The sequence below is a fragment of the Coregonus lavaretus genome (assembly GCF_964263955.1).
Source record: "Coregonus lavaretus genome assembly, chromosome: 7".
In the NCBI taxonomy this organism is placed as follows: Eukaryota; Metazoa; Chordata; class Actinopteri; order Salmoniformes; family Salmonidae; genus Coregonus; species Coregonus lavaretus.
In genome coordinates, this window is record NC_139994.1 from 30408080 (window position 1) to 30631601 (window position 223522).

The 223522-nt window shown below is 43.9% G+C and overlaps 9 protein-coding genes across 13 annotated transcripts; 5 read left to right on the forward strand and 4 right to left on the reverse strand.

Moving 5' to 3' along the window:
- The first annotated feature begins 38148 nt into the window (after nt 1-38148).
- ncdn (neurochondrin) lies at nt 38149-51217 on the forward strand. Its single transcript, XM_084166166.1, has 7 exons — nt 38149-38227; nt 41391-41595; nt 41710-42966; nt 47204-47448; nt 47650-47865; nt 48226-48368; nt 50096-51217. Coding segments are annotated over exons 1-7 (2490 nt in total). The 5' UTR covers nt 38149-38225; the 3' UTR covers nt 50518-51217.
- A 1900-nt stretch (nt 51218-53117) lies between these two features.
- LOC311132500 (transcription factor AP-2-epsilon-like) lies at nt 53118-61666 on the forward strand (the record flags this gene model as incomplete). Its single annotated transcript, XM_084165781.1, has 7 exons — nt 53118-53141; nt 54251-54694; nt 57463-57517; nt 59652-59883; nt 60461-60579; nt 60948-61086; nt 61405-61666. 7 exons carry the CDS (start codon nt 53118-53120, stop codon nt 61664-61666), a joined length of 1275 nt encoding a protein of 424 aa, XP_084021907.1.
- Nucleotides 61667-63699: 2033 nt separating this feature from the next.
- Nucleotides 63700-75451, reverse strand: psmb2 (proteasome 20S subunit beta 2). Its single transcript, XM_084166249.1, has 6 exons — nt 75238-75451; nt 74370-74492; nt 74112-74182; nt 64569-64731; nt 64219-64268; nt 63700-63893 (listed from the first exon to the last, which is right to left on the reverse strand). Exons 1-6 carry the CDS (start codon nt 75326-75328, stop codon nt 63789-63791), a joined length of 603 nt encoding a protein of 200 aa, XP_084022375.1. The 5' UTR covers nt 75329-75451; the 3' UTR covers nt 63700-63788.
- Nucleotides 75452-84029: 8578 nt separating this feature from the next.
- On the reverse strand, nt 84030-86882 carry c19h1orf216 (chromosome 19 C1orf216 homolog). Its single transcript, XM_084165530.1, has 2 exons — nt 86830-86882; nt 84030-85687 (listed from the first exon to the last, which is right to left on the reverse strand). The coding sequence occupies exon 2, from the start codon at nt 85618-85620 to the stop codon at nt 84577-84579; it is 1044 nt and encodes a 347-aa protein (XP_084021656.1). The 5' UTR covers nt 85621-85687; nt 86830-86882; the 3' UTR covers nt 84030-84576.
- A 15934-nt stretch (nt 86883-102816) lies between these two features.
- On the reverse strand, nt 102817-135540 carry LOC311132822 (claspin-like). Its single transcript, XM_084166168.1, has 23 exons — nt 135296-135540; nt 134524-134644; nt 133867-134225; nt 133622-133771; nt 133247-133385; nt 132984-133086; nt 125780-126327; nt 125324-125500; nt 124923-125080; nt 124465-124649; nt 118668-118720; nt 116810-117000; nt 109638-110250; nt 109478-109538; nt 109200-109287; nt 109037-109119; nt 107904-108062; nt 107545-107666; nt 106732-106859; nt 106363-106492; nt 105869-105945; nt 105526-105687; nt 102817-103171 (listed from the first exon to the last, which is right to left on the reverse strand). The coding sequence occupies exons 1-23, from the start codon at nt 135320-135322 to the stop codon at nt 103055-103057; spliced, it is 3951 nt and encodes a 1316-aa protein (XP_084022294.1). The 5' UTR covers nt 135323-135540; the 3' UTR covers nt 102817-103054.
- A 1714-nt stretch (nt 135541-137254) lies between these two features.
- LOC311132823 (protein argonaute-4-like) lies at nt 137255-181305 on the forward strand. Of its 4 annotated transcripts, none has more exons than XM_084166169.1 (17): nt 137255-137513; nt 146414-146585; nt 146963-147083; nt 150119-150297; nt 152365-152501; nt 152690-152842; nt 159460-159547; nt 159809-159956; nt 160309-160428; nt 161345-161506; nt 169385-169533; nt 169842-170026; nt 170379-170538; nt 177910-178225; nt 178880-179014; nt 179529-179830; nt 180764-181305. In XM_084166169.1, exons 1-17 carry the CDS (start codon nt 137495-137497, stop codon nt 180870-180872), a joined length of 2655 nt encoding a protein of 884 aa, XP_084022295.1. In that variant the 5' UTR covers nt 137255-137494; the 3' UTR covers nt 180873-181305. The 4 variants fall into 4 exon arrangements, with proteins under 4 accessions (XP_084022295.1, XP_084022296.1, XP_084022297.1 ...); XM_084166170.1 differs by having other exon boundaries at nt 169400-169533; XM_084166171.1 differs by having other exon boundaries at nt 152690-152824.
- Nucleotides 181306-187051: 5746 nt separating this feature from the next.
- On the forward strand, nt 187052-187750 carry cldn35 (claudin 35; the record flags this gene model as incomplete). Its single annotated transcript, XM_084165531.1, has 1 exon — nt 187052-187750. One exon carries the CDS (start codon nt 187052-187054, stop codon nt 187748-187750), a length of 699 nt encoding a protein of 232 aa, XP_084021657.1.
- Nucleotides 187751-188354: 604 nt separating this feature from the next.
- On the reverse strand, nt 188355-191920 carry airim (AFG2 interacting ribosome maturation factor). Its single transcript, XM_084165577.1, has 4 exons — nt 191558-191920; nt 191279-191458; nt 190934-191052; nt 188355-189051 (listed from the first exon to the last, which is right to left on the reverse strand). The coding sequence occupies exons 1-4, from the start codon at nt 191824-191826 to the stop codon at nt 189011-189013; spliced, it is 609 nt and encodes a 202-aa protein (XP_084021703.1). The 5' UTR covers nt 191827-191920; the 3' UTR covers nt 188355-189010.
- Nucleotides 191921-192806: 886 nt separating this feature from the next.
- On the forward strand, nt 192807-211338 carry cdca8 (cell division cycle associated 8; the record flags this gene model as incomplete). Of its 2 annotated transcripts, XM_084164881.1 has the most annotated exons (11): nt 192807-192888; nt 193180-193274; nt 193368-193496; nt 194768-194814; nt 196445-196520; nt 201217-201287; nt 201497-201576; nt 201687-201782; nt 202007-202136; nt 202758-202844; nt 209967-211338. In XM_084164881.1, 10 exons carry the CDS (start codon nt 193187-193189, stop codon nt 210000-210002), a joined length of 840 nt encoding a protein of 279 aa, XP_084021007.1. In that variant the 3' UTR covers nt 210003-211338. The 2 variants fall into 2 exon arrangements, with proteins under 2 accessions (XP_084021007.1, XP_084021006.1); XM_084164880.1 differs by lacking the exon at nt 192807-192888 and having other exon boundaries at nt 193172-193274.
- Between the last annotated feature and the right edge of the window lie 12184 nt (nt 211339-223522).

Sequence of the window (223522 nt, forward strand, 5' to 3'; positions counted from 1 at the left end):
TTATGTACAGACAAGGATATGGAAGGATATGAGTACAGTGGAGGTAAACCTAAGCGTTGGGTAACAATGAAAGAGATAGCATCACTGGAGGCATCGATTGAGCCGGTCTCGGCGTGTATGGGGGGTGGAACAAAGGAATTATTTGAGGCAGTTTGAGAGGGACTTGGGATTCTACAGTGAAATTGTATAATAAGAACTAACTGGAACAGCAATAGGCAAGGTATATTGACATGGAAGAGAGGCATAAAGCAATCACAGGTGTTATTAGAGAGAGCTAAGACAACAACTGGTAATGGCGATAAAGTTTGGGCTGAGGCTAAACAGAATAAACAGGACAGGGTACCGTGTAAAGGAACAGTCCAGCAGGCATCAGCTGTGCAGCTGAGTGATCATAAGGTCCAGGGAACACCAATATGTGAATCTGAGAGCAGTTCAAATTGGTGCTTCAGCACAGCGAGCAGGAAGCACGGTTGTAGTTTGCGTGTGCTTGCGGGCCGGGGCTAGCAGATGGATCTTCGTCGTCATCGCAACGGGAAGCCTGTTGAAACCACAGACGATTACGTCGGCAGACCAGTCGTGATGGATCGGCAGGGCTCCGTGTCGACTCTAGGAGGTCCCGTCCGGTTGACAGAGAGGTAGATAGCCGGGAGATGTGCTTGACTCAAGGCTAGCTCAAGGCTGATTATCCAACAACAACCTTCATTTGGTTGCAGCTAGCTAGTTGCGATTATCCAGAGTTAAAGGTCCAGTGTTTCAGTGATTCCGGCAGAAAATCCAATAGGTTCTGGGTCGATAACTCGCTGTGCAGACTGACCGATAATAGTCCAGGCTAGAGCTGGCTGGTAGGTAGTGCAGGCCACGGACAATGGAGAAAAAGCCACTAACGGTGGCTAATAGCAAGTAGCTAGTTAGCTGGTTAGCTGGCTACTCCCGTCCGGTAGACAGAGAGGTAGATAGCCGGGGCTAGCTCAAGGCTCAAGGCTAACTGGTACTACAGGGGTAGTGGTGATTTGCCTACAGCAACATCCATTCGACATCCATTCGGTTGCGGCTAGCTAGATCCGGTGTTAAGGTCCAGTGATTCAGTTATTCCGGCAGAAAATCCAATGTTGCATTGTGAAAGTATTGAATCCGATGTTCTGGGTGAAAACCGCTAACGGTGGCTAATAGCAAGTAGCTAGTTAGCTAGTTAGCTGGCTGGCTAGTTTCAACTGGAGATTCTAGATAAAGGTGAGTAAATAATAGAATCCGTTCCACATTGAGTGAGGCGGGTTGCAGGAAAGTATATTTAGTAGAAGGATGAAAAGTGTGATAGGGAAATATATACGTAAAATAAAAAAAATAAAAAAATAAAACTGGCTATTTACATGGACACACAAGAGAACACGACCGCACTGCTACGCTATCTTGGAAATACCGGTGTGCCAAGCTTGTAGCATCATACCGAAGAAGACTCAAGGCTGTAATCGCTGCCAAAGGTTTTTCAACAAAGTACTGAATAAAGGGTCTGAATACTAATGTAAATGTAATATTTCAATTATTATATTTTAAATTTGCAGAAATGTCAAAAAAACTGTTTTTGCTTTGTCATTATGGGGTATTGTGTGTAGATTGATGAGGAAAAAAACAATTTAATCAATTTTAGAATAAGGCTGTAACGTAACAAAATGTGGAAAAAGTCAAGAGGTCTGAATACTTTCCGAATGCACTGTACATCGAAGATTTATAATACACTGAAAAGTGGCCAAACTAAGTTAATATTTTTCAAACTTTTCTGTTTGTTTATTTGCGTCTTATAGTGAATGGCATTCTGGTATTAGCGAGTTTTCGCTTGTCAAACATAAACAAACATGGCTGCCATCATAAAGAATTTAGCTGCTGTTAGCTTAGCTGACATGCATCTCTTTTCTAAACAATATACAATTTCTCCCTTGTGCTCACCAGAGATGTGGTACATTGTAAACAAGTCTAGCTGTTAGGTCGCAAACTTCTGTTTTGTTTTCTTGTCAGCGCAACCTGTTATTTAGACTGGTTTATGGAATGAGTTTGGCTGTGGATGTGTTCTGTGTGATGCTTGGATGATGAAGTTCGCATTTATCTTTTACAATAAAAGGTGAAATTGAGGAATTTCCCATCAGCTATTGTTCCAGTCACATATTTGCGATGGTACGCTGTAGGGACCACTCAACAATGATCACAAATATGTGATCTTATGTGTCAAAGGGTTAACCATTCGGAGTTAATGACTAACCTTAAGATTCCGCAGTTATTGTCTAAACTTAACTCTAACCTTCAAAATGTGTTTGCAACAACTTCGAAATTTGACGTTTGAGAAACATGGATGAACATCTAATTCTGACGTGAGACTGCGAGAGTTAGTTGCAGCTTGCGGCCCTTAAAGTGTGGCCAATCAGCTTAAAATCAAATCGTTTTTTTCATAGTGGACATAAATATTGCGCTGTACATAATCGATTATGTGTCCATAAAACCACAGTCCAGCCTACTCACTAGAGTCCCTATCATACAAAACAGATGAGTTTGAACAAAAAGTTTGCGTGGGGCCCCTGGACACACAACAAATTTCGTACAAATATAGCACTTCTGTCACGATCGAGGTAAGGAGTAGACCAAGGCGCAGCGTGATGAACAAACATGACTTTAATTAGTTAAAGCACGAAACAAAACAAGAAACGACTCGTGACGTCCACGGTATCAATGACCGAACACGGAACAAAAACCCACAACCACAAAGGGAAAACATACAGTTTAAATATGGCTCCCAATCAGAGACAACCAGCCAACAGCTGACACTCGTTGCCTCTGATTGGGAGTCACTCAGGCAAACATAGAATACAACAAACTAGAATGAACACCAACATAGAAATACACACATAGAAATGAACACACCCTGGCTCAACATAATGAGTCCCAGAGCCAGGGTGTGACAGTACCCCCCCTAAAGGCGCGGACTGCGACCGCGCCTCAACTAAACAAACCAGGGGAGGGCTGGGCGGGCATACCTCCTCGGCGGCGGTTCTGGCTCCGGCCTTGACCACCACCTCCCAATACACCCCCCATAGTGCCCCTGGTCCAGTCTGGCCCCGCCGGCTGGAGCAGGACTGGACTTAACAGGAGCGATCCTTACCAGGCTGTCGACTCGCACCCCTGGCTTGGTGCGTGGAGGAGGAACGGGCCTTACCAGGCTGACTTCTCGCACCCTTGGCTTAGTGCGAGTGGCAGGAACAGGCCGGACCGGGCTGGCGACGCGCACCGTAGGTTTGGTGCGAGTGGCAGGAACAGGCCGGGTCGGGCTGGCGACGCACACCGTAGGCTTGGTGCGTGGAGCAGGGACAGGCCGGGCTGGGCTGTCGACGCACACCGTAGGCTTGGTGCGTGGAGCAGGGACAGGCCGGACTGGGCTGGCGACGCACACCGTAGGCTTGGTGCGTGGAGCAGGGACAGGCCGAACCGGGCTGTGGAGACGGATAGGAGGCCTGGAGTGAAGAGCGGCCACCACCCGTCCTGGCTGAATGCCTACCCTCACACACTCTGTGTGAGGCATCCGCACAGGACGTACAGGGCGGTGTACCCCTGGCCTGGTGGCCTTCTGGATCCGCCCCCTTTTCTCCTCCGTCAGCCCCGTCGTCCATGCCGTGTGCCCCCCCCTAAAAATGTTCTGGGGTTGCCTCACGACCGTCCGACGACGACCCTGATCACGCCGTAGCTCCTCTCTACGGCGCGCCTCCACCGTCTCTTCTCCCGGCGCTTCCTCCCATGTCCAGCCCAAGAGCTGCCCCTGGACACGCTGCTTGGTCATTGGCGGGTGGGTTTTTCTGTCACGATCGAGGTAAGGAGTAGACCAAGGCGCAGCGTGATGAACAAACATGACTTTAATTAGTTAAAGCACGAAACAAAACAAGAAACGACTCGTGACGTCCACGGTATCAATGACCGAACACGGAACAAAAACCCACAACCACAAAGGGAAAACATACAGTTTAAATATGGCTCCCAATCAGAGACAACCAGCCAACAGCTGACACTCGTTGCCTCTGATTGGGAGTCACTCAGGCAAACATAGAATACAACAAACTAGAATGAACACCAACATAGAAATACACACATAGAAATGAACACACCCTGGCTCAACATAATGAGTCCCAGAGCCAGGGTGTGACAACTGTACAGGAAAAACTATAGATTCTGTCCATAAAACCAGGGTCCAGTCTGCACTTTTGTACTGTCACTTTGACTGACTAATTCAGGATTATATCTTAATTACATAGGAATAAAGTAACTATTTTAGCTTACTCTGTTTGCTTCCAGTGTGAAATAAAACACCATTCCATACCAGACTTGCGCTTGTAGTGTATTAAGATTATGACTTTCTTAATGGGTTTAAGTGGAACCTTTGAGGATGTTTACATTTTACATTTTTACATTTTAGTCATTTAGCAGACGCTCTTATCCAGAGCGACTTACAGGAGCAATTAGGGTTAAGTGCCTTGCTCAAGGGCACATTTACGTCATTTAGCAGACGCTCTTATCCAGAGCAACTCACAAATTGGTGCATTCACCCTATAGCCAGTGGGATAACCACTTTACAAATTTTTTTTTTTGGGGGGGGGGGGGGGGTAGAAGGATTACTTTATCCTATCCCAGGTATTCCTTAAAGAGGTGGGGTTTCAAATGTCTCCGGAAGGTGGTGAGTGACTCCGCTGTCCTGGCGTCGTGAGGGAGCTTGTTCCACCATTGGGGTGCCAGAGCAGCGAACAGTTTTGACTGGGCTGAGCGGGAACTATGCTTCCGCAGAGGAAGGGGAGCCAGCAGGCCAGAGGTGGATGAACGCAATGCCCTCGTTTGGGTGTAGGGACTGATCAGAGCCCGAAGGTACAGAGGTGCCGTTCCCCTCACTGCTCCATAGGCAAGCACCATGGTCTTGTAACGGATGCGAGCTTCAACTGGAAGCCAGTGGAGTGTGCGGAGGAGGGGGGTGACGTGAGAGAACTTGGGAAGGTTGAACACCAGACGGGCTGCGGCATTCTGGATGAGTTGTAGGGGTTTAATGGCACAGGCAGGGAGGCCAGCCAACAGCGAGTTGCAGTAATCCAGACGGGAGATGACAAGTGCCTGGATTAGGACCTGTGCCGCTTCCTGTGTAAGGCAGGGTCGTACTCTCCGAATGTTGTAGAGCATGAACCTGCAGGAGCGGGTCACCGCCTTGATGTTAGCGGAGAACGACAGGGTGTTGTCCAGGGTCACGCCAAGGCTCTTCGCACTCTGGGAGGAGGACACAACGGAGTTGTCAACCGTGATGGCGAGATCATGGAACGGGCAGTCCTTCCCCGGGAGGAAGAGCAGCTCCGTCTTGCCAGGGTTCAGCTTGAGGTGGTGATCCGTCATCCATACTGATATGTCTGCCAGACATGCAGAGATGCGATTCGCCACCTGGTTATCAGAAGGGGGAAAGGAGAAGATTAGTTGTGTATCGTCAGCGTAGCAATGATAGGAGAGGCCATGTGAGGATATGACAGAGCCAAGTGACTTGGTGTATAGGGAGAAAAGGAGAGGGCCTAGAACTGAGCCCTGGGGGACACCAGTGGTGAGAGCACGTGGTGCGGAGACAGCTTCTCGCCACGCCACTTGGTAGGAGCGACCGGTCAGGTAGGACGCAATCCAGGAGTGAGCCGCGCCGGAGATGCCCAGCTCGGAGAGGGTGGAGAGGAGGATCTGATGGTTCACAGTATCAAAGGCAGCAGACAGGTCTAGAAGGACAAGAGCAGAGGAGAGAGAGTTAGCTTTAGCAGTGCGGAGAGCCTCCGTGACACAGAGAAGAGCAGTCTCAGTTGAATGACCAGTCCTGAAACCTGACTGGTTTGGATCAAGAAGGTCATTCTGAGAGAGATAGCAAGAGACGGCACGCTCAATAGTTTTGGAAAGAAAAGAGAGAAGGGATACTGGTCTGTAGTTGTTGACATCAGTGGGATCGAGTGTTGGTTTTTTGAGAAGGGGAGCAACTCTCGCTCTCTTGAAGACGGAAGGGACATGGCCAGCGGTCAAGGATGAGTTTATTTTAGTATCAAGAGGGAATGTTTTAGTGTAACACCACATACAACAGACAGGAAGTGTGTGTTGTAGAAAGGGGATTGGACAGTAGAGGGAGCCACCCACATCTTGGGAAGATTATATATACTGGGTAAAAAGCGAAGAAGAGGTTAGAGCGGCCATTGCAATTCGGGGGATGCCGTTCTCCGGGTGATCTTGACACCTGTAACTCATGCTGAAAGCTTGTGATATGAATAAACTTATGATCAAGGTTCAGTATGAGCGGACTCCTTTGTTACAGCAATGACCAGCAACATTTTACTCGACACTACAGAATGGCGTCACGAAAAGGGACGGTCTGCGTCTCTTCAGTGTTATATTCATGAGCAACGACGTGACTCTCGCTCAAGGCGCCGGCATAAGGTGAGATTTCTCACGGTCTTGTGTGTGTGTTTACTTCGTCTGCTTCTGGGTATGTGCGCTGGGGAGATGTACCGTGTAAAGGAACAATGTGTGCTTGTGTTGCTTTATTGCTGAGAACTGGGGGTCTGGCTAATCATTATAAATTTGGTTGCACTGGTAGACAGCGCAAAAGGGGGGAGAGAGAGCCTATAGGGTGTCTATAGAGAGATTTTGGTTGAATAACAGTTCAAGAACAATCGATTGATAGAGGAATAAGGAATGCCTAGGCAGATGTGTATGTAACTTAGAGCCGCTGTAAATCATGGAAAAGCCCTGGCAGACAGGCGACCTATTAAAGGTGGGCCAGAAAATCCTGAGACGCGTTAGATGTGTTTTAGGTGAGTCCGATGGGCTGGAGACCATGGTATATTGATGATGTATATTGCCCCTCAGCTGGCGGTTGACGAACGGCTTGTTTGATGCAATCTCTCGTGTCAATTCCACAGATCTCGTGGTAGCATAAATTTAGCTAACAAATGGAATTTTACGGTACAGCGGAGGGAGAAATGCTAACGTGGCCTGCTATTTATGCTTCATGCTAATGCTAAATGCTAATGCTAAATGCTAATCATGCTACATGCCAATTTTGGATGCGGGTTATGATTAATATTTCTTCCTTGGTGGTCCATAGGAATGGGACGAGCCATCAGAAATGTGTTTAGTTAGCTTGGGCTTGGTGCCTGGTGTCTTGTGAACTGTTAAGTGTTATTGCTTGTCTATAAAGGGTAAAAGAGAGGAGCTATAGCGGAATGCTAACGTTCTGTTGTCTGGAGCTGCTTCCATGGTGAAATCGTATGGTTAAATGTAATGCGCATGCTTGTGATTTTACTAAACTACAACACGTGTGATTTTACGGCACTAGATTATGACACGTTTGATTTTACGACACTACACTACAACACGAGGGATTTTACTAAAACTACAACAAGGGGGATTTTGGGTAAATGGGTCATACTTCTGTTACACTGCAGGGGGAGACAGAGACACAGACGAGGGAACAAAGAGGAGAGATTTTAACACGAATGGAATCTTCTAGTTGTTACATCGGCTGTTGGTTAAAGATCAAACTGTTTTTGTGACCTATTGAATTGATAAATGAGAGAGAGATGTTGACGGATTAAAAATAAAAATAATTAAATAAATAAATAAAATAAAAATGTTATTGAGCTATTTGAATGCGATTCCTGAGTTGATTCTTAGAGCGAATGTGACTGGAGGAATATTGAATGCTGGAAATAACTCAGTGAATGTATAAACTTTAAATTCTTGTCTGTTTCTATGCTCTTTTGTCATATGAGAGGAACGATAGGACGAGAGGAGAGAGAGAGAGAAAGAGAGGAGGGGCTGGCGTGTACGTCACGTGACAAGGATCGAGTCAAAAAGGTTTTGGTACTGTTCTGTTTACAAAATCTTCCCCTACAGGATATTTGATGTTATGACAATTTCTCAGAGGCTTGGCAAATACTGATCAATTTGAATAAAATTTGCATTTTGGAGTTTCTGTGCATCACTTGGGTTGATTGGAGTTCTGTTGGGAATCGAGTACTGACATTATTCTGTAAAATTAAGATAATTGGGTGCTTATAAAGCAAGGGGGTTTATGGGTATTGTAGTCTGAAGTTGACTACTTGCATTTACTTTCCGGATGGGATGTGGTAAGATAGCCACTAATTGATAAATTGGTAAAATAGGATATAGAAAAAAAAAATTGTTTTTGTTTATTCATAATTTTTTAATTGATTTTTTAATTGATTTTTTTATTTTAATTAAACATGTTTTTTCGAATAATTTTTTTTAACAGAATTTTTTGATATTCATATTTTTGTTGATTGATAAAAAAAATGTAAAAAAATGTTGTTGTTTAGGTTATATTGATAATTAAAGGGGGGATGCCATAGGCTATATAGTCTAAAATAAAATAATTCACAATAAAGGAATATAAAAGAGTTGTTACAATGGGGAAAAACGACATCAAGGCTATGAAGGTAATTACACCTGTTGATATAGTTGAAAATATTAAACGTTGCAATACTATTAACTAAAGGGTATCTGGAAAAGGGAATAAAAGTTGGCCTGACATTGAACAAACCATAGCTAGTAGAGGGAATCTTAACCCTGACGTCATCAACATAATGAAAGTGCTTCTGTCAATTCATAAAGCAGATCAAAAGGGAACAACGTAAAGAAAAGAGACCGAGAACTGGGTGTTCTTAAGTTGCCCTTCATTCTCAAACAAAAACTGATAAAAGATTCCAGCGATAAGATAAACAAAGGTATAGAGAAAATGCTAAAGGAAGAGAAGGCAACAGAAAAACTAATGGCAGAAGTTAGTACACCTTTCTCACATACGGATTCAGCAAAAAGACCCCCACCTTATGAGAAGGAAGTAGAGCTTAGGGATGTTTATCCTCAGCTTCCAGTGATCATCCAGGAGGGTGATTATTGCATCAGAGATGAAGATGAACGAATAATAGATAGAGGACAAGCAGAAACGACAATAAAAATGAATCCAAAACTCCAGAAGTAAGAAAAAACCGAGATGTCTGGAAACTAAGAGAATAATGAGGTTCGGAAAGATGAAGATGAAGATACAGAAGAGAAGAAAAACTGCTGAGAAAAGAATCCCAAGAATTGGAGGAGAAGAATACATTGAGGCCAAGGAAAAAGGCCACTAGTAAGAAGATGATGGAAGATGATATTTCGAGGACAGAACTTAGAATATAACCTTTTGAAGAATACTGATATGTCAACAACAAGAAAGAACAGGACCAAGAAACTCTCAGAAAACTCAATCAAATACAACTGGTGGAGGAGAAGAAGGAGAAGGAACAAGCTTTGGTTATGAAGAATCAGAGTGAACCAAATCAACAATCACTGCTACAGTTTCAACTGAACAAGGTCAAATGCAATTGTACCAGCCACCAAGGGCGGTACCAGTTGTTATCCATATCCACAGCCAGTTTCTGGACAGACACAGAATTGGAGAGGAAAAGGACGAGAAGGCTTAGAAGGAGGAGGAAGATTTCAGCCACACTTCCAGCAACTTTCAGAAGAGTGTTATAATTGTGGACAGATTGGTTACTTTACCTGTGATTGCAATGCGTCAGGAGGAAACAACAGAGGAAATTTCTGAGGAAGATAAAGGAGCAAGTGAAGATCACCTGTTCTCCAGGTGAACCCTTAAAGGAGCAAGGATTCTAGATTGCCTAGAAGATCCGAAGGGGGGTGTCAGCTGGTAGCACCAATTAGGAAGAAAAAATATCTAACAATTGAAGTGAAAATAAAAAGACTATGAGAAGTGATGGTGAATAGTGGAAAAGCTTTTATCTGTGTTGAGCCTAAAGAGGTTAAACATCTCACTATGTAAAATTAACTAATTAGGATAGGGATTTGAGGTAGTAAAACAGCTGATTACTCTTAAGGAACCAATTGAGCTCTGCTATAAAAAATCAAAGAGAAATTAAAATAGACGTACTAATATTAGAACATATACCTATTGCATTGTTGGGAAGAGATGCATTGTGTAAATTGAACTGTACAATAAGATGTACACTAGACGGCTGTCTGGTAGAAGATTTTAAAAGAGTAGGGTTTTTGGGAATCATATTTGCTTAAAAAGATAATATCATAGGAAGGATGATAATCTATTAGACTGCCTATTAGACAATCTGTCTGGAAAATAAAGTTAAAAGGGGTGACTGTTATTCTGGGTTACATTCCTACACCAAGAGATTTCAGGCTAGGCTAAGGGATGTTTAGTCGTTTGCCAAGTCTGTGTGTAAAGAAGTCAGAAGCAGGTGGGGACTTCCCAATCACATATTCTAAAAATTGGTGGTAAAGGATTTTGTGAATAAATCAGTGGAAAATGTTTTTAAATGTTAGGAGAAAAGATTAGATTAAAAAAGTTAGGAGAACTAGGGTTGAAGGAACTCTAAGACAGTAAGCTAAGTTTCAAAGTTAGTAGTAAGAGAGAGAGAACAGTGGTGAAGGACATTTTAGAGTTTAGTGGGAAGATAGATATGGTAGGAGTTTAGATCTGTTAGGAGCAGATGCATTGAGAAAGTATGCGTTGCTGAATGATAAGAGAAGATTGAGGGTGATTGAGTATCTATATTTGCAGTTCCCAGCAGGAAGATCAAGGTAATTGTAAGTGTATTTTTATAATCAAAAGTTTGAAAGTGAGGGTTTAGAGTAGGAAGAGAGAGTGAATGTAGTGACACTAGTGGTGATAGAGGGAAGTACAAGTAAGGAGTTAAAAGTCTTAGGGAAAATAGATGAAGTAACAACAATGACATTAACACTTCAGTATATTAAAACAACAGTGAGAAGCAATTAAACTCTTTCAACATTGATAGTTATTAAAGCCATAAATATATCGCATTTGATTATAAGGGAACCAATAGCTCCAGCACTAATTTTAGGGGGAAAAAGACTGTTATTAGGGTTAGGATGGGGACGTTCCTCCCACATGGAGAGATAATTATGGAGAAGAAGTATTGTTATCAGGACCAGATGTAGAAGCTGTTGAACCTAGTCAAAGGAAGTATAGTTTGTTCAACGATATGAAGTGGAAGAGGGTTATGAGTGATTGTTCATTTAGTTTGCGTAATGTTACAGAGAAAGATCAGGGAGAATATATGTGTATTATCTAGTGCAAGCATTAAAATTTGTTCCGGTTAAGAATTATTGGTTAAAATGCTATGTAATTCGTAAAGTGACGCTTATAATGGAAGATTTGAAATCTGTTGAAGCTTCCACAGTCACCGAAGGAGTTCAGGAGAAGTATATTACAGTAGCCACTCCAACAGTAAATAATACACAGAGGATATTGGTAGCTTTCCCACTAGAAGTAGTTAAGGGTATTAATACATCAACTAAATCAACTACTTTAATGGTAACTTTGAAAGGGATTAATGGTACGACGGCAATAACAAATGTAGGAAGTATGACACAGACATCAACAACAACTTTTCTGAAATTAAAGCAGGTAGCAAGAGGGACTCAGGAGTTTATGGTACGGGTGGAGAGTGCTGTCAATGGTAGTAAGGATAGGGTTAAAATAGGAGAGCAGATAGTGGTAGAGAAGAATATAGATTCATCTGAAATAGTGACGGATACTATCATGGAGGTACAGGATGAGGTCTTTGATTTTAATGACAGACAAGGAGAGGTATCTGATCAGTACCGCTCGTTAGGGAAGAGAGAAACTAAATGGAAGGCATATGGGTTTGATTCTTCTGTTGTGAAAATTAAAGATGGATGGCCAGGTAGGAATCTTTGGTTCCAGCAGCTAGCTCATTCTGTAAGATCAGTGAGGAATCTTGAGGGTCCATGTCTGTTGAGAATTCCAGAACAGATAAAATAATGTCATTGTCAAAACATTTGTTTAAGCCTAGGTTTAAGTGTTCTTGGTTAAATGAATTACCCTATGTAAATTTGTTAGATGGGAAGGAAAATCAGGTAACAGCGAACCCTGATGCATTGGAGGTGAAACCAGTGAGGGCTAAAAGTTGTTTTTGTTCTAATAAAACATATGATGTAAGGGGTATGTTTATGGGAATATCAGATTGTGATGATTATATGATGACTTTGGATAAGCATGACCTTAAGGGTAGTAATGAGAAATATAATGTTACTTTTTATGTTCCAGTTAGTAAGAAGAGCAGGACTTTGATGGTGAAAGATTAGCTTTTGCCTGACAATGTGACTATTGGGAATTTAGAGATATTTGGAGGGTTTGTGGTGATAAAGCGTATATATTCTTACCCTATGGATGGACAGGATGTTGTTACATGTCAACGTTGAAGCTTCCATATGAGGTTTTTACCATTAAAAGAGGGGTAGCACCGGACACAGATAAATCTGAATCTAGGTTTGGAAATAGGGTGAAAAGAGACATGGCGACATTTCATAGTCTTGAAGCCTATCATTGGAGGATAAGTCTAAGAGAGAAGGGGGGACTTTTTCCATGGTATGGTGTAACATTTTTGGCAGATCATATTGATAATATTACCTATACTTTGATCCAGATAGTTATAAATGCGTTGAAGAATATAAGGGATGCGTTTGGTAGATCTGAAGGAGCTGGATGGTCAGCGAAGACTTGGTTGCAAGATCAGTTAGGCCCAGTAGGAGCAGTGATGGTTCAGATTTAATAGCAGTTTTGATAGCACTGTGTGTGATGTTTGTAATTTGTTACTGACCTTTGAGAAAGCTATGATATTGAGAGAGGTTGGAGTTGTGATGCCTGGAGACAACACTCAGATGCCGTTGTTGACTGTTCCTGATCTGGATGAAGAGGGACAAGTGGGACTGGATGGAGAATTGATGGATAAATATCCTTTTTGATTATTTGATCATTTAAAAAAAAAAATCAATATTAGTGTGATTTTAGTATGATGTTATGAATCAAAGGGGGGAAATAGGATGATGTGATTCATACATCATTTATATATAATTTTTATATTCTTAGTTGATATTGATGTTTTAATTTGAAAATGTTGTTTTGCAAAAGATACTGTTTGGTCTTTTCTTTTCTTCCAGAAGCATTTGGGGGAATATGTAGAGATTGAAATACTCAAACAAGGACAATATGAAGGGACAATATGAAAGGAGAATGACTGGAGGAGATGGAACAGGGAAGGTGTGGAAATGTTCCCATTCCATCATCAACGATGCATAGGAAGAGGAGACTACGGGGGAGATGAAGTGTAGTGAACTACATTCCAGTGTCTGCAATGAAATATAGACATATTTGCATGTGTAATACATAATATGTGTCATATTCTTAGGTATTACTTTTTGTAGAATGATATTTGATGTTATTGGATACATGTGGGAATCTTAGATGTTTTTGTTTATTTCGTGAATGCTTAGGGACAGGGAGTCTAGGCAGGGATAGAGGTCCACTATAGGGTCCGATGGGTCGACCAGCCTGAGAGTGGACATTTTTTGGATAGTATTTTGTTTGCAGGGGCTTACATGTGTATTTAATTGCATCATAGTTTCAAATGCATTGATAAAGATTTATGAATTCATCGGGAGTACCTAGGTGGTTGCCTGGGGCAGAGGGACCGTGAGAGAATTTTACTGTCTTGATTGATGGATGGATTTGGAACGAAGGTTGCCAGACAGTTTTTCGCTCTCACACTCCATAAAGATTTGTTCATATTTCATAGTAATGTATTCACACTTCATAAACATTTATTCATATTTCATGGAAAGGTATTTACACTCTAGAGAATAATATTTTTTGGTTTAATGTTAAAGATACTCAATAAGATAAATTGTTACTTGTCATAATCCTATTCTGTTTGTTTTCGAGACTTTTAGTTCGTCTCGAAGGGGGGATATGTAGTGTATTAAGATTATGACTTTCTTAATGGGTTTAAGTGGAACCTTTGAGGATGTTTATTTTAGTATCAAGAGGGAATGTTTTAGTGTAACGCCACATACAACAGACAGGAAGTGTGTGTTGTAGACAGGGGATTGGACAGTAGAGGGAGCCACCCACATCTTGGGAAGATTATATATACTGGGTAAAAAGCGAAGTAGAGGTTAGAGCGGCCATTGCAATTCGGGGGATGCCGTTCTCCGGGTGATCTTGACACCTGTAACTCATGCTGAAAGCTTGTGATATGAATAAACGTATGATCAAGGTTCAGTATGAGCGGACTCCTTTGTTACAGCAATGACCAGCAACATTTTACTCGACACTACACGCTCTTGGCTTGCCCTGTAATGGAGGTGCCAAATTCCGACTATTAGCAGGTGAGAAGCTAACTTCTTAAGCGAAACAATTTTATTTTAAATAACGTAGAATTTTTTTTGATTCAACCAGTTTGTGCCTAGTGGTCTGACTCGATGTGATGGAGTGCATATCATTTGAAACTTCTGTGTTACTGTTGATGATACATTTCTCTAAAAGTTTTTGACTGAATAACCTCATTGTGATATTTGTTATGAATAAAGTATGCTTTTTAAATAAATTGACTTGCATATCTCTTGACTTTTTGAATAAACATATTGTTTCTTGTATATTTTCCAAAGTGGCCACCAGAAGGAAGAATTTAAGATATTTGGCTTTTACATTGTAAGCTATGTCGTGGAAATTCACCACTAAGGGCTCAAATTCAAAGTAAATGAAGCAATCTTTATTATCACGACCGGAGAGGTTCACGAACTCAATACAAGCCTGATGAAACTCTGAAAAGGGGCATTCCCTTTTCAGTCCCTTTATACTTGTGATGTTGAAGGAGTCAGGCGCAGGAGGGTAAATCACAGAGTAACAATCTTTATTCCGCAAATACAGAGTTACGCAGTAATGCGTCAAAAACACTCCAGTGCGCAAAACAGGCACACTGGAAAATACAAGGCACACAGGGAAATATCCCGGCGATACAAAATACACGGAGCTCTACCGAGCTTCACTATCCTCCACAATAAACAATCACACACAAAGACAAGGGGGCAGAGGGAACACTTATACAGGTACTGATGAGGGGATATGAACCAGGTGTGTGTAATAAACAAGACAAAACCAATGGAATGATGAGATGAGGAGCGGCAGTGGCTAGAAGGCCGGTGACGACGACCGAACAAGGAGAGGAGGCAGCTTCGGAGGAAATCGTGACAATACTGCTACACAAACAAGTCATATAAGCATGGTTGGTTCCTGCATGAGACTGACTGATAACAGGCTTCTTAACTTGAAACTGAGATGCTTCTTCTAGTTCCCAGAGCAATGTTGTGGGCGTACTGCTAAATTGCTATTCAGTAATAGTGTGGATTCCTCCTTTGTACAATCAATCAGTCACTCGCATGAACCCAAACAAGTTGGTTATTAGAAAAGCAGCATTGTGCTAAACATACAGTGAGGGAAAAAATTATTTGATCCTGTGCTGATTTTGTACATTTGCCCACTGACAAAGACATGATCAGTCTATAATTTTAATGGTAGGTTTATTTGAACAGTGAGAGACAGAATAACAACAAAAAATTCCAGAAAAACGCATGTCAAAAATGTTATAAATTGATTTGCATTTTAATGAGGTAAATAAGTATTTGACCCCTCTGCAAAACATGACTTAGTACTTGGTGGCAAAACCCTTGTTGGCAATCACAGAGGTCAGACGTTTCTTGTAGTTGGCCACCAGGTTTGCACACATCTCAGGAGGGATTGTGTTCCACTCCTCTTTGCAGATCTTCTCCAAGTCATTAAGGTTTTGAGGCTGACGTTTGGCAACTCGAACCTTCAGCTCCCTCCACAGATTTTCTATGGGATTAAGGTCTGGAGACTGGCTAGGCCACTCCAGGACCTTAATGTGCTTCTTCTTGAGCCACTCCTTTGTTGCCTTGGCCGTGTGTTTTGGGTCATTGTCATGCTGGAATACCCATCCACGACCCATTTTCAATGCCCTGGCTGAGGGAAGGAGGTTTTCACCCAAGATTTGACAGTACATGGCCCCGTCCATCGTCCCTTTGATGCGGTGAAGTTGTCCTGTCCCCTTAGCAGAAAAACACCCCCAAAGCATAATGTTTCCACCTCCATATTTGACGGTGGAGATGGTGTTCTTGGGGTCATAGGCAGCATTCCTCCTCCTCCAAACACGGAGAGTTGAGTTGATGCCAAAGAGCTCCATTTTGGTCTCATCTGACCACAACACTTTCACCCAGTTCTCCTCTGAATCATTCAGATGTTCATTGGCAAACTTCAGACGGCCCTGTATATGTGCTTTCTTGAGCAGGGGGACCTTGCGGGCGCTGCAGGATTTCAGTCCTTCACGGCGTAGTGTGTTACCAAATGTTTTCTTGGTGACTATGGTCCCAGCTGCCTTGAGATCATTGACAAGATCCTCCCGTGTAGTTCTGGGCTGATTCCTCATCGTTCTCATGATCATTGCAACTCCACGAGGTGAGATCTTGCATGGAGCCCCAGGCAGAGGGAGATTGACAGTTATTTTGTGTTTCTTCCATTTGCGAATAATCACACCAACTGTTGTCACCTTCTCACCAAGCTGCTTGGCGATGGTCTTGTAGCCCATTCCAGCCTTGTGTAGGTCTACAATCTTGTCCCTGACATCCTTGGAGAGCTCTTTGGTCTTGGCCATGGTGGAGAGTTTGGTATCTGATTGATTGATTGCTTCTGTGGACAGGTGTCTTTATACAGGTAACAAACTGAGATTAGGAGCACTCCCTTTAAGAGTGTGCTCCTAATCTCAGCTAGTTACCTGTATAAAAGACACCTGGGAGCCAAAAATCTTTCTGATTGAGAGGGGGTCAAATACTTATTTCCCTCATTAAAATTCAAATCAATTTATAACATTTTTTACATGCGTTTTTCTGGATTTTTTTGTTGTTATTCTGTCTCTCACTATTCAAATAAACATACCATTAAAATTATAGACTGATCATTTCTTTGTCAGTGGGCAAACGTACAAAATCAGCAGGGGATCAAATACTTTTTTCCCTCACTGTATACAGTGCCTTCAGAAAGTATTCACATTTTGTTGTGTTACAGCCCGATTTCAAAATGGATTAAATGGATTTTGTTTCTCACCCATCTACACACAATATCCCATAATGACAAAGTGAAAACAATTTTTTAGATCTTTTTTTAAAACGATTTGAAAATTAAATACAGAACTATCTCATTTACATAAGTATTCACACCCTTGAGTCAATACATGTTAAAATCACCTTGTCAGTGGGTGCTGTAGGTGGGTGTGGTGCAGGAATCAGATGCAGGACGCAGAAAGATAAGTCCAATAGACTTTAGTGAACGGCACACTCAAATTCACGAGTCAAACGCCCGGAGGCGAGAAAGTCCGCACACAGGCGAACACCAAAAGGCGCACAAAACAGTGCGTAAATAAACCTCCTAACACAGAGGAGGAAAATATGAAAATGCACAAGGCAAACAGTAGCGCACAAAACACGACAGCGAAACAATAACACACAAACACAGACACACACAACGAGAACTAAATAGAACACTAACGAGGACTAACTAGACACAGGTGTGCAACATCAAGACCAAACCAAACGAACATGAAACATAGATCGGTGGCAGCTAGTACTCCGGAGACGACGACCGCCGAAGCCTGCCCGAACCAGGAGGAGGAGCAGCCTCGGCCGAAACCGTGACAGTACCCCCCCCTTGACGCGCGGCTCCAGCCGTGCGCCGACCCCGGCCTCGGGGACGACCAGGAGGACGCGGAGCAGGGCGCGCGGGATGGTCCCGGTGGAACTCCGACAGGAGAGATGGGTCTAGGATGTCCCTCCGCGGCACCCAGCACCGCTCCTCCGGGCCGTACCCCTCCCACTCCACGAGATACTGGAGACCCCCCATCCGGCGTCTGGAGTCCAAGATGGACCGAACGGTGTACGCCGGAGCCCCCTCGATGTCCAATGGGGGCGGAGGAGTCTCTCCTATCTCATTGTCCTGGAGTGGACCAGCTACCACCGGCCTGAGAAGAGACACATGGAACGAGGGGTTAATATTCTTATATTCAACAGGTAGATGTAACCTATAACACACCTCGTTCAATCTTCTCAGGACTTTAAAGGGCCCCACAAACCGCCGACCCAGCTTCCGGCAGGGCAGGCGGAGGGGCAGGTTTCTGGTAGAGAGCCAGACTCGATCTCCGGGTGCGTACACCGGCCCCTCACTGCGGTGGAGATCGGCGCTCGCCTTGTGACGAAGGACGGCCCGCTGCAGGTGGACGTGGGCAGCGTTCCACGTCTCTTCCGAGCGCCTCATCCAATCATCCACCGCAGGGGCCTCGATCTGGCTCTGCTGCCACGGTGCCAGAACCGGCTGGTAACCTAATACACATTGAAAAGGGGTTAGGTTAGTAGAGGAGTGGCGGAGAGAGTTCTGGGCCATCTCGGCCCAGGGAATGTAACGCGCCCACTCCTCAGGCCGGTCCTGGCAATACGACCTCAGAAACCTACCCACATCCTGGTTGACACGTTCCACCTGCCCGTTACTCTCCGGGTGGTACCCCGAGGTAAGGCTAACCGAGACCCCCAAACGCTCCATAAACGCTCTCCACACACGGGAGGTAAACTGGGGGCCTCGATCAGACACTATATCCTCGGGGACCCCGTAATGCCGGAAGACGTGGGTAAATAGGGCCTCAGCGGTCTGTAGGGCAGTAGGAAGACCCGACATAGGGAGAAGACGACAGGCCTTAGAGAACCGGTCCACAACGACCAGGATGGTGGTATTCCCCTGAGAGAGGGGAAGGTCTGTTACAAAATCCACCGAGAGGTGGGACCATGGTCGTTGTGGAACGGGTAGGGGCTGTAACTTACCCCTGGGCAGATGTCGGGGCGCCTTACACTGGGCGCACACCGAGCAGGAGGAGACGTAAACCCTCACATCCCTAGCCAAAGTAGGCCACCAGTATTTAGTGCTAAGGCAATGCACTGTCCGGCCAATACCCGGATGTCCTGAGGAGGGTGACGTGTGAGCCCAGTAGATGAGTCGATCCCGAATCTCGAGCGGAACGTACAGTGGGGAAAAAAAGTATTTAGTCAGCCACCAATTGTGCAAGTTCTCCCACTTAAAAAGATGAGAGAGGCCTGTAATTTTCATCATAGGTACACGTCAACTATGACAGACAAAATGAGAAAAGAAATTCCAGAAAATCACATTGTAGGATTTTTAATGAATTTATTTGCAAATTATGGTGGAAAATAAGTATTTGGTCAATAACAAAAAAGTTTCTCAATACTTTGTTATATACCCTTTGTTGGCAATGACACAGGTCAAACGTTTTCTGTAAGTCTTCACAAGGTTTTCACACACTGTTGCTGGTATTTTGGCCCATTCCTCCATGCAGATCTCCTCTAGAGCAGTGATGTTTTGGGGCTGTCGCTGGGCAACACGGATTTTCAACTCCGTCCAAAGATTTTCTATGGGGTTGAGATCTGGAGACTGGCTAGGCCACTCCAGGACCTTGAAATGCTTCTTACGAAGCCACTCCTTCATTGCCCGGGCGGTGTGTTTGGGATCATTGTCATGCTGAAAGACCCAGCCACGTTTCATCTTCAATGCCCTTGCTGATGGAAGGAGGTTTTCACTCAAAATCTCACGATACATGGCCCCATTCATTCTTTCCTTTACACGGATCAGTCGTCCTGGTCCCTTTGCAGAAAAACAGCCCCAAAGCATGATGTTTCCACCCCCATGCTTCACAGTAGGTATGGTGTTCTTTGGATGCAACTCAGCATTCTTTGTACTCCAAACACGACGAGTTGAGTTTTTACCAAAAAGTTATATTTTGGTTTCATCTGACCATATGACATTCTCCCAATCCTCTTCTGGATCATCCAAATGCACTCTAGCAAACTTCAGACGGGCCTGGACATGTACTGGCTTAAGCAGGGGGACACAGCAGGATTTGAGTCCCTGGCGGCGTAGTGTGTTACTGATGGTAGGCTTTGTTACTTTGGTCCCAGCTCTCTGCAGGTAATTCACTAGGTCCCCCCGTGTGGTTCTGGGATTTTTGCTCACCGTTCTTGTGATCATTTTGACCCCACGGGGTGAGATCTTGCGTGGAGCCCCAGATCGAGGGAGATTATCAGTGGTGTTGTATGTCTTCCATTTCCTAATAATTGCTCCCACAGTTGATTTCTTCAAACCAAGCTGCTTACCTATTGCAGATTCAGTCTTCCCAGCCTGGTGCAGGTCTACAATTTTGTTTCTGGTGTCCTTTGACAGCTCTTTGGTCTTGGCCATAGTGGAGTTTGGAGTGTGACTGTTTGAGGTTGTGGACAGGTGTATTTTATACTGATAACAAGTTCAAACAGGTGCCATTAATACAGGAAACGAGGGGAGGACAGAGGAGCCTCTTAAAGAAGAAGTTGCAGGTCTGTGAGAGCCAGAAATCTTGCTTGTTTGTAGGTGACCAAATACTTATTTTCCACCATAATTTGCAAATAAATTCATAAAAAATCCTACAATGTGATTTTCTGGATTTTTTTTCCTCAATTTGTCTGTCATAGTTGACGTGTACCTATGATGATAATTACAGGCATCTCTCATCTTTTTAAGTGGGAGAACTTGCACAATTGGTGGCTGACTAAATACTTTTTTCCCCCACTGTACCTCCGACCCTCAGGACATTGTGGAGGGCTGGGGTCGGTACGCAACGCTCGCTCGATCTCGGCATCGACCTCCCACACCACCGGTGCCACAAGGCAAGACTCCGGTAGTATGGGAGTAGGCTCAACGGACCTCTCCTCCGTGTCATACCGCCGGGACAGTGCATCTGCCTTGCCATTCTGGGACCCAGGGATGTACGTGATTTTAAATACGAACCTGGTGAGAAACATACTCCATCGAGCCTGGCGAGGGTTCAGTCTCCTCGCTGCCCGGATGTACTCCAGGTTCCGATGGTCAGTCAAAATGAGGAAAGGGTGTTGAGCCCCCTCAAGCCAATGCCTCCACACCTTAAGGGCCTGAACTACAGCTAACAGCTCCCTGTCCCCAACGTCATAGTTACGCTCCGCCGGGCTGAGCCTTTTGGAGTAAAAAGCACAGGGGCGGAGTTTAGGTGGCGAGCCGGACCGTTGAGAGAGCACGGCCCCTATACCAGCCTCAGACGCGTCCACCTCAAATTGAAAGGGAATTGTGGGATCCGGATGCGCCAGCACCGGAGCCGACGTAAACAGGTCCTTCAGTCTCCCAAAGGCCCTGTCCGCATCAGCTGACCACCGCAGGCGCACCGGACCCCCTTTCAGAAGGGACGTGATGGGAGCTGCCACCTGTCCAAAACCCCGGATAAACCTCCGGTAGTAATTCGCAAAGCCCAAGAACTGCTGCACCTCTTTTACAGTGGTTGGAGTTTGCCAATTACGCACAGCGGACACACGATCCACCTCCATACTCACCCCTGACGCGGACAACCGATAACCCAAAAAGGAGACCGATTCCTGGAAAAACAGACATTTCTCTGCCTTGACATATAGGTCGTGCTCCAACAGCCTCCTCAATACACGTCGCACCAGGGTTACATGCTCGGCTCGGGTAGACGAGTACACCAGAATATCATCAATGTACACGACCACCCCTTGTCCCTGCATATCCCGGAAAATGTCATCTACGAAGGATTGAAAGACTGATGGACCATTCATCAACCCATATGGCATGACAAGATATTCGAAATGACCTGACGTGGTACTAAACGCTGTTTTCCATTCATCGCCCTCCCTAATGCGCACCAAGTTATACGCGCTCCTGAGATCCAATTTTGTGAAAAACCGCGCCCCATGCAATGACTCCATCATGGTCGCAATCAGAGGGAGTGGATAACTGTATTTCACAGTAATCTGATTGAGACCACGGTAATCAATGCACGGGCGCAACCCTCCATCTTTCTTTTTCACAAAAAAGAAACTCGAAGAGGCGGGGGAAGTGGAAGGCCGAATGTATCCCTGTCTCAAAGATTCGGCTATGTAGGTCTCCATAGCTTTTCTCTCCTCTTGAGACAAAGGATACACATGGCTCCGTGGGAGCGCTGCTCCTGCCTGGAGATCAATCGCACAATCCCCCTGTCTATGGGGAGGCAACTGCGTCGCCCTAGTTTTGCTAAACACAAGAGCTAAATCCCCATATTCAGGCGGAATGTGCAATGCGGGCACTTGGTTTGGACTTTCCACCGAAGTCGCCCCCACGGAAACACCCAGACATCGCCCCTCACACTGAGCAGACCACCCATCGAGAGCCCTCTGTTGCCACGAAATAGCAGGGTTATGGGTGCTTAACCAGGGAATCCCCAGCACCACTGGGTACGCAGGAGAGTCGATCAGATACAGCTGTATAGTCTCTTCATGACCCCCCTGCGCACACATCCCAAGTGGCGCTGTGACTTCCCTGATCAACCCCGACCCCAACGGACGGCTATCTAAGGCATGAACGGGAAAAGGTTTGTCAACGGGTAGGAGAGGGATCCCTAACTCTAAACAAAACTTTCGATCAACAAAATTCCCAGCTGCGCCTGAATCTACTAGCGCCTGGGAATGAGGTGCAACCTGTGGAAAACCAACAGGTATACAAAAGTGCGCAACAGAAAGCTCTGGGTAGGTGGGGCGTCTACTCACCTGGGAGGCCCCCCCAGTGCGTGGCCTGTTGTCCTCTCCCCCGGAGAACCCTCCCCAGCACCTGGCCGCAGTGTGCCCTCCACGACCGCACTTGGTGCAGGAGACAGGCCCCCTCGGGCTCCTCCTACTCCGTTCTCTAGCGCCGGCACCCCCGAGCTCCATAGGGCTCGGCTCGGAGGTGCCGGAGGGCGGAATGGACGGACCCCCCTCGGGACGTCCACGGGTGGCCAGCAGGGTGTCTAAACGGATGGACATATCAACCAACTGGTCGAAAGTCAGATGGGTATCCCTGCAGGCCAACTCTCGTTGAACGTCCTCCCGGAGGCTACACCGAAAATGGTCAATGAGAGCCCGTTCATTCCACCCTGCATCCGCCGCTAGAGTCCGGTACTCCAAAGCAAACGCCTGTGCGCTCCTCCTCCCCTGTCTCAAGTGGACTAGCCGCTCCCCCGCCGCTTTGCCCTCAGGTGGATGGTCAAACACGGCCTTGAAGCGGCGGGAGAACTCGGCGTAGGAGATGGTGTTGGCGTCCATCTTCCTCCACTCGGCGTTAGCCCACTCCAACGCCTTTCCCGAGAGACAGGAGATGAGGGCGGAAACGCTCTCGTGTCCCGTGGCCAGGTAGAGCTCCACCTGCAGGAGGAACCCCTGACACCCGGCAGCTGTTCCGTCATACGCCCTCGGGAGCGAGAGCCGAATCCTCCTGGGTTCCGGACCTGGGGCTGGTGGACCGGCCGATGGGGTGGACAGGGTAGGTGGAGGTGTGGGTACCCTGCTGGCTTCCCATCGGTGCAGGGTGTTGATCACGTCCTGTAGAGCGGTCTCCAGTTGTCTTATCTGGCCCTCCTGCCAATGGATATGCTCCTCGAGCGACACAGGTGTCACAGCCGATCCTGCTGATTCCATAATGGTGTGTTATTCTGTCAGTGGGTGCTGTAGGTGGGTGTGGTGCAGGAATCAGATGCAGGACGCAGAAAGATAAGTCCAATAGACTTTAGTGAACGGCACACTCAAATTCACGAGTCAAACGCCCGGAGGCGAGAAAGTCTGCACACAGGCGAACACCAAAAGGCGCACAAAACAGTGCGTAAATAAACCTCCTAACACAGAGGAGGAAAATACGAAAATGCACAAGGCAAACAGTAGCGCACAAAACACGACAGCGAAACAATAACACACAAACACAGACACACACAACGAGAACTAAATAGAACACTAACGAGGACTAACTAGACACAGGTGTGCAACATCAAGACCAAACCAAACGAACATGAAACATAGATCGGTGGCAGCTAGTACTCCGGAGACGACGACCGCCGAAGCCTGCCCGAACCAGGAGGAGGAGCAGCCTCGGCCGAAACCGTGACACACCTTTGGCAGCGATTGCAGCTGTGAGTCTTTCTGGGTAAGTCTCTAAGAGCTTTGCACACCTGGATTGTACAATATTTGCACATTATTATTTAAAAAATGATTCAAGCTCTGTCAAGTTGGTTGTTGATCATTGCTAGACAGCCATTTTCAAGACAAATTATGCTACCTATCAAGCCTATTTTGTGCTCTTGTAGGAAAATAATCACTCCCCTATTGCTGACTACACATTATCTATAACTGGGCTAATAACTCAGTAACTAACAAAGAATATGAACAAAATGTGCACACGTGGCTACATGCAGCTCTCATGTGATCTCAAAACAAGTGCATCTACTCACGACCGCTCATGCTGTAAACACAGTCCAGTTCAAAGTAAATGGCACAGATCCATATATGGCAATGGTCTATTTGCATATAGGCCTACTGCAGCTCTGATTGTTTATGCCGCACCGGTCTGTGTATAGTACGGGCTGAGTAGAAGGTGTCAATGCAATAGAATCCTACTCCGATGCATTCTGCCTACAACAAAATCTCTTGCATAGTTCATTTTGTTTCGGTATGTTGCATTGAAAGTGGCTAATATTGCGTTGATTCGATCACAATTGCCACAGTAAAGGGAAACGTTGATAGTGTTAAGAGGGAAAACTCTAGAACAGTGGTCACCAACCTTTTCTGAGTCAAAATGCAAGCCAAGATCTCCCGTTCAGAATTATTTTTTAACATTACTTAAAAAACGTAAGCCTTTGCAACATTAACCAATTAAAAACAGTACTGTAGCATTGAGGTTTTAGCAGTAAGCTATAGGCCCAATACATTATCACCGCATATTGGCTTTGCTTGAATTCCCTTGCCAATGAATGCATTGTGGTTCAGGACATTTTTTAAAATTATATTTCAAAATTTGAGGTAGGCTATATGATCACACTGGTACTAGATCCGTTGTTGTATTACTTGTAAGGCACAGTTGAGTGAGCATACATTTAAATGTATTCTTATTTTACTGGACTGATGGTGCCTGGATCTGATGGTCAGTCTCAGCGGAGGGAGAGAACAGCAGACTGAGGGTCCGCCTCTCAACATCACTCAGCTCTCCCTTTCCTCCACTGACACTGACCAAAAAGGGACACCGTCTTCCAGCTGATGGCGAAACTCGAGTCGCACCGCATTATTTCTGCCTCATGCACAAATTCATGTTGTTACTCCTATGAACAGAGAAAGTGAAATATTCCTCGATATTAAAAAATACCCAAACCGCTAATAATAACAACAATGCAAGCCTATCGATACACTTTCCTACTCATTCATTACTGCTGCAGTGCTTGTTATAGCGCTGAGTGGAAATAGGAAGAACGTGATTTTTATGGCTTATAAAAGTGTTGAATACAAAGTGTTGACGGTGCTGAGTAAGAACTTAAACATGAACTCACTCAATAAAACAGTATATCTTTGCTGTATTCGTTGACAGTCTCTCTCTAGTCATTTTTATTTTATTTATTTATTTAACGAGGCAAGTGAGTTAATTACAAATTCTTATATACAATGATGGCTTACCAAAAGGCCTCCTGCGGGGATGGGGGATGGGATTTAAAATATATATTTTTTAAATCGCCGCCAAAGAGGACGACCCCGAGGACGAGGAGTGGGCCGGTCAGGGTGGCGACGGTGGAAGTCCCGAATTAGGTTGGGGTCCAGAACGTCCCCAGCCGGAACCCAGCTCCTCTCCTCCGGACCATACCCCTCCCAGTCCACCAGGTAACGGAGCCGTACCCCACGGAACCTGGAGTCCAGCAGGTCCCTCACCGCATACGCCGGACTCCCGTCAATGTCCAGGGGCGTACCCCAGGGGACGGCATCCACTTGAGGACCAGGAACCACCGGCCTGAGGAGAGACACAAGAAAAGTGGGTGAGTCACGGTAGTGAGGGGGAAGGAGCAGCCAGTATGATACCTAATTTATCCGGCGGAGGACCTTAAATGGCCCCACAAACCGGGGGCTCAGTTTCTTGCAGGGCAGGCGGAGGGGGAGGTTTTTTGTGGACAGCCAGACACGATCACCAGGCTGTAAAACGGGGGCCTCACTGCGGTGGCGGTCAGCTTGGTCCTTCTGCCGACGAATGGCCCTCTGGAGATGGACATGGGCGGCGTCTCAGACCTTTCCGGCCCTGCGGAACCACTCGTTGACAGCCGGCGCATCGGTCTGGCTGGGTTTCCAAGGAGCCAGGGCCGGCTGGTATCCCAGGACGCGCTGGAAGGGAGTGAGCCCTGTGGAGGAGTGAACGAGGGAGTTCTCAAATCAAATCAAATCAAATCAAATTTTATTGGTCACATGCGCCGAATACAACAGGTGCAGACATTACAGTGAAATGCTTACTTACAGCCCTTAACCAACAGTGCATTTATTTTAAACAAAAAAGTAAGAATAAAACAACAACAAAAAAGTGTTGAGAAAAAAAAAAAAAAAAGAGCAGAAGTAAAAAATAAAGTGACAGTAGGGAGGCTATATATACAATAGAATAAAGTGACAGTAGGGAGGCTATATATACAGGGGGGTACCGTTGCATAGTCAATGTGCGGGGGCACCGGCTAGTTGAGGTAATATGTACATGTGGGTAGAGTTAAAGTGACTATGCATAAATACTTAACAGAGTAGCAGCAGCGTAAAAAGGATGGGGTGGGGGGGCAGTGCAAATAGTCCGGGTAGCCATGATTAGCTGTTCAGGAGTCTTATGGCTTGGGGGTAGAAGCTGTTGAGAAGTCTTTTGGACCTAGACTTGGCACTCCGGTACCGCTTGCCGTGCGGTAGCAGAGAGAACAGTCTATGACTAGGGTGACTGGAGTCTTTGACAATTTTGAGGGCCTTCCTCTGGGCATATTTGAGGGCCTTCCCCTGGGCATATTCTGCCCAGGGTAGAAACCTGCCAGGCCTGACAGTGGCAACGAAGAAACCTCCCCAGCTCCTGGTTCCTACGCTCCACCTGCCCATTCGACTGAGGCCTATCCCCGGAAGTGAGGATGGCCGTGGCCCGATCTTCTCCAGGAAAGCCTTCCACACACGGGAGGGGAATTGGGGCCCACGGTCCAAGACGATGTCCTCCGGAAGTCCATAATGCCGGAAGAGCTGTTGGAACAGGACCTCAGCGACCTGGAGAGCAGAAGGAAGACCAGTTAGTGGCAAAATATGGCATGATTTGGAGAAACGATCTACGACCACCAGGAGTGTGGTGAAGTCGTCAGAACGTGGGAGGTCGGTGACAAAGTCTATGGACAGGTGTGACCAAGGTCGCTGAGGCACTGGGAGAGGAACTAGTTTGCCTGCTGGGGCATTCCAAGGTGTCTTCGTTTGGGCACATACGGAACAGGAGTTGATATAGCGGGAGACATCAGTAGCCAAGGTGGGCCACCAGTATGTTTGTGAGAGAGAATGTAGGGTGCGCATCATACCGGAGTGCCCTGCCGTAAGGGTGGTGTGCGCCCAGATCAGCAGGCGGTCACGGACCCTGGTGGGTACATACACGCGCCCCGGAGGGGCGTTGGCAGGCGCTGGGTCCTCCTGAGCCGCCAGGCGGATGTCTTCGTCCACATCCCAAATGACAGGTGCCACAATGAGAGACGGAGGCAGGATAGGACCCCCCAGATCCTTCCTTTCTCCGGTATGGTGCATCCTGGAGATTGCGTCGGCTTTCACATTCTGGGATCCTGGGGGGTAGGACAGAATAAACTGAAAGCGAGTAAGAAATTGGGCCCACCTGGCTTGATGAGAGTTCATCCGTTTCGCTGCCCGTATGTGCTCCAAATTCCGGTGGTCAGTGAGAATCCGGAATGGATGTACTGCGCCCTCCAGCCAATGTCTCCATTCCTCCAGAGCGAGAACCACCGCCAACAGCTCCCTGTCTCCAACTCCAAAATTCCTCTCTGCGGGGGTAAGCTTTTTCGAGAAGAAAGCACAGGGGTACATTCTCTCTGGCTTACCTTGCCACTGGGAGAGGACCCAACCCACGCCCTCCTCAGATGCGTCCACCTCCAGGATGAAAGGACAAGCTGGATCTGGGTGTTTTAGGAGGGGCGCTGTGGTGAACCTCTCCTTCAGCCTCTTGAAGGCAGCGTCAGCCTCAGGGTTCCAAGCCAGCTTCTGAGCCCCCCCCCTTAAGGAGAGAGGTGAGCGGGGCGGCTATGGAGCTGAAGGACCTGATGAAATGCCGGTAGAAATCTGAGAAGCCCGGGAAGCTCTGTAGGGCCTTGATGGTGGTGAGACTGGCCATGACCTGACGGCGTCCGTCTTCGCTCTTTCCATGAACACCCCCTGAGGACTGATCCTGTATCCCAGGAAGGAGATGGCCTGTTGGTGGAATTCGCATTTCTCCCCCTTCACCAACAGGCTGTGTTCCCGGAGGCGGAGTAGGACCGCTCTGACGTCCCTGACGTGCTCCTCGAACGTAGCTGAGTAGATCAGGATATCGTCGATGTACACCACCACCTGTCTACTCAGCATGTCTTGGAACACGTAATTGACGAAGGACTGGAACACGGAAGGTGCGTTGGCGAGGCCGTAGGGCATGACACAGTATTCATAGTGGCCTGAGGTAGTGCTGAATGCAGTCTTCCACTCATCTCCTTCCCGGATTTGGATCAGGTTGTAGGCACTCCTCAGGTCCAACTTGGTAAAGTACCGGGCCCCTCACAGCTGCTCGATGGCCGACGGAACCAGAGGGAGGGGGTACCGGTACTTGGTGGTGACTGTGTTCAGCCCCCAGTAGTCAATGCACAGTCTCAGTCCTCAGTCTTTTTTGGCCACGAAGACGAAGCTGGCGGAGGCAGGAGAGGTAGAGTGTCTGATGAACCCCTGTTTCAGGGTCTCCGCCACATACTTCTCCATGGCCTCAGTCTCCGCTATGGAGAGGGAGTAAATGCGACTCTTCGGGGGGTGTTGTCCCTCCAGCAGGTCAATGGTGCAGTCCCAGGGCCTGTGAGGAGGGAGACACTTAGCCTTGGAGGCAGAGAAGACATTGGAGAGATCTGCGTACTCACGTGGAATGTTGGGCTGGAGGGCGGACTCCGGACTCTCCACTGACGTGGAACAACAAACCACCGGCAGGCAGGTCCTCCTGCATGAGGGGGACCAGGCTGTAATCCTCTTGGTGATCCAATTGATGGTGGGATTGTGTAGTCTGAGCCAGGGCAATCCCAAAATGATCAGGTGAAGGGACGATGTGGAAGGACAGCTCCTCGTGGTGCTCCGGTAGTGTGGGAATGGTGATGGTGATGGGGAGAATGACGTGCGTAATTGTGCCTGATCCAAGTGGTTTATTGTCCAGCGAGGTGACGTGTAGCGGAGAAGGCAGTGTCATGGTGGGCAACCCCCATTCAGAGACCAGCTCCCTATCAATAAGGTTCCCCGCTGATCCGGAATCTATTATTGCCATGGAAAGCGAAGAGAAGGAAGAACCATTCACCATTAGGGGAACTAAAAACAATGGTTTGGTGACAGGTGATGACGGAACACTCACGGAGCGGCGACAGGAGTCATACCACCTAGATAGGGAGCCGCCAGGAGATCTGTGGTCCGTGGTGGTGTAGGGGGTGCTGCCCACCTCCATGGGTGAGGACTCGGAGGCAGGGCGGCTTCCATAGCTCAGATGGGGTGAGCGTCGAGGCTCCGGGAGGTGTTGGGAACGTCGTCGGCCTCTCGACATGTCGTCAAGAAAAATGGACGTGGCGATGAGGGTATCAAGGTCCATCTCGTCATCCCGACATGCGAGTTCCGTCGTGATGTCCTCCCGTAAGCCTCTCCTGAAGGCAGTGCACAGAGCACGCTCATTCCAGCCGGAAGACGCCGCCACCGTGCGAAAACTCAGGGCGTACTCGCACGCGGCCCCCTCTCCCTGTTGTAGCCGGAGGAGACACTCACCCCCGTCCTTTCCCTCCGTGGGATAATTGAACACTGCCCTGAACCAAGCGAGGAAGATGGAGTAGGGAAGCGCCGTGGCCTCACCTCCTTCCCAGACTGCTGTAGCCCTTCCCAGCGTCTTTCCCTTCAGTAGTGAAATCACCAGCGCTATCCTGGCTTGGTCCGATGGAGATGCACCACGCTGATGCTCCAGATACAGTGAAACCTGTAGCAGGAAGCCTCTACATTTTGTCGTTTTCCCGTCATAGCACTCTAGCAGGGCGAGGGGTCCCTCAGACGTTGGTGATAGCCCGGGAGGAGGTGGACTGGGTGCACTCGCCGCTCCCTGAGGTGGAACCGGAGCGATGGTCAGTTTATGCAGCGTTTGGAGCACTTCCTGCATGGCGGCGTTCAGCTGGGCAATCTGCTGCTGGTGTTGGTCGAGGCGCTGGGAAACTCCAGGAGGATTACCTGTTGCATCCATCTTCGTGATTGGTGTGTGATTCTGTGACGAGTACTGAGGATACGAAGAGGCAGGACGCAGACGCAGGAATCAACAATGTAAAGGTTTACTTAACACTGAGCAAGAGCACAACAAAGTGTGAGTACACGACAAGACACTAACAATCACATACAACACAACACTGAACAGTCCAGGGCTATATAGGGGTGGTGATGAGATGATGAGGTACAGGAGCGCTGGAGGTGATTAGGGTGCATTGGGTTTCCATTCCGGTGTTGCCGAGGTGGTGCGCTCAGACCGGTGGCTCAGTAGACCGGCGAATCAGAGCGCCTGAGGGGAGCAACGGGAGGAGACGTGACAAGGATGGTCATCTGAATCAGGGTTAGTTTGGCAGCTGGGGTGAAAGAGGAGCAATTACGATAGAGGAAACCAAGTCTAGATTTAACCTTAGCCTGCAGCTTTGATTTGTGCTGAGAGAAGGACAGTGTACCGTCTAGCCATACTCCCAAGTACTTGTATGATGTGACTACCTCAAGCTCTAAACCATCAGAGGTAATAATCACACCAGTGGGGAGAGGGGCATTCTTCTTACCAAACCACATGACCTTTGTTTTGGAGGTGTTCAGAACAAGGTTAAGGGCAGAGAAAGCTTTTTGAACACTAAGAAAGCTTTGTTGAAGAACGTTTAACACAAAATCCGGGGAAGGGCCAGCTGAGTATAAGACTGTATCATCTGCATATAAATGGAGGAGAGAGCTTCCTACTGCCTGAGCTATGTAGTTGATATAAATTGAGAAGAGCGTGGGGCCTAGGATCAAGCCTTGGATTATTCCCTTGGTGACAGGCATTGGCTGAGACAGCGGATGTTCTGAGGTGGAGTAACTCTGCCAGATCATGGTCGACCCAGGGGCTGAACCTGTTTTTAATTCTCATTTTCTTTATGGGGGCGTGTTTGTTAACAATACCACTAAAAATATCAAAAAAGAAGGTTGAAGCGTCTTCGACAGAGGGGATCAAGCTGATTCTATACCAATTTACAGTGGCCAGGTCATGAAGGAAGGCTTGCTCATTAAAGTTTTTTAGCAAGTGTCTATGACTAATCAGGACAGGTTGTTTCATTGAGCAGCCATTACGAACACAGGCATCACTAAGGTCATTACAGAAAACACCAGACTGATACCTATCAGGATTATTTGTGAGGATAACATCAAGGAGAGTAGCCTTTTCTCGGTGTTTGGAGTCATACCTTGTGGGATTGGTAATAATCTGAGAAAGATTTAGGGAGTCCCATTGCTTTAGGACTTGGTCAGGTGGTTTAAGCATGACCCAGTTTAGGTCACCTAGCAGGACAAATTCAGATTTAGTGTAAGGGGCCAGGAGAGAGCTTAGAGCATTTAGGGTACAGTCCGGTGCTGATGGTGGCTGATAACACCCGGCAACAGTCAATAAAGAGCTATTTGAAAGTTTAATTATGTGTGTTTTTCCGCGTTATTTGTAATTTATTTTGTACATAATGTTTATGCCATCGTCTCTTATAACCAAAGAGAGCTTCTGGATATCAGGACAGCGATTACTCACCTCGCGTTGGACGAACACTTTTTCTTCAACGAGGCGTTCGCGAAGGATATTCTACAGACTCCAGACAAGGCCCAGATCCCCGTCATTCGCGTGAGGAAGAGACGGAGATACCGTGGACGTAGGTCGGGGTGCCTTGTAAAGATCCGACGGCGAACGAGTAAACTGCCTCTCCCATCAATCCTATTAGCCAACGTTCAAGCTTTGGATAATAAAATGGACGATTTAAGATTACGGTTATCCTACCAACGGGACATTAAAAACTGTAATATCTTATGTTTCACGGAGTCGTGGCTGAATGACAACAATGACAACATTCAGCTAGCAGGCTATACGCTACATCGGCAGGACAGAACGGCAGACTCGGGTAAGACGAGGGGTGGCGGTCTCTGTATTTTTGTAAACAACAGCTGGTGCACAAAATCAAATACTAAGGAAGTCTCAAGGTTTTGCTCGCCTGAGGTAGAGTATCTTATGATAAGCTGTAGACCACACTATTTACCAAGAGAGTTTTCATCTATACTTTTCATAGCTGTCTATTTACCACCACAAACCAATGCTGGCATTAAGATTGCACTGAATGAGTTGTACAAGGCCATTAATCAACAGGAAAACGCTCATCCAGATGCAGCGCTCCTAGTAGCAGGGGACTTTAATGCAGGGAAACTTAAATCCGTTCTACCTCATTTCTACCAGCATGTTAAATGTGCAACCAGAGGGGAAAAAACTCTAGACCACCTTTACTCCACACACAGAGACGCATACAAAGCTCTCCCTCGCCCTCCATTTGGCAAATCTGACCATAACTCTATCCTCCTGATTCCTGCTTATAAGCAAAAACTGAAGCAGGAAGCACCAGTGACTCGGCTAATAAAAAAGTGGTCAGATGACGCAGATGCTAAGCTACAGGACTGTTTTGCTAGCACAGACTGGAACATGTTCAGGGATTCTTCAGACAGCATTGAGGAGTACACCACATCAGTCACTGGCTTCATCAATAAGTGCATCGATGATGTCGTCCCCACAGTGACCGTACGTACATACCCCAACCAGAAGCCATGGATTACAGGAAACATCCGCACTGAGCTAAAGGGTAGAGCTGCCGCTTTCAAGGAACGGGACTCTAACCCGGACGCTTATAAGAAATCCCGCTATGACCTCCGACGAACCATCAAACAGGCAAAGAGTCAATACAGGTCTAAGATTGAATCATACTACACTGGCTCTGACGCTCGTCGGATGTGGCAGGGCTTGAAAACTATTACAGACTACAAAGGGAAGCACAGCCGCGAGCTGCCCAGTGACACAAGCCTACCAGACGAGCTAAACCACTTCTATGCTCGCTTCGAGGCAAGCAACACTGAAGCATGCATGAGAGCACCAGCTGTTCCGGACGACTATGTGATCACGCTCTCCGTAGCCGATGTGAGTAAGACTTTTAAGCAGGTCAACATTCACAAGGCCGCAGGGCCAGACGGATTACCAGGACGTGTACTCCGAGCATGTGCTGACCAACTGGCAAGTGTCTTCACTGACATTTTCAACATGTCCCTGACTGAGTCTGTAATACCAACATGTTTCAAGCAGACCACCATAGTCCCCGTGCCCAAGAACTCTAAGATAACCTGCCTAAATGACTACCGACCCGTGGCACTGACGTCTGTAGCCATGAAGTGCTTTGAAAGACTGGTCATGGCTCACATCAACAGCATAATCCCAGAAACCCTAGACCCACTCCAATTTGCATACCGCCCCAACAGATCCACAGATGATGCAATCTCTATCGCACTCCACACTGCCCTTTCCCACCTGGACAAGAGGAACACCTACGTGAGAATGCTATTCATTGACTACAGCTCAGCATTCAACACCATAGTGCCCTCAAAGCTCATCACTAAGCTAAGGATCCTGGGACTAAACACCTCCCTCTGCAACTGGATCCTGGACTTCCTGACGGGCCGCCCCCAGGTGGTAAGGGTAGGTAACAACACATCTGCCACACTGATCCTCAACACGGGGGCCCCTCAGGGGTGCGTGCTCAGTCCCCTCCTGTACTCTCTGTTCACCCATGACTGCATGGCCAGGCACGACTCCAACACCATCATTAAGTTTGCCGACGACACAACAGTGGTAGGCCTGATCACCGACAACGATGAGACAGCCTATAGGGAGGAGGTCAGAGATCTGGCCGTGTGGTGCCAGGACAACAACCTCTCCCTCAACGTGACCAAGACAAAGGAGATGATTGTGGACTACAGGAAAAAAAAGAGGACTGAGCACGCCCCCATTCTCATCGACGGGGCTGTAGTGGAACAGGTTGAGAGCTTCAAGTTCCTTGGTGTCCACATCACCAACGAACTATCATGGTCCAAACACACCAAGACAGTCGTGAAGAGGGCACGACAAAGCCTATTCCCCCTCAGGAGACTAAAAAGATTTGGCATGGGTCCTCAGATCCTCAAAAAATTCTACAGCTGCACCATCGAGAGCATCCTGACTGGTTGCATCACCGCCTGGTATGGCAACTGCTTGGCCTCTGACCGCAAGGCACTACAGAGGGTAGTGCGTACGGCCCAGTACATCACTGGGGCAAAGCTCCCTGCCATCCAGGACCTCTATACCAGGCGGTGTCAGAGGAAGGCCCTCAAAATTGTCAAAGACTCCAGTCACCCTAGTCATAGACTGTTCTCTCTGCTACCGCACGGCAAGCGGTACCGGAGTGCCAAGTCTAGGTCCAAAAGACTTCTCAACAGCTTCTACCCCCAAGCCATAAGACTCCTGAACAGCTAATCATGGCTACCCGGACTATTTGCACTGCCCCCCCACCCCATCCTTTTTACGCTGCTGCTACTCTGTTAAGTATTTATGCATAGTCACTTTAACTCTACCCACATGTACATATTGCCTCAACTGCCTCAACTGGCCGGTGCCCCCGCACGTTTACTATGCAACGGTACCCCCCTGTATATATAGCCTCCCTACTGTCACTTTATTCTATTGTATATATAGCCTCCCTACTGTCACTTTATTTTTTACTTCTGCTCTTTTTTTTTTTTCTCAACACTTTTTTGTTGTTGTTTTATTCTTACTTTTTTGTTTAAAATAAATGCACTGTTGGTTAAGGGCTGTAAGTAAGCATTTCACTGTAATGTCTGCACCTGTTGTATTCGGCGCATGTGACCAATAAAATTTGATTTGATTTGATTTAAAGAGCTATTTGAAAGTTTAATGCTTAAAACCAGCAAATCAAAATGTTTGGGGACAGACTTGGTGGAGACAACCGAGCACTGAAGGTGTTCATTGGTAAAGATTGCCACTCCACCACCTTTGGAAGATCTGTCTGGCCGAATAAGGTTATAACCAGAAAGGTTAACTTCAATGTTCAAAACACTCTCTTAACCATATCTCAGTAATGACCAACACATCTGGATTGGAGCTGTGAACCTACACTTTCATTTGATCCATTTTAGGTAATAAGCTTCTAGTGTTAACGTGCAGAAAACTTTTAAAAGAGCATAAATCAGCGAAGCAGATATCAGAGCACAAGTCAGAATTGGGGCTAGCAACAGTAGATGGGCCAGGGTGTACATGCACATTTCCAGATATCATCCTCAGTAATACAATCAGGGCACAGCAGAGGACAGGGAGAGCTCTGCAGTGTTGATTTTTTATGACATTTTAATGTGCATCAGATGGCAACAAGATCATATTGTACAGCAATTTCATCAGGTAACATGAATACAAAGCCGGCGAGAGGTGGTTAGAATAGGATGGGAGGCCAAGAGTCCGTGTAACCAATAGAGTCATGAGGCAAATAGCATAAAGCATAAAGCACAATAAATAAATATAACGACTTGGGGCTAGCCATTGTAAGTTCAGAGTCACTCGCCCCAACAGTGCGTGTGACTCATGGTTTTAAACGTTTTGAAATCTCACAGTATCAACCTGGACTTCCTGACGGGCCGCCCCCAGGTGGTAAGGGTAGGTAACAACACATCTGCCACACTGATCCTCAACACGGGGGTCCCTCAGGGGTGCGTGCTCAGTCCCCTCCTGTACTCTCTGTTCACCCATGACTGCATGGCCAGGCACGACTCCAACACCATCATTAAGTTTGCCGACGACACAACAGTGGTAGGCCTGATCACCGACAACGATGAGACAGCCTATAGGGAGGAGGTCAGAAACCTGGCCGTGTGGGGCCAGGACAACAACCTCTCCCTCAACGTGACCAAGACAAAGGAGATGATTGTGGACTACAGGAAAAAAAAGAGGACTGAGCACGCCCCCATTCTCATCGACGGGGCTGTAGTGGAACAGGTTGAGAGCTTCAAGTTCCTTGGTGTCCACATCACCAACGAACTATCATGGTCCAAACACACCAAGACAGTCGTGAAGAGGGCACGACAAAGCCTATTCCCCCTCAGGAGACTGAAAAGATTTGGCATGGGTCCTCAGATCCTCAAAAAATTCTACAGCTGCACCATCGAGAGCATCCTGACTGGTTGCATCACCGCCTGGTATGGCAACTGCTTGGCCTCCGACCGCAAGGCACTACAGAGAGTAGTGCGTACGGCCCAGTACATCACTGGGGCCAAGCTTCCTGCCATCCAGGACCTCTATACCAGGCGGTGTCAGAGGAAGGCCCTCAAAATTGTCAAAGACTCCAGCCACCCTAGTCATAGACTGTTCTCTCTGCTACCGCACGGCAAGCGGTACCGGAGTGCCAAGTCTAGGTCCAAAAGACTTCTCAACAGCTTCTACCCCCAAGCCATAAGACTCCTGAACAGCTAATCATGGCTACCCGGACTATTTGCACTGCCCCCCCACCCCATCCTTTTTACGCTGCTGCTACTCTGTTAATTATTTATGCATAGTCACTTTAACTCTACCCACATGTACATATTACTTCAACTACCTCAACTAGCCGGTGCCCCCGCACATTGACTCTGCACCGGTACCCCCCTGTATATATAGCCTCCCTACTGTTATTTTATTTGACTTCTGCTCTTTTTTTTCTCAACACTTTTTTTGTTGTTGTTTTATTTTTACTTTTTTTGTTAAAAATAAATGCACTGTTGGTTAAGGGCTGTAAGTAAGCATTTCACTGTAATGTCTGCACCTGTTGTATTCGGCGCATGTGACCAATAAAATTTGATTTGATTTGATTTGCTGTCGCTTTCTTTTATGTCTGCTACGTTACTGCAGACACGGTCATCTGAGCCATCCGATTGGCCAGTGGTAGGCCTATAGTGCACTTGATTTGCTCTCTGGGCCCGCCGGGAAGGCAGAGTTTGTACCTTCAGACACATGAAAAGGTTCAAATGGCAACAGTTCGCGCACAGGGCAGCTGAATCGGGTGCACCTACCGCCAACAGCCTGTGACAAAAAAAATTAAAAATAGGAACACAAGGCTTTATCGTTGGGTTTTTTACAGAAATGTTTGGCGATTTACTAGGAATGCGACCGGTTGGTGACCACTGCTCTAGAAAGTTGAGTGAAGTTCAATCTCGTGCTTCTCTCTGTGGGCTGATATTTCTGCATGGCAGTCCCGGGGAGCTGGGTGGCAAGTCTTGTGCTACTGCGCGTGCAGCTTAGCGGGAACATTGCTTGTAACCACACCAACCCAGGACCTCCACAATCAGCTTCTTCACCTTCTGAGGATTATTTCTGTCTGTAATAAAGCCCTTGTTTGGGGAAAAACTCATTCTGATTGGCTGGGCCTGGCTCCCCAGTGGGTGGGCCTATGCCCTCCCAGGCACACCCATTGCGGTGCCCCTGCCCAGTCATGTGAAATCCATAGATTAGGGCCTAATTAATTTATTTCAATTGACTGATTTCCTTCTATGAACTGTAACAAAGTAAAATCTTTGAAATTGTTGCGTTTATATTTTTGTTCAGTATGATTCACAAAAACGGGCTTTTTAGAGGTCTTGCTTGCGCAGTTTGCGACTTCACTCAGAAAGAAACCTAAACAAAACTAATCCAATCACTTCCGTCTCACGCAGCCATGTAATTGCAAACTTTTTAAGTAATATTTTTTTACTATGACAAAACACAACATTATCAAAGAGCATTAAAAATAAATCCTGTGCTAATAAAAAATATAAACGTTCCCAGAACTGAACACCAACCAAAATGGCGTCCTTACATGTTAAAGAACCTCCTCATGATTGGCCGATTATAATTTTTTGATCACGTTGATTGGTTGTTGTAACCATTTCTTGTTTTGATAGCTTACTTTCGTGGATGTCATTATCTTGTGCAGTGCAGCGCGGAAAGTTGAATGAACAAATAAAGAACGCAGCTAGCCTAAATGTGAGTATGTTTGTAGTTACTTACACTAATTCCATTGATTATTTTATCACAGTCGTTTTCAATGTATGCCAAATAAAATGCTAAAAGATATATACGCTGAACGTAAACGATATGAGTTCATTAGCCACCACACTTTGGCAAGCTTGCTAACGTGAGTTAGCCTAGCCCTTGATCATGACTCTCAGTTCAATTACACAAGAGTCATTGGATGAAGGTTTCTTCTGTACGGAGGAGTTTTGTTAAGAGCCCCGACGCTCCGTCTGAACATTAACATGCATCGCTTACGGTACGGTTTAGGAAGTAAATAATACACACCTTTTTATAGGGTTCGTGTTCCCACATGGTCATATCGCTATGTTACAGCGGCTCCGAATACCTGTGTAGAAGGCCGCCAGAAACGTGTTGTCACTGAAAAATACTGTCAGCTGCAACTGTGATAAAGCTGGGTAACCTCTTAAGGATCGGACCCTTTTTTTAAATTTTCGCCTAAAATGACATACCCAAATCGAACTGCCTGTTGCTCAGGACCTGAAGCAAGGATATGCATATTCTTGATACCATTTGAAAGGAAACACTTTGAAGTTTTGTAGAAATGTGACATCAAGGTAGGAGAATATAACACATTAGATCTGGTAAAAGATGATACAAACCAAAAAACATTCGTTTTCTATTTCTTTATTTTTTCATCATCTTTGAAATGCAAGAGAAAGGCCACAATATAATATTGCAGTTTAGGCGCAATTTAGATGTTGGCCACTAGATGGCAGCAGTATGTGTGCAAAGTTTCAGATTGATCCAGTGAAGCATTGCAATACTGTACTATTTTGTATCAAGTCTGCCCAAATGTGCCGAATTGGTCAAATTGATACATTTTCAAGTACATAACTATAGAGAACATACAAAAATGATATGGTAATACAAAATGTAAGTTTACACACTCCCATGAATGTCATACATGATGGATCATTAACTTATACACTAACTTTCACACATCTAGATGGTGGGGTGGGTGTGGAGCCGGAGACAGCAGGGGTTCAAACTGTAGAACCCAGTTCCTACATTTGAATATAAAATAGATTTTATCAAACAAAACTATGCTACGTTTTATCTCTTGGACCCGTAGGATGACAAATCAGAGCAAGATTACTGAATGTAAGTACATTATTTACCTTCAGAGGTAAATGTATCAAACCAGTTGCCGTGATACGTTTTTTGTTGTTGTGCACTCTCCTCAAACAATAGCATGCTATTTTTTCACTGTAATAGCTACTGTAAATTGGACAGTGCAATGCAACCCTTTTTTGGTTGACAAGAATTTAAGCTTTCTGCCCATATAAGACATGTCTATGTCCTGGAAAGTTTGCTGTTACTGACAAGTCATGCTAATCACATTAGCGCACGTTAGCTCAACCGGCCCATATACGGGACACCGATCCCATAGAGGTTAAAACAGTGTACAATGCGTGTATTTTGCATTTGTGCAATTATTTTGATGTGATATGAAAAGGGCTTTGTTTCTAGAACCGTATCGTAAGTGAGAATCGATTCATGTTCAGATGGTGTATTTGGCTGCCAGAGCCAGTCTACCTCTGAAAATAACAAGGTCCTTGGACCTAAAGGCTAATGTTAATGTTAAGCTCCTTAAGAGTAGGGATGTCAAACTTTCAGGCTGCTGCACAGACACTGTGGAGGCTTTAGTCTAGAGCAGGGTTTCCCAAACTCGGTCACCCGGGTGGGGCCCCAGGACAGAGTTAGGGAAACTCTTGTCTAGAGCGGCGGGTTAAATTGTTTGAGAGCATTTTAAAACTCTCTAAATGGTTAAATGAGTGAGAAATATGTAATTGTTGCAATAGTTTGTGAGTGGGCAACATATACTATCACCTTACATTGATATGTTGAATTATTTTGCCATATTAAATTATTATGTATTGCGCTAATTTCCCTAATGTGGACAGTTTGTGTTACTAACTTACACAAGCTTGCATTTTTCACCCCATAAAATTGAGTGGAATTACACATCCTTTTTACCTCAGATTGGTGATATTAGTATAAAAGTGTATAGCCATCACGATGGCATGTGATTGATTGCTTAAAACAGATAAATATCTTTGGTTTTGTACCGTTGATTTTGTCACACGCGCTGGGATGCGCAGGACTTTGAACGCAGTTAATGAAATGGCACGGAAAATTTGGGGCGGTCTCTATAAAAGTCGCTTGCCATACACCAATACATGAATTCAACTGTCAAACTATCGCTTAAATAGCAGCCAACCATTGTCACTGTTGATATCCTATGCCGCGTCGTTATTTGTTTAATTTAACTAACAGAAAAGGTGGTCTGTTCCTTTTCTGTGATGGCAGCCTCCCGAAATGAATATCCGACATTCCAAAATATAGATAAGCCTTCTACAAGTTCTCATCTAACCAACCATGTATAGGTTATACCAAGTTTCGGTGTGGCCTTTCAATTGTGTTAGTTTCAACAAGCGTTTTCCCTCTGTTCTATTGATTTCAGCATGATATCGAAGTGATTAACCAAAAAAGGGTTGCATTACACTTACCGCGTTGGCGACCCACTTCAATCAAAATGCAACGCTTCAAAATGTAGGCCTAGCTAGCTGTCTTCTACAAATTGTTCTCTAACCAGTGATGTACACATTATTCCCAGATTCTGTGGGTTTTGTGTTAGTAGCAGTTAGTTTTAACAGGACGTGCAACCACATCTCCCCCCTCTCGCGCAATCGATATCAACGTGTGTGTGAGTGATTGACAAATAACTGTTGCATTTCTCTTTCTGTTTTGCTTTGGATAAAAGCGTCTGCTAAATGGCATATTATTATATTATTAGATGATTGACGTTTCAACGTCAAGCTGATGTCTTAATCTGTTCGCATCCTGTACAATGGATTAAAGTGAGCAAAAATAAATCAATCTCTGCCTTTTTTTGTGTAGTGCTCCAACTTATTTCATAATGTGTTGACTGTTGGTGGTGAGCTTAGGGGAAACTTGCCTGCAATCAATCTGATCAAACCTGTATCAATACTCAGTTCAGAACCTAGCATAGGCCTGGCTATAACTATGTCACATTTGTTGTGATGATGGGGCATTGTCTGGATCTCTGTCTAACTCATTTTCACCACTGATATGCATATTGTGTTGACAGGACTGCATTAGCAATGGCTGAGGGTACATGTATTGTGAGCTCTGAGAGTGATTCCAGTGGCCAACACACAGGCAGTGAGGAAGGAGAGGGAGCTCAGCAGGCGATAGATGCCTTGTCTGCTGCCCAGCGCGAGGTCCTGGAGCGCTGTCTACACACACTCACCCACGCCAAAAACGACAGCCACACACTCGCTGCACTCCTCCTGGTAAGTGTCACCAGTCTACCTTCTCATCGACCCTTAGTCATTCTATTTAATCTGGTATGGTGGGTAAAAAATAATAATCTCACCCTTATATTCTCTCTCCTTTCTGTTCTGTAGATTACACGATTGTGTCCAGCAGGCCAGCTCGACAGTGCGACGCTGCGGCGCATCTTTGAGGCGGTGGGGCTGAGTCTTCCAGCTCGCCTGCTTGTGACTGCGGTCCGGGGGAGTGACGCCTCCGGCTTGCCCCCAGAGGAGCTTCTGTCTCTGGGCACGGCTCTGTTGGCTGCCCTCAGCACAGACCCAGACATGGCTGCCCACCCACAGCTCCTCACCACCATCCCTCTACTGCTAGGGCTGCTGGCCGATGGGCCCAAATGGAGCCTGCAGAAACAAGCCCAGCACCAGGCTAGACAAGGGATGGAACCAGACCAGCCAAGCCAGGCTGAAGATGGTGAACAGTCATCACAGAGCACAAACACTACCAAAGAGCCTGTCCAGGACACTGCAGGAGTCAATGCACCAGCTCAGGGTGCGAAGAGCACTACAGGCTCTGAGGAAGGTACTGCAGAGAATGGAGCTCCAACTTCCCATTCAACAGTCAAACTGGATGAGGCCTTGGCTACAGACTGTTACCAGGTTCTGATTACAGTGTGTGCTTTACCCCGGGGCCCAGATCAGCTCCTGGCCAGGGGTGCTGTCCCAGCTCTTTGTCGGGCCTTGGAGCAGAAACAGACACTGAGCCATGAAAAAGGGCTACCCCTCCTGGGTGCCCTCCTCTCAGGCAAAACTAAAGAGAGAGCCTGGAGTAAGCACCCAGCCGAACTCCTCTCCCTCCTGGCCAGAGTCTCCCAAGACTTCTGCAGAGCCACTGGCCTCACCCAGCTCGATATGTGTGCCCTGGTGCCGCAGTTCCTCCCCTTGCCAGGTGGGACACCAAAGGACACTGACTTAACGCCAACTATGGTCAGTCTGTGGGTGGCCCTGAGGCCCATGCTGCAGGCCAAGCTGACCCCAGATCAGTTAGGCCCTGTGTTAGTCCTCTCCGCCTGCCTGTTGGACCTGTGCGGCTGGGAGCCTGTGGGGCCACCTAAATTCTGTTGCCTGCTGGTGAACCGGGCCTGTGTGGAGGTGAGGATGGGCCTGGAGGAGCCCCCCGATACAGAGCTGAGTCCCCAGCTGCAACAGACGCTCACCGCCTGCTACCGCGTCATGGAGGCAGCCATGGAGCAGGCCTGCAGCAGCCAGGGAGTCACCCAGCAAAGCGATGCCCAGCCACAGACTGCCATCACTGGGCTCAGTCTGCAGCAGAGCAGGCAGGTTCTCCGGGTTCTGGAGGAGGCCTTCTCGGCAATCATCTATCACCTTCAGCAGGTAAGAGAACGAGGCAAACAAGATGCATTCATACTCATTATACACACCAGCCAGAGTGTCTGTAAGAAAGTGTAGGTGGAGTTAAATTCAAATCATGTTTCCCGCAAGAAAACACTACATGACCAAAAGTATGTGGACAGCTGCTCGTCGAACATCTCATTCCAAAATCATAGGTATTAATATGGAGTTGGTCCCCCCTTTGCTGTTATAACAGGCTCCACTCTTCTGGGAAGGCTTTCCACAAGATGTTGGAACATTTCTGCGGGGACTTGCTTCCATTCAGCCACGAGCATTAATGAGGTTGGGCAATTAGGCCTGGCTCGCAGTCTGCGTTCCAGTTCATCCCAAAGGTGTACGATGAGGTTGAGGTCAGGGCTCTGTGCAGGCCAGTCAAGTTAATTCACGCCGATCTCGACAAACCATTTCTGTATGGACCTCGCTTTGTGCACGGGGGCATTGTCATGCTGAAACAGGAAAAGGCCTTCCCCAAACTGTTGCCACAAAGTTGGAAGCACAGAATCGTCTACAATGTCATTGTATGCTGTAACGTTAAGATTTCCCTTCATTGGAACTAAGGGGCCTAGCCCGAACCATGAAAAACAGCCCCAGACCATTATTCCTCGTCCACCAAACTTTACAGTTGCCACTATGCATTGGGGCAGGTAGCGTTCTCCAGGCATCCGCCAAACCCAGATTAGTCCGTCGGACTGCCAGATGATGAAGCGTGATTCCCGACGAACAGTTATTGTGCTGACGTTGCTTCCAAAGGCAGTTTGGAACTCTGTAGTGAGTGTTGCAACCGAGGACAGACGATTTTTGCGCGCTACGCTCTTCAGCACTCGGCAGTCCCATTCTATGAGCTTGTGTGGCCTACCATTTCGTGGCTGAGCCATTGTTGCGCCTAGACGTTTACACTTCACAATAACAGCACTTACAGTTGACCGGGGCAGCTCTATCAGGGCATGTTGGAAAGGTGGCATCCTACATCCAACACAACCAGAGATCATGTAAAATAGGGTGTATGCAAATATAAAAAAATAGGAGTTTTGGGATAATTGACGTTTGTTGATTTCTTTGCAAATTTATTTAAAAAAATAAACTGAAATATCACTATTACATAAGTATTCAGACCCTTTACTCAGTGCTTTGTTGAAGCACCTTTTGGCAGCGATTACTGCCTCAAGTATTTTTGTGCATGACGCTACAAGCTTGGCACACCTGTATTTGGGGAGTTTCTCCCTGGTTTCCTCCAGACTTGACGCTTGGCATTCAGGCCAAATAGTTAAATATTGGTATCATCAGACCAGAGAATCTTGTTTCTCATGGTCTGAGAGACCTTTAGGTGCCTTTTGGCAAACTCCAAGTTGGCTGTCATGTGCCTTTTTACTGAGGAGTGGCTTCTGTCTGGCCACTCTACCATAAAGGCCTGATTGGTGTACTGCTGCAGAGATGGTTGTCCTTCTGGAAGGTTCTCCCATCTCCACAGAGGAACTCTGGAGCTCTGTCAAAGTGACCATCGGGTTCTTGGTCACCTCCCTGACCAAGGCCCTTCTCCCCCGATTGCTCAGTTTGGCAGGGTGGCCAGCTCTAGGAAGAGTCTTGATAGTACCAAACTTCTTCCATTTAAGAATGATGGAGGCCACAGTGTTCTTGGGGACCTTCAATGCTGCAGAAATGTGTTGGTACCCTTCCCTAGATCTGTGCCTCGACACAATCCTGTCTCTGAGCTCTACGGACAATTCCTTCGACCTCATGGCTTAGTTTTTGCTCTGACATGCACTGTCAACTGTGGGACGTTATATAGGCAGGTGTGTGCCTTTCCAAATCATGTCCAATCAATTGAATTTACCACAGGAGGACTCCAATCAAATTGTAGAAATATCTCAAGGATGATCAATGGAAACAGGATGCACCCGAGCTCAATTTCGAGTCTGAATACTTATGTAAATAAGGTGTGTGTGTGTGTGTGTGTGTGTGTGTGTGTGTATATATATATATATATATATATATATATTTGCTAAAAAAAATTAAAAACTGTTTTCGCTTTGTTATTATGGGGTATTGTGTGTAGATTAAGGGAAAAAATACATTTAATACATTTTAGAATAAGGCTGTACGTAACAAAGTGGAAAAAGGGGAAGGGGTCTATACAGTGCCAGTCAAAAGTTGTTCTTTATTTTTACTGTTTTCTACATTGTAGAATGATGGTGAAGACATATGGAATCATGTAGTAACCAAAAAAGTGTTAAACAAACCTAAATATAGTTTATATTTTAGATTATTCAAAGTAGCCACACTTTGCTTTGACAACTTTGCACTCTCTTGGCTTTCTCTCAACCAGCTTCATGAGGTAGTCACCTGGAATGCTTTTCAAACAGTCTTGAAGGAGTGCCCACATATGTTGAGCACTTGTTGGCTGCTTTTCCTTCACTCTGTGGTCCAACTCATCCCAAACCATCTCAATTGGGTTGAGGTCGGGTGATTGTGGAGGTCAGGTCATCTAATGCAGCACTCCATCACTCTCCTTATTGGTCAAATAGCCTTTACACAGCCTGGAGGTGTGTTTTGGGTCATTGTCCTATTGAAAAACAAATGATAGTCCCACTAAGCGCAAACCAGATGGAATGGCATATCGCTGCAGAATGCTGTGGTAGCCATGCTGGTTAAGTGTGCCTAGAATTCTAAATAAATCACAAACAGTGTCACCAGCAAAGCACCATCACACCTAGAAGGAAAGAAATTCCACAAATTAACTTTTAACAAGGCACACCTGTTAATTGAAATGCTGGTTGAGAGAATGCTAAGAGTGTGCAAAGCTGTCAAAGGCAAAGGTTGGCTACTTTAAAGAATCTAAAATATAAACTATATTTTGATTTGTTTAACACTATTTTGGTTCCTACATGATTCCATATATGTTATTTCATAGTTTGTCTTTACTATTATTGTACAATGTAGAAAATAGTAAAAAGTAAATAAAAACCCTTGAATTAGTAAATGTGTCAACTTTTGACTGGTACTACCGGTATATATGTAACCCCTTACACTATATGGATAGGGCTAAATTGAAATGTTTCTTACAGATGAAATACGGAAAGCATATGCATAACCGTGGTAGCAATGAAAAGGGAACCGTTTGGAGATTATTGGAAAATTATTAGACTAAATGTGAGGACACCACAGTTCACAAGACTGAATCCAAACATTTCACTTAATTTTATGTGCATTTTACATTTACTGTACTTTTCGCCTGATTTCTTTAATGAAATCAGAAAATACTCTGCATACATTAGTAACATGATAAGAATATTCGTGGAAAATGTGGTGTAGGCGCAACATAAGACATGGCAAAGGTTTGAATGAGGTCTAACTGGTGTTTCCAAAAGTGCATTCAGATGCGTGGTCCGCGACAAATTTTCTTCACAATACAACAAACAGGCTCATTCTGTTCATGACAACCCAGGGTATAACGCTGCGTCATCTTGGAACTGTACATCAAACATAGTGATCATAAACGTTGACACTATATGACATGAGTTTTATGGTATGGAAATGTAAAGTGCACATTTGGACTCACAGGTGTTTGGCTTGCTTGTATGACATCAAAGCGATATTTGTTATAATCCTCAATGTCTCATTTTTCAAAATACATAGAGTCCTCGTAATTTGCAGCATTTTCCTCACTCGGACAACAGAAAAGTAGCAAAAGTTGCCCATTTAGCGGGAGGGATGTGGGCAACTTCTTGTTGCGCGCGGTGGTCAAGTTCAGAACGGCTGTCAGTCAAAACCCATGCAGAGCTGTGAAGTGGAGACCCTGAGCTCTGATGTCATTTATAGCATGTAACTGTACAGCCACTATGTTCCAATTTAGGCACTTATCAGTGTCAATTTTCAATCCATATACGGGTACAAGTGTAAAGGGCCATATTTTCCAGTGATGAAGACATGGATGTCTCATGGTATGGTGGGGGGGTGCAAAGTGGGTCAACTTTGAGCACATTTACGTTTTGACATTCAGATCCAAAAAGTAACTTTCTGAGCGCTTCTACAATGGGAAAATGTGTATTGAAGATTTTGTTCAAATCAAAGGGGTGCTGTCAAAAAGTGATTGAATTCAAATGGATTTACCCAATACGGTAGTGTTTAACTTATATCACACTTTCAGCTTTGCTCAAAGAGTATTCCTGTAAGAGAAGGCTAACTCTGATTCTGAAACTAACTTTTAAATATTTTTCTCCAGGTTGATCTGAGTCGTTACAGCGACCCCTTCATTTTCGCCACATTCCGTTCCCTCTGCGCCTGGCTTGCCGAAGAGACTTCCTGTCTCAAGGAGGAAGTGACCGCCCTCTTGCCCTTTCTGATGGGCTACGCCAGAAGCCATCTGCAGGGAGAGAGTCAGGACCAGGGTCTTTCCAATTGGATGTCGGAGATGTCTGTAGGTGACTGCTCACAGAGAGGGGCTTGGACAGGCAAAGATGCTCTAAGGTAGGTTGACTCAACACAAAGGAAGGATAATCTGATTTCAGTCCCAATTGAATTATTTTAAAAATTGCTCCTGATAACTGCATGCTGGGTTTAGTGCAGGTTGTCCTGATAGTCCCAAGCTTTGTGCATTTTATCAGGAGTTGACTGCATTTGGGAAACAGGATCGTATGGCACAGCCTCTCTCCATTTTTTCCTCTCTAGGTATCTCCTCCCAGCTCTGTGCCACCTCTCTGCAGAGGACACCCCAAGGAAGGTGTTACTTACCCTGGACACCCCGGCTCTCCTCGTCACTTTCCTATCCCAGGGATGGGGCGACCTGCGGGGGAAAGGAGGGGCAGCATTATCCCGGGACCCCAGTATGGAGACAGCCTGCTCAGCCCTGCTCAACTTTGCTGTCACGGAACCAGAGCGAGTCAGGTACAAAATAAATACAACACGCAGCTGCCCTTGTAGAGACCCAAATACACACGTATATGTTGTATAGCGTATACGTTTGTATTTTGTAGAGACTGAAATAGACACGTAATATGTTATACAAACATGTATAGCATAGTTTCATTTACCGACACTGGTGACTAGGTGGGATGGATTTTTATACAGCATAATTGGGGTCGTTTTGTGTTGACTATGAAAGATATGAAAATGAATCTCCCCCTCTGTCAGCAGTAAATAGTTCACTAACTGCAAGTTCACATTAGGGATGCACAAGATTACAATTCAACCTGTGTGACAGAAAATCTCTAATGTGTGTTATTTATGCACAATCTTGTCGCTCAGAAAGGACCCTTGTTTCAGAAGCCTCGAGTCACTGTTGAGTGAAGCACTTCCTGTTCTCCTGCACAAACCCCGCCTCTTGGTCCTGGCGGCCAATCTTTGTACTCTGGGGCTTATGATTGGCAGGCTTAAACCGGCTCCTAAAGGTGAGTTAACATGGCTTTGTTTTTAGATTAATGAATGTGCCAATTTCTGTCTAAATAGAATTGGTTATTTTTGCAATTGTATAAAGGGATGCCTAAATATAGTGCTACTTGAAAGTATGTGAACCCTACAGGGATGGTCATTATTTTGCTATTAAATAAACCTATAAAATCCTTATCTAAACCACAATTCGTAATAAAGACATTCCAAGTAAATGACAGAAACAAGAAAATGATATTTTCATTGTTTGTGTAACAGAAACTCAGATTTTATGTGTGCAAAAATGTGAACCCCTTAAGTCAATAGCTTGTGGCGCCTCCATTAGTAGGGATAACTTGGACTAAACGTCTCCTATAGCCAGTAATCAGTCTCTGACATCTGTTTTGAGGGATTTTTGCCCACTCCTTACAGAACTCAGCCAATTGAGTGAGGTTTGAGGGGTGTCTGGCATGAACATCCCACTTGAGGTCCTGCCACAGCATCTCGATTGGATTTAGGTGAGGACTTTGACTTGGCCAGTCCAAAACACAAATCTTCTTTCTCCTGAGCCATTCCTTGGAAGATTTGCTTGAATGCTTTGGGTCATTGTCTTGTTGGAAGACCCATTTTCGGCCCAGCTTTAGCTCCTTGACTGATGGCCTGACGTTCTGTTCAAGAATCTCCCATTATACCTCAGAATTCATGGTTCCCTTAATGATGTGGAGTCGTCCAGGTCCAGAGGAGGAAAAGTAGCCCCAGATCTTGACATTCCCACCACCATGCTTGACTGTTGGGACAAGGTTATTTTGGTGGTAGGCAGTGTTGGGTTTTCGCCAAATATAGCAGTGTTGATTGTGACCAAAAATGTCAATTTTGGACTCATCGGTCCAGAGAATGGACTTCCAGAAACCTTCAGGTTTGTCCAGGTGGTCTCTGGCAAAGTTAGGCAGTTTGGTTATTTTTTGACAGCAGAGGCTTCTTCCTAGCAACCCTCCAATGAATGGCATTTCGATTCAGTGTTCTTGTTGAAGCATGCACAGTTACCTGAGATGCTGCAAGGGAGGTCTGCAAATCTCTAGATGTTATGTTAGGGTTGGCTTTTACCTGAATAATTATTGTTCTTGCGGCTCTTGGTGATATTTTGGAAGGGCGTCCACTTCTAGACCGAGTTGCTGTCATGTTAAATGCTCTCAATTTGTAAATGATTTGCCTCACAGTGGACTGATGGAGCTCAAATCATTTTGAGATGATTTTATAGCCTTCCCCAGACTAATGTGCTCTCACTACCCTTGTCCTGATGTCCTCTGAGCTCTCCTTTCCTCTGCATGGTGTGCTTTGCATTCACCTGGATGGGTAACACCAAACTGACCGGGTTTCTTATCTCTATTTATCAGAGTCCCGCCCAAACTCTTTCCTAACGATCTCTCCTTTGATTGGTTCATTTGGTAGCTAATTATTTACCCACCTGATTCTACTTACCTACTTGATTTAACCAATGCAACTTGGGGTTCACTTGTTTTTGCACCTGCACTAATTCCTACTACACGCATGATTTCCTCTACACCAACATATGGTATTGGTAAATATAAACCTGTTATGACAGATCAAAAAGACTGGTTCTGATTAAATTAAGATTTCATGGTAAAAACTGAAAAAATCTGTAATTGCACAAGGGGTTCACATACTTTCAAGCAGCACATACTTTCAATTCATTGAAGCCTGTCTTCATATTTCTTCTACCATGTTCCAGCTCCGGTTGAAGCAGGCCAGAGGCGGTTCTTCTCCGCAGCCCTGCGGTTCCTCCGTGGTGCCCTGGACTCCAGCTCGAGCCCGGGCCCAGTTAGGGTGACCCCTGCCTGGGAGGAGTGGTGGGAGGAGGCTGGGGAGCTGTGGAGGCTGGGTCTGCAGGCCCTGGGAGGCTGTGTGAAGGCCCAGCCTTGGATCATCACCCTGGTCAGGGAGGAGGGTTGGCTCAACCACACCCTCACCATGCTGGGCTCCTGTAGCGCCTTGCCTGACCCCCACACCCATGGGGCACTAGAGGAGGCCCTCTGCGCAGTGGCACTCCAGTGCCCGTTCTGTCGACAGGAGATCAGCGTCCTCGTGAAGAGCAGTGCCAAGGGAGCCTTGGGTAGCATGGGCAATCTGAGGAAATCCCTTACCACAAACTGAAGCACTTGTGTATTGATCATGAAGATGAGGGCCAGGAGTTTTGCCTGAGCAGACGCGTAACCTGACCGGGAAAAACTCCAGGCCCTTCAGCCTCTAGAGACTAATACAAAATGGCTGAATATATCATTGTGTTTAGTAACAGGCTATATTTGCTTTGTCATACGCTTCCTGATAAACATTTCAGTTGTTTGTAAGATGGTATGACTGTATATAAGCGGTCTGTTACATGTATGAAAGTAAGTGAAGCATAAAATAAAGAATTATTATGATAAAGATTTCATCTTAAATGTTTTAATTTTGAAGCAGAATGTTCCTTCAACAGAGAAGAGACAGTATTTACACTCAAAGCTGTCCTGCTTACTACTGAAATTCAAAACACTTACAGAATGGATGCATAAAACCAATGTTCCTGTTTTCTGAAAGGAGTGATGCGGTTTATGAACAAATACATTTTAGACTAATATAATCGGTATAGTAACTATATTGTACTGTAAGGTGAACCAATATCTTTCCATGTCTCTATGCATGTTACTTTTTCTACCGCTAGATGGCATTCCACTTTGGGTCATGGTAAATCCCAGAATTATGCATGGTTTACGCATTGAGGTTATTTTGAAGAGACTGATATATCAGTGAAACAATTATTTGATTTATTCTTTGTTTGGCAGATGATATTCTCAATCCATAAAACTGAAATAATTTTTTTGACTTATTTTCTCTGAAATGTCAAGTTAACGTTGGTCTTTAGATTTTAACGCTGCATTTAACTTTATTAATTTATTTCTTACAAAAAGAGAAAGTCATTGCATGACGATGTTTAATTTCCGAGAAATGTAATTGATAAAAAAATCAACAGGGTCTCAAGTCTGGACAAAGTTTTCAAATGATACAGTAGCAAGAGACACCAGTACCCTGAAGTTAAGAGTGTACCGTTCTAATAATTCCGTTTGAATGGATATATCTATGAAAACGCTTAAATATAATATTTATTTGCCTGTAATTAATTCAAATCTGATCTATACAGTTTGCTTAAAATGCCATGGTCATGCGTAATAGTATAATTGCACATTACAGTACAACTTCATGCATTCGACTTGGTCAATGTGATTGTGTTATCTATACAAATTGTTCCTTTTGGCTTGAAACTCTCACCCTTTTCTGCCCTAATTTAGCAGCCCTCAGCCCCTCACACCACTCCCCAAACTTCCGTCCATGTCTCTGAGTGACTCATACAAAACTCCTGCGTCGCTACTCCAACTAACTCACTCTTCAGTCTACCTTCAGCTCGTCTTTATCCATCCTCCTGTTGCCAGCTATAACCTCCTGTCCAAGCGTATATTCAATATCTGCGACCCGGCCACCCTTTTCAACAACGTCATCATGCTTTGGAAATCTCGAACGAAGACTGAGCCCTACTGTCTGGTAACAAATTATTTGGCTATGCTTGAATTGATAAAAGTTTATAAAATGGTTAATTAATTTTGAAAAGTATTGTTTTCTCTCATGCTATTACTGATAGGGCTAGATAGGGCTTATAATTAATATATATTTCTAAGATAGTATTTGTAAAGTGGCAAGAACTAGTGACAACTTGTTTGATGCTATAATGGGTTTGGGGATCGATATTGCAAATGATATCAGTTCTCCAATTTGGGTGCCTGAAATGCTGTAGATAACATTCCCTCATTGTCATGGTGAGCACGCTCAAATTATTCAAAATTATGTAAATATATTTCAAAAACACTTTAAAAGTTGTTTTGAGTTATCTGTATCATCTAACAAAAAGTTGAGCGAGGTGGATAGCGTGCGTAATGGTTTGATTACGCGGCAGTTTAAAAAGAAGGCTGGATATTGATTCATATAGCCTAACAAATAGGCTGTTTGACGCATACTCTGTGCCAAAATTATTTTGGGTTGTCTGGGAATGAGACCTCTCATTTAGCGTTTAAAACCGAAGGCCAATAATATGGGGATGTTTGGTTAGTTTAATAACTTCTAATCTAAAAAGAAAGTAAAGGTAGGCAAATTATCAAACATAAATGTGGGAAAATGAATGAACGTTTGAATGAATATCTCTTTAAGGGAACTGGACTCCCCCACCCCTCCCCTCATTCTGTTGAGCGAGTTCAGAAACCTATAAGTAGCGCGCGCATGGAGAACGTTTAGGACACTTTCTGACAGCAGCATCCGTAACAGCACGTGCTTGAGGGTTGGCACATTGAGACATTTCTAAAAGCAAGAAGAAGAATTTAAAAAAGCTTTAGCTATTCCCTGCATGGATCTTGTAGACAGATGAAAGTATCTTGGATTATAACTATTTGGTGACATCGATAAGACATTGACAGCATCCATATCCTAGACTGTGCATTTGGGTAACCAGAAGAGATGTTAGTCCACACATATTCGGCCATGGTGAGTCCCTCTACATTCAGTACTACGCGCTAGTCTGCAGGCCAGATTAGGTCCTATATGGTCTTGTCATTTTCAATTTTTACAACTTTGTCTTGACTCGAGTGGGCACAGATATGTGACGTTAACTTCGCACTAGCGGCGCCGCTTTTGTCATTGTCAGCTGTCGGGATAGATCGGCTGTATGCGGAATGTCTGACCGCATCAAAGTGTCCGTAGAAATATGAATTTAAAGACAGCCGACTAAACGAGGATGGCACTTTGAGATGGTAGATCATAATCATTTTGTAAAAGTACTATCGCGTTTTGCTGTGGTGAGCATAGTGAAAATTGAAACTGCTAAAGGGGTGTGAAATGTATAAGGCATACATGTTCTGATGGTAACCTATATATTAGTATAGTGGTTATCGGTGTTATGTTGTCATTTATTATTTTATACATATTTTAAATGACCTTTTTCCTTTGCTTTTAAATCCCCCATTGCTCGTTTCTAATAATGAACATTGTTCCAACAATTAAAATTGATCTGAGTGACCCAACTTTAGAAAAATCGATTTTAACCAGGAAGTGCATGCATATGGGGAGGAAGGTAGGCTACAGGACAATTGGAGAATATTGCAAAATGGTTGCATTGATGATAGTATGTTATTACAATATTAAATGATGACTGCCAAATTCATTCAGACAAAATGGCTAAAGTTATGTTTAGGCTATATTGCTTTACATTTACCATAAAAATATTTACAATATTTTGTAAATATTTCAGAAGCTCCTGTAGTCAAATGTGTTCACATATTTTATAATATTGAGTATTGTATTTCCCAGGGCAACATGATGCTATTGCGCATTTGATACCTGTCCTTTGTTCTGTTGGGGTTCTCAGTGGCCATGACCTTTGTGACACTGACATGCAGCGATGCCAGGGGCACCTGCTGCCTGTCTGCATGCAAATCAAACACTCCGTTTGAGTTATTTTGACATTTTAAATATTAAGCTACATTTGTTAGTTTTTTGTGGTCAAGACAGACTAAGTTTTGTGCAGTTTTATATAGGCTATCGAACTGATTTAAAATGTCATTTTATTTTTGTATTTAAATTTCATTGCAGTTCAGTTAACCACTTCACACAATAATAACGAATTGTAATGGGCTTATGATAACGCTTAGGCTACTATTTATAGTTTTGCTAAGATTATTTGAATCGGGGGAAAAATGTAATTATAGGCCTGACATTTGGTCCAGTAAATCGTCGCATTTGCATGTAATCAGAAAATAGTTTGATTTAGAAGTCTAAGCTAGTCTACTTTTTTGTATTTTATGCACAGGACCGCGCGGACGGACTGACCGGCTCCTCGCCGAGTGGGCGACTGTCCCAACTCTCCTCGCTGAACCAGGCAGCTTACTCCTCGGCTCCCCCGCTCTGCCACACACCCGCCTCTGACTTCCAACCTCCGTACTTCCCCCCTCCATACCCACAGTCTTCGCTCTCATACTCACAGAGCCAGGACTCTGCATACTCTCACTTATCGGACCCCTACACCTCCATCAACTCCCTTCATCAGCATCAGCAAGCGGCATGGCACTCGCAGAGGTCGCGTTCGGACGAGGCGGGGCTATTGTCACAGTCACACCGGGCTTTAAGCCTCGACCACCGTCGGGAGTACCCCGGTATACCCCGGCTTCTCCACGGACTCGGGGAGGGTGCAGCAGCGCTAGGGGACGGTCCTCTTGGAATGCACCTTGGACATCACGGACTGGAGGACATGCAGGTGGGTTTATTTGTGCGTGGACTTTTTTTATTATTCCTTTTCCCGTTCACAAACACTATATTGGTCGTGCGTAAAAGTCACCTTCCAGCGCATAGCCTAACCCATGCACCCATTATGTAGATAATTGCTGCATTAATTTACACTTTTTTGTGGAAGAATCTATAATGACTATGCGAATAATTGTGTGTATGGGCAAGGATTCTTTCTGTCACTTTTCTTTTTTTACTGTGATAGTCATTTTCTTCTTATGCGTATTTTACGCACTCGCTTTTTTCTCTCAAAGGGTCCACCTTAGAAAAAGAGCTATTTGTAAATGCAATTCCTATAACATTTGGTAAAACACTGCATATTTACCAACTGTTACACTAATAATGGTCTCGAAGTGGCCACCTGTCAAATGAAATGACCTCGCTCTTCGCCCTGATCTTATTGCGAGAGTGTACTCACAGTTTTAAAATATTATTTAGAGGCCAAGGATATTTTCCCTGTGGCAGTGTAAATAGGCTAGAGACTTGTCTAAGTGGTGATGATTGCGTTGATGGATACATGTAGGCCTAATCATGTTAAACGGAATTGGTCCACTAATTGCAGGGGCTCGCTTGTCTCGTTAGTTTAAAAATTATTTTAGTTCAACCTAATCCCCAAAGTGTTGTTATGTTAAATATGGCAGGCAGAGATCAAACAATTAAATCTGATATCAACTAACAATTACATTATTAGACCTTGAATACATTTCAGTGATATGTTTAACTATATTAACCTACTTTGTGGACGCAGTTCTCAAATAGATGATTTGGATAAGCCATTTATTTCAGGTAAATATAAATAGATATTGGATATCGGAAATATCAACAAAATAATAGGATGATTTATACTGTTACCTTATATATAACTACTTTGTTTCTAATTTCAATAGCCTATTGACAATGTATTAATTGCAACGAGGAAATTAACAAAATTGATATTAATCTCCTGAAAAATTTACATAATAATAATCATAATCATAATATTAAATATAATATATGTTGCATTTCTTTCCTTCCTGAATAGTTTTGTTCTTTGTGTGTCAAAATTCAAGGTTGACTTAGGCCAACAGGCTATCCACTAACACATGAAGCAAGCCAACATTTCGTTGGTTGTTTTAGCCGATATCCATTGAAGTCATAGGGAGAAATGTTCAACATATTATGGTATGCATGCTATTTAGCAAGAAGAATAGTTTAAACGTTGCTATGGATTTATTGAGTAGTCAACCACACACAAGCAGGTGCAGATTCAGATGCATTTGTTCAAAGCATCCTGCATCTCTCACACAATTCGGCGCAACCAATTGATTCCCGTGGTCATTAATACAAAGAAACACTTACTCAAGCGGAAGGCATGGAGTCATCCAGGGCATGTTTGTGTTAAACGCTCTCTCTTGACAGAACCTTTATTTGATTAATGGTTTAAATTCGCACGTTTGAGCCCCTTATAAATCTGACACACAGAGCATCTCTCTCTGCAGAATATTTTTTTTATTATCATACTCCTCATGACACATGTAGAATAACATAGAAATACCCCACAAATGGCAAACAGTTAAACGTTTAAAATGTTGAAATGTTTGTTGAATTTGTTATAGCGGATTATATTGGTCACTTTATTTTGTAGTTCAATGATATCCCCCCCAAAATAGCATGGCGCTTGCAACGCGAGGGTTGTGGGTTCGTTTCCCACGGGGGGCCAGTATAAATAAATAAAATAATTATGCACTCACTAACTGTAAGTCGCTCTGGATAAGAGCGTCTGCTAAATGACTAAAATGTAAATGTAAATGTAAAAATGTAAAGGTAGGCCTATGTCTGAGCTTAGTAAACATTTTTTAAAAAGTACTTTTTTTAAATAAAGTTTCTTTGCTGAATAGACAAGTAGGCCTGATCCGTCCCTATAAACATATGTAGTCCTAGGCTTAAGATGGATAATTACATAAAGATTGAGCGACTTGAAAATTGGGCTCTGATGAAATTTTTCAAAATGTCCGATGTGCAAGAATTCACATCGAAAAGGAGTGCGATCGCAGGGTTTATCTCACGATTAGCCTCTTTGTCATTTAAAGTGAAAAACACCCTACTTATGCTGTAGTTTTTTTTTTTAATTTACAACTTAAAATGTGTAAAAGACATATGGAGTTGACAAAGTGATGATCATGCCAATAGCCCTCCCATAAGACACTGCTCTCAACTCACAAACCCAAAATATGTCAGTTCTTTGTCTAGGTTTTCATAGAGTAAAGACAATGTTAAGCAGGGCCAACTTTTGTCTTGTTCTTTGTTCTCTGACCACACAACATTGTATATTTGCACAGCCAGTTTCAACAAAGAGTGCAATTCTGTTTACTGCTTTTTCTTCCACACCTATAGTGTGTAGACCACAACTCCACTCTATTCATAGAGATCACATACACTAAATGTATTCACTTGGCCTTGAATAAAAGCGATTGCTAAGTGGCATATACTGTATTATGATAAGGGCCCCACAATAACCACCTCAACGTAGAATTAAGGCCGGCTTCTCATTAAACTGCCCTCTTCTGAGTCTAGTTTCCAACACGGATTCCCTAACGAACCACAAGACTCTAGCAAATCTGCCACTCAACTGTTATAATTTTCATACACAGTGATAAGAGCTAAATTATAGATTGCACTTGGCCCCAGACTAGTTTTGAATTGGCTGGTGAGGGTAGTGAATAAATGATCCTGACTGCCCACTGTATCTACCCAACACAGGGAATGGAGGAGGGATCAGCCTTGGGCATCCTGGACCACTCCGTCATTAAGAAAGGTAAGGGATGGCAGAGCTCTGTGTGTTTGTGTGTGTGCGCACCCTTCCCTATAAACACCAACCACCCCTCCAGCATACACACACACACACACACACACACACACACACACACACTATAAATAATTCTGTTTTGCTATTTCATTTGAAGTCAAAAAGTCCTCTAATACTCGGCTGCAGACTTCACCCTAAAGGCAGTCATTCTTAATGAACTGTTCATGGTCATATGAGAGGAAGAGAGGGAGAGCGAGGGGGATTAAAGCAAGGAAGAGAAAAAAGAAGTGGGCCAAGGAAAAGGGAGGGGAAAGAAGGAAAAAAGAGAAGTTCTGGGGAAATTCACAGCCGTATGATCACTCTGTTACCAATACTAAGAACTAGGATTTTTCACAAGACACAGGGGCACGATTAACTAATTCAAGTTGAATTCCAAATCAGCTTGAAATACTTAAATTCCAAATCAGCTTGAGTGACTACACCGGAGACATGACATCTATGCATGAGCAATGCTTAAAATGTATTTTGCAACCAACACTCATTTTCAAGAGAAATGACTGTCATTCCACTGATTTGCAGAGGTTGAGAATGTATCAATTACAGCGCGTACTCATGGCCACGGATTTAAGAGCATAGAACAAACTCAAAGCCCACATGAATAAGCGGATCTGAGGGGAGAGAGGGAGAAACCAGAGAGAGAGACATAAACCGAGAGAGAGCGAAACAGAACAGGGAGAGGGAGACACAGAGAGACCTAAAAGACCTCTCCACTGTTCAGCGGCCGGGCCTGGCTGGCTCTGAATGGGGGATAGAGAGAGCTCCCTTCTGTCCGGGAAGGCCGTCCACGGAGAGAGAGTGGAGAGACTGCATTACAGCGGCAGCACTAGCACAGATTACATTTACATTTTACATTTTAGTCATTTAGCAGACGCTCTTATCCAGAGCGACTTACAGGAGCAATTAGGGTTAAGTGCCTTGCTCAAGGGCACAACGACAGATTTTTCACCTAGTCGGCTCGGGGATTAGAACCAGCGACCTTTCGGTTACTGGCACAACGCTCTTAACCACTAAGCTACCTGCCGCCCCAGATGACAGTAGGCACAGAGATAATAACTCTGCAACAGTATAGCTAGTCACTGGGAGGATGCACTGAGCCAAACAGATAAGGGGGGGTTAGTAGGGGGCTGAAGAGAGAGATGCAGAAACACAGACACAAATGCACACACAAACAGGGGCAGGAGAGGATACTAGGATACCATAGAAACACCGTAATGCACACTCATACATAAAACACAGACACTCACAGAGGGAAAGGGTTAATTCAATCCTCTCATTTCAGCCTGTAGGAGCCACATAGCCTTTAGATCCCAGCCCACAGTTCTGGAATGAGAAGATGTGTGATTAGTGGGCTACACCAGCTAATCTGAAGAAAACAAATTAACGGTTTAAAAGATGATGTAACAAAGATGTTTGAGCACAAATTAAAAAGCCAAGGGGACTAATTTTTTTACGTCAACATAAATCATTATTAGGAACTGAATGGCCATTTAAATTGTAATAATTTTTTGAATACTCCTCTCAAGTAACGGCAAATATTACCACAATGCTTAGATTTTAACGGTTCAAATGCTTTCTTAGCCACAACAATTCTATAATTTGCATTCATATGGTAGTTCTGCTTTGTCCCCAGTTTCCCCCAGTTTTTAAACCTGTAAATAGGCAAAACTTAAGTTCTAGCAACATTCAATACTTGAGAATGAAGGTCTTTAAGCTTAGCAGTCAGAGAAAAGTGACTGTGAAAGTAGTGCGGTATGAATAACATCTATATGAGATGTGTTACTTAAAGAAACAAGGCACCCACCTGCTGTGACCACAACAGCAATAGTGGTACCAGAACTAGAGCTGTCAACACAGGGGAAAACGTGCCACTGAATTTATTATCCATGTAATAAACACATTACTTCCATTAGAACATCAAGGTTGAAAGTGTTTCATGTATATTAGAAAGGATTGTGGAAATTCAATTTTTATTCACCTTTACACTTTTTTTTCTCCCTCCCCAATACCAATCTTTCTCTATCATCTCTTCCTATCTTGCTATCTCTCTCTCTCTCCCTTTTCCACCCTCTCTCTCTCTCCACAGTTCCCATCCCCTCCAAGCTGAATGGCTCGGCCCTGTCGGCACTCCACCTCAGTAAGGATGGTCTAGGGATGGGTTCTGTGTCCAACCCAGGGGAGGTGTTCTGCTCCGTCCCCGGCCGTCTCTCCCTCCTCAGCTCCACCTCCAAGTACAAGGTCACTGTGGGGGAGGTGCAGCGACGGCTGGCCCCACCCGAGTGCCTCAATGCTTCCCTGTTGGGCGGAGTCCTGCGCAGGTGAGAGGGTCGGAGTTTGGAGTTAAGGGTGGGGAGAAAGAAACAGTGGAGACAGACACACACACACAGCTTCACATGATAATGAATCAAATAAGAACATTCTGAACAACAGATGTATTCATGTATTCTGAACAATAGAATACAATATTTGTCACCCCTTGATTGCTTAATATATCCAGTGGCAAAAGTCCCACTCCTCTACAGAGAATGTAATAATGCATATATTATAAGACACATTTTCAATTCCTCTAAGAATTTGTAATGCATGTTTTTTTAATGAAACACTTTTCCTGTTCAGTGTTCATACATTGGTAGTGCATATTTCAAATAATTGTCCTTCTATAAATGCTTCGACACCATATCTAACAAAAACGGAAAGGAAAAGCAAAGGACCAAATGAAACCATCAAGTGGCAACAGTACTATTATATGGCCATGGGGACTCTTGTGTGAAAGCAGCCCAGACAGACAGACCTAGCAGTGAGCAGCCAGAGCCAAGGACTAGGCTCAGTGGTTTGTTATGTGGCCACACAGACATATCTTAAGCTGCTCTCTCTGTCTCCACTCTACTCCCTCAGGGCAAAGTCAAAGAATGGTGGGCGCTGTCTGAGAGAGCGTCTGGAGAAGATTGGGCTCAATCTCCCTGCTGGGCGACGCAAGGCAGCCAACGTCACCCTCCTGACGGCTCTAGTGGAGGGTAAGAGGCCCACAGTAACTTGGACACATACTGACACACACATTCATGGGTGAACACACACATACTGTAGATTTAAAGAACAACTCTAGGTAGAGCACATATTTCCCAGTTATCGCTTAGTCAAATCTCTATTAAAATCTACTGCCACTGTGAGTAATTCACTTTTCAACCAAAAATGTATTTGCACAATTAAATTGAATGAAAATTGGTCATGAATGAGTAATAACATAAAAGACCCTCCAGTACCATAAACCAATGATAAACCCAAACAAGAGCATCACATAAACTGAGCTTTGCCTTATTTCCTGCCGACCCTCCACATTGACATCCGGTCATTCACTAGTCTTTTCTATCTCCTCCCTTCCCAGGTGAGGCGGTCCACCTGGCCCGTGACTTTGGGTATGTGTGTGAGACAGAGTTCCCTGCCAGAGCGACAGCAGAGTATCTGTGTAGGCAGAGTGACCCTGAGCAGCTTCCCACACGACGCAGTATGCTGCTGGCCACCAAGTGAGTGTCTCATGATCCCTGTCTGGGCCTAATACACTCTGACAGTATATACAGTCTCACTAATATTGAACAATCTCCAGTATTGCATATACATACAGATATACATAGTGTGCATTGCGTGAAGGGTTGACACCAACTAAAAAAGATGTTCAGCTTAACTGAAGCAGACAAAGCTATTTAGGAAATATGTGTTTAGTTTTAATGAGTGATTATCGTCCCATTACATTGTAAAATGTTGATGTATAATGAAGAAATTGTGATTAAAAACCAACATTGGCATTGAAAAATTCTAACCCTGCTCCTACTTTTTCTTCTCAGGGAGATCTGCAAGGAGTTTGTGGACCTAATGTCCCAGGACCGCTCTCCTCTGGGGGCGAGTCGTCCCAACCCCTGTCTGGAGCCCGGGGTCCAGAGCAACCTCACCCACTTTAGCCTGCTCACCCACGGCTTCGGCACCCCAGCTATCTGCGCCGCCCTCTCCGCCTTCCAGAGCTACCTGGTGGAGGCCATCAAAATGCTAGACAAGGACCACGGGGGTGGCAAGGGCCACCACGAGAAGGAGATGAAGCACCGCAAATAGGTGGACGGCTTCTGACGAGGTTGGAGATTGACGGACTGACTGATTTTCCCTATTCCATCCTTTCTTAGCCTCCTTTAAGAGGACAAAGACTGACGTTTCTTCCCGAAATTCCTACTGTGGCCCAATCCCTCACAGGGAAGGGCATGGTGATGTTTGTACTGTATATGTCGGCCACCTCACACAAAGACGCATGGACCTCTTCTTCTGGGCTGCTGGTTTTCTAGGCAGTGTCCATTCCTAACTGCCAATGACATTTTCTGGATGAGTTCTGGCTTTATGTCCCTGTCTGTCTGACTGTCAACCTGCATTCATTGGAGTGCCCTCTACTTCCCATAGAGATACAACTATTTATCTCTAGGCTACTTCCCTTCAAAGTCTGTTTGACTGTCTGGACTTGTACCCACTTTGAAAACATCTTGTCACAAGAGACGAGCCATATCCAGGACAGTCAACTTTCTCAGTTTTGCTCGTTCCTCATCTGGACATTGGATACCATCCAACTCCACCCCATAGGATGGGCAGTTTGTGTACTACGATTCTATATGGGTGCTGCTGTGTAATTGAGTTCTTGGGGGTGGGAATGGGGGGCGTGGTGTCCCAGGCAGCTATGGGATTTATTTTAAGGGGAGGGTAGGTGTGGGTAAATTAAGAAAAACCCCACATCATTTTGTACTTACTGTGTATGTTTAATATTAATGTTATTACTGTTATTATTATTGTATTACGGCATAAATGTAATATATTATTAAAGAATAACTGATGCGGACTGTCTGGGTATCATGTTTTATCATTCACTGTCGATTTTTAATGTAAATTCAAGTTTTATTCTAATATGTTTATTTATTCACGATTTTAATACCTACAAGCCACTGGCCATCAAATAGATCATTCAAAATATGAATGGTTAAAAAAGTCAAATTGCTGGTGAATGTTGTTTTTATCTCAAGAATAATTTCTTAAGATATACCAAACATTTTTTTTACTAAAATGTTTTTGATTGAGAAAATATTTGTTGCTAATTTAAAAAACAGAATATTCAACAAAAAAAAGCAATTCACCACTTATGATTAACCATAGACACTACTCACAAACACAAAATAATAATTACTGATGCGAATGTGCACCCCAGGGGCCACTAAATATTCAGAGAGCCCATTTACGGCAGAGCGATGAGGTGAAAGCTATCCCTCACCTTCACAGTGGTGACAGCGGCAACAGTCACCGTGCCAGGCAGTAGCCAGCCCCACCGGTACCTGGGAGACCATCGCGACACCAGTGCACAACAAACACTGCACCTCATCTCCCGTCCCTCTCCCCCATCTGGTGTTACACTACCTCTCCTATCTTCTTGTTCTCTCCATTCTCTACACCTTCTTACCTGCCCCCTCCCTCCACATTACCCCAAGCGTCAACTCCCCCATCCTATCTCCCTGTGACCTGCCCCTCCTTTCCTATATCTCACACTCAGCAGGGTTGTTCTCTGTGCCTCCAGGCAAACATATGCTGCTCTTCCCGTCAGATTCCGGTGTGTTTGGGAGAGAAGGGATTGTTTAATGTTAATTAATCACCTTTCTGTGATATAGCAGGAGAGAGGAGTTGGAGACAAACACTGGCTTGATATTCATTATTCTGGCCCAGTTTTCCCATCCAGCTGTATACAGTTTCATTTTTCCTGAATGGAAAGGAAAATTAGGGTTTTCAGTGTTGTGACAGCCTATACTCCTATTACCAAGCTATGTATTTATAAACATAATACTTAAATATACGGTGTACGGAATACAAGTATCATTTATTTGGTACTGGTCTCATGAAAATACACATTTTATTTAGGTACATTTAGATGCAAGGTCCATCATTTAAATAGCAATAATCAAACAAATCCATGTTATCATTCATTTCTGATCATATGGCTTTTCACTTTCACTCACGGTCGACTATGCACGTACACGACACACACAGATTACAGCGTACACAGCCAGAATGCTGTTCTCTTTATAGGGGACACTGAGGAAAGCACCACGAGGACAAAGAGATATCTCAACAGTGCGTCACGTTTTATTGGAACATAAAGAGCAAGGTCTACGGTACAAAAATTTGGGCATTAGGGGTGAGCAGTGAGCGGTCACTTGGCGCCCACAGGGGTAAGCTTCTCCAGGTCATGGATGCCGTCCTTGTCAATCAAACGGACGCTGAAGGAGGGCAGGTTGAGGATGAAGCGCTTGTTCAGCTGGAGGAGAAAGAGAGAGAGGGGAGTTAGGTCATGAGTCATTTCATACCAATGCAAGTGGCGGCACTGGAATATAGAAAACAAAGCTATTTTCATGTTATGTGTGATATTCTCGGTTCACCGAACAGTTCTAGCAAAATTAAATGTTCCTAATATAAAGACATCTCAATTTGATCATTTCAAGCAACTTGCACCCGACTGCTGAGACAATGTGCATCACAGCAATATCTCCAAACGTGATGACTTGAAACCAACTTATCAGGTGGTGATGAAGCACACTGCTGTTATTCAGTTAGCTCTAAACAGATAAAAGAACCGAGCTCACCTCCTCAATGCACTTCTTCAGTAGGTCTACGGCTTCATCGCGAGTCAGATCTGAAGCACGAGAGTGATTAGAGAGACCGGAAGAGAGCAATATGATTCGCTTCACATCCTGATGAAGTTGAACATAAATACAAGAACTCTTCAATCATTTACTATTTAATTCTGTTACAGTGTTGAGAGAGCAAAGAATACAGAGAAAGGAATAGTGGAAACAGACAAAGATGATTAGAACAGAAGATAGTGAGAGACGGAGGCAGAAAGAGGAGAAAAAAAAGAGATTGAGGGCAATAAAATAGAGGAATAGTAAAAGATGTGGATGGAGAAAGAGAGAGATAAAGAACGAGATCCCACCTGGCCTGTAGAAGCGGTCGAGGATGGACAGGGTGAGAAAAGCTCCGTAGCCGTGGGCAGCGAAGGGGGCTTTGGCCAGAGCAGACATGTAGTCCATGTAATAGAGCCCTGGGCCGTCCGTCTCATCAAACCCAGCCAGCAACAGGTTGACATGGTACGGAGTCTGGTGAGAGAGAGGAGAGAAAAGAGAGGTCATAGGTCAGCGAAGATATGGAAAACAATTGTGATTATTATTATTGCGATACGACGATATTATCGTGTTATGACAATGTTCTCACGATGGAGATGTAATGGACAATAAACAAAATGATCACACACACAATACAATTCTTCGTCCACATCCGAACAACAACGTCCAGTTTTCTTTTCCTCCAAGGTTGGTGCTCCAACAGCGACCAATAGTCAGTACCATAGAGACTAATCGATTTATTAATGCACTCTAACGATTTCTCTCTATGGTCAGCACATTAAACTATTGTTGCATAAGGTGGGTGCCAGACACTGAAGCGGCAGCGTATGATTAAGAACGCAACAGAACGCAACTATAAAGTAGTTACAGTTTATTTTCAGCTCGTTCAAACATCGCCTCTCCTAATTATCGGCTTTGATTTTGAAGTTAACAAAATAGGAGATTAAACAACAGCGGCGCAAGACTACGAGGACGGGTGTGAAACTGCCGAGACATGGAGGGGGGGTTAGGTGGGTTGGGTGTTGGAGAGGACTGGGGGGGGGGGGGTCATGGTGTCACTGGCAGTGTGACATCTGCTGGGAGACGGCACCCCCGCTGCTCCCTCCACCATCCTCCCCTCCACAACCCTCCACCCTATGCCCTGGAGTAACGCCAGGGCTCATTAAAAACTTCTGAAGTAGTCTCCCGCTCTCCCTTAAATTACTTATTTTATCCTTCTAGCCACTCCGTTTCAATGAGCTATTCTTCACGCTCGCAATACTCCTCTTTCGCTATCCACCCTCCTTGGTATAATCCCTCTATCAGGACAAATTGAAGTTTCAGAAACCAGTCATGGCGTGCGCGCCCTGGATTGACGTTTGACAATTGTAGAACTTCCGGTTAAAATGAGTTAAACCTACTGATGCTATGAAACGAATGCTACAATTCAGCAGCTAGGCTTTGCATATGAACCCAGTCCTAGAATAGAGAGAGAGACAGTGGATGTCTAATGTGAATCACCTGAGCTGCAGTAACCTACTGTAATCTGAACACCTGGCCCTAGTATCAATGTGTGTTAGACACTTGCCACAGGGGAAAGAAAGGCTTACTTACCATGCTCCCTGTGGAGAGGGGTTGTGTGTCTGCGCGTGTGTCTCGCCAGGCCATACCTGAACCCATTGGTGTGCCCCGGAACACCCCAGTGGCATCACCACCACCCAACCGAGCGACACCTGTCTCACAGGTTACAATACAGCGCTAGGGCTGGCAACAAAATAACCCTTCCTCCCCATGTCACCTCAGAGGGCACCAGCAACCAGGCAGCAGGCTCGTTAAATCTGGCACCTGAACTCACGCCTAGTCACAAACACACAACACATACATGTTCAAAATAACCTCATAAAACACGCAGAGAGATGGGGTGTCTAACTAATATTAATTCAACTAAAAAAGGAAGGATGTACGGTTGGTTCTGGTGATGAAAGAAGTGAACCGTAGTAAATCAACCCAACCCCGCTCACTCTCCCTCTCCTCTCCCACGTGCCAGCGCTCGCTCCCTCCCTCCCTCCCCCGCTCTTTGCACCGTGCCCCAGGACATGTTCTCTTTATTGGCATTTCTCCTCAATGTGCTGTATTAATTGTTCATCTGTGCTGGAACAGGGGAGTCGTGTGCAATATGGCACTAGTAATTATTTGTGCCCGTGCTGTACTAAAACAAGAAAACCCCATATGCGACGCTAGCACCAGCAACTGTTGCTGTGGCCTTTTTGCTAAATCTTTAAATAAGCAAGAGGGCTTACTTGTTCTTTTGGAAACAACCCAAGAGGCTACATATGACTGAGTTAATGGTTTATAACAGAGAAACCCTGTAAAGACCATTAACACTGAAATGTTCAACAAGAACAGTGTCTATGCTGTTCATTTTATGAATACAGTTTTGAAATACATTATGCAGTTAGTTGATTTCAGGCTTCTTTACAGTTGCTTGCCAGTGTTCTCCGTCTTCCCTTCTCTTACACCATCTCTCTGAAGCTTGGCACTTACTCCTGGGGTTATCGAGAGGCCCAGTTGTTGTTCTGGATCCCTGGTAGGTACACAGTGCATGATCCCCCCAATGCCAAGCTCCATCGCTACCACTCATCCCCTGAGGTTTCGAACCACAAGAGACATCCTCTTCGCTTAACAGCTTAGCTCATCTCCATTCAGGTAGACAAGAGAGAAAAAATATTAATAAATGCTCAGGAAGGAATGGAAAACATGTTTATGTAACATATGTGCATGTCCATATACTCTGGGGTGGGTGTGAATTGGAGAGCATAGCTAAAGGAAGGTGTGGGATGTCGACAAGAAACTGCTTTAACGAAAACAATTCTTAATACTTTTGGGAACCCTGCGAGAACCGCGTACGAAAATTCAATATAAATAAGGATATATTTTTACCACAGGATAAAGAAATTATGGTATTACTGCCTTCGGGCAGGCATGAACTTCAGAATATTTTGTAATGTTATCCCATATCTAAAGCACATATTGAACCAGCAACAGCCTAACTAACACAGACGCTCGCTCGCACTCTCGTCTGTGCCGTGTTGTCTTCTGGGTCTAGTTCAAAGCCCTTGGGACTGCCCCCCTCTCGATCCTCCCTATCCCACTCCCTCGGCTCCCCACCTCCTTGTGTCCCACATTCCCTCCTCAGCCTCACTAATTGTTTTTTGTAATTATTTTCATCCTTCTGCTATTGTGACAGGAAGCGGCTGCACTCTTCCTAACATATTAACCTCGCCGCAACCAGATGAGATTTAGAGGGATGGATACGAGGAGACTTGACTCCTGTGTTTTTCTCACAGTCTCCTTCTCTCTCACACACACACACACACACACGCTCAAATGCTTCACTCCAAGGAGTAGTAGGACAGGGACCCGGTGGGTTGCATTATGTTTCTGCCGCAGGTGTTGCGCACCATTGAGACTAGAGCAACACTTATGCCAATTCACAACATATTGACAAATGTCTCTGGATCAGTCCAAATAAACTTGCAGCCCACATCTCAACCTGCTATAGTAGAGGTACACAACAGAGACAAAATGTGTGTAATATATGTGCTACACTAGCACATCAGGAAGGCAGTAGGTATTTTTTAGTTGCTACACTGGAAGTGGCCGACACGCTTGTGCCCAATTTCACGCTCTGCAAAGGTTAAGTGTCCAGTGTAGTAGGATCGTTAGACTGAATTCCCACCTGAATATGTGACATAGGCTAAGCGGCAAAAGCACAGAGCAACTTAGGAGTCCCTTTGTATGGTACGCTAGGCTACATTGGAAAGAAATAAGAGCATTGGTCCACATTAAATAATGACCTAGTCCCGCTGAGGCAATGCTGTAACGTTACAGCAAAGCCACACAACTATATAGAGAAAGAAAACCACAGTAGGGTAAGCCATTAAACCCACTTCCATCTTTGGATTTAAATAAAAAATAAACATTTTCTGCATTTTAATGCTTCAACCAATTCAGATGTGGTCCTCTGTAGCTCAATGTGGTCCTCTGTAGCTCAATTGGTAGAGCATGGCGCTTGTAACGCCAGGGTAGTGGGTTCGATCCCCGGGACCACCCACATGTAAAAAATGTATGCACACATGACTGTAAGTCGCTTTGGATAAAAGCGTCTGCTAAATGGCATATTATTATTATTATTATTATTATCTGGTTGTTATATCCATAACATTTGATATTCTAAGCCATTCAGATGTTTTATTATTGAATTATTGACTGTTGTGTAAGTTCCCAATTTCAAAGCTGCAAAACAAACTTGTGTTGTGGCGACCCTAAGATAAACAACATTTCTAGATTTTTTTTTTTTACTTTCTCAGATAAGTTTTCATATTTTAATGTAAAATTAAGAAATGAATGTACTGATATATGCACATGATAGCATATTTCATGGGCATTCATTACTATTTCTTGACAATTGAAAATATGGGTTTTTCATGCTAGCAGTCATGCCTGCAGGTCACAGTCCCACAGTAGCAACATAACTTGGTCAACTACAAAATAATCGATTTCAGGCATTCACAGCTTACATTTTTAAATGCATTTTCTCTTATTTGTTTATAAAATAACCTTGCATTGTTATACATAGATGCCATTTTTTATAAATTTGACATTTATCTTAGGTGGGCTTAAAGACCAATGGGTAATATGTTAATTGTGTAGATACTCCTCTAAGAAAACCAATGGTCCAAACCTAATGTCTCGATCATAATCCGTTCAAATATCCGAGTTTTTACCATTGTAGAATGTCCAAAATTAGGGCTACTAAATCAATGGAGGCCAGAGAAAAAAAGTGGTCAAAAATCTGGGAAATAGCTTTGCATCAGCTAGGCTGGATGCTGAGCGACAATTAACGCTAACTGACAGGCTCACCATTGAACTCGTCTTTCTTCTCGAATCCGGAGGACATAAACAATAGAGGTATGATGGATATCGATTTTGAGACATGACATGTACAGTCGTGGTCAAAAGTTTTGAGAATGACACAAGTATTGGTCTTCACAAAGTTTGCTGCATCAGTGTTTTTAGATATTTTTGTCAGATGTTACTATGGTATACTGAAGTATAATTACAAGCATTCCATAAGTGTCAAAGGCTTTTATTGACAATTACATTTAGTTTATGCAAAGTGTCAATATTTGCAGTGTTGACCCTTCTTTTTCCAAGACCTCTGCAATCCGCCCTGGCATCCTGTCAATTAACTTCTGAGCCACATCCTGACTGATGGACAGAATTTGTGGGTTTTTGTTTGTCCACCCGCCTCTTGAGGATTGACCACAAATTCTCAATGGGATTAAGGTCTGGGGAGTTTCCTGGCCATGGACCCAAAATGTTGTTGTTTTGTTCCCCGAGCCACTTAGTTATCACTTTTGCCTTATGGCAAGGCGCTCCATCATGCTGGAAAAGGCATTGTTCGTCACCAAACTGTTCTTGGATGGTTGGGAGAAGTTGCTCTCGGAGGATGTGTTGGTACCATTCTTTATTCATGGCTGTTTTAGGCAAAATTGTGAGTGAGCCCACTCCCTTGGCTGAGAAGCAACCCCACACATGAATGGTCTCAGGATGCTTTACTGTTGGCATGACACAGGACTGATGGTAGCGCTCACCTTGTCTTCTCCGGACAAGCTTTTTTCCGGATGCCCCAAACAATCGGAAAGGGGATTGATCAGAGAAAATGACTTTACCCCAGTCCTCAGCAGTCCAATCCCTGTACCTTTTGCAGAATATCAGTCTGTCCCTGATATTTTTCCTGGAGAGAAGTGGCTTCCTCGCTGCCCTTCTTGACACCAGGCCATCCTCCAATAGTCTTTGCCTCACTGTGCGTGCAGATGCACTCACACCTGCCTGCTGCCATTCCTGAGTAAGCTCTGCACTGGTGGTGCCCCGATCCCGCAGCTGAATCAACTTTAGGAGACGGTCCTGGCGCTTGCCGGACTTTCTTGGGCGCCCTGAAGCCTTCTTCACAACAATTGAACCTCTCTCCTTGAAGTTCTTGATGATCCGATAAATGGTTGATTTAGGTGCAATCTTACTAGCAGCAATATCCTTGCCTGTGAAGCCCTTTTTGTGCAAAGCAATGATGACGGCACATGATGACGGCACATGTTTCCTTGCAGGGAACCAAGGTTAACAGAGGAAGAACAATGATTTCAAGCACCACCCTCCTTTTAAAGCTTCCAGTCTGTTATTCTAACTCAATCAGCATGACAGAGTGACCTCCAGCCTTGTCCTCGTCAACGTGAGAATCACTGACATGATGTCAGCTGGTCCTTTTGCGGCAGGGCTGAAATGCAGTGGAAATGTTTTTTGGGGATTAAGTTCATTTTCATGGCAAAGAGGGACTTTGCAATTAATTGCAATTAATCTGATCACTCTTCATAACATTCTGGAGTATATGCAAATTGACATCATAAAAACTGAGGCAGCAGTCTCAAAACTTTTGACCACGACTGTAGTATTTTCATATTTTAGCATACACTTTTTATATTAATGCGAAATGTTGCTTTTTGCGACCCGCGGAAACAACTTTGCAGACAACCACCACCACATGTAAAAACCTCAAAAGTCGCTGTGAGAAAGCGCAACGCTCGGTCAACAGAGCTTGGTGCTTATTATCGGATGTATTAGGTTACGAAATCCAAGTTTTTGGTTATCCTGTTAATGATATGTTAGAGAAAGACCCCACTGAACGATTCAGAACATGAATTTGTCTTGGTAAAATGTATTTTATAACATAAGTTAAATTATCACCAAAGCGCATTTTCACCCACTCTAGGCAGTGGGTGGACACCCTAAATATTGTTCAATATGATCAATACTAACTTTGCATAATATTGTAGTCTATAGTGTATATTTATACCCCAAACCATTGGTTACCAAATATTTCACTAGTAGACTTTGCGATTGTCTTTTTCACCATAAATCACTGTTGTTCCTATTAAGCCCATTTTGCATTGAAACACATGGGGATAGTGTGTTGATATCCCTAATGAACATAAATATGTTTTTTGTTCAGATTTAAGTTGCTTAAAACACACAAACTAGAGTTTGCATAATTTGTATTTCAGGATGGAAAAACTTTGTGTAAACGTAAATGACTAAAACCAGATATAAAGTATGTAGAAAAGATAATGTACCTATATTGTTTTTAAATAAGATCATCTTTGAGAACTAACAATCATCAAATTAAAAGCTAAAATGTCAAAAATGATGCATTCAGTATTTTCCGTTATGGCATGGGGCCCCAATTGATTTTATTACCATGTTGGAGTCACGCCGATAGCATAAGCCATAGAGTTGTCGCGATACCAGAATTTTGACTTTGATAACGATACGTTTAGTATCATGATTCTCGATACCATCACGATACTCAATACCAAAACGATACCACTGCGAAAAAAAGGCATATTAACCAAAGTCACAGAATGGCACTTGATCCAGACAGAAACTCAGCTACTGCTTACTCTGTTCAATCGTTGGGCATCTTTTGACATTTTTTACATTAACATTTCAAGGCGCTACAGACGACAAAAAAACTGTTTCCCTTCCATTTGGGACTTATTTTATTGTACAGATCAACAACATTATCATAGTAGTAGCTTATTTTATAAAAGCGGGTGCTGTCTCTTTAACCAGGAGTCAGTTCACTGAGGCAATAGATAATCTTTGGGAGAGACGTGAGAGAGAGTGAATTAATAAAGTTTTGGTGGCAATCAGCTTTGAAATCAGCAGATTTAGCATTGTTTTGTATCACAAACAAAGTACCAGGATAGTGAATTGCTGATAGCTTCAGCTGTAAGCTAGCAAGAAAAGTTAGCCTACAAAGCTGGAAGGTACCGGTATCTTCTTTCATTGTAAAGTGTTCTAGACTGTATGGACATTCTTTTGAGAACAGTAATTAACAGCTTCAACATTTCTACATGCCGTGTCACATTACTCAAGTTGTGTGTTTTATGGTCTATGTTCATGACTTCTTATCCACAGAGGGCCAGTGTTCTAACCAAGCAATAACACAACTGATTTAACTAATCATGTCTTGATTGAAGTCTATGATTAGTTGAGTCAGGTGTGTACTAGTTGGCAAGAACAAAGTCCACATTGATTGCTGTGGATACGATTGGACATGCCCCTGTTATGACTGCTACTTTCATGATGAATAGTAATGATCCGTTTATTTTAATAACTTTAGGGGAGATTAAAATAATATAATTTTACATCAAATATGTAAGTTTGTACGTTTTGAACATTTGGAAACTAATTAAAATTGTTTGTTTAAGAGGTGGGCTTATTTGGAACACCCATGGGCTTAAAGGGTACTTTCGGTACCCATTAAGTCCAGACTTTTCACATTTAATCAAATATTTGTTTGTCTTATTAAAAGAAATTGTAAGAAAAGTCAAAACTTCATGAGATTCATCTTTCATTTTATCTCCACTTTTCTTACAAAAATGAGGGCAGTACATGCTAGAAATGTCTTCACTTAGATTTGTGTGGGCTTAATAGGTACACTTACCCTAAACCTCCCTTGTCTGTCACAAATGTTAAATACAATTATATTTTAACTTACTCTGCCGTTTGTCCGTGGAGTTAGTCCTTCAATGGGTCGTAATTTTAGATAAAACATCCACAGGAAGGTATTATTAAACCGATTTCAAAACATGAGTGTGTGTGTGTGGCAATCAAGATTTGTTTGCTCGTGACCTAAGGCACGTGCACAAGACGGAACTACATGCGATGCATGCATACTAATCGAAGTATTGCAGGTGTTGGTTTTGAACAAGCCAGGTGATAGAAATTTAAACTGCAGTACCGGCGCGCTAAAATGTCAGGTAAATAACACTTTCCTGTGGATATTTTGTCTCAAATTACAACCCACTGAAGGACCAACCACACAGACAACCAGTAGAGTAAGTTCAAAATCAATTATATTCAACCTTCTGGCTTGTTTCAGACTGTATACCAATAATTGGCATCACTAACCAGGTTTCCATCCAACTATTTCATGCGGATGAATTACCTGACGCATGAAAAAAGTCACGACTGGGCTGATGGAAACAGGAAATGTCGGTACAATTTCTTAAACGTCGACAGACAATTTGTTCGTTTGACATGGTTGGATCTTTTTGTGTCTAAAATGTATTATGTGAGAAATAGCGGTGGAAAGTCCTTTATCCGCAAATATTGATATAATAACCATCATATCGAAGTAAACTTGGGAGTCACGCGATGATATGTTGTGTGGTCCTCCCATTACGACTTGGGATAGCATACAGTTTATTAGGCTACAGATTAAGTAAGTTCTGATGAAATTCACAGGGTGGTGAAAGTGCATGATGATGAGCTTGATACTCCTTTCCAATAAATATCAAGGGTCTTATTCTGGTGACATGATGATCGATGCTTAGCTGTCGTTTGACAAATAAAAATAATCTTGCTCTTATCCATAATAATCTCGTTATGTAGGCTATCCTACACGCACTGTATCTGCAAGCTGTTGACTAGAGCGCACATGCCAAGACCAGAGTGGGCACATTTGCTATATAGCGCAACAGTTTTTGTGACAAAACCATCAGTAGAGTTGAAAATGTGATGGGAACCCATTTAACTTGTATTTTTTATTCTATACATTGGAATTTAACCGCGAAAGTTCTTTTTTTGTGCTCTACGTCATCACGCACAGCCTTTTATCCAAAATAAGTATGTTTGATGGAAACATCTCTGGTGGGACAATGTGTTTTATGCAGATTTTAGAATATTTGCATAAAAATCTGTCGCCAATTGGATGGAAACCTCACTAGTGTCTGATTTATTAGACAAATAATTACCCTGCTTCGAAGGTAGTCTGCAAGGTTCTTGCGTGTGAAGTTGGCTGCCGCTTTTGGACTGAGTTCATAACCTGAAAGACAAGAGTCAAATGAATGGAATGCCCATTACAAGTCACACATAACCATAGAAAATCCGTAACTCAAAAGTTTTATCTATATTTTCAATCAAGACTAGAAGAGTAGTGGTGCCATGAGTAATAGGGCTACTAGGCCATCTTTATTTTGACACCAGAGAAACAAGAAATGGGAGGCACTTACCGTTTCTCATTTTGTAGAGCTGAATATTCTTCTGGATGTACTCTGCAAACTGTACTGTGTCACCTGCCTCTCCCACACATAGCAACAGAATCTTGTCACTCAGCTTGAACATCTTGTCTTGGTCTGAGGGCGACAGACAAGGTGTTGGTTATTCAATCACACACACACACGAGTGATATGTTCAACATGATGCATGGAAATACTAAAGCAAAAGAACACACCATTTTCCAAATTAGTTTGATTACAAATAGCTTTCAGATTTTTTGATAGAGGAAAATATTGCAAGTCATTTTGATAGTAATCTGGGCCTACTTGTGTGTGCACTCCTTGCTGACTTTCACTTTCACAATTCGAAGAATCAAACTAGTTAGCTGACTGGCTAACACTGGCTAGCCTTTCTACCTATCTAACAGTCCGCAGCCAACCGTTTTGAGTTTGTGAACATGTAAATTAGCAAACTAGTTAGATAATCCACCACGATTGTTACCAATAAACTTAGTCACGTGAACAGTAACGTTCGTGCAAGATAGACAGATACTTTAGCTAGGTGAGAACTGGAAGTAGAGATACTGTTCTAATATCTCTGCTGGAAGCGACATCTGTTAACTAAGTGTCTGCTTTCCGACCTCGACTCATTGGCAAACAGCAGGTGTTAGCTAGTTAAGCTAGCATGCTAAATTAACACAACAATTCTAACTAGTAAGTTAGCTGCTGTTTAAGCATATGACTCAAAATGGAAACGTATGAGACAAATATGTTGGACCTTTTACTGATTTTAAACATTTTATGAATGAGTTAATGGGCAACAACAGCCGGTTAAATAGCTAACTGGCTAACATTAGCTAACTGCAAACGAGCGATGTCATACCCTGTTTCATCTGAATGATGCTGTTGGCGGCAATATTATCAGCAGCAACCAGGACAAAGTCTTGTCCCTGAATCCCGATCAAATATTCCATACTGTAACTTCTGGCTAACAATTTTAAAGTGAAGTTTTGCCTGAGCAACAATTCAGCCTCTCTCACTCAGATTACGCAGCAAAACTTTAACAATAGGCGCAGAATGTTGACGTCATCATATATGAAGCTTTTCTCCTTCTCATGTGACCAAGGTCTGGTGCCACTGAATGCCTACTGCAAATCAGAGGTCTCTGCTGCAAGTTATTAATGTACCACAATCTAGCTCTGGAATATACAGACTACTTACTTTAAATTGAAGTGGGGTGGGGTGTTTAATAGCCTAAAGCAAGATTTAAAAAAACAAAGAAACACAAAACACTGTTGAACACATTTTAGTCATTTAGCAGACGCTTTTATCTAAAGCGATTTACAGGAGCCATTAGGGTTAAGTGCCTTGCTCAAGGGCACATCGCCAAATGTTTCACCTAGTCGGCTCGGGGATTTGAACCAGATACTTTTCGGTTACTGGCGCAAAGCTCGTAACCACTAGGATACTGCTAAGCTACACACACACACACACACACACACACACACACACACACACACACACACACACACACACACACACACACACACACACACACACACACACACACACACATGCATCCTTTTCATCATATGCATTTGTCTTTTTATTGAGTATGAAAACAGTTTGCTCTGTTTTTCAAGTGGGATTGCTCTTTCAGTTTGTTCTTTCCAACCCTCCAAACCTCCCAACTCTGTAGCCTGCTGAAGGCAGGTTAGAAAATGATCAACAGTCAGATTAGAAAGCCATAAACACACAATTTGCAAATGCATTTAAACTGTGTGCAGAAATCTCAGCATTACTCATCATTAGTTTTCTGTCTTTTTTTTGTCTCTCTGGGCTCTGTAAACCAGTTTGAGCTCTCTGAAATGCACCTTGTAACATTAGAAATTGCTATGCAGTTGCTCGAGCTCCGACTGTCAGGCACCCTTTGTAGGCTTGTGTATTTTTAACAAGTTATTCATATCTACTTGTCACAATGAGTGAGAGTTATAGATGTAGAGATGTGAGGAGTTTTTTGTGCACAAGCTACACTGAAACTGGGTGCTAGAGTTATTGATTTACAATTCTGATGGCTTTGTGTGTTGGCAGGCTGACTTTGGAAGCTGGATACTTCATATTCATTTTCATATTTCTCTCTCTCCCCCCTTATTTCACTCTCGGCAGTTGTCGCTGGTTCAGCTTGACTGCTTCGTTAGGGCTCATCATTTGCATTCAGATTAATTATCTAATTACCGACAAATGTCCGGCGGCCACCCCAAACTCCGGCTCGTCAGCTCTGAGCCTGTAATTATTTTAATCATTTACTTTCATCTGGAGCGTTCCTGCCATACTCCTGTGTTTAGAGGCCATTCTTAATTACCCTGCCCAGACACTCTTCTCCTCTTTTCGTGAAAAAGAGGGGGAAGGAGGGAGAGAAGGAAAGAAAGAGAGAGAGAGGGAAAGAGAGAAAGAGAGAGCGAGAGCGAGAGGGGGAAAGAGAGCGAGAGCCCAATGGGGACATGATCCAGGAGCACTGACAGCACAGAGGAAGCTCTCTCAGCTCTTCTAGTTGTTCACCCCCTTCTTCATACTCTCTCTTTCTTTATATATCTACCCCCTTTCTCTCTGCACAATCCCCCTTCCCAACTTCCTCCTCTCTTTCTCTCGTCTCCACAATCCCCCCCCCCCCCCCCCCCCCCCCACACACTATCGCACCCCTTCCCCCCTATACTTCCTCCCTTTTCCCTTTATCGCAAGCACACACAGGAATCGCCCCTGGGCTTCAGCGCTCTGACTGCTAATTCACTGACACACACACACACAAAGCGAGAGAGTAGAGAGAGAGAGAGAGAGAGAGAGAGAGAGAGAGAGAGAGAGAGAGAGAGAGAGAGAGAGAGAGAGAGAGAGAGAGAGAGAGAGAGAGAGAGAGAGAGAGAGAGAGAAGAGAGAGAGAGAGCGAGAGAAAGAGAGAGAAAGCGACTTGATCAGAGTGGCGCGCACACGCACACTGTTTATGGCACACATCACAATGCACACATCTTTCCACTATCCGCCCGGATAATCTATACACCTCTCTGTCTGTCTATCCTTTATTTAGACAGCCATCAGCCAGCCTGTTCCATCTCTCAGTCTGGTTCCTGCCCAGCACATGAGAGATGGGTCAACTCCCCCCTGGCCACTCAGTAATGATGCTCTCACTGAACCCTTAAGCGAGATACACTCACCCTGACTGCTCTTGTTAAAGAAAAAAGATACAAGCTATGTAATTGGGCTCTTGAATATTTAAGTTAGCCCGGGATGAAAGTTTAATGAAAAGATGATTATCTACCAGTTTATCACACTATTTAATCTTTCATTTTATTCACTGGCTGCTGCTGCAGCACTCACTGTCCGTTTTGGCAGCCATGGATACTGCAGAGAGGCTCACGGGTTGAAGCCGCACGAGACAGCAAGTAGAATGTTATGAATTATATTAGTGAACTGAGCAGATGTATTCTTTCTATGTATTTTCACAAACCACTAAATCGACACTTCTAACACACACATACACACACACACTGTACGGTTGTGTTTGATAATACATGTTGCTGTTATTTAGTCTTATTATTTGTATTTATAGGGGGAATGTTGTGATTTGACAGACATAGCACAATAGCCAAACCCCAGTGGGACACGTGACAGAGTTTGGGAGGATTATGTATGGACCCAACTTGCCCTAAGGGGAGAGCTGCTGGAATGGGACATGGTTTGAACGATAGAGATTAGGGATCAAGGTGCATGGTGCAAACCATTTGAGGGAATAGCCTACACGGGCTAAAGCCCCCCGTTTCACCTTACAAAAACAATACATTTGCTTGTCTTTTTCTAAACACTGAAAGATAAAAACAGCCTGGAAGATGAGGTTGTGGCTGTGAGGCTCAAGCATTTTGACATGGTTCAATTTACAGAGATAAGATTTTTGATCTTCACACACAGACTTTCCTTTGTGAATTTAGACAACATCAGCATAGATTTGTGTGCAATCCTAATTGACTGAGTAGGCTAGACTGTAACCTGTTTTACTTGATAAGTTACTGCAATATTGCAAGACCAATTTCACACTAACCAACAGACAGTGATGTGGTGGATCATGATTTAGAAATATGGGGCTTGAATAGAAGTGTCGAGGGAATAGACAGAGTTATTGTGTTAAAACTTTGTTTAACCTTGCCTTCTTAGATTTTGGCATTCAATTATACGTCCTGAAAAAATGCGAGGTCGATAACAGTGGCACCGCTTTTCGGTTTAATCCACAATTTCACGGTGCTGAGGCGGGATGGAGTGTCACCGTTTAGCGGTCCCTTTCGTCTCTAAACCGGGAGAGGACGTCGAGGGAACCTAGGCACGAGAGACCACTTCATCTCAAGGGGTGAAAAAGAGCAAGTTAAATGGAAGTGACAATCTCTGAAAAAATTCCTGCTGGCAGCTGCGCGCATTCGACATAGTCAGCTCCCCTATGTGGTCGCCTGCCGCACGACCCCCGTGTCTGGCACACGCACCTGCCGCTCCCAGAAGCGCTTTCACCCACAGCCACATAATCCATGGGCGTGTCGCGGAGGAGCTTCTCTCAATGTGCTCTTGTGAAAACCCCTTATGCGTGAAAAAGCCCCCTTTCTCTCTCTATTGTCCAACACAGTTTTATGGGACAACATTGGGCATTATGAGGTTTCGGGATTTACATGGGACTCTATAGAAGGGTATAATCCTTTCAAGCAGAGAACGAATAAAAGTTTTAACCCGCTGTTTTCATATTTATTAGCTGGTTAAAGCAGCCGAGGCAGCTGAACCTTATACCCCAGACCCCACCAACAGGCTCTCAGTCTCAGACCCCCACATTGAGAAAGTCCAGGCGAACCCCCAGAGAATCCTCAGACTTGGACAAGCAGGCAGGCAAATTATCAGTTATATAGGACTTCAGAAGGCCTAATATTTCCACAGCCATGTCAGCAAATTGAAATATAGGCCTATAGGCTCACTGTATAGGCATAGGCTAACTTGGTGTGGTCATATTCAGGGTCATCATTTTATGTCAGCCAACAGGTTTCTTAAATCTTATAAATTAAGATACGCCTACAATGATCTGCATTAACAATATGATGATGCATTAGTCAGGATGAATGATGACTTCATTGAATTAGTCCATTTTATGTTAAAATAAAAAACAAATACAGGCCTCTAAGAATCCATGAGGATATCTGTCAATAAGGCCTCTAGATTTTGGTTTACTTTATGGAGGATAGTATCATTATTAGGCCTAACCTACATTTCAATAATAACTTTACAATATGTATGCCTTTTGACCTCTGATACATTTGACCTCGTACATTTTCAACATCATATTAAAATCAAATTTAAAATGTGTGGATGAATTAATTTTAATGTGATGCAAAGAGCACTTCCCATTCTTTATATAAGGACATATCTTGTCCATCACTGACTCTCCTTGGCATTTATAAAGCACTCTATGAACACTTTTGTTAAGGCTCTGAGCACAATTTCTATCCTCACAGCACTGTAAAGGTTATGATGAAATAGCCTACTTGTGCTTTCATGCTTTCTGTTGTAAGCTACACAGCCCTCCAGTTGTACTTTAGGTAGTTTGAGCATTTGCTAACCATTTCCAATTCAGGCAATTCAGGAAGTGGTTTGAAATTCAGTTCATGAATTAAAATGTGCCTAGTATTTCTATGAGGAGCTTTTCCATTCATTAATTTAATTATAATTCACTGCTGTGGATACTGATATATAAAAGAAAATGATTCAAAGCCTGGCTGGAAATGAACCAATAAAAGCAAGACAAAGAAAAAGCACAGTACTCACAAACCACCCACACAATTTCATACTCAATAAGGATATATAATGTATGAATGGTTCATGGTACATATTAGTTCATTTTCAATTGGTTATGTGGATCATTGGTAAAAGTGATGAGATACTTAACTACCATTAAACATATCTATCTATCTATCTATCTATCTATCTATCTATCTATCTATCTATCTATCTATCTATCTATCTATCTATCTATCTATCTATCTATCTATCTATCTATCTATCTATCTATCTATCTATCTATCTATCTATCTATGCTGCTGTATATTTGTTCTTTCTCTTTCGGCGACAGGTCTTTCTATCCAGTTCATCATACACAGGCCGCAGGCCGCAGCCCCCCTGCCCTTCTTCCCCCCAATCCCCCACCACCCCCTTTCTGTCAAAGCTGATTGTTTCCAAGCCAACAGAGTGCTGGGGGCTAGCACACTGTCACACTACATCAGGCAGAGGGAAGACAGGGAGAGAAAGAAGAGAGGGGAGAGAGAGAGTCTGCTCTATGGACTCATCAGACAGCACTGGGTAGTAGGGGTCTATATGTCCAACTCACAAAACACAGGGGCTGAACTGAAGCTACTTCATTTGATCATGCAGGAGAGTGCCCCTTGTGTTCTTAACACACAATTGGATTTCAGTAAAAAAAAATAGTGACAAAGGAGCTATGTGATGAAGAGTCGCCCTCTGCTGGACTAAAATATTGTTTTCTTATTTCACTCCGTTTTATAGGCCTACAGTAGGATACGGTGTCATGGTGGGTTAAGCTTGTTGTCATTGTCATGTGAAAAAGACATAACGGAGAGATGGGAAAGAAAACACTTTAACAATCGGCAAATCACTGAAATTGACCATCATACGTTATGGCACCATTACGCATGGGATGGACTAGCCTGACCTGGCCTATGATCGATCAATGCATAATTTTCAGAAATACAGGGGGTAGGCTAAATCAAGGCAATATCATTGAGACAAAATATAGCCTAATTCATGAGAATGGTTAGCGTTTTAAGCAGAACACCACTGCTATCGAAATCCACCTTACCCACGAATGCGCGCACGGAAGGGCAAAGTTGCCAGATAAGTATGACTACACAATGGCCCCAAAAGTCTCAAACGTAAATTCTATACAGTCAATTGTTGGAGTGTAATGAGCAGGTGAATTGTTATTTCGCGAATATCGCAGGGTCACACAGACAAATAGTTGACACCGACTTCGGTGACACGAGGCACAACTGTGTGCACCTCTCTCTCCTCTGCGATAATTTGGGAGAAAACGCCTCAAACTGCGTTGCTAACGTTATCTTCGCTCGTTTTAACCGATGAAATTAGCAGTTCTGCTCGAGGAGAGAGACCGTGGCGCGTCCCACAGCTCTCCGGTGCGTGTGCTTCTCCCCGGGTGGGGTGCTCTTTCACCCGTGCCGCTATTCGCGCCCAGCAGGGCCTCCATCACACATGCCTCATGTCCCGCAGTGTGGCAAACCTATTATACAGTGTCGCTGAGACGAAGAGATGTGTTCAGGGTGAGGGCAAGGTGTTTAACGTTAGACACTGCGCAGAATACCGAATTGAGTTACAATGTGCATCCAAGGAAACCTTTTTCCTTACAGAGACACAAAATAGAATTTTGCTTGAATTGGCCCTATGTGGAGTTGAGGCCAATAGGTAACAAGACAGAATAACAACTCCATCCCATCTCATTTTATAGGCTACATGCCTATAGGTAAAATTCCCCTTTGCATTTTAACTTCACTGCCTGCCTAACTACATCATGGTGATTTTATATCCTCAATAGGTTTTGTTCTCCCCGTGCCCTGTTTCTCTGCGCTTTTGGAAACAGTATTCGTACACAGGACAATAACAGAACAAATGCGTTATCCCAGCTGCTTACCCCTTTGATTCCCTACATACATACATCTTAAAAGCCAATAAACAACAGATACATTTGTTAATTATCTCACACGTTCACTATAATGCCTGCGTCCAGGAGAGCCGATAAGCTTTAGAACATAAGCCTGAGCGCCCGGAGTTCGGAGGTATAACCGAGGATTATCCTAAATTTGCCCCGGGGTTTGGCTCAAATTGCGGGACTGGACCGGCGGCTGCTCACCGGGCCGGATAGGACCGCCGGGCCCTGGGGCGCAAACTGACAGATTCCCCGGGGAACCGGACCCTGCAGGACCAGCTCAACTCAAACTGCAGATTAGGTGGCGAAGGCTGGTATCTCTGGGAGAACACACACACACACACACACACACAGCACGGCTAGAAGTTCCCTGCCCGCGGCGACGAGAGACGCAGTAACCATGCCTATAAAGATTGACGCTTGTTCCTCACACGGCTATCACACCACCAACAGAACACAGTCATGATGAGGCGATACAAACGAACTTTGTGCTTCTGATAAATAGAAGATTGTACTGAAAGGTCATGGACCAGAGGCTGCAATTTATATATTTAAACAACGAATACAAAGAGGCTTTAACTGTTCTATTAGTGCTGTATGAATAGGATAAATTCGTTAATTTCAAATTTAAGATCATAATAATGCGCAAATAATTACCCTATATATACAAAAGTATGTGGACACCCCTTCAAATTAGTGGATTCGGCTATTTCAATCATACCCGTTGCTGACAGGTGTATAAAACCGAGAACACAGCCATGCATCTCCATAGACAAACCTTGGCAGTAGAATGGCCTTACTGAAGAGCTCAGTGATTTTCAACGTGGCACCGTCATAGGACGCCACCTTTCCAACAAGTCAGTTCCTCAACTTTCTGCCCTGCTAGAGATGCCCCAGTCAACTGTAAGTGCTGTTATTGTGAAGTGGAAACGTCTAGGAAAAACAATGGCTCAGTGTCTAAGTGGTAGGCCGCACAAACTCACAGAACTGGACGCTGAGTGCTGAAGCCTGTAGCACCTAAAAATCGCCTGTCCTCGGTTGCAACACTCACTACCGCCATTGGACTCTGCAGCAGTGGAAACGTGTTCTCTGGAGTGATGAATCAGCTTCACCATCTGGCAGTCCAACATATGAATCTGGGTTTGGCAGATGCCAGGAGAACGCTACCTGCCTGAATGTATAGTGCCAACTGTAAAGTTTGGTGGAGGAGGAATAATGGTCTGGGCTGTTTTTCATGGTTCTGGCTAGGGCCCTTAATTCCAGTGAAGGGAAATCTTAACGCTATACAGCATATGACATTCTAGAAGATTCTGTGCTTCCAACTTTGTGGCAACTGTTTCAGCATGTAAATGCCCCTGTGCAGAAAGCGAGGTCCATACAGAAATGGTTTGTCGAGATCGGTGTAGAAGAACTTGACTGGCCTGCACAGTGCCCTGACCTCAACCCCATCGAACACCTTTGGGATTAATTAGAACGCCGACTGCGAGCCAGGCCTAATCGCCCAACATCAGTGCCCGACCTCACTAAAGCTCTTGTGGCTGAATGGAAGCAAGTCCCCGCAGCAATGTTCCAACATCTAGTGGAATGCGTTCCCAGAAGAGTGGAGGCTGTTATAGCAGCAAAGGGGGAACCAATTCCATATTAATGCCCACGATTTTGGAAGGAGATGTTCGAAGAGCAGGTGTCCACATACTTTTGGTCATGTAGTGTATCTCAAATGAAGGCCTATACCTTAGGTTTAGCATGTGTTCGATATGAGCTATCTGACATAGCCTACTTGTTCTCATATGCTGCTAATCCACACCTTTCTGTGTACAGTGACCTAACATTGATGTGGGGTTTATACTGTGCGAAGAGTGCAAATAGACTAGTAAAATCCCAACATCTTCCTAACCTTAAAAATTATAAACTCACAAGACACAAATAACTCTAAAACAATTGTATTATGCCACTGGAGAAGACAAACATGATATAGCCTACATTTCATTTATAAAAAAACATTTCACCTCATATGTTGTATTTTGAACGGATTATATCACAGTTATAGAGCCAAATAAAATAGCACAGTCTACACATATATATAACATTTTAAGATACAATAATTCATTAAACTCTTAATAAACTTGTAATCTCATATAATACGTTATATATTTCGACAGATTGGCGTGGTTAGGGTGAAAAAAGTTATCCTTGCTCTCAAGAAGAAAGTTGACTTGGATATATTTGGATATCGACACAGGGTAGGACGCCAATAAATAAAAAACTAACTGCATTATCAACTTATTAAAACACCACAACAGAGTAAAATCTCAAGAGGATTCTTGGACATTGTCTAGTTTCGGGAAAAGTTAAGTCTGGGACAAAACAAGTACAATAACCATCGCCAACAATGCCTTTGTATTCCCCTTCAGAGATTGTCCTGTCTCTGCTGGTGACCACTTCCTGTTATGGCCTCCGCTCTTCCTTCTTGCTCTACGATTGGCTGGCGGTGGCAGCGCCCATGCGCAGCAGCTCCTTCCTGTGGTCGAGGATGACGTCAAAGCTGGACTGGAGGCGGTTCTGCTGCTCCTGGACGCGGCCCTGCAGGGTGCGGACCCAGCGGATCAGAGCCAGCCTGCGGTACATGGTCAGCTGGACCTGGTGCTTCTCCATCTCCTGGGCCTTGAAGCGCTCACGGTCCCTCAGGGTCCACACGGCTTCCTCCAACTCGGGCAGCTCACCGCAGTCCGTGTCTGAGTCCGACAACGCTCCCCTGTCCAGCAGGCTGTTCCCTGTTCTCAGAGGCGTGCCGCTCCTTTTCCTCTCCGTTTTGTCGTCCCACTTCCTGGTCAAAGAGGGGGTAAGGGGGTATGCAGGGGTGGCAGGGGTTTCCTGGTCACTCCCCTGGTGGTGGTTGACCTTGGGCGCCCCCACTCCAATGCGGTCCCACCCCCCCATCCCAGTCCTTTCACCTCCGCTCTCCATATTGAGAGAGGACAGGCTGCCGCTGGACCTGTAGCTGAACTCAAACTCTGAGTCGCTGTCACCCCATTCCTCCGGATCCTCTACTTCCACCTCCTCCTCTTCCACCACCACTCCCTGTTTCATGACACCTCCCCCCAGCTCTTGTTTCTCCTTCTCGTCATCGCTCATCCTCCCCATCTCCTCCTCCATCTTGCCCTCCTCTGCGCCGTCGGGGGGGACTCTTCCATACCCATCGTCCCCACTCTCAATCTCAGACAGGGGCTCCAGGGGGCTCCAGCAGGGGAGGCGTGAGAGCGGGGACAGGGTCCCTGGACCGTAGTGGTTGGAGGAGGATGAGGGAGGGTGGGGCTGGTCGCGGCCCAACGGGCCCAGGTTACGAGGACGCACCTGGTTGCAGTTCTCGTCCCCTCCCGTCATGATGTCATTGTCTTGACCCAGGAAGTTGAAGTTGCCGTCCTGCTGCTGGCTGTTGTTGCTGAGGATCCGCAGTGACGAGGAGCCGCCTCCCTGGCCTCCGTACAGGGGATTCAAGGGTCGGTCCTGGTGAAGCATTTTCCTTGGCTGAAACTCACTTCTTCTTGACTGAGAATCAATTCTTCTTGACCTTGACTGAGATTCACTGTTTAGAAAAGGAGAGAGAGAAAAGGGAATAAGATATGGAAGTTAGTTAAAGCAATTGTTTCAAGGTTAATCCCTGATTTAGCCTACAAATCAGATAAATCTGCATGCTATAATTTGATAACTCCCACCTCATTTCTCTGATACAGTCCTGTATGCTGCTGCATAACTCACAATATGTTTGATATTAGCCTAATACCAGTTAATATTCTAGTCATCACTGCCATTCCTTCTTTTTCTAATATGGTAAAGAGGAGCTGCTCCGTGAGTCCAATTGTACTCCACTTATATTACCATCAAATATTTACATGTCTCCTCAGAATGGACATTTCTCTAATCCTGATTTGGGGGTACTGTCACTCATTCTCTGCTCTGTCCCATGATGCGCAGGCACGTCGTGCTGAAGGACAGCAACTAACGTTCCAGGATCGCGCGCGCCACTGGCACTGATGTAAATATTTACGCTCGATTAGTGAGCATGAAGTTATCAAATAAAATCGACATTTAGGTGATGAGATATAACATGTTAATCTGATGTTTTCTATTCGTTTGAGGTTCCTGCAATAGCCCAAAAATAAAACGCATTTCCATCCTATGTTAAGATACACAGTATAAAAGCTGTCAACTACAGGATGCACCATTAGGCTAATGAGTTCGTTTGTTCTCAATGTACCACCTGCTTTGATTCGTGAAAATCAGACGCTAAACAGCATAATGCTTGAACATTCCTTTCGATTAATTCGTTTAGCAGAATAAAAAAACTGAAATAGATTTAATATGAACGAACGACGATGCTCGATTAAAGCATATAGACTATTATAGGCTATAGATCATGACATAAAGCATCGAGATTTAATATTATCCTACATAGGCCACATAGTGTGGTTTGAGAAAAATACATGTCATAAAAAAAACGCGGTTTTATGAAGTTAATATAAAGATCAATGAATCTCCATTGTGCGTTACGTAAGAGCATAGCCCTATCAGCTCACCCCATATCCGTGTTCTCCTCTCTCGGCCACAGCGATAGCCTCTCTCCCACTCATACAAAACAACCTTAGCATTCCTTCTTTAATTCGCTGGTTACATAATAATTCTGATTGACACATTTTTGAATTGATTCATAGGAGGTCTTTGTCTTACCGTTTGGTAGACAAGTGCTTCGTAGAGGAACTAGATTCGGCGCCCTACCTATTCCCCTCCTCTGGTCGACCCTCTTATGGGATGTTTATCAGTGACTACCTCCGCTCTATCCAGAATCTCTATCCCTCCCATCCACTCTCTCTAGCACTCTGATAGAATGGACTGCTAGCCTACCCAATGACTAACTTCCTAAACTGGGCAGGGAAGGTAGAACGGAAACTTCAGAACGAGGTGAGCAGAAAGAGTGCTGCAGAAATTACATTGGAATGTCTCATCATATCCTTGTTTTTTAAAGGATAGGTACGACCAGAAAAGTATATGCCACAAACGAACATTTGTTTATAGGCTACTCAAATGTTACCTATAATAAATGCTCACAATTTTGTCAAGGGAGACAGACTGCTATTTGTTGTATTGTGTTGCTTTAAACTGGTGACTGTGTATCTGTCGGTATTAGATCATAGAGAACGCCTGTGTTGAGTGCGAGTGTGTTTTCGGGTGGGAGGTGTGGTACATCAGACAGACTTTGCAAGTATACTCCCTCCCCATTCCCTGACATGCAGTCGCTGGCGGCAGAAGAGCGCACGTCCCCCCTCGCCCCCTTCACCCCATCTCTCCTCCTCAACCCCTTTCCACTTCAACAACATCCCCATTCAAGTGTCGCACCTCCAGGCTGTCCCCCATCCTCCTCCCCATCATTCAATCGTAGCCTAAGCACATGAAAAATTCATCAAACACAGCTCCCGCCCGCGGCCTCGTCACATGCAAAATCATCTCTACCTTCCAAAACCGAACACAAAACCGTGGAGCAGGACACCGATATAGAGAAACAGATAGCAACAAGGCCGGAAAATAGAAACATTGAGAGACAAAAAAACTAAAACAATGAGAGCGCGCGCTGCAGTGTGTGAACCAAATGTTCAGACGCATGGTCATCTGCGAGGTCCCTTGGGGCGGTAAATAAATATTCTGCTTCGGTTACAGAGCAACCGAGGTAACTCATAACCACCCATCTCACACACATGCATTTAATAAAAAGAGCATGACTTACCTAGCGAATAAGACCTTGTTAGATTTTTACACAGCCCCGAGTAATGACCCTCTTCCCTCAGTTCAGCTTCATCTTCAGCAACACCAGTCCTTACTGTGACAATGGCCGAGGGGAGCGACCAATTGCTATACTGTCAGCTCACAACACCACAATACATAGCGGCAGATACTCTACAGAAAATCAGAGTAGAGTGGACCTCCAGCTTTCTCTTCTCTAACAGAGATAGTCAAATCGGCCAAGACACGCTAAATAAAACAAACCCCCTTACATTTAGATGTTCCACCCCTTGGAATGCATCACGGAGAGTGAAAGAGTTCATGTTTCTGGTCAATTATTCTAGCCTCTTCTCGGTTGGCAGTCAAATAAAACGGCTTTGTCCTCTAGATGTTGTGTTCGGTCAGGCCCGATTAAAAAAAAAATCACATAACCTTCCCCCAGTCTTTCAAATGTTATGATTGAATAAACAAAACCAGGATTAAGTCTCAGCCTAAAGCTAAGAGGGTATCCATGGGGTTCATTCCAGCCCCTGTGCCTACTCCTAATGATGTGTAATGAGCCTTCCTGCAGCCCCTAACCCCGAGACCTGCTGCTAAATCACCATGGACTAATGAGATGGAGAGATAAAAGTGGTCATTAAAAGTACTCCTAATGGGGCCCTATTATTAGCCACTTATCATAATCATTAGATTATAAACTGCAATTATCTTAACTCTGGACCAAGAGTGGTCCTCTCTGAGCCTAGAGAGGTCAACAGAGGATTGGTGGAAGTTATAAGGGACTGAGGTCTATAGGTATAGGTAACAGTCTTGATTCAGTCAGGTTGTGGTCAGTCAACTGATATTTTATTGTTTGAATTCTTAAGCTAAGGTAAGACTGATCAAAATGAAGGTGCAGAGAGAGAGGGAGAGAGAGACAGTGACATTAGGGACACATTTAAGTATGCGATAAGTATGTTACTTACATTTTCACACAATTCTATTGACATCGATGCAAAATTTGCACAAAACTTAAGAGTTGGGTGGACATTTCCCCAACTAGGATTCAGCCCTTCGAAGTCAGATACAGTGCCTTCAGAAAGTGTTCACACCCCTTGACTTTTTCCACATTTTGTTGTGTTACAGCCTGAATTTAAAATGGAGGAAATTGAGATTATTTTTTTTGTCACTGGCCTACACACAATACCCCATAGTATTCTACTGCCAACACTGCTCCACATAGTTCAAGGCGGGGTATGGTAGGCTCAGATTGAGGATTAACTTGGCTTTCCCTAAAACAAAGCCCACTTCACTTTGTCCATCTTCATCAGTTACTCTGATGTACGCCACTGCACCGATGGCTTTGTTGGAAGCATCTGAAAACACACATAGCTCTGTGCGTTTTGCCTTTGAGAGGGAGTTCTTAGTGTAGGTGCATGGGATATGGAGCTGCTTCAGATCCTGTAGTGAGTCCCTCCATGCTTCCCATTCGTTCAGCTTTTTTGGGGGGAGTGGTGAATCCCAATCACAAGTGTCTGAGGAGAGTTCCCGCTGTATGGCTCTGCCCTGTACGGTTACTGGAGCTACCAGGCCGAAAGGGTCGAAGAGGCTGTTTACTGTTGACAGGACTCCACGTCGTGTGAATGGTTTGCTGCTGACTGATACTACGAAGGTGAAGGTGTCTGTTGCTCTTTCCCAGCATAAACCAAGACTGCGTTGCATGGGTGTGGTTTCTCCTCTGAGGCCTAAATATTTTACGGCATGGTCTTCTGGGGGAAATGCCTCCATCAAAGTCGCACTGTTTGATGCAATCTTGTGCAGTCGTAGGTTTGACTCCGCAAGTGATGCTTGTGTTCTCCGTAGCAGGTCGACGGCCTCTGTGTCTGTGGGCAGAGACTTCAGCCGATCATCCACATAGAAATGTCTATCCACGAACTGTTGAGTGTCTGCTCCGTGGTCTTGCTCACCTTCTTGAGCGGCTCGCCTGAGTCCGTAGATGGCGATGGCAGGAGATGGGCTGTTGCCGAAGACATGGACCTCCATCCTGTACTCGATTATGTCTTTTGTGATGTCATTGTCTCTGTACCATAAGAATCTCAGCTAGTTTCTGTGATCTTCTCTCACAACGAAACATCTGTTGGATATCTGCCGTTATTGCTACAGGTTCTTTCCTGAAGCGGATGAGAACTCCCAGAAGACTGTTGTTTAGGTCTGGGCCAAAAACCACCCTGATCTGAGTCAAATACCACCCTGATCTGACCCGGCTTTTGTGGATGGCAGACCCCGACCGTCCTTCAGTGGGGGTGCTGGCTCTGCACGGTTTTATACGAATATCTTCTCCATGAAGGTGACAAACTGCTCTTTCATCTAAGGCTTCTTGTCCTGGCTACGGCATAGAGAGGTGAGATGGGTGAGCGCCTGTGTGCGGTTGTTCGGGAGAGGTGGCCTGGGTACTCTGAAGGGGAGAGGAGCTACCCACTTGTGTGTCTTGTCTTTGTAGAACTCTTTGTCCATAGTCTATAAAAATACTGTGTTCTCAATGGAGAGAGCTGTCTTGTTGTCGTTCTCTGTCCTGTCAAACACTGTGTGTCCGAGTTTGTCTTCAGCTGCTTTGTGAATAGGGCTTTCCTTGAATGTATGGGGGAAACCTTGCCGTTGCTCCCCGCCTTAGCTCACCTTTTCTTTCAGATAATTGTAGCTCTGACACGGAGTGAGGAAGGAGGGCCGTCCGTTCTCCAACACATTCGTTTTGAAGCTGTTCTTGATTGGCTTGTGTGCGTTTCCCAGGCATACTTCACCCACTAGGACCCAACCTAAGTCAAGTCTCTGAGCAAAGGGGGCAATGTGGGGTCCATTGATTTGTTGTCTCACTTTATGCACTCTGACGATGTCTCTCCCAAACAACAGAAGGATCTGGGTACATTGATCGTGCTCTGGAATGTGGGTGGCCACAGACTTGAGGTGGGTGTGGTGAAGGGCCACCTCTAGGGTTGGTATTTATGATCTGTTATTGAGGATCTCATTGCACTCGATGAGTGAAGGAAAGGCTTACCCCTACATTCACTGCCTCGATCTAGAAGCCGTCCGCCTTTCTTCCTGCCATTTCCATGACTCCAGCGCAGGTCCTCAGAGAGTAGGGAGATGGGTTGCCATGAATACTGAACAGATTGAAAAAGTCTGATCTTGCCAATGAGCGGTTGCTCTGGTCATCTAGTATAGCATACAGCTTGACAGGGCTTTCACGCTGCCCCTTGGGGTATACTCTCACTAGGCAAATCTATGAGCATGAATGGGCTGTAACACCCTTACCACATACCTCAGTACATTGGGAGCTGATTACGGGTGCAGTGGTAGGGTTTCCTTCCCCCTCCCTGCCGTTCTCTGACATAGAGCCAGGGGGCTGTTTGGTCCAGGGGGCAGGGTTCTGGATGCATTGCTGTGCTGTGCCGTTCGCTTCACACTCTTTATATTTCAATGCAATGGTGCAGTCTTTTGCCAGGTGGGAGGATGAAGTACAGCACTTTAAGCATATTCCCTTCTCTTTGAGAAAGGCCTTGCGTTCATCAATGGTTTTGGCTCTGAAGACGGATGTGGTTTATTGTGGATGGGGCAATCTTCTTTCTTTTCTGTGGTTACCGTGTTGGGGTCAGCAGTGGTGGCGACGTCCGTTTTGTGTACAGATATAAGGGTTCTCGTGTTCGTCATGGCTGGGTACTCACTTCTCGCAGGTCCACTTCCGCCACTATTAGAAAGGGCAAAGCTCGGGTCGTTTCTAGTTCTCACTTCATTGCATATGAACTTTGTGAAGAAGTAGAATGGAGGAAAGCACTGGTTGTTTTCGTTTTTGTACCTTGAACCATGGGAAATCCATCTTTCCTGAAGGCCGTGGGACTGTTGTTCCACTATGGGGCTGATACCACGGGCGGTGTCCAGGTAAGTTAGAGCAGGTAAGTCTCCATCTTCTTTTGTAGGCTGAACTTCCATCAGGAGATCTCCAAATTCCATTAGCTTGGAATAGGCTTTGCTAGAGATTCTGGGGAAGCTGTCAAACTTCTTGAAGAGTGCCGTTTCTATGACTACTGATGAGCCGTAACACTGCTTCTGTCTGTCCCAGGGCTTTTTCAGGGCTGCACTTGGGTCGTTGACATTCACTGAGCGGACCCTCTTTACATGTTGTGACGACTCCTTACCCAGCCATTTTGTTAGCAGATCCAGCTCCTCACTAGCGGTGAGGTCCAGGCCCTTGGTAGCGTTGTTGAATGAGGACTGCCATGCCCTAAAGCTCTCAGGCTGGTCGTCGAACTGTGTGAGTCCTGTGTTCACCAACTCTCGGCGTGCTAGATATTTGGCAAAGTCTATCATGTTAGGAGCTTGAGTCTGGTCTCCTAGAGCAGTGTGTTGCTGAGGGGTGTAGGGCTGAGCTAGGGGGTTCCATGGCTGGCCATGTTCTCTTTTAGGTTGTGATGCCTTAGCAGCAGGAGCTCCTGTATTGTTGATGGGTGGTGAGTGTCTCTCTGTGAGCATTGAGTTATGACGCTCTTCAGCGTGAGTGAGCGAGTTGCTGTAACCTGGGGTCTTCCAGGTGGCTAGCGTGTCGTCAGGATTGGGTGGCGACCTACTGTCATCGTATGCTGGTTCTAGGCATGGCAAGGAAGGACGGCTAGTATGTAGCTTAGCCTGCTCCCTGACGTATTTGCCTGTGCATTCAGCAATGTCTTTTGATGTTAACGGGTCACCAATTTTATCGCGGAGCCCCTCATCCTGTAGCTGTATCGCTGCCTCCCAGATCTCTGCCTGAGCCAGTGCTGCGGCTGCCTCTCTATGAAGGTTTAATAAGTCAAACTCTGCTTCAAATTGAGATTTTTCTACCTTGATCCAAGCTTCTCTGTCGGCGAATAATGCGCGGGTGTGTGCTTCCTCTGCCCTGTCCAGGCTCTAGTAGTTGCAGCAACTGCTGATCTTGACGATCCCGTTCTGGAACTGACCTGGGAACGTTGGTCGTCTTGTTTTCATTTAGCTTCCATGTTGCAGGTTCTGTTGTACTGTGTAATAAATCCATTGCCATAATAGTTGTGCCTTTTTACTGTACTGTCCTACTTAAGGTGTATGCAACCATCATTTGACTGCCAGCCAAAGTCCAATGAAGAACTGAACCAGAGTCAGGGATAGGCTTTCCATAAACCTCCAGTTTTATAGTTGAAACGGTGTAAAACTGTAACAATACAGAAAAATGAAATGATTGGAGCAGCTCAGACTAAAAGGCTTTATAAATGCACAAAAGAGTTAACAATAGAGTTGCATAGTGAACAATACAATACTTGACCAACACTGTACATAGAAAACGTACGTATCCTGCTTGAATATTGTTCTAAACAGGATTAGTATCTAAATAACATGTAAGCTAACTTAAGTGTGGAGATAAAACACATGTAGAGAGAAGCTAGCTGCAAAACAGCACTTAACAGGCAGGCTAGGCTAGTGAGGGAATACATGTAATCGATTTACTTAAAAACTCAGAATTAAAACATGACCTGTAGAAAATACTTACAATACTAAAAGATGAACATCTTAGAAATGATTTGTACTTACAGGCAATGCTTTACGAAGGCTTAGCAAGAAGATTGGTAGAAGATAAACAGCAGCATTACGTAGCTCTTTTCCGACAATGTCACAAGAATTTCTATCTCAATGTTCTAACTGAACTATTTTATAACTCCATCTGTATCCTGGAGGTTGTAAAGCTCCAGTTATAAGAAACAGACAGAGTCCCAGCATACAATGATCAGTTCTTTATTCAGAGAGCGCTCTGCCCTCTCAAGTTGTGGTCCTCTGTAGCTCAGCTGGTAGAGCACGGCGCTTGTAACGCCAAGGTAGTGGGTTCGATCCCCGGGACCACCCATACAAATGTATGCACGCATGACTGTAAGTCGCTTTGGATAAAAGCGTCTGCTAAATGGCATATTATTATTATTATTATTATTATTATTATTATTATTAAGTTCAGAGTCCATCTTTTATACACATACATCAGACGAGAATCCTACCCCGCTTTAGGCGGGCTGTATTTTTCCACTGTACACATACATTGTTTTTCATATTCTGCAACATGTTTCATAATCTTCTCCGAGCCTAACAGTTTCTCCCCTCCCTGAGTTGGGAGGCCTATTTCCTATTATTGGTTTCACAGTTGTCACAAGTTGTCTGTCGACAGTTCTCCTTCTCCTTTGTTGTCTGACCTATCTCCTACTTATATTGCTAAATAGTAACACAATGTCATAATCTTAATTTGTCCTACTCACACACATTACTAGATTATAGTCTTATTTTTCTAATACATTTCACACCGTTACAGTTTCTAGGTGGAATACTTTAGTCATTACTTTAAACATACAAATGCTTCTATCAATCCACCCTTTGACTAAATATTACACACACAGGTTAAATGTATTTACAATTACAAAACCTCCTCATTAGGGGTAAGTTCTATTACTACTTCTAGTCATGGCTCTTCATTTCACCATGACCTTCACACATTAGAACTAAGAAAAGTTTCATCCAATTGCGGTTTTTCAGGGTCAAAGTCCTCGTTATCCACCAAGCCTGGAGGATCGTATTTCACATTCCACTGGTCAGAGTCCGGAGTCGGTCCATATCTCATCATCTGTTGAGACACTGCATTCTCCAATGCCTTATTCACCAACCCTCGGACACAGGGAACAAGACAACAACCACACAATACAAGCATACTCATACAGGCAATAACTGCCCCCAAAATTGTGGCTACTATGGTTTTCCATTTCCCAAACATTTCATAAAGCTGTTAACCCCATCAGAGCTCTTGTCACAGTACCGTCTGGTGCTGTGTTGTTGGGGATAAATGTGCAACAATGGCCCCCCACCATTCTACAGACACCACCCTTCTCTGCCAGCAACATCTCGAGAGCCAACCTATTTTGCCAAGTCATGAGTGAGGTGGCGGATAATTGATCTGAGATCCCCCTCACTGCATCTCTAGTTTGGTTCACAAATCGTTGTTGGTTATACTATAAATAATTAATCCAATCCACATTTGTATTAATCGTAACCTACCAAAAGAACGTTGTAGTAAATCCTTCCCCTACTTGATTCATAGCTTTGTATTCATCCAGTACCCCCCTTCGTATCCCAATCGCATCCATCCAAATAGGGCTATTCTCCTTCTGGTCAAAACTCCTCCTATGTCTGTTTAACCCTATCCTTGGTTTCTGGTGACTAATTCTAACTGGCTGAACCAGTAGAACCGGGGCGCAGGTATCTACCCACCCTTTTGGCAATATCTGCCTTATACGGCCTTTACTTGTACATGCCCACCACACACCGGTTACAGGGGCTTTGAGGTTTAGTAGTTTCTCCTGTGCCTCTGAACTTAGATCAGTAACATTAACTACTGATTTACATCCATTAAAATCACCCAAATTCCTGGTGCCATTCTTGTGTTTATAACACTGGTACTCCCCAGGAGTTAGAGTGAATTGAGGTGGGTTAGCAGCATTTTCCATACTCACACCTCTAGGAACACCCTACAGTGATGATAGGTCGAAGTAGGAGATCTTCGTTAACAGAGGTGATCCCCAGACCCTATTGGTCCAGTTCTTCTCTCTAACTCTGCGTGTGTGCAGTGGTGCTTGTATGTGTTCCTACGTTTTTGCAGTGGGTAACGTGGACCCAGGTTGCTCTTTCTGCTATTCTAATGACAAAGGCGGTGACCAATAGAACCTGATAGGGGGCTTCCCAACGGGGCTGCTTCCAGTCTTTCTTCTTTAAGGATTGGATCCACACCCAGTCACCTGGTTGGATAGAGTCGGTCACCTTCTCCTTTAGTTCACCTGTGGGGCACAAAACCTTTGACATACGGGTGTGGTTAATAAACAATATTCTAATGTGTTCGGCTAGGGTGCTCTCAGTTTCTATCTCTGCCTGCTCTGGTCCTCCTAACTCTGGCATTCTGTATGGTCTTCCAAATAATCTCTCGAATGGGGACAGTCCATTTTTATCTGGGGTTATCCTTATAGTCATTAATTATATTGGTAAGCATTGTACCCTATTTCTACCAGTGCTCATGTGTGTTTTCCTTAACCCCTCTCTAATTGTACCGTTCATATTAGTATTTTCTTTCTAGACTGTACCCAAATAAAAAAAATGTTTTCTTTAAGTATTTAGTCCTCTCCTCCGTCTAGTTATCTTTAATCCTACCATCATCCCCCCTGTTGACACATGGCTCTGCTGTGTCAATATTGACACATATCTAAACAATCACTTTCTATCGTCTGATCCTGTCCATTTTTTCCCTTCTCTGTTAGGTCCCTTTCCCTTAAAGCTCCCTTTATGCTGATCTTCTATTTCCCAGAGAGTCACTATTAGATACTCTGCTCCTCTCTGTTCTTGCTTGCTTTTCTTTTCTTTCCCATTCTGTTCATGGTGAATCGCATACCTTTTTACTTCTGCCAGAGTGGCAGTTCCCCACCCTATCAGAGTTTTCTTTATTGCTTGGCAGGTTTCAGGTCTCATACCACTCAAAAATGCTATTTTCAACTGTTGATGATGTGGCCCATCTGCTAACTGTCCGGGATCTATCAATCCACTGTTTGTATTGAATACATCCCTTAACCTTTCCAAATATTGACTAACTGTCTCACTGTTTGCACTCATGGATTTTTGAAAAATCAGCATGTCTATGGTAGTGATCTCTAAGATTGTTACATAGTTGATTAAGTTTATCTCGATACTCTTCGTCTACAGCCCACTGTAAAATAACTCTGTCCCCCCTTCCTGGGGTCCAGTCTCCCTTCACAGCTGCCCAATCCTTTCCTACCACTTGTCTGACTGCTCGTTCCAGCTCTTTTCTCAGTCTGTCTACATCCTCTCTACTTTCTCTGAGTTTTTCCACCCTCTTCCTTATCTCTACTGGTCTCACCCCCCCCCCCCCACTGCTCCTTCCTCCTCCAACATTCCGGCTTGGCCGTCATATGGCGGGGGAGGTGCGGGGATCTGTCCTAATCTTCTTCTACACACAACAACCTCATCTGGATTCTCTTTCCAAGCCTGTTCTGCCAGGACTGGATATAACCTTTCTGCCCTCTGCTCTGGGGGAGGCACTGGGACCTCAACCTTTACTTCTCTTTTCATCTCACTCACCTTCTTCTCACTTACTTCCTCCTTCTGCATAACTTCCTTTTTCCTTCTCTGACCTTCCTCTCTAATCCGAGCTTCAGAGAGCCACACCCTAGCAGTGTCTAGCCCCTCTACTCGCTGTCTCTATTTATACACACCTTGTGCATGTTTTACCATGGATTCAAGTTTGTCTACGTCTAGATGCCCCTCAAACCCATACCTCTCCCTCCACCTAGTCTCATAACGGAGGTTATCCTTAGACTCCATGTACTTCAATTCAATAGTCCACATTACAACTCTATTCTCAGTAGTTTTTTAACTATCAACTCATTCGGCAACACAAAAATAATTATTTTACTCCCCCCACTATTCTTGTTGAATAAGTGAGTTGTTCAATTCGAACCCCGCAAACGACTACATCCCAGTCTTACATCCCAAAATCAACACTGACTGTTTTATAAATGTACACAACCCATAACCATAGTTGAACTATAATCAGAAAATCTAGATTTTAGTCAGTAATGTAGAATCTATGCTTTATTGAAATGACAAGTAAATCCTCCTTTATTTCAATTATAAGTCTTTGGTTTTAGTATCTGGCACATATCACACTTATCAGAAAATAGCTTTACAGGACAAAGATCCCACAAGCTCAAAGGGAATGATTTAGCAGTCAACGAGTCAAATCTATATTCATTGATTTGGAAACAGATCTAACGAATGTAATTAAATGGATTATGTTTTTCCCCCTAATATACTAAAATTCCTTTACTATATTACCTCTGCTCCGAGATGATAGATCGTTTTTATAATACTTAATCTTATTTTTATCACATGATTTATGTACTGTCTCCCACCCCCATCCGTACGTCTATATGTTTGGGCGCGCAAGCCAGCACTTATCACTTTACTACCTAGACCCCTCCCCTCAGTCATAGAATCCTCCCAGAATCCTATAGACTGGTCACTATTCACTGATTTTACACTATTCTATGCCAGGCAGTGTTGCACCCCCCCAAGATATCATTATGTCAACAGCTTATTCTCCAAACTTCAGATAACCTCATTCTCATATTCACACGACTCTCATATCACATTCACACACTGCTATTTCCCAACACACAATCAATATTCGTATAACCTACAGGAATATTTTCTTCTATAAAAGTGCCCAGATTTGGAATGTTCACGCTAGCACGTTTGATATCTCACTATGGTCAATTTTACCATAATCCTATATTACTTCTAAATTTCCCAAATGTAATGACCCTAAGAGCTTGGCCGAAATACAATGTGTTGACGTCATATGATCACCCCCGTACATGTGTTCGAATTAGATAACTTATACTTAGAATCTCGAATAATCACTTTTAAAGGATTATTAGGTGTCAAATTATTTTATGACTATTAATAGATTATTAGGTGTCTAATTATTTTATCTATTTCACAAGTCAACAACTATCCCTTCTTCGAAGTTTCACCCGTTTGTTTTATCGATAATCCCTGACTATCTCACACTTTGAAAGGTTTACTTCCTTCTTGCATACTATTGACAGTCCCAGACTGTCTCAACACAAGGTAGTTTATTTTTGGTAATGGCCTCAACTACCTGGAGTCAATTGCGGACCCACTTCCTTCCTTTTTGATCTTACACCCGCCCCCCCCCCCGTTTTATATTTATCTAGAATACTGGCGCATGGGTTTTCTCTAGATAAACGTCGAAAACGGTATACCGGATGACGATCCCGTTTTGGATTATCGACGGATTACTACCCTCACTGTCGTGCCATTAATCTGCCGCCATCACCTCATGTTTCAGCATGATAATGCACAGCCCCACGTCGCAAGGATCTGTAAACAATTTCTGGAAGCTGAAGATGTCCCAGTTCTTCCATGGCCTGCATACTCACCAGACGTCACCCATTGAGCATGTTTGGGATGCTCTGGATCGACGTGTACTACAGCGTGTTCCAGTTCCCGCCAATATCCAGGAACTTCGCACAGCCATTGAAGAGTGGGACAACATTCCACATACCACAATCAACAGCCTGATTGATAAACTCTATGCGAAGGAGATGTGTCGCGCTGTATGAGGGAAATGGTGATGAAGTTTCAATGTCACATGCCCAAGTACAGTGAAATGCCTTTCTTGAAAACTCAAAACCCAAGAATGCAATAATCAATAACAATGTATTACTAGAAAAAAGCATTCGAGAAATAAGAATAAGAATAAGAAATAAACAATAAAGTTAGCATACTACTGTTGAAGTCGGAAGTTTACATATACCTTAGCCAAATACATTTAAACTCAGTTTTTCACAATTCCTGACATTTAATCCTAATAAAAATTCACTGTAAGGGGTCAGTTAGTATCACCACTTTATTTTAAGAATGTGAAATGTCGGAATAATAGTAGAGAGAATGATTTATTTCAGATGTTATTTCTTTCATCACATTCCCAGTGGGTCAGAAGTTTACATACTCTCAATTAGTATTTGGTAGCATTTCCTTTAAATTGTTTAACTTTGGTCAAACGTTTCGGGTAGCCTTCCACAAGCTTCCCACAATAAGTTGGGTGAATTTTGGCCCATTCCTCCTGACAGAGCTGGTGTAACTGAGGCAGGTTTGTAGGCCTCCTTGCTCGCACACGCTTTTTCAGTTCTTCCCACAAATGTTCTATAGGATTGAGGTCAGGGCTTTGTGATGGCCCCTCCAATATCTTGACTTTGTTGTCCTTAAGCTATTTTGCCACAACTTTGGAAGTATGCTTGGGGTCATTGTACATTTGGAAGACCCATATGCGACCAAGCTTTAACTTCCTGACTGATGTCTTGAGATGTTGCTTCAATATATCCACATAATTTTCCTTCCTCATGATGCCATCTATTTTGTGAAGTGCACCAGTCCCTCCTGCAGCAAAGCACCCCCACAGCATGATGCTGCCACCCCCATGCTTCACGGTTGGGATGGTGTTCTTCGGCTTGCAAGAGTCCCCCTTTTTCCTCCAAACATAACGATGGTTATTATGGCCAAACAGTTATATTTCTGTTTCATCAGACCAGAGGACATTTATCCAAATAGTACGATCTTTGTCCTCACGTGCAGTTGCAAACCGTAGTCTGGCTTTTTTATGGCGGTTTTGGAGCTGTGGCTTCTTCCTTGCTGAGCGGCCTTTCAGGTTATGTCGATTATAGGACTCATTTTACTGTGGATATAGATACTTTTGTACCCGTTTCCTCCAGCATCTTCACAAAGTCCTTTGCTGTTGTTCTGGGATTTATTTGCACTTTTCGCACCAAAGTACGTTCATCTATAGGAGATAGAACACGTCTCCTTCCTGAGCGATATGACGGCTGCGTGATCCTATGGTGATAATACTTGCATACTATTGTTTGTACAGATGAACGTGGTACCTTCAGGCATTTGGAAATTGCTCCCAAGGATGAACCAGACTTTTGGAGGTCTACAAACATTTTTTCTGAGGTCTTAGCTGATTTCTTTTGATTTTCCCATGATGTCAAGCAAAGAGGCACTGAGGTTTAAGGTAGGCCTTGAAATGCATCCACAGGTACACCTCCAATTGACTCAAATTATGTCAATTAGCCTATCAGAAACTTCTAAAGCCATGACATCATTTCCTGGAATTTTCCAAGCTGTTTAAAGGCACAGTCAATTTAGAGTATGTAAACTTCTGACCCACTGGAATTGTGATACAGTGAATTATAAGTGAAATAATCTGTCTGTAAACAATTGTTGGAAAAATTACTTGTGTCATGCACAAAGATGTCCTAACTGACTTGCCAAAACTATAGTTTGTTAACAAGAAATGTGTGGAGTGGTTGAAAAACTAGTTTTAATGACTCCAACCTAAGTGTATGTAAACTTCTGACTTCAACTGTATATACAGGAAATATTTAAAAAGTAAGTTCCAATACCATATTTACATGTGCAGGGATACTGGAGTGATGGAGGTAGATATGTGTAGGGGTAAGGTGACTAAGCAAAAGGATATAAGACAAACAGAGTAGCAGCAGCTTGCATGTGAGTGGGTGTGTAGAGTCAGTATTAATGTATGTGCATATTTTGTTTGAGTGAGAAAATGGAGTGACTGTGTGTGAAGGGCCCTGTGAGTGTGCATAGACAGTGCAAATACTGAAATAAAAGGTAAATAAAGATACAAGGTAAACTCAGTCTGTGTAGCTATTTATCAGTCGTATTGCTTGGGGATAGAAGCTGTTCAAGTATCTGTTGGTGTCAGACTTGATGCACCGGTACCTCTTGCCATGTGGCAGCAGAGAAAATAGTCTATGGCTTGGGTGGTTGGAGTCGATTTTCCGGGCCTTCTTTTCACACCGCCTGATATAGAGGTCCTGGATGGCAGGGAGCTCGGCCCCAGTGATGTACTGGGCTGTCAGCACAACCCTCTGCGATCGAGGGCAGTGCTATTGCCATACCAAGCAGTGATGCAGCCAGTCATACCAGATACTGGTTTTCTGATCCACACTCCTACTTAAAAAAAATAAAATAAAGATATCTGTGACCAATATATGCATATCTGTATTCCCTGTCATGTAAAATCCATAGATCAGGGCCTGATTAATTTATTTAAATTGACTGATTTCCTTTTATGAACTGTAACTCAGACAAATCTGAGTTAGGAAGGACGCTGAATATCCCTTTCGAGCATGGTGCAGTTATTAACTACACTTTGGATGGTGTATCAATACAAAGATACAAGCGTCCTTCCTAACTCAGTTGCCGAGAGGAAGGAAACCTTAAGGATTTCACCATGAGGCAAATGGTGACTAAAACAGTAACAGAGTTTAATGGCTGTGATAGGAGAGAACTGAGGATGGATCAACAACATTGTAGTTACAACACAATACTAACCTAATTGACAGAGTGAAAAGGAAAACTGTACAGAATAAAAAAATATTCCAAAACATGCATCCTGTTTGCAACAATGCACTAAAGTAATACTGCAAAAATGTGGCAAAGCAATTAACATTTTGTCCTGAAAACAAAGTGTTTTGGATTTGCCCCAAAGTACCACTCTCCATATTTTCAAGCATAGTGGTGGCTGCATCATGTTATGGGTATGCTTGTAATCGTTAAGGACTGGGGTGTTTTTCAGGCTAAAAAAGAAACGGAATGTAGGCAAAATCCTAGAGGAAAACCTGGTTCAGTCTGCTTTCCACCAGACACTGGGAGATTAATTCACCTTTCAGCAGGACAATAACATAAAACACAAGGCCAAATCTACACTGTAATTGCATACCAAGAAGACAGTGAATGTTCCCGATTGGCCGATCTACAGTTTTGACTTAAATCTACTTAAAATCTAGAGCAAGACCTGCAAATGGTTGTCTAGCAACGATCAACAACAAATTTGACAGAGTTTGACATAAAAAAATAAAATAGGCCAAATATTGTACAATCCAGGTGTGCAAAGCTCTGGGACTTACCCAGAAAGACACAGTTACAGTATAATTGCTGCCGAAGTGATTCTAACATGTATTGACTCAGGGGTGTGAAAACGTACGTAAATTAGATTTCTGTATTTCATTTTCAATAAATTATCAAACACTTCTAAAAACATGTTTTCACTTTGTCATTATGGGGTATTGTGTGTAGATGGGTGAGAAAAAAAAAATCAATTTCATCCATTTTGAATTCAGACTAACAACAAAATGTGGAATAAGTTAAGGGGTATGAATACTTTCTGAAGGCCCTGAACCTCTATTCACCTACAAGAAACCTGCCTATCTGAGTAGAAGCAAAACCATCAACAAAATACAACAGATAGAGCATGTGTTAAAATATGATTTAATTTACAAACTTAAAACAAATACATTTAATCACCCCAAAAAATTAAAACATTAACCCATTCTATTTACATTATAAAAACATTTTTCAGGACACAAATTAAGTAGTCAGGTGTTGTCCAAAAAGAGCCAATGTGGCCCTGGGAGAAAGTGTGAATGTTGTGGTAGTACACATTCTGGATGTTGTGAGTGTAATTGGCACAACAGGCATAATGTCAGGCACCTCAGTTCTCCAGGTAACAGAAGATACTTCTTTGTGGTCCTTTGGATGCTGGTGCGTTTTCCCGACATGGCCGCTTAGCAGCCGGGGCCAAAACCTCTATTTGTCCCCTCTTCTTCATCTGCAAAATAAAGAGTGAGTCAGAGTTAAATATGAGAAATGACTCCTGTTAAAATCATAGACCAGAACCAGTCAGAGATATACGAAGCTTGTCAACAAACTCTCCACCACGTTAGCAGCAAATGTCCCATTACGATAACATTCCGATTAAGGAATTCTTAATGGAATGTAATTATTTTGGTGCCGGCATGGAGTCCCATTACAATTCTACACGCCCATCAGTGTTTGTTGAGGTCTGTAAATCTACTGTACGGCTCTGAGCAGTATTACAGCTATTTAAAGATCAATTATGCTGCAATTTAAAACAGAACTCCCCAACAGAGTCTTAACACGGTTAGCAGGATCTGGTCACATTTTATTGTAATTATCATTAAATGTCATTATGACGAATAAAAATTAGAGCCAATTTAATAAAGACAATGTCAATGTCCTGAGACAAATTGGAATTTCATGTTTCATGCTGCTTCCCTGATCGGTTCAGAGATTATATACACACAGAGTGTACAAAACATTAGGAACACCTTCGTAATATTGAGTCGCACGCCCTTTTGCCCTTAGAACAGCCTCAATTCGTCGGGCATGGTCTACAAGGTGTTGAAAGCGTTCCACAGGGATGCTGGCCTATGTTGACTCCAATGCTTCCCACAGCTGTGTCAAGTTGGCTGGATGTCCTTTGGATGGTGGACCACTCTTGATACAAACAGAAAATGTTTGAGCATGAAAACCCCAGCAGCGTTGCAGTTGTTGACACACTCAAACCAGTGCGCCTGGCACCTACTACCATACCCCGTTCAAAGGCACTTAAACCTTTTCTTGCCCAGTCACCCTCTGAATGGCACACATACACAATCCATGTCTCAATTGTCTCAAGGCTTAAAAATCCTTCTTTATCCTTTCTCCTCCACTTCATCTACACTGATTGAAGTGACATCAATAAGGGATCATAGCTTTCACCTGGATTCACCTGGTCAGTCTGTCATGGACACTTCCTGTACACAATAATATATAAATAAATATTCCATACAGATGTAGTTTGGACTATAATGTTGTACACATTTTCAGGTAAAAGCCGAGTTGAAGTATATGCAAATATTGTAAAAAGGATGGATAAGAGCGTGCAATGTTTCTAGTCAAAGAAAGACTGCAGTAACACAGCTTTTACCAGTGAAACATTGACAGCTATGGCCTTTGGTGCCACCCTATGGTCTAATATCAGTACTACACTAGAGTCCAACATCACGACTATCACAACAATGTGTAATGGATGTTATCATTCTATAGTGAGGCTTTCTAAAGATAAAAAATAAGTTTACAACACTGACCAACAAGCACCCTCATCCTCCAATGTGTGTTGGGCCCACAGGATTACAGCACATTCAGAAAGTACTCAGACCCCTTGACTTTTTCCAAATGTTGTTACGTTACAGGCTTATTCTAAAAATTTTGAAATGTTTCTTTCCCCCTTCATCAATCTACACACAATACCAAATATGACATTTACATAAGTATTCAGATCCTTTACTCTGTACTTTGTTGTAGCACCTTTGGCAGCGATTACAGCCTCGAGTCTTCTTGGGTATAACGCTACAAGCTTGGCACACACTGTATTTGGGGAGTTTCTCCCATTCTTCTCTGCAGATCCTCTCAAGCTCTGTCAAGTTGGATGGGGAGCGTTGCTTCACAGCTATTTTCAGGTCTCTCCAGAGATGTTTGATCGGGTTCAAGTCCGGGCTCTGGCTGGGCCACTCAAGGACATTCAGAGACTTGTCCCGAAGCCATTCCTGTGTTGTCTTGGCTGTGTGCTTATTAGGGTTGTTGTCCTGTTGGAAGGTGAACCGTCACCCCAGTCTGAGGTCCTGAGCACTCAGGAGCAGGTTCAAGGATCTCTCTGTACTTTGCTCCATTCATCTTTCACTCGATCCTGACTAGTCTCCCAGTCCTTGCCGCTGAAATACATCCCCACAGCATGATGCTGCCACCACTACGCTTCACCGTAGGGATGGTGCCAGGTTTCCTCATGTCCAATTAATCAAATTTACCACAGGTGGACTCCAATCAAGTTGTAGAAACAGCTCAAGGATGATCAATGGAAACAGGATGCACCTGAGCTCAATTTCGAGTCTCTTAGCAAAGGATCTGAATACTTAAATAAATAAGGTGTGTTTTTTATTTTTAATACATTTGCTAACATTTCTAAAAACCAGTTTTCGCTTTGTCATTGTATTGTGTGTAGATTTAATTTAATACATTTTAGAATAAGGCTGTAACGTAACAAAATGTAGAAAAGGGGAAGGGGTCTGAATACTTTCCGAATGTACTGTATAAACGCCATTATCTCTCTATGGTCGGACTTACCTGTTTTTTGGGGGCCTCTGCAGCAGAGGCCTCTTTCTCTGGCGACAGGCTTTGGAAGACAAACCCTCGGGTGTTGCGGGGGGCTAGAGGGTTCCCCTCGGAGATGCAGGCCAGCTTCTGCAGCATGGAGCGGGGCTGGCTGAGCAATGAGCCCCTCTTCACCTGAGGTAGGGGTCAAAGGTTGAATAGAGTTCAAACGGTCAGAGTCATCTAGTCATTTAGTATAGATTCTTAGAGGGAGCAGATTACACAACAGTGAAAATCATAAGTGTCACACTAGAGGGTGATTACTAGTCCAGACTGGACTAGATCGAGTCTGGACTAGTATGAGGAAGGTACTGACCATGGTGGGATGAGAGGGTCTCTGGAAGGGGTTATGAGTTGGGGCTTTCTTCTCCGCCTGGGGTGCATGAGGCAGCTCTGGAATACAAGAGATGGAGGGATTGCGAAAGAGGGTTAAAAAGAGGAGTAACTCAAAAGGAGACATTTGCAGTTATCTTTCTTATATCTCCCATATTTCTTGTAGGGTTGTCACGATACCAGTATCGCGATACTCAGAAGTATCGTGGCAAGGAAACAAAACATTAGGCGGACTGAACTTGCGGAGGAAAACAGTCCCAATGTTGGAAACAAGCAGACTGATGTCGCCCAGAATCTCATGTTTCTCTTCCAAACTACAGCACTCAATATTTTCTATACAGTAGGTTTTTAAAAGGACCAAAGAGTTCAGTCTGCTTTGCGTTTTCCTTTTTGATATGGAAACTCTGGTATCGTAGTATCACGATTCTGGTATCGTGACAACCCTAAGTTCTTGTGTCTCATTCCATTTCAGCTCACCTTTCTTCCTTAGTTTCTTGACAGTCAGTTTCTTGGCCAGCTTCATGAACTGGCTGTCTTCCTCTCCAATCTTGTCCTCCTCTTCCTCGTCCACGTCAAAGTCCTCCCCTTTCTTGGCCTTAGCGTCAGACTAGAAGGACAGAGGGGAGTTGGACACACATATGATACACCACACATAAACACACACTACATAGAAGACAGACCAGGGGTGTAATCATTAGTACAAACTGTAGCAAACAGAACATTTTTTGCAACGAATACGAGAGTTTCTAATGGACAAATTCAGCTAGGTCCCTCCCCGTTTGGTTCCTAGTGAATACACCCCAGTTTACCCTGACAGAATGAGACACTCCCAGATGCTATACATACCTGTTCTCGTAGCCACTGCTCCCTTTCCAGCCTCTCTTTCCTCCTCTGCAGCTCTGCCTGGTCTAGCTCTTCCTCCTCCTCCTCCTCCTCCTCCTCCCCCTCCACGCCATCCATGTCAAAGGCATCGTCTATGGAAGAAAAGCACCACACTATTTAAAAAACATTTCACTTTTATTTTGACAGAGTCAATGTTGTTACCAAGGTCTCTTTTCCAGATGAGCCCTGTTTAGCACAATATCAAAATACACATTAAAATATACTTAATAATACAAATGAAAAGCAAAACACAAATCATAAAAATACTAATCTTTCAGTAATAATATCCCCTAACAGCAGTCTGAAATGCCCTAGAGGCACCAATTTGTCCAATTTTAAAGTGCATTGAGATCATATCCTTCCACACGTAAGGTAAAAAAACAAAACTATAAGCAGATCTACCCAACTCAGTGGATATCGAAGGGATCTCAAGAGTTAGCCATCCCCGAGACCGGGTCTGGTATCTCGTACGTCTATAAGTTAACAATGAAGTAAGGAAGTTTATGCAGGAGGCGTTTAAAAAAATTAAAATAAAGAGAGAAATGCATCGATATACAAGACTTCAAAAAGATACAGCGTACTTTCTGACACAGAATGCGGTTATGTGTACTGAACCTATTGATCGTAATAAAGCGTAGTGCGCTATGATAAACTGCCTCCAACTGACTTTGTTGACAAAGTCAGCACTGGGTTATAACACGACTTGATTAAAGCTTGTGGAATAGAAAAGTATTATATCAGTCTTAGAAGAACACCTTCTCGCACACACACACTCACCGATGTTCTTCCAGCGGAAGCGGCGAGCTCTGCCCGGGCCGTCTGAGTGCAGGTCCCCGTCGGCGAGGTAACGCTCCTGGTACAGCCGCAGTCGCCGCTTGTCGTCGTCAAGGACCTGTTTCCTGTAGACGAGCGGGTTCAAGCAAGCTTTAGGGTAAAAATATTCACACATCCTATGATTGGATTGCTTTTTCCAATAAAAAAACCTGAAACCCCTCTACTACCACACATGACCTATAAAGGTAATGCACATTGTTCATTGTTAAGGTTCTCTTAACGCAATAGGAGTAATAGTGACTATAGAAGTTCTTCTTTGATTGTTTTGTTGAGGTATTTAGAATGTTTGTTTCAGCACTTACATGTGGATCTTGTTGACCTGGTCTTGCAGTTCTTCATCAGGCGGCAGCTCGTCCAGCAGCTCCTCTTCCTCATATTCATTCTCACCGTCATCCTCATCCTCACTGCCCACGTCACTACCCGAGAGCTCAGCCTCAGAGTCCACAAACTCTGCCATGCGCCTAGAGAGCGGGGAAAACACAACCAGATATGAATACAAAGTGGGCTTGAACTATCCTTCCGGAAATGACATTTTAAATTGATGGAGATGCGCAGAAAGAGTGGACGGAGGGTAGGCTAATGTATGCCTAATGCTAATGGCTGGTTAGAGGAATGTGGCTGGCTGATCACAGCTCTCACGTGATATTGGATGAAGCACTCATTCTGATATGACATCACGCTCTGAACTCGGATATTCTCATTGTAGGACGTGTAGGGATGCATTCTGTGCTCAGTCAATAATTTCGATATTAGAAACATACCTCCCCACCCCTAACTTTTTTTACACGACTCACGTGGATGCCCTATTTTGAAATCAAAATGGTGAATATAGCTGAAAAAAGTGACGAGTTTGCATCCCTTATAAGGTATGGACACTTACCCTAAGACCTAAAAGCTATATTGACAGACTAAGGCAGTGATACTCAAACCTTTTCAGCGGGGAACCCATTTTTTCCGGCAGTATTTCTGGGGACCCCATTTTTTGACAGAATTTCTTGCGACACAACACCGAATCTAATGACATTAAAAATAGGTGAATTTCAATTTTTACATCAACAAATAAGAGATGAAAATACATTGGTTATCAAAAGAAACCAATACATTTAACCAATAAAATTTTTTTAAACACATTTTTTAATGGGTTGACCACACTGCAGTTCCCCGACCCAGACTTTGAATACCACTGGACTAAGGTATAGGTGAACGTAGGGGCTAAATGGATGTTGTATGCAGCGTGGGTTTTAACGCCTTCTCTGTATAGAGCATCAATGCCATACCCTCATTGCCAAAGCAAACAGTGCTAAATGACTTGTGCAGGGTTTTAATGCCTTCTCTGGGCTGAGTGCACTTCCTTTAATAGGCTCTATCATCAAAGACACCCAACAGATGTGTGTTTGTCAGATCGTGATTCAGGAACAGTTTTGGCTCTACTTACATTTTCTTCTTTCCTTGACGGGGTGCAAACACAGCCTCCCTCTCCTCCTCTACCTCGTTCTCTCCATCCTCATCATTGTCCTCCTGGAAGTATAGGAAGAAAGAGTTAGTTCACCTGTTTGGGCTATACGTCGTTGACGCAAGCACATGCTTAAGTGCCTTACCTGCTCACTCTGGCTCTCCACGTCTGACAGAAGTAGAAACTCGCAATCCTCTTCTTCCTCCTCCTCTTCCTCCACCAGCTTCTTACTACTGAAACATCACATAATTGCATTTAGCCTTTACAGGGATCAACATTTGGATTTCTTTGTATGTACAGCCTGGGTATATCATAGTGGTTAGTAGAAGAAGTGTAAGACAGTACTCAGTTACTGAATTGAATTAACTTGATTGATACCCAGAGGGGAAATTAGTTATCAGATGTTAGGCTTGCGCTTTTTACCTGTCTTCAGCAGTTGAAGAGTGTGGGGCGGGGCTCGAGTTGGATCGCAATGGGGAGACACCTATATGGAAAGAGATTGAGAAATGGAACCAAAACATTATTCCTGTGTACTACACCCCTATATACCCAATCACCCAGACACACACACACAGGCGCTTACCTTGAGTAGTAAACTTCCCAGAGCAGAGGCCAAGCAGCTGATCCATGTCATCATCTCTGTCCATTTCTAACTCCATCTTCTCCTCCTCCCTCTTCCTCCCTTCCGCTCCCTCCTTCTCCCTTTCTGCCCGTGCGGTAGGGAACACTCCCGAACACAGCCCCAGCAGCTCATCCTCTTGCGTTGCCCCTAGCCCTCCTCCCTCTCGCTTCCTCTCCTCCGCTCCCCCCTTCTGTGTGGTAGAGAACACTCCCGAACACAGCCCTAACAATTCATGCTCCTGCGAGGCCCCAAGCCCCCCCACGCCGCCTTCTCTGGCCGTCCCGAACCCCCCAGAGCACATTCCTAACAGCTCCCCCATGTTAGCGTCCATAGCGTTCTCATCCAGGCTGTCCAGTATGAGCTGTCTCTTGTGGGAGTGTGGGGGGCCGGTACGGGGCCCCACGTTGAGGAAGCCGTCGGCGTCCAGGAGCTGGGAGTCGTCCTCCACGGAGAAGCGTCCCTGCGACGGGGCCCCCAGGGGGCCAGAAGACTCGCCGGGTGAGTGGGGAGTGTACAGGTCCTGGGAGTCCTCCACGGGCAACGAGAGGGAGGGCTCGGAGAGTTTCCCTGAGCTCTGTGGGATGGAGAGAGAGGGATGAGATGCTGGGGATGAGTCTCAGCAAAGGAGTCAGTCTCAGCATTTATTAGAAAACGCCTTTCATCCTCTTTCAACTTCAATTCAGAGATGGCGGAAGTAGGGGTGTGGTAGCACCCTCTGCTGCCGCTCCTCTGAAACTAAAATATATTTGGACAGAAGTTTTAGCCTAATGTAGTAGCTGAAATATGGACACTGACTGTAGGCCTATAACGCTCACATGTAGCTTAATATAATAGTCTTTCTTGCAGTAAAATAATACACCAAATGTAAAATTTTGTCTCTGGGAATAGGAGTGGAGAAATAGGATTTATTTATTTCAGCATCTTGACAGAATGCGAATGCATGATTAGGGACGGTGCAGTCTTTGTCAGCTATTTAAAAGCAGACAGTAGGCTATTTCAAACACATAAAATATGCATCCAAGACGAACTGAAATTTTGTCAGATTCATGATGGATCGTTTTCACTTCCTTGAAACCGGTGAAACTAATGATGTAATTTGGACATATTGCAGGGAAAATCTTTTGCATTTTCGCCCCGGTCCCTACACGTCCTCGCTCTGCGAGCAGAAATGGAAGGGAAAACTTTATCAATGTCAACTAGATTAGGCTTATGAATATTATTGATGCATTCATTGTATCGATTTATTACATTGTTCTGGTGAGCACCGCTTTTTTTGTCTTCTAGGGGCAACAAGTAATGAAAGAGAAGCTGCAGGCCCATCTAATTATAGACAAGTTGGCTAACAAATAGCCTACCAAATGTCAGAAATTATATGCAGAAAAATATCTAAAATAAGGGTGAAAGCAGCCTGGGATGACTGGCCGGGACCGTGACGCACGCGGACAGCAGTGATGCGTCAACCAATTCAGGCTACAAGTGTGCCTAATGACAATCGCCGAATGTCATTACATTAGGGCTGGGCGATATGGCCAAAATATCATAAAACAGTTTTTATTTTTTAATAGGACGATATTTTATGTTTTTTGAATAATAGAAAGTTATAAATTTGCTTGACCCTAGGGTGCCAAATACATGCCACGTGATTTCAATGAGTCTTTCTCCATTCTGATTGTTTTATACTGTTCAATTCAACGAAAAACACTTTTTCAGCATTTTCATCCATTTCTGCAGTCATTTGAGATCTTTTCCACACTGCCACGTAGGGCTGCACGATATGTGCAAACAATCTAGGCCTTACTTTTAACCAAATGTTGCAACTGCGATTGGACTTGCAATTTAGAGCAAAACACTTGGGTGAACTGTTGGAATCATGGAAATAGAATGATTGTTCTAATTCTATAGTTAGAATATAATAGTGGGCACTTTGAATACAGTGTTGTTTAACATGACAACGAATGAAAATGCCAGGGAGGAGTTACTGTGATAGGGTAGGAACCAAAGTGTTGGTAAGTGTTTTTATAGGGGACCCTATAATCTTTGGCTACAGTGAATGTTCTCTTAGCTACTTTATGTAGCTCCGCGTATTCTTCTTTGATCAAGAACATACTGTTGCACAAACATGCTGATTTAGGTCTACACCATCACTGGTATTATCAGGCTGTATAGCTAATTACGTTTGCTCTGACTCAGCCAGCTAACTAACGATTAGCAGCTATCATGTTTTAGGCCCAACTTGCTAAGAAAAAACAAAACTAGCATTTGCAGATGTAAGAAACAAACTAATAATGTAATTATAGAACACTAGTGGATTTATATTAAGCAGCAAAGTGAAAACAGCATTGTCATCATCAACATTGTTGCATGTGCTGCATTGACCATGCAGACTGAACGCAAGTGTCTCGTGGTCGAAGAACAACAAATGCGCTCCTTGATTGACAGGGTGCGGGGCTAGGTCTGTGTGGAAAGCGGCATGGAGTAGCGAACTATAAAAATTGGCATTACACACGGCGTATCACATTTAACAAACCAAACCAACCAAATTCCGTAATAGAAGGTAAAGTAAAAACCCAAACTGGTCCATGCGTCAATACCGGTATATCGTAAAATACGGTATACCGCCCAGCCCTACATAACACTTGGTGTTTTAATAGACGTCGCTTGCCATTCATCAAATGGCGGTGCGTGCACTGTTTTAGATGCTGGAATCATTGTAGAGTGGATCGAACGTGCACAGGTAGCCTATTTTTTGAAGTGATTTGTTTGGCAGTAGCTAGGTTTCCATCCAATTGGCGACAGATTTTCATGCAAATATTCGACAACTTGTATAAAGAAAATATGTGCCTTTTCCCACCAGTGGTGTTTCCACGAAACTGACTTGTTGCAGATAAAAATCTGTGCATGATGTAGTGCACACAAAATATATTTTTTCGCTTAAAAAGGTGCTATATGCAGAAATTGCCCCACCATTTCCTGGTTGCTAAAATTCTAATAGTTTGCTTAACTTCAGTTTGTGACAAAACAAGTGTATAGAATTATTGTATATTGTATTTTCAGCTGGTGTACAAAACTGAAAAATACAAAAACTTGAGCATGGGAAACATAGAACAGATCTACTGCTTAGACTTGCTTTCAATGAGAATGACAGATCTATAACTCATTTCTATGTGAATTTGGTTGGATCCCCAAAAAAGTTACATATTGCAGCTTTAAGTTTTCATGTACCGATTAAAAATCTAAAGTTCAATGTGTTTCCACCGCATTTTCAACTCGACTGATAATTGTGACAAACACTTGCGTTAAATAGCTAAATGTGCCTACTCTGGTCTTGGCACGTGCGCTCTAGCCAACAACTCGCAGATACAGTGCGGGTAAGGTAGTCTACATTATGAGATTAGCCTATTAAGGATAATGATTTGGATTTGTCAAAAACGGCAGTCAAGCATCGATCATCATTTCATCAGAACAAGACCCTCAATATTTATTGGAATGCAGCATCAAGCTCATCATAGTGCACTTTCCCCACCCTGCCAAGTTCATAACATTTCATCTGTAGCTTAATAAACTACATGGTTTCCTGAGTTGTTTTGGGAGGACCACACACACACACACACACCATATCATCGTGTGACTCCCAAGTTTACTTCGATATGATGGTTATTATTACAATATTTGCACAAAGGCGTTTCCACCGCCATTTCTCGCATAATTAATTTTACCGACACAAAAAGATCCCAACATGTCAAACGAACAAATGATCTGTCGGCATTTATGTGTACCGAAACTTCCCGTTTCCATCACAGCTGTTGTGATTTTTTTATATTTTTTTAACGCAGGATTCATTCACATTTTGACAGATGGAATTTAATTACCTTTCCATGACTTTTAACCAAATTTCCATGACCAACAGTTGGCGGCATGACCAACAATTGGCGCTTACTTTTTTTATACGTACATAAAGTATGCGTAATGTGGTATTGACACTGGGATGCTGCTTTCTGATCCCATGTACCATCTCCTGTCATTGTGCAAAGGCTCATTGTGCATGCACACCCAAAGTAGAATACTTAAAACAGATGTGGTCAACCCTCAGTCTGGAGAGCTACTGGGTGTGCATGCTTTTGATCAAGGTCCAGTTGAGCAGCTAATTTCTAATGTGGTTTGTTAGAGGGACTGGAATAAAAGCCTGCACACCCATTAGCTATCCTGGATGATGGTTGACCACCCTTGATGTATAACATTGCAACCAAATACATTTAGTGCTTTTTGAAATAATTTGCTCATTCAATATATCAAAGATCAAATGGCTCTGGTAGGATACAAATATTTTTATTCAGCTGAAGCAAGCCCACACGTTTTCTTCAGGAAATGTACCTTTTCCGAGTTTAGCCATATTTATCTTAGCTACCTTAGAAGTGTTTACTTTGCAGGCTGACTAGCATCTATTGAGTTGCAAAGTAGTTGAAGCCACATAATCCAAAAGGCTTCATCAGATATGTTTTCCTAAAAGAACTGTTTGTGATTCACAAATTATTATTTTGATTCACATGATTCGATTCATTGCGATTGAACCAAATCCCAACTAATACAATGGTGAAGTGAATCGTTTGTTTAGTTAAAAATAATTGTTTAAATTAATCATATGAAAAAAGAAAATTGTAAAAGAAAAAAAAAAGCAAGTCAACTTTGTATGGCCTTAATCACAAGTGTCAGTGGAAGATTTTTGCGGACGAAAACATTAATACATGCGAATAATAACTAAGCAGTTAACTAGAGGGTACAATATGTTTTTTTAATTGGCTACCTAGTTATTAGTCTGTTCTCTATCATATTTATAGGCTAGGCCTACCTGCTGCTGCAATGTCCGACTGTATACCTCCTTTACCAACGGCCCAATCATCTCGCACACATGCAGGTGATGCGCACAGACAGACACGCTTAAGTGTCATGCTGATCCTGGCTGATATGTAGATTTTTATTTGAATTATAAAATATTTAAACTGTGCCTAAATTACATTAACAGAAATTACATTAATTTCCATGATTTCTCCAAAACTTTTCAGATTTTATAATTTTTCAAAACTTTTCCAGGCTGGAAAACACCATTTTAAAAGCATGACTTTTCCAGGATTTTCATAACCGTACGAACTCAGTATACAGTATGACTTTATTCTCATAAAAACCTGTGGATGTAAACATGGTTTATCATCATCATGCCTGGTTGTGTTCATGCTACATTAAAAAGGTAATACATTTTTACAGTGAAATTACACATCTTTACTATTATGCTCATAAAACATCATTTTAATTTTTTTTTTTTTTTTTACATTTTAGTCATTTAAGCAGACGCTCTTATCCAGTTAGTGAGTGCATACATTTTTTTCTTCATAGGTGGTCCCACACCCCCTGTCAAAACTGTTCCGTTGCCCCTGCTTGAATTGTCACGTAACGTATGCATTACTGGGAGACATATATACTGGTGTCTGTGTGGTTATGACTGGCTCTCTCCTGACACTTTTATACTGTCATACAGTGGTACGGAAAACACGGGCCCTTGTCATACAACCCTCCTCTCCTCCCTTTCTGCATCCTTTGACTCTCTATGTCCCCTATCCTCCCGGCCGGCTCGGTCCTCCCCTCCTGCTCCGTGGCTTGACGACTCATTGCGAGCTCACAGAACAGTGCTCCGGGCAGCCGAGCGGAAATGGAGGAAGACTAGACTCCCTGCGGACCTGGCATCTTTTCACTCCCTCCTCTCTACATTTTCTTCATCTGTTTCTGCTGCAAAAGCCACTTTCTACCACTAAATTCCAAGCATCTGCCTCTAACCCTAGGAAGCTCTTTGCCACCTTCTCCTCCCTGCTGAATCCTCCTCCCCCTCCCTCTTCCCTCTCTGTGGATGACTTCGTCAACCATTTTGAAAAGGTTGACGACATCCGATCCTCGTTTGTTAAGTCAAATGACACTGCTGGTCCTGCTCACACTGCCCTACCCTATGCTTTGACTTCTTTCTCCCCTCTCTCTCCAGATGAATACTTGCGACTTGTGACGGCCGGCCGCCCAACAACCTGCCCGCTTGACCCTATCCCCTCCTCTCTTTTCCAGAACATCTCCGGTGACCTTCTCCCTTACCTCACCTCGCTCATCAACTCATCCTTGACCTCTGGCTATGTCCCTTCCGTCTTCAAGAGAGCAAGAGTTGCACCCCTTCTCAAAAAACCAACACTCGATCCCTCTGATGTCAACAACTACAGACCAGTATCCCTTCTTTCTTTTCTCTCCAAAACTCTTGAGCGTGCCGTCTTTAGCCAACTCTCTTGCTATCTCTCTCAGAATGACCTTCTTGATCCAAACCAGTCAGGTTTCAAGACAGTCATTCAACTGAGACTGCTCTTCTCTGTGTCACGGAGGCTCTCCGCACTGCTAAAGCTAACTCTCTCTCCTCTGCTCTTGTCCTTCTAGACCTGTCTGCTGCCTTTGATACTGTGAACCATCAGATCCTCCTCTCCACCCTCTCCGAGTTGGGCATCTCCGGCGCGGCTCACTCTTGGATTGCGTCCTACCTGACAGGTCGCTCCTACCAAGTGGCGTGGCGAGAATCTGTCTCCGCACCCCGTGCTCTCACCACTGGTGTCCCCCAGGGTTCAGTTCTAGGCCCTCTCCTATTCTCGCTATACACCAAGTCACTTGGCTCTGTCATATCCTCACATGGCCTCTCCTATCATTGCTACGCAGACGACACACAACTAATCTTCTCCTTTCCCCCTTCTGATAACCAGGTGGCGAATCGCATCTCTGCATGTCTGGCAGCACAGTTCCCGCTCAACCCAGTCAAAACTGTTCGCTGCTCTGGCACCCCAATGGTGGAACAAGCTCCCTCACGACGCCAGGACAGCGGAGTCACTCACCACCTTCCGGAGACACTTGAAACCCCCACCTCTTTAAGGAATACCTGGGATAGGATAAAGTAATCCTTCTACCCCCCCAATTTTTTTTATTAAAAAATAAATATAGAAAGTGGTTATCCCACTGGCTATAAGGTGAATGCAACAATTTGTAAGTCACTCTGGATAAGAGCGTCTGCTAAATGACGTAAATGTAAAAACATCAACCCTCCTAAACTGTCAGTGTCTTACCTTGGAGGCAGATCCCAGGAAGCTGGGTCTGAAGAAGCAGGGTGAGGGGGAGCGGAAGGTGCTGGCTGACAGGCCCCTGCCTCCTGTGGTGCTGCGGTTGACAGGCTGGTAAGAAGGCAGCATGGAGCCCAGCAGCTCAAAACTACTGTTGTGACTGTTGTCCTTGGCCAGGGACAGAGAATCTTCCTCCTCTGTAGCGAAAAAGACAGAACGTCAATTAAATTTGACCAGTGAAACTTCAATTTTTCATTATCAAAATGGTTTAACCTACACTACCGTTCAAAAGTTTGGGTTCACTTAGAAATGTCATTGTTTTCGAAAGAAGAGCAATTTTTTTGCCCATTAAAATAACAAATTGATCAGAAATACAGTGTAGACATTGTTAATGTTGTAAATGGCTATTGTAGCTGGAAACGGCTGATTTTTTATGGAATATCTACATAGGCGAACAGAGGCCCATTATCAGCAACCATCAGTCCTGTGTTCCAATGGCACGTTGTTTGCTAATCCAAGTTTATCATTTTAAAAGGCTAATTGATCATTAGAAAAACCTTTTGCAATTATGTTAGCACAGCTGAAAACTGTTGTGCTGATTTAAAGAAGCAATAAAACTGGCCTTCTTGAGACTAGTTGAGTATCTGGAGCATCAGCAATTGTGGGTTCGATTACAGGCTCAAAATGGCCAGAAACAAATAACTTTCTTCTGAAACTCGTCAGTCTATTATTGTTATGAGAAATGAAGGCTATTCCATGCGAGAAATTGCCAAGAAACTGAAGATCTCATACAACGCTGTGTACTACTCCCTTCACAGAACAGTGCAAACTGGCTCTAACCAGAATAGAAAGAGGAGTGGGAGGCCCCGGTGCACAACTGAGCAACAGTGAAGCGGCGACTCCGGGATGCTGACCTTCTAGGCAGAGATGCAAAGAAAAAGCCATATCTCAGACTGGCCAATAAAAATAAAAGATTAAGATGGGCAGTCTGAGATATGGCTTTTTCTTTGCAACTCTGCCTAGAAGGTCAGCATCCCGGAGTCGCCTCTTCACGGTTGACGTTGAGACTGGTGTTTTGCGGGTACTATTTAATGAAGCTGCCAGTTGAGGACCTGTGAGGCGTCTGTTTCTCAAACTAGACACTAATGTATTTGTCCTCTTGCTCAGTTGTGCACCGGGGCCTCCCACTCCTCTTCCTATTCTGGTTAGAGCCAGTTTACGCTGTTCTGTGAAGGGAGTAGTACACAGTGTTGTACGAGATCTTCAGTTTCTTGGCAATTTCTCACATGGAATAGCCTTCATTTCTCAGAACAAGAATAGACTGACGAGTTTCAGAAGAAAGTTATTTGTTTCTGGCCATTTTGATTCTGTAATCGAACCCACAATTGCTGATGCTCAAATAGTCTCAAGAAGGCCAGTTTTATTGCTTCTTTAAATCAGCACAACAGTTTTCAGCTGTGTTACAAAAGGGTTTTCTAATGATCAATTAGCCTTTTAAAATGATACACTTGGATTAGCAAACACAACGCGCCATTGGAACACAGGACTGATGGTTGCTGATAATGGGCCTCTGTACGCCTATGTAGATATTCCATAAAAAAATCTGCCGTTTCCAGCTACAATAGCAATTCACAACATTAACAATGGCTACACTGTATTTCGGATCAATTTGATGTTATTTTAAATGGAAAAAATAATTGCTTTTCTTTCGAAAACAAGGACATTTCTAAGTGTCCCCAAACTTTGGAACGGTAGTGTACACTGGAAAAAAGACACCCGATTCCATCAACGATGAGAGTATTTTCTGAAGTAGCATAGTTGTGACAATTTACTTGAAAGTGAAAGATGTTCGGTCTCTACTCACCCATCTTTGTGTAACTGTCTTGACCACCAGGCTCTGTCCTCTTTACACCATCTCTGTAAGAGAGACTAAATGTCAACAACTTGGGACAGATAACATACACTATCTTATTGAGCATATACACCTTACACCAGTGTTACATTGCCACTTTTTTTTTTTTCACATGTAGTTTAGTCTTATTCATTTTGACTAAAATATAAGTCTTCGTCACATTTGTCATTTTAATAATGATTTAGTGTAGTTATTAGTCTATTATTGCTTCATTAACCTATAGTAAACATAAATCACGACTTCCATGTGCGTAAACATGCATAGCCTTGTCCTACCAAGATATTTTTCTGCATAACATCCTATTCTCTCCCAACAGCAGAAATATGACAAACATAAGAATATCATAATCTGGCACGGAGAGAGCGAAAGAGCAGCACAAATATCCAGAAGGTGCCGCAAATTGCCATTGTTATCAACGTTCCACAGCCACACATTGGTGTCCAAAAGTAGAACGGGAGCTAATGACTGTTTCGCCCAGTGAAACAAAACCTTGAGTACGAATCGAGTCCCAAGTCCTAGTCACGAGTCCCTATGGCTGAAGTCTGAGTCCCAGTGCTCAAGTCTGAGTCGATGGGTTCACATAAACTCTAAATAAAGTTATTTACCCAGTCAGATATAGTGAAGTGGCAAGAGGAATTTAGTCAATAAATTGAATTTAGTCAATAAATTGTTAATTTAATCTAAAATAATTGTTTAAATTAAAATCATATGAATCGTCCAAAAAGGTAAATAAACTTTGTATGGCCTTATTCGCAAATGCCTTACTTTTTTGGGGGGACATGACGAAAACATGAATACATGCTAATAATAGCAAAACAATTAACTAGAGGGTACCATATATATATATATATATATATATATATATATATATATATATATATATATATATATATATATATATATATATATATATATATATATATATATATATATATATATATATATATATATATATATGTTTTGAATTGGCTACCAAGTTATTAGCTTGTTCTCTATCATATTCTATAGGCTAGGCCTCCAACGGTCTCGCTGTCCTTGAGCACACCCGTCTCGCACACATGCAGGTGATGCGCACAAATACAGTCGTGGTCAAAAGTTGAGAATTACACACATATTAATTTTCAAAGTCTGCTGCCTCAGTTTTTATGATGGCAATTTGCATATACTCCAGAATGTTATGAAGAGTGATCAGATGAATTGCAATTAATTGCAAAGTCCCTCTTTGCCATGAAAATGAACTTAATCCCCAAAAAACATTTCCACTGCATTTCAGCCCTGCCACAAAAGGACCAGCTGACATGTCAGTGATTCTCTTGTTATCACAGGTGAGAGTGTTGACGAGGACAAGGCTGGAGATCACTCTGTCATGCTGATTGAGTTAGAATAACATACTGGAAGCTTTAAAAGGAGGGTGGTGCTTGAAATCATTGTTCTTCCTCTGATAACCATGGTTACCTGCAAGGAAACACGTGCCGTCATCATTGCTTTGCACAAAAAGGGCTTCACAGACATGGATATTGCTGCTAGTAAGATTGCACCTAAATCAACCATTTATCGGATCATCAAGAACTTCAAGGAGAGAGGTTCAACTGTTGTGAGGAAGGCGTCAGGGCGCCCAAGAAAGTCCAGCAACCGCCAGGACCGTCTCCTAAAGTTGATTCAGCTGCGGGATCGGGGCACCACCAGTGCAGAGCTTGCTCAGAAATGGCAGCAGGCAGGTGTGAGTGCATCTGCACGCACAGTGAGGCGAAGACTTTGAGGATGGCCTGGTGTCAAGAAGGGCAGCAAAGAAGCCACTTCTCTCCAGGAAAAACATCAGGGACAGACTGATATTCTGCAAAAGGTACAGGGATTGGACTGCTGAGGACTGGGGTAAAGTCATTTTCTCTGATGAATCCCCTTGCTGATTGTTTGGGGCATCCGGAAAAAAGCTTGTACGGAGAAGACAAGGTGAGCGCTACCATCAGTCCTGTGTCATGCCAACAGTAAAGCATCCTGAGACCATTCATGTGTGGGGTTGCTTCTCAGCCAAGGGAGTGGGCTCACTCACAATTTTGCCTAAGAACACAGCCATGAATAAAGAATGGTAGCAACACATCCTCCGAGAGCAACCTCCCAACCATCCAGGAACAGTTTGGTGACGAACAATGCCTTTTCCAGCATGATGGAGCGCCTTGCCATAAGGCAAAAGTGATAACTAAGTTGCTCGGGGAACAAAACATCGACATTTCGGGTCAATGGCCAGGAAACTCCCCAGACCTTAATCCCATTGAGAACTTGTGGTCAATCCTCAAGAGGCGGGTGGACAAACAAAAACCCACAAATTCGGACAAACTCCAAGCATTGATTATGCAAGAATGGGCTGCCATCAGTCAGGATGTGGCCCAGAAGTTGATTGACAGCATGCCAGGGCGGATTGCAGAGGTTTTGAAAAAGAAGGATCAACACTGCAAATATTGACTCTTTGCATAAACTAAATGTAATTGTCAATAAAAGCCTTTGACACTTACGGAATGCTTGTATTTATACTTCAGTATACCATAGTAACATCTGACAAAAATATCTAAAAACACTGAAGCAGCAAACTTAGTGAAGACCAATACTTGTGTCATTCTCCAAACTTTTGACCACGACTGTAGAAACGCTAAAGCACGGGTGTCAAACTCATTCCATGGAGGGCCTAGTGTCTGCAGATATTTGGTTTTTCCTTTTAATTAAATACTAGACAACCAGGTGTGGGGAGTTCCTTACTAATTAGTGACATTAATTCATCAATTAAAGTACAAGGGAGGAGCGAAAACCTGCAGATACTCACTCGGCCCTCAGTGGAGTTAAACACCTGTGTGCTAAAGTGGCATTCCGATCAGGGTTGATGTGTTGGTTTTTATTTGACTGATAAAATATTTAAAAACTGTGCCTAAATAAATTACATTTACAGAAATTAATTTCCATGACTTTTCAGATTTGATCTTTCTCCAAAACTTTTCCAGGCCTGGAAAATAACATTTTAGAATTCCATGACTTTTCCAGGATTTTCATGACAGTACGAACCCCAATACTCCATGGAGAGAAAAGCATAGCTAGAATGTTGTTTTACTATTAAACTCAATGCTGCAATTGTTTTTAATTTCATAAAGCAGTTTATTTTTACTTTATTTTTGTACTTTTGCACCTTTTTCGTGATATCCAATTGGTAGTTAGTCTTGTCCCATCGCTGCAACTCCCGTACAGACTAGGGAGAGGTGAAGGTCGAGAGCCATGCTTCCTCCAAAACACGACCCTGCTAAGCCGCACTGCTTCTTGACACACTACTCACTTAACCCGGAAGCCAGCCGCACCAACGCATCGGAGGAAACACCGTACAACTGCCGACCTAAGTCAGCATGCAGGCGCCTGGCCCACCACAAGGAGTCGCTAGAGCGCGATGGGACAAGGACATCGCGGCCGGCCTAACCCTCCGCTAACCCGGACAACGCTGGGCCAATTGTACGCCGCCTCATGGGTCTCCCGGTCACGGCCGGTTGTGACACAGCCTGGGATCGAACCTAGGTCTGTAGTGACGCTTCAAGCACTGCGATGCAGTGCCTTAGACCACTGTGCCACTCGGGTGGCAGGTTGTGTTTCTTAACCAGGCAAAGGGTAGCAAACTAGAAGGCTGGTGGTGACTGGTTAGCAAGAAAGTCGTCTGCAAAATGTGTAGAATCGGAGGTGGAGCTGGAGACGGTCTGCCCATGCTCATCGCTTGCTTCCCTGCAGCTAACCAGCTGATGTAGGCTGTGTGTGCCAGGTGTGGCATGTCCTTCCAAATGCTGAACAGAACTGCGCATCTGTGCTGCTAATGGAGTTGTTTGACAAATTAGTCACATTTTTGAGGACGAAATTAACACTGGCTTACACACATTTTAAATACATTATTTGAATCCACTAATCACATTACAGTGGAGAATGATTGAAACATTTCAAAAGGACAGATATCTGGACGTTTATGGATACAGATAGCACCCTGTTCTCCACACAAGGCTGCCCATGACCGCTGACACGGAGCAGTACCTCGCAAGGGTCATGACTTGCGCTCATGGGTTGAGGATCAAACATTCCTGCTAGGCAAAGTTCTGAACACCCCCTTCCTGGGGGCCAGTTTTATGACTTAACAGCCGGTCAGTAGACTCCTTTTGGTCTCTAGTATGGGAAGAAAGAATTTCCCTGTGAGACAAAGGAAGTCCTCCCGCCAAGACCCCAATATCCAAAAGTGGATAATGAAACAATATTCCTACTTAAAAGAATGTGGGAAATGGTCAGTGGGGATCTAAAGAATAATCATGTCATATTGTTTATTATTTTGTGATGTCGTTAAGGATGGTATCAAGTAATAACTAACTCGGAAAGTGTACATATTCTATCTATTAAGTTTACATTAAATGTTGTATAAAATATATGATTTTTAGTGAAGATTGGAATGTGATTTTAGTCTTCTAATGAGATCGTTTTTCATATAAACTATGCACAGTGACTAGCCACGCCCCGAGTGACAGAGATCGTGTAAACATGATGGAACACACCTTTTACCCCGAGTGCATAAAAAGCCTTGAAAAACAAAATCAACCTTTAGACCAGCAGACGTGAAGCGTGAGCTAAACGTTGCAAATGGTTGAAACTCTACAGACCAATAAGCGTGAAGCGTGAGCTAAACGTTACAAAATGGTTTAAAACTACAACTCCATTACCAAAGGAAGACCAGCAGACATGAAGCATGAGCCAAACGTTACAAATGGTTGAATTTCTACAAGACCAGATTGACCAGAAAACGTGAGATGTTAGTCCACACGTTTGAAATTAAGAAACTCTACATGAGGTGAAGAAGAAGACAATGCACTAGACCTTATCATTTCAGTCCGCAGCTGGCATGTATAGTCGTCTACAGAACTTTCACTAAAGACACGAAGGGGGAAGGACAATCCCTTTCAGACAACCGCTGGTATATCTGAAGTATCCATTCTAACCAGCACTACAATCAGAAACTATACCAAGGACATTGGTTTGCCCACCAGAGATACCAGAGTCCTACATCATCAACTCAACTTTCGAGGACAGCTACACGTAAATACATGTTGCATTTCTAATTCGAATTAGCGTTTTTAGGGTGCATAGGTATTATGATTACTGTGCGCATAGTCTCCAAAGTAACCACGATAGTTTGAATCTCTGTCTCTCCCTTCCACTCTGACCCTCCTTCTACCCAAGCAGTCATGCGATTGTTACTCCAGTCCACTAGGGACCTGTTTTCATTGTATTACGTTAGTAATCAATAACCTGTGTGTTTGTATTGTGTTATCATTTAGTTAGTAAATAAATAATTAAGCCAATTTGTGTATTGCAGATTCATCAATAAGGTTAGGGTTCTTGCAGGTTCAAGGATTATGCGACGTTCAGAATGATACTGATATGCGGTAATTATTTGATAAGTGACTGTTATCGATATATAACATATCTTCTAAGAGTTTAATTCGGGAGATGGTAACTCGTTAAACAACTTCTTCCGCGGTGCCCCAAATTCCCAATGAGTTAACTGTTACATGATTAATTTAAATAGAGTGACAATTAAACATAGTTAGGTGATTCGATAAATAACAGTCATACATTAAAAGTAAGTAATGTCACTAGATACTTTGCCTTTGTCTTCCACAGGCCTGCAATCTAAAGGCCAAGTACTGTCAGCCTATGTAAATATCAGCACCACACACACGCATACCCGGTGCGCGAGCAGGAGCTGTTGGCAAACAGCATGAGTGTTCCATCTGTGTTGAGCAGGTCTGGTGGGGGAGAGGGACCTTTTAACCTTAACGGGGAGGGGCTCCTCACACTGCTCTGGGCCACGCTGCCCTCATCTTCATCATCTTCCTCACCATCACCACCCCCCAGTAGCTCATCTATGCCCTGTGGAGTGACAAACAGATTTTGACAAACTCTGAACCACACCTACTTCATGTTTCCCTTAACATTACTTGGACAACACATTCCCTCTCCTGGTCCATTACCCCTAGTCTAATTTATCACTTAAAGGTTTGGTCTTTAATATTTTGGTTCTTCTTCGAGCACCACCATGAAAAGTATACGGAAAACTCACTGACTGACACACAATCAAATAATCAAAAAGACGCAGGTGCGGTGGATGGGGGTAGACTATCAAAGCAGACGATCCACTCTTACCTCTTCCCCCTCGGAATCCGTCATTTCCTCTTCCTCCTCTTCCTCGCCACAGTCCTCGTTGTCTAGGCGATAGAGGGCGGCCTTCCGTTCTCTATCCTCCCGTCTCTTTACGGCCATGGCCTGCTGCAGACGGGACTTCAGGTTGGTCAGCTTCTCACCTGAGGACAGAGGGAACACAGGACTGGTTAGGAAATATTAATGTAGCCAGTAGACAGAGAAATGAAGACGTTTGGAAATATGTGTCGTGGTAGATTTCAGGAACCTGGCTTGCTATGTATCATACAGGACGCAGTGCAGTTACCTCTTTAGAGTGTGTGGAGGTTTAGAGAGAACGTGAGTGTGTGAGAGATGGTGTTTGTACCAGGCCTGGTGTGATGTACGGTACTGTACTATGTCCATACCAGGAGCGGTGTGTGCAGCCTCCTCCTCCCCCTCTTTGATGGTGGTGGTGACAAAGTCTTGGTGGAGCTCCTCGCCGCTGTCTTTCCGGATGACGCTGAGCTGCACGGTGCGTTCCCCTCTTGGCCGGGCCACGGGCTGGACGTGACGTAGATACCGCTCCTTCAGCGCCTCCACGCCTAAGGGGGAAACAAACGGGTTAACTACAGATGATACATTACAACCAACTTGACTGGGTTACTTCAACCCATTTCATTCAAGCTCACCCATTTTGCCACTATACAGTGTGCTAGAGCGGTGGCTTGAGTTGTGTCCCACCAAAATAATTTTGTGCACCACATAAAATTGACAAAAGCATGCATCTAAACAATGTTTTAAACCCCGACCCACCATTTGGGAAATATTGTGCTAGAGAGCTCTGACATTACAGAGCTGAATACATTTTGTTGTGCTCTCACCTGGGTTAACCTGAGGGGGCTCCAGATCGAAGGACCCATCGTCAGCACACAGTTTAGAAACAGGTGGGGGCTCCACCCCCAACTCCCTCAGTCTGGCCAGCCTGTCCTTCTTGGGTTTGGTGACGGGTGGTGCTACGGGCTCCACACTAGCTGGAGCAGGTAGGGGCTGAGCGACATACCCATCCCCTGCTTTCACCTCCATCTCCTGGGCTTGGGAGTCCGAGGCCTCTGCCTGGTTCTGCTCTAGAGGTTCAGCCTCCATAGACTCTGGTGGTGGAATTTCAGCACCATCCAACCCTGAAATATTGGCCCCCTGCATAATGGCGGCCAGTTCAGGTAGTGGGGATTCATCGTCGTCGGGCTCCTGGGTTGGAGAGGTCTCACCTGCCCTGCTGTGGTTCTTCTGGTGTGTGGAGGTGGCCGTTGGCTGGGGGAGAGCCTGGGTCTGGGTGGAGGTTGGGTCCAGGGAGGCTGGGGACTGTTGGGGCTCCTCGGGTTGAGGTGGTGCTGGGGTTGCCTCCTTTATCAAGTCCTGATACTTGGCAGACCTTTGAACAGGTGGAAAAACAGTTTTATATCCTTAAAGGAGCAATCTGCTATTCAAACAATAACACCACTGTTTTGGTTAAAAGTTCAGGGATGTGGCTGGAGAAATGCAACAACTCAAATTCAAATACAGAGCTATGGATGCAAGGACTATTAGGACTGGGAATTGCCAGGGACCTCACGATAGGATATTATCACAATACTTAGGTGCCGATAAGATATGTATTGCGATTCTATATGTATTGAGATATGATACTGCGATATTATTGCGATTCGATGATCCAAACATATTGCTCACTACATGTCTGCTGCAGAGAGACAAGAGAGCGCATGAGAAAATGAGTTTCAGTCATGGAAATAAAAGTGCTGAAAACATGTTGGCTAACTATTTAAAAAGAAGATCAAGAACAAGCTATTGGATGAAAAATACAGGCATTTTGGTGCAACCTAGCAAAATAAAACAAAAAATAAATATCTTTACAAATCGACACTTGCAGTCAAAGTATCGATACAATATCAACCGAAATAATATTTCAATATATAACTGTATCAATATCCCCCCTTACAACCACCTATATCAACATTATAATTTTAACCATGTTTTGAGGCTATACAGTTTGTTTACAATTAAATTGTTTACAAACAAAGGAGTTACACTATTTGGGGTTCTGATAGGGTATGACAGTTGAACTATGCTCATGAGGCATTTATATGTTCTATTCTTAAAGAATCAATGGGTATATACAGTACCAGTCAAAAGTTGACACACCTACTACATTGTAGAATAATAGTGAAGACATCAAAACTATGAAATAACACATATGGAATCATGTAGTAACCAAAAAAGTGTTAAACAAATCAAAATATATTTTATATTTGAGATTCTTCAAAATAGCCACCCTTTGCCTTGATGACAGCTTTGCACACTCTTGGCATTCTCTCAACCAGCTTCATGAGGTAGTCACCTGGAATGCATCGGCAGGATAGAACGGCTGACTCCGGTAAGACAAGGGGTGGCGGTCTGTGTATATTTGTAAACAACAGCTGGTGCACAAAATCAAATACTAAGGAAGTCTCAAGGTTTTGCTCGCCTGAGGTAGAGTATCGTATGATAAGCTGTAGACCACACTATTTACCAAGAGAGTTTTCATCGATATTTTTCATAGCTGTCTATTTACCACCACAAACCAATGCTGGCATTAAGATTGCACTGAATGAGCTGTATAAGGCCATAAGTCAACAGGAAAACGCTCATCCAGAGGCAGCGCTCCTAGTGGCCGGGGACTTTAATGCAGGGAAACTTAAATCCGTTCTACCTAATTTCTACCAGCATGTTAAATGTTCAACCAGAGGAAAAAAAACTCCCTCGCCCTCCATTTGGCAAATCTGACCATAACTCTATCCTCCTGATTCCTGCTTATAAGCAAAAACTAAAGCAGGAAGCACCAGTGACTCGGTTAATAAAAAAAGTGGTCAGATGATGCAGATGCTAAGATACAGGACTGTTTTGCTAGCACAGATTGGAACATGTTCCGGGATTTTTCAAATAGCATTGAGGAGTACACCACATCAGTCAATGGCTTCATCAATAAGTGCATAGATGACATCGTCCCCACAGTGACCGTACGTACATACCCCAACCAGAAGCCATGGATTACAGGAAACATCCGCACTGAGCTAAAGGGTAGAGCTGCCGCTTTCAAGGAGCGGGACTCAAACCCGGATGCTTATAAGAAATCCCGCTATGCCCTCCGACGACCCATCAAACAGGCAAAGAGTCAATACAGGACTAAGATTGAATCATACTACACCGGCTCTGACGCTCGTCGGATGTGGCAGGGCTTGAAAACTATTACAGATTACAAAGGGAAGCACAGCCGCGAGCTGCCCAGTGACACAAGGCTTCCAGACGAGCTAAACCACTTCTATGCTCGCTTCGAGGCAAGCAACACTGAAGCATGCATGAGAGCACCAGCTGTTCCGGATGACTATGTGATCACGCTCTCCGTAGCCGATGTGAGTAAGACTTTTAAGCAGGTCAACATTCACAAGGCCGCAGGGCCAGACCGATTACCAGGACGTGTACTCCGAGCATGTGCTGACCAACTGGCAAGTGTCTTCACCGACATTTTCAACATGACCCTGACTGAGTCTGTAATACCAACATGTTTCAAGCAGACCACCATAGTCCCCGTGCCCAAGGACACTAAGATAACCTGCCTAAATGACTACCGACCCGTAGCACTGACGTCTGTAGCCATGAAGTGCTTTGAAAGGCTGGTCATGGCTCACATCAACACCATTATCCCAGAAACCCTAGAGCCACTCCAATTTGCATACCGCCCCAACAGATCCACAGATGATGCAATCTCTATTGCACTCCACACTACCCTTTCCCACCTGGACAAGAGGAACACCTACGTGAGAATGCATTTAATTGACTACAGCTCAGCATTCAACACCATAGTGCCCTCAAAGCTTATCACTAAGCTAAGGATCCTGGGACTAAACACCTCCCTCTGCAACTGGATCCTGGACTTCTTGACGGGCCACCCCCAGGTGGTAAGGGTAGGTAACAACACATCTGCCACAATGATCCTCAACACGGGGGCCCCTCAGGGGTGCGTGCTCAGTCCCCTCCTGTACTCCCTGTTCACCAATGACTGCATGGCCAGGCACAACTCCAACACCATCATTAAATTTGCCGACAACACAACAGTGGTAGGCCTGATCACCGACAACGATGAGACAGCCTATAGGGAGGAGGTCAGAGACCTGGCCGTGTGGTGCCAGGATAACAACCTCTCCCTCAACGTGACCAAGACAAAGGAGATGATTGTGGACTACAGGAAAAAAAAAAAGAGGACTGAGCACGCCCCCATTCTCATCGACGGGGCTGTAGTGGAACAGGTTGAGAGCGTCAAGTACCTTGGAGTCCACATCACCAACGAACTATCATGGTCCAAACACACCAAGACAGTCGTGAAGAGGGCACGACAAAGCCTATTCCCCCTCAGGAGACTGAAAAGATTTGACATGGGTCCTCAGATCCTCTAAAAATTCTACAGCTGCACCATCGAGAGCATCCCGACTGGTTTCATCACCGCCTGGTATGGCAACTGCTTGGCCTCCGAAGGCAAGGCACTACAGAGGGTAGTGCGTACGGCCCAGTACATCACTGGGGCCAAGCTTCCTGCCATCCAGGACCTCTATACCAGGCGGTGTCAGAGGAAGGCCCTCAAAATTATCAAAGACTCCAGCCACCCTAGTCATAGACTGTTCTCTCTGCTACCGCACGGCAAGCGGTACCGGAGTGCCAAGTCTAGGTCCAAAAGACTTCTCAACAGCTTCTACCCCTAAGCCATAAGACTCCTGAACAGCTAATCATGGCTACCCGGACTATTTGCACTGCCCCCCCACCCCATCTTTTTACGCTGCTGCTACTCTGTTAATTATTTATGCATAGTCACTTTAACTCTACCCACATGTACATATTACTTCAACTACCTCAACTAGCCGGTGCCCCCGCACATTGACTTTGCACCAGTACCCCCCTGTGTGTGTGTGTGTGTGTGTGTGTGTGTGTGTGTGTGTGTGTGTGTGTGTATATATATATACACACACACACTACTCAAAAAAATTAAGGGAACACTTAAACAACACAATGTAACTCCAAGTCAATCACACTTCTGTGAAATCAAACTGTCCACTTAGGAAGCAACACTGATTGACAATACATTTCACATGCTGTTGTGCAAATGGAATAGACAACAGGTGGAAATTATAGGCATTTAGCAATACACCCCCAATAAAGGTCTGGTTTTGCAGGTGGTGACCACAGACCAGCCACTTCCGGGCTGATGTTTTGGTCACTTTTGAATGCTGCCGGTGCTTTCACTCTAGTGGTAGCATGAGACAGAGTCTACAACCCACACAAGTGGCTCAGGTAGTGCCTGCAAAATGACCTCCAGCAGGCCACAAATGTGCATGTGTCTGCTCAAACGGTCAGAAACAGACTCCATGAGGGTGGTATGAGGTCCCGACGTCCACAGGTGGGGGTTGTGCTTACAGCCCAACACCGTGCAGGACGTTTGGCATTTGCCAGAGAACACCAAGATTGGCAAATTCGCCACTGGCGCCCTGTGCTCTTCACAGATGAAAGCAGGTTCACACTGAGCACATGTGACAGACGTGACAGAGTCTGGAGACGCCGTGGAGAACGTTCTGCTGCCTGCAACATCCTCCAGCATGACCGGTTTGGCGGTGGGTCAGTCATGGTGTGGGGTGGCATTTCTTTGGGGGGCCGCACAGCCCTCCATGTGCTCACCAGAGGTAGCCTGACTGCCATTAGGTACCGAGATGAGATCCTCAGACCCCTTGTGAGACCATATGGTGGTGCGGTTGGCCCTGGGTTCCTCCTAATGCAAGACAATGCTAGACCTCATGTGGCTGGAGTGTGTCAGCAGTTCCTGCAAGAGGAAGGCATTGATGCTATGGACTGACCCGCCCGTTCCCCAGACCTGAATCCAATTGAGCACATCATGTCTCGCTCCATCCACCAACGCCACGTTGCACCACAGACTGTCCAGGAGTTGGCGGATAATTTAGTCCAGGTCTGGGAGGAGATCCCTCAGGAGACCATCCGCCACCTCATCAGGAGCATGCCCAGGTGTTGTAGGGAGGTCATACAGGCACGTGGAGGCCACACACACACACACTACTGAGCCTCTGACTTGTTTTAAGCACATTACATCAAAATTGGATCAGCCTGTAGTGTGGTTTTCCACTTTAATTTTGAGGGTGACTCCAAATCCAGACCTCCATGGGTTGATCAATTTGATTTCCATTGATAATTTTTGTGTGATTTTGTTGTCTGCACATTCAACTATGTAAAGAAAAAATTATTTAATAAGATTATTTCATTCATTCAGATCTAGGATGTGTTATTTTAGTGTTCCCTTTATTTTTTTGAGCAGTGTATATAGCCTCCCTACTGTTATTTTACTTCTGGTCTTTTTTTCCCTCAACACTTTGTTGTTTTATTTTACTTTTTTATTTAAAATAAATGCACTGTTGGTTAAGGGTTGTAAGTAAACATTTCACTAATGTCTGCACCTGTTGTATACGGCGCATGTGGCCAATAAAATTTGATTTGATTTCAATTAACAGGTGTGCCTTGTTAAAAGTTCATTTGTGGAATTTCTTTCCTTCTTAATGCGTTTGAGCCAATCAGTTGTGTTGTGACAAGGTAGGGGTGGTATACAGAAGATCGCCCTATTTGGTAAAAGACCAACACCATATTATGGCAAGGACAGCTCAAATAAGCAAAGAGAAACAACAGTCCATCATTACTTTAAGATATGAAGGTCAGTCAATCCGGAAAATTTCAAGAACTTTGAACTTTTCTTCAAGTGCAGTCGCAAAAAACATCAAGCGCCATGATAAAACTGGCTCTCATGAGGACCACCACAAGAAAGGAAGACCCAGAAAGATCTCTGCCCATCTTAATCTTTATTTTTATTGGCCAGTCTGAGATATGGCTTTTTCTTTGCAACTCTGCCTAGAAGGTCAGCATCCCGGAGTCGCCTCTTCACGGTTGACGTTGAGACTGGTGTTTTGCGGGTACTATTTAATGAAGCTGCCAGTTGAGGACCTGTGAGGAGTCTGTTTCTCAAACTAGACACTAATGTATTTGTCCTCTTGCTCAGTTGTGTGCCGGGGCCTCCCACTCCTCTTCCTATTCTGGTTAGAGACAGTTTACGCTGTTCTGTGAAGGGAGTAGTACACAGTAATAATAATAATAATAAATAATGCCATTTAGCAGACGCTTTTATCCAAAGCGACTTACAGTCATGCGTGCATAAATTTTTGTGTATGGGTGGTCCCGGGGTTCGAACCCACTACCTTGGCGTTACAAGCGCCGTGCTCTACCAGCTGAGCTACAGAGGACCACAGTGTTGTACGAGATCTTCAGTTTCTTGGCAATTTCTCACATGGAATAGCCTTCATTTCTCAGAACAAGAATAGACTGACGAGTTTCAGAAGAAAGTTATTTGTTTCTGGCCATTTTGATCCTGTAATCGAACCCACAATTGCTGATGCTCCAGATACTCAACTAGTCTCAAGAAGGCCAGGTTTATTGCTTCTTTAAATCAGCACAACAGTTTTCAGCTGTGCTAACATGATTGCAAAGGGGTTTTATAATGATCAACTAGCCTTTTAAAATGATAAACTTGGATTAGCAAACACAACGTGCCATTGGAACACAGGACTGATGATTGCTGATAATGTTCCTTTGCACGCCTATGTAGATATTCCATTATTTATTTATTTATTTATTTATTTTTTTTAAATCAGCCGTTTCCTGCTACAATAGCCATCTACAACATTAACAATGTCTACACTGTATTTCAATTTTATGTTATTTTAATGGACAAAAAAATATGGACATTTCTATGTGACCCCAAACTTTTGAACGGTAGTGTGTGTGTGTATATATATATATATATCATTAATTTAAAAGTCCAAGAATGGATGTAGCAATCGCAGATTGCCGCTTTAAATGCGTCTGAAAAAACCAGATGAGCATAGTAGAGTAATTGCAGAGACAAAACCAGTATAAGTAAATAGAAATCCAGGTAGAAAAATCTCTACTTACTTCAGTAGTGCCATAGCAGAACCTTCAGGTCGGGCTCTCCTCTTGAAGAACTGGTCGATGCTCTTAGGCTCAGGCATGTGATAGGGCAGCCCGCATGTGGATTCTGCAAAGGAATTAAGAACATGTTACAAGAGACACTGGGTTGGAAAATAGAAGCCACAAAGGACACAAGTCTGTAGCAAGTCATGTAGAGACAAAACATAGTGGAGCATTGGCAATACACTACATCGACACACCATTGTAAAATGAACATAAAAACTGACCTCGGACCAGCCTCTGGGTCTCACTGTGCAGCTGCTTCATGGCCTCCTTGCTGGCTCGAGCTGCCTTCCTTTCCTGGGGACGCTGTTTCGGTCCAGTCACTTCATCTCCCTCCTCATCATCATCATCAAATAAAGGCTCCTGAGGGAAAGATACAGAGCATAGTTCTGACACACAGAATACAGTGCATTGTCTACCTGCATAGCACACAAACCACTACGACTTAATATTCAGAGACAAAGCTAAGTAAGATTAGCCATAAACTCCTCAAACCACTTCACATTCAAAAAGTTATCCTAGGGGATTTCTTTTGGGCATATGTTTGCTTTTTAGTGACCTCACACCTCCAGATACGACTTTTAAAATGTTGCTCTTACTTTGTGCTTCTTGGCTTTCTGCTTTACTGCTGCTCTGATGGCGTCCAGAGACTCTTCCTCTTCATCATCATCATCCAGACCAGCATCATACAGGTCATTGTCACCAAGGAGACAGCCGCTGTCATTCAGAGTATGGGGCAAAGGGGTCTCCTACAAAACAGAGAGTGATGGAGAAAACAAGTCTAATTTGTCTCAAAACTAATTTTACACGGTCACTTATTTTTCTGTCGCTCAACCTCGCTCACCTCAGGTCTCTCTTTCTTCTTCAGTCGCTCCACAGCCTTGCTGCGCTTCTCTTTCTTCTCTTGGTGTCGCTGGCTCTTCTCCCTCTTCTTCCCTTCCTTCTTCTGTTTCACATCCTTTTTTACCAGCTCTTCCTCCTCCGGCGCGCTCTCGTCACTGTCGATAGGGGCTATTCGTGATATCTTCTTGCTCTTTAATTTAGCCTTTTTGACCTCTTCCTCAGCAGTCTCCATCTCATCTCCGCTGGATGCTGATAGGACCAGAGCTTCTGCCATCTCATGCACCTCCTCCTCGCAGTCACTGTCTCTCAAGGCCTTCCGACAACGGGACCGCCGGTTTACTGTGATGTCATCATCCGAATCTGGGAAAAATATTACAAGCAATCTTAATGACTAATGCGGGAAAGGTGGTATTCTGTTTGCATCACAATGCAAACTATTTCCTATTAAATTAAGTACCGGTAGGTTAGTTTGCATTGGTGGTTGAATTGTCAAGTACTGTAGTTTGCATTGATGGTTGAATAATCTAAAGTCAAAGACTAGACGATTCATTGTTTCTCATCACAGAGCAAATGTCCCAGAGCTGTCTATTTACATTAACAGGGGACTCTGGTCAGGCTGTCAGTTTAGGTACCGATCACCTTTGTTGTGACACTGTACCTTGCAGGTCGACAGTATTGGTAATCATCTCAGAAGCCATCTGCATCTCCTCCACTGGTGAGCCCATTCCACTGTCTGAATCACTCTCGGCTACTGGGACCTCGGAAGGGAGCTCCACTGCCTGAATAGGGGGGGAAAAACAATGACAAATTCACCTCATGTCGATGTTGTTAGAAGGAACCATGCCAGTCTTTTTCCTACAAAGTAAAAAAGCCATGAAAGTAAAAAAAACATGATTACAAATGTAGGTGAATCAACTTGCATAAATGTCATGCCTGTTTCTGTTTAATGTTGGGTCGCCAAATGGCTGTTGTGGCGCCTCCTCTCTCAGCTGCCACAAAGAGCAAACGGTTACGGCAGTTTGCCAGCCGGACATTCAACAGTGGCTAATGTTACACATAGCCTAGGAAACTGTCTAGAAGAGTTTACATTTAACACCGGCATGTTCATTGCTCACATTCAGTGATAGTGTTACCCTATGCAAATGTCTAACAAACAAATCCTTCAAACTTAGACAAATTGAACTAACCAAAGCCGGAAGATGAGCCAGTTAACAGCTAACGTTAACAGTAGCTAGTTAATCCAACTCAATCAGCAACAAGCCAGGTAGTTAGCGAGCTAGCTTGTTAGCGAACTAACTAGCATGGCATGGGGTTATGGCGGACGTTAGCGAAACGTTAAACTAACTAAACAATGTATTGGTATGTAGTTTGCTAGTTAATATAGTTAACTAACTTTAGGTACTTGTCAATTTGAAAATATAAATTCTTACCTGTTGTTGATGGACCACCAGACTCATCTTGACTTTATCCGCCTTTTATGTGTACCTTCATTAAAACCGGGAAACCAAGACTTCAGTACCGTGCTCAATTATTTCCAACCATAAGGCACGAATATCGGTGTAAAATGTTGTATGGCTAATGTTATTAAATTGTGTTATTGATGTGCATTTAGCTAGCTACCTTTCTCTCCCTCCCGCTTGTTCTAGTTCTGAATTAATCATTTTTTATCTTTCGCGCGCTGACAACGATAGTATATCCTTACATCTGTCAGTCATTGTCGTTGTGCTATTCTATTGGATGATACTCAAAATTGATGTCCACCATCACCCAATTGTTGGATGGTGGGTATGGCAATGACAGAGGGAAAGCATTTGATTGGTAAATCTATGTGAGACAGCTGACCAGATATGTCCACCCACTCCACTACAAAAACAGGGCAAGACAGTTTATGAAGTGTTTTCTTTTCTAACACGGACGATAGCTAGGTTTCCATCCAATTGGCGAAAGATTTTCATGCGAATATTCTAGAATCCGCATAAAGAAAATATGCGAATTTTCCCACCAGTGGTGTGTTTCCACCACATTTTCTTATTGCAGATAAAAATCAGTGCCTGAAAATGTACTTTTTCGCTTAAGTTTTCATGTACTATATAAACATCTAAAGTTCAATATGTTTCCATCGCATTTTCAACTCTACCGATAGATTTGTCACAAACACTATTGTGTTAATTAGTAAATGTGCCTATTCTGGTCATGATGAGATTATTATTGCTCCAGAGTGGTGCAGTGGTCTAAAGCACTGCATATCAGTGCTAGAGGCGTCATTACAGACCCTATTTCAATTCAAAGCTGTATCACAATCTGTCGGTGATTGGGAGGGCTACCCAGCGTCTTCCGGGTTTGGCCGGTGTAGGCCGTCATTGTAAATTAGAATTTGTTCTTAACTGACTTGCCTAGTTAAATAAAGGTTAAATACATTTTTGAAAAAAATCATAGTTAATTATTATTTGTCAAACGGCAGGCAAGCGTCGAACATCATGTCACCAGAATAAGGCCCTAGATATTTATTGGAAAGCAGCATCAACCTCATCAATGTTCACTTTCACCACCTTCTTAAATTAATAATAATTTAGTTAATCTGTAGCCTAATAAACTGCATGGTTTCCCGAGTCGTAGTGGGAGGACCACACACCAGTATGAAAATGTATGCACTCACTAACTGTAAGTCGCACTGGATAAGAGCGTCTGCTAAATGACAAAATATATATATATATATATATATATATATATTATCGCGTGACTCCAAATTTACTTCGATATGATGGTTATTATATAAATATCTGCACATTTCACCGTTTTTTCGCGCATAATTAATTTTACCGACACAAAAAGATCCCACAATGTCGAACGAACAAATGATCTGTGGACATTTATAAAATTGAACCGAAACGTTCTGTTTCCATCACAGCTGTCATGATTTTTTAAAATAAGGTATAACTTTACTCGCATAAAAACGGTGAAAATGAAACGTGGTTAATTGTGACAATTCACATTTTGTTTTCAATGCAATGTCGAGGAAATATTGTCAGCTGAGTTGGCAAGAGTAAGAGGAATCAAAATAACAATTATTGTTTAACTGAGTAAGGTAAACAATAGTTTGGGGAAATGTAGCTATTATCTGGAGATAGGAGATAGGGGATGACATTATCATTTATAGTCTAATGACATAATGTATGCACTCACTAGCTGTAAGTCGCTCTGGATAAGAGCGTCTGCTAAATGACTAAAATGTAATGTAAATGTAATACAAGTAAAATACAGCTACTAGGTAAGTACGTGTACTATGATGTAGTAGCCTATTGTATGAACGAGTCACATTTACAGTAAAAGGTATGAGTAGTGTACTAACCATAAGCGCACATGGGTGGTGCTCTTTTGCTACTGCTGTCATTCACTCTGCGCAAGCGCATAATTAATTTATAGCACCTCCTCGCGCATGCGCATTTCCAAATCCACAGGATATGCGTTAAATCACTCAGAAGACAACGCATCCACAACACCTCTGGACATCTACGCATTATATTCCCTTTCTTAAATTAGCCCCCATCAGCTTCGCGATACCGCCCCCAATTTCAGTGTCGGTACGGAGCCGCCAGGCCGGGACAGAGACGGAGAGAGAGCCCTCGGCCATGGAAGTGCTCGAACCCGGTAAGAGGATGATATGAGAAGCCCGTATCGGGGGAGTGTGTACGCCTATTCATTGCGCAACTAGGAACCGTGGTCGTAGCTAGGCCTCGACGACAGAGAAAAACAAACGAGCATATCAGGCCCAACGTGTGTAGCATATTAATACAACGGAGATAAGGTTCTGTCCGTGACTTCTACAGCCTGATAAGCACATGTTATGTAAGACAAAACGAGGGATCTTGTTTTTGTTTATCTCGGCTGCTGGTTTTATATCTGAAGCCCGCTGCTCGAGACGAGGGCAGGACGGCATTGTGTGTGTGTGTGTGTGTGTGTGTGTGGGGGGGATTTAACCAAGACCTTCCTTCGGTGTCGTGTGTTTACGATGTCTGTTGTTATCTAGCCTATCGTTTCATCATCAAACACACTATTTATTCAGCTTCATGATACGTTTAAAATGATTCCAGTTGAAATAGGTATGCCCTCAAGCCCGTATAACATTAGAAATTTTTTAAGTTAAGCCTAGTAACTAAATAATTGTACAATCGACAGTAATTATTGCCCGGACTGTCCTCCTTTCTACCTTATCGAAAGCAACGAGAAACGGTAGCTAACGTTACAATACTGTCATAATGTCTTTGTTCACGCTGAAATATTTAAATATTATCGACTGTTTGCTGGCAATAATTAATTTAAGTGTGTTTATATGCTTTCAAGTATTTCTGTCAGTACTCAGCGGTTTGCGCGCCACCGTCGCCTGCCCGTGCCTGGGAGTAAATGAACATGCACTCATGCATGGTATGGAGCCTGCCTTTTGAGTAGATCGCGTACTACTATTTATCGATCGAATTTGCAAGCCGTCTCCATACCCCATCACCATAGTTGTGTTCAGGATATCACACACGAGATGCCTTAATGCTGCACTGCCAATTGACAGTTTATCTATGAATCTTTCACACCTGGTATACAACTAACTTGTATGCAGTTGGTGAGAATTCCTGTCTTTATTATAAGGGATTAACAAGTTATCACCTCTTTGTCGCCTGATATAGAAACAATTGTCACCAGCAATGCAGCACTCATGCCATCAGTTTACTACCACATGCCTATCAATTCTTAATTTCCTGTCACCCTTTACAAGTAAATTACACCTTGTCTGGATAACAGACCTACTCATTCACCCAATATGATTTAACGATTGCCATGCTAAGGTAAAATGTAACTTTAGGCAGTAGCAGTGCGTGGGTAAAATCACGGTGGAAGCCAAGCCAATTTAAAAAAAGCCATATTACAACCTATGTTGTGATAATTGCGTTTTTGCTCTATAACCCATTAGTTCATACGCCACCGTGATATACAATACGGCCGAGATAACAAAGGCAGTCACACAGTGGCAGAATAAAATCAACTACACATACGTTTGTTTCATCACAAAACCGGAGAGCAACGTCTGTCCAGTGATGTCCACAAAGAAAATATTGCATGTAACAAGTCGTCCGGGTTTGGCCGGGGTAGGCCGTCGTTGTTAATAATAATTTGTTCTTAACTGACTTGCCTAGTAAAATAAAAAAATAAAGTTACGTGACCTACAGCATGGTCAAGCAAATTAATGTTTTCGACAGTTTACTAAACTACTACTGATTTAGAACCACAGAGGGGTGCTGTTTCCCTCGCTCTGATTTCTCCGGTGAGATTCAGGCACTTACGAATTGAAGTAAAATTATGAAAACACAGAAGATAAATTATTTTATATCTATTTTTTTTTTTGGGGGGGGGGGGGTCAAATATTTGGCGAAGCCTGGCTTTTGGCAACCGTGAATACAGGCCACTGACTTTAGATGGAATTGATGGACACATTGGCTATGTCCATGCACAAACACAAGCTTGGGCATTTATCCATCGGCACAAAGACAACAAGAGCACTGCCTCAGCTATTCCAGCACCATTTCAACTTACATGTAAACATCATCAAATCAATTAGGCTATATATGCTCATTGAAAACATTTAAAGATGCCAAAAACAATTTAATCTAATCAATGTTCCTAAATATCATGTGGCTGTGCATAGTACTGATTGTAGACTAGTTGAACGCCAATGCCATCCTCTCTTTCATGTTGGCAAAACGGTCTATGGCTGTGTCATACAGTATGCTTTTAGTTTTTGTCATAAGGCTACCTAGCTAAGATGCTTGCTAGCCTAACTTCCTCACATGGGCAACAATGAACCAGCTAAGTTGGCTAGCTAGTTAACGTGAGCCTACTAGGCTACATCAAGGCTACATATTGAACTTCAATCGTCTCAGGCCAGTGACACAATATATGAATTTATGGTAAGATCAGAATCACAGTCATAATCATTGGCCTGTTCAGAGAATTAAGTCAAAACTACAAGTCCAAATCTCCATCCATGGCTTAGGAAATGGCCGATTTAGCAAACTAGATACTGCAGGACATCAACGCAAGCAGACCAGAAACAGACACGTTTTTCTGACAATTACGTTTTGCTTTGGATGTTATTTTGATTGGTGTGAAGCCAAATCCAAACTGGCTCCCTTGAGGGGCGTTTTGCTGAGCCAGAACAACCGACACTTGAGCTCAGCTCAACGCTGATTGGCTAATAATTTAATGCTTTTTTTTTTTATCAAGGGAGGCCATATGCTTGCTGTCATCAATCAATCAAATGCTAAGGTGGCAACATGTCATACTCTTTTGGTCCAGACAGCATCAGATACATGGGCTACACATCCTTCCATATCCTTGTCTGTACATAATGCCCTGAATCTTTTCTACAACACCCGGAAATCTGCCCCCTTTATTCTATGTACCCAACGCACTAGAAGACCAGTTCTTAAAGCCTTTAGCCGTATCCTTATTCTAGTCCTCCTCTGTTCCTCTGGTGATGTAGAGGCTAACCCAGGCCCTGCAGCCCTCAGTATCACTCCTACTCCCCAGGCGCTATCATTCATCCTGACTGGTTGCATCACCGCCTGGTATGGCAACTGCTTGGCCTCTGACCGCAAGGCACTACAGAGGGTAGTGCGTACGGCCCAGTACATCACTGGGGCAAAGCTCCCTGCCATCCAGGACCTCTATACCAGGCGGTGTCAGAGGAAGGCCCTCAAAATTGTCAAAGACTCCAGCCACCCTAGTCATAGACTGTTCTCTCTGCTACTGCACGGCAAGCGGTACCGGAGTGCCAAGTCTAGGTCCAAAAGACTTCTCAACAGCTTCTACCCCCAAGCCATAAGACTCCTGAACAGCTAATCATGGCTACCCGGACTATTTGCACTGCCCCCCCACCCCATCCTTTTTACGCTGCTGCTACTCTGTTAAGTATTTATGCATAGTCACTTTAACTCTACCCACATGTACATATTACCTCAACTACCTCAACTAGCCGGTGCCCCCGCACATTGACTCTGCAACGGTACCCCCCTGTATATATAGCCTCCCTACTGTCACTTTATTTTACTGTATATATAGCCTCCCTACTGTCACTTTATTTTACTTCTGCTCTTTTTTTCTCAACACTTTTTTTGTTGTTGTTTTATTCTTACTTTTTTTGTTTAAAATAAATGCACTGTTGGTTAAGGGCTGTAAGTAAGCATTTCACTGTAATGTCTGCACCTGTTGTATTCGGCGCATGTGACCAATACAATTTGATTTGATTTGATTTGCTGACTTCTGTAATCGCAAAAGTCTTGGTTTCTTGCACGTAAATATCAGAAGTCTACTTCCTAAGTTTGAGTTATTCACTGCGTTCGCACACTCCGCCAACCCTGATGTTCTAGCAGTGTCTGAATCCTGGCTCAGGAAGGCTACCAAAAATTCTGAAATTTCCATCCCCAACTATAACATTTTCCGTCTAGATAGAACTGCCAAAGGGGGTGGAGTTGCAATCTACTGTAGAGATAGCCTGCAGAGCTCTATCATACTATCCAGGTCTGTGCCAAAACAGTTTGAGCTTCTACTTCTAAAAATCCACCTTTCCAGAAATAAGTCTCTCACTGTTGCCGCTTGCTACAGACCCCCCTCAGCCCCCAGCTGTGCCCTGGACACCGTGTGGTCCTCTGTAGCTCAGCTGGTAGAGCACGGCGCTTGTAACGCCAAGGTAGTGGGTTCGATCCCCGGGACCACCCATACACAAAAATGTATGCACGCATGACTGTAAGTCGCTTTGGATAAAAGCGTCTGCTAAATGGCATATTATTATTATTATTATTATATGTGAATTGATTGCCCCCCATTTATCCTCAGAGTTCATACTGCTTGGTGACCTAAATTGGGATATGCTTAATACCCCGGCCATCCTACAATCCAAACTAGATGCCCTCAACCTCACGCAAATTATCAACGAACCTACCAGGTACAACCCTAAATCCGTAAACATGGGTACCCTCATAGATATCATCCTGACTAACATACCCTCTAAATACACCTCAGCTGTCTTCAACCAGGATCTCAGCGATCACTGCCTTATTGCCTGCGTCCGTAACGGGTCCGCGGTCAAACGACCACCCCTCATCACTGTCAAACGCTCCCTAAAACACTTTAGCGAGCAGGCCTTCCTAATTGACCTGGCCCAGGTATCCTGGATGGATATAGATCTCATTACGTCAGTAGAGGATGCCTGGTTGTTCCTTAAAAGTAATTTCCTCTCAATCTTAAATAAACATGCCCCATTCAAAAAATACAGAACTAAGAACCGATATAGCCCCTGGTTCTCCTCAGACTTGACTGCCCTTGACCAGCACAAAAACATCCTGTGGCGTACTGCATTAGCATCAAATAGCCCCCGCGATATGCAACTTTTCAGGGAAGTTAGGAACCAATATACACAAGCAGTCAGGAAAGCAAAGGCTAACTTTTTCAAACAGAAATGTGCATCCTGTAGCACTAACTCCAAAAAGTTTTGGGACACTGTAAAGTCCATGGAGAATAAGAGCACTTCCTCCCAGTTGCCCACTGCACTGAGGCTAGGAAACACTATCACCACCGATAAATCTACAATAATCGAGAATTTCAACAAGCATTTTTCTACAGCTGGCCATGCTTTCCATCTGGCTACCACTACCCCGGCCACCAACTCTGCACCCTCCGCTGCAACTTGCCCATGCCCCCCCCGCTTCTCCTTCACACAAATTCAGACAGCTGATGTTTTGAAAGCGCTGCAAAATCTGGACCCCTACAAATCAGCTGGGCTAGACAATCTGGACCCTTTCTTTCTAAAACTAGCCGCCGAAATAATCCAGGTGATTTACAGGTGACTGCATGTCCCTCACAGTCAATGTCATTACTGACTCAGCACAGTGCATCCTGTTCGCAGGTTAAGCCCCACTCTCACGTCACAAGCTACACAAGCTAGAGGCCTAAGTAAACACACAATGATCTCCCCTCAACATCAGTAGTAGTAGGCCTAAATGTTGACCTGTGGCCTGTAGCAGCTTTGCCTAGCCAGTAAATATAAACCATGACTGAAGAAGGTTTTGTATCTGTTACGACCATGAACCCAAGCCTAGTGCCTTTTCCTGGGTCTCCCAACCGCTAGGCCTAACACTATTGGCCAGACTGTCAGACTCTTCGGAATTTTACATACTATACCTTTCCATCAAATCAAATTTTATTGGCCACATGCTCCGAATACAACAGGTGTAGACATTACAGTGAAATGCTTACTTACAGCCCTTAAACAACAATGCATTTATTTTTTTATAAAAAAGTAAAATAAAACAACAACAAAAAAGTTTTGAGAAAAAAAGAGCAGAAGTAAAATAAAATAAGTAGGGAGGCTATATATACAGGGGGGTACCGGTGCAAAGTCAATGTGCGGGGGCACCGGCTAGTTGAGGTAATATATACATGTGGGTAGAGTTAAAGTGACTATGCATAAATAATTAACAGAGTAGCAGCAGCGTAAAAAGATGGGGTGGGGGGCCAGTGCAAATAGTCCGGGTAGCCATGATTAGCTGTTCAGGAGTCTTATGGCTTAGGGGTAGAAGCTGTTGAGAAGTCTTTTGGACCTAGACTTGGCACTCCGGTACCGCTTGCCGTGCGGTAGCAGAGAGAACAGTCTATGACTAGGGTGGCTGGAGTCTTTGACAATTTTGAGGGCCTTCCTCTGACACCGCCTGGTATAGAGGTCCTAGATGGCAGGAAGCTTGGCCCCAGTGATGTACTGGGCCGTACGCACTACCTTCTGTAGTGCCTTGCGGTCGGAGGCCGAGCAGTTGCCATACCAGGTGGTGATGCAACCAGTCAGGATGCTCTCGATGGTGCAGCTGTAGAGCTTTTTGAGGATCTGAGGACCCATGCCAAATCTTTTCAGTCTCCTGAGGGGGAATAGGCTTTGTCGTGCCCTCTTCACGACTGTCTTGGTGTGTTTGGACCATGATAGTTCGTTGGTGATGTGGACACTAAGGTACTTGAAGCTCTCAACCTGTTCCACTACAGCCCCGTCGATGAGAATGGGGGTGTGCTCAGTCCTCTTTTTTTTTCTCCTGTAGTCCACAATCACCTCCTTTGTCTTGGTTATGTTGAGGGAGAGGTTGTTATCCTGGCACCACACGGCCAGGTCTCTGACCTCCTCCCTATAGGCTGTCTCATCGTTGTCGGTGATCAGGCCTACCACTGTTGTGTCGTCGGCAAACTTAATGATGGTGTTGGAGTCGTGCCTGGCCATGCAGTCATGGGTGAACAGGGAGTACAGGAGGGGACTGAGCACGCACCCCTGAGGGGCCCCCGTGTTGAGGATCAGTGTGGCAGATGTGTTGTTACCTACCCTTACCACATACTACTACATATTACATTACTACTACATATTACATATTACTACATAAATCACCTTAAAATGTAAATGATACAGTTAATAGACCAACAACCAGTGCTCCTCATTTGAAGTCGGTTATGCTCAGTAATTTAATCACATTTATCAAATAACCAGTCAAAGCATTTTTTTGCGGAAAATGCCTTATTTCCCCACAAATGTAATTGTGGTGATCTGCTTTATCTGATAGCTTTCTCCTTTGGTGCAGTGCAGCCACGGTAACCAATTGGCTTTGCTTTGAGATTGGCTCTGATTGGCTTTAATCACCTGAGAATCACAGTGAAGCCGCATGCTCACATCGACAGTGCGCTTGATAAGGTGAAATTTGCCTGAAGTAATTTGTGTAATGCATGTGACAGTAAGCCAGGCCCTGCAGGTTACTGCTGCAGACTTGAACCCAAAGTTGAGGTACTGGTGAGACACCCCCAGTAGGGGTGGGGGGGGGACGGGGGGGACAGGGAGGTACATGGTGTAGGTTTGGGGAGAAGGGAGGGGTCCAGGCATTCCACACACTGACAACCCCTCTCAACCACCCTGAGGCAGCAGCTGAGGGGTCTATATATAGTGCAGGTGCTGTTTTTGGTGAAAGTGGGTGAGTCAGGGTGACCCAACCTGACTGTTACACCCACTGGGATCCCTCTTTCTGAACCTTACCTACAGAACACACTTATATACACACACCATGCCGCCCCGGGGCTGTTGTTGCTCCCATCGCAGTAATTGGGATATTGAGGGTGTGTAGAAGGAGGATTAGGGAGGGTGGTGTTTAGGGGGGGATGAGGGCATGCAAGGAGCATGTTTTTAGGAAGCACAGGGAGGTTCCTGATTACTCCCCCTCAGGCTTCACTTGCTAACTGGAGCGTGGTGGTGCATCAGGTTCAGGACCCCCGCTGCCCCCTTGTCAGTTGACAAAAGCAGTAAGCATCCCATTCCCTCTCTTACACCCAGCCTTCGATCATGAGAAACTCGGTACTCTCCCCATTCCCTCTTTACATGCACTGAATCTTGAATGTGTAGGCCTAATAAAAAAACATTTTGTTATACGTACAGAGTAGTTAGTTTAAATTGGCTTGATCCCCCTGTTTTATAATCTATTATCTTAACACAAAGTCAAATTAAATGTAAGACACAAGTATACAATACAGTGGTGCATCCAACTTCCCAACATCCACTCAAATAATTGTTGTGTTTTCATTGGTTGGATAAATTGCTAAGGACACATGCCTGTCAGTCAGTATTGGGGCTTGGTACATTAGGCCTACACATTTAATTTTAGGATATAGACAAAATGTATGAGCTTGTATAAGACAGGGGTGGCGAGGCAGTGTTTGTGTTGTGTGTGTGTTTAACTGTAATCCCGGCGGTCTCTGCGGACCCCCATCTGGCCCTGCTGCCGTCTGTCTCAAACGTGCTGCTCTTTGTCTGGGGCGGGCCCTGTGCGTCAGTCTATGGTCTGGCTGTAGTGGGGTGGGGGCTGGGGAGGGCCAGCGCGTAATTGGGGGTCATTGTTTTGTCCTCCTCTGTTGACCTATCTGTGTCGGAGGCCAGAGTGATGGATCAATCATGGTGTGGTTGTGGGTGGGTAGTCGTGACCTGTTGGTGGGAGTTCACGCGGGAAACCGTGGCAAGGAGGCGATTGGACTGATTTCAGAAATTGATTGTGGAAATTGACCAACAATTCTACAGTAACGGCAAAAAAGAAACTGCAAACACATGCAACAATTTTTGTTTGTTCAGCTTTTATTAATTTCTGAGCGTCCTGTCCAAATAGCTTAGCTACCAACCAATAATTGCACCCACAGTGGTCAACGTGCTGCTTAGCCTCATTGGCAAAACAAATTAATCTGAGACCAAAAGGCCTCTTAACTACTTACTTTTCCTTTCCTCTTAGTGTCATTTTAACAGGATCTTATTCATTAGAGCACACCGTAGCAAAACATTTTGCACCACAAACAAAAACGAGCATTTCTTATTGGACAAGTTCAGGTAGCCCCTCACTGTTTGTCTGTTTTTTCCATTTGGTACGTAGTGAATACTCCTAGCTGAAATGAATGTATCAACTAACAAATGTGTGTGTTTCTGTGTTTGGACCCCCCTATAGGCCCGCCGGCCCCCACCTCCCTCTTCCAGCCCCCGCGGAGGCCTGGCATGGGCACCGTGGGGAAGCCCATCCGCCTGCTGGCAAACCACTTCCAGGTGCAGATTCCCAAGATTGATGTCTATCATTACGATATTGACATCAAGCCTGAGAAACGGCCTCGGAGGGTCAACAGGTAAATACAACTGGGCATAGGGAGGGAAGGAGAGACATTTCTTTCTTGAGGGGAGCTGGAAGGTAGAAATTGATTTTCACTGGAAGGAAGAGAGAGTAAGGTCTTAAGTTGATAATTGGAAGGTTTAGGTGTTTGGTAGAGGTTGTTAGGGGAGTTGAGGGAATGGAAATGTGTACTTGTTAGCGAAACAGGTCAAACTCAAGTGAGAGTTGTACATGTGAGGAAAATAAAAATAGGTTTTTAACGGAGGGGCGGGTGGGAAGTTGTTTATTTGAAACATTTTGTGTATAGGTAGGGACAGTGAAGACTAGGATAGTTTCGTAAGCAGTCTGTGTGAATGCATTATGTGGCCATCTCATGATTCTCCTGTCTCACAGGGAGGTGGTGGACACCATGGTTCGCCACTTCAAGATGCAGATCTTTGGTGATCGACAACCGGGCTACGACGGGAAGAGGAACATGTACACGGCCCATCCACTACCAATCGGAAGAGACAGGGTAAGCAATCATCTTAACCACCATTGTACCTCTGGTTTTAGTGACGATGTAATGGGCTGTATCTCCTTCCCAGCACCTCTGTCAGTTGAGATTTTCCTGCCGCATCCAGAACCACTGGATCGGTTTTCCCAAAACTCGATGTGCATCATCTGTTTATTCTAGGCCTTGACCAGCTTCTTTAGATATACGTCAGGTCCACAGTTATTAAAGATCAGCAAAAAAAAGACTGTATAAAATTAATAATATATTGTGTGCCCCAAAAATTGTTTAACAAGGTAGTATGTACAGTGAGGGGAAAAAAAGTATTTGATCCCCTGCTGATTTTGTACGTTTGCCCACTGACAAAGAAATTATCAGTCTATAATTTGAATGGTAGGTTTATTTGAACAGTGAGAGACAGAATAACAACAACAAAAAGTATCCTGGAAGGGAATGGGCTTTGTCGTGCCCTCTTCACGACTGTCTTGGTGTGTTTGGACCATGATAGTTTGTTGGTGATGTGGACACCAAGGAATTTGAAGCTCTCAACCTGTTCCACTACAGCCCCGTTTTATTGATTGAGTCACTGGTGCTTCCTGCTTTAGTTTTTGGATGGTGTCCATATTGATCGTGTCCCTGCTTACAAATATCTGGGCTTCTGGATAGATGAAAGCTGTCTTTTAAAAAGCATATTGATGAGTTAGTTAAGAAACTAAGAATAAAAATGGGATTCTTCTGTAGAAATACAGTCAGGTCCATAAGTATTTGGACAGTGACACCACAATGGATTTGAAAGGAAACAATCAAGATGTGCTTTAAGCGTAGACTTTCATCTTTAATTTAATTTTAATTGTCTCAATTATTGTATGAACCGTGTAGGAATTACAACCATTTTTATACATAGCCCCCCAATTTTAGGGGCTCAAAAGTAATTGAACAAACTAACATAATCATAAATTAAATTGAGTTTTAATACTTGGTTGCAAATCCTTTGCAGTCAATGACTGCCTTAAGTCTGGAACCCATAGACATCACCAGATGCTGGGTTTCTTCCTTGGTGATGCTCTGCCTTTACTGCAGCTGTCTTCAGTTCCTGCTTGTTCTTGGGGCGTTTTGCCTTCAGCAAGTGAAATGCATGCTCAATTGGAATCAGGCTAAGTGATTGACTTGGCCATTGCGGAGCATTCCACTTCTTTGCCTTAAAGTCTTGGGTTGCTTTTGCAGTATGCTTCGGGTCATTGTCTATCTGCACTGTGAAGCGCCATCCAATGAGCTTTGAAGCATTTGGCTGAATCTGAGCAGATAATATAGCCCTAAACACTTCAGAATTCATCCCGCTGATTTTGTCAGCAGTCACATCATCAATAACTACAAGGGAACCCGTTCCATTGGCAGCCATACATGCCCACGCCAAAACACTACCTCCACCATGCTTCACAGATGAGGTGGTATGCTTCGGATCATGAGCAGTTCCTTCCCTTCTCCATACTCTTCCCATCATTCTGGTACATGTTAACTTTGTCTTATCTGTCCATAGGCTGTTGTTCCAGAACTGTACAGGCTTTTTTTTGGCAAACTCTAATCTGGTCTTCCTGTTTTATAAGGTTTACCAATGGTTTACATCTTGTTGTAAACCCTCTGTATTTACTCTGGTGAAGTCTTCTCTTGATTGTTGACTTTGACACATACGCCTACCTCCTGCACTTTCAGCTCATATTCATTATTTAATTTAAACTCCAATATACTGTGGTAGGCAGCTAAAATAACAATAACTTGGTCAATGTCCAAATATTTATGGGCATGACTGTAGGTCCTGCTTCTCGCTAAATAGTAGAAAGCAGATTATTCAGTCGATGTTCCTATCGGTCCTAGGCTATGGCGGCGACATCTACAGTATATGAACGCAGCTGCCACTTCATTAAAGCCGTTAGATGCATTTTATCATAGCGCACTGCGCTTTATTACTATTATTATGTGGTCCTCTGTAGCTCAGCTGGTAGAGCACGGCGCTTGTAACGCCAAGGTAGTGGGTTCGATCCCCGGGACCACCCATACACAATAAAATGTATGCACGCATGACTGTAAGTCGCTTTGGATAAAAGCGTCTGCTAAATGGCATATTATTATTATTATTATTATTTATTACGGGTGACAATTTTAGTACTCATCACTGCGTTCTCTACCAGAAAGTTGGTTGGCCCACTTTGATATCACGTAGGTTGGTACATTGCTATGTTTTCATTTATAAAGCCCTTTTACAAAAGTCACACTGTAACTAACATCATTACTAAACTTTAGGCATACGAGTTACCTCATCCGGTCTCAGGGATAGCTAACTCTGGAAATTCCTTTGGTCTCTGCTGAGTTTTCTTACTCTTTGTTTTTGTGGTACAATCTTCAAAATGTTCTTACATTTTATGTTCTGGTGCCTCTAGGGTTATTCAGAAAGCTGAGGACCTTATTACTGATGAATGTGTTTGTTTTTTATGACCGTGTTTTTCTTTCTGCTTGCATTTTTTATTTCAATTTTTATTTGTGTATTTTCTGTAACTTGTGTAATTCAGGGCTCGTCTCAATAAAAATGAAAAAGGTGAGGTATTGAAAACAGGGTTGAAAACAGTGGTCCTCTGTAGCTCAGCTGGTAGAGCACGGCGCTTGTAACGCCAGGGTAGTGGGTTCGATCCCCGGGACCACCCATACACAAAAATGTATGCACGAATGACTGTAAGTCGCTTTGGATAAAAGCGTCTGCTAAGTGGCCTATTATTATTAGGGTTGCCAATCGTTTTGAACCCTATCTTTTAGAGAAAAAAATGTACTACTTAAATAAAATGTGTTTATCTGAGAAATCTTTTTTATATATTTTTTAAAATTAAAAAAGCTCACTATTTGTATTTATTTTATGTAGTCTTTTTTTTGCTCCACTTTATCAAGGTTGCCAATCATTTTGGACCTGACTGTATAGTTCAGAGCATATCACCAATATCTTTATTTGTGGCTTTCCTTGCCTTTCAACCATTCCCTAACACCCCGCTCTCACTTTCTCTCTCCTCTAGGTGGATCTGGAGGTGACTCTACCGGGGGAGGGGAAGGACCAGACCTTCAAGGTGTCGCTGCAGTGGGTGTCGGTGGTGAGCCTGCAGATGCTCCTGGAGGCCCTGTCAGGCCACAATGAGGTCCCCGAGGACTCTGTTCAGGCCTTGGACGTCATCACCCGCCACCTGCCTTCCATGAGGTACATGTTCCCACTATATGGCCAACTTGCAAAGTCGAAATTGGCTATAATGTGAACATTTATGAACACACATTTGCTTGTTGGTCTAAATGTAAGTTTAGGGTTAGGCATGAGGTACATGGCGTCTATAACTTGGCGCCAAAAACACATCTCTCTCTTCCTGTGGCAAAATACCAGTTGTTGTTCATGGTTTCATTGCATTGATATAGCTTGGTATCCTATATCAAATAGTCTTGCCCATATACAGTGGCTTGTGAAAAGTATTCACCTCCCTTGACATTTTTCCTATTTTGTTGCCTTACAACCTGGAATTAAAATGGATTTTTGGGGGGGTTTGTATCATTTGATTTACACAACATGCCTACCACTTTGAAGATGCAAAATATTTTCTCTTGTGAAACAAACAAGAAATAAAACAAAAAAACTGAACTTGAGCGCGCATAACTATTCACCCCCCCCAAAGTCAATACTTTGTAGAGCCACCTTTTGCATTTGCAGCAATTACAACTGCAAAGTCTCTTGGGGTATGTCTCTATAAGCTTGGCACATCTAGCCACTGGGATTTTTGCCCATTCTTCAAGGCAAAACTGCTCCAGCTCCTTCAAGTTGGATGGGTTCCGCTGGTGTGCACCAATCTTCAATTGGATTGAGGTCTGGGCTTTGACTAGGCCATTCCAAGACATTTAAATGTTTCCCCTTAAACCACTCAAGTGTTGCTTTAGCAGTATGCTTAGGGTCATTGTCCTGCTGGAAGGTGAACCTCCATCCCAGTCTCAAATCTCTGGAAGACTGAAACAGGTTTCCCACAAGAATTTCCCTGTATTTAGCGCCATCCATCATTCCTTCAATTCTGACCAGTTTCCCAGTCCCTGCCGATGGAAAAATATCAGGGTGATGAGAGGTGTTGGGTTTGCGTCAGACATAGCGTTTTCCTTGATTGCCAAAAAGCTCAATTTTAGTCTCATCTGACCAGAGTACCTTCTTCCATATGTTTGGGGAGTCTCCCACAAGGCTTTTGGCAAACACCAAACATATTTGCTTTAAGCAATGGCTTTTTTCTGGCCACTCTTCCGTAAAGCCCAGCTCTGTGGAGTGTACGGCTTAAAGTGGTCCTATGGACAGATACTCCAATCTCCGCTGTAGAGCTTTGCAGCTCCTTCAGGGTTATCTTTGGTCTCTTTGTTGCCTCTCTGATGAATGCCCTCCTTGCCTTGTCCGGGAGTTTTGGTGGGCGGCCCTCTCTTGGCAGGTTTGTTGTGGTGCCATATTCTTTCTATTTTTTAATAATGGATTTAATGGTGCTCCGTGGGATGTTAAAAGTTTAGGATAAAACATTTTTAACCCAACCCTGATCTGTACTTCTCCACAACTTTGTCCCTGACCTGTTTGGAGAGCTCCTTGGTCTTCATGGTGCCGCTTGCTTGGTGGTGCCCCTTGCTTAGTGGTGTTGCCGACTCTGGGGCCTTTCAGAACAGGTGTATATATATATACTGAGATCATGTGACACTTAGATTGCACACAGGTGGACTTTATTTAACTAATTATGTGACTTCTGAAGGTAATTGGTTGCACCAGATCTTATTTAGGGGCTTCATAGCGAAGGGGGTGAATACATATGCACGCACCACTTTTCCGTTAATTTTTTAGAATGTTTTGAAAGAAGTTATTTTTTCATTTCACTTCACCAATTTGGACTATTTTGTGTATGTCCATTACATGAAATCCAAATAAAAATCCATTTAAATTACAGGTTGTAATGCAACAAAATAGGAAAAACGTCAAGGGGGATGAATACTTTTGCAAGGCACTATAAACAGTGAATAACTTTATGGCCAGTTTCCACACAAAGTTCCAAATAAATAACTCTATGCCTATGACCTAATTTCATCAGAACATAAAGGAGACCCTTTTAGAGGTTTAGAATAGTATAAGGGAATTTCTGTTGTGTCATTCTGAGGTGTAAAGAGTGATCTCTTACAGAATAGTCTTGTCTGTCATTCTTTGCTCCGTTGTGATCCCTCTAACTGAACAAGTTCTCTAACTGACTCTCAATGTGGATGTTTCCAGGTACACTCCAGTGGGGCGCTCCTTCTTCTCCCCTCCGGAGGGCTACTACCACCCCCTGGGCGGAGGGAGGGAGGTATGGTTCGGCTTCCATCAGTCGGTCCGTCCTGCTATGTGGAACATGATGCTCAACATCGATGGTAAGAGCCCTTTGTGTGTCTATAGGTTAGCCTTAATTATCTTCTGACTGTAGTCAGTACAATGACTCAATAATGTAAAAATCCCATGCTATTTGTGTGCTTGTGTATTTGTGTTGGAGTAATATAAAGTGTATTGATGTTTCCTTTGGTCATGAACCTTACATCTGTCTCCCTTCGTCTCCCCACAGTCTCCGCCACCGCTTTCTACCGTGCCCAGCCCGTGATCGAGTTCATGTGCGAGGTGCTCGACATTCAGAACATCAACGAGCAGACCAAGCCACTCACCGACTCCCAACGCGTCAAGTTCACCAAGGAGATCCGAGGTGGGTGGGGACCTGCAGGTCAGACCAATGTTTTTACCATGTTTCTACACACCAATGCTGCATCTGAAATGGCACCCTATAGACGGGGTTAGCTGACATTGTCACGAAACCAATGCGCACGCTTAAATGGGGCAGAAGTCTGTGTTGTGATTCTGGATGGCCAGATAGCTAGCAACAATGACAAGAAGCTGCCATGTGAGGAATCGTAGGTGGCTCGTTTCAGCTAGTTTTATCTTGTTCTTGATACCATGTCTTGTTTTGAAGTGTTTTGACTGATGTCAAGTCTATGCTAAAATGGCAAAAATTAGTTGGCTAGGTAACCAACAACTGTAATGATGTATTTGAGAGACAAGTGCTCATTGTGCAAATGTATTTATGTTTTCAAAATAAATATAAATATAGTTTACATGTTGTCAACAATCTAAGCCAACCCCTTCTGTTTTGCCCCATAGTTGCGCACGCGTCGGTTTTGTTGCTAAACAACCAACCCTTCTATTCACTATATAATGCACTACTTTTGGGCCCTGGTCAAAAGTAGTGCACTACATAGGGAATAAGGTGACATTTCGAGGTGCCCCAAGCCTTATTAGATGGCATCCACCCACCCAGACAACTGTACTGTACTACACTGTAGTGTACCTCAGGGTCTCGTGTCAAGTCCATTCCAATGCATGAAGTGAATTGGGAATCCAGTTAGAGAATTGTGAAAAATCTTTACTGAAAATAAATGACCCTTTAACTCGTATCTCTTAATTTGAATTTCAATGTATATGAATTGAGATGGAATTGACACCCATCCGTGCTGTACACCCATAATCTGCACTATGGGCTGAATCCTAACGTGAGATATGCGTGCTTGACTTGAACTTAGTGTAACTTTTTTGTAAATCAGGGATGGGCAACTTTGATGAGGGTGGGTGCCACAAAAAAACTAAACTCATCATGAGGGGCCGCAGTGGCTCGTGGGTCTGCGTATCCACCCCCCCCCCCCCCCACACACACACACCTTGCGAGCAAAACATTCTAGCGGCCCCCCTCGTGACAGCGAAGAGAAAAAAAAAATGTTTTAAAGTTCATTTCCTGCAATTCTGCACATTTTGCCATGGGGCGCAGAGAAAATGTTGCAGTTTTTAAAGCAAGTTTGCTGCAATTCTACTAGGGCTGGACAGTATGCCATATTTTCCGATATAGTGGTATTGATGCACCGGTTGGAGTTTTTACTTTACCTTCTATGACGGTATTTGAATGGTTGGTTTGTTAAAGGTGATACGCTGTGTATAACGTCCATTTTTATAGTTTACTTCGCTATTTGGGTCATCTATCTCCGCTCTCTCATTCCATGCCACTTTCCACACAGACCTAGACCCACACCCATCCAGTTGTGTCTTAGCTCTCTCTAATAACACCTGTGACTGCTTTATGCCTCTCTCCCATGTCAATTATGCCTTGCCTATTGCTGTTTGGGTTAGTTCTTATTATACAATTTCACTGTAGAACCCCTAGTCCCTCTCAAACTGCCTCATATAGTTCCTTTGTTCCACCCCCCATACACGCCGAGACCGGCTCAATCGGTGCCTCCAATGACGCTATCTCTTTCATTGTTACCCAACGCTTAGGGTTACCTGAACTGTACTCATATCCTTCCATATCCTTTTCTGTACATAATGCCCTGAATCTTTTCTACAACGCCCGGAGAACTGCCCCCTTTATTCTATGTACCCAACGCACTAGAATACCAGTTCTTAAAGCCTTTAGTCGTATCCTTATTCTAGTCCTCCTCTGTTCCTCTGGTGATGTAGATGCTAACCCAGGCCCTGCAGCCTCCAGTATCACTCCTACTCCCCAGGAGCTATCATTTGTTGACTTCTGTAACCGTAAAAGTCTAGGTTTTCTGCACATAAATATCAGAAGCCTCCTTCCTAAGTTTGAGTTATTCACTGCGTTAGCACACTCCGCCAACCCTGATGTTCTAGCTATAACATTTTCCGTCTAGATAGAACTGCCAAAGGGGGTGGAGTTGCAATCTACTGTAGAGAGAGCCTGCAGAGCTCCATCATACTATCCAGGTCTGTGCCCAAACAGTTTGAGCTTCTACTTCTAAAAATCCACCTTTCCAGAAAGAAATCTCTCACTGTTGCCGCTTGCTACAGACCCCCCTCAGCCCCCAGCTGTGCCCTGGACACCATATGTGAATTGATTGCCCCCCATCTATCCTCAGAGTTCGTACTGCTTGGTGACCTAAATTGGGATATGCTTAACACCCCGGCCATCCTACAATCTAAACTAAATGCCCTCAATCTCACACAAATTATCAACGAACCTACCAGGTACAACCCTAAATCCGTAAACATGGGTACCCTCATAGAAATCATCCTGACTAACTTACCCTCCAAATACACCTCCGCTGTCTTCAACCAGGATCTCAGCGATCACTGCCTTATTGCCTGCGTCCGTAACGGGTCCGCGGTCAAACGACCACCCCTCATCACTGTCAAACGCTCCCAAAAACACTTCAGCGAGCAGGCCTTCCTAATTGACCTGGCCCAGGTATCCTGGATGGATATAGATCTCATTCCGTCAGTAGAGGATGCCTGGTTGTTCTTTAAAAGTAATTTCCTCTCAATCTTAAATAGACATGCCCCATTCAAATAATACAGAACTAAGAACAGATATAGCCCCTGGTTCTCCTCAGACTTGACTGCCCTTGACCAGCACAAAAACATCCTGTGGCGTACTGCATTAGCATCAAATAGCCCCCGCGATATGCAACTTTTCAGGGAAGTTAGGAACCAATATACACAAGCAGTTAGGAAAGCAAAGGCTAACTTTTTCAAACAGAAATTTGCATCCTGTAGCACTAACTCCAAAAAGTTTTGGGACACTGTAAAGTCCATGGAAAATAAGAGCACTTCCTCCCAGCTGCCCACTGCACTGAGGCTAGGAAACACTATCACCACCGATAAATCTACAATAATCGAGAATTTCAACAAGCATTTTGCTACGGCTGGCCATGCTTTCCACCTGGCTACCACTACCCCGGCCACCAGCTCTGCACCCTCCGCTGCAACTTGCCCATGCCCCCCCCGCTTCTCCTTCACACAAATCCAGACAGCTGATGTTCTAAAAGAGCTGCAAAATCTGGACCCCTAGAAATCATCTGGGCTAGACAATCTGGACCCTTTCTTTATAAAACTAGCCGCCGAAATTGTCGCAACCCCTATTACTAGCCTGTTCAACCTCTCTTTCGTAACGTCTGAGATCCCCAGAGATTGGAAAGCTGCTGCGGTCATCCCCCTCTTCAAAGGGGGTGACACTCTAGATCCAAACTGTTACAGACCCATATCCATCCTGCCCTGCCTTTCAAAAGTTTTTGAAAGCCAAGTCAACAAACAGATCACCGACCATTTCGAATCCCACCGTACCTTCTCCGCTATGCAATCCGGTTTCCGAGCTGGTCATGGGTGCACTTCAGCCACGCTCAAGGTCCTAAACGATATTATAACCGCGATCGATAATAGACAGTACTGTGCAGCCGTTTTCATTGACCTGGCCAAGGCTTTCGACTCTGTCAACCACCGCATTCTTATTGGCAGACTAAATAGCCTTGGTTTCTCAAATGACTGCCTCGCCTGGTTCACCAACTACTTCTCAGATAGAGTTCAATGTGTCAAATCGGAGGGCCTGTTGTCTGGACCTATGGCAGTCTCTATGGGGGTGCCACAGGGTTCAATTCTTGGGCCGACTCTTTTCTCTGTGTATATCAATGACGTCGCTCTTGCTGCTGGTGACTCTCAGATCCACCTCTACGCAGACGACACCATTTTGTATACATCTGGCCCTTCATTGGACACTGTGTTAACAAACCTCCAAACGAGCTTCAATTCCATACAACACTCCTTCAGTAGCCTCCAACTGCTCTTAAACACTAGTAAAACTAAATGTATGCTCTTCAACCGAACGCTGCTTGCACCCGCCCACCCGACTAGAATCACTACTCTCGACGGGTCTGACCTAGAGTATGTGGACAACTACAAATATCTAGGTGTCTGGTTAGACTGTAAACTCTCCTTCCAGACTCACATTAAGAATCTCCAATCCAAAGTTAAATCTAGAATCGGTTTCCTATTTCGCAACAAAGCCTCCTTCACTCATGCTGCCAAACATGCCCTCGTAAAACTGACTATCCTACCGATCCTTGACTTCGGCGATGTCATTTACAAAATAGCCTCCAACACTCTACTCAGCAAATTGGATGTAGTCTATCACAGTGCCATCCGTTTTGTCTCCAAAGCCCCATATAATACCCACCACTGTGACCTGTACGCTCTTGTTGGCTGGTCCTCACTACATATTCGTCGCCAAACCCACTGGCTCCAGGCCATCTATAAATCACTGCTAGGCAAATCCCCGCCTTATCTTAGCTCATTGGTCACCATAGCAACACCCACCCGTAGTCTGCGCTCCAGCGGGTATATCTCACTGGTCATCCCCAAAGCCAACACCTCCTTTGGCCGCAATTCCTTCCAGTTCTCTGCTGCCAATGACTGGAACAAATTGCAAAAATCTCTGAAGCTGGAGACACTTATCTCCCTCACTAACTTTAAGCATCAGTTGTCAGAGCACCTTACCGATCACTGCACCTGTACACAGCCCATCTGAAACTACCTCATCCCTATGTTATTTATTTTGCTCATTTGTACCCCAGTATCTCTATTTGCACATCATCTCTTGCACATCTATCATTCCAGTGTTAATACTAATTGTAATTATTTTGCACTATAGCCTATTTTATTGCCTTACCTCCATAACTTGCTAAATTTGCACACACTGTATATTATATGTATTTCTGTTGTATTTTTGACTTTGTTTTGTTTAACCCCATATGTAACTCTGTGTTGTTGTTTTTATCGCACTGCTTTGCTTTATCTTGGCCATGTCGCAGTTGTAAATGAGAACTTGTTCTCAACTGGTTTACCTGGTTAAATAAAGGTGAAAAAAAAAAAAAAACCTGTCACTTAAGGAGCACATTTGTTGTTCCTCGACCACGAGACACTTGCATTCAGTCTGCATGGTCAGTGAAGCACATGCAACGATGTTGATGACAACGATGCTGTTTTCACTTTGCTTCATAATATAAATCCACTAGCGTTCTATAATTACATTATTAGTTTGTGTTTCTTACATCTGCAAACTGCGAGTTTGTTTTTTCTTAGCAAGTTGGGCCTAAAACGTGTTAGCCGCTAATGCTAATCGTTAGTTAGCTGGCTGAGTCAGAGCAAACGTAATTAGCTATAAAGCCTGATAATACCAGTGATGGTGTAGACCTAAATCAGCATGTTTGTGCAACAGTATGTTCTTAATCAAAGAAGAATACACAAATAATTAATATGCTAGCTACATGAAGTAGCTAAGAGAGAACATTTCAATGTAGCCAAAGATTATAGGGTCCCCTAGGAATCACTTGTCAACACTTTGGTTCTTACCCTGTCACCATAACTCCTGTCACAATAACTCCTCCCTGGCATTTTAATTAGTTGTGATGTCAAACAACACTGTATTCAAAGTGCCCACTATTATATTATAACTATATAGAATTAGAATAATAATTATATTTCCATGATTCCAACAGTTCACCCAAGTGTTTTGCTCGAAATCGCAAGTAAGTTCACAATTGCAACATTTGGTTAAAAATAAGACCTAGATTGTTTGGCCATATCGTGCAGCCCTACGTGGCAGTGTGGAAATTATATCAAATGAGTGCAGGAAATGCAGAAAATTGTTTTTGGTTGAAATAAACAGTATAAAACAAACAGAATGGAGAAAGACCCATTGAAATCACTTAGAATGTGTGTGTTGCCACCCTAGGGTCACACACTACTCATAAAGAACTTGTATTATTCAAAAACATAAAATACCGTCCAATTTATTTTAAAATACTGTGATATTATATTTTGGCCATATCGCCCTGCCCTAAATTCTACACATTTTGCCATGGGGTGGAGAAGATATTGCAATTTTATAACTCATTTCCTGCATTTCTACACATTCTGCCATAGGGTGGAGGCAAATGTTTCTCCTTGTTTAATATGATAACTGATAAATCAGTCTATAGATAAATAAAATGTTTGCTGACATGGGCTTAATTGAGTGACTGCTGATGCACAACCACATTTCTAAATTGCACCTTTTGTATTATATTATTCTAGCTGTGATCACTAAGTTGAGACCCTGACCCCCCCCAATTTCTTTTTTTTTTTTTTTTTTTACTATGAAATTGGTCCACTGGCCTAAAAAAAGGGGGGCGGGCTGCCAGTTGCCCATCCCTGGTGTAAATCATGCATTGCTGTTTATGGGTTTTGAGTTAAGCACAGCCATCTCAAGTTCGAGTTAGGCCATGTGAGAAGGCAAGCCGTCACTTCATAAGAGCAAAACCACAGTCTTGCTTAACAGTCAAAGATGGAACTGTCTAAAATGATCTGCTAAAATGTCTTGAATTGCAAAGATTTTTCAATGATGCCCTGAAATGTCAGTTTCAAACTCCACTCGTTATATCTCCCCCCTCTTTTTCTCTGTGTCTGGCCCTATTTGTGATGTGCTCTTCTGGGTGTTTCTATGCATATGTTTTTCGCTCTCAGGTCTGAAAGTCGAGGTCACTCACTGTGGTCAGATGAAGAGGAAGTATCGCGTGTGCAATGTGACTCGCCGCCCCGCCAGCCACCAAACGTAAGTGCTGCACTAGTCGCTACACTTTCCAGTTAGCATCTTCCACATGTCCCTGTGGCCCTAGCCGACCTACGCGAAGTTTCTCTTATGTATTTTTAATCAACCTATCCAAAAATACAAACCGTCTCTATCTCTTGATACAAGATCATGTTGATGCAATACCCAAGACGAGATGCATTGCTCTTTCCTTTTGTTTTGCTCTTTTGTTTTATTAATACGGTGTATTAATATGTATTATGTCCTTGTCTGCCCATTGCTCAGGTTCCCCTTGCAGCTGGAGAATGGCCAGGCCATGGAGTGTACAGTGGCTCAGTACTTCAAGCAGAAGTACAGCCTACAGCTCAAATACCCCCACCTACCCTGCCTACAAGTGGGGCAGGAACAGAAGCACACCTACCTACCCCTGGAGGTGAGAGGGTGGCTCTAAAACACGCAGACACACACACACACCTCGAGATGTTTCACTCAGGGTGGTCCTCCAAGCCTTCGTGGCTTTGACGGAATTGCATGAAGGCAACACTCATTGCACCTATGCATTGTTGACCTGATGGGTAGGGGGGGGGGGGAAGGGTTTCGGACCTGGGCGTGGTCAGACTTTAGTTTCCAGCTTACTGCAGTTCATGAGGCACAAAATGGAAGAAAAGGGACTGAAACGGGAGCGAATACCTGGACTTGTCCAATAAGAAACAATCCTTTTCATGTTTCTCCATTACTGGACTACTGTGATAGTCAGTAACTAACTATTCTATGTCTGCATACAGGTTTGTAACATTGTGGCCGGGCAGCGTTGCATCAAGAAGCTGACAGATAACCAGACCTCCACCATGATCAAAGCTACAGCACGTTCTGCACCTGACAGGCAGGAAGAGATCAGCCGACTGGTGAGTGATTACTTGCCCCCTCTGTGGTTGGAGTGTGAACTGCAACACAAGAAGTGGCGCGCCGTAGTCAAAGAGAGTACAGTATGAGGATGGGCAGAAACTGCATCTCTAGTAGAAATCCCCGATCACACTTGTAGGCGATGTCATGGCGAAGTTGTCTAGTTAGGCTCATGCCCAGAAACGCGTCATCGGGGTCTAACGGTTGTCTCGCGCCGAACTGCGCATGTGCAGGCCGTCTAAATCAAAGCCACTCCTTCGATATAAAGTTGTTTTTGGCTCAAATGAAAACGTGTCAGGTTGTCACTTTCACGAGGTTGGAGTAATAACATGTTCAACTACTTGAGACATTGGCCCGACATGAGACATTGGCTCGAATCTAAGTTGTTAATTTTCACTTCTCTCATTGACTTCCCAAACCCTGGCCTGGTCTGTTTCGCAAGCGTTCCCGGATGTCTCGCGATGTTGCACCTCTGCATTTAGAAACTTTGTGCTGTAGTCTGAGGCAGCCATGAGTTTTTTTGCAAGGAAAATACACTGTTAGGTCTTTTGAGTGTTTGCCATATCAGTGTTACTGTTTTCTAAAGAAGTGTGGTTGTCCAGAAACGGTATGCAGTCTTGAAACCCCAACCTCAATGCGCATATCTCTTGCCTCATATGGCTTCCTTACTCTGAATATTCCATCTCCACCCCCCCAAATATCATCTAGGCCAGGTTACTGTAAAGGACTGTTTGTGTGAAAAGGGCTTTATGAATTAATTTGATGATCTGGTGTTGGTGATGGTCGATTGCGGAAGAAATCTAAATGCAAGGTTCACAACTAAAAATACTCTTGACACTAGCAGGAAAGCAAAGTCTTCTCTGCCTGCCTAACCCCTTTCCTCCTTTCACACCACTTTCTCTCACTTCGTCCCCCCAGGTCAAAAGCAACAGCATGGTGGGTGGTCCCGACCCATACCTGAAGGAGTTTGGCATTGTGGTGCACAACGACATGACCGAGGTGACGGGCCGAGTCCTCCCAGCGCCCATGCTGCAGTATGGGGGCCGGGTGAGTACCGACACTGGGCGGGACTGTGGCAGGGTGAGTACTGGGGCACCGGGCTGGGCCAATGTTTCACGGGAGGGACGGGCCGTGTGTGTGTGTGTGTGTGTGTGTGTGTGTGTGTGTGTGTGTGTGTGTGTGAATGAAAAGGGTGAGTGGACTAACCAAGGGGAGGAGGATGAGACTTCATGCCACACAGCACATTTAATGAAATTCAATAACCCTTAGTGAAAAAACGGTCTTCTGGCAAACAGTTGTGAAACCTTTGGCTAATTTGTTGCAAAATATGCACCAAGCTTGTATTTTCACAAGCAAATTAGTTTTGTGGCAAACTGTTGCAACTTGTGAATTTCTGGCAAACAATTCTAGGAAACTTGTGGCGAACGTTCTACTTTTTGCTGCAAACTCAGTATGTATATGCAAATTAGATCAGGTTTTTGGTTACTGTGTGTTAACATTGAAATGTATCTACATAAACCAAGTCACATATAGGTCTAACTTTAAATGAACTTGCTTCTCACAGAGAACTAAACTAAACATACTAAATATACTAGACATGTATTCAATGTCTTAAGAGATAAAAAAATAATTAATACAACTTGAAATCATCAGCATGCTAATGAAGAAAAGAGCAAAGACTAGATATTTCCCAAATAAATTGTTTATTTAATATTGTTATGTAGCTCAATTTACATGAGAGAAATGTGAACACTATGGGGATGTTGACCTTAGGATGTTTAAAGGGGCAACTACAGAATTTACATGAGCCAAGTGGTAACTGAGCAATATCTTTCAACCAATGCAAGTTTAAAAGATAATTAACAACATTTAAATAATTAAAACAACTAAATCAAACCCAGTTCAGAACTATTGCCTTTTTGAGTGAACTTTGGAGATGGAGGCTCTGTGGAAGTCCTTCGTCCAAAGCTTGTTGAATGCATGCACTGAAACAATCAGAAATTAGGATAAAAAAATCTGAAAACATTTTCTATTTTGGCATCTTAAGGTAGACTCAGCAGCTAATGGTCGGGTTTGGCTTTGGAAAAACGGGGTCAGCTGTTACAAAATTGCCTTGATGTTGCTATGCTTCTCACTGAAACTGGCATTCTATATATTTTTCAGCAAGGAAACAATGTTTCTGCCTTGTATAAATGCTATAAAAAGAAACGTTGTAGCTGGCATAAACTGGAACTTAGGCCTACTAAATCTACCTTTTAAATGTGTGACCAACTGTTCCTCGAGAGCCAAAGTATACACAATTTCTCTCCAGCCAAGCCTCAACACAATTGATTAAAACGAATCAACTAATTATGATATTCAATCTAGACTGGGGACTTCATCATTAAGAGACAGTTGTCTACTAGTTGTCTATTCTTCCTGACTCAGTTGTGTGTAAGGCTTGGGTCTTCTTCCTGACGCAGGTGTGTGGAAGAAAAGCAACAAAAGCAGTTCATATTATTTGTCCAAAATGAATTATTGTTAATTAACATCTCAAAGCCATACATGCAAGAAGTTCATTAGGTCGACAGAACATTAAGAACATTCCTAATATTCGTCGGGGCGTTGACTCCACAAGGTATCGAAAGCATTCCACAGGGATGCTGGCCCAGATTGACTCCAACATGGGCCAGCAAGTTGGCTGGATGTCCTTTGGGTGGTGGACTATTCTTGATACATACGGGAAACTGTTGAGGTGAAAAACCCAGCAGCGTTGCAGTTCTTGACACAAACCAGTGTGCCAGGCACCTACTACCATACCCTGTTCAAAGGCACTTCAATATTTTGTCTTAGCCATTCACTCTCTGAATGGCACACGCACACAGTCAAAGTCTCAATTGTCTTGTGGCTTAAAAATCATTCTTTAACCTGCCTCCTCCCCTTCATCTACACTGATTTGAAATGGATTTAACAAGTGACATCAATAGCTTTCACCTGGTCAGTCTGTCATGGAAAAAACAGGTGTTCTTAATGTTTTGTAGATTCTGTGTATTTCTGTCCTCAGTTTGATTGAAGGACTCAATGTCTTTTTGGCTACTAAATGATTGCTTCTAGGAAGAGATGGAACAACACATGATCAAGATGTGCTAGCTACTTGTTTAAACCAATGAAATATCTAATTGCTACAAAGAATGAATGTATGGGCTACATTTGAAAATAATACATGCATTTGCTTACCTCATCAAGCTTGAAGACAATACTCATTTATCACTCAAAAAGTGTTATGAGTGAGTGCACCACAAACATCTTTCCAGGGTGTTGATGCATCCTCCTCCCAATACAGCCTCTTCCAACACCACAGGTAGGGTATCCATCTGGAAACAGTGACACTAGCATATTGGTATTAAAAGACAGCAATGTATTCACCTAAAAATTGTGCAAAAATATGATATCTAAGCGCTAGCCAGCTAGCTAAGTGCTAGCCAGTTAGTGGCACTGACAGATTAAAACTGGTATCAACAAAATGTTTCACTTTATCCCGTAAAACATGACACTTCTAACTAGGCATCAATTAGCTAACACAATTTAAGTTTATTAGGAAGTTTAATAAGTTGGTCTCTTACCAGACAACTTTGGTAGGTAGCTAGCAAGCTAGATAGCTTGGTTTACATTTTCCAACAGGGACTGGTGCACTTTACAAAATAGATGGCATCATGAGGAAGGAAAATTATGTGGATATATTGACGCAACATCTCAAGACATCAGTCAGGAAGTTAAAGCTTGGTCGCAAATGGGTCTTCCAAATGGACAATGACCCCAAGCATACTTCCAAAGTTGTGGCAAAATGGCTTAAGGACAACAATGTCAAGGTATTGGAGTGGCCATCACAAAGCCCTGACCTCAATCCTATAGAAAATGTGTGGGCAGAACTGAAAAAGTGTGTGCGAGCAAGGAGGCCTACAAACCTGACTGTTACACCAGCTCTGTCAGGAGGAATGGGCCAAAATTCACCCAACTTATTGTGGGAAGCTTGTGGAAGGCTACCCAAAACGTTTGACCAAAGTTAAACAATTTATAGGAAATGCTACCAAATACTAATTGAGAGTATGTAAACTTCTGACCCACTGGGAATGTGATGAATGAAATAAAAGCTGAAATAAATCATTCTCTCTACTATTATTCTGACATTTCACATTCTTAAAATAAAGTGGTGATCCTAACTGACCTAAGACAGGGACTTTTTACTAGGATTAAATGTCAGGAATTGTGAAACTGAGTTTAAATGTATTTGGCTAAGGTGTAGATAAACTTCCGACTTCAACTGTGTGTGTGTGTGTGTGTGTGTATATATGTATATATATATATATATATTACACACTCTACCGGTCAAAAGTTTTAGAACACCTACTCATTCAAGGGTTTTTCTTTACTTTTTCTACATTGTAGAATAATAGTGAAGACATCAAAACCTATGAAATAACACAAATGGAGTAAACAAAAAAGTGTTAAATAGCCACCCTTTGCCTTGATGACAGCTTTGCACACTCTTGGCATTCTCTCAACCAGCTTCACCTGTAATACTTTTCCAACAGTCTTGAAGGAGTTCCCACATATGTTGAGCACTTGTTGGCTGCTTTTCCTTCACTCTGCGGTCAGACTCATCCCAAACCATCGCAATTTGGTTGAGGTCGGGGTATTGTGGAGGCCAGGTCACCTGATGCAGCACTCAATCACTCTCCTTCTTGGTCAAATAGCCCTTACACAGCCTGGAGGTGTGTTGGGTCATTGTTCTGTTGAAAAACAAATGATAGTCCTACTAAGCGCAAACCAAATGGGATGGCATATCGCTGCAGAATGCTGTGGTAGCCATGCTGGTTAAGTGTGCCTTGAATTCTAAATAAATCACAGATAATGTCACCAGCAAAGCACCCCCACACCATAACACCACCTCCTCCATGCTTTACAGTGGGAAATACACATGCGGAGATCATCCGTTCACCCACACCCCGTCTCACAAAGACACAGCGGTTGGATCCAAAAATCTCCAATTTTGACTCCAGACCAAAGGACACATTTCCACCGGTCTAATGTCCATTGCTCGTGGTTCTTGGCCCAAGCAAGTCTCTTCTTCTTATTGGTGTCCTTTAGTAGTGGTTTCTTTGCAGCAATTTGACCATGAAGGCCTGATTCACACAGTCTCTTCTAAACAGTTTATGTTGAGATGTGTCTGTTACTTGAATTCTGTGAAGGATATATTTGGGCTGCAATTTCTGAGGCTGAACTTATCCCTGCAGCAGAGGTAACTCTGGGTCTTCCATTCCTGTGGCGGTCCTCATGAGAGCCAGTTTCATCATAGCGCTCGATGGTTTTTGCGACTGCACTTGAAGAAACTTTCAAAGTTCTTGAAATGTTCCGTATTGACTGACCTTCATTTCTTAAAGTAATGATGGACTGTTGTTTCTCTTTGCTTATTTGAGCTGTTCTTGCCAAATTTGGACTTGGTCTTTTACCAAATAGGGCTATCTTCTGTATACCCCCCCTACCTTGTCACAACACAACTGATTGGCTCAAACGCATTAAGAAGGAAATCAATTCCACAACTTAACTTTTAAGAAGGCACACCTGTTAATTGAAACGCGTTCCAGGTGACTACCTTATGAAGCTGGTTGAGAGAATGCCAAGAGTGTGCAAAGCTGTCATCAAGGCAAAGGGTGGCTATTTGAAGAATCTCAAATATAAAATATATTTTGATTTGTTCAGCACTTTTTTGGTTACTACATGATTCCATATGTGTTATTTCATAGTTTTGATGTCTTCACTATTATTCTACTATGGAGAAAATAGTAAAAATAAAGAAAAACCCTTGAATGAGTAGGTGTTCTAAAACTTTTGACCGGTAGTGTATGGATAGTCATATGTAGGCTATATCCATGGTTTCTACATAATGAGTTCCGTCCAGTCTTTATATAACGTAATAATGTTTGGTAAGGGTAGACCTCTTCCACAGACCTTCTCGTAGGTCCCATGTGGACTGTAAAACCTCATGTTCCATATGGGTAATTGAGCTGAACTTGGCTTGAAATTGCACGTTAGCAAAACATTTGGTCACAGGGATGTACTAAAAGTTTTGGCACAGTATTGCTGGGTTCTATGCATTTTATTGGGCCCATTTACAGTCTCTTCTTGAGTGTTTAGGACTGCTGGGTAATGGAGTCTTATCGTCATCCTCTAAAGTGTGGACTGATTGTTTTTCTCAACCTCATTTGTATGACTGGCACATCTTTCAGCCATTTTAACTGTTATTGTTGTAGCTGTAATGGGTTTGTTCTTTTGTCATTCCACTGTTTTATCATGCTGATGTTTATAATATACAGTATATTGCTGTAGTTACAGTGGAACGCTTTGATAATCGTCACTTTTCTCTAACATGCTGTTAATATGATGTGATATACACGACTGTATTAATATTCAGTGTAATCACAATCTAATATATGTGATTCAATGCTGGATCAGCACCTCAGTTTTCAGGGCTTTTTCATTCTTGAACTGTAGATGTATAGCTTGCTGGAGAATACCATATGGTTGCCCAATAGTTACGAGAGAGTAGCCTAACTCGACATAATGCAAAATAAAGCAGCGATGCAATGGGCACTGAACACTGGAGGAACTTCTATTCATAGCTGGAATGATCTGATAACATTTGGGCCCGTATCCACAAAGCGTCTCGGAGTAGGAGTGCTGATCTAGGATCTGTCCATACAATCTTATTATTCATTATGAACCAAAAAGCAGAATTTATCCTAGATCAGCAGTGGCACTCCTACTCTGAGTATCCGCGTTGTGGATACGGACCCTGACATGTATGCTTTAGTAGTGATGATTGAATAACACATGGCACCTACAGTGGGGAGAACAAGTATTTGATACACTGCCGATTTTGCAGGTTTTCCTACTTACAAAGCATGTAGAGGTCTGTAATTTTTATCATAGGTACACTTCAACTGTGAGAGACGGAATCTAAAACAAAAATCCAGAAAATCACATTGTATGATTTTTAAGTAATTAATTTGCATGTTATTGCATGACATAAGTATTTGATACATCAGAAAAGCAGAACTTAATATTTGGTACAGAAACCTTTGTTTGCAATTACAGAGATCATACGTTTCCTGTAGGTCTTGACCAGGTTTGCACACACTGCAGCAGGGATTTTGGCCCACTCCTCCATACAGACCTTCAGGTTTCGGGGCTGTCGCTGGGCAATACAGACTTTCAGCTCCCTCCAAAGATTTTCTATTGGGTTCAGGTCTGGAGACTGGCTAGGCCACTCCAGGACCTTGAGATGCTTCTTACGGAGCCACTCCTTAGTTGCCCTGGCTGTGTGTTTCGGGTCGTTGTCATGCTGGAAGACCCAGCCACGACCCATCTTCAATGCTATTACTGAGGGAAGGAGGTTGTTGGCCAAGATCTCGCGATACATGGCCCCATCCATCCTCCCCTCAATACGGTGCAGTCGTCCTGTCCCCTTTACAGAAAAGCATCCCCAAAGAATGATGTTTCCACCTCCATGCTTCACGGTTGGGATGGTGTTCTTGGGGTTGTACTCATCCTTCTTCTTCCTCCAAACACGGCGAGTGGAGTTTAGACCAAAAAGCTCTATTTTTGTCTCATCAGACCACATGACCTTCTCCCATTCCTCCTGTGGATCATCCAGATGGTCATTGGCAAACTTCAGATGGGCCTGGACATGTGCTGGCTTGAGCAGGGGGACCTAGCGTGCGCTGCAGGATTTTAATCCATGACGGCGTAGTGTATTACTAATGTTTTTCTTTGAGACTGTGGTCCCAGCTCTCTTCAGGTCATTGACCTGGTCCTGCCGTGTAGTTCTGGGCTGATCCCTCACCTTCCTCATGATCATTGATGCCCCACGAGGTGAGATCTTGCATGGAGCCCCAGACCGAGGGTGATTGACCGTCATCTTGAACTTCTTCCATTTTCTAATAATTGCGCCAACAGTTGTTGCCTTCTCACCAAGCTGCTTGCCTATTGTCCTGTAGCCCATCCCAGCCTTGTGCAGGTCTACAATTTTATCCCTGATGTCCTTACACAGCTCTCTGGTCTTGGCCATTGTGGAGAGGTTGGAGTCTGTTTGATTGAGTGTGTGGACAGGTGTCTTTTATACAGGTAACGAGTTCAAACAGGTGCAGTTACTACAGGTAATGAGTGGAGAACAGGAGGGCTTCTTAAAGAAAAACGAACAGGTCTGTGAGAGCCGGAATTCTTACTGGTTGGTAGGTGATCAAATACTTATGTCATGCAATAAAATGCAAATTAATTACTTAAAAATCATACAATGTGATTTTCTGGATTTTTGTTTTAGATTCCGTCTCTCGCAGTTGAAGTGTACCTATGATAAAAATTACAGACCTCTATTTGATTTGTAAGTAGGAAAACCTGCAAAATCGGCAGTGTATCAAATACTTGTTCTCCCCACTGTAAGTGTGTATCAGCAAAATCTATTGTTGAGATAACTGGAAGGATGGTAACCTGCAGTCTTATCACAGTGTAAAGTATTTGCTCATTTGTAGAATAGACAATTCTGGGCATATCTTATATTGTACAGTAGTAACCATGATGGTCATGTCTATTCTATACATGAACGTTCTGCCCTGTTGAATAAGCTTCTGGTGCTGTTTAGTACGTGGGGGTTTTGCCTGCAGGCTACTTGCTATGGGATGGATTGTGTGTGTGTGTGTAATAGGAACTTACGGTAGAAGTTGCCTCGAACCACCGATCTAGGGTCAGATTCTCCTACCCCCCCCCCCCCCCCCAGTCCTAATCATATGTAAAAGGATCTGGACCTGTATCAGTGGTAAGGGGCAAATTCTACCCGCACCATGTGTGTGGTGCAGGCAGGGAGCTGGGGAGTTGTATCTGCTGTGTCGGCTGGTTAAACCGGGGGGTTCACTAAGAGCGTAGGGACTCTCTCCGCAGAATAAGACTGTGGCCACGCCCAACCAGGGCGTGTGGGACATGCGGGGGAAGCAGTTCTACGCCGGGATAGAGATCAAGGTGTGGGCTGTGGCCTGCTTCGCCCCACAGAAACAGTGCAGAGAGGACCTGCTCAAGTGAGTTATCTGCCCGTCAACATGGTAGACACACCACCACCCCTTCTCTTTTCCTATTCCCACAAATCCCCATAGTCCTCCTTAGTCTGGGTGGTGATCGTTACTCATTCAGGGCAAAATCCAAACTTGAGATATGTGGGCTTATCAAAAATATGATGTAAATCTCCCAATGATGTATTCAAACTAGTTGCGCAAATATATCTTAAGTTAGGATTTTGATCACAAAACTGCAACTTATTGTTCAACAGTTTGAATGCAGTATTCTAGTCAAGACTACATTCCCTAAAGGTTTGTTCATGCTTTTCTAGGAGCTTCACAGACCAGCTGAGGAAGATCTCCAAGGACGCGGGGATGCCCATCCAGGGCCAGCCGTGTTTCTGTAAATACGCCCAGGGAGCGGACAGCGTGGAGCCCATGTTCAAACACCTCAAGATATCCTATGTGGGACTGCAGCTCATCGTGGTCATCCTTCCCGGCAAAACCCCTGTCTACGGTAAGAATCATTTTGATAGTTCTTTAGTTGGGAAATCTATTCTAATGTTGAAAGAAAGGGCAAACTAACTTCAACTAGTCTGTCTGTCTCTTCCTAGTGTCTTTTTAATGCATTTCCTCTTATGGTTTTGCGTGATTTGCATAAGATATTTGATCAATATAATTGGAAGGATTGAAAATGGCATTAGGGGAGTGAACCCCCTTAATTTCCACTAGTGACTTGAGGAACACCAGTTCACTCATCATGCTTAAAATGTTAAGAGAATCAATCTGCTAGATACTCTTTTTACCTTACATTTGAGAATATTAGAGCTCAATAATTTTTCTGTGTCCCTATGGTCCTGGTGCCACAGCGGAGGTGAAGCGAGTAGGAGACACTCTCCTGGGCATGGCCACTCAGTGTGTCCAGGTGAAGAATGTGGTGAAGACGTCCCCCCAGACCCTCTCCAACCTCTGCCTCAAGATCAACGCCAAACTGGGTGGCATCAACAACGTCCTGGTGCCCCATCAGAGGTGGCAACCACACACACACACACTCATTACAGCTCAGGTTGAACCTCACTACATATATGTGTGTGTGCGAGTACCAGCAGATGGTGTCTGGTACTCACTCCATTTGTAGCGTGGTCTTAATAAGTGCAGTCTTCCTCACTGTCCTCCTCAGTGCCGCCTGCCGCCACCACTGTCCTCTTCAGTGTCGCCCCCACTGTCCTCTGCTTCAGCTTCCTGCATGGTAGATGGTGAAGATGCTGCAGATGCACCTCCCTGCACCTCCCTGTCCTCCCTGATTAGCTGTCTCCATCCACAGGTCAACAGCAGGCTTTGGGTCAAATGTCTCTGTGGTCTGCTTTGACAGGTGAATGTGCATCAGGGCTGAGAGACGAGCATGTGACAGACGAGATCTGTACTTGGTTTTTATTATGTTGAGATGTGAGAATCCCCTCTCACAAGCTGCACTGCTTAAAGGCAGTGTAAGAGACAGCTTAACCACCTTGTTGATGTTGGAGTAAGCATCTGGGTTACTTGTATTTAGTATTTGGACCAAGTCATACACAGAAGAGACTCCCAGGCGTTTTCCTGCCTGCTTTAAGCGCATCCATTCTGTCACAGTGGTATCTTTGTCAAGTTGCAAGGTGGCCTCATATTTCTTGAGAATGCTGCAAACTGTTGTGTTTCCAAAACTGTGGAGGTCTTGCATTTCCTGAGGCCATGTTGAAGTATCAAATACTAAGAAATGATCACATGACTTGAGGGAGTCAAATCTGATTTCAAACTCTTCAATTAACCCCCTGAGTAAGTGTGTCTTGTCTCTGTCAGCATCAGGATTGGAAACAGTGTGTGCCGGTGGCTTTCACCATCAAGCAGAAGTGTGAACTGTCCAATGGCCACCATGAGTTCATCCTTACATTCTCCAATGGTCAGCTTTTCCTTCTGAAACCTAATGGATGTGGTCTTCAAAATGTTGCAAATGTCAAGCATGTTTGACAGAAAGCACTGAAAACGCTCTGTGCAGATATGCTGCAAGTCACTGTTATCACTCGTAACCAGTTGAATTTTAATGGCTGGCAATAGGCTTGATATTTTTAAGTGTTTCATGCCTCCATGCAGACCATCTGATATTATGAAACTTACCCAGTTTCACAAAGGAGATCCCATTTTCTTCACATAGCTTATTCAGTGCAGCAGTTTTTTTTGCTCCACCTTTTTGTAAATAAAACTGCAGCAGCTTGACCACAGAGCGATTTAAATGTCTCACAGTAAGGAACGTTGCGATTAGCTGATTTCGCGCAATTCTCCAGTGTGTGCGGTGCACAGAATGCGCACAAGGGAGTCTCCAACCGCAGCAAGTTGCGGAGTTTTGGCACAACGCCGTTGTAGATGCCTACGTTGACAGCAGCCCCGTCTGTGCACACAACGACCAACTTTGTTGTCCAGTCATCCAAGCCTGTGTCCTGGAAAAGTCTCACAAGTCCGTCTGTTATGGCCTGCGCGGTTCGGTCAGCACCCAATTCAATCAGTCCAATAAAGTCCGAAGTAAACTCTCCGTTGCTGGACACAGACACAATGTAAACGATTTCCTGCTCAGTTTTTGTATTGTCCTCAGATCCATCAAAAAGCAGCCCCCAAAATTCAGCAGACTGCAACTTGGCTCGTAACTCCCCGCTGATGGTGTGAGCGATGCTCTGCATGAGCCGTGTGCCCCCTTCACGTGAATGATATGCACCTCCCGACATTTACTCCTAGCCGCTTCAGTAAAGGAACATCCTCAGAATAGGAAGACATGGGACGTGCGTGTTTAGCTTTATGGAAGGAGAAAATTATTAAACAGAGCTTGCCGCTGTTCTTCATTCAGCTTGTCTCGCCATCTGGCAAGTGGGCGACTGGACATTTCTTCTCGGCTAGCTTGTTTATTAGCAATGGCTTGCGCCACATTCGTGTGCTCCTTGCTCTTTTCATGTTTGTCAAATAAAGGATGGTTGAAATTCTTTGAGCCTTTTATAAAATGCACCTGATTTGTCTGCTAGATGTGGATTTGAGCGGCAAATCTTGCACCACATTTCAGTGCGCTCATCGTTAGCTTCAAGCCACTGCACATCTTGGAGCCACTTTTCCGAAAAATGCATTTTCTTCGGCTCTGGCTCCAGTTGGCGTTTCTTTGTAGGTGGCAAAACGCCAAAGAAGCTGCTTAATGTCTGTTGCTTTATTGGACATCCCTGACAGTAGTTGACAAGCAACATGTCATGTGTAAGGTTAGATGAGAAGATCGGTCAAGTACGCAAAGGCGCGTAGTAACACAAGTGGCATACGCATTCCTGATTTTTGTCGCGCTTGCACATATATATATATATATATACATACATACATACATACATACACACACACACACACACACACACACACACACACACACACACACACACACACACACACACACACACACACACACACACACACACACACAGTTGAAGTCGGAGGTTTACACACACCTTAGCCAAATACATTTAAACTCAGATTTTCACAATTCCTGACATTTAATCCTAGTAAAAGTTCCCTGTCTTAGGTCAGTTAGGATCACCACTTTATTTTAAGAATGTGAAATGTCAGAATAATAGTAGAGAGAATGATTTATTTCAGTTTTTGTTTCTTTCATCACATTCCCAGTGGGTCAGAATTTACATACACTCAACTAGTATTTGGTAACATTGCCTTTAAATTGTTTAACTTGGGTCAAACGTTTTGGGTAGCCTTCCACAAGCTTCCCACAATAAGTTGGGTGAATTTTGGCCCATTCCTCCTGACAGAGCTGGTGTAATTGAGTCAGGTTTGTAGGCCTCCTTGCTCGCACACGCTTTTTCAGTTCTGCCCACAAATGTTCTATAGGATTGAGGTCAGGGCTTTGTGATGGCCACTCCAATACCTTGACTTTGTTGTCCTTAAGCCATTTTGCCACAACTTTGGAAGTATGCTTGGGGTCATTGTCCATTTGGAAGACCCCATTTGCGACCAAGCTTTAACTTCCTGACTGATGTCTTGATATGTTGCTTCAATATATCCACATAATCTTCCTTCCTCATGATGCCATCTATTTTGTGAAGTGCACCAGTCCCTCCTGCAGCAAAGCACCCCCACAGCATGATGCTGCCACCCCTGTGCTTCACGGTTGGGATGATGTTCTTCGGCTTGCAAGCCTTCCCCTTTTTCTCCAAACATAACGATGGTCATTAAGGCCAAACAGTTCTATTTTTGTTTCATCAGACCAGAGGACATTTCTCCAAAAAGTACGATATTTGTCCCCATGTGAAGTTGCAAACCATAGTCTGGCTTTTTTATGGCGGTTTTGGAGCAGTTGCTTCTTCCTTGCTGAGCGGCCTTTCAGGTTGTCGATATAGGACTTGTTTTAGTGTGGATATAGATACTTTTGTACCTGTTTCCTCCAGCATCTTCACAAGGTCCTTTGCTGTTGTTCTGGGATTGATTTGCACTTTCCGCACCAAAGTACGTTCATCTCTAGGAGACAGAACGCGTCTCCTTCCTGAGCGGTATGACGGCTGCGTGGTCCCATGGTGTTTGTACAATGAACGTGGTACCTTCAGGCATTTGGAAATTGCTCCTAAGGATGAAACAGACCTGTGGAGGTCAAAAAAAAATATTTTGACTTTCCCATGATGTCAAGCAAAGAGGCACTGAGTTTGAAGGTAGGGCTTGAAATGCATCCACAGGTACACCTCCAATTGACTCAAATTATGTCAATTAGCCTATCAGAAGCTTCTAAAGCCATGACATAATTTTCTGGAATTTTCCAAGCTGTTTAAAGGCACGGTCAACTTAGTGTATGTAAACTTCTGACCCACTGGAATTGTGATACAGTGAATTATAAGTGAAATGATCTGTCTGTAAACAATTGTTGGAAAAATTACTTGTCATGCACAAAGTAGATGTCCTAATCGACTTCAACTGTATGTGTGTGTGTGTGTGTTTGTATATACACACATACACATACAGTACCAGTCAAAGGTTTGGACACACCTACTCATTCAAGGGTTTTCTTGATTTTTTTTACTATTTTCTACATTGTAGAATAATAGCGAAGACATCAAAACTATGAAATAACACATGGAATCATGTAGTAACCAAAGAAGTGTTAAACAAATCAAAATATATTTTAGATTTTTCTAAGTAGCCACCCTTTGCCTTGATGACAGCTTTGCACACTCTTGGCATTCTCTCAACCAGCTTCACTTGGAATGCTTTTCCAACAGTCTAGAAGGAGTTCCCACATATGCTGAGCACTTGTTGGCTGCTTTTCCTTCACTCTGCGGTCCAACTCCTCTCAAACCAGCTCAATTGGGTTGAGGTCAGGTGATTGTGGAGGCCAGGTCATCTGATGCAGCACTCCATCACTCTCCTTCTTGGTCAAATAGCCCTTACACAGCCTGGAGATGTGTTGGGTCATTGTCCTTTTGAAAATCAAATGATAGTCCCACTAAGCCCGTATCGCTGCAGAATGCTGTGGTAGCCATGCTCGTTAAGTGTGCCTTAAATTCTATATAAATCACTGACAGTGTTACCAGCAAAGCACCCCCATACCATCACACCACCTCCATGCTTCACAGTGGGAACCACACATGCGGAGATCATCCGTTCACCTGCTCTGCGTCTCACAAAGACGGTGGTTGGAACCAAAAATCTAAAATTTGGACTCATCAGACCAAAGAACAGATTTCCACCGGTCTAATGTCCATTGCTCGTGTTTCTTGACCCAAGCAAGTCTCTTCTTCTTATTGGTGTCCTTTAGTAGTGGTTTCTTTGCAGCAATTCGACCATGAAGGCCTGATTCACGCATTCTCCTCTGAACAGTTCATGTCTGTTACTTGAACTCTGTGAAGCATTTATTTGGGCTGCAATTTCTGAGCCTGGTAACTTCAATGAACCTATCCTCTGCAGCAGGGGTAACTCTGGGTCTTATTTTCCTGTGGTGGTCCTCACGAGAGCCAGTTTCATCATAGTGCTTGATGGTTTTTGCGACTGCACTTGAAGAAACTTTCAAAGTTCTTGAAATGTTCTATATTGTCCTAACATCAAGGCGGTGACCCGATCCTGTAGGTTCATGCTCTACAACATTCGGAGAGTACGACCCTGCCTTACACAGGAAGCGGCACAGGTCCTAATCCAGGCATTGTCATCTCCCGTCTGGATTACTGTAACTCGCTGTTGGCTGGGCTCCCTGCCTGTGCCATTAAACCCCTACAACTCATCCAGAATGCCGCAGCCCGTCTGGTGTTCAACCTTCCCAAGTTCTCTCACGTCACCCCGCTCCTCCGCACACTCCACTGGCTTCCAGTTGAAGCTTGCATCTGCTACAAGACCATGGTGCTTGCCTACGGAGCTGTGAGGGGAACGGCACCTCCGTACCTTCAGGCTCTGATCAGTCCCTACACCCAAACGAGGGCATTGCGTTCATCCACCTCTGGCCTGCTGGCCCCCCTACCTCTGCGGAAGCACAGTTCCCGCTCAGCCCAGTCAAAACTGTTCGCTGCTCTGGCACCCCAATGGTGGAACAAGCTCCCTCACGACGCCAGGACAGCGGAGTCACTCACCACCTTCCGGAGACACTTGAAACCCCACCTCTTTAAGGAATACCTGGGATAGGATAAAGTAATCCTTCTACCCCCCCCTTACCCCCCCCCCCCCAAAAAAAAAAAAACACTGTACCAATTGTACAGTGGTTTTCCCACTGGCTATAAGGTGAATGCACCAATTTGTAAGTCGCTCCGGATAAGAGCGTCTGCTAAATGATGTAAATGTAAATATTGACTGACCTTCATGTCTTAAAGTAATGATGGACTGTCGTTTCTCTTTGCTTATTTGAGCTGTTCTTTCCATAATATGGACTTGATCTTTTACCAAATAGGGCTGTCTTCTGTAGACCACCCCTACCTTGTCACTACACAACTGATTGGCTCAAATGCATTAAGAAATTCCACAAATGAACTTTTAACAGGAAGCTGGTTGAGAGAATGCCAAGAGTGTGCAAAGCTGTTATCAAGGCAAAGGGTGGCTACTTTGAAGAATCTCAAATATAAAATATTTTTTTATTTGTTTAACACTTGTTATTTCATAGTTCCGATGTCTAAACTATTATTCTACAATGTAGAAAATAGTAAAAATAAAGAAAAACCCTTGAATGAGTAGGTGTGTCCAAACTTAACTGGTACTGTATATACTGACCAAAAATATAAACGCAACATGCAACAATTTCAAAGATTTTACTGAGTTACAGTTCATATAAGGAAATCAGTCAATTGAAATAATTTAATTAGGCCCTAATCTATGGATTTCACATGACTTGGCAGGGGTGCAGCCATGGGCAGCCAGGCACACCCACTGGGGAGCCAGGCCCAGCCAATCAGAATGAGGTTTTCTCCACAAAAGGGCTTTATTACAGACATAAATACTCCTCAGCACCCCCCACCCTCCCTCAGACGATCCCACAGTTGAAGAAGCCGTATGTGGAGGTCCTGGGCTGGTGTGTTTAAAAGTGGTTTGCGATTGTGAGACTGGTTGGACGTACTGCCAAATTCTCTAAAATGATGTTGGAGGGCAGCTTATTTTAGAGAAATTAACATTCAATTCTCTGGCAACAGCTCTGGTGGACATTCCTGCAGTCAGCATGCCAATTGCAGGCTCCCTCAACTTGAGACATCTGTGGCATTGTGTTGTGTGACAAAACTGCACATTTTAGAGTTGCCTTTTATTGTCCCCAGCACACGGTGCACCTGTGTAATGATCATGCTGTTTAATCAGCTTCTTGATATGCCACACCTGTCAGGTGGATGGATTACCTTTGCAAAGGAGAAATGCTCACTAACAGGGATGTAAACAAATCTGTGCACAAAATTTGAGAGAAATAAGCTTTTTGTGTGTATGGAAAATGTCAGGGATTTTTTTATTTCAGCACATGAAACCAACACTTTACATGTTGCGTTTATATTTTGTTCAGTGTAGTATACTCAAGATTGTGTCTCGCTGCAAGTGATGTTCTCACGATGGTCTTCCAAGCCTTCATGGCTTTGACGAAATTGCCTAAAGGCAACACTGATGCAGTAAAACTGGGAGTAAAACAGCCCACTGCTTAGTCATCAATGAAAGCGCAATACACCCACACAACATACAATTGCCTATGCACATTCTGGTGTCCATAACATGTCAATCAATTCTCAAATGTATTCTGTATTGTGCGAAAGACCTATACCTCCTTTCTGAGAGCAAAGCAACACACACACACACACACACACACACACACCATAACTGTACGTTTATTTTATTTGCCATCTCTGTCCTTTAAATTAATAAATTTCAACAACCTCCTCTCCCCACCTCCAGACCCTCTGTGTTCCAGCAACCTGTTATCTTCCTGGGGGCGGACGTCACTCACCCTCCAGCCGGAGACGGCAAGAAGCCCTCCATCGCGGCGGTGGTGGGCAGCATGGACGGCCACCCCAGCCGCTACTGTGCAACAGTGCGCGTGCAGACGTCGCGCCAGGACCTGTCCCAGGAGCAGCTGTACAGCCAGGAGGTCATCCAGGACCTGACCAACATGGTGCGCGAGCTGCTCATCCAGTTCTATAAGTCCACGCGCTTCAAGCCCACACGCATCATCTACTACCGTGGCGGCGTGTCTGAGGGCCAAATGAAACAGGTGAGGGGGGGTAACTGGGAGGGTGACGTTTTCAGTTTTGACTCTCTGTTCTGAATTGACCGTTGAATTACATTGCAATATGATTTCTCATATTGAGTCGGTGGCTGCTTATCCCTTTAAGCAGTGAGTGTTCTTTGTTGAAATGTCTAAGGTTTGAATTCGCAGCCCTTTTGCATTACCTTAAGTGTTATAAAGGGTAGCATATGCCATCAGTACTCCTCAAAGGGGGTTAAAAGGAGCAGCCCCTTGCACCCCAGCAAAACCATGGTCTCCTGTCAGTGTTGGACATGGGCATTGACGGTTCAATAGTGGCTCAAAGTATATCCAGACGGACCTCCCTCTCCAATTGGAGCCTGTCTCTACAACTATTTAAAAAAGTTTGGTCCCTAGTGATTTGTGTCACAGTGCCCTGGATATAGCATCTCACTGCGTTTACACAGGCAGCCCAATTCTGATCTTTTGCCCAATTTTTGGTATTTTGACCAATCGGATCAGATCTTTGCCCAATAATTGGGCAAAAGGTCAGAATTAGGCTGCCTGTGTAAACGCAGCCAACTTTGCCTCAACCAGAGAATCATATCAATAAATGTTTCCATGCAATGTGAAGCTCACTGTTTCTATCTCTTCCCCCTGTGTGTGTGGGTGACTGTGTAGGTGGCGTGGCCGGAGCTGATAGCCATCAGGAAGGCCTGTATCAGCCTGGAGGAGGACTACCGTCCGGGCATCACTTACATTGTGGTTCAGAAACGCCACCACACCCGCCTCTTCTGTTCCGACAAGGCCGAGAGGGTGAGTGGAGATCCATGTAGAGCAGAGGTGTCAAACTCAATTCCTGGAGGACTGTGTGTCTGCTGGTTTTTGAGGGGACTTCCTAAGCAATTACCTTAAATGAACGATCAAGTACAGGGAGGAGCGAAAACCCGCAGACACGCAACCCTCCAGGAATTGAGTTTGACACCCCTGATGTAGAGGGTGCAATTAACCGCAGGTCTAGGATCTGATTACCCAACTGTAAGCCATTAGGGGATGAAACGACATCTGACCCTGTACCTGTGGTTAGGGGCAACGTCTACATACGTTACTACATGAGGGCGGGTATCGAGGGCTTTGGCAGTGTTCCAATACTTTTTTAATGCATCTCTCAAAACTCCCATCTTTGGAGTAGTATCTGAGCTGACATTTCACTACATTCATGATTTAGACACAGCCGAAGTTATAGAGGGGTTGCAAAGAGAGGTAGCCCCTTTTCAGCTAGCACTCCAGCATGTCCAGTGTCTATAATTGCAACTATCTCCCCCTAAAGGTTGGAAAGAGTGGCAACGTCCCAGCCGGAACCACGGTGGACAGCACAATCACCCACCCCTCCGAGTTTGACTTCTACCTGTGCAGCCATGCTGGGATCCAGGGCACCAGCCGGCCCTCTCATTACCACGTCCTGTGGGACGACAACTGCTTCACGGCCGACGAGCTCCAGCTGCTCACCTACCAGCTGTGCCACACCTACGTCCGCTGCACCCGCTCAGTCTCCATCCCCGCGCCAGCCTACTACGCCAGGCTAGTGGCCTTCCGCGCCCGCTACCACCTGGTGGACAAAGACCATGACAGGTAATGATGAAAGTGGCAAGATACAAGTTCTGAAAACTGAGGGCTTTTATTAGTCACTTTTATTGTAAATAACAATAGAATATGTTTCTGAACACTTTAACATTAATGTGGAGGCTACCTGAATAAATCGTGAATAATGATGAGTGAGAAAGTTAGACGCACAAATATCATACCCCCAAGACATGCTAACCTCTCAACATTACAATAACAGGGGAGGTTAGCATTTTTTGGGGGGGATGTATGATATTTGTGCATCTTTCTCAATCATCATTACTCACGATTCATTCAGGATTATCCGTAACCATGGTAGCATCCACATGAATGTAGAAGTGTTTAGAAACGTTCTATTCTTATTAACAATACAAGTGACTCCAAAATGACACAATACATTATTTACCATTCATTTCTATTGGGCACAAAATAATCCAACAAATTTGTAGAGTTTGTCCCAATACTTTTGGTCCCCTAAAATAGGGGGGACTATGTACAGAAAGTGCTGTAATTTCTAAATGGTTCACTCGATATGGATGAAAATACCCTCAAATTAAAGCTGACCGTCTGCACTTTAACCCCATAGTCATTGTTTGATTTCAAATCCAAACTTTTGGAGCATAGAGCCAAAATAAGAATAAATGCTTCACTGTCCCAATAATTACAGAGGGCACTGTACATAAAATGTTATTTTGGCCTGAACAGACACTGATGAGCTGTATTAGCTTCCCTATACGTTAGATTTATATTTGCAACATATTATGCGTGTAGCTTTCCTGAATATACCATTTTTGTTTTGTCATGTTGATGCAAATACATTATGGTAGATTTTGTTCAAAATGACCATAGTTGTAATGGTGGAACCAAACAGGAGGGGTTTTGTGCTCTTGTTTCTGTTACTTTATCATGTATCTGACCCCTCTCTCTCGTCCTGTCCTGCAGTGCGGAGGGCAGCCATGTGTCGGGCCAGAGTAACGGTCGGGACCCCCTGGCCCTGGCCAAGGCAGTCCAGATCCACTATGATACCCAGCACACCATGTACTTTGCCTGAGCCACACCAGCAATGGGCGCAATTCTGTCTTTTCTCTCTCTCTCTCTCTTTTTGCCAGTCTCTATCTTTCTCTCTCTTGCGTCTTGATCTGCACCAAAGCGGTTCGAAGCCAGTGAAGTGTGCCAATGGAGTATTTTCCTTTTCGGAAAAACGACATCCGGCATTCCCGATCGAGCCGCCCTCTACCAGCAATCTGGCACTGAGAGACCGTTGGGGTTTCCGATGTACAGAGAAAGCAAAATACACGCATACACAAGTTGAGCCATTTTGGGGGGGGGGGGGGGTTCGGTTTTGAATGTGTTTTTTGTTGTTGTTTGTAACACTGAGCAACGGAGCGGACAGACGGCAATCGTCAGTGGCAGCTCTTAGCTCTCTTAGCTAAGCAGGACTCTGTCTACTTTTTACCTCAAAGCCCCTTTGGGCAAAAATCTGTCACAAGGTCTTGGGGTGGGTGGGGGGGGGGGGGGGGGGGTCATGGGAAGTTTGCATGGAAACATGGGTGGGGTGGACCTTTTGAGAATATATATTTTTTTCCTTTTTATGATCATGTTTTTCCTTTCTCCTTTTCTTCAGTCTTTTACAAGCGAGGTCACCTGGGTATCCATACCCATGACTCTTTCTTCTCCCAGTTAGCGAAGAATAAGTATGTGTGTTTGTGTATATACATGTGAGTGTGTGTTTTTGCGTGCGTGTGTTTTCATGGCAGGCCACTGAATTGTAAAGGGAAAATCAAGACGAATAACTGCTGTAAATGCCTCAGATTTGATGTTTTTATATTCACACATTACATATATCTAAATATTTACATCTATAGAACAGATTGAACTATACAGGCTTCACAGAGGCTGGTGGGTATATGAGTAGCAGTAGCAACCGTGGTTTAGCCGGTGTGACTGACTGGGCATTGGGACCTATTGAATGGTTGAGAGCTTCGTGAGGGGTTACGGCATTGGGCTAAGCCGCCTTAGTTGGTGCCCCCTGTGAGGAAGGGGATCCATCCCTTAAACTTGTTTGTCTCAATGGTTATGACATTGTTGGGGTGGAGCATGTTTTCTAGCAAGGCGCTAGTCGTCTGAATTTTTTGGAGCCGGAAAGCGCATTCACTTAACTTTTGGGGTCTCCTTTTGCTACCGGCCAATTCATTGCACTGACCCGGGACGCTAGGCAAGCAACAGAGGGCACTCTCTCTTACTTTTATGCATTTATACATAAGAATCAAAAAGCAGAATTTGTAAGAGTTTAATATAAAACCGTTTTTGTGGCTAATCTTAACTATTGTTCAGACATAGTTGGTATATTTGATGTTGTTCTTATTGTTGTTGTTAATGTTCTTATCTACGATTATGATAATTATCAGACCGGCAGCAACCAGATGTGTAGTTAGGAGATCAGTAGCTGGGTTTAGAGTTGGACACTTTGTAGCATTCTGGCCTGCGGTGGAGGGAGGCCCAAGGTGTGGCCTGCGGTGGAGGGAGGCCCAAGGTGTGGCCTGCGGTGGAGGGAGGCCCAAGGTGTGGCCTGCGGTGGCGGGAGGCCCAAGGTGTGGCCTGCGGTGGAGGGAGGCCCAAGGTGTGGCCTGCGGTGGCGGGAGGCCCAAGGTGTGGCCTGCGGTGGAGGGAGACCCAAGGTGTGGCCTGCGGTGGAGGGAGGCCCAAGGTGTGGCCTGCGGTGGAGGGAGGCCCAAGGTGTGGCCTGCGGTGGAGGGAGGCCCAAGGTGTAGTTTATGCACCCTTCTGCTCCTCAGTTATGTAGTAGTTTATGGTAGTAGGGAAGGGTTTGGCTGTGTTCTCCAGTAGGGAAAATTCTGTGTTGAGCTATCACCGTTACCCCTGACTGGTAAAACAGGAGGCTGCCGTCAGTGCTCATCTGGTGAGTACTGTTGGCAGCAGGGGGTTTCGGTTCGAATGGATGAAAGGTGACAATCAGAGCTGGCATTAGGAAGAAACTGGGACAGATGGAGTGGTAAAAAGAGGTATGCAATAGGCAATGAGTTACATCTTTAGAACTTCATAGTGTTTCTATTACGGTTTGTGTGTATTTGAACAAGTATATCTATCCAAGTCTAAACTTATGGTGTTTTTTTAATTTTATTTGTATTAAATAAGGTTTTTAACACCAGATATTAATTGACATAAAGCATAAGCACTGCCCTTGGATCTAATGACACCTGACCAGTCACGACCGTGGTTAAAGATCCTATTTAACCACAGTCGTGGTTATGGTCGTGCAAGACCGCTCCCCCTCGCGGTGAGGATGGGGCGGGGGGGTCGACGGCGGCGTGAATGCCTCGTCGGGGGGGTCGGCTCAGCGAAAAAACCCTTTTGTAATAAACCATCCGTAAAGCAGCAGGTTTGCTATGAATGAGTTTGAGCGCCTACCTGTTGAGGGTGTGGGCGCTGGCCTATGGGAGAGGAGCATGGTGGCGGTCCAGGCGTTGCATGCAATAAGTTTGAGGGGCGTGGCTAAGCTATTGAGAAGACATGCACTCGTTTTCCCACACGGCAAGGGTGCTGCGGTGATTCAGCCTGGTGTTGTAGTCTGCAGTGTGTCCCTGTGGGTGTGACCAGACTGGAGGAGTGTCCAGGATGTGGGTGTGGTCTCCTAGCAGGGATCCAAAGGCGGTGATGACTCCCCAGTTTTGAACATATTATCATTGCAAAGCAATATTAACCCTAAATACAGTTTCGAATGAGGAAAAAGCTATAATTCTTCTTGTCGACATGGCTGTTGGTCTGCTCTCTATCGCAGTTTGTGTTTCTGTAACTTGTTTTTAGCCTGTATCAATCAGTGGGAATGTGCATTCGGTGGACTAGCTCTAGGCTCTGAGAATAAAAAAAAAAAAGGTAAAAACATTTTAGACTTTGCTCGCCTGCATGCCAGAGTATTGTCCCTAAAAAATCTCTAGAATCATATTTATTAAGAGACAGAAGGAGAAAAAAATTATGGTAAATGTTTATTAATTTAGTGAGACTGTTATAGGCTAGCAATATTGTCCAGTCTCCTCAAGACGTATTTTAAAGATTCCTACACAAATGTGAGTACAAAAACGGAGGCACAGGCCGCTGGAGGCGGAGCGTTCGAGCCTTTGCGTCGTGACCCGAAGACAAACGAGGTACTTTCTTCAAACGTGGGCCCGGTAAAGACTTGAACCCTCGCCCCCGCACAGGCCCCAGTGTAGCGTCCATTTAGGCCTCCACTTCCTGGTTTGTGCCCCTGCCACGCCTCTTGGGGCTCTCCTGTCCCGTGGCGCCACCCTGCTGGCCACCCACACAAGCGCACTTCCTCTCTGTGGGGGGCCTCGGCCCAAGGCGTCCACGGCCACAGGAATACCTCTTTTTAACCTTTTTAACGATCCATACTTTTTGTGCCCCGTTTGAAAGAGAGCATGATTTATTTTTTAATTCCTCTTTGATATAATGACTACAGGTTTGTTATTTGACATTGTGTAAGTGTAATTTAATTTTGTTCTTTATTCTGGTGTGTAGCTCTGCTGTTTTCTCTGCTGGTGGTCTGAGCTGTGTGACTGTCCAATAGCAATAGAAAGGTACCCTGTCTGACCTGCTGGGGAGGGGGTGGGGCTTCCTCAGGCCCCTCCCACAAGGGTGCCTAATCACTCGCTGTATTGCTATGTGACATGTTTAAAAAACATTTTTTTTTTGCCTGCAGGGAATATTTGTGTTATTGTGCAAAGTAATAAATTGGTATTTTATGCCTATATCATACGCTGCTGTTTCCTCTCTTTATTCCTTCTTTTTACCCCAACACCACACATGACACAAAGGGCAAATGCTAGTCTTCTACTCCATTTACAATGTATTCTTACTAATAAATGAGTTGTGTGATTACAGGGCTGCCACTCTAGATAATTGAATGCACAGTATAATAGAACTAATCTACAATCACCACTAGATGTACTACATTCATGTGTCAGTAGATGGCATGATTCTCTCAATGGGCAGAACAGGTCAGTTATCAGCTCATTGGCTGAGTAATAGCAGTCTGAGGAGATGGGACTCCTGAAAAACCCCTCCTTACTCAGTTTAGGTTAACAAAATAAGCTGTCAGACTATCATTTTATGACAATGCCACTATCACGTACCAAAGATAAATTGTAAATCTGGAGTCTAAAGGGGACTTGACAGCTGATACAACTATCTGGAGATTATTACATTAAATCAGGGATGTCTATCTTGAATAATTTACTGCTATTGTGTATTAGGGTGGGCACAGCCTGTTCCGTCAAACATGTGCTGTGTGTGTACAGCCTGTGAAGCACCGACTAGACAAAAAATTCTAACCTGGCAATATATTTAGATGTGAAACATTTATTTTGACTTTCATGTATTCTTTTGTGCGTGTGCTAATGATTCCAGTGGATTTCCGCTATAGGCTGCTCTTGTGCTGTGGTAGTCATCATATGCAGTACCACGGGCAAATGTCTCATTCACAATGGACAGCTATCGTTAGCCTGTGCTCCCCTATCCTCTCTCCTCTTTCCCCCTCTCTCGTTGTATCATTACCCCTCCTCTTCCATTTCCTGTGTCCCGTGCTGTTGTCATGACCACCGTTGCCTAGGAAAGGAGGTCACACTCACACGAGAAAGGAAACTCGAACCGCAGATCTTGTTACCATACTATTTTATTAATCAACATAGGCACACCAAGGTTCAATGAGATGTAGTGAGCGCGAGATCAGAAACAAACTGATAAGCAAAATAAAGAATTTGTTCTCCATCACAATCACACAGTTAGTCACACAGTTAACTGAAGTCAGCAGTTAACAATGTAAATCCATTGATATAATCCATAAGGTGGGATATCAGCCCCCTTTTTAGCCATTTCTCCCTTTCACTGCAACCCCCCAGACAAAAAGCAGAGTTGTAAAAGCTCATTTAGAGCCATGTAGCGCAAAGCAGAGCATTTAAGCCCCATTGTAGAAGCTCCCTGGATTGTCTTTGTGTTGATTGATCCACCTACAGGCACCACTCTCCCCCTCTCTCCCTCCCCCTGTACTGTCTCGTTCCCTCTCGCTCTCTCTCTCTTTCCAGGCACGGTGTTGCTCTCACAGGTTGACGGTAAACTGAGGTTGTTCTGAAGATGGGAGGGACGGACCTACTATTCCACTTATCTGGCAGTTTGACTAAGTGGTCTTGCCTGCTATCTATACCCTAACACCCGGACTGGACTGACCCATTTGGGTTTGTGTGCATTGGGGGGGAAGGGCAGAAAGCTGAACCTGCGTCAAGTCTGAAGTGGCCTCAGCAGGCTCTGAGCCCTTTGTGAGCATTGTGACGAAGACACTTCAACAGGCGCCAGCGGCAGATGCCTCTTCACTCTCCAAGGCTGTGTTCTCTAAGACACCATCATAACACCATTTAAGCTGTAACGGTGAAACAGCTTTGGCATCAACCATCAAGCTTTGGTTCATTTGGAGGCTAATTTAGGATGCACTTGGACAAAGGCCAGAATTGGACAAAGCCCTATTTGTGTTTTATCAAGAAATCTGTTAATGTTTTGTTTATCTTCTGTGGAACTTTTTTCTCATAGAGGTCTGTATCAGTCGTTTTTTACTTCCAGCGATAGCATACATCTTCAGCGACGTCCCTGAATCGAGTATCAGGTTTTATCAGCCTGACCCATCTAGGTAAGGCTACACCTTGATCAGCTCAGTGCTTGGGTTAGTGTGAGGTTACAGGGCCAGAGCTGCTGACAGAAGTGGATGACATCAATTGTACCCTACCCAGAACCCCACTGGGCCTGATCGTGCCGTTTCTGAAGCTTGATCAATTGAAAACAGGTGAGCTTCCATAAGTGGCTGCACAGCTATTGACTCTTCAATAATTCATCGGTTCGAAAGAGGGGGAAAGTGAGCTAGGAGTGACGGATGGTGGTGGAGGAAGAGAAGACGGTCACCGGGCAAAAAAACTGTAAAAGTTGAAAAACGCAGAGTTGAAGACATCGGACTAGATGTTGAAAAGAAACACAGAGAAATAAGAAGCTTGAGAACGGAAAGCAGTTTAAGACAGGACAGTGAGTGACTCAAATTCAGGATTGTGAAAGGCCCAGACAGAGAGGGCAGGTGTAGCAAAGGAGTGGGCCTTGAAGTGAGAAAGAGGACATAGACAAGTGTATTAAAGGTCAGTTTCAGGTGGAGGTCAGAAGACATCGAGAGCAGCCATCATGGTCAACACAGGCATGCAGCTGATCAGCTTCACCTGCGCAGTGACAGGTTGGGTCATGGCCATCGCTGTGACAGCCTTGCCTCAGTGGAAAGTGTCAGCCTTCATCGGCAGCAACATCCTCACCTCCGAGATTAAGTGGGAGGGCATCTGGATGAACTGCATCTACCAGACCACAGGCCACATGCAGTGCAAGACCTACGACTCCATGCTGGCTCTGCCCCCGGACCTCCAGGCAGCTCGTGCCCTCATGTGTGTGGCCATCTTCCTGGGCTGGCTGTCCTGCACCGTGTCCTGCTGTGGCATGAAGTGCACCACCTGCGCTGGCGACGACCGCCGTGCCAAGGCGGGCATCGCCCTCTCCGGCGGCGTGCTATTCATCCTGACGGGCCTGTGCGTGCTGGTGCCCGTCTCCTGGACCGCAAACACGGTGGTCCAGGACTTCTACAACCCCAACGTGCCTGTTATGTACAAGCGAGAGCTGGGCCAGGCTATCTACCTGGGTTGGGCATCTGCAGTTATTCTGATGATCAGCGGGGCCGTGCTGAGCAGCACCTGCCCCCATATCGAGAGGGGAGGAGGGGAGTACCGCCGGGGATACATGGGCCGGAGCTTTCCTAACTTGCGCCCCTCCCCCCTCGCACCTGATCCTCCGAAACCTATCACCTCCAACAGCGTGCCCTTAAAAGAATATGTGTAGTCAGAGAAAATATGTGAATATGAATGTATGAATTGGAGTATGGGAAGGAGCAAGGTTGAGAAGAGGAAGTAGAAGGCTGGCGAAGGAAAAACAATGTGACTGTGGGTGGGGGTGAGGAGTTGTGACTTGGAAGGTTTTGAAGATGGGAAGCATTGGATTTGAAACTCTACAGTTATCCCTCACTCTTTTACTGTGAACCTGATTCATTTTGATTTATTGTAACTGTGTATTTATTTCAAATGTATTTTATCGACTAAATGTATTTGCATAATTATCTCTTCATATTGTTTGAGACTTTCCATTATGCCTAACATTATCTGCCTCATGTATTCTAATTTATTTGACTTCATTACACATTTATTACACTGTGATATAGTATTAGTGCATGGACAGCTCACAATACTCCAGTGAATGCCTGGAAGACACAACATCAATCACCATAAACATCTTTAAGATATTACAGTTTTGTGTGACATGTGTTGTGAAGATTGGGGTGATTACTTTCTTTCACAATTCTTCTCAGATAACTATTTAATTATTTCACATATTTTGTCTCAGAACTATTTAATTGAGTTTGAATAAGTCAAAATTGTAAAAGAATAAACAGATTTTTCCAAGGGTATTTTAATACATATGTTTAGTTCATGACAAACTGATGTGTTGAGGGCCTCATATTGAGGGCCTCATATCTGTGCTAAATGTTCAGCTGTGCACAACTCCATACAGAAAACGTGTTCCTGTTGCAGTGATGGCTCAATCTAGCCCCCCTATAGGCTATTGGAGTTCCTGTCAAATTAATTTGATCTTTCAGGTTAGCAAGGGCCAACCGTTCGAGCTGAGGAAAGGGGAGAAGGCAGCCATCCTGAATAAACCAGATAGTTGGAGCAAGAGAGGTGTAACAAAGTTTTCTATTTATTATTTTTCATATTATACTCCATGACATTTTAACTGTTTTAGAAGTCAACAGTGATAGTATTCTAGCTCAGGTCTTTGCTGTTGTAACTGAGCTCTGTGACAATTCTGACATGCTATGTCCACCTCATGGTCCTCTGCCTTGTTCATTCCTCTCCTTTGTTCACATCCAGTCCAGTCAGGTGCTCTGCACCTATCAGGGCTGACACATCCAAGTCAAGGTCAACCTGAACCCAGTCTGTTCCTTTACTCTTCAACCCTTTACTGAGTCTTGTTATTGTAGACCATCTGAAAGTAGATAATCACATCCACCGGGTAGTCCTCTTGCAAACATCTTGTAGTTCTCTTTCACTGGGACTCAATGAAAAAGGACACTTTAAACAGTGTATCTGAAAGAGGATGCAGAATAACTACATTAGTTCATTACATTCGGTGAGGGTAATAACAGTGCCTTCAGAAAGTATTTACACCCTTTGACTTTTTCCACATTTTGTTGTGTTACAGTGTGAATTTAAAATGGATTAAACTGAGATGTTGTGTCACACAATACCCAATAATGACAAAGTGGAATTATGATTTTAGAACTGTTTACAAATTAATGAAAAATGAAAACCTGAAATGTCTTGCGTCAATAAGTATTCAACCCTTTGGTGATGGCACGCCTAAATAACTTCAGGGTAAAAATGTGCTTAACAAGTCCCATAATAAGTTGCATGGACTGTGTGCAATAATAGTGTTTAATCTGATTTTTAGATGACTACACCATCTCTGTACCCCACACATATGTAAGGTCCCTCAGTCGAGAAGTGAATTTCAAACACAGATTCAACTACAAAGACCAGGGAGCTTTTCCAATGCCTCGCAAAGAAGGGCAAACAGACACTGAATATCCCTTTGAGCATGGTGCAGTTATTAACTACACTTTGGATGGTGCATCAATACACCCAGTCTCTACAAAGATACAGGCGTCCTTCCTAACTCAGTTGCCGGAGAGGAAGGAAACCACTCAGGGATTTCACTATGAGGCCAATGGTGATTTTAAAACAGTTACAGAATTGAATGGCTGTGATAGGGGATAACTGAGGATGGATCAACAACATTGTAGTTACTCCACAATACTAAAATAAATGACAGAGTGAAAAGAAGGAAGCCTGTACAGAATAAAAATATCCCAAAACATGCATCCTGTTTGCAATAAGGCACTAAAGACAAAAAGCGTTATGTTTGGGGCAAATCCAACACAACATCACTGAGTACCACTCTCCATATTTTCAGGCATGATGGTGGCTGCATCATGTTATGATATGCTTGTCATCAGCAAGGACTAGGGAGTTTTTTAGGATAAAACGAAATAGAGCTAAGCACAGGCAAAATCCTAGAGGAAAATTTGGTTCAGTCTGTTTTCCAACAGACACTGGGAGACAAATTCCCCTTTCAGCAGGACAATTACTTAAAATACAAGGCCAAATATACACTGGAGTTGCTTACCAAGACGACATTGAATGTTCCTGAGTGGCCTAGGTACAGATTTGACTTAAATTGGCTTGAAAATCTATTGCAAGACTTGTAAATGGCTTGATCAACAACCAACATGACAGACCTTGACATTTTTTAAAGAATAATGGGCAAAATGTTAACAATCCAGGTGTGACTTACCCAGAAAGACATCTGTAATCGCTGCCAAAGATGATTCTAACATGATTCTAACATGTATTGACTCAGGGGGTTGAATACTTATCTAATCAAGATATATTAGTGTTTCATTTTCCATAAAGTACATAAAAAAAAAAAAAAAATATTCGTCTTTGACAGAGTATTTTGTGTAGACCGTTTACAAAAAATGACAATTACATCAATTTTTATCCCACTTTGTAACAACAAAATGTAGAAAAAGTTAAGGGATGTGAATACGTTCTGAAAGCACAAGTATATACATTACATTTACGTCATTTAGCAGACGCTCTTATCCAGAGCGACTTACATTATTTTATTTTAATTTTTTTCATACCCCCTGTGGGAAACGAACCCACAACCCTGGCGTTGCAAACACCATGCTCTATCAACTGAGCTACATCCCTGCCGGCCATTCCCTCCCCTACCCTGGACGACGCTGGGCCAATTGCGCGCCGCCCCATGGGTCTCCCGGTCACGGCCGGCTACGACAGAGCCTGGATTCGAACCAGGATCTCTAGTGGCACAGCTAGCACTGCCTTAGACCACTGCGCCACTCAGGAGACTATACAGAAAATAGAGCACCATTGATAGGTTTACCTGATATTCTCTCCTCTCCACTGGTTGTTTCCAGGGACTCCCATCTCTTGGGAGCAGTTTCCAGAAGGGAGAGGTCATCAGCCCTCAGTGTCAGCAGCAAGTTCTTTCTTCTCAGAAACCTGTGCATGTAGATGAGGAAAACTATCTTTCTCACACAAATCAACAATAGGACAACCTTTACCAAATGGTAGATTTCAAGATGTATAATGCCACACACTGAATTGATGTGTTTCAGCATCAAGCCTTCCTCAGTAGTATGCAGTCGAGAGGCATGCCCACTCACAATGAGAATGTATTGCGCACCCCTAGTAATGGTACAGTAACGCAGTGACACAGAAAGGATACTGTCGACGATAGTAACGCTCCGCATCCTGAAGCCACTCCAACATGTCAGCGATGGATGGAGCGACTGCAGATCTCTGGGTGCAGGTAGCTAGGTCAAGGGTGTCTATATTCTGCTCATACAACTGGAACGCACCAGACACCTGATTACTGATAGCATCTCGCACAGACTGAAGAGAACACCTGTAAGAAATAAGAGGGTCCTTTGTGGTTTCAAAATGTGTTCAAGCTCTCTCTGCACTATTTTCATGAGTTTATGGAGTCAGCTACCATTTATCTTACATTTTGTCCGTGAGTTTACCCAAAACTATGTCCACTGCCTGTAGGAGCTTGAAGTGAAGACGCTTGTGCAGATCAGGAAAGGTGTGAAGCGGGGTGTTGGCGATTTTGACCTTTTGAAACGCCCTCAACTGCTCTTCGAGGTTTCCAAGTGTAACCATTAAAGGCTTGCACTCAGCCAAAACTGAATTCCATACTTTCTGATTGTTCTCCAAGCTTTGAAAACATTTTTTAAATATTTGGTAAACCGACAATAACACAGGCTTCGACATTTGGCTAGCTAGCTTAGCTAACACAACTTACAACTCAGAACAGCGAAACCCATGTGGCTGATGAAAAAAGAAAGCAATAACTAAATTATTTGGAATAAATATGATACAAAGCGATCTGTAAGGCGAAATAAATAAAACATTCAACTCAATCTAAAAACAGACGATACCCTTGAAAAATGACCAAAATTACAGTCACTTAAATTTTCCAGTCAAAATTTCACCTAACGTTATCTTATTAAATTTCCGGTCAAGTGATGTAAACATGGACGTTCTTCTTCGATGAGGTTTAACGGCGGTTGGCATCCAATATGTTGCATTACCGCCACCTACTAGACTGGAGTACAACTCCCTTATATTTTGCATGAAAAATTAAATTAAAATAAAGAAATACCCTACCATCTAACACTACACTCACAAATTCAAAAAAAAAAGTATTAAATTAAATTAACAACACACTACTCCACTATTTAAATCTATTTATTCCTACATCACCACTTAACACACCCTGTAACTCTTCTGATGTGAAGTCTCGCACACCCAAATACCTCTCTGTAGCTGCCACCACAACCTCAATTTTCTTCGACTTACGTTCCATCCCTGCAGTACAATCAATATAAATGCTAAAAATCCAATCTTACTGAAACATATATCACTTGTTGGCTATCCTCTGTAGCTCAATTGGTAGAGCATGGCGCTTGTAACACCAGGGTAGTGGGTTCGATCCCCGGGACCACCCATACGTAAATGCGCTAAATTCCCCCCCCCCTTGACCCATCTTCCATCTTCCTCTACTTTCTTCAATGCCTCAGCACATGATAACTTCTGCACTACTCTTACCCTGGAAACCTCAACCTGTCTCTCTTGCACCGGACAAAACGTTGACGTTTTTCGAAATGATAGGTTAAAAATGGTTCCAAAATGACGTTAAGCAAAAGCGTATCCTTATTGGCTGATCTCCGGCACTTTCTGCGTCTGCGTGTACATTTGAAAATTTCACAAACTGGATAGAGAGGGAGCTGCTGGATTAGCTCGCTAACTAGGAAAGAAAGAAAACATCACCAGGTAAATCATAATGAAATTAAATATAATGTCAAACAGCTAACCTCAAAGTTTAGAATACTATTGCATTTTATGTATTTCAAATCTGAAGTGAAACAGTAACTTTTGAAACGGAGCAGCTTCAATCTGGCTAAATAATGTAACGTTAATGATGTACCTAGCTAACTACAGTACCTAGCTAACGTTAGCTAACAATATTTCCCGAAAAGGGCTAGCTAACATTACCTACTACTAGCAACATTTTTGCTGCTTGGCTAGCCCAAGCACTAATTTGTTGTTGGTACCAATGTACAGAGTCACAATGGGACGACCAAAGAGGACGACCAAACAACGTAAAAACCCCAAGTTGGACAAATTGGAGGCTTTTCTCGAAGATTTCGACAGTGAGGGTATGGACCAATGCAATGACAAAGAGCATGCAGATGCAAGTTGGCTGTTAGCCATTATGTGAATGTTAACTTTTGTCAAACTTTTCTTTGCAGTGAAAACCGTAGTTCAAAGGCTGAAGGAGAGGACAAACAGCCTCCTGAAAGATGCAGACAACTTCTACAACATGGCTGTGATCAAGCTGCCAAAGGCAGTGAGACAGATGGACTGGCTTGAGCATTGTGGTAAGTCAGGTGAAGATGCAAGCACCTGATGACAACCGCAAGGGAAAGGTTGGTTAGAGATACACTATATATACAAAAGTGGCCTTCAAATGAGTGGATTTGGCTATTTCAGCCACACCCGTTGCTGACAGGTGTATAAAATCGAGCACACCGCCATGCAATCGCCATTGACAAACATTGGCAGTAGAATGGCCTTAATGAAGAACTCAGTGGCTTTCAATGTGGCACCGTCATAGGATGCCACCTTTCCAACAAGTCAGTAAGTCAAATTTCTGCCCTGGTAAAGCTGCCCCGGTCAACTGTTAGTGCTGTTATTGTGAAGTGGAAACGTCTAGGAGCAACAATGTCTCAGCCGCGAAGTGGTAGGCCACACAAGCTCACAGAACAGCATGCGAGTGCTGAAGCGCGTAGCTACTGAGTTCCAAACTGCCTCTGGAAGCCACGTCTGCACAAAAACTGTTCGTTGGGAACTTCATGAAATGGGTTTCCATGGCTGAGGAGCCGCACATAAGCCTAAGATCACCATGCGCAATGCCAAGCGTCGGCTGGAGTGGTGTAAAGCTCGTCACCATTGGACTCTGGAGCAGTGGAAATGCGTTCTCTGGAGTGATGAATCACGCTTCACCATCTGGCAGTCCGATGGACGAATCTAGGTTTGGCGGATGCCAGGAGAACGCTACCTGCCTGAATGCATATTGCCAACTGTAATATTTGGTGGAGGAGGAATATTGGTATGGGGCTACTTTTCATGGTTCAGGCTGCTTAGTTCCAGTGAAGGGAAATCTTAACACTACAGCATACAATGACATTCTAGACGATTCTGTGCTTCCAACTTTCTTGCAACAGTTTGGGGAAGGCCCTTTCCTGTTTCAGCATGACAATGCCCCCGTGCACAAAGCGAGGTCCATACAGAAATGGTTTGTCGAGATCGGTGTAGAAGAACTTGACTGGCCTGCACAGAGCCCTGACCTCAACCCCATCGAACACCTTTGGGGTGAAATGTTGGGCCTAATCGCTCAACATCAGTGCCCGACCTCACTAATGCTCTTGTGGCTGAATGGAAGCAAGTCCCCGTAGCAATGTTCCAACATCTAGTGGAAAGCCTTCCCAGAAGAGTGGAGGCTGTTGTAGCAGCAAAGGGGAGACCAACTCTATATTGATGCCCATGATTTTGGAATGAGATGTTCGACAAGCAGGTGTCCACATACTTTTGATCATGTAGTGTATGTTGTTTTATCTAACAAACGGACACTTCTCCTTTATCCCCTCAGGGTCAGAGAAACCAAAGTCACCCGTGTCACCAGTGGAGGATGCCAAGGTGGGTTTTCTACACTGAACAAAAATATAAATGCAACAATTCCCAGTCATAAGGAAATCAGTCAAATTAAATAAATTCATTAGGCCCTAATCAATGGATTTCACATGACTGGGAATACAGATATGCATCTGTTGGTCACAGATACCTTAAAAAAGGTAGGGGCATGGATCAGAAAACCAGTCAGTATCTAGTGTGACCACCATTTGCCTCATGCAGCATGACACATCTCCTTTGCAAAGAGTTAATCAGGCTGTTGATTGTGGAATGTTGTCACACTCCTCTTTAATGGCTGTTCGAAGTTAATGAATATTGGCGGGAACTGGAACACACTGTCGATCCAGAGCATCCCAAACAGGCTCAATGCATGACATTTCTGGTGCGTATGCAGGCCATGGAAGAATTGGGACATTTTCAGCTTCCCGGAATTGTATACTTAAGCAACAAGGCACGTGCCTTATTGCTTAATTATGAACTGGTTACCACCAACGTAATTAGAGCAGTAAAAATAAACATTTTGTCATACCCGTGGTATACTGTCTGATATACCACGACTGTCAGCCAATCTGCATTCAGGGCTCGAACCACCCAGTTTATAAAGATCCTTGCGACATGGGGTTGTGCATTATCATGCTGAAACATGAGGTGATGGCGCCGAATGAATGGATCGACAATGGGCCACAGGATCTCGTCACACTATCTCTGCATTCAAATTGCCATCGATAAAATGCAATTGTGTTCATTGTCCGTAGCTTATGCCTGTCCATACCATAACCTGACCGCCACCGTGGGGCACTCTGTTCACAATGTTGACATCAGCAAACCGCTCGAACCACGTCTGCCATTTTCCCGGTACAGTTGAAACCGGGATTCATCCGTTAAGAGCACACTTCTCCAGCGTGCCAGTGGCCATCGAAGGTGATCATTTGCCCACTGAAGTCGTTCAGACCCTGGTGAGGACGACGAGCACGCAAATTAGCTTCCCTGAGACTGTTTCTGACAGTTTGTGCAGAAATTCTTTGGTTGTGCAAACCCACAGTTTAATCCGCAGGTGAAGAAGCCGGATGTGGAGGGGCTGGCCTGGTTACTCATGGTCTGCGGTTGTGAGGCCGGTTGGATGTACTGCCAAATTCTCTAAAATGATGTTGGAGGTGGCTTATAGTAGAGAAATGAACATTAAATTAACTGTCAACAGCTCTGGTGGACATTCCTGCAGTCAGCATGCCGATTGCACGCTTCCTCAACTTGAGACATCTGTTGCATTGTGTTGTGTACACAACTGCACGTTTTAGTGGCTTTTTATTGTCCCCTGCACAAGGTGGACCTGTGTAATGATCATGCTGTTTAATCAGCTTCTTGATATGCCACACCTGTCAGGTGGATGGATTATCTTGGCAAGGAGAAATGCTCACTAACAGGGATGTAAACAAATTTGTGCACAATATTTGAGAGAAATATGCCTTTTGTGCTCATGAAACATGCGACCAAAACTTTACATGTTGCGTTTCATATTTCTGTAAAGTATAAATTAAAATATAATATTTCATCAACTGTCCGTTTTTAAGTCTGGCCATGGTTTTGACACCACAGCTGTTTGACAGTCTGTTTGACTTTCTTATTTGTCTACTTCCAGAAAGTAGAGGAGGCTGCCCAAGTAGAGAGCATCATGGCTGAAGTCCATACTTTTGCCCCCAAGACCGCAAAAAAAGGTAAGTCTCTTTGCTATACTGTATACCAGTTGTTATGGGTTATTATGTGTCTGTGACTCCTTAGAATCCGACTGGATGGCCTCCCGAGTGGCGCAGCGGTCTAAGGCACTGCATCGCAGTGCTTTAGGTGTCAATACAGACCCGGCTTCGATCTCAGGCTGTATCACAAACGGCCGTGACTGGGAGTCCCATAGGGCGGTGCACAATTGGACCAGCGTCGTCCGGGTTCGGTCGTCAAAACTGTGTTTCCTCCGACACATTGGTGCGGCTGGCTTCTGGGTTAAACGGACGGGTGTTAGAAGCGTGGTTTGCCGGGTCATGTTTCGGAGGACACAGGACTCAACCTTCGCCTCCCCCGAGCCCGTTGGGGAGTTGCAGCGATGAGACAAGATCGTAATTGGATATCACGAAATTGGGGAGAAAAAGGGGGTGAAATACAAAAAAGATACAGTACCAGTCAAAAGTTTGGACACACCTACTCATTCCAGGGATTGTCTTTATTTTTACTATTTTTTTACATTGTAGAATAATATTGAAGACATCAAAATTATGAAATAACACATATGGAATCATGTAGTAACCAAAAAAGTGTTAGTTAAATCAAAATGTATTTTATATTTGAGATTCTTCAAATAGCCACCCTTTGCCTTGATGACAGCTTTGCACACTCTTGGCATTCTCTCAACCAGCTTCACCTGGAATGCTTTTCCGACAGTCTTGCAGGAGTTCCTGCATATGCGGAGCACTTGTTGGCTGCCTTTCCTTCACTCTGTGGTCCGACTCATCCCAAACCATCTCAATTTGGTTGAGGACAGGTGATTGTGGAGATTGCCAAGAAACTGAAGATCTCGTACAACAGTGTACTACTCCCTTCACAGAACAGTGCAAACTGGCTCTAACCAGAATAGAAAGAGGAGTGGGAGGCCCCGGTGCACAACTGGGCAAGAGGACAAATACATTAGTGTCTAGTTTGAGAAACAGACGCCTCACAGGTCCTCAATTGGCAGCATCATTAAATAGTACCTGCAAAACACCAGTCTCAACGTCAACAGTGAAGAGGCGACTCCGGGATGCTGACCTTCTAGGCAGAGTTGCAAAGAAAACGTTTATTGCCAATTTCTTGCATGGAATAGCCTTCATTTCTCAGAACAAGAATAGACTGACGAGTTTCAGAAGAAAGTTATTTGTTTCTGGCCATTTTGAGCCTGTAATCGAAACCACAATTGCTGATGCTCCAGATACTCAGCTACTCTCAAGAAGGCCAGTTGTATTGCTGATTTAATCAGCACAACAGTTTTCAGCTGTGCTAACATAATTGCAAAATAGTTTTCTAATGATCAATTAGCCTTTTAAAATGATAAACTTGGATAAGCAAACACACTGTGCCATTGGAACACAGGACTGATGGTTGCTGATAATGGGCCTCTGTACGCCTACGTAGATATTCCATAAAAAATCTGCCGTTTCCAACTACAATAGCCATTTACAACATAAAAAATGTCTACACTGTATTTCTGATCAATTTGATGTTATTTTAATGGATATGTGTGTGTATGTATGTGTGTGTGTGTGTGTGTGTGTGTATATACAGTGGGGAGAACAAGTATTTGATACACTGCCGATTTTTCAGGTTTTCCTACTTACAAAGCATGTAGAGGTCTGTAATTTTTTATCATAGGTACACTTCAACTGTGAGAGACTGAATCTAAAACAAAAATCCAGAAAATCACATTGTATGATTTTTAAGTAATTAATTTGCATTTTATTGCATGACATAAGTATTTGATCACCTACCAACCCGTAAGAATTCTGGCTCTCACAGACCTGTTAGTTTTTCTTTAAGAAGCCCTCCTGTTCTCCACTCATTAACTGTATTAACTGCACCTGTTTGAACTCGTTACCTGTATAAAAGACACCTGTCCACACGCTCAATCAAACAGACTCCAACCTCTCCACAATGGCCAAGACCAGAGAGCTGTGTAAGGACATCAGGGATAACAAGGATAAAATTGTAGACCTGTTGGCGCAATTATTAGAAAATGGAAGAAGTTCAAGATGACGGTCAATCACCCTCGGTCTGAGGCTCCATGCAAGATCTCACCTCGTGGGGCATCAATGATCATGAGGAAGCTGAGGGATCAGCCCAGAATTACACGGCAGGACCTGGTCAATGACCTGAAGAGAGCTGGGACCACAGTCTCAAAGAAAACCATTAGTAACACACTACGCCGTCATGGATTAAAATCCTGCAGCGCACGCAAGGTCCCCCTGCTCAAGCCAGCGCATGTCCAGGCCCGTCTGAAGTTTGCCAATGACCATCTGGATGATCCAGAGGAGGAATGGGAGAAGGTCCTGTGGTCTGTTGAGGCACAAATAGAGCTTTTTGGTCTAAACTCCACTCGCCGTGTTTGGAGGAAGAAGAAGGATGAGTACAACCCCAAGAACACCATCCCAACCGTGAAGCATAGAGGTGGAAACATCATTCTTTGGGGATGCTTTTCTGCAAAAGGGACAGGACGACTGCACCGTATTGAGGGGAGGATGGATGGGGCCATGTATCGCGAGATCTTGGCCAACAACCTCCTTCCCTCAGTAAGAGCATTGAAGATGGGTCGTGGCTGGGTCTTCCAGCATGACAACGACCCGAAACACACAGCCAGGGCAACTAAGGAGTGGCTCCGTAAGAAGCATCTCAAGGTCCTGGAGTGGCCTAGCCAGTCTCCAGACCTGAACCCAATAGAAAATCTTTGGAGAGAGCTGAAAGTCCGTATTGCCCAGCGACAGCCCCAAAACCTGAAGGATCTGGAGAAGGTCTGTATGGAGGAGTGGGCCAAAATCCCTGCTGCAGTGTGTGCAAACCTGTTCAAGACCTACAGGAAACGTATGATCTCTGTAATTGCAAACAAAGGTTTCTGCACCAAATATTAAGTTCTGCTTTTCTGATGTATTAAATACTTATGTCATGCAATAAAATGCAAATTAATTACTTAAAAATCATACAATGTGATTTTCTGGATTTTTGTTTTAGATTCCGTCTCACAGTTGAAGTGTACCTATGATAAAAATTACAGACCTCTACATGCTTTGTAAGTAGGAAAACCTGCAAAATCGGCAGTGTATCAAATAATTGTTCTCCCCACTGTATGTGTGTGTGTGTACACTACCGGTCAAAAGGTTTACAACACCTACTCATTCATGGGTTTTTCTTGATTTGTACTATTTTTTTCATTGTTGAGTAATAGTGAAGACATCAAAACTATGAAATAACACATGGAATCATGTAGTAACCAAAAAAGTGTTAAACAAATGAAAATATATTTTAGATTCTTCAAATAGCCACCCTTTGCCTTGATGACAGCTTTGCATGCTTGGCATTCTGTCAACCAGCTTCATAAGGTAGTCACCTGGAATGCATTTCAATTAACAGGTGTGCCTTAAGTTAATTTGTGGAATTTCTTTCCTTAATGCGTTTGAGCCATTCAGTTGTGTTGTGACAAGGTAGTGGGGGTATACAGAAGATAGCCCTATTTGGTGAAAGATAAAGTCCATATTATGGTAAGAACAGCTCAAATAAGCAAAGAGAAACGATAGTCCATCATTACTTTAAGACATGAATGTCAGACAATACGGAATATTTCAAGAACTTTGAAAGCTTCTTCAAGTGCAATCGCAAAAACCATCAAGCGCTATAATGAAACTGGCTCGCATGAGGACCACCATAGGAATGGAAGACCCAGAGTTACCTCTGCTGCAGAGGATAAGTTCATTAGAGTTACCAGCCTCAGAAATTGCAACCCAAATAAATACTTCACATAGTTCAAGTAACAGACACATCTCAACATCAACTGTTCAGAGGAGACTGTGTGAATCAGGCCTTCATGGTCGAATTGCTGCAAAGAAACCACTAAAGGACACCAATAAGAAGAGACTTGCTTGGGCCAAGAAACACGAGCAATGGACATTTTAGATTTTTGGTTCCAACTGCCGTGTCTTTGTGAGACGCGGTGTGGGTGAACGGATGATCTCCGCATGTGTATTTCCCACTGTAAATCATGGAGGAGGAGGTGTTATGCTGTGGGGGTGCTTTGCTGGTGACACTGTGATTTTATTTAGAATTCAAGGCACACTTAACCAGCATGGCTACCACAGCATTCTGCAGTGATACGCCTTCCCATCTGGTTTGGGCTTAGTGGGACTATCACTTGTTTTTCAACAGGACAATGACCCAACACACCTCCAGGCTGTGTAAGGGCTATTTTACCAAGAAGAAGAGTGATTGAGTGCTGCGTCAGATGACCTGGCCTCCACAATCCCCCAACCTCAACCAAATTGAGATGGTTTGGGATGAGTCGGACGGCAGAGTGAAGGAAAAGCAGCCAACAAGTGCTCAGCATATGTGGGAACTCCTTCAAGACTGTTGGAAAAGCATTCCAGGTGAAGCTGGTTGAGAGAATGCCAAGAGTGTGCAAAGCTGTCATCAAGGCAAAGGGTGGCTATTTGAAGAATCTCAAATATAAAATATATTTATTTGTTTAACACTTTGTTATTTCATAGTTTTGATGTTTTCACTATTATTCTACAATGTAAAAAATAAAGAAAAGCCCTTGAATAAGTAGGTGTTCTAAAACTTTTGACCGGTAGTGTATATATGAATGAATCTCACTGGATGTTAAACTTACTCTGCTCCCCTCTGCAGCAAAGTCGAAAAGTGGTGGAGCCAGGATAAGTTCAGAGGATGAGAACACTATTATGGCCAGAGGGCAGAAGGTTAGTGCTGTATTTATTGGCTAGTTTAGGGAGACTTATCATTTGTTTAGTTTCAGAAGACTCAATGTAGTCCTCAATAGCCTCATTTCTTTAGGCTTTTGCTTCTTAGTCCATGTTATAGCAATAGCCCAAATCATTATTAGTACCAAGCAATGTTTAGCTCAAACTTGCACTGTTGCCTCATGGTCTATTTCTTCTCTGTTTCTCAGGGTAAATCAACTAGGAAACCTCCAACATCAAAGAGGGCCAAAGCACTGTCAGTCAGCAAGCAGAACACCTCCATCAAAAAGTAAGACCCTTTCCTTAGCCGAAATCTGCTCATATTTTAGTATGTGTTGGTGTGTGTTTTATGAATGTACGCAAGTTACTTTCTGATATTAATTTGCTATTTGTGTTCAGGACCAGTAGGAAGCCCCTGGTCACTCCTGCCAGGAACATGCTGGACAGTTCCCTCATGGGCCCTACCCCTCTCATCACACCTCGCTTCGACTCCCGGTAAAGTGGCAGTGCGTAATGTTCTGAGGTTTTTAATAAGATGAGTCAGGCTTGCTGTGGCTTGTCCATAATGAGTGTTACCTAAAGCTGGGTTGTGTTTAGAGAACGGGCCATCCAGCCTTTCTCCTAGTTACATTTTCCAGACGGGACACAAAGGCCCACAAAGCAACATTGGGTACCACTGTGCTAGTAGACACTGCTTGACTTGTTGTCATATATCCCAGGCTTCCCAAGACCCCAGCTGTGAGAATACCCCGCCACAAGGAGAGGGTGTACAGCATCTCGGTCAACGGCTCCCCCATCTCAGAAGGCAGTAATGATATCATCATCAATGTCCCTGTGGGGAACGGAGAGGTAAGCAGGCTGCAATCAGCCTTCCAGTTTTAGACTGATCCTTACTGAACAGTGTGCGACCATTGGACTTGTATAAATACCCTCACTAACCCATCTGACTGTTTGCATGTTCATGTTACTTGTGTAAATGTGTCAACATGATGATTATTATTATTTAAAAAATTTAGGGGGTAGATCAGCTTTAATATTTCAGATAGATTGTAACTTCCATCAATGTAATTGTCTGCATGACTTCCAATCCCCCATGTGTTTTTCTCATATATCCACCCACCCACACACACACACACACACATCCTTTTTTAAATTATATTTCCCTTCATTACTTTCCAACCCCACCACCCCTTCCCCAATTGGAGTAAACTAGTGAACAACAACGCTTAGGCCTCTACTTCCAGCCCATACATACTATATACATTTTATGGACACAGTCAAATTATATTTTGTTTGTTTTTACTCCTGAACTTCCTCCGATCATTTTCATGATGTCCATCTGGTTTGTCAACATGATGATTATTAATATGTTTTATTGTCACACACCGGATAGGTGCAGTGAAATTGACACATTTCCTGTGTGTTGAGATAAGGTTACTCTGCTGACCTAGTGAGTGTTTTTGGTTCCAGTGCATTCAGCTGCTGGCCAGTCAGATGGACACTGTGGACCTGGGCCAGCTGGACGAGACGGCCATAAGGAGCATTCGTCTTCTACAGGTATGGTCTTCGCTAGGGCTGTTGCGGTGACCGTATTACTGCCACACCGGCGGTCACAAGTCATGAAGGCAGTCAAATTCCACGTGACCGTTTAGTCACGGTAATTAGGCTTTTCCAAGCTCTGATGCTGCTGATGGTTATTAGTAGCCTACCAAACTTGCTTAACTGCCTGGTACTCAGCACTGTATTGTCCCTCTAATCACTCTGACATCAATGCAAATCTCATCGAATCTAATCAAACACTTCATTAGAGCTCATGTTGCGCAACATTTCTATAGGCTATGCAATTGTGTGAAAAAACAGAGTTTTGATAGCCTCTATTAAAAAGAGGAGGATCCCATCAACTTTCTATAGGCTATGCCTACTATATTTATTTCTCAACTTTCCTAATATTAAGCACATTGTTTATCTTTACAACAGGAGTATAGCCTACCTGGCTGGCATGAAAATCAACCACGGGAAAAGTGTCCTCTATTCGCTATTTAAGTGCATAGATGACATGGATTTTTTTTCTGCTGCCCCTGTTTCGAGACAGGTGCATGATAATGGTCCATTCTAAATCAAAACAAATTTCACACACACACATATATATATATATATATGTATGTATGTGTGTGTGTGTGTGTGTGTGTGTGTGTATATGTAAAGACATGATTAAATCAAGAATAGTCTGATGGGTGACAATATTAGCCTGTCACTTGTGAATTATATATTATCACTTGTGAATGATGCCCAGTATAAGAAACTGCCTTTTTTTTTTTTGCAGACATTTTGGAAACATAGTCGCACACCTCATGTATCCTCATGTATTTGATAAGGTTTATATCACAACTAAAGTGGCCAAATAACTTCTTAAAATTAAGCACATTAATCCGCTTTACAAGGGGTTTAGAGCCTAACTGGCATACATAAGCAGCGCGTGATTTTCAAGTTTGGGGAAAATAATTTTCACCATAAAAATGCACCTTTATAATAAAAGCACTACATGCATAATTGCATTTGCGGTCACTTTTGTTAATGGTATTTTCCCGCTAATGGAACATTCGTGCTTATAGCCTACGAGCTTATAATGTAAAGAAATAGCCGACTAGTTTATCAACATTTTAAGCTAAATGTTCTGATCTGTTGCGTCAGCCACATTGTGTAAAAAAGTTGTTTTGATGCTATTGGTTGTATAAATGTGGGATCTATTGCATCCCACAACTGTCCCAGACTATGTTTGGAATACTTATTTCTCGCACAGAATATTAGGTTGACTTTTGTACTATGGGGGATAGTAGATTGACATAGGCTAGTGCTTTTGCTGTTCGTTAGGCCTACTCATCTTGTTGGCTGACGAAAAGTAAATGTGGACAGTTCTTCCAATATCTTCAATATGCACCTTGGAATTGGAAAAGGCGTCCCCGATGTGTCTGTCTTCACTTGTATCCTGTGAGAAAGACCCGATCACATGATCCTCTGTAGCTCAGCTGGTAGAGCACGGCGCTTGTAACGCCAAGGTAGTGGGTTCGATCCCCGGGACCACCCATACACAAAAATGTATGCACGCATGACTGTAAGTCGCTTTGGATAAAAGCGTCTGCTAAATGGCATATTATATTATATATTATTATTATTATTACATGATGGAGTGTGCATCACTCAGTGAGATGGGCACAACGGCCTCTGGCCGCAAATGGCATGGATTTTTTTAGGGTGCATTATGGCCACACAAAGGGGATGCTGCTGTGAAATTCTAGGCATTATCAAGTCCTTGTCAAATTGTGAATGAGTGACTGATGTAGTGTGTACAGCCTGCGCAAAAAACAAAGCAGAGCTCATATCTTTTCAAGCAACATTTTTCAAATCATCATTAGTCGCATCATGCAGACTTGCAATGTATTACACATCTAAACATATAACCCAACGTTTGTAGAACAACTAAAGTTACATTAATAACTCTAAATTAAGCATTAAGGAATACCTATTTCTTTGTTAACCGCTCAACACAGAATAGCCGCATGTGCACACTCCCTCAAATCGTTTGGAGAAAATACCTCTATTTTATTCAGCTTAGTCAATTGTATTACTCATACTATAAAATAATGCCACGGAATTCTAAGCAAATCTTGTCTGCTAAATGAACTAGTGTAGCCCACAGCCATTTGGCATAGCCAGATCAGGACCTAACATCAGGACAACTCAGAGTATACTGTTCTGTTCTTCTGAAATAGACAACATTTTCTTCATATCATGCTTCTTTAGACCTGTCTAAAATAATGGATTTATTGTGACGGTGTAGGCTATATTACATGGATTTATTAGACTTTTTGAAATGTAGATGTTCCTAAGGTCTGCATCAGTGGCTTGTAGGCTATGTGTGGAAGCCAGGAGATGCTAGGCCTGGACTGTGATCCAGCTCATCTAGGTGAGTGTATGGCGTGTTCTGGTTTGTTGTCTGCTCTGCTACACGCAGATCCACCCGATTTGCGATGATAGAGGGAGCCACCAACATCCACCAGGTAAGAACATGGTGCAACTCTTTGTAGACACGTGCCCAGCCTCCAAAGTCCTGTGTGGTCTCCCGGCAGTGGTTTCATCCTTATCGTTTCACCCACCTCCAGCTTTGGTAGGTCTCGAGCAGTCCGGTCTTAGAAACACTTAGCGAGCTGCTTTCTGTGGTGCAGTTTCTCCGTGACGCCAACCGTGACGCATGGCTTGTTAGCTATGGGGATGGTAGTCTTCAGACGTCTGGACAGAAGGCGTTGTGCTGGGCTGCTGTCCATGTTTTCGGTGGGTGTGTTCATCCACTAAGATGGCTTTCCAGGGGTCGTTGCTGTCGCGCAAGGCCCTGCTTAACAGGTTTTTTGCAATCTTGATAGCTGACACTGCCTTGCCATTTGCCTTTGGGTGTCTTGGAGAGGAGGTCACGTGGTCAAACTCCCATTCTGAGGCGAAACGCTTGAACTGTGGGCCATTGTCCGTGATGACCTTGTTTGTCTGGCCTTGTCTGCAGACACGGTCATAAGGCGCAGTTTGCAGGGCAAGTCAGGGAGAAGTTCAATTTCCCAAAAGTCAAAGTAGTGATCAACAATGAGAAGATATTCAGCCACAGACAAAATGACTAAGTCCATGCTGACGATTTGCCAGGCCCTTGTGGGCAGTTCGTGCAACATCATGGTTTCCTTTTGCTGTTCATGAGCGTACTCGTTGCATGTGGTACAGCTGCTGACAAAGTCTTTAATTTCTGATTGCATGTTTGGCCAGTATAATGTTTCACGTGCCTGGCGGTAGAATGTGTCTCCTCCAAAGTGACTGGAGTGTATGCGAGTAAGCATCTCTGGACGTAGTGATTTGGGAATAATGACCTTCTGACCTCTGAACAAGATGCCATTTTGCACGCTGATCTCATCTGGAAAGGTCCAGTATTCTCTCACTGTGAAAGGTGTCTCCTCTTTCAGGTACGGCCAACCTGTGAGAACCATGGACTTCACTGACTGTAGGTGTTCGTCCTTGTCAGTGTGTTGCCTGATCTGGGCTAGGCTGTGATCTGTGATCAATGTTGTGACAAACGTTAGCAGTAGGAAACTGCATGTGTTCGCATATGGAACGTAACTGCGCCTATACTGTACTTAGCTACAAAAATAACAAACGTGTGGTTTTCGAGCCACTTCTGACACCTTGTTTCAGTGTGATATGTAGGATAAAATAATAAAGTCAAGTTCAAAGCCTAGTTGATAGGTAATCGACTAGCTGGGCTGTTCCCCGGACTCCGTGTGTAGGGACTTGTACAATGCTTGAGGCCAGCTAGTCGATTACCTATCAACTAGGCTCCGTAATATCCTCTTATGCACTCAGGACATGTGTTGGTAGTTCCCTAACGAACATTAGGTCGCTAATGGCCTGGTACTCAGGGCTCTATTGTCTCTCTAAGCACTCTGACATCAATGCAAATGCAATCGAAAATCACATCAAACGCTTATCATCAAAACAGTATCATGCTTTTAAAACTCACCTCACTGTGATGATACATTTGAAGAAAGAAGTTCAAAAGCAGGTTGAAACTGAGTGTAAAACATGGTCATTGTAGATGTTGTTTCAAAGCCTAACACAAGGAAATGGACAACGCTTTCTAAGGTGATGATTAATTCAAAACAACCATATGCATATTAGAGCTTATGCATAGGCTTGTGAGCCCAAGCCCGAAAAAAACAAAAAACTCAATACATGGCCTACTGCATATTATGCATGGCAGAAAAACATAAAACAAAACTGATTTTAAGATGTCTTTGGTACATAATTGGTCTAGCCTACAGACCTACTCCAGAATTAAACAAATTTGAGTAATCGCCTTTGTGTGCGGACTGTATTATTATGCATACTGGATGGACTGGGTTACCTTGTGCTGAACTCCAACATTTCTATCCACTTAGTCTGCTAGAGAATGTATAGCCCTAGGCGATGCTGTTGGTTCATTGATTGTGCAGGACGGATTACAGTTAGCTTAGGCTGACACATTACCTTTTAACTAAAGAATATCTCACCACCATGCGTTTCCACCGCCTCCTTTCTCAAGCGTGCAGATGCCATGTCAACAGTTTAGTGAAATATGAGTCGTTGCGAAAACATGTTACTATCGATGTTCCCGAACAGATTTCACAAATTAGGCTCTGTGTAGCTGCAGGAACAGGGTTGGAGAGCCCATGGCATACAGCGTTTGGGCGGAATATCACCTGTCGAGTAGCGAGATCATGCTCCTAAAACAGTGGTTGATGTGTGGAGTGAAATAAGTATTCGTATACACTGCTCAAAAAAATAAAGGGAACGTTAAAATAACACATCCTAGATCTGAATGAATGAAATAATCTTATTAAATACTTTTTTCTTTACATAGTTGAATGTGCTGACAACAAAATCACACAAAAATGATCAATGGAAATCAAATGTATCAACCCATGGAGGTCTGGATTTGGAGTCACCCTCAAAATTAAAGTGGAAAACCACACTACAGGCTGATCCAACATTGATGTAATGTGCTTAAAACAAGTCAATGAGGCTCAGTAGTGTGTGTGTGGCCTCCACGTGCCTGCAACGCCTGGGCATGCTCCTGATGAGGTGGTGGATGGTCTCCTGAGGGATCTCCTCCCAGACCTGGACTAAAGAATCCGGCAACTCCTGTACAGTCTGTGGTGCAACGTGGCGTTGGTGGATGGAGCGAGACATGATGTCCCAGATGTGCTCAATTGGATTCAGGTCTGGGGAACGGGCGGGCCAGTACATAGCATCAATGCCTTCCTCTTGCAGGAACTGCTGACACACTCCAGCCACATGAGGTCTAGCATTGTCTTGCATTAGGAGGAACCCAGGGCCAACCGCACCAGCATATGGTCTCACAAGGGGTCTGAGGATCTCATCTCGGTACCTAATGGCAGTCTTGCTACCTCTAAGCGAGCACATGGAGGGCTGTGCGGCCCCCCCAAAGAAATGCCACCCCACACCATGACTGACCCACCGCCAAACCGGTCATGCTGGAGGATGTTGCAGGCAGCAGAACGTTCTCCACGGCATCTCCAGACTCTGTCACGTCTGTCACATGTGCTCAGTGTGAACCTGCTTTCATCTGTGAATAGCACAGGGCGCCAGTGGCGAATTTGCCAGTCTTGGTGTTCTCTGGCAAATGCCAAACGTCCTGCACGGTGTTGGGCTGTAAGCACAACCCCCACCTGTGGACGTCGGGCCCTCATACCACCCTCATGGAGTCTGTTTCTGACCGTTTGAGCAGACACATGCACATTTGTGGCCTGCTGGAGGTCATTTTGCAGGGCTCTGGCAGTGCTCCTCCTTGCACAAAGGCGGAGGTAGCAGTCCTGCTGCTGGGTTGTTGCCCTCCTACGGCCTCCTCCACGTCTCCTGATGTACTGGCCTGTCTCCTGGTAGCGCCTCCATGCTCTGGACACTACGCTGACAGACACAGCAAACCTTCTTGCCACAGCTCGCATTGATGTGCCATCCTGGATGAGCTGCACTACCTGAGCCACTTGTGTGGGTTGTAGACTCCGTCTCATGCTACCACTAGAGTGAAGGCACCGCCAGCATTCAAAAGTGACCAAAACATCAGCCAGGAAGCATAGGAACTGAGAAGTGGTCTGTGCTCACCACCTGCAAAACCAGTCCTTTATTGGGGGTGTCTTGTTAATTGCCTATAATTTCCACCTGTTGTCTATTCCATTTGCACAACAGCATGTGAAATGTATTGTCAATCAGTGTTGCTTCCTAAGTGGACAGTTTGATTTCACAGAAGTGTGATTGACTTGGAGTTACATTATGTTGTTTAAGTGTTCCCTTTCTTTTTTTGAGCAGTGTATTTATTTCTCAGCGGCTCATATTAAGCACAGCTCCCCTATAAAACCGAAGTTGCCTATCCGGCATCATTGAAAAACGGACCCGCTGCAAAGCGCGCGGCCTCCATTTATATTTTTTCCCCCAGACTTTCTCAAATCATCAATAGCCTATAGTCGCATCATGCACCCCATACATGTTTTGAATGCTGTGTTTGGTTTTTGCCAGACATAATGTGACCCATGTCGTCCAAAAAGTTATACTTTAGACTCATCTGGCCATAGAACATTCTTCCAAGAGTCTTGATGATCATCCAGATGAGTTTTGGCAAATTTGAGTCAACCTTTTGGACGAGATGTGTCCCATTGTGTCTGGCGAAAACCAAACACTGCATTCCACAGTAAGAACCTCATACCAACGGTCAAGAATGGTGGTGGTTTGGGGATGCTTTGCTGCCTCGGGACATGGACAATTTGCCTTCATAGAAGGAACCATGAATTCTGCTCTGTATTAGAGAGTTCTACAGGAGAATATCAGGCCATCAGTCTGAGCCGAACTTTTTTATTTATTTGTAAGCTCAGGTTCCCTTGATCTAATATTATGTTTTGGATGAAGATCTGATAACATTCAGTATCAAATAGTCAAAAATTTAGAATCAGAAAGGGGGCAAATACTTTTCCAAAGCACTTTATATATGATTGCCTAACATTAGCCATGTGTATTTAGCAGCTTTGAAGTGGGTTTTCTTTGTAAAAACTGAAAACCGTAGCATCATCAAACTCATGTTCACTTTTCTCTCCACAGAACCGTCTCACAACATTGTGTGGAACATCCGAGTGACCTCTGCACCTTCAGTCCCAGCATTTTTCTCCCCTATTTCGATCTAGTCTCATCGCTGCAACTCCCCAACGGGCTCGGGAGAGGCGAAGGTCGAGTCATGCGTCCTCCGAAACATGACCCGCCAAACCGCGCTTCTTAACACCCGCCTGCTTAACCCGGAAGCCAGCTGCACCAATGTGTCGGAGAATACACAGTTCAACTGACGACCGAAGTCAGCCTGCAGGTGCCCGGCCCGCCACAAGGAGTCGCTAGAGCGCGATGAGCCAAGTAAAGCCCTCCCCGGCCAAACCCTCCCCTAAACGGGATAACGCTGGGCCAATTGTGCACCGCCTGGTCATGGGTGGGTGTGAAGTCCCAGCATTTTTACCTTTGCATTTTTAAATGTTTTTTTAAACTACTGTCTGTATATTTCTATTTTAATACATAGTTATGTTAATAGCTGTCAAGTCTGCATCATGGCGTTATCTTTGTGCATTATTTTCGTTTAAATCTTTTATTCTTTTTTTTATTTTTTATTGTCAGACATGACTCCAACTTTGTTTTGAGAGGATATTTTTCAGGGATGCTCAATGCATGCAGTAAGGGAATGTCCTAGTCTTCCATGATAGCGATTTATATAGATGTCAAGATTGTAAATATGACCGAAATGAATAAATCCTAACCACACTTCCCCTCATAGTCTAGCATAATATGTTTGAAACTCACTTGTGTGCCTGTTATTGTCAATGTTTTATCTATTGGCCTGTCTAATCAATACAACTTTGTCTGCCCTCTAGTGGTTGTTGTGCCAGTTCAACGTGTACTGTACAGTGTGGATTAAGTAATGTAACTAAGGTCCATGCATTTTTGATTATTCTGTGGTATTTGAGTAATTCTGTTTTAATGTAATTATGCCGTTTCATTCAGTTTTCCTTAAATGTAAACTCTCTCTGGGGGAATGTCTTAATTTGTGTAATGGAAGTTGGGAAACCACTGCTTGCTGTTTGGGGGAGGGGGTTGTGGCACTTTGTAGTCTTTCAGATCTAGGCCTACATGAAGCTCTGGGGTCGTACTGGTAATAAAGTACAGAAATACAACAGTCTTTTTCATGTTCTCTTGTTGCCATCATTGCTTTAATATGCTGTAATCAGACAATTAGACATTACCGCTTGCCTGATAACGTCACACTCAATAGCAATCTAAATTACTTCATAGTAGCTATATTTTAGGCTCGGTTCCAAGATGGTTCATGATGAAAATGTCTAAATGAATAGATCAATTGCTAAATTAATGCTTAAATAACTACTCAAACCACTTTCCCTGTGGCATTTGGCACAACAAATAAACCTACTGCGCCACCCCTTTGTTAGTGTTTAAATTGTTTGGTATTTGTTGTATGTTCTTAGTTTTACATGCATACATTACATACAGGGCATGCAGAAAATATATTCTGTGTTCAATGTGAGTAATACCCAATTCCACCACTAAGCTGCAGTGTCAGACTGCTATATGACACCCTTCTAAAAACTTTGTGTTCTATCATCTCTTGTGTTTCAAGCCCAGCCATAACTCCCTCCTTTCAATCAAACAAAAACCCTCTCTGACCAAAAGGGTCAAATGACCCATGTCAGTGTAATGTAATTCTCCACTGCTGTTTCGCTGAGTGAGATTGAGCACAAAAACACAGTAGTATGGCCCTTCTTTAAATCCTCTATCTGTCAGGATGAGACACAGATCACCCAATGACGAGGAAGTACATTTGATGGTAAAAATAGAGTAGAGAGAATGAAAGGATTGGTGGGTCTGTGGTTGTTTCCTGGCACTGGGAGAGGGATGGAATGAGGAAGGGAGAGATGAAGCATTGTGCCAAAGACATGGAGATAATGACAGATGATTGTAGGGAGGAAAATAAAGCAACTACTACACAAGCATAGATCCAAGGAGAAGACACAGACAGAAAGACACTGACTGACTGACCAAATGACTCAGACAGAGAGTGAGTGATAACTGTAATACAATGAGCGAGAGGGGAGCTCCCAGCCACATGGCGGTCACACAGAGTTTAATCTGAGCTCACTGGAAAGTTGTGATTTAGCAGGACTGAACCCTGCATAAGCACCTCTAAGGGGATGGATAGAGGCAGGAGTGTTACACAGGGGAGAGAGAGGTGTGTGTGTGTGAGAGAGAGAGAGGATTTGATGGTGTCGCTTCCATTAGGAAGAGTGAGTGAATGAGGAGGGCTTTATGATCATATCAAGGCCAGATCAGAGCATTACAGGCCATAATGACTCAATGTGTGTTTATGTGCATGTTTGTTATACACTGTACCTGTGCAAAAGAGAGCAAGAAAGAAGTAAAAGAGATGTTCTAGGAATACGTCTCCCAGTAGTACACAGGAGTATAGTTCAGTCTTTTCTCCCAGGAGTACACTGGAGTATAGTTCAGTATTTTCTCCCAGGAGTATAGTTCAGTCCTTTCTCCCAGGAGTACACAGGAGTATAGTTCAGTCTTTTCTCCCAGGAGTACACAGGAGTATAGTTCAGTCTTTTCTCCCAGGAGTACACAGGAGTATAGTTCAGTCTTTTCTCTGCCTAATTTCCTTCATTTTTCACATCTATCCAACCAACCAACCAACATACATACACACTCACTCACTCCCAGGTCCCCACACTGTCCTCTGTTTATGCCCAGCCACAATAGAGGGATTAATTTCTCAAAGCCGATTTGAGCTCCGGCACACTTCCTTTCAACCATTGAATTGGAGCAACTTTAGTATTGCGGGAAGTTTCCCCTTCACACTGGCTTAGAGGTGGACTCTTCTCTCTCCTTTATGTGGACTCTTTAATCTTCTGAGTGAGAGAGAGGGAGGAGAGACGTCCCTTACCGACGCACAGCTGGGAGTCACTCAAGAATTTACGGCGCTTCCTCTTCTCGCCCTTTCTTTTTTGTTCACTTGCTCTTTCTTTCCATCTCTGTGGCTCTATCCCTTTTCTTTCTTTCTTTCTTTCTACATTTCCAAGGCTCTTTCTTGCTTCTCCTTACTCGTTGACTTTTCCTGGCAAATCAGTGCATAGGGATTGAGGTTGAGGGGGAGCCATTTTATTAAACTTGATTATTGGCCCGTAGTGTGTGCAAGCTTTTAATGTAGCCCAGAATGAACACACCTGGTGCAACTAATCAAGGTATTCAATACATCCAATGATCATGAAGCAGGTGTTAGGGCTGGAACAAAAGCTTGCATGAACAAAAATGGCCTACCCTTCCATATTCAAAATAAAATAAACGTTTATTGGTCGCGTACACTGTTTAGCAGATATTATAGTGTGTGCAGCGAAATGTTTGTGTTACTAGCTCCTAACAGTGTAGTACAATATCAAAGAGGTACACAGATATAACAAAAACTAATTAACAATTAACAATTCCAATTAACAACCCAAATAACACTGTATCAGTAATTAAAATGCAATCTATGTGTATATACACCGAAAATATATATTAAGAATAATATGTACAGCAGTAGATACACTGTTTATACAAACCGCATATTGATATGCTGGATTCAGTGTAACAATTGCAATTTACAGTAGTAGAGATATTAGAATGAGCTACAGTGAGGGAAAAAAGTATTTGATCCCCTGCTGATTTTAATGGTAGGTTTATTTGAACAGTGAGAGACAGAATAACAACAACAAAAAATCCAGAAAAACGCATGTCAGAAATGTTATAAATTGATTTGCATTTTAATGAGGGAAATACGTATTTGACCCCTCTGCAAAACATGACTTAGTGGCAAAACCCTTGTTGGCAATCACAGAGGTCAGATGTTTCTTGTAGTTGGCCACCAAGTTTGCACACATCTCAGGAGGGATTTTGTCCCACTCCTCTTGCAGATCTTCTCCAAGTCATTAAGGTTTCGAGCCTGACGTTTGGCAACTCAAACCTTCAGCTCCCTCCACAGATTTTCTATGGGATTAAGGTCTGGAGACTGGCTAGGCCACTCCAGGACCTTAATGTGCTTCTTCTTGAGCCACTCCTTTGTTGCCTTGGCCGTGTGTTTTGGGTCATTGTCATGCTGGAATACCCATCCACGACCCATTTTCAATGCCCTGGCTGAGGGAAGGAGGTTCTCACCCAAGATTTGACGGCACATGGCCCCGTCCATCGTCCCTTTGATGCGGTGAAGTTGTCCTGTCCCCTTAGCAGAAAAACACCCCCAAAGCATAATGTTTCCACCTCCATGTTTGACGGTGGGGATGGTGTTCTTGGGGTCATAGGCAGCATTCCACCTCCTCCAAACACGGCGAGTTGAGTTGATGCCAAAGAGCTCGATTTTGATCTCATCTGACCACAACACTTTCACACAGTTCTCCTCTGAATCATTCAGATGTTCATTGGCAAACTTCAGACGGGCCTGTATATGTGCTTTCTTGAGCAGGGGGACCTTGCGGGCGCTGCAGGATTTCAGTCCTTCACGGCGTAGTGTGTTACCAATTGTTTTCTTGGTGACTATGGTACCAGCTGCCTTGAGATCATTGACAAGATCCTCCCGTGTAGTTCTGGGCTGATTCCTCACCGTTCTCATGATCATTGCAACTCCACGAGGTGAGATCTTGCATGGAGCCCCAGGCTGAGGGAGATTGACAGTTATTTTGTGTTTCTTCCATTTGCGAATAATCGCACCAACTGTTGTCACATTTACATTTTACATTTACGTCATTTAGCAGACGCTCTTATCCAGAGCGACTTACAAATAGGTTAATTCACCTTATAGCCAGTGGGATAACCACTTTACAATTTTATTTATTTATTTATTTATTTTTTGGGTGGGTTGGAGTAAAGGGGGGGGGGTAGCAGGATTACTTTATCCTATCCCAGGTATTCCTTAAAGAGGTGGGGTTTCAAATGTCTCCGGAAGGTGTTGAGTGACTCCGCTGTCCTGGCGTTGTGAGGGAGCTTGTTCCACCATTGGGGTGTTTTGACTGGGCTGAGCGGGAACTATGCTTCCGCAGAGGTAGGGGAGCCAGCAGGCCAGAGGTGGATGAACGCAGTGCCCTCGTTTGGGTGTAGGGACTGATCAGAGCCTGAAGGTACGGAGGTGCCGTTCCCCTCACAGCTCCGTAGGCAAGCACCATGGTCTTGTAGCAGATGCGAGCTTCAACTGGAAGCCAGTGGAGTGTGCGGAGGAGCGGGGTGACGTGAGAGAACTTGGGAAGGTTGAACACCAGACAGGCTGCGGCATTCTGGATGAGTTGTAGGGGTTTAATGGCACAGGCAGGGAGCCCAGCCAACAGCGAGTTGCAGTAATCCAGACGACGGGAGATGACAAGTGCCTGGATTAGGACCTGTGCCGCTTCCTGTGTAAGGCAGGGTCGTACTCTCACCTTCTCACCAAGCTGCTTGGCGATGGTCTTGTAGCCCATTCCAGCCTTGTGTAGGTCTACAATCTTGACCCTGACATCCTTGGAGAGCTCTTAGGTCTTGGCCATGGTGGAGAGTTTGGAATCTGATTGATTGATTGCTTCTGTGGACAGGTGTCTTTTATACAGGTAACAAACTGAGATTAGGAGCACTCCCTTTAAGAGTGTGCTCCTAATCTCAGTTCGTTACCTGTATAAAAGACACCTGGGAGCCAGAAATCTTTCTGATTGAGAGGGGGTCAAATACTTATTACCCTCATTAAAAAGCAAATCAATTTCAATTTTATTTTACATGCGTTTTTCTGGATTTTTGTTGTTGTTATTCTGTCTCTCACTGTTCAAATAATCCTACCATTAAAATTATAGACTGATCATTTCTTTGTCAGTGGGCAAACGTACAAAATCTGCAGGGGATCAAGTACTTTTTTCCCTCACTGTATGTGACGAATACACTATATAAATACACAGTATGAAAAACGGTATAAAAGAAACACGAAGTGTCCAGTGTTTAATGTCTCTATATACATGGGACGGCAGGGTTGGCTGTGTGTGTGTGCGTGTGTTTGTGAGTATGGGCGTATGCGTGTGTGTGAGTGTATATGTGAGTGCAGGAGTCTGCGTGTGTATAAGGTGTGTGAGCATGTCTGTGTATTTTGTGTGAGTGAGTGTGTGGGAGTATGTGTGCAAAAAAGTCTCTAAGGTGCAGGACAGAGTGCCGGGCAGGTAGACGGCTAGTGATGGCTGTTCAACAGTCTGATGGCCTGGTGATAGAAGCGGTTTCCTCTTGGTCTCGGCTCTGATGCACATGTAGCGTCTGCTAACAGTCCGTGGCTTGGGTGGCTGAGGTCCTTAATGATCTTCTTGGCCTTCCTTCGACACAGAGTGCTATAAATGCCCCGGAGGGCAGGCAGCGTGCCCCCGATGGTGCGTTGAGCTGACCGCACCACCCTCTGAAGAGCTATGCGGTTGTGGATGGTGACGTAGCCCAACATAATGTTTTCAATGGTGCATCTGTAGAGGTTTGCGTTGGGTCTTAGGGGTCATACCGAATATCTACGGCCGCCTGAGGTTTAAGAGGCACTGATGTTTCTTCTACACCATGGTGTCGATGTGATGGGACCATTTCAACTTGAAGCTTTTAACCATCCCCACTGTGGCCCCGTCTATGTGGATGGGTCGTGCTCTCTGATTGGTCTCCTGTAGTCCACGATCAGCTCTTGGTTTTGTTGATGTTGAGGGAGAGGTTATTGTCCTGGAACCACTCCGCCAGGGCTCTAACCTCCTCCCTGTAGGCTGTCTCGTCGTTGTTGGTGATCAGGCCTACCACTGGCATGTCGTCAGCAGACTTGATTATTGAGTTGAGGTCGTGCGTTGCCACGCAGTCATTGGTGAACAGGGAGTAAAGGAGGGGGCTAAGCACACACCTCTGGAGGGGGGGTCCCTGTGTTGAGGGTCACCGTGGCAGAGGTGTTGTTGCCTACCCTCTCCACCTAGGGTCAGCCCATCATGAAGTCCAGGACCCAGATGCACAGGGATGAATTCAGACCCATAGCCCTGAGCTTAGTGATGAGCTTGGGGGGCACTATGGTGTTGAAAGCTGTATAGTCGATGAACAGCATTCTCACATAAGTATTCCTCTTGTCCAGGTGGGATAGGGTGGTGTGTCGTGAAATGCCGATTGCATAGTTCATGGATCCGTTGGGGCGGTATGCAAATTGTAGGAGGTCTAGGGTGTACGGTAAGGTGGATATGGTCCTTGACTCTCAAAGCACTTCATGACAACAGAAGTGAGTGCTATGGAGCGATAGACATTAGGGTACAGGAACAATGGTTGACATCTTGAAGCATGTGGGGACAACAGACTGGGATAGACTGAGATAGGGAGAGATTGAATGTGTCCGTAAACACTCCAGCCAGCTGGTCTGCGCATGCTCTGAGGATCCTACTAGGGATGCCGTCTGGGCCGGCAGCCTTGCGAGAGTTAACGCGCTTGAAAGTCTTTGTCACATTGGCTCCAGAGTTCGAGATCCCACAATTCTCCTGAGCAGTGGGGGGCCACGTTGGCGGCACAATGTTGTTTTTCTCGCAAAGGGCATAAAAGCTGTTTAGCTTGTCTGGAAGTGAGGAGTCGGTGTCCGCAATGCAGCTGGTTTCCCCTTCCATATGCGTCTCGTGTCTTTGCCGTTGAATTGCGACTTTATCCCTGTACTGTCTTTTTTGCGCCTTCGATTGCCTTTTGAAGGTCGTAGCTGGACTGTTCATACTCGTCCATATTTCCGGTCACCTTACTGTGGTTAAATGCAGTGGTTTGCGCTTTCAGTTTTGCTCGAATAATCTATCCACGGTTTTTGGTTGGGGTATGTTCAAATCGTCACTGTTGGAACAACATCCTCTATGCACTTCCTGATGAACCCAGTGACAGAGTCAGTGTACTCATGTTATTCTCGGAGGCGACCTAGAACATTTCCCAGTCCACAGAAGCGAAACAGTCCTGAAGCATATTCCGATTGATCAGACCAGCATTGAACAGCTCTAGTCACGGGCACTTTCTGCTTCAGCTTCTACCTATAGTTAGGTAGGAGCAGGGTGGAGGAGAGTAGCAGTGATACAAATTCTGGTCTGAGCAATTGTGGAATTTGATGTGCTGGTGAAATTTTGGTAAAACGGTCCTTAAATTCATTCTGTTAAAATCCCCAGTCACAATGAACGCAGCTTCTGGGTGTCCAGTATAAATCCTTAAGAGCTCGAGTGGCGTCGGCCCGTGGTGGAATGTTTACATTCGTGAGGACAAAGGAAGAAAATTCCCACGGGAGAGGAACTCCTTATCGGGTGAACAGAAAAACGAGAGCTTTTTGACATTGCTCTGGTCACACCAAGAGTTGTTGATCATTAAACAAACTCCTCCCCCTTTGCTATTCCCAGCGCCTTTGTCCTATCCCCCCCATACGATGGAAAACCCAGTGGGTTGAATGGCTGGGTCGAGTACCGATGGTGTAAGCCACGTCTCACTGCCCAATGAGATCAGTTACTGGCATCTTACTGGACACACTGATAATCCAATCATACAGATGAAATGTAAAAAGATTTACGTAAAATATTTAATCTATGTGAAGAGTTCATTGAGTTTATGAAAAGCTGGTGGGTGGAGGTATTTTTGACAGTGTAGAAGGCAGTGTTTACCAAGCAGCAATGGCATGGAGATAAAACGAATTAAATCACCAACTAATTTCCTCAAATAAAGAGTATGGATTTGTGCCCTCCCTCTTTGAGGCAAACATCAGAAGTCATTCACGCAACCATACGTGCACGCTTGAATGTGCACACACACTAAAAATGCATGCATTTCTTGCCCATCTACACATTTTGCCAGGGGCTAGAGAAAATGTAGCAGTTTTAATGCTGATTTCCGGCAATTACAACATTCTGCCATGATTTGGGCCATGTTCATATCAGGTGAGATTGACCAACAAAATCAATGGCGGCCCTCTGGAGGTCAGGGCCCCTGGGCACCTGCCCTGCGTGCCTGGTCGATCATTTGGCCATGATTACAACAAGGTTTAGATATCTGGGTCATTCCACCAATTCTCATGTTGCACTACCACCTACAGGAATGCCACACAGTAAGCGTCACAGGGGGTGTCTGCCCTAAGATGGAGAACCCCCTGCTCTACAGGTCACCTGGCCTGAGTGGCCTTATTATGGTTTAAGTAGAGTACCACAGTATGAGTCATAATACTCATAAAACCTAGTGGTCAAACAGGGACAAATGCCATGATGATCTGGACGAGACTGCCAAATCGAGGCAAAGGTAAGAATCTCTGGATTTACTATCTAATGTTAGCAAAATGTAGTTATTAATAAATTGTCTACATTTCTGCGAAATGTCTTGAGCAAGTTTTAAATTGACACAATATCTCTTAGCAAAGGTGTGAGCTAGAGATGACTTGCAGGAGCTTGTAGGGATTTGTAGTCTTGCATGATGTCTATGTTGATGCTAATTAGCATTTTCGAATCAGAGTAAATAGACCCGAATATATTGATAAAAATAATCTTGTCCAAGAGAGATTTACATGGTTATCAAAATGTCACGCCAGGGTAAGCCTACACGAAACACAGTCCTTATTAAGTGTTTCTAAAATTCCCTATGGGAAAAATTAATGATGGAAAAACGATTGGAACCATTTCCCTGTTTGACTGCTAGGTTTTATGGGTATTATGACACCTTCACTGTGGGGCTCTATAGGAATCAAAGCAACATCCCTGATGTAGCAGGTATCATGCTCTAGAACACTGGGCTATCCATTTATTTTGATAATCAACTCTCCTTCATATTCTTTATTTGGCAACAATATGCGTTTTGAGGAGGCAAGGAGAGAGGATGTGAGGAATCTGGGAAATACAATTGATAACCCATCTAATAAAAATCCCAGTCAAAGACTAACAAGAGTTGCAGGATGGTTAGGTGTTGAGACGATAATTCCTTGATAGAGAAAGGCAACATACACTAAATGAACATCTCATTCCAAAATCATGGGCATTAATATGGAGTTGGTCCCCCCTTTGCTTCTATAACAGCCTCCACTCTTCTGGGAAGGCTTTCCACTAGATGTTGGAACATTGTTGGGGGGACTTGCTTCCATTCAGACATAAGAGCATTAGTGAGGTTGGGCACTGATGTTGGGCGATTAGGCCTGGCTCGTAGTCAGCGTTCCAATTCATCCCAAAGGTGTTCGATGGGGTTGAGGACAGCGCTCTGAGCAGGCCAGTCAAGTTCTTCCACACCGATTTCGACAAACCATTTCTGTATGGACCTCACTTTGTGCACCGGGGCATTGTCATGCTGAAACAGGAAAGGGCCTTCCCCAAACAGTTTCCACAAAGTTGGAAGCACAGAATAATCTAGAATGTCATATGCTGTAGCGTTAAGATTTCCCTTCATTGGAACTAAGGGGCATAGCCCGAACCATGAAAAACCGCCCCAGACCATTATTCCTCCTCCACCAAACAGTTGGCACTACGCATTTGGGCAGGTATTGTTCTCCTGGCATCCGCCAAACCCTGATTTGTCAGTTGGACTGCCAGATGTGAGCTTGTGTGGCCTACCACTTCGCAGCTGAGCCGTTGTTGCTCCTAGATGTTTCCACAGAAATTTGACGAAGTGATTAGTTGGAAAGGTGGCATCCTATGACGGTGCCACGTTGAAAGTCATTGAGCTCTTCAGCTCTCCACTAATTTGAAGGGTGTCCACAAACTTCTGTATATATAGAGTAAATATACATATTTTGAGAAAGGGCATCTTAACCTGTGACCTTCTGGTCCCTATCCCAGTGTATAGTCCACTGCGCCAGCAGGGGGGAGAGCACCACTCAATTTCTTCACATATTTAAAGCTGTTCAGTCAGAAAGTTAGATGAGAAATGTAATTTAAGAATGTTGGAAAACAAAAGTTGCCCAATACTTTTATAAATATCAATTATTTAATGCTTACTGTGTACCTGTGCTTGTCCTGATTGTTATAGTTGTCAGTTGGATTTGGAATCCATAGTTTATAAAGAATTGCATTATATGAGTCCCTTGCCAAAACTAAAATATCTGCCGTGCAATGACAGGCTGCTCCATTAACAAACAACTGCACCATTAGCAGAGGTCGTGTAAAACGCTGCTTTCATAAAAAACTACAGCACCCAAAGAAAATAATGCAGTTACACAGGCATTAAAGAATGGACATTTTTACAAGTATCGACTGACAGTGACTGGTTGTAGGTGCAGTCCGCCCACATTAGTCGCCGTTCAACTCCATCGTAAATCGTGAAGTTAAGTCACAGATTATCCATTATATTGACCAGATACTCTAGTGGCCGCTCTAACAATTAAAATAAATGTCTTAAAAAAATGGAAGGCAGTCGGGAGGAGGCAAGATCAGGTGGGACCATTCTAGCCAATGAGAGGGCATATACGTGTGTGAACAACAGGCACAACGATTTACACTAGTTACCACAGCCACAAAGTCAAAATTAGGCATACATTTTCAGAAGAGAATTTGTAGAAATAGGCAGGGTTTATGACTTTGTGGCTGTCATAACTAGTGACGACCAGGCACAACTCCAATATACAGTGGGGAAAAAAAGTATTTAGTCAGCCACCAATTGTGCAAGTTCTCCCACTTAAAAAGATGAGGACTGTAATTTTCATCATAGGTACACGTCAACTATGACAGACAAATGGAGAAAAAAAAATCAGAAAATCACATTGTAGGATTTTTAATGAATTTATTTGCAAATTATGGTGGAAAATAAGTATTTGGTCAATAACAAACAAGCAATATTTCTGGCTCTCACAGACCTGTAACTTCTTCTTTAAGAGGCTCCTCTGTCCTCCACTTGTTACCTGTATTAATGGCACCTGTTTGAACTTGTTATCAGTATAAAAGACACCTGTCCACAACCTCAAACAGTCACACTCCAAACTCCACTATGGCCAAGACCAAAGAGCTGTCAAAGAACACCAGAAACAAAATTGTAGACCTGCACCAGGCTGGGAAGACTGAATCTGCAATAGGTAAGCAGCTTGGTTTGAAGAAATCAACTGTGGGAGCAATTATTAGGAAATGGAAGACATACAAGACCACTGATAATCTCCCTCGATCTGGGGCTCCACGCAAGATCTCACCCCGTGGGGTCAAAATTATCACAAGAATGGTGAGCAAAAATCCCAGAACCACACAGGGGGACCTAGTGAATGACCTGCAGAGAGCTGGGACCAAAGTAACAAAGCCTACCATCAGTAACACACTACGCCGCCAGGGACTCAAATCCTGCAGTGCTAGACGTGTCCCCTTGCTTAAGCCAGTACATGTCCAGGCCCATCTGAAGTTTGCTAGAGTGCATTTGGATGATCCAGAAGAGGATTGGGAGAATGTCATATGGTCAGATGAAACCAAAATAGAACTTTTTGGTAAAAACTCAACTCGTCGTGTTTGGAGGACAAAGAATGCTGAGTTGCATCCAAAGAACACCATACCTACTGTGAAGCATCGGGGTGGAAACATCATGCTTTGGGGCTGTTTTTCTGCAAAGGGACCAGGACGACTGATCCGTATAAAGGAAAGAATGAATGGGGCCATGTATCATGAGATTTTGAGTGAAAACCTTTTTCCATCAGCAAGGGCATTGAAGATGAAACGTGGCTGGGTCTTTCAGCATGACAATGATCCCAAACACACCGCCCGGGCAACGAAGGAGTGGCTTCGTAAGAAGCATTTCAAGGTCCTGGAGTGGCCTAGCCAGTCCCCAGATCTCAACCCCATAGAAAATCTTTGGAGGGAATTGAAAGTCCGTGTTGCCCAGCGACAGCCCCAAAACATCACTGCTCTAGAGGAGATCTGCATGGAGGAATGGGCCAAAATACCAGCAACAGTGTGTGAAAACCTTGTGAAGACTTACAGAAAACGTTTGACCTGTGTCATTGCCAACAAAGGGTATACAACAAAGTATTGAGAAACTGTTGTTATTGACCAAATACTTATTTTCCACCATAATTTGCAAATAAATTCATTAAAAATCCTACAATGTGATTTTCTGGATTTTCTTTTCTCATTTTGTCTGTCATAGTTGACGTGTACCTACGATGAAAATTACAGGCCTCTCTCATCTTTTTAAGTGGGAGAACTTGCACAATTGGTGGCTGACTAAATACTTTTTTTCCCCACTGTATAAAGTGTTTTTTCTCAAAGTTGCCGGGATGTCAAGTGTCTTACATATCAGTACACTTGTAACAACCTAATAACTACAAAACTTCCATTAAATCAAAAAAGCCACGTAGCAAATAAGCCATTATATTTTTTGTTAACCAAATTCGACACTCTCTCATTGACCTCCATACAAGAAGAAGACAAGAGTTTGAGCCCAGTTATCCCTCTCGCCTCATCTCTTCCTCTCTGGTTGAGTTCTTGGCTACCACCCCTAAGGCCTTTTTTTATTTGACTCTCACCTGTAAACTCCACCCACTGACGTGTCACTCTAAGCTCTGCCCATAGCTTTCATACAACCAATCACATTAGTTCTGCCCTTGAAGTGGAGCCAGAGAAGGAAGAGGAAGTGAGACATTCCACTCCCTCATTTTTTCT

What these genes read in the sequence shown, in the direction of transcription:
- ncdn (XM_084166166.1), top strand. An exon ending in TCATCTATCACCTTCAGCAG is followed by an intron (nt 42,967 to 47,203) that starts GTAAGAGAACGA and finishes ATTTTTCTCCAG; the next exon opens with GTTGATCTGAGTCGTTACAG. An exon ending in ACGGAACCAGAGCGAGTCAG is followed by an intron (nt 47,866 to 48,225) that starts GTACAAAATAAA and finishes CTTGTCGCTCAG; the next exon opens with AAAGGACCCTTGTTTCAGAA.
- psmb2 (XM_084166249.1), bottom strand. Translation starts at nt 75,328, where the DNA reads ATGGAATATTTGATCGGGATTCAGGGACAAGACTTTGTCCTGGTTGCT. An exon ending in CGACCGCTTCTACAGGCCAG is followed by an intron (nt 64,269 to 64,568) that starts GTGGGATCTCGT and finishes CTCGTGCTTCAG; the next exon opens with ATCTGACTCGCGATGAAGCC. An exon ending in TGAAGAAGTGCATTGAGGAG is followed by an intron (nt 63,894 to 64,218) that starts GTGAGCTCGGTT and finishes TTTCTCCTCCAG; the next exon opens with CTGAACAAGCGCTTCATCCT.
- c19h1orf216 (XM_084165530.1), bottom strand. Translation starts at nt 85,620, where the DNA reads ATGCTTCACCAGGACCGACCCTTGAATCCCCTGTACGGAGGCCAGGGA.
- LOC311132822 (XM_084166168.1), bottom strand. Translation starts at nt 135,322, where the DNA reads ATGAGTCTGGTGGTCCATCAACAACAG. An exon ending in GCCCCCTCAGGTTAACCCAG is followed by an intron (nt 125,501 to 125,779) that starts GTGAGAGCACAA and finishes TTTCCCCCTTAG; the next exon opens with GCGTGGAGGCGCTGAAGGAG. An exon ending in CTTCCGCTGGAAGAACATCG is followed by an intron (nt 106,860 to 107,544) that starts GTGAGTGTGTGT and finishes TTTCTTCCATAG; the next exon opens with ACGATGCCTTTGACATGGAT.
- LOC311132823 (XM_084166169.1), top strand. An exon ending in CGCCCCGCCAGCCACCAAAC is followed by an intron (nt 159,548 to 159,808) that starts GTAAGTGCTGCA and finishes CCCATTGCTCAG; the next exon opens with GTTCCCCTTGCAGCTGGAGA. An exon ending in CTGGGCGGGACTGTGGCAGG is followed by an intron (nt 161,507 to 169,384) that starts GTGAGTACTGGG and finishes CTAAGAGCGTAG; the next exon opens with GGACTCTCTCCGCAGAATAA.
- airim (XM_084165577.1), bottom strand. Translation starts at nt 191,826, where the DNA reads ATGTCGAAGCCTGTGTTATTGTCGGTTTACCAAATATTTAAAAAATGT. An exon ending in GAGCGTTACTATCGTCGACA is followed by an intron (nt 191,053 to 191,278) that starts GTATCCTTTCTG and finishes CTACATGCACAG; the next exon opens with GTTTCTGAGAAGAAAGAACT. An exon ending in TGGAGAGGAGAGAATATCAG is followed by an intron (nt 189,052 to 190,933) that starts GTAAACCTATCA and finishes ATCCTCTTTCAG; the next exon opens with ATACACTGTTTAAAGTGTCC.